The sequence below is a fragment of the Mesoplodon densirostris genome, chromosome 4, assembly GCF_025265405.1.
Source record: "Mesoplodon densirostris isolate mMesDen1 chromosome 4, mMesDen1 primary haplotype, whole genome shotgun sequence".
Classification (NCBI taxonomy): domain Eukaryota; kingdom Metazoa; phylum Chordata; class Mammalia; order Artiodactyla; family Ziphiidae; genus Mesoplodon; species Mesoplodon densirostris.
The window spans coordinates 12,929,998-13,185,000 of NC_082664.1; the positions used below are offsets into that span (position 1 = coordinate 12,929,998).

The window sequence follows — 255,003 nt, forward strand, 5'->3', positions numbered from 1 at the left end:
ATAGGGCAATACTCCAGAGTGCCATTATGAGTCCTTTGCTGTCCCTAAAACAAGGCTGTAGGCTACCCCCAGGGCTCCCTGGGCCCCAGGGACGAGGTCCATCTAACTCTCACACCTAGAGTAGTCTTTCAGGTCCTTCTAGGCTGGTCTGGACTGTGGGCAACCTCACTCTTCCATGGCCCCCACGAATAAAGTTTCCTTCAGCTCCCTGGACCACCCCTGAGAAACTCAGGACAAGCTCCTCAAAGCCTGGGTTCCACGGAACCAGCACCGAGGCTCTCACCACGTCCCCTCAGAGGCCTCCACAAGGCCCACTGCTCACCTGCCCTGTGAAGATAAAGTTCCTCAGGGGGACACCGGATGGGACCCCCACCCTGACCCTGTTGCTGGTAACTGACAGAGGAAGAGGTTGCCAAGACTGAAATCTGAGAAGCCCCTTTCAGTTGTGGCCCCTGCCACCCTTGTCCTTAGATCCCTTCCTGGGTCCCCTTTTCACTCCCAAGTCCTCACCCCCACCACTTCTCTCCCTGGAATGGAGCTCAGGACTCCTACTGGCAAGTGAAAATCTACTGCTGTTTGGGCCTGCAAGCTCCTTCCTTTACCCTCACCTTTTTTGGTTAACAGCACCCCAGTACCTGGTTTCCATTTAAGGAGTCACCCCTCCTCTGTTGGGTTCAGGTGGAGATAACAAGATTCTACCCCCATTTTAGAGGGAACACATGATTCTAATCTGGCCAATCAGAGCCTTGCACTTACCAGGCCCAGTGATTGGCTCATGGATGAGCACATAACCAAAGTTAGGCCAATAAGATCCCTCCCTGGGACTTTTTGTTGGCACTGTCAGGAAATGCCAGCAATCTTCCCCCCACCCCAAGCTGGCCTGATGCTGAGAGAGTGTAACCTTGGGGCAGCCCAACAGCCACCTGGGCCACCATGTGGTAAAATTGTGCTCAAGAAGACAGCCAAGGGCTTCCCTGGTGGCGTAGTGGTTGCGAGTCCGCCTGTCGATGCAGGGGACATGGGTTCGGGCCCCGGTCCAGGAGGATGTGGGATGCCGCGGAGCGGCTAGGCCCGTGGGCCATGGCCGCTGGGCCTGTGCGTCCGGAGCCTGTGCTCCGCAACGGGAGAGGCCACAGCGGTGAGAGGCCCGTGTACCGCAAAAAAAAAAAAAAAAGAAGACAGCCAAGATGGAGGAAAGCAATGCAGAGAGAGACTATGCCCTTTTGACATCCTCTGAGGCCTAGATTCTGAGATGCTTAAAGCCAGCTGCACCATTAGACATCTCAGGTATGAGAACCAATACAGTCCTTTTTATTTTCTTTTCCTTTTTTAAGAGCTCGAATGCAATCTGAGTCAGGTTTCTGCTAGTCATCACGCAAAGACTCCAGGCTGTCCCTGATTGCAGCCCCTCCCTCTGCCTTCCACTCCCTGCTGGGTCTGGAGGATGTCCAGTTGTGGCAGGACTGTAGGAATGCAGAGGTAAACACTTCAACCTATTGCCCCCAAGTCTAAAAGGCTGGCTTGCCTCTCTGGGGTCCTCATGGGGTGTGGCTCTCACCTCCACATGCTCCTCAGGCTTCCCCTCCCTCTGCACAAGTGAGGGCAAATAGACTCATTCTAGAGGAGGAGTGTGGGAATTTGCAGGGGAAGGTCACCTCCAGGAGGTCAACTTCAAGCCTTGCTAGCGTTTCTGGGGACTGTTCGTGAAGAAAAACGTTTCACAGCGCAGTCTTGTTTTTCAAAACCTGCCAAAACCTTGCTCTGGGTTGGGTTACAGACTTTGAGGAAACAGAGCATATTCGTTCAACAGAAATTTTCCTACTATATAGAGTAGCTGTTGAGAGTAGGGGCTTGAGTCAAGCTGCCAGGGTTCAAATCCCAGCTCTATCACTTAGTGGCTGTGTAACCTTAGGCAAACTACTTCACCTCTCTGTGCCTCGTGTTCCTCATCTGTGAGATGGGATAATCATAGGGCCTACCTCGTAGGGATTCTGTGAATGTTGCATGAGCTAACGCGAGGGGCTTAGAACACAGCCTGGCATGTAGTAAGTACTCAATAAGTATTAACTATTATTTGTGCTGTGACTAAGCACAGAAGTATCTGTCAGATCTCACAGGAAACAAATGGCACTTCTGATTAGAATTAATTGAGGAGGATTTAATAAAGGTGCAGTGGGGAAGTACGAGGGACTGTGCTGTAACTCTCAGATCTGTTACCTTTCTCAGCCCAAAGATGAGGAGAGGGAGTGGTTACGAGACCGAGAAACAGAGAGTCCTGTCCTGTAGAAAGACCACCAGGGGAGAGGCTCAAGCACCCTCAGTCCAGGGACGCAAGAAAAGAAATGGTCTGAATCTCCTCCCTCCCAGTAGTCCCCCAGTAGCCAAAGCCAGCTGGAAGCCAGAGGACTTGGGAGGCCATGGGTCAGTCCCTATGGATGTGGAGTCCTTACAGGTCAGCCTCCTGGGGTGTAGAAAAGAACTGGGGTGGGGTGGAGTGGGGCAAGAGGGCAAAGCTGTGGAATAAGACAAACTGAGCTCAAACCCTACTGGGCTTTGGCTGGGAATCTTGGGCAAATCAGCCAAAGCACCAGACATGTGAGTGAAGCCGTCTTGGATCCTCCAGACCAGCCCATCTGCTAACTAAATATCGTGCAGTGAGCTCTGTCAATGTCACATGGAATAGGAGAATCACTGGACAAGCCCTGCCTGAATTCCTGACTGGGAAAATCGTGACATATAATAAAATGGTTGCTGTTTGGGATGTCTTGTTTTGCAAAAATAGGTACAGAGAACAGCTCTCTTTCTGGGGCTTTTTCTACGTTCTTTTGACCCCTCAAAAGCTCCCACCTCTCTATTCCCTGTTACTTTGGGGAAATATTTTAAAAGAGGTGGAGAAAAGCTTTATTATGGCAAAATTAATCAGTATCCTTTGTGTGAGCCAGGAACACAATATCTGCGCCCACTGGGTAGGGGCTGGGGTGACCTGAGAACCAGGCTCTGGAGAAAGTGGCAGCCTCTTCTCAGTTCTCCCCAGCAGACGCCCAGCAGGAACGAGGGCCTGTGCCTATAAGGCCTTACAATAAAAAACGAAAAAAGTGGGAATCTGGAATTATTTTTTTTGGCCGCGCCGGGTCTTTGTTGCTGGGCTTTCTCTAGTTGCGGCGAGCGGGGGCTACTCTTCGTTGCGGTGTGTGGGCTTCTCATTGCGGTGGCTTCTGTTGTTGCAGAGCACAGACTCTAGGCGCACGGGCAGTAGTTGCGACACGCGGGCCCTAGAGTGCGCGGGCTTCAGCAGTTGTGACGCACAGGCTCAGTTGCTCCATGGCATGTGGGATCTTCCTGGACCAGGGATCAAACCCGTGTCCCCTGCATTGGCAGGCGGATTCTTAACCACTGTGCCACCAGGGAAGTCCCTGGGAATCTGGATTTTTCTGTAGGACTGTTTCAGATTTCTGAAACATCACACTGGCTAAAGAAGCATTTCTAAAAGCCCAGTTACCCTATGGATGCTGGCTTGGGATCTGACTGCACTCCGTACCTCCAGCCACTCTGGGACTCCATGTGGCAGGAAGGTGAATCTGACACAGGCATAGGTGTGCCTGGTGGAACCCACAGGTGCACAGGGATTCCCCAGGTTCTGGAAGGGATGGGACCCTGACAGATATGCTCTGGATCTCTCCCCTAAAACCGAGCAGAGTATCTTTAGCCCCAGTCTCTGGGATTCTACCTCATTGTCCTCTCTCTGCAGGTCTCTGTCTTTCTTCCCTCCTCTCTGCAGACAGACCATCCCAATACCCCCAAGTTTCCAAGTCTCAGTCACCCCTTTATAGAGACCTACCAGCATCCTGTGGTCCCAATTCCCAATTCTCTGGAGAGGTAACCTGATTGCCCTATCTTGGCTGTGAGGGGTAGGCAATCTCAGAGAGAAAGGGTGCTCGTGAGCTGAGGACACACCCCAAAAAGCTTTTAAAGCAGCCCCCAACCTGGATTATTGGGACAGCTTCTTGTCTGGTGTCTCACTTCCCCTTGGCCAGCCCCACCCATCGCTACGGCAGAAACTGAAGGTTTCCAGTATCTGTCTCAGGGAACCTCTCTCCTGCCCAGTCACTGCACTGGTTTATCTGACTCCGAGGTTTGTCTCTGAAGCCTGTCTGCTCCCCACTGAAGTGCCCTCTTAACCTGCACTTGTTACATATTTCTAGACACTGTAATGTTCTCATGCCTCTGTTATCCTCAGTGTGAGTGCCGGTTGCCTAGGAGCAAGGAATATACCCTCCTTTTAAATTTTTTCTCTCCCTTCACCAATATCCAGTGGAGGGCTCTGCAAACAGCAGGCACTTAATAATCTCTTCTTGGCTAAATAAAAATGACTTGTAACCAGGGAGAAAGACTTCTCCGTTTCTGAGTCCTATGTCATCGTTTGGATTTTCCCTGCTTTATGCTGTCAGAAGATGAGCTAAAATTAGAGTCAAGTATGTCCTTAATTCACACAAAGTTATGACACTAGTGAGTCTCTGGGAGGACATGGAAGACCTGTCCTTGAGGAGCTTTCAAGCTAGTGGAGGAGACGCACCATAGGAGGATGCTCTTGGGTTTAAATGACAGAAAACCCTGACTCTAAGTGGATTGAGTACAAAGGAAATGGACTGCCTCATGTAACTCAAAGCCTGGAGATAGGGAAGTGCATCAGTTATCTACTGCTGTGTAACAAATTACCCCAAATTTAGCAGCTTCACACAACACATTTATTATCTCACAATCTCTGTGACTCGGGAGTCTTGGCACAATTTGGGTGGTTGCCTCTGCTTCAGGGTCTCTCACAAGGCTGCAGTCAAGTTGTTGGCCAGGGCTGGTGTCTCGTCTGAAGGCTCATCTAGGGAAGGAGCTGCTTCCAAACTCACACGGTTGTTGGTAGGATTCAGTTCCTTGAGGGGCCTCAGTTCCTTGCTGGATGTTGGCTGGAGGCCATCTTCAGTGCCTGGCCATGTGGAAATGGCCAGCACAGCCACTTGTTTTATCAAAGTGTACAAGCCGAGAAGGCAATAGAGAGAGTCTGCCAGCAAGACAGAAGTCACAGCCCATACAACCTAATATAGAAGTGGCATCCCATCATCATTGCTGTATTCTATTAGAAACAAGTCACAGGAACTGCCTACACTCAACAGGAGGGGCTTAAACAAAGGTATGAAGACTATGGGGCAAGGAATATTGGGAGCCATCTTGGATGCTGTCTAGTAAAAGGATTCAACATTGCCATCGACCACTCAGGTTTGGTCCTTCTTTCTGCTCTGGCCTCCTCAGCGTTGACTTCAACCTCAGGCTAGTTCTCCAACAGTTCTAAGACGGCTTCAATCGCAATTGAGATCACACTCTACGGGGCCATCCTGCGAGAGAGGGGAAAAACCTCTCTCCTAAGCATGCAACAGAAGTCCTTGTAGTATGATTGGCCAACTTAGGTCACATGTCTGGCCTAGTCACCAGGAGAACGTCACACACTGATTGGCTTAGGTTAATTAAGATCCATACTTGGTCCTGGGCTTGGAGGTGCCCTTTCCCTGGATCATGTTGGGGAGGGGTTGAAACCTTAGCTTTAAGGAAGGAAGAAGAGAATGGATGTTGGGTAGACAACCAACAGTATCAACTACATCTGTATAGCTATGACCAGAAATCCAGTGCAGGGGGCACGGGTTTGATCCCTGGTCAGGGAACTAAGATCCCATATGCTGCGTGTGCATGGCCTGGAAAAAAAAAAAAAAAAAAAGAAGAAGAAGAAATGACCAGAAAAACAAGGCCATATGTGAGGAAACGTTTGGGGTTGACTGATATATTCATTATCTTGATTGCAGTGATGGCTTCATGGATATTTACATATATCGACATCAAATATACATTTTAAACATGTACAATTCTTGTATGTCAATTATACTTCAAAAAAGCTATTTCTAAAAGTGTGTCATGGGACTTCCCTGGCGGTCTAGTGGTTAAGGCTTCACCTTCCGTTGCAGGGGGTGTGGGTTCAATCCCCAGTCAGGGAGCTAAGATCCCACATGCCTCTTGGCCAAAAAAACAAAAACATAAAACAGAAGCAATATTGTAACAAATTCAATAAAGACTTTTAAAATGGTCCACATCAAAAAAATCTTTAAAAAATTGTCATATCTTTAGTCATTATGTTATGAAAAACACAAAAAATTGGGCAAATATTCTTCCAGTTCTCAAAAACTCTTGTCTGATTCTGCAGAGAAGTCATTCATGTCATCAACGAATGAGTAAAATTCTGACTACATCTTTACTGCTTTGCTTTGGTTGTACCCATTTGTGTAAACAAAATGGTGTGATTTATAACATTCCTGTCATTCATCAGTTGCAACCACAGGTTGGTTAGAGATACAAGAGTTTGGCAAAAAGCTGTGAAAGCATTCTGTGAGAATCAATAGGCTCTGTAGAATTTATAGCAGAGTACTGCCTATTTTATTATTTCAGAAAACAAGGCCATGAGTTACATGTATAATTCAAGCTGCTCCGACCATATGGTTCCTAAAGATGCAGCGTGAGGGAGTAATTTTTCAAGAAGATCATTTTCTTTCTTTGCTCCCTCCCCCACAGTGAAGGGTAACCAGGGAGGCCTAAAGGAGGAGGCCACCCTTGGAGGGCCTTGAAGGATGCACACCAGCTGCAGGCAGGGGGAAGGCGGCTGGCTCAGGAAAGGCTCTCGCTTGCTTGGTTTGCATGTTCTTCCTCTTGGCAGCACGGGGAATGAGGGAATGGAAAAAGGCTTTGAAACTGTCCTCTGAGAAACAAATCCACATTTTTGACAAGAGGCCAGATGATTGAACATTAACAGCTCATCATCTCTAAGTTGGCTCATCTACCAGAAGGCAAGCCAGGAGGTAGAAGCTCTTCTCTGGGAAGCAGAGCTCCTACTGTGTGCCAGGTCCTGCGACCCTACTGTGTACCAAGGTGGGGAAAGCGTTCCAAGGGCAAGGACACAAATGACATGATTTCTGCCCCGCCTCCAGGAAATCCTCGTGTTCTGATAGGTAGTCTTTAACTACGTGTGATTCATCCACGTGTGTCCAGGTTGGGGACTCAGGACAGTTGAATAAACGAACTAAACCTGTTTAGTAAGACGGTGTGTCCGTTATCCATTGATGCTTAACAAACTACCCCCAGCTTTAACAGCTTTGAACAGTAATCTTTTTTTTTTTTTTTTTAATTATACAGTTTCCATGAGTCAGGAATTCCGGAGCAGCTTAAGTGCTTGGATTTGACTCAGGATCTCTCCTCAGGTTGTAGTCCAGATGAAGTTAGGCAGCTACTTGGGGCTACAAGGCAGAGGCTATATGCTGAGGGACGAAGAGCCGCAATGGAGAAAGAGGCTGGCTCACCAGCGCCATGGAGTGTCCCAACAGCCTGGACTGAGCACCCTCGTCTTCTACATGAGAGAAAAATAAAATCCTACCCTGTTTAAGCCACTGGTCTTTGGCGGTTTTCTGGAGTAGGGTTCCAACAGGTAGAAATAAGGGAAGGGCATCCTGGGGGAGGTGACATCATGGGTAGACGTCTGGAGGTAGGACCCTACATAGCTCTCAAGATAGTGATGAGGGAAGAGTGACTTACTGCCTAAGAAAGCTTAAGTGCCCACCACTGAGAGGTGCTGTAATGGCTCAGGGTAGCTAACCTTTGTCTTTGGCCTTGAGGGCAAGGACTGTACCTTACACTTCTCTGTATAGTGTGCTTGGCAAAAAAAGATGTTCTATCACAACGTGGAAGTGAGGCCGTGATTTCTATTTCACTTCTCCCTTTGGGGCTATATGCTTCCTCTGAAAATCAAGTGTGGTGTCTTCAAGGCGTCTTCCTTGTGAGAAAACCCAGGGTGGTTCCTTTAGAATCATGGGGCGGCAACAAGCCAGTCAGGGTGAGAGGAAATCCGACCCAGCACTGGTCTGCTTGGCCACAGTTCCAGGCTGGGCTTCTACTGCCATCCCATGTGAGAGTCCACAGAGGGGTGTGCACCCTGCAGGAGGCTCCTGGGACCTCAGGTTCAGAACATTCCCCACCGTGGACCCCCTGCCTTCAGGAGCTGCTGGGCAGCGGGCTGGGTGCTGCGGGGACACGCACTCTGGCTGCTTTGGAACCACAGAGCACAGTTCCCTTTCAGCTCCACTCTTGCCCTCTGTGTGACCTTGGGGAAGTTTCTTAGCCTCTCTGAGCCCAAGGTTCTTCTTCTGGAATATGGGTGGAGGCATACCTCACAGCTGCTTGTGAAGATTATATGGAAGGTGGCTAGCTGCGTATTGAGTAGCAGGCTTGTGACAAATGTCAGTTTCCCTTTATTGACTTAGTTTTTTATTTTTCCTTTATTGCTTTTCATAAGTGCAGAACAGATGCCTAGCTCCGTGGGCTCTGCAGTGACTTCCACCCTGTGCCAGGGGTGCCAAGAGGTGTGTTTAAGGAAGTTTGGGTTCAATTCAGCTGCTATTAATTAATGCTGTCTCCTCGGACAAGATGATGCTGAGGACTAGAAAGGAAGGTATCATCCACAGAAGCCTCAGGTGCTGGCACCACAGTGTGGGATCCTCACAGGGGTGTTGGCCTAGGGCAGGGCTAGCTACATGACTTGTAGGACTTAGTGCAAAATGAAAATGTGTGACCCCTTTGCTCAGAAAGTGTTACAGGGCTTCCCTGGTGGCGCAGTGGTTGAGAGTCTGCCTGCCGACGCAGGGGACACGGGTTCGTGCCCCGGGAAGATCCCACATGCCGCGGAGCGGCTGGGCCCGTGAGCCATGGCCTCTGAGCCTGCGCGTCCGGAGCCTGTGCTCCGCAACAGGAGAGGCCACAACAGTGAGAGGCCCGCTTACCGCAAAAAAAAAAAAAAAAAAGTGTTACAGATTTCAAGACAGACAGCAGAACATCAAGCCAAGCACAAGAGCCGCCTAAGCGTGGGCTCTGTAAATGCAAAGGTCACATGTCCCTGAATCTGGTCCTGGCCTGGGGTGACCAACCATCTTAGTTTGCCCTGGCCTGAGGGGTTTCCCAGGACATGGGACTTTCAGTGCTGCACCTGGAAGGTTCCAGCTTGGTCACAGCACCTCTATCCTGCTCAGCCTCTCAGTGAGCCTCGCTGGTCCTGCGGGCCCCTCAGCCCCCGCCCCACCCAGCTCTGTGGCCCGGAGGCCCACGTCAGTGGTGGTGTGTGGGTCAGGAGCCCCACAGGAGGTGCTCTGGCTCCCGCACCCGGGAGCACCCTTTCTGCATGCCTGGCTGTGCTGCCCGCCCTGGACTCTGCTGCTCAGCCAGCTGGCTCTAAGCACCACGCACCGTGCCTCCTGCCAGAGGCCACAAGGCAGAATGTGCCAAGTGGTAAAGAAAAAAGATTCGTGACCCTTGTTAAGGGACAGGCAGGCTTTATTCAAGGAGGGCCATCGCTGTGGGTGTAGGGACCACTGCAGTGGGGTCTTGCAGCTGGGGAGAGAGATTGGGCTCCAATCTGAATACGACAAGGAAAAGTGGGCATTTATGCCCAAGGAGCAGGGTGGGGATCAGTGGATGGAAAACTACTAAGGAGACGTCACGGGTGAGAGGGATTCTGACTAAACTGACCTAATGGGATTCCTACTGAAGGCAGGCAGTTTGATCAGATGTCACCTGGCATCAGTGGAGGATGAGAAACCTGATCAGATACCGAGACTGGTCAGTATGGAGGATGGGGGAATAATGCTGTGATGAACACAGGGGTGTATATATCTTTTTGAATTAGTGTTTTTGTATTCTTTGGATAAATACCCAGAAGTAGGATAGTTGGATTATACAGTAGTTCTAGTCTTAATTTTTTGAGGAGCCTCCATAGTGACTGCGCCAACTTATATTCATACCAGTAGTGTATGAGTATTGTTATTTCTTGCCTTTGTGATAATAGCCATTCTAACAGGTGTGAGGTGATATCTCATTGTGGTTTTGATTGCATTTCTCTAATACTGATGTTGAACAATTTTTTTCATGTGCCCATTGGCTACCTGTAGGTCTTGGAAAAATATCTATTCAGGTCCTCTGCCCTTTTAAAATTCGGGTTGCTTTTTGTTGTTGAGTTGCATGAGTTCTTTATATAGTTCGGATTTTAATCCCTTATTGAATACATGATTTGCAAATATCTTCTCCCATTTGGAAGGCTGTCTTTGCATTTTATTGATGGTTTCCTTTGCTGTGCAGAAGCTTTTTAGCTTGGCGTAGTCCTCTTTGCTTATTTTTACTTTTGTTTCTCTTGCCTGAGGAGACATATGTAGAATGATGCTGCTAAGATGGAGGTCAAAGAGCATACTGCCCATCTCCTTCTAGGGGTTTTATGATTTCAGGTCTTACAGTCAAGTCTTTCATTCATTTTGAGTTGATTTTTGTGTATGGTAGAGATAGCGTTGACTGAAAAAAATGCAACACCTAAAAGTTGAGAGTTACATTTTATTCAGGGACCTTACTGAGGACTCTAGCCTGAGAATCAGCCTCTCAGCCAGCTCTGAGGAACTGTTCCAAAGAGGTAAGAAAGGAGTCAGGATGTATAGGAGTTTTTGCTGAAAACAAAAACAAAAACCCATGTAGTTGAACATCAAAAGATTACTGCTAATCACACAAAAAAACCTCAAGTTAATGATTTTAGTGCTTTTCTGCATATGGGAAGATGCAAGAGTCTGGGTTCACTGAAATTATTCCTTTGATATACATCGTAATTATCTAGGGCCAGTATTCCCGTTTTTCTCCATCTTGAATTCCCCTTAGGGTGCACCATCTGGCTGGCTGTATTGATGCGGGCAACATTCGTTGTTTACTGAAATGACAGGCAACATTTTTTGTTTGTCCACAAAGTATTTGAACATCTCTGTCATATTTTCTCCATGTTAATTGCCTCTTTTATTTATTTTTTAAAATTTATTTATTTATTTTTGTCTGAGTTGGGTCTTCGTTGCTGTGCGCGGCCTTTCTCTAGTTGCAGCGAGCGGGGGCTACTCTTCATTGCGGTGTGCGGGCTTCCCATTGTGGTGGCTTCTCTTGTTGCGGAGCACGGGCTCTAGGCGCGCGGGCTTCAGTAGTTGAGGCTCACGGGCTCTAGACACGCAGGCTCAGTAGTTGTGGCGCACGGGCTTCGTTGCTCCGCGGCACGTGGGATTTTCCCAGACCAGGGCTCAAACCCGTGTCCCCTGCACTGGCAGGCGGATTCTTAACCGCTGCGACACCAGGGAAGCCCCGTTGCCTCTTTTTAAATCATGAAATACTTGATGTGATTTGAACGTGTCCCCTTCTGCCTGGCTTACGTGTGGGTATGTTATTCCCCATCCCTACTCCCGACTCTCCTCATCCATTCAGCCTCAGCTTGAGTCAACATCTCCCCTGACTGCCAGGATGGTTGGGTGTCCCTTCTCTGTGCTCTTGCCGCCTGAGCTCATTCCCTCCCAGAACTTGGGGGCTCCTTGAAGTGACTGGCAGTAGGCCTTGCACCTCTGCAACCAGCAGTTGGTGCAGAGTAGGCCTTCAATACATGTTTACTGAATGACAAAATGCTTTGTGCTCTTTTTAGCTGTAAGGGCTGGTCTAAAAGATGTAATCTAGACACCCCCAAATGGGTGCCTTTCAATGGTTGAGGAGGCCATGGGTGAGTATATTTCAAATTGAGACTGTTCTAGAAAATTCCAAATGTATAATTGCCAAATAGTAATAGAAGCAAGCTTACAGACAAAAAAAAAAAGATATTTAAAAACAAAACAGAAGCAGGGGATTCATTCTGGCCTAGAGGCCTAGGAAGGCCTTGAAAGAAGAAGTGTGGGCCCTCCTCTGCAGGATAAAGGGTGGGGAAACCATTTCAAGCGGAGGTAACAGCAAAATCTCTGAGGATAGGCAGAGTCATGCAAAATAAAGAGGAAGATATCGTCATCATGGTTGTCCACAACCATGGAGTCTGAGATGGCCCACTGAGGCAATTGGGAGTCATTAAATGCTTCTGAGCACGAAAGGGACAAATCAGATTTCTGCATTAAAAGATCCCTCTGGCTGCTGAGTGGAGGCTGGACTGGGAAGGGAGGGAGAGTGGAGGCAGGGAGGCTGGCTTGGAGCCTCTGGCCTGGACCAGGCGAACACTGACAGTGGGGCCCTGATGGCTGGAGCAGAAAGGGAGTGAGAGGTTGCAAAAACGACTGCAAGGAAGAAAGCAAGAAGACCGATCCTTGTCTAGCGCTAGGGGTAGGGGTGGTGGGAGGAGCTGACATTTTGCTGCTGACGACTGGTGAGATACTGGTACTGCAGAGCAGGAAGGCGATTGGGGGTGGGAGGAGAGTTTGCTGTTTTTTTCCCCAACATTTTATTATGAAAAATTTCAAACATACAGAAAAAAAAAACCCTGTACAGTGAATATCCATATATCCACCATCTACATTTTAACACTAACACTACCAAACTTGCTTTATCACTCATCTCCCCATTTCCCACCCAGCCATCTTTTGTTTTCAATGCATTTCAAGTTGCGAACATCACCCCTAAGCTCTTGAGCCTGCATATCATTGCCTGGAGTTCAATATTTAAGATCCTCTTCCCCCATATTGATAATCTCAGCATTTTTATAAGTTATTCTCCTTTCCTCCATCTACCTGTTGATGGAGAAAAGGAGAATAACTGCTGTGAACATTTGCCCACTTAAAAAAATTGGAATATAGCTATAGCAAGCGTGGGCGGCAGACGCCCAGGAGAAGGCCTGCTTCTCGTACCACTGTACCATCAGACTGCCTGCACCAGGACCGTGTTGAACTTGGAATTGCCTGGCGCAAGTTTTAGAAAACATCAAAAACAAGCTGATAGAGCCTGAGTTGTGAAATCAACTAGGAGATGAGCTCCCAGGGGAGGACAGATTCAGCCAACCACCCCCTCCCTTGTCTGGTCTGGGCAGCCCCAGGCAGTAGGAGGCATGGCTGTTAAGGCTGGCTCTCAGGGTGAGTGGATGAAAGACCCTGCACACAGCAGGTATGCTTTCTGAACCTCACCTTCGCCATCTGTGAAATGGGGACATTTTCTGTTTCTGTCCTGTGTTCCACTGGTTCATCAAGCCATGCAGCACCACATGGATTGAGGGACAATGAGATAGTGAGAACAAAGAACATGAAGCTGCAGGACCCACAAGGCTAATTGAGCTGGAATTACCAAGTCAAAGTCCTTCATACATCGTGGGTTGACTTTTAAACAGGAAAGAGTTAAAACCATCTAAACTTTCACGTAAAGTACAACTTCTCCTCTAAAGTAGGACCTGTGGGAAAGATTTTTTAAAAAATATTTTCTTTGTGGACAGGTGTTTTTATAAGTACAACAAAAAGTTACTAGAAAAATGCAATGAAAAAAACATGTTCAGACATAAAATCAGTCATCATATTGCCATAAATGTTTCTACTCTCTCTCAGTTTCTATACTTGTCTTGTGGCAGATGGAGAACAGTCTGGGAGGCTGCACAGGTGCCCAGATCACACTCTGAGTGGGACTGATCCATCTTCTCAGTATTCAAAGTGGACCAGCTGCATTGGCAAACCTGGGAACTTGCTAGAAATGTGTAGCATCTTTGGCCCCATCCCATTCTGCTAAACCAAAATCTGCTTTTTAACAAGACGCCCAGGTGATTTACGTGTATGTTAACGTTTATGGTGGCACTGAGGCAGCTGGGATGCAGGAAACGTTTAGAAGGAAGGAATTAACCAGTACCTCTCCCCCTCATCTCAATTTCTCACGACACAAGAGCCGATGGCATAACCTTATTATTTTTTTTTTTTAGCAAGTAAAGCTGTGTGAAGTTATATATTTTATTAATTCCAACTGGAAATAAGAAACATTTCAGTCAACCGCGCTAGGATAAATACTGAATTATATTTCTATCCTCTGCATAGGGAATGGTACACAAAATCACTGTCAAATGAAAGAATGATGAAAAAACATACAGCCGGAAAATGTAGAAAAAATATTATAAAGGAGTGTTACACAGTTAACAAAAATGCTATGGTATTTTTACTGGCTTTAGCGACATTTGTGAGACTTTTCAGCTTTAAAAAATTTGTAGTTTATTGTGGTTCCTTTTCTCATTCTAAAAAACATGCACATTCACACTCAGTTTTGCATTCATAGTTTTGAGGACCCAGCTCCCAAATTCTTTGTTTCAGGCTTTATAAACCTGAATATGCCCCTGCCTATTTTACTGTATTTAATATGTATTCCCTGCTGTGGCCAGTGAGATTGAATTTCCTCTGTTAATTAGCCATTTATACTTCTTCTTTTGGGAATTACCTTTTTTATTCCTTTATAATTTTTCTTTTGAAGGGTTTTTGCCATTTTCTTATTAGTTTGCAAGAATTCTTTGCCTTAGGATACCAACTTCTTGTCTGTTAGGTATAGCATAACCTTATTCTTTTTTTTTTTTTTTTTTTTTGTGGTACGTGGGCCTCTCACTGTTGTGGCCTCTCCCGTTGCGGAGCACAGGTTCCGGACGCGCAGGCTCAGCGGCCATGGCTCACGGGCCCAGCCGCTCCGCGGCATGTGGGATCTTCCCGGACCGGGGCACGAACCCGTGTCCCCTGCATCGGCAGGCAGACTCCCAACCACTGCGCCACCAGGGAAGCCCCCTGATCCTTTTTGAAGTTTATTTTTTTCTCAATATGCAAATAGAAATGGTTTCAATAAATGGCTGTTATTCCAGTGTAAAGAATTCTTTCCAAAACTACAAATATGTATGTGTCTATTAAAACATGAACAGAAGCTCTCTATAGGGAAAGACAACTTGTATTCGTTTATTTTATTGACAGAGTACAGATTTTCATATATTGCATTACAATACTGACTTTTAGGTTTCTTACAAAGATTTAGTTCAATATTTAGTCTAGATTTTTCTTCACAATAAGAATAAACTCATGCCAGTGTTTAGTAACCAATAATATCAATTCATTCAAATTTAATGACAGTTTTATTAAACTAAGGATCTCATATCACAGAGCATTCACAGTGCAGGAGGTCACAGTTATTGAAAAAATAAATAGCAGGATGAATATATTTATTCTGTACAACTTTTCAACTCACTGCTCCTGCTTCACCCGTTAGAGAAGATGAACAAAGATGGCGGCCTTCAGCCTAGCATGCCGGAATTGCCTCTCACGGGGGCTCAAGTGACGTGTTGCAGCCTCAGAAGTTTTTGGTTGTGGTTGTTTCTAAGGGGGTTCTTTCTGGGCACGAAAGCCCTCTGGTTCTATTTACCTGCTATTTGCTGGGTCCCAGGAAGATCCCATGGCCCTGTGGAAAGAGTGCCCAGTCTGCCTCTTGGGCACCTGGGCTGTGCCAGGCCTCCCCTGCCCTTCCCTTGGCAGCTCCTGCATCTGCACGTGGGCCTGGCCCCATCTGGCTGGCAGCGCTCTTCCCTTTGTATTTAGACACCCAGCAACTGGCAGCAGCTGGACAGGAGACATATACCGAGGGCACTCTACCAGGGAGCGTGTGCTCTGAATTCGACACCCAGTCTCCCAGGCCAGCAGACCCCTATGAGGCTCCCCTAGAGCTGGCCACAGAGGCTCAGCCACAGCTCTGGCCACTGGGCCCCCAAATAGCCTAGGTCCAGTCATGTGGAGAAAGTGCCAGAAAGTGTTCTATAGCTCAGAAGGGCACCTCTGGAGGTGAGGCCAGAAAATACCCTCCAGAACATTTGATTTGGAAAAACAGAGCTGCCTGGCTCACATCCCAGCCATTTTCAGTGGGAGGAAAGGCCTCGCTCCTTGGGTTGAATGGGGACTTCGTGTCCATCGGATACTCCCAAGTATCTGGGAAATTCTGGAGGTGGGAGCAGGGACAGTTCCGTTGTCGGGGATCCTCCTTCATGCACAAAGGCCAATCAGAACAAACCATGCGACTAGAAACCAAAAGCTGTACAGACTTTTTCTCCATAGTTAAAAAAACATGTTTTCCAGTGGTGGGGTGGCAAGGGTACATACTTTCTCCAGGATTAAGGGCTTTATTGGCTTCTACTGTGGATAAGTCCCAACCAACGTGTTGCATAAAAAGCAACTGTCTGAATTCTGGCAGCTGAGGGAATAGGTGTGGATATGCCTGTGTGTGTCACAGGGCTTTTAACCAAGAAGCAGCCCATCCCACGCCCATAAATCTAACGATGGAAAAGCCACACAAGCAAGGGCCTGACTTTCACATGGGTACAGTGGGCATTTCTAACTGTCCGAGCCACCTCCCATGGCCCTGGTTCTGTATCAGGGTGTTCAGGAAGCAGAAGTTTTCCCAGACTAGAAGAGGAAAGGTTCTCAACCCCTGCTACAAAGTGTGCGGAGGATACGCCACCTTGATGACCAGACACTGGCACCGTAAGAGGCTATGGAAAGCCTTAGAAGCACGCAGGTAAAAGATGACACCAAGCACGCCCCTGGCCCCCAGCAGTGTGTGAGGATTTAGCAGAGACCAAGGGAACCAGGGAGCCATTTGTCATTGAAAAGTTAGAAGTTTCAAAAATCCCCATAAAATAATCAAAGCTCTAATACAACCCAGCTGGCTTCCCTGTTGTGATGGAAAAAATAGCTCCTCCTGGGTGGCAGGATGGGCGAAAAGCACTTCATCTCCCCAGTTCATGCAGGTACCATTTCCTTGAGATTGGGTAGCATGTGACTTTGGATACTGACCCCATTGGCTAAGAGGTTTGAAGTTAAGCACATACTAAGCTAATTAGTTTTCCCTATTAAGAAGCAAATGCAACAGCCTTTAAAAAATCTGTACCATTGCGGGACTTCCCTGGTGGCGCAGTGGTTAAGAATCCACCTGCCAATGCAGGGGGTATGGGTTCGATCCCTGGTCCAGGAAGGTCCCACATGCCGCGGAGCGACTAAGCCTGCGAGCCACAACTACTGAGCCCATGAGCCATGACTACTGAAGCCCACGCGCCTGAGCCCGTGCTCTGCAACAAGAGAAGCCACCACAATGAGAAGCCTGCACACTGCAACGAAGACCCAATGCAGCCAAAAATACTGCTGTGGACTGTGCCCTTGGGGGAACAGGTCTCTGCAGCAAGGCAAAGGGGCCCTACACGAGCCAGGTAACAAAATCTGTGTCCCACCTGTGTCTTGCCTTGTAGGACGGGCCCGTGCAAAGACCCCCCTGTTCTACCACCCACATGACAGACATAGTGGGAGAGATTGACCCAGTGCTGAAGGGGCCCCTTCTGTATGCTTCCAGAAGGCCCTGCGAGCATCTCTGCCCTTGAAGGGCTCATGTGACCAGCTGCAGAGAGTAAGGGCTCACAGCTGGTGGGGTGCCCGGATGCTCTGGGTGAATCCACATAGAAAGGGCAGGGGCCAGGGGCAGCACATTAGGTCCAGGGATGGATGGGGGATGATGGACTTCCTGCTACCCAAGAGCTGCCCACAGAGCGTTTTCAAAAATTTCTGGAAGTTTCTATGAGCACCACATGGTGACGAAGCTGCTGAGCTGTGGCCCATCTCAGGGGCCCTGGGCGCATCTGCTAACTGCCCCAAGGGGAGGAAGACTCACACAGAAATGATGTTCAGAGGGCATTAGAGGGACCTGGGAACATTTAAATCACAGGACTCGGAAACAATCTCCTGAAGATTTTCACCCTAACAGGCAAGTTCTTTGTTTATTCAAGCAACAAGCATTTGCTGAGAGCCTGTCACATACCTGTACAACCATCTTTTCCCGCCAGGGGAGGAACAGGGCTTAGCAGAGAAGGAAAGGGCGGCACGTGAGAGAGGCCAACCCCAGCCCTAAGGGCGCACTCAGCATCAGGGCAGACGGGAGGGCTCACAGGGCAGCCCAGCCCGAGCTGGAGGCTCTCTGCTTCTCTCCTGCCCTGCTCCAGACCTTGACCCCGCTAGCCCATTTCACACCTGGGGAAGGAGGCAAGGAAGTGACCCTCTGCCAGTCCATCTCGATTCTGTCCACACACGCCTTGAGGAGAGGGAGGGGCCCTAGGGCTCAGGGAGGGGAAATGCCCGGAGGAAAGAGACTGCCCACACCCTTCCTGGATTCCCAGCCTGTTTGTGGAGTCTGGTGTTCCCTGAGGGCTGGCCTCCTGCTGATGCTACGAGGCTTGCAAATCCTCGACCAAAGAGAAGAGGGAGCAGTTTCTTCCCTTGGGACCTAGACCCTGGGCAGCCCAGAAGGGGTCTTTGGTCAGGGTCTGCAGGGCTGCCCTAGAGTGGTGGGCACGCCCATCTGGTTTCAGCTGGCTCCCCGGGGGTTATGCCTTTTCAGCTGCTTGGGTCTGTAAAAGCAGAAGATCGACGGGGAGAAGCAAGAAACAGCCCTAATAGGCGGGCGCGAGGGGTGGGGGAGCAGGTAATGAACAGGTGAAAACTCACAAGATCAGTGCACACGGAAGACAAACACAGAGGCCAGCAGCTGTGGGTTACAGGGAGGATGCGGGTGGGATGCCCCTGACCTGCCCTTAACAGTAGTCTCTCACTGCAGCTGACCCAGAACCTTCCTCCAGGGCTGGGTTCTCAAGACACTGCACCCCCTTACCCCCTGACTATGCTTGGGCTGGCGAAGGTAAATTCCAAACCAGAAATGGACAGGAACCACCTGCTCCTGCTTTTATAGACGTTTTCTATCTGAGTGCGGTGGTTCAATTTCTGCCCCCAATTCGAAGAGCTAAGTTTACTTTTCAAATTGCCTATTTTTGTAGCAGAGTAACTTTACCTTCTGCTAACTAGCTTCGGGAATAAAATAAAGGAAGTAATCCTGTGCAGTGATGAAAGCAGTATTTTAAAATGAAGGCCTAATTAATCAAGCAATTCTTTAAACTTGAGATGGAAAAATATCTAGTTAAAAAAGAGAATTCTGCACCTACAGTGTATATATAGTTTCCTAGATACAATAAATGCATAGATCCTTTAAGGAAGTTACATTGGCACATTAAAGTCATAAGAGAATTAGCCAGGAGGACTGCTCTACATGCTAGAGACATTATTTTTTGTCTCAAACTGCAACTGCAGCATATTTATAATCTCAAATGGGTTCTGCTGAGCAAGAGGTGGGTGATTAGGATGTGTTCTCTGAAAGCTACACAAGGATTCAAAGAATTGAACAACAGCAGGGATGTCATCAGGGACCATGTGGCCTATGCCTTGTTGTGGCTAAAAATATTTTTTGGTCTTTACTGGAAAATAATAGGGACACAGGATGGAGATAAATATTAGGATGTGAGCTGGAGCACTCAGATGTCAATTAGAAACTTGATGAAGTTTTGACTCAAACAATAAGGACCAACCAACCCCAAGGACAAGGACATAGCCACACTCGCCCCACCAAGGATGGCCACACACTGGACTGGCTCAGCCGGGTGGCGATCTGGAGCTTGGTCTCTGTTCTGCTACTTACTAGCCATTGACCTAGAGTCACCTGACCTCTCCAAGACTAAATTTCCTGTTAAATGGGGACGGTAATCCCTACTTACGTCACAGGGCAGTTTTGAGACTCCAAACAGAGACAGACGCAGTTTGAAACCTGGATGAGTCTGTTAGATGGAGAAGACCAGGCTGCTATTTTATGAGGGCCCAGAGTGGTCCTGAGGGCTCTGAAACCCTCTGCATCTAGACATTTATACTGATGAACCAACGGGCTCCCTGGCCTCCCACTTAGCTAATTTCTTAGGGAAATCGCCCTTCTCCTCAACCAGAAGACCACTGAGTATCTAGGTAGAGAAACGAAAAGAGAAGTCTTAACTTCGTATAGCTACTAACACTGATGAGGACCCAGAAGAGAAGCCTGGTGATGGAGTTGTCATGTCTTAGGCCCGCGCTAAGGGAATTTTAGGGACACAAGCTTGAACACGTCCTCGTTCTGAAATTCAGGAGGCCCCAAAGAGTACAGCCACAAATTCCACTGCAGGTCACAACCTTTGTGTCTGAGGAGAGAATAAGCTGTTGGATTTACACTCATCACCCATGACCGATTACTGGTGAATCACTAAAAGCCTCTTTTCCTCACACCATCATGGGGCATTCCCATACAGTCCTCTGTGCAAAATAGCCCCATATTAAAAGTGCATCAAATCTGATAGACTTTTGCAATAGAAACATTAAAAAAATAAAAAAAGAACACCTCTATATAAAATGAATTGTGCTTCCTTTTTAGAAACCAGGAATGGTTTGTGTTCGTCAATCTTTTTTTTTTTTTTTTTTTCTTTTTGCGGTATGCGGGCCTCTCACTGTTGTGGCCTCTCCCGTTGCGGAGCACAGGCTCCGGATGCGCAGGCCCAGCGGCCATGGCTCACGGGCCCAGCCGCTCCGCGGCATGTGGGATCCTCCCAGACCGGGGCACGAACCCGTATCCCCTGCATCGGCAGGCGGACTCTTAACCACTGCGCCACCAGGGAGGCCCGTCAATCTTTTTAATATATATTTGAGAGCTATGAAGCGGGTGAAATTGTTTAATATGTTTATCTATTTTTGAATCAACCACCCATCTTTGGCCTCTCCTGTGGAGCAAACTATAAGGTTCAACAACCTTAGCTCTAAAAAATTCCAAGTTACGGTTTGCATACTCGCCTCCAGCTCAGCAGAGAGCAACTGGTGGATTTGCAGGAAATGTCTCTTCTTGTCAGTAACCATTACTTCTGGCACACGCATTCCAGTTCAGCAGGCTATGAAATGTGTTGGGCATAGAAACAATTGGGCCTTTGAACAGGGTGGTTTTGAGAGCAGACCATTAACAAAGAATGACAAACCCAAACTGACAGCGCGTCCCGTGCCACAGGAGGTCTGGAATGAATGGCTGTAAGCGACCATCTCCACCGTGTCTCTGAGTTAGCACCCGTTGAGATGTTAGTCTTCCGCTCTTTTCTATGTTCCAAATCAAACATCTTAGTGTCCGTGCAACACGATATACATAGGATTTGTTTTCCATAAGCGTTACCTTTTTGGTCCCCATCAAGGTTCTCTGTATGGAATGCTATTTTTCAAGTATGAAGATGTATAGCGAACATTTTATTTTTAACGTTTCACTGCTCATTCTCTGAATGCATCAATGAAAGTGATAAGAATATTCACTCGTTTTCTCTCTTCTGCTGTGAACAACTGTTTCCATTCTTCCAATGTTTTCAGAAAAAGGGTTGGAGCGTTTGCCGTCACAGCCCCAAACTCCCAACAAGTTGAGTCTTGCTCCCTCCAAACCGAAGGGGCCTCCAGCAGGATTCAGAGGCTCTTAGCAGCACACGCTGCCCAAGGAACCCACCCCAGAGGGGACCCTTGAGAACAACACTTCTATTCTGCATTGCCACAGGAGACCCTCTGTTCACCGCCTGACTCATTTCCAAGGCCGCAGTGCGACAGGACAACCAGCACACAGAAGTCCTTGTGATCCAAGCGTCCAAAAGAGGAGACACATGCCATGTCCCCATGGCTGGTGGCTCAGAGGGCTGCGAAGCTGCTCAAACAGCGGCCCCTGAATCTTGCCTTTTGTGGGGCAGAACTCCCAGGAGGGGGGAGGATGCCCAGCAGCCTGGCCCGCGACCATACAAAGGCCACGATGGCTCTTCCTTCCCGTGCACGAAAGAACAGACGGTGGCTGCTGATGCAGGAGAGACTCGTGGTGGGGGAGGGGAGGAGAAGGAGGACGCCAGCGCCGGAGTGTCCAGCAGAGCTCCCGGGCGGGGGCAGTGGCTCCGCTTTAATCGCCTTCTTGGCACATCGGCAAGTTGACAAAGGTAAAGACGTTAAACTCTATCATTATGGAGAAGCACAAGAAGATGGCGTAGAGAACCAGCACGTAGATCCCCAGCTTCCGGTCCAGCCTCCATTTGTTCAGATGGATGCCGAGGACCTGGAAGGAGAGAGTGTGAGTGTTGGGCTTGGGGGCAGAGAAATACTCCAAAAGGTACTTTTATTGGAAAACTACACACGAACGATGAACCCCAGAACTTTCTGCAAAAGGTGGGCAAGAGCGGAGGGGTGCTGCCGGTAGATCCTTGGTTTGATCAGAATGAGCCCTGCAGGCTTTAGGCTTGTCTAATGAAAGGGTGCAGACTCCAGGCACACACAGCAGCTGGCCTCAGGCCACCGGCTCTGCTGGGACACGTACACCACTTCCTGGGGATGCACATGCCCTCCCGGGCCTCCTGTAGTGACAACCAGGGACTTTCACTGGGTCTTCCCTTTGCTTCAGAACTTGGCATCCTCAGCCTTCTTCAGCAAAACTTCCAAGCCTCCCGCTGGCCCACATCTGGCAAACTTCTGCTTGCACCACCTCTTTCTATTTTGTGTGTGTGTGTGTGTATGTGTGTGTGTGTTTGGGAGACGAGGTTGGAGCACATCCTCTTTCCATGTTCTTGCCCACCTGTCCTTTTACAACCTTCTTTCTTATCCCTGAATTGAGGCCTCCTAAGGGTTGGATCAGAGTTACTTCATCAGAGCAATGCCATGGGTCCTTAGAGACAGACCGGTGTGGATTCAAATCCCATCTTTGTCATTTCCTAACCCTGTGACCTTGGGCAAGTTACTTAACCCCCGAGCCTTGATTACTTCTGCAAAGTAGAATATCATCAGGTGCTTGTAAGGATGGAATAAAGTAAGCAGAGGTAGAGTTAGCACAGTGTGGCGCATGTGGAGTGAGGAGACCTCAGTATCACGCTGTGCCAGCCCCGAGACCTGACCATCAGGCACCCATGTCAGCTCACATGGGCTGGGAGAGGACTTGTCTCCTACTGCACTAGTGAGAGGAGACAGACCGGGCAGCAGGAAGAGAGGAAATGTAACTCACTTCCTCTGGGGACTTCTTAGTGGCTCAGGGAAAAGCGCAGTGTTTGGTGCCAACATTCTTGGCAGAAACTGTTTCTGGGGGGTATCTGTGAATTTATATGTTTTTACTGCTTTACCCCTCACTGCCAAGGGGAAGGGGGAGGGGATTCAGAGACTGTGCACAATCAGAGGAAATGATGTATGTGTGAGGCTTCTAGTTTGGAATTGCAAAAACTCACAGTGAGAGCAACGGAGCCCAGCAGCAACACCACGGAGTAGACCAGACCCCGGCTGTTGATCTTCACCTGGAAAAACAAACACACATGCCCTGAACCTCTGGGCTGTTCAGGCCCCATCCGTTCTGGAAGCCCAGTGTGCTCGGGCTTATCCGCTCCCTTATCTGGAAGCCACAGGTGGGTGTTCACGGTGAGCACGTGGCCATGGATTCAGGTCTCTGCTCATCTGAGGAAATGAACTAGGAGGGGAGAGGCGTGCCAGTGGGCAGAGGCACGGGGCCGAAGCACCCGTGAGTGCAGGGCAAACATGGGCTGCCTCCTGCAGGCACTGCCCAGGCTGCCCGGGACGCCTTTGCACAAAGTGGCTGCCAGCGTGCCAAGGAGAAGGGGGCAGTGCATCCCCTGAAGCCCTTGGCTGGCACAGGGCCAACACCACTATCACTCCCTATAAAGCACATGTGCCTGGCGTCATCTCACTAAGGAAGCGAGACGAACTTACCGTGGATCCATAATTAATAACCATGGTCTGCAGTCCCCACGGTATGCCGAGTCCCACGAGGATGTCAAACACGTTGCTTCCTATGGTGTTAGAGACTGCCATGTCACCGAGGCCTGCAGGGGACAATCAACATGTCAGGCATCAAGAGCAGGTCGCTGGAAACCCCTGTTCCTTCCCATTTCCATCAGTGTTATTCCTTAGAAAGGAAGTCCTTCCTCATGGACCCCACATTTCTAAAACCTTTTAATGAGGACTAAGATCTACTCCCTTCATGAAGTCTTACATGTGAGGCCTGTAGTGGGTTGAATTGTGACCCCCCCAAGATTCACATGTTGGGTGGGGTACTAACCCCCAATACCTCAGAATGTGACCTTATCCGGAGACAGGGTCTTTCTGGGGTAATCAAGTTAAAATGAGGTCCTTAGGGTGGATCCTAATCCAGTATGACTGGTGTTTTCATTAAAAGGGGATGTTAGGGCACAGGCATGCACACAGGGAGCACTCCATCTGAACATGAAGACAGCCGTCTGCAAGCCAAGGAGAGAGGCCTGGAACAGACAGAAAGAATCAACTCTTCTGACACCTTGATCTCGGACTTCTAACCTCCAAGACTGGGGGACAGTCAGTTTCTGTTTTCCTGTCTCCCAGTTTGTGGTAGTTACGGCCGACCTAGGAAACTAATCCAGAGCCCTTCATTATTCCTCCTGCCAGGGATGTCAGCCGGTGTTTTGGAAGGACCCACTATGTGCTTCTTATTTGAGCCTCCCAGGTGCTCTGGGAGGGAAGGGGCCTCACCCTCAATGTATACTTGTGACCCAGGTGATGGCACCACGGCCTTGACCTGGATGACAGGGCATCAGGTTTTATGCCCAAGAGTGAACTCTTTCCCCCCAACCAGACTAGAAGCATCTTAGAGGTGAGGGACTGTGTCACCATCTTCCCTCTCCTGCCCCACTGTCCAGTCTCATGAAAGCCACACAGTCTTAGGAACTTAATAATGTGAGAGGTATCAAAAGTTAGTAAACAAACTTTTACAAATAAGACTCATGCGGGCTGAGCCTGTTTTCACCGGGCCCCTTAGCCCTAAATGGACACGACTGTCATAATCTGGCCACAAACAAACATCCGTGGAATGAACAAGCCTGAAACACACATGCCTGTGCCCATAAAACTGCCTTGGTCGCTGAGAAGCTCACAGACTCAGAAGAGCGTCTGGATGACTGCCTCACCTCCACCTGACTTCCTGCCCCCCTAGTATAGCCAGGCCACTTCCTCCTGCCTCCGCTGACCTCCAGGACATAATGCCTCCCTCAAGGGCCTCACAGCTCCCTCCCTCCCTGCCTGGGCACTGATCTGAGTGCCTTCAAAACCTCAGCAGCTGAGTCCTATTGGGGGGCGGTACCTCTGGGAAACCTGCCTTCCAGTCTCCCAGGATTTTGTGAAACAGGAACGAGCAGCAACTGTTTTGGACCAGCTAGTTGCCCCTGGTGAGGAGGCAGGCACTAGCCGGATGGGTCAGGAGGCACAAAGATGTCCAGGTTTGGGAGAAGAGAGAGGAGAGCTTCTCAGGTTTGACTGCCTGCTCTGTGCAGGCACTGCCCTCTGAGGAATCTTACGGCAGCGCTTCTCAAACTTCAAGAGCACACGACTCACTGGCGGTCTTGCTAAAAAGCAGACTCTGGGGGCTTCCCTGGCTGCACAGTGGTTAAGAATCCGCCTGCCAATGCAGGGGACACGGGTTCGAGCCCTGGTCCGGGAAGATCCCACATGCTGCAGAGCAACTAAGCCTGTGCGCCACACTTGTGCGCCACAACTACTGAGCCTGTGCTCTAGAGCCTGCGAGCCACAACTACTGAAGCCCGTGAGCCACAACTACTGAAGTCCGCGAGCCACAACTACTGAAGGCCACGCGCCTACAGCCCGTGCTCTGCAACAAGAGAAGCCATCGCAATGAAAAGCCCGTGCACCGCAACGAAGAGTAGACCCCCCTCGCCGCAACTAAAAGAAAGCCCGTTCGCAGCAACGAGGACCCAACGCAGCCAAAATTAAAATAAATTTAAAAAAATAATAAAGTTATAAAAATTATTTAAAAAAAAAGCAGACTCTGATTCAGTGGGGCTGGGACGGGGCCTGAGAGTCTGCATGTCTCTCAAGCCAATGCTGCCAGCCTGGACCATGCTCTGGGCTGTGAGCCTTCAGGGAGCCCAGGATGCAGAGCCTCTGTGTTGGAGCTCACCGCACGGCTCCTGCCTTCTGTGATGGACTCCGAACAGAGGTTTCTGTATCCTCCATCATAAAGAATCTGTCCAGGCTTTAACCTGGTCTGCTGGACACTCTGCCAATCACGTCAGCATCACCCTCATGACAACCATACACTCCCGCCCCCGCCTCACCCCTCCTGTTTTTGTGTTCTACATCTCACAGGAGCCACTCTGAGATGATGTCCCCACCTGTCCTTGTTCCTACAGAGCCCCTCTGACCTCATTGGGACCCTCCCCTCCAAGCCCTGAATCTTCTAGAATCATGACCCCCACCTCCAACCCACTAGCTTGGACTCCAAGGCCAGCTGTTTAAATGGCACATTCTTTTGCCTCCTTGACCTTCCATTGTGTCCACCCAGCCAACCCCAGCTCTGGATGAACTTGTGATCTCTCATCTGTGCTGCTGGAGCTGGTGTGACTTCAAATTCATGTCGGAATCCCACCCAAATTCATGCCAGCGAACATCGGACAGGCCCTAGGCGCTCATTGGCTTTCCTTTTACTCATTGTACTGGGTTGAAGAGTGCCCCACCCTCATGTCCACCTGAAACCTGTGAATGTGACCTTATTTGCAAATAAAGTCTTTGTAGATGTGATCCAGTTAAAATGAGGTCATAGGGCTTCCCTGGTGGTGCAGTGGTTGAGAGTCTGCCTGCCAGTGCAGGGGACACGGGTTCGTGCCCCGGTCCGGGAAGTTCCCACATGCCACGGAGTGGCTGGGCCCGTGAGCCATGGCCACTGAGCCTGTGCATCCGGAGCCTGTGCTCCGCAACGGGAGAGGCCACAACAGTGAGAGGCCCGTGTACCGCTAGCTAGCTAAACAAACAAACAAACAAACAAATAAATAAAATGAGGTCATAATGAATTAGGGTAGGACCTAATCCAATGACTGGTGTCCTTATAAGGAGGAAGTTTGGACAAACACACACAGAGGGAATTATACCACATGAAGACACAAGCAGAGACTGGACAGATGCAGCCACAAGCCAAGGATTCCTGGCAACCACTGGAAGCTGGGAGAGAACAAGGAAGGATCCTCCCTAGAACCTTCAGAGAGAGTACGGTCCTGCCAACATCTTGATTTTGGACTTCTAGCCTCCAGATCTGTGAGAGAATCCATTTCTGTTGTTTTAAGCCACCCAGTTGGGGTACTTTTGTTATGACAGCCCTGGGAAATGAAGACACTCACCTCAAAGGTCACTCAATTCAATTCCAAACCCTTCAGCTGCTGTTCCCAACTGTCCCCATTCTCCACAAGGCTCCAGCCTACTGCCAAACATACCCCCACCCTTCCCTTCCCCTCAATTCGTGCTTTCTCAGGACTGACTGACCAACTAATCAACCCTTTCTTTTATCTTGAAGAAATAAAACTTCTTCCTTCTTTCCAAACCAAGTTTCTCTCTGGACACTGCTCTCCTCTCCTGTCTCCTCTGAGATTCCACTCCATTATTCGCCCATCCTGCCCCCCATACTTTCCAATTTCCATCTACAGAGGAAGATCTGTAGAGTCCGGGCTTGGATGCTATCTCATGGGTAGAAAGGGAGCGGTAAAGGAAGGCTGGCTCTTTACAGCTCTTTTGTTCTGCCATCAAAGAGCATACTGGTGGGGCTTCCCTGGTGGCGCAGTGGTTGAGAGTCCGCCTGCTGATGCAGGGGACACGGGTTCGTGCCCTGGTCCGGGAAGATCCCACATGCCGCGGAGCGGCTGGGCCCGTGAGCCATGGCCGCTGAGCCTGCGCGTCCGGAGCCTGGGCTCTGCAATGGGAGAGGCCAGGGCGGTGAGGGGTCCACGTACCGCAAAAAGAAAAAAAAAAAAAAAAAAAGAGCATACTGGTGGTATTCCTCACCTTGCTTACCCCATGGCACTTAGCTCCAAAGAAAAATCGCCAAGCAAACCATAACATTACATAAGGTCTAGAATTTTGAAGGAGAATTGGAAAATGGTTGGAGATACAGGATGTCCCCACTTGACTTTCCCGGGATCAGAACATTTCTCATTACTATTGCATTTGCTATAAAAAGTCTGGGCTCCAGCTCCGCTCAATCTCACATTGGTGATGCCGGAACAAGTTCATCCTTTTTTTTTTATTCTTTGGCCACGCGGCGCAGCTTGTGGGATCTCAGTTCCAGCATTGAAAGCCTGGAACCCTAACCACTAGGCCACCAGGGAACTCCCAGAACAAGTCCATTTTTATACAACTCCACACAAATGCTTCTAGAGGTCTGGAGGAGTTGATCTTGGTAGTATTCTCTCCATGGATGGAATCTAATACATGATGCTTTCCAGTTGTCACCATTTCCTTCATAGCAGGATGTAAGGATTGCCAGTCATGACAGCCACGAACTGCAACTCGGGCTGGCGGTAGGGGCCCGCAAGGTGATGCTGACTGCTGTCAGGGCTGAGGCGTGATCCATACCTTGTCTCGTCACAATTAAGCTGGCCATGCAGTCTGGAACGCTTGTGCCTGCTGCAAGGAAAGTAATGCCCATGATGACATCAGGGATTCCAAGGGTGTATCCAATAATAGTCACCTGCAGAAGAGGGGGGGGAAATATCAACTCACAGAGGAGCACCCCTGGAAAGTGTGCTTACATCTGAGTGTTTTTAACTTATACACAGTACTGCTATATCCAACAGAAAAATCTGGAATACGGTTTTATTTTAAAACCATCTTTTGCGTGTTCTTTTTTCCAGATTATGTAATACGTGTTTACTGTTTTTAAAAGTTTAGAAAATAAAGTAAAATGAAAGTAAAAATCACCTACCATTTCTCAAGACCCTCAGACAACCACTATTAACACTTTGCATCAGCCATGATTCTCAAATTTGAACATGTAGGAAATTCTCTGGTGAGCTGGTTAAAATAAGATTTCCAGGTCTCACCCCCAGAGTTTCTGATTCAGGAGGTCTGGGGTGAAGCCCAGGAATCTGCATTCCTAACTAGTTCCCAGGTGGTTGGGACCCTGAGGCTGCTGGTCTGGGAATCACATTTGAAAACCCCTGCTTTAGAATATACCTTGACCTTCTTTTTGGTGTGTGTACTAGACAAAAAATAAAATCAGATTATAGCACCAACCTATATTTTGCAGCTATTTATTACATGTAATAATACATCGTGAATATCTTTCCAACTCAAATACTCATCTATAACATTATTTTAAACTGATGCATGGATTCCATTGCATGGCTTTAAAGTTTTCACCAACCCGTCACTGGTGAATATGGAAGGGGTTTCTGTTTTTACTCTTACAATGTCACTGTATGGTAACAAGTAACATTTAATGAGCACCTACTGTGTACCAGGTCCTCTCCAGGTATTTTACTTTCACAATCTCAGGTGCTCTTTATTATTCACCACCCACTGGTGAGAGAGGCACTGTTATTATGCCCAGGGAAATGAGGATCAGAGAAGTTAAGTTACAATGCTGGTGGGCATGAAGCTGGGGAGCAGTAAAGCAGGGATCCCAGGCCAAGTCTTTCCAACTCTGAAGCCTGTGCTCCAACCTCGCCGTCATGCTGTCTTGTGTGAACTTCTCTGGGATCTCATCTTACTATATCCTTAGGATAAGTTCCAAGAAATAGAACTGTTGGATCAAAGGATTCGCAGGCTTTTAAGGATGTTGAGGCATGGTCACACAGTCCTCTAATAAATGCCTGACACTTGGGAGGTGGTTGGGCCCTGAGCAGCAGCCAGATGGAAAGCCCTAGAAAGTACCTGGACAACCCCATTCAAAACGCCCATTAGTCCTGGCTCACCTCCCCATCTAGAAAACGGGAACAGTGGCATCTCTTAGGGTTGTTCGCATCTTGGCTGATGGCTCCAATCCCAGCAAATGGTTGGGTGACTTAGGATAAGCTGGTTTGCTTCTCTGAGCCTCAGCTCCCTCATCTGTAAAATGGACTTTTAAATGAGGATTAAGTGAGAAAATATGAGGTGACAGTGCCTGGTCTGTGCAAGACGTTCATAGATGTATGTTTCCTTTCTCTTTCTATCACTCGTCTTGCATTCTATGGGGGCAGAGAAAATGAGGGTGATCAGACCCAGATGAAGTGTGCTTTCTAAGGGCAAAGCTCAGCCCTGGAATGTAGTCAGAGCTCATTGACTAAAATGATGCCCCTCCTAGGACAAAGCTTTGCAGATGGGTTTGAAGATGCTCTACCCTCAAAACAGTGCTCAGCTCAGCATCACCAGGTGCGGAGCAGAGAACACACTGGCCTGCCCTGGGCTGTGAAAGAAGAGTGTCACTGAGGACACCAAAACCACACAGCTGATCGATCCATCAATGCTTAACCCATGCTGGCCGTGAAGGAGGTCTCCACAAGACTGGCCGGGCTGTGGTTGACATGTTTTTTAATGGGTGATGCCAGATGTCATAAGTATAGGAGATTGGGTTATCTGGCAATACTGGGGATGCTTCCTTTTTTGTTTTTTCTTAAATTACTGAACTACATGGCTAAGAAGCCGGAGGCTGGAAGGACAGAAGGAAGGTTTTGTGTGTGTGCACACACACTCTCCAAGTGTTCAGGACCAGAGATGCTACGTGAGTGTGGCTTTGCCTTGGACTCCAGCCCTGGGCTCTCTGAGCCCTCCTGATGCTTGGGCTTCAGAAAGGGAAGCAGAGGCGAGTCCAGAGCTGGGCTGACCATCTGCCGGACCTTGTGGAAGTCACGCCTCCTCTTTGGTTTTCACCTCCCCAGTTGGGCAAAGGTGCTGGACAGGATGACCCATTTTGGAGGTCTCCCCCTTTTGACACTGACACTCAAGAATGGTTTTCCGCAAAGTGTTGGGGGTGAGAGATGTGAAGGGTGGCTGGGGAAGGGTGTGGGCGGGTGAGACGTCACTGCTCCCTGGCGCCCCCATCAGGACATGAGGAAAGTAAGAGCATGGCCCCCAGGCAGGCACATCTTTCTTCAGTAGAAATCAGGCTAGTGTGGTACTGTTGTCTTTACCATTTTCTACTGTGGAGGCCATTCAATCACCTCAAACTGAGGCTAGCTGAAGTTCAAAACCGCAGGTAAGAGTGCCCCAGCAAGGTGGTTCCTGTACGTCCCACCAAGCCACTGCCAAGAGTCTGCTTTAAGAAGTGAGAGTGGGGTTTGTAAGTCCAGGTTGGGGGGATGGGAGTGTTATTAAATGTCCCACCTCACTGCTAATGAGTGGAACTGATTTCCTAAGACTGTTGTTTTCATTAATTAGAGAAGAAACAGATTTCAAACATTCATTAATTTGATCTTCCCTAATTCTCACACCCACTCAAATGTCATGAAATACTTTTTTCACTAGCAATGTCGTTTGGGGAATGCACTTTAGTAAGAGAAATCGCTGGACCCTTTTATCAAATGTAAAGAGGGGCTGACCTTTAACCCTATTCAGAAAAATTTAAGTTTGCAAATTCAGTTCATTTTGAGGCCAGTTTTCATTATGTCTGATTGCCATCCTTTTCTGGGGGGTTTGGATAGTAGCTATTTCCAACTCTTCTTCCTAAACACACACACACGCACGAGCACATGCACGCACACACACACGTGCACACACGTGCACACATACACACATGCGCACGCACGCCAGCATCTAAGGGGATTTAAACCTCTATCTGAACAAGCGTGGAAGCAGTGTTGGCTGCATCTCATGGTGAATATGGCTGATATTTACAGTTACGATCAATTTGCTGTGCTGCAAGATCAGACCTGATGCCTGAACAGAGACCTTTCATTCTCCCAATACCAGTCCATTTCGTAGAGGGGGCGACCATGGCTCATGGAAGCTGAGTCACCTACCCAGGTTTCACGGCTCACAGGGGGAGAACCAGGATTCACATCCATTACCATGTGACCCCACGGCTCTTCTTTCCCCACCAAACTGCTTCCCTGGGGTTAAGGGCAAGGGGGCCCCTGTGTCTCTGAAAGCAAGACAACCTTGCCCTGTGTGCTAGGTGTGAGGGGACATCAGGTGTTAGAAGGAGAGTGAAGTGGCTACATGCATATACCACTGAGGCATGAGTGGCTGACAGGTGCGCTTCCCAATAGAAAGGCAGAGGTCCTGTACCTATTTCTCTCCTTGTTCCTGGGCTCCCCTGGTGAGGGGAGGGGAAGAGGAGGGACCCCACAGGGTGATGCAGAGCGAGGCGGAAGGGGTTCCTGCTTGGCCCTGCCCAGCCAGCGAAAGGTTTTTACAGGGAGCGGTCACGTGTGGCCAGACCAGCTACGCCAAAGCCTCTCTCCCTGAAAATCTTTAGTCCAAATGGCACCTGAAGATTCCAGTAACAAACTGAGAGGCCGTTCAGGAGAGTGGTTGAGATCCTGGACTCCGGAGACCAATATCTGGGTTCTAACCCCAACTCTAGAACTTACTAGCTATGTGACTCATTGTGCAATAGTTGCTAATTGTGTAACTAATTGGGCAAATGACTGAGTCTCTAGGCCTGAGTTTGCTCATCTGTAAAACTGGCATAATAAAACGGCTTGCCCCATCGGGTTGCTATAAGGACTAGAAGAGTCTACGTAAAGTTTGTATCTGTGCCTGGAGAGAGAAAGGGGAGAGGAGCATCCCTTGGCAGGGGGCATGGAAAGGGCTGCCTTGTGTTTGTCTCCCATTGACTCCAGTCTCCATCACATTCCCCTTTGGATACTGAAAAGGAAGGGAGCCTAGTGATTAGCCCTCCAGAACTTCTTACAGAGACTCCCCACCACCCCCATATTCCTCTTCCATCACACCAGGGCGGCGTGCCCCAGGCTGTTCGTGTGAAGGTTCGTCTGCCTCCTATGGCCACCACGGACCATGCTGTGTCCATCTGGGTATCTCTGATGCACAGCACAGCACCACGCACTTCTGCTGAAACCCCTTCCTACTGAGAAATAAGCCAAGGTCTGTTAAGGTGGGCGACTTGCCGAAGGTGGCACAGTGGCGTCTGAGCGTGCTCTTGACACCAGCTCTCCCACCGCCGGCAGGTGCCAGGCAGGAGCTGTCCGTACGGTCCACCCCCACTTCTGCCACTCACCAGCCACACCATCAAGTAGGAGAAGACAGCGATCCACAGCGTGGCAAGGATGAAGGTGAGCATGAAGAACTTCTCCCAGCGGGGCTTGCTGCAGTTGGGGATGGTGACGCACAGGAGGAAGATGAGTGGCCAGGTCAACACCCACTTGGCTTTGTCCCCTCTTGCCTCTGCAGAGGGTTGGGGCGGAGCCAGAAGGGAGGAGGAGAGAAACACACACTGGGTTACACACCCGCCAGTCTACCCGTCGGTTTATTTTTTTAAGCCAAACAAGAGAATGCTACGAATGTGACTCCTAGCAACGGGCTTCACAGAACCACACACCTTCATACTGTCAACCTGGAAGCGATCTTAGCAAGACAGTTAAGTGTTTGTTGATAGAATAACCTCTGTCAGTCCAAATCCTTTATTTGACAAGATGAGGAAAGTGAGACCCAGAGCTGAAACAGATTTGCACAGGCCAGCTGGAATGGGGATGCGGAATACACGGCTAGGCTTCGGAGTCAGACCTGGGCTGGAATTCAAATGACCTTGAGCAATCCTCTCAACTCCACTTCCTCCTCTGACAATAACAGCTGTAAGTAACAACAGCACAATAGTTGATGCAGGGAATAGTTGCTTTGTGTTGCAGGCATAGTGCTAAGCATTTTGCATCTTAGTAGTTTCTTCACCTGTTAAATGGGAACATTATCTCTTTCTTGGTTCTTGCAAAAATGACATGATACAATGCACATAAAACAGCCAGCGCAAAGAGCCTGGCACAGCAGGTGCTCTGGAACTCTCAGCTCCTTTGCTCCAAGGTCACATAGCCAGTGGCAGAGGCAAGACTAAAATGTGGTGTCCTGCTGGCAGGCATGACCCTGCTGGCCCCTACCAAGGGAATCCACAAACAATTCAACAGAGGAGAAGTGGCCTCAAAAGCCACTGAGTGCAAGCATAGTGTCCTTAATAAGCCACTGGGTATTTTGAGCACATGCAAGCTCAAAATAGGCTGTGGGTGATGCCAATGAAATGGTGGAGGAAGGACCTCTGAAAATTCTCTCCTCCATAAAAGCAATGAGAACACTAGCAAAAATGGTCAGTCAACTTGCTTTATTTATTTATTTTAAAATTTATTTATTTTATTTATTCTTGGCTGCATTGGGTCTTTGTTGCTGCGCATGGGCTTTCTCTATTTGCAGTGAGCGGGGGCTACTCTTCATTGTGGTGCACGGGCTTCTCATTGCAGTGGCTTCTCTTGTTGCAGAGCATGGGCTCTAGGTGCGTGGGCTTCAGTAGGTGTGGCACGTGGGCTCAGTAGTTGTGGCTCGTGGGCTCTAGAGCGCAAGCTCAGTAGTTGTGGCGCATGGGCTTCAGTAGTTGTGGCATGCGGGCTTCAGGAGTTGTGGCTCACGGGCTCTAGAGCGCAGGCTCAGTAGTTGCGGCACACGGGCTTAGTTGCTCCGCAGCAAGTGGGGTCTTCCTGGACCAGGGCTCGAACCCGTGTCCCCTGCATTGGCAGGCGGATTCTTAACCACTGAGCCACCAGGAAAGTCCCTCAACTTGTTTTAGGACTCTGGAAATTAACCAAAGCCTTGTGGCAATCCAGGGAGTATTTATTTAAGAAAATTGGCTGGGTATTAGTAAGAACAGTGAACTTTATATAGAATTTTAACTTACCCTGTTTTCATTCCCTTTCATCAGCTTTGGAGTAGCTTTGAAAAACCAGTAGCCTGGCATCCACCAGAAAGGGTAGGACAGGATTAGAGCTCCTTCCAAGTCCATTCTCAGAGGACTGGCATTATCTGACCTGTCTGCTGGTTTCCTGGAAGACCCCACTTTCAAGGCTGTCTTTATTTTACCTGAATCAGAGCTCACCCAGTATGAAGAGCCTTTTCCTTGAGGGCATTTGTTGAAAACAGTCAGGGGCACTTGTGGAAAACTGTGCAGCCTGAGGTGGTGGACAACAGATGGACAAACAATAGGTTAATGAAAAAGCTTAAAAGGAAAAGCTGGTAATGAGATATCCATAGAGGGCCTGGAAAAGTTCCCACATAGTTCTGGGAATCTGAAAGTCCATGAGCATGCATAGGGCTGTTCCCAGGGTTATTTTCAGGCTCAGGAAAGACTTGAGAACGTCCTAAGCTTTCACTTCTGCCTACAACTGCGACTCTGAGAAAACAAGAAGTAAAGGCCAAGGTGGAGTTGTAAACTGCCTGCCTGGGTGTTAAAGGCGTGCCCCCAAACACACACAGAGCCCATCAGCAAAGACTGGGAGACTTGTTTCCACCCAGGCATCTAAAGAAATCTCTGTGCAATCATTAGATGACCTTAGGCTAACCTCACAGATATTTCAGTGGTCAGGCAACAAAGAATATAGATTTTACAGAATTAGAAAAGTCACCAAATAAGCAACAACAACAATAAAGCAACAACAAATAGTCCTGGGAAAGGGGAAGGATGTGATTTCTTCTTCTTCTTCTTCCACATTATATTATTTTATTTATTTATTTTTAAGTTTTTCATTGGTATTTTTATTTAACAATTCATAAAGGGAGGAAAAGATTAATAAATATATTATTTTAAATGTCTAGTTTCAACAACAAAAATTAAGAGACATGCACAGAAACAAGAATGTATGGCTTATACATGGAAAACAAGCAGTTACTAGAAACCATGTCTGAGGAATTCCAGATATTGGATTTACTGGACAAAGGCTTTAAATCAGCTATTTTAAAATATGCACAAAGAGGTTTTAAAAATGTCTCAAAAACAAAAGGCAAGTATGAGAATGATTTCTCATCAGAGAATATTAATAAAGAAGTAAAACTTATAAAAAAGAGCTGACAGAAATTCTGGAATTAAGAAGTGAAATAACTAAAATGAATATTTTACTAGAGGGGCTCAATAGCAAATCTGAAAAGGAAGAAGAAAAACATCAGTGACCTTGGAGATAGGTGAACTGAGATTATCTAGTATCAGGAACAGAAAAAGAGTAAATAAAAATGAACTGTGCCTCAAAGACCTGTGGCACACCATCCAACATGCCAACATATGCATAATGGGAGGATCAGAAAGAGAGGAGAGAGAAAACGGGGCAGGAAGAATACTTGAAGAACTCAGGCTCAAAAACTTTCCAAATCTGATGAAAAACATTAATATATACATTCAAGAAGAATACACCTTCTTTTCTTGCTTTATTTATTTATTTATTTATTATTATTATTATTTTTTTTTTTTTGCGGTACGCGGGCCTCTCACTGTTGTGGCCTCTCCCATTGCGGAGCACAGGCTCCGGACGCGCAGGCTCAGTGGCCTCAGGGCCCAGGGCTGGGCTCAGGGCCCAGCCGCTCCGCGGCATGTGGGATCTTCCCAGACTGGGGCATGAACCCATGTCCCCTGCATCAGCAGGCGGATTCTCAACCACTGCGCCACCAGAGAAGCCCTTCTTGCTTTATTTGTTTTCTGCTCTTGCTTTATTTGTTTACGAATATACCTTCTTTTCAAGTTCACATGGAACATTCTACAGGATAGACAATATGTTAGGTCATAAAACGAGAACCAATAAATCTAAAAGGATTTCAATCATGCAAAGTATATTCTACAACCATTCCACGTTGGAAAGAAATTAGAAAGCAGTAACAGAAGGAAAACTGGAAGATTTACAAATATGTAGATATTAAATAACACATTCCTAAACAACCAATGGGTCAAAGAGGAAATCACAAGGGAAATTAGAAAATACTTTGAGATGAATGAAAATGAAAACATAACATACCAAAAACTTATGGAATGCAGTGAAAGCAGTGCTTAGAGAGAAATTTACAGTTGTAAATTCCTATATGAAAAAGGAGGAAAGAACTTAAATCAATGACCTAACTTTCTACCCTAAGAAATAAAAAGAGCCAATTAAGTTCAAAAAAAGTAGAAAGAAAATAATCAAGATTGAAGTAGAAGTGAAATAGAAAAACAAAACAAAACCCAGAATCAAGTAAAATAAAAGTTGGTTCTTAAAAAGATCAACAAAATTGACAAACCTTTAGCTAGACTGACCAAGAAAAAAAGTGAGAAGACTCAGATTACTAACATCAGGAATGAAAGAGGGACTCCACTAAGGACCTTACAGAAATAAAAAGAATTATTAAGGAATACTATGAACAACAGTGTGCCAACAAATTAGATAACCTAGGTGAAACAGAAAAAAACCCCACAAAGACAGAAACTACCAAAAGTGACTCAAAAAGAAATAGAAAATCTGAATAGACATATAACAAGAGACTGAAACAGTAATCAGAAAAGCTTCCTTTAAAGTAAAGCCAGGACCAGATGGTTTCATGGGTATTTCCACCGAATGTTAAAGAATAATTAGCATGAGTCCTTCATAAAACTCTTCCAAAAGATAAAGAAGGAGAGAACATTTCCTGATTTGCTCTATGAAGCCAGTAATACCCTGATACCAAACCCAGACATCAAGAGAAAACAACACTACAGACCAATATTCCTTATGAATACGAATGCAAAAATCCTTAACAAAATTCCTGCAAACTGAATCCAGCAACACATAAAAAGGATTATACACCACGACCAAGGGGGATTTATCCCAGGAATGTAAGGTTGGTTTGACATATGAAATTCAATCAATGCGATACACCACATTAATAGAATAAAGGACAAAATGGCATGATCATCTCAATTGAGGCAAAAAAGTCATTTGACAAAATCCAACACCCTTAACAAACTAGGAATAGAAAATTTCCTTAGCCTGATAAAAGGCATCTATAAAAACCCCACAGCTAACATCATACTTAATGGTGAAAGGCTGAAAGCCTTCAACAAGATGAGGATAACTGCTCTTATCATTTCTATTCAACATTGTTTTGGAGGTTTGAGCCAGGAACAGTAGACAAGGAAAATAAGTAAAAGTCATTCAGATTGTAAAGGAAGACATAAAACTATCCCTATTTGTAGATGGTATGATCTTGTATAGAGAACATTCTAAGGAATACACACACACACACACACACACACACACACACACACAAACTGTTAGAACTAAGAAACAAATTCAGCCAAGCTGCAAGATACAAGATCAATATGCAAAATTCAGTTGTATTTCTATATACTAACAATGAACATCAAAAACATGAAATTAAGAAAACAATTTCCATTTACAATAGCATCAAAAAGAAAAAAAATACATAGGAATAAATACAACAGAAGATTAGTATGCTGAAAACTAACAAACGTTGTTGAAGGAAATTAAAGAAGACATAAATAAATGGAAAGACATCTTGTGCATGGATTAAAAAACTTAATATTGTTAGGATGGAAATACTCCCCAAACTGATCTACAGATTCAATGCAATCCCTACTAAAATCCCAGCTAAAATTTTTGCAGAAACTGATGAGCTAATTCTAATTATTCATATGGTAATGCAAGAGACCCAGAATAGCCAAACCAATCTTGAAAAAATAATGAAGTTGGAAAACCTACATGCTCTGAATTTAAAACTTACTTACAAAGCTACAGTAATCAAGAGCATGTGCTACTGGCCTAAGGATATATAGAACAATGAAACAGAATGTACAGTCCAGAAATAAACCCATACATTTAAGGTGAATTGATATTTAACAACAGTGTCAAAACAAGTCAATAGGGAAATAGTAATTTTTTTAGCAAATTGTGTTGGGACAACTGTATACAGATATGCAAAAGAATGAAATTGGACCCCTACCTCATACCATATACAAAAATTAACTCAAAATATCTAGTGTTCAGAATATATAAAGAGGACTTCCCTGGTGGCGCAGTGGTTAAGAATCCGCCTGCCAATGCAGGGGACATGGGTTCGAGCCCTGGTCCGGGAAGATCCCACATGCCACGGAGCAACTAAGACCGTGTGCCACAGCTACTGAGCCTGCGCTCTAGAACCCACAAGCCACAACTACTGAGCCCACGTGCCACAACTACTGAAGCCCATGCGCCTAGAGCCCGTGCTCTGCAACAAGAGAAGACACTGCAGTGAAAAGCCCGTGCACCACAACGAAGAGTAGCCCCTGCTCGCCGCAACTAGAGAAAGCCCGCACGCAGCAACGAAGACCCAACACAGCCAAAAATAAATAAATAAATAAATTAAATTTAAAAAAAAAGAATATATAAAGAACTAATAACTCAACAAATAAAAAAAAATCCCAATTTTAAAACTGGGCAAAGGGGGAACTCCCTGGTGGTCCAGTGGTCAGGACTCGGTGCTTTCACTGTCAGGGGCCCAGGTTCGATCCCTGGCTGGGGAACTAAGATCCTGCAAGCCTCATGGTGCAGCCAAAAAAAAAAAAAAAAAGTTAAAAATAAAAAATAAAAATAAAAATGGGCAAAGGATTTGAATAGACAGTTCTCCAAAGAAAATATACAAATGGCCAATGAGCATGTGAAAAGTTGCTCATCATCTTTAGTCATTAGGAAAATGCAAGTCAAAACTACTTCAGACCCACAATTATAACGATAATAAAAAAGATAAATAATAACAAGTATTGGTGAAGATGTGGGAGAATAGGCACCCTTATACCCTGCTGGTGGAAATGTAAAATGGTCCAGCCTCTTGGAAAATAGTTTGGCAGTTCCTCAATATGTCCCACAAAAACCTGTACTCAAATGTTCATAGCAGCATTATTCATAATAGCCCCAAAGTGGAAACAACCTAAATACCCATCAACTTATAAATGGATAAACAAAATGTAGTATATAAATACAATGGAATTTTCACTCATAAAAAGGAATGAAGTATTGATACATGCTACATGGATGAACCTAGAAAACACTGTGCAAAATGAAAGAAGCCCGACACAAAAGGTCACATATTATAGGATTCCATTTATATGAAATGTCTAGACTAGGCAAATCCATAGAGACAGAAAGTAGACTGGTGGTTGCCAGGGGATGGGGGAGGTGGAGAGTGGTGGGGAGTGATTGCTCAGGGGTATGAAGTTTCTTTTCGGGGTAATGAAAATTTCCTGAAATTATATGGTGCTGATGTTGCACAACTTTGTGAACATACGGAAAAACACTGAATTGTATACTTTATTAGTATGAATTTTATGGTTTATAAATTATAGCTCAATAAAAATAAAAGAAATTGCAAAGTAGGCTGGCAGTAGTAGTTTTAGCTCTGTAAATCTGTGCTTGAATCTTTCTAAGTCACTAAAAACATATTTGCTAAGAAAAAAAAAAACCCAGCCTGTTTATAATAACGAATCAGGAGAATATGGTTAGCTAGAAATCAGCAAATCCATTCATGTATTCATCCTAGATGCTACCTCTAGAGAAACAGCTGTCTTCCCAGATCTTCCTCTACATATACCTTTCTGCACCTTGTAATCCTTGCACAAACAGCAGAAAGTTTTCCTACCTGATTAGTCTGTCCAAAATTTCAGCCCACATCCCAATTCATCCAGGCCGCCAGGGAAGGCCTAAGGCATCTCCAGAATTGACCTAAAACACTGTATGTAAAGGAAAAATCCACTTTGAAGAACTGTAACCCTGGACACTTACATGCTCAGGAGTGCCTTTGCAGATATATACAAATGCCACAGCAGAAGGGTAATTTATTTTCACAGACACCAAAATGAAGCTAATGTTTGTCTGTTTGTCTAGCATGGGTTTTGAATCTGGTTTGGACATCTGCCCTGAAATGGTCCCACCCAGCTGGCAAGCCTCATGGCCCACCATTGCTTCCTAAGAAACAATGCTCCACCAGACCTGCTCTATGGCTGTGTTTTCCAGCTGTTAGATGAGACCCATTAGCGGACTGTGAAATCAATTAAGTGGGTGGCAACTAGCATTTCCTTGAAAAGGAAAAAAAAAAAGTATTAGAGTTACGGTAAACGAGTTAAATACTATTCTGAAGACTTGTTTCCTTTTTGTAGATACCTGTGTGCGTGTGTAAGATATTTATTACTGTGCGTCATGGTTCAAGTGTGGAAAACTTTCACAGTGATCATGCTGTGCCCCACCCCACCCCACCCACACCTTCCACCTGTCTTCAGCATCTCCATTGTTTAATGAGGCACCGTAAGACACCAGACACCGAAATGATTATTGTGGTTTCCACAAGCAAATGCAAGGCAGGGTGAGCGGGCCTAGGACTGGCTGATTTGAACAGTTTCAGTGGGCTCTGGGGGACAGGGGCTGTCTCCAGTCGTCTGGTACTGACCCTGCAGTGATCAGGGCAAAGGACTAGTACCTCCTGGAGTGCGAGAGCCAGACAGAGGCCAGCGATTCAGAGTACTGAGCTCCAGACGTGGTAGTCTGCATATGAAAAGTGTACTTCTGGATGGGTAGTTTGTTATCTCTAAGAATTGGCTAGCCCGAGCAATGCTGGGTTGTGCAAGGCATTCGTTGTTCTTATCTGCCTAGCATCCATGCCCCGCTCCTGGTAACAGCATGCTAATGTTCCTTTAGGGAACCAACCCTCCATTCCACATCAGCCATGTGGTTTGGAGGGCTGACTCTACTTCCTAGCTCTATGGGTGGGTGTGTTGAGTCCAGCTTGGCTAATCATGCATTCCATAAATACTCAGTGTGTTCATTATCGGCGCTAGGCACTGTTCTAGGTACTGAGAATCCACCAGTGGACAAATCAACAACCCTTGCCATTGAGTGGTTTACATGGGTTTGGGGTTGGATGGACAACCCATTTAGAGACCCATGAGTGGATTCTGCTGGGAATCACTGTCTGTAATATCCATTATCCCTTCCTCCTTACTAACAGAACCCTATTTTGCTTTGGACAGTAGGTTCCTAGCTAAAAACCTTAATTTCCTAGGCTTCCTGGCAGGTAGGAGTGGCCAGGGACAGTTCTGGACAATGAGATGTAAGATGTCTACATGGTAGGGTTTCCAGGAAGGTGACTATCTTCCTGATAAGAAGAGACAGGCTTAGTGACACGTGTCTCCTGCCCTGCGTCCTTCCTCCTTGTTCCTGCCTGGAATGTGAACATACAAGCCACAGGAGCCACTTGGCAACCTTGAAGACAAAAGTCACCTGCTAAGGATGGAAGAACAGAAATGGGACACCAATGGGATGACAGAGCTACAAGACTCCCTCATCTCAGGACTTCTTATGTGATAAAAATAAATCCTTTGAGGTGAAGGCTTTGTCACACGAATTTTCTGTTACACGCAGCCGAATGCGATCCTTAACTCAGCCAGAGGTACCACTTGTGCACTGGTTAATCCGATGGGAGGTAAGCCTAGACGGCTGGTGGTCATCTTGGCAAGCTGCCAGAGGATGAAGCCAATACAGGGAAAACCTTGCTGGGAGACGTCCCAGGGTCCTGTAACCATTTGAGCCCTGTGTTGAGCTTGCCTGAAGGTAGATTCTCTCAGTGAATCTGGCACTACGGGCCCTTTGGCTTAAACCAGACTGAGTTGGATTTCTCTAACATTAAGAGTCTGGACTAATTAATGGGTGAAGTGATAGAGTTCGGGGGGCTACAGGACAATGTCTATCCTGAGGGACACTCCTCTGACACCACCAGGAGCCCCTCCAGCCCCCCTTCCAACTGCCATCCCTTCAAGTGCAATGTCAGGGACATCTGAGAGATGCTCCCGGTGGACGCCAACTGATGTGCAAATGTAAGCATGAAAGAAGGGCTGCTGGTGTTTCTTCCACTCTCAGATTTCTTTCTTGAAGTAGGAAATTACAATTTAATTATGTGAAAAAAATCTTTAAAATGAACTCTAACAAAACAGATGGCTAATCATACTGGAGGGAAAAAAAATAAGAACAGATGAAGTTGCTAATGAAAAACTTCAAACAAAATAATTTGGATAGTTAACTACCTAGAGTGGTTAACCTGCAGTACGTGGGGATGTGTGTGTCACCAGATGATGTAGATATTCATGGACCCTGGAACTAGGAGTGTGTACATGATCTAGACAGCATAGGTCCAAGACTAGTGTTCTCGGGCTTGAGTAAAACTCAGAATCCCCTGGAGTTAATGATTTGGCAGCTCTGGAACTGGGCTGGGGTGGGGGCGGGGGGGGGTGTCAAGAATTTGCATTTGTTAACCAGTTCCCAGATGCTGCTGATGCTGCTTGTCTCGCCCCTTTGAGAACCACCATTCTAGATTAACTCCATTTAAAAACTGAGACAGGGCTTTCCTGGTGGCACAGTGGTTAAGAATCCGTCTGCCAATGCAGGGGACACAGGTTCAAGCCCTGGTCCGGGAAGATCCCACATGCCGTGGAGCAACTAAGCCCGTGTGCCACAACTACTGAAGCCCGTGAGCCACAACTACTGAAGCGCGTGTGCCTAGAGCCTCTGCTCTGCAACAAGAGAAGCCACTGCAGTGAGAAGCCCGCGCACCGCAACGAAGAGTAGCCCCAGCTCGCCGCAACTAGAGAAAGCCCGCGTGCAGCAACGAAGACCCAATGCAGCCAAAAATAAATTAATTTAAAAAAATAAATAAAAACTGAGATAATTAAGATGCTGATGCTGCTTGTCTCGGCCCTTTGAGAACCACCATTCTAGATTAACTCCATTTAAAAACTGAGATAATTAAAATATCATAAAATTCACCCCTTTTAAAGTATACAATTAGGTGGGTTTTGGTATATTAGACAGCTGTGTAACCATCACTACATAATTCCAGATGATTTTCAGGACCCTGAAAAGAAACCCCCTCCCTTTTAGCAGTATTCCCCATTCCCCCTCCCCTCAAGCTCTGGCAATCACTGTAGTTTGCCTATGCTGGACATTCTATATACATGGAATCAACATGCGGCCTTTTGTGTCTGCCTTCTTTCACTTAGCATAATGTTTTCAAAGTTCATTAATGATGTAGCATGAAGAAGTATCTCATTCCCTTTTATGGCCAAATAATATTCCATTATATGAATATACTATATTTTGTTTAATCTGTTCATCACCTGGATATTTGGATTATTTCTACTTTTTAGCTACTATGAATAATGCTATGAACATGCATGTACAAGTTTTTGTGTGGACATATGTTTTCATTTCTCTTGAGTATATAACCAGGAGTAGAATTGATGCACCATATAGTAACTCTATGTTTAACTCTCTGAGGACCTGCTAGCCTGGTTTCCAAGAGGCTTTACCATTTTACATTCCCACCAGCAGTATACGAGGGTTCCAATATATCCACATCCTTGCCAACACTTTAGGGTTGTCTTTTACTATAGCCATTCTAGTGAGTGATTAGTGGTATCTCAGCGTGGTTTTTTTTTTTTTTTTTTTTTTTCGGTATGCGGGCCTCTCACTGTTGTGGCCTCCCCCGTTGCGGAGCACAGGCTCCGGACGCGCAGGCTCAGCGGCCATGGCTCACGGGCCCAGCCGCTCCGCGGCATATGGGATCCTCCCAAACCGGGGCACGAACCCGTATCCCCTGCATCGGCAGGCGGACTCTCAACCACTTGCGCCACCAGGGAGGCCCTCAGCGTGGTTTTGATGTGCATTCCCCTGATGACTTATAACGTTGAGCATCTTTCATGGACTTACTGGCTGCTTGTAAATCTTCTTTGGGGAATTGTCGACTCAAATGCCTTGCCCATTTATATTGTTGAGTTCTAAGAGTTCTGTATATATTCTAGATACTAGATCTTTATCAGAAATATAATTTACAAATGTTTTCTCCCATTCCAGGAGTTGTTTTTTCACTTTCTTCATAGTGTCGTAGAAGTCACAGAAGTTTTTAATTTTGATGAAGTGTTTTTTTTTTAGTTTTATTTTTTGGCTATGTATGCTTTCGATATATTTAAGAAACCATGGTCTAATCCAAGGTCACAAATATGTATTCTTATGTTTTCTTCTAAGAGTTTCATATATTGAGCTACTACATTTAAGTCTGTTTCATATTAACTTTTGTATATGGTGTGAATTAGGTGTCCAACTTCTTTTTTTAAAATGTGGCTATCTAGTTTTCCTAGCACCATTTGTTGAAAAGACTATTTTCCCCCCATTGAATTGTGTTGGCACCCTTATGAAGAATTACTGACCTTAAAAATTACTGACCTTAAATGTATGGGTGTATTTCTGGACTCTCAATTCTATTCCATTGATATATATTTCTATCTTATGCCAGTACCAGGCAGTCTTGATTATTATATCTTCGTAATAAGTTTTGAAATCAGGAAGTCCTTCAACTTTGTTCAAGATTGTTTTGGCTATTCTGGGTCCCCTGCATTTCCATATGAATTTTAGAATCAGCTTGTCAATTTCTGCAAAAAAAAAGCTAGCTTGGATTTTGATAAAGGTTGCATGGAATCTGTAGATCAATTTGAGGACTATTGCCATCTTAAAAATTTTAAGTCTTCCAACCCATGAACTCAGGATGTCTTTCCATTTATTTAATCTTCCTTAATTTCTTTCAATAATATTTTATAGTTTTCAGTGTACAAATCTTGTTCTACCTTTGTTAAATCTATCCCTAAGTGTTTTGTTGTTTCTGATGACATTGTAAATGAAATTTTAATTTCATCTTCAGATTGTTAATGTATAGAAATACAACTGAATTTTGTATACTGACCTTGTATTCTGCAAGTTTATTAACTCTTATAGGGTTGTGGGGTTTCTTGGGTGGATTTCTTAGGATTTTCTATATATAAGATCATGTCATCGGTGAGTACAGCTTTACTTCTTCCTTTCCAAATTGGATGCCTTTTATTTTTCCTTGCCTATTTACCCTGGACAGAACCTCTAGCGCAATGTTTCATAGAAGAGGAAAGAGTGACATCTTTGTCTTGTTCCTGATCTTAGGGGGAAAAGTCTTCGGTCTTTCACCATTAAGTATGACGTTAGCTTTGGGTTTTTTTGGAGATGCCCTTTATCAGATTGAGGAAGCCTGCTTCTATTCCTAGTTTGTTGAGTGTTTTTTTTTTTTAATCAAGAAAGAGTGTTGGATTTTGACAGATGCTTTTTTGTGTCTGTTGAGATGATCATGTGGTTTTCACCCTTTAGTCTAAAAATATAGTGTGTTACATTAATTGTTCTTCATGTGTTGAATCAGCCTTGCATTCCTGAGATAAATCTCACTTGCTTAACTGTTTATAAAGAAGAAAACCAAGACGCATGAAGGTTAATGAACTGCCCAAATCTCACAGTAAATTAGTGGCAGAGCCGCAAATAGACCCCGCTTCCCCAGCCAATGGCCTCCAGTCTGGCCCTTGTGGGGAGGCAGGGGGATGCAGGTGAAGGTGGAGCATTGTCAAGGCTGGATTAATGAACAGACCCCTCATCATTATTCAACATTTGTGTTGTGCCTCACACATCTCAGAGGTGGTTTTCACAAATACTCTATTTTCCATATCAACACTCTATTTTTCATATCTCCCCATTTCACAGGTAAGTAAGCTAAGGTTTGGTGAAATTCAGTGACTTAACACAGTGAGGGGTGGTACCTGGACTTGAATGCAGGTCTTTAAGAGTTTAAATCCTGGGTCCTCTGTACTATACTGCTTGCCTGCCCTCTGAGTCCTGTGATTTCAAAGCCTGTGGAAGTCCTTTTACTACCCACTGGCTGACAGAGGTGTCTACTATCAGCACAGAGCCTTATACTTTTAGCTCATGGCTGTGATCAAACCAGAAAAATCCTCTTAAGAAGGGGAATCATTAAAGTTTTCTTATTCCTTAGGGGTTAATGAACTTAAGAATCAATAATTTTTAGTTACTTTTAATCTACTTCTGTTTTATCCTTAAATTTAGACTTACCACTAAATTGATTGGTCTTTGAGGGGCACAGAAGCTCCAGGGTTAATGGTAGCTAGACTGCCAGCTTCAAATACCAGCTCTGGCATATTCTACCTGGGTGACCTTGGAAAAATATGTAGCCTCTGTGTATCTCAGTTTTCTAACCTGCAAAATGGGGATAACAGTTCCATTGCGCTCACTGTCTCCCTCTCAGTGCTATTGTGAGACTAAAGGGAGCCCACGTGGGAGATACATTTAGCACAACGCCTGGTGCAGAGCAAGCACCAATTTTAGCTTTTGTTGATATTCATGGTTAATTAACTTCCACTTACTGAGTATCTACTACTCAAGCACTGGGTTGGGTGGTTTTATGAAGACTAAAACAGGTTCAGAGAAGTAAGCCATCTAGCCCAAGGTCACACAGCTAGGAAGTGGCAGACCCAGAAGTCCAAAACCAAAGCCTCTTAATTACACTGTCCTGAGTCCTGAAGGATGCCTTTTGACCCTGAGGGCATTAGAGGGGCAAGGAGGGGCCCCATGGGAAGCAGACAAGTCAGGGCTGTAATCAAACCGAGCTGCCAAGCTGAGGCTGGGGAGGAAGGGGAAGACTGAAAGGGAGGATGTGAGAGGAAACCTTAGGCTTCAGCAAGGCAGGCCCTGCTGACGGCTGACACGGAGATGTGGACAGTCAGGGCTGAGCGCACAGGGACCAAAGGCCCGGTGAGAGACGCCTTGGCAGCTCAGGGCAGGGACTTGGAGAGCCTGCGGGGGCTGAGAGAGCCCTTCCCCAGGGAGGCGCCCCTGGCCCGGTCTCCCCCTCACACCGCACACTCAGGTAACACGGTTCAGCCTCCGGAACCCTGTTCGTGCTTCCCCAAGAAGCATCCTCCCACACAGGAGAGGGGGACAGATCAGACAAACAGACCAGGACCTCCAGTCAACAGAGAAGCCGGGCCCAGAGTTCCCTCGGTTGGTGCAGCTTCCAGGGACCCTTACCCTAGCTCCGCGTACGTGTCCACAGCCCCTATCGTGTCCAGCTCTGGGACTGGATGTAAGTGCGTCCCAGAGCTGGGGTCGGTGCGTCGACTCCCTTATTCTAACGAGATCCCAAGCTATGGCCAGCTTTGCACTCCACCTCAGGAATCCCAAGGCTTGGGGCCAAAGAGAGCTGTCCCGTTCTCTGTCACTCAACTGTGTGGCAGCAGGTGGACCCTCAACCTCTCTGAGCTTCCTTGTCCTCGTCTGTGAGGTGATAACTGCCCCGCCTCACCCACTCCAAGGATCTGTGGGGAGACTACAAAAAGGCAAAAAGTACAGAGCTCATTGTCCCGCCTCTGAAGGCCGCACCCTGAATCTGGAGGCCCCGGGGAGGGTGAAATAGAGGCCGCTGGTCCCAGGAACACCAACGACGTCAAGAACGCTTGCTGGTCCCCCTCGCGCTGGCAGGCACGCTCGCTTTAAACATCCGGCAAACATCCAGGGCCAGGCTGTGGGCTGCTGGCGTTTACAAACCACGCAGACGCAGCAGCTGGCCGCCTCCCTCCCCTGTCTTCCTGCCGCCCCCCTGCATTCCAGAGCAGGTGCTCCAGCTTGTGGGCCCTCTTGGCCAAAGTCGACACTGGGACCAGGCCGAGGACGGCACTTAGGGGGTCAGGCAGACCTGCGGTACCAGCCCTGCCCGTGGCCCCCTACTCACCTGTGTGCAGCTTCCTGAGCCCCAGTATCCTACCCCGGGAAACGGGGACCACACGAGCCACCCAGCAGGGCTGTGTGCAGAATCTAAGCGCCAAATATAAGGTGTGAAGCATGGTGCGGGGCTGGGGCTCCATGAAGGATGTGTCTGCCAAGCTACAGGTCAGGGCCCTGTCCCCCCTGCTGTTTCACTAGGAGGTTGGAAGCCACACGAGTCCCTCGCTAGAGCTGCTCTGGCGTAAGTCATCAGCTAGGATTGGCTGTAGTGCTTCTCTCCAGGCTTCGCTGCAGCTCCCACGGGGGTGGACACGCAGAGTGGGTCCTCAGCATTCCCCAGGCCAACCTCCTCCTACTGCGTCTGCAGAGGCGTTTCCCAGACTCCCTTGAAGCTACAGTTCTGGACTCAAATTGGGTCCCTTTGAAAAGCAGAGTTGAGGCGGGGCCGGGCTGCCTTTCTGCTGCTTTAGATGCACTGCTGTTAAGCAGGGCTCTGGGGCTGTTAGTCCTGCTGCAGCAGCACGTCCATGCCCAGGTGCTAGCTGAGTGGGAATCAGAGATGGTCCCTAAGGCTGGACCGGCAGCTCCGTGTCCCCTGCGTGGTGCTGGGGCACTCGAGGTCAGCTGTGGCAGCGGCCTCGTGGTCCCTGGGTCACAGTTCTGAAGGTGAGTTCTTGAACATTTTGGTGCATCCCAGCTCCCCACCTCCCCAATCCTGGCGTGGTGGCAGCAGTTCAGTGGGAGTCACTGCTGGTGCCCAGCCAGGAGTGTCCTTCCCACCACTGCATAAGGGACCTATGTCTATCAATTTCTCCTGCATCTGAGATGGGTTCCATCCATCATGTCCTGACGAAGCTGGAGGCACTTGTCATAGACACTTACAAGGGGTGCAGGCATGTGGGCTCAGCCCTTCTTCCCTCTAACCCACCCTCCCGGGGGCCACCAAAGTCGTGTTGGCGAGCACGGCTTCTGACCAGGGGTGGACCCCTGACCTCTGGGACTATAGCATTTTCTCTCTCTCGGGACTCTGGAATTCAGATGCAACACCAGTGAACCAAGTTAGGGAGGAAGGACCTGTCAGGAGTCAGTCTGGGGCCAGTAGGAGGCCACAATCTGCCATGTGCACTGACAGTGAATTTGAGAAAAGCCGGTCTGCAGCCAAAGAGCAGAACGAGACAGGCAGGTGTGGAGAAATGAAGACAAGAGCCGCAACACTCACGGAGGTCCCGAGTCCGGCCTCTGGGTGAGTCCAGCTGTTTTCCTGCTCATGGGATCCATAACACACCCCTATATCCTTATGGGGAAAAAAAAAAAAAAGGTCTTCTTTTATCTCAAAGGGAGTTTGTGTGACTTCAGGACCCCAGCACATGCCTGGTGCATGGTGGGTCCTGGGCCCCTTCACTTCCCAGCTTGCACTGCACTGGCCTGGCTTACAGGGTCATCACAGAGCACATTCTAGGGCAGGTGGTCCAGATGTCTAGCTCTGTCTGGTCAAGACTGCCCCTTGGGCAAGCCCCTTCCCCTCAGTTTCCTGCTTTGGAATATAAGAAGGTCTAAAATTCCCCAAATCCCTTTAAACTCTAGTATTCAGAGACCATTTGTTGTTAACCACAGAGAATTCAGAGGAAAATCACTTTCATTTAGATTAAAAAATAGAAACAGAACCCCCCCTTTCCCTACTGTGCTTTAGTAGCTGTTTTTATAAACCACTCATTACCAGAAAGTGAAAATAATACAAATGTCCATCCACTGATGAATGGGGAAATGTGGTACATCCATACAATGGAATATTATTCAGCCATTAAAAAGGAATGAAGGACTGACACATGCCACAACGTGGATGAACCTTGAAAACATCACGCTAAGAAGGCAGACACAAAAGGCCACTTATTGGATGATTCCATTTATATAAAATGTCCAGAATAGATGAATACAAAGAGACAAAGTAGAGTAGTAGCATTTGCCAGGAGATGGGGGAAGGATGGAGAATAACTGCTAATAGGTAGGGGGCTCCTTTTGGGTGCTAAAGAAAACTGATTGTGGTGATGATGGTTACACACCTTGGTGAGTAGACTAAAAACCACTCAACTGTATACTTCAAAGGTATGAACATTAGGGTAAGTAAATTACACTTCAATAAAGCTGTTATATAAAAAAATAACAGTGCTCAGCCAGTGTCTGTTCTAATTAGGTGTGAACTGACACCTCAGCGCTCCACAGTGACTGACCAGGGCACTTCTTTGAAATCCTGACCTTGACTTAGGGGACAATCTACCGAATGTGCGATTTCTCTGGTGGCCCCCGCGACCGAGGCAAGAACAGGATCATTTCCACCATAAAGTGCCGTGTGTCTCTGGGGGCCTGGAGCAGACGGGAACCGTGTGTGGAATTTCACATGTACATGAGCCCACGGCACCAGCAGCTTCTCCACTGTGTCCCCAGATGTGCCGAGCGGCATAGAGGAAAGAACAGGGCCCAGGGTTTTCTAGAGCTCCATTTCTGCAGTATCCCTTTCTGGGCTCAGACACACTAAGCAGACCTCTCTCTTCCCCGTCAGCGCGGCTCTGTCAATGCTACGTAGAAGATGGGGCTGCGGTGGGGAGAAGAAGCCCTAGAAGCTTCCCGAAACCTTCAGATGGCTTGCACTGAGTTTTATGCCGCTAAAGGAAGAAAAGGTTTAGCTGTGCCATCTGAGGCCTGAAGAACGCATGCCAGGTCCCAAAGGCCCATAATTCAACTCAGTTCAACACCGTTTGCTCAACACAGACTCAAGTTCTTTGGCCCCTGTGCACCCGCTAGAAGACACCCCAGGCAGAGGCAAGCACTTTCTCACGGGCTCCAAAGGAAGGCGTTGAAAGAATCCCCTGGTTGGGCTATAGTGCCGTCCCTTAAGCACATCTGGGGTCAGAAAGTCAGTGTGCAAGTCCTGGCCCTGCCCCTTCCTCCTGTGTGGTCTTGGGCAACTAAACCTCTCTGAGCCTCAGTTTCTTCACTTGGGAAATGGGGGTAATAACAGTACCCACCTTCCAGTGTTGTCCTGAGGACTTAGTGAGTTCATCTGTGTGAAGCACCCTGCGTGGCTCACTGGAAGTACTCAATAAGCTTTACTTCCTGTTACTGTTCAAGGACCTCCCAGGGCCTGGGCTTCCACTCCCGACTAGACTGGCTCGGATGGCGTCCCTAGCTCAAGGGGCACAGGGTGGAAGGGTGGTTCCCCACATCATGATGGCTGTGTGACTTGGGAAGTCCCACAGCCTCTCCGAGCCTCAGTTTCCCTCTCTGTAAAATGGGGATAATGATAATGCCTCCCTCACAAGGCAGCTGCGAGGACTGAATGAAAGTGCACAGTCTGGGCTGTCCGGTTTGGAAACCTGCTCTCCACTTAGTAGCTGGGTGACTGTGGGGAAGTCACTTAACCTCTCTGTGCTTCCCTTTCCTTCTCCATACAGTGGAGATGATCATCGTCCCCACCTCACGTGTTGTCGTGAGGATTAAATGAGGAAATACGTGTAAAGCTCTAGAGCAGGGCATGGCACACAGAAGCCCCATAAGAGCCCTGTAAGAATTCCCTATTTTTCACTCCATGCCGGACATACAGCAAATCCCCAATTAGATGTGGTCACTATAATAATGGTGGACACAAGCGCCAGCATCCCAGAACACAACATGTGATTTCTTTACCCTTATGGGGGAAGGAGGAGTCCAGCTGGAGGGCAAGGGTGTGGCCCACAGGGCAGGAGGACGTCTCAGACTGTACATCAGCCACAAACAGCCTGTACTAAGGGTTTTCCCCAGCTGGGCTGGGGCTCAGGGTCACCGGCCGGCCACTGCAGGGTAGTGCCTGGGCCGCAGCCCACAGTTTCCACAGGAGGAAGAGCTCCTTCTCCTTTTCCTCTTCCACAACCAACAGCTGGCCCAGGAGGCCTGATTACCAGCCTCTGTGGCTCAGAGTGGGAACAGCATAACTGCACCCGGTGTCGATATAAATCCAGCATCAGACAGGGTGGGCACCAGATCCAGGCTGGGGCTGGGTGCCCCTGGCTCTGATCCACAAGCCCAGTGACGCCTCATGTGGGTGGGCACCAGATCCAGGCTGGGGCTGGGTGCCCCTGGCTCTGATCCACAAGCCCAGTGACGCCTCATGTGGGTGGGCAGAGCCCGGAGGGCACGGCTGGCGTTTCCACCTCACCTACCCTTCAGCTGTGTGGTGAGGGCAGGAGATGCTACATAAAGTGTATCATGCAATTATCTGCTCAGATATACCCTGTAAGCCTGGAAGGTCCCAGAGGGCAGGCTCCATGGTTGTCACTGTCCTGTTCCCACCTGGATCCCCAAGGCCCACAGCAGTCTGGTACCCAAATATTTACTGACTAAAACAATCCTCTTGGGGCTTCCCTGGTGGCACAGTGGTTAAGAATCTGCCTGCCAGTGCAGGGGACACAGGTTTGAGCCCTGGTCCAGGAAGATCCCACATGGCGTGGAGCAACTAAGTCCGTGCGCCACAACTACTGAGGCTGCACTCTAGAGCCCGCAAGCCACAACTACTGAGCCCACGTGCCACAACTACTGGAGTCCACGCGCCTAGAGTCCATGCTCCGCAACAAGAGAAGCCACCGCAATGAGAAGCCTGTGCACCGCGATGAAGAGTAGCTCCTGCTCTCAGCAACTAGAGAAAACCCGCGTGCAGCAGCGAAGACCTAATGCAGCCAAAAATTAAATAAATGAATAAATAAATAAATCTATAAAAAAAAATCCTTCTGTCTGCAAAGTGCCTGAAACCCAGGGCCCAGCACATAGGAGGCACCTAGCAGAGACTAATTCCCTCTCCCTGACCCTGGGGATGAGCACAGCACCAGGTCTCCAGGGATTCTGGCACCCGCGACCTTTCTAGAACATTGCTTATGGTCCAAGCAGGAGAGGGAATGCGAAGCTGGGTATAACAGAAACCATGGGATTAAAAGCACATCGTGATCCGAATGAACATTTACGGAGCACCCATGTGTCACACAGTGCACAGAGGCAGTGTCTAAAGATCTATCTTACTTACTTATCTTATTTACAGAGACCCAAATGCCATCGGCCCATTTTGTGGATGAGGAACCGACGTTTAGGAGGTGAAGCAGCTTGTCCGGGGCCAGAGCGCTGGTGAGTGGTAGAACCGAGATTCGAACCCAGGACTTCTGGACTCCAGAGCCTGCCTCCCAGCCTGTCCCCGACCATGCAGAACAGCTGCACACCAGATGGCCTGGGGTCACTCCTTGACACCTGCAGCCACGCTGGTTCCAAGCTGACCAGAGGGACGGATTCTGCCCTCTTCCCAGTGCCCCACCCCCTTATCCCTTCCCTGGCCCCATGCTTCCTTCCTGGGGTCCAGTTTAGGAGAACATGAGCTCCATCCACCCCGAAAGCCCCTCAGGGCCTCCCTACAGTCCCAGATGATTGTGATGCCACAACCAGAGATGAGCTGAAAAGATGAGGAGAGTGAGTGGGTGGACGGAGGGCCTGCAGCTGGATACTTGGAATTTCTCACAGGTGCTGTGTCCCATCGACTGGCTCTAAGTTCCTGTAAGCCTCTGTCCACACCAGCCGCGATTTCCCTCAGCTGCTGTACACACCTCAACGGGCGGCAACCACGCAACTCTGTTCCCAACCCTGCTCCCACACTGAGGGGGGAGGAGGAGGTGGAGAGGAAGTCACTTGTGGTTTCCCAGGGCAACACCTGGAAACACTTCCGCAGGGACACAAAGGGAGCTTTCCGCAGGGACACAGGAAGCCCCGGCCCGATCCTGAGGGCAAGGAGAGGCAAGCACCGGGCGGAAGCTCACAGTACTTGGCTCTGCTGCGGGCCAGCCCAGGGGAATGTCCTGGAGCCCCTGGCTTGAAGAGGAATGTGGAACCAACTTTAACAGGAAGCCCCTGCCCGCCAGGAAGGGCAGAGCTCCCTGAGGAAGGGCTCATGGGTGCAGGGAACCTGGCCGGGACCTGGTCCTGGCCTTTGCAAGAGAGCAGCATTAGAAGCACCGCCGCCCGCCCCGGGAGGTGACCTGCCCAGAGTCCCTGCAGGAAGCTAGACCCGATTTCCCATAAGCCACTTCTCTAAGGAGCATCAGATCCTGGCACCAGGACAAGGGGAGGAGGTAGTTGGCTCTGGGGCCACCCCACAAAGTCCTGCCAAACTCAAGGTTTCAAGGAAATGGAAAGATGAGTTGCCCTTACAGGCGGCTGCCTCACTTTATAGAGGAGCAGCTACCAAAAAGGGCGCGTCCCTTCCCTGGTTTCCTGCAGAGCCCTGCACGACGAGCGGCATCGGGACCAGGATCCAGATGAACCAGCAGCGCAGGGTGGTGGGGCGGGTGGCCCCGTCAGGCCCCATGTCTGTAAGATGGGGATTGCATCTGCCTCCTGGGGCTGGAGAACAGAACTCTCCGAATAGTAGCTCCTTCTCAGTCCGACTCCCCAGCAAGGTAGGCTGTTTCCTGGACAACAGATACATCTCCCTCTCTGTGGCCACACTCCAGGTCTCCCTGGCATCTGGCGTCCAGGTACTGAGGAACTGAAACCCCACTGGTGATCACAGCCCCTGTTCTCAGCCCCACGTGGATTTGGCTGGGGATGTGACGGCTCGAGGCTGTGCAGTACCCAGGGGACTGTGTCTGGACCTCTCAGGACCACAAAAGTAAGAAACGCTAGGTGGGGCAGGCCCGTCCTGGTCCACCAGCCCGGGAGCAGGCTCTCCTCTGGGTGGACACACCTCCCTCCCAGGATTCCGCCCCACAGAAAGCTTCCTTTTCCTGCATATCTAAACGGATGATCTGATACAGGTTTCCAGGATCTGGCGAAGACCACCCCTCCCTCCCTCAGTGGCCCAGCCCCAGCCCCAGAGGCCAAGCTCCCACCCAAAGACAGTTCGACTTTTAGCCCACCAGACTAGCTGGCTGAGCATGACCTTTGCTCCCACAGAATGTTCCGGAAGGTGGGGTGACGTGCCAGGGATGTCTTAGAGGCAGGCCGAGATACAGATCCCTCAGCCTTCTGGTCAGCAGAGGGGGCCCTGGGGAGGACCCAACCCCTGGGCTGGGCCCCTCTGTGACCTCAGTGGGGGAAATACATTCCACTTTCTGGGTCTTCCCTTAATGTGAAAGAAGGCTGGGAGGTGCTGACCAGGAGCAGCAATTCCTAACCTGGCCTAGGCCCCAGGAATCGGCCTTGAGAAGGTTTGAAAATGCGGATTCCCAGGCCCTGTTCCAGTCCTTGGACTCTCTGGGTTTGGGAACCAGGCCCTGAATTTGGAGAAGAGCCCCCGGGTAGCTGTGCTCAGCAAGCTCTGGAGACTCTAATCCAGAAACTCCGAGGAAGACCTGTGACTGCAAATAGAACCTATATTTTCCAGATAAAGCATGGTGACAGAGTATCCCAGTCCAGGAGGGCCCACACCATCTATCTGGGAAGCAGGAGTGTCCCCATAAAGATGGGGACGAGGGGCCGGGGCAGCCTCTCCCCCCTACCCCCCCCAAGCCATGTCCCAAATCAGGTGCGGTCTGTAAGCCTGGTGTTAAAAACATAGAATTCTTTTCAGAAAAACATCAAGTTCTGGACTTGAAAATTTGGAATTCTCCTGCCTCGCAGAATGGCAGGACACCAAGAAAAAAACCTCCGAGATGAGGCCAAAGAGTTCAGGCTTTCATTTCCCATCATGGACTGCAGAGGAGTTTGGTTAAAGATAAAGACAGACTGTTTGTGTCTGGGGATCCTCTCGCACACGAACTCCTGAATTCATTCATTTGACGGATATCTACTAACACCTACTATGTGTCGGGCTTGGGCACTGGGGATACAGTGAATGAAACAGACAAGATTTCGGCCAGCACGGAGCTGATATTTTAGCCGGGGAGACACAGATAACCAAATATATAAAATATTTAAATTGGGGTGGTCAGGGAAGGCCACGCCGAGAAGGTGACATTTATGCAGAGACCCAAAGGTGAGGAAAGGAGCCATATAGATAACTGGGGAAAGTGCATTCCAGCAAAGGGCAAGTGCAAAGGTCCTGGGGCAGGAGCACACCTGCTACGTTCTGGGAAGGACAGTGAGGAGGCCAGTGTGGATGCAGCAGAGGTGAGGTCAGCACGGAGCTGGCCGTCAGATGACACTGGGACCATCCAATGAGATGGGAGGACACTCAGGGCTGGGGGTAGAGTCACGCCTGTTCTGACTTATTTATAGGTAGGAGATGTCATCAGATAGATAAGGTGTAACTGTCTGAAGGTCATTTATGGCCTTAGAATATCCTGTCCCAGCAAATATACAATGCATGGGCAAAACAGCCTGCCCATGCTGGAAGGGTTGGAGAGTCTGAGCATGTCCATAAGAATAACATACGTGGCTGTTTTTCTAACTGCATGAAAAAGCCTCGATGCCCTGGGCATTTGAGTGCAGTCACTAGGGGTTACTGGCACTTCCCAAGTCTCCATCTGGCCGGCCGTCTGGCACACAGGCTCCCCAACCCTGGGCAGTGCCTGCATCCCAGTGCAGCTCTAACCCACAGTTCAGCACCTAGGAGGTGTTCGCCGAGTGACTTAATGCCCACCCTTCCCACTAGCCTCCCCCGCCCTCATGGGTCCAGCTCTCCATCCTGAAGACCCGGGGGTGGACCCTTGGAGCCCCCAGCAGTGTAGCCCGGGAGCCCCACCCCCCCAGAACTCACCGGGCATGGAGAAGGGGGACAGGAACGCAGCCTCGACCAGCTCTGGCTCCGGGGGTGGCGGCGGCTGTTCCCCATCCCGCTGCAGCTCTGCAGGGTTTTCCACAGGAACATTCCCGTTCTCGATGCTCTCGTGTCTCCCGTTCTGAAGTGGCTTGCTGCTCACACCGTTTGCCGAGTTGATCAGCCTCTGCCTCTGTGTGGACAGGAGGCAAGACAGACACCCAGGTGTGTGACAAAGTGTCGCCCTGTTGTTTTGTTCCTCCCATGTGGCGGCCCTTAAAGGTTTCGAGAACGACGCCCCTGGAGATGGGTTTGCCTGAAAAATGGCCCAAGGACCTTGGACTCCAGCTAAGTTTGCTCATTTCCACTTGGACAAATACCAGCGAGGGTATCAGTCAGAGCCCTGGGCCTCCTCTTCTTAGCGCCAACCTGACAACCCGTCCCATGTCACTGGATGACAGCGATCATTCTGTATCCCCCAGTAGATGGTCATAAACCACCTGAAGACAGTCACACAGGAGAGACTTTGCATAGTTTAAAAATATTTTTTTTCCACACAAAAAGTGCATTTACATTATGTGTCCAACAGCCCAATGATGGTTCACATCAAGATATAGAACATTTCCAGCCCCTCCAAAGACTCCTTTAGGGTCCCCTCTCTCCAGGGGTAACCAAGGTAACTCCATTCTGACTTTTATAAACATCAACTAGTTTTTCCTGAACTTGAGCTTCCTATAAATGGATTCAAAGAGTACATATTATTTTATGTCTGGCTTCTCTCACTCAACTGAATATCTGTGAGGTTCATCCATGTTGCTGCACACATCAGTCATTTGATATTTTCAGGGCTGTATAGTACTCCATCCTGTGAATAACACACAGTGTATCCTTTGCTTGTTGATGGGCCTTTAGGTTATTTCCCCTTTTTGGTTATCATGAAGAATGCCATGAGCATTTGTGTACATGTCTTTTTGTGGACATATGCGTTCATTTCTCCTGGGTATTTATCTAGGAGTGGGATTGCTAGGTCATAAGGTAGGTGCAGGTTGAACCATTTTACACTCACACCAGCAACGTATTACAATTGTAGTTGCTTCCCATCCTGGTCAACGTTTGATACTGTCAATCCTTTTCATTTTAGCCATTCTGGTGGATGGGTGGTGGTATCTAATGGTGGTTTTAATCTGCATTTCCCTAACAACTAATGATGCTGAGCATCCTGATTGGGTTAGTGGCCATTCGGAAGGCCTCTGCTGTCCAAGTCTTTTGCCACGTGAAATGGGTGTGCTCTGAACCAACCCGTCCCCTTCCCTCCCCCATCTCCTCGTAGCTACTGACCAAGTCTGCCTCCTTTCTACCCAAGCAGAAGCTGACTTTGCTCGCCAAGACTGTGGGTTTCTACGAAACCAGGGAAATGTAGAGGCCCCATTTCAAGAAATCAACAGGTTTTCATGCTCCCAAGAATCTGTTTGCCTTTTCACAGCTCATCTTTGTCTGGCTCCCATTAAAAATATTTATGGATCAGCTTTAGGCCTTGTGGGTAACGATCATCACACATGGACACATATATCTTTCCCAGTTACTTCAGCAGGAGACCAAGAGTCAGTAAACATGTCCCCAAGGCAATACTCCACAACTGTGTGCCTAACACTTACCCTTGTGGTTACTGGAAGCAAAAAGAGGGGGGGAAAAGTCATTATTCCTTAAAATGGAGGCATGTTATTTTTTCCAAAAGAAAGAAGAATTGACCATTAACTGCCTTCATGTTGGTTTTAGGCAGGGACTCCTAAATCATGAAGTCTAGGGTTGAGTGGAAATTTAAAACTTTTTTTCCTACACGTGTGTCCACAACATTTAGCCCACCCAAAAGAGCAAAGTGATCTACATCTGAGACTCAGGGCCAGACGTGGAGGCATAATATTTTTCTACGCAAAAAGAGGGAAATGAAAGGTCATCCTTATTAAAAACAAAACAAAAACAAACAAAACCCCCAAATAGCTGTGCAAGGACAGAATTGTAAGGAGGTGGGATGTGACCCAGTAGGAACATGAATGGTAACAATGGGAGGGGGTCATGACTCGAGCTTAATAGGAATCAATAGAGAATTATACTTGAAAAAGAAATCTGCAGCTATGAGGTTGTATTAAAAGAGGCATATTGAGCTTCCCTGGTGGCACCGCGGTTGAGAGTCCGCTTGCTGATGCAGGGGACATGGGTTCGTGCCCCGGTCCGGGAAGATCCCACATGCCACGGAGCGGCTGGGCCCGTGAGCCATGGCCGCTGGGCCTGCGTGTCTGGACCCTGTGCTCCGCAACGGGAGAGGCCACAACAGTGGGAGGCCCGTGTACCGCAAAAAAAAAAAAAAAAAAAAAAAAAAAAAAAGAAAGAAAAGAGGCATAGGTTACAACACGGAGGTGACGGATCCACATGCTGAGAGAGACAAACCAGAAGGTTTCTCCGTTTCCTTCTAGAGTTGCTCTACTCACAGAGAACAGGTGTGTATTCATTCTTTTTTTGCCCTGAGTAACAGTTACAATAAACAATCCATACTTCAGACTAGTCTTTCTCCAATTAGTTTTACTCTAGTACTTGACAAAATACTTAGTGGAACATGCAACTGTGGTATTTGATTGCTACCTGCCTTAAAATCCTTCCCGATAAGACCATTTGCTGCCTGTGGGTGAGGTTTGGGCTTCCTTCCTTCAACAGGTGTGGCGATAAATGCCAGCCTGGCAGAGGACACCCCAGGCCCAACACCAGAAAGTGTGCTGACAAGCCAGGGCCTCCTCACACTGCCAGAACCCATCCAAGGCCACTCGCTCTCACGGTCTCATGGTCCTTGAAGCAAACTCACCTCATTAATTATGATCCTGCTGGCCATCCGCAGACGAGTCCTGGGCGCAAACTTATTGGTGATCATTATGCGTAAACCTGCTTCCGGGAAGGTGAACTTGGGAGGGCTGGAGCTCATGACCTCATCCACCATCACCACTGGGCTTTTGCTGTACTGCAGTTCCTCCTTCACTACATTGAGCACAAAGCCATGATTAGTGCTGAGATCCCCCGGGGCAAAACCCGAGGGCTGGGGCGACTGACTTCCCCTCTCGGGCGCAGACTTCTTGGGCTGTGGTCTCGGCAGCCAGTAGCCGCCTGGAAGCCTGGCTGCGGCTCCTCCCCTTAGTCAAGTGGGCCCCTGGGTCTGAACCGCCTGCAAGCACTGGACAGAGCCCCAAAGTCCCCCTGTTACAGGACCACTCCCCCATCTCCACTGCCAGCCCCTCTGCCAATCGCTGCCCCTCTCTTCTGGGGCCCAGTCCTGGCTAATGGCAAGGGTCTTTCAGTTCCTCATTTAAGCCTCACAGGGCAGCCCACCTACAAAGTGGACAGGATCCCTGCCAGCTCTCACCCCTGACTCTGAGAGGACCTTTCTTTCCCGCTGTTTACAGAGGCTCAGACAAAACTTTACAAATTGACCAGGGCCCCCTGGAATGGAAAATGCTGGGAGGCACCAGAGAGCACCGGCTCTAAACTTCCCAGGAGGCCACCTGCTCTGTCTTAGAGGAACCATCTCCATCTGGCACAAAAGGATGCTTCCAAATTTGTTCCCCATGAGGTAGGCAGTGAGGTCAAAGATCTGGCTCACAGGCCCTGGGCGAGGCAGCTGAGACCCAGGAGAAGCCTGCTTGCAGAGGGTGCACGGAGAGCCGCTGGCCGAGCCCAGTGTCTCCAGTAAAACCAGCACCCTCCAGCAGGGAGGCCACTCTCTCTGACCCTTTGCTTCCACTCATGAGGCTGAGGAACACACCTCCCCAGTGCCCAGACCTGCCCTGCCACCTTCCCAAACATGCTCCAAGCTCGAGTCCTGGGGGGTTTGACATTTAATTCCAGAGCCCCAGAGGGTCCAGAAACAGAAGCACTCCAGAACACAGCACACAGAAGCAGGGGGGCTTTCGCCTCCAAGGGGCTATCAAGGCAGATGTGCCCACCCCTCTCCACTGGTCACCAGCTCCCGGTGGGTGTCCCTCCTGGGTAACAGGGTAACCAGGAGTAGTCCAGCGCAAACCTGAGCAAGAGTTAATGGCACAAACACAAACAAATGCACACCAGCCACACACACACCCTCACCAAAGAGGCAGCAAGGCTCAGCAGACAGGAGGCGTGTGGTTAGAACCAAAGCCAGGAGGACCATGCATTTTTTTCGGAGACAGACACTAACCGCCAACAAGGTGTGTGCGTTGGACTCACGGATTTTGCTTTTTAAATGCATGTGTTATCACTTGGATGAAAGCAGATTACTTACAATTTAGAAGAGGAGAAGAGTTAAGGAGACAAAGGCCAACAGAGATTGCCAGAGATGATTAGCGTGCGGTGGACACCTGGGAGTCTGGGGCAGCATTCTCGAGGGTGGCCCAGATGCCAGGGGGTTATGTGAAGGAGGGTGTTAGTAGAGGGGCTTCGATGCTCGGGGCCTCTGGCCTTCTGGACGGCCCCTCTCCTGGCTCGGTCCCACTCTGAGGATTGGGAGGCCTCCTGCCCGCTGCCCCGCCCTGCTGCAGGAAAGCTGGAATCCTTCCCTCCTCTGGAGCCTCCACCTCAGAGGGAGGGGGAAACCAGCAAAACAGCCGCAGGCTCCGTGGGTAGAACCAGCCCTACCATGGCTACTACCTGGGGGAACAGTTGAGCTCAGGAGGAGGGAAGAGCCATGATACCTGACTTCTCAGGCACCTTGTCCTGGCACCGCCCACCAAGTGGCAGCACAGGGTGGTATGTCCAAGCCAAGGGCGCCTGCCCAGCAGGTAACCCAATCAAGTACAGCATGTTTCTCGGGCAGTTCAGCTTAAGGCCAGGTACCCTTCCTTCTCTCCCAGTTCCAAGCCAAAGTTGTGTCTAGGGCCAGGGCAGCTTGGAAAGGTCCCAGAGTGAGCCCAGCCAGTGGTCAAGATGGCCTTGGTTGTCAGGCCGTGTTCAAGGCCACCTGACAGCCAACAAGGAGAGGCCGGACCCCCAGCTGTGACAGGACACGAAGGCATGCCTTCCTGCCTTTGTCCGCGTCACCTTTTCTTGGTGTATCGTGCCCTGCTTTCTTGAGCTGAACTGAAGTGGGATGTAAAAAATGTGTAAAACTTGTAGGGAAAAAAACCCCCAAACAACTGTACGCAGAACAAAGTTGGAGGAATGCTATTCCCCTCAAGAGAGAAAACTGGCTTGAGCTGACTTGGTGAGCTGAACTGTAGGACCTTTAAGAATATTTAAGTACATAAAGGTATTTAATAGAAGTGGGGGTAAAAAGGCAGTGTGTCCTCTCCTGTCAAGAGGTTGGGTTAAAAATGTTTGATTTTACATATACGGGGAAATACCAAAGCTGATACCAGCAAAGTCAGGGGTGTGCGCGTGTGTGTTTTCCTGAAATAATTTAGTAGCCAGCAATCTTTGACAACCCTGGATGGGGTAGTTTACACGACCTGCCTGAAGGCTGAGGACCAGGGGAGAGAAGCTCCGAGTGGGAAAGATTCTGTGGCAGCACCGTGAGAAAAGGCAAAGTCCCGAAGCCCTGGTCTCCTCAGGCCCCTCCCCACCCCCCAGGGTGGTACAGGCGCTCCTTCTTCCTGCCCCTGTCAGTCTGTCTGCTTCTAGCGGACAGAGCCCTGCACATGCCCTCTGGCAGGGAAGGCGCATCCACCAACTGGGGCTGCATCTCTGGGTTTCCCACCTCTCCAGTTCCAGGCCTGCATCCCCCCAACCCCCCAAATCTTTTCCTCCTTGGCCTTTATCTAAGTGCATTCACCCTGATGAGAGCTGGACGGAGACCTATCTTCGCACCTTTCCCTGTGCCCGGGGGCAATCCTGTGTCTAATCTTCCAATTTTTTAGAAACTGCCCTGGGCTTCGAAATTTGGGGAAAAGTAATAAACTTGTGGGAAATCCTACTGTCATGGGTACAAAAGTGAGGGAGACAGGCCACCAGGGAGCACCTGGAAAGGCCCCGCACGGGCTGTGGCCTTGGGGCAGCCGGGGCAGCCAGGATCTCTGTGGAAGAGGAAGTGGCTCACGTCCCTGCCCCTGGCACTGGGGACGGGCCTCTTCCATCAGCCACAGGGGCGGCAGGTAGCTCCCGGGGCTGGCACCCGAGGATGCGGCTATTTCCCACTGGCCTGAACGACTCCGCGTGTGGAATCTCTCTTCTTGCCACAGAGGTCCAGAGGACCCCAGGAGCCCTGATCTCCCTGGACGAGGGCGGCCAGGAGCAGCCTCTGTCTTAAGAAACTGTGGGTGGGGACACGCCTTGGAGCCGCAGTGTCCGTGGAGCTAAAATCCAGACCAGCAGCCACGCTGTTCCCTTCCCTTCTGAGACTGTCCTGGAAGCGGGCTCTCCCCCGGGGCAGCCTGCTCAAGCTCAAGGAACAGGACACACAGCACAGCCCCACCCTCTGCAGGCCTCCTCTCTCACGGAGGAGGGTGGGCCTCGGCAGCCAGGCTGTGGCCTTGGCCGCACTCACACCCTCTCCCCACCAGCCTCCCTCCTCCCACGTGGAGAAATCCACCCCTCACTCAGCACCCACGACAGGTGCCTTCCTCCTGGGGGTTACCTGGGACGGGACAGAACATGCTTGCCCAGAGCGCACATGGGGGGAGCTCCTACCCTGACCCACCCCACGGTGGAGGCTGGGGAGAGGGCCTGGGAAGATAGATTTCGGCCTCCACATGTCCCAGACACTGGCCAACAGCCCGCTCTGAGACATCAGTGACACCTGAAAGAGGGGGTGACTTGCCCAAGGCCCTGAGGAATAAAGGAGAAATACTCCTCGGGTAGCTGGTCCAAGGGGCTCTCTCCTGGTTAAAGGCCTCTAGCAACACTGTGGGTGGAACTCAACAATGCCAGCTTACGCTGTTTTTTTCCAGATCTTAACTCCAGGGATCTATTCAGGCCTTAACACAGTTCTTGGATGGGAAAGAGTGTGAACTCGCTCGCTGTCCTGGCAGCTGTCCCCACAGCTGGAGTCACCTGGTAACTGGCTGGGTTAAGAGTTGAGGACAAGGTTTCCAAGGCAGGAGCCGGTCGGGCCCAGACATTTGGGGAACCTGACAGATACGGGCGGGCTCCGGAGGCCCAGAACCCCCAGACAAGGGGCCAAAGAGAAGCTGAGGAGACCAGACCACAGTCCCCAGGGGAAGGGGCTCCCACCAGGGCTCTCGGGGGTGGGTCTGGAAGTCCTCGAAGCTCCGTGGCATCCTTCCCAGCCTTGCTGTTCATCTGGGCAAGGAGCCGGTGGTCTCCCTAGAACAGAGCTCTGCAGAACTGGGCCTGGCAATTGAGAAACCACAGGGAGACTGAGCCTGCTCTGCCTTCCCAAGTCCTCAGCTTCCTGTCACTGGCCTTTGACATGGGTCAGAGATGTAATTCACTGCATTTCAGGAAAGCCGAGCAGGGCTTGAGACTTCCTCGGGAGGCTTGGGGCGATCCCCGAGGACGTGACTGTGGACTTTTTTTTTTTTTTTTCTTTTTGCGGTACGCGGGCCCCTCACTGCTGCAGCCCCTCCTGTTGCGAAGCATAGGCTTCGGACGCGCAGGCCCAGCGGCCATGGCTCACGGGCCCAGCCACTCCGCGGCATGTGGGATCCTCCCGGACCGGGGCACGAACCTGTGTCCCCTGCATCGGCAGGCGGACCCCCAACCACTGCGCCACCAGGGAAGCCCTGTGACTGTGGACTCTTGATTCATCCTTCTCCCATCTAAGTAAACGCCCATCTGAGCCACACCTCCTAAATGACGCACCCTCCTTATTTAGGGTCCCGTGGCCAAGGGGAAGAGTGACAATTCAAAGGGAGTGTGTGTGCACACGGAAGAGAAGGGGAGAGTACTTGCAATGACATGGCTTGCCCGCTCCTGTCTGCTCAGCCTTACCTTGCCCCAGCAATGGCATGGAAGGGTCATCAGAGCTACTATCACAGTAATCATTACCATCCTCCAGCTCACTGTTGACCGTGTTGCCATTTGCAATGGTCTTTTGTTTGACTGTGAAAAAGGCCTGCATCTTCACATTGTACCTGCAAGTCAGTTAAGGCGGGAGGTCAGAGCTGCGGGGTGGACTGCGCAGGGCCCTCCCCCACCTCCTTCCCCTGTGCACCTGCAGTGAGCATGGCCCTGGGGGAGCTGGTGGGGGGCTGAGGCTTTTCAACCCAGCTGACAGAGGCTCCTGACAGGAACCTTGGGATAATGTGCAGTCGCAGGGGGCCTGCTCCTCCTGAGCGGGCCTCCTGGGGCCAGAGGAGACCTTCAGCCCAAGAGAATGACTGACGCCTACTTCTGCGTGCTATAAACCTGTCCTGACAAAAGAAGTTCAGCCCAGCCTCGCAACAGGCTCGAAGCAGGTGTTCCCAGGCCTGGCCTTGCTCCCGTGGGCTGCCTGGGGGCCCTTCCCTGTACCATCCCAGCCAGCGCTGCTGCCCATACCAAGAACAGACTCCATCCCAGACCCCAGGCTGGCGGCCCCACTGAAAGGCACTCAGAGAGGAGACGGTTTAAGGACCATTCTCTTGCAGTTTGACAGCGTATCACCCATTTTTATAAAACATTATAAACGTTTTAGGTCAACGGGGGGATTCATAGCGTCGTAAACCTCAGGGGTGTTTTCCTTTTTAATTACCTGCGGAGGTGTGAGGAGAAAGTTACAAACCTGAATGTGGCTTAGCTCATGGGTAGCCTTTTTTTTTTCTTTTAATTGTAGAAAAATACATACCACATAAAATTTGCCATTTTAACTATTTTCCTTTTTTTTTTTTTTTTTTTTTTTTGTGGTACGTGGGCCTCTCACTGTTGTGGCCTCTCCCGTTGCAAAGCACAGGCTCCGGACGCTCAGGCTCAGCGGCCCTGGCTCACGGGCCCAGCCGCTCCGCGGCATGTGGGATCCTCCCCGACCAGGGCACGAACCCATGTCCCCTGCATCGGCAGGCGGACTCTCAACCACTGCACCACCAGGGAAGCCCTACTTTCCATTTTTAAGTGCACAATTCAGTGGTAGTAATTACATCTGTAAGGCTGTGCAACCATCACCACTATCTAGTTCCCAAATTTTTAGCATCCCGAACAGAACTCTGTTCCCGTTCACCATGAGTCATTAATTACTCCCTCCCCTGAGCACCTGGTAATCAATCTCTAATTTGCCGCCTGCCTCTAGGAGTCTGAGTCTCCTCAGCACCTCACATAAGTGGAACCGTACAGTATTTGTCCTTTTGTGACTGGATCCCTTTCACTCAGTATAATATTCTCAAGGTTCATCCACATTTGTGGCATGAGTCAGAATTTCCTTCCCTTTTTATGGGTGAATATTAATTCATCATGGGTAGTTTTGAGATGATTCTGACCTGGGCAGCTTCTGGAGGGCCTCAGGGTACACAACCCTGGCGCCAAGGTCTGCATCTTTAGAACTACAAGTGGTGCCGGGTGCAGTTGTGCAAGGTGGCAGCCCTGAGAGGTGGCATTTTATGAAGTCTGACAAAATGGAGGTGCCCAGCTCTTTCAAAAGAGTGGCATTAAATTATCAGGCGATTTATAGAGACAGAACAGAAGAGCGGTCACCCTGGGGCATGGGCCAGGGGTGTGGACCAGGCTGGGAGAGAGGTCCCCGCTTGCTATTTGTTTTGGGAGTGGCCTCAACCTCCCCCCGACCAGCCAGCCACCTACCCCGGCCCAAGTGCAGACAGCACCCTAACCCAGAGTCTGACTATCTCTCTCCCACTCTGGCTGCCCCAGCAGGGTGTCCCCCAGAGAACTGGGGTGGCCAAAAGTGAACGCAAGGGCTGAAGGAGGTTTTCTTCCTGCTCGGACAAAAGGCTAAAGCAGGATGTGAAACCAGGGGTGAGACAGCCCAGAAGAGGAGAAAGGGCACTTACTTCATGATCAGAATGTAAAACACGTACAAGATGATGAGCACCAGGCCTTCCCACCTCAAAGACAGAAAGGAGACTGGTTAGAGCCAGGAGGCCCGCGACGCTGAAGGCTGGGAGTGACCAGCACGGCGGGCGGAGCAGGATGCGTGGTCCTGTCACCTTCCTTGACCCAGTGCCCGGCCCAGGACCCAGGCATGCTGGTGAGCCACCCAGCCCCCAGCCGTCCTGCAATCTGAAGCTCTCTTGGTAACAGAGAAGGCTGAGGGTGGGGCCTTCTCAACTACAGGGGGTCTCATCTACACGGCTCAGGAGGAGTTCCCCTAGCTACCTAGAAAAAGGAGGGCCCAGGGCCACCTCATCCCAGACTCAGGGAGGGGAGTGGCCTGGAGTCATGACGCTAAGAGGCCCTATGGTCACCTGAGATTCTGGCCGGCAACAGGAGAAGCTGTGGGTGCAGGTGGGAAGGGACCCTAAGAACTGCCTGAAGAGATGGGCCAGTCACAGGAGCCTCTTGGGCCAAACACGGGGGCTGGGCTGGGTGGGGGTCTTTCTGGGGTGCACTCTTATCGCCGTCCTGCAGAACCAGCGTTCAACCCCACACATGGCGGGGATTTTTGCAGCTCAGAACACAAGCCTCTGAGGAGTCACACAGCTTAATTTGTTGGATCATCTGACAAGTGTGTCCTAAAGACCTACTATGTGCCTGACGTGAGCCACAGTCATCTTGGGGAGCTCTTCCTCTGCTAGCCCACAGCCCAGCAGAGCCACAAAGGGGTCTGATGACCGGACCACCCCCTCAAAACTCCATCTGCAGGTGAGGAAAAGGAGACTTCTTGGCTCAAACGGTGGGTTAGGACCCAGACCAAGGATGCTCTGGGCCCATAGCACGCAGCCGCTCGCATCAGTTCTCCTGAATCTATGCCCAACAAATAACCACATACAGGATGCAGATCTGAATCGTGGTCAATGAAGAGAACCGTTTTTATGGCTTATGGATGTAAGATACATTCATGCCCTATAAATTAAAGTGGCAATATCAACCTCTTTAGAAGTTTGTGCTTTATGTATCTTGATTAAGAAATCACTTCCTACCTCCATATCATAAAGATGAGTCCCTATATTCTATCCTAAATTGTTTTAATTTTGCTTTTCACAGCGAGATCTTTAATCCATCTGGGATTTATTCTTGTATAAGGTGTGAGGGAAGGAGCTGATGTTATTTTATTCTATATGAATTCCTCGTTTTTGTAGTATGAGGACCTCTCCCGCCTCCCCCAACTCACTACCTTGTCATGATTCCTGCCGTATCCCCCAGCCCAGAACTGGGCCCATTACTGGGTTCTCAGTTCCATATTGGCCTATGCTTATTCTTGTGCAAAACACCATACTGTTTTCATTATTTTAGCTTTATAATATATCTTGATATCTGGCAGGGTGGGAATACTAAGGGAAACAATCTTTGTCACTTTGAAAGGATAAATAAAGGCATGACTGCTCAGAATGATACTCTTTTTTACTTTCACAAGTTCATAAACTTGTTTGTAAAAATAATTTTAAAAAAGATTCAATGAACCCGACAAACAAGGATACTAACAAAAAAAGGAACGAGAAACAAACTTTAAAAACTTACCACACAATTTCTTCATCATATATGAACTGGAAGGCAAAAGAAATAAAGGGCGGGGCGACAGATTTATTCCAAAAGAAGAACAAACGCAGACCTCTAAGCACCCAGAGCCAACACATAGGCTAGTTCTGTGTTTCACAGAAAGCTGGCTCTTCTCTCCATGTCTGGGTTTCTCAAACATAGAAGGTGACCTTTCCTTAGTGGAAACCTTGGTCAGTAGATGCTGCTGTATGAGGCCTCGGGTGGGTCTCCAGATAGAACTGGCCTGTGCTACCAACAGTCCAAGTAGCCACTGGGGCCAACCTGGCAGGGGTCTGCCCTCATTAATGGAACAGAGTTGCTGAAATCAAGAATCTTAAAAACTGAAATGGCATCTCTGTATGTATGTATGTTTGTGTCTATCTACCTACCTACCTACCTATCATCTATCTATCTATCTATCGATCGATCGATCTGTGGTACCTCTGTGTGTGTGGGTGGGGAGGAAGGGGTGTCATTTTTAAAAAAATAAAGAGTAACCCCTTTGGAAACTCTGAGGGCAAAGGACCATTTGTACCATTTGAAGGGAGGCCAGGGGTGATGGTGGGGATGCCGTGGCTTCCTAAGAGGGCACTGACATTGCCCAACAATTCCACCCAGCATTGCCTATGTGGGACATGGATGAATGATGCTTCCGTGGTCCAGGGGAGGAGTCCTGTGACGGCCCCAGCCAGGCCCAGTGCACACAGGAAGGTGGAGGAGCAGTGCCCACCAATCTGATCTTGGAGACACGGGATGCCAGGAGAGACCAGGGGGATGTTGTCTGGACTTGGGCCCATTGTACCCCTCTCCTGGCTGTCATGGCAGGCAGCACACACAGAATCTGCCTTGGGAAGTCACTTCGGAGAGGGTCCTCCTGGCTGGGCATTGCTGTGAGGCTCCCCAGACTCAAGCCTCTGAGGAAGAGGCACTCAATAGAGGGGAGCCCAGTGCCACCACCTGGGAAACCTGGGGGACATTTATGGGGATAGTTTCAGTTTTTATAACCCAATGGAGGGCTACTGGCATTTACAGGCAGTGAAGAACCGGGGTGCTAGTCAGCCTAGAGCATGTGAAATGGTTCGACCAGAGGAGTTCTTCTGTATTTGGCACACGTCTTAAATGTCCTGCTAGATATTTAGGCAAGCAGAAAAAAAAATGACCTGAGCCTCAACCTTAATTCCATTTTGCAAATCAAAGTATTCTTACATGGTTTTAATAAATATTTAATTTCCTAGTGAGTTAAATGTCATGCAAATGGAGGGATGATTGTACTTGGCTCTGTTTAGGATTTTATCAGGAGTCATTCATAATTTTGGAAAATCACATCATCAAGGTTGGCACTGCTCATGGGGTTGCCAGCCCAGCATACCAGCCTCAGTCTGCACTGGTAGCTGTAGGGCCTGGAGATTTCCCATATGGGGGCAATGAATCACATCATTCAACATTCTAGCACCTTCATGCCCAAACATTTACACATTGAAAGATGTATTCTTTTATTATGAATTACTTTTATTTGTCCTTTATGGTATAGTTTGGGCATTATATTGATTTTGTAAAATTGTGTATAGGTAGATAGTTTTATCTTTAACTTTCATTTTTGGGGAGTGTGGTGGGCAGCCTCTCAGGTGCCTCAATGATCCCACTGCCTGATCTTCATGCTCGCCTGTGTGCGTGGCCTGAACTCAGGGATTTGCTCGTAACAGAATATGGCAACAGCGATGGGCTGTCACTTCCGAGATTCGGTTGCAAGCAGACTGTGGCTTCCAGCTTGGTGCCTCCTCGCCCCTGCTGGGAGGGAAACCAGTCCCCAAGCCGAGAGCTGCACCGTGGAACAGCTTGAGGCCGGCCTGCAGCCTAGCGAGTGATCCTGAAAGCAGGTCGTTGCCCACGGGAGCCTTGACATAACTATACCATGGCCAACGCCTGTGAGCCAGAGGGCTCGGCTAAGCCACTCCCAGATCTGATGCATAGAAAATGGGAGCAAGAAAGGTTTGCTGTTTTAAACTGCTGAGTGTTAAGGGAAATTTGTTACACAGCAACAGATAACTAATACAAGGGTCGTGATTATCAAAGCCAGTTGGCTCTAGATGTTCTTAGGTTGAGAACTGTCACTCTAGGGCATGCTCCATACTCTGAAATCTGGGCATGCCATGTGCATCTGCCCTCTTGAAAATGACCTGCCCTCATGCCACCACTTTAAAGCTCCTTTTGGATGGAAGCTGTTCCCCTGTGGATGACATGGTCCTTCCTTGACAGTAACCTGTGTCATGGGCTGTGTCACTGTCATGTGCCATGATGTACCCGAGCCCTCAGGGATCCCTGTTTCAGTCCCTCTGCCTTTTCTGCCCATATCCTTGCTCCCAGCTGCCAACCCTGATTGCTCCCAGCTGGCCTCTCTTCCCTGCTCCACGGTAAGGCGGGAAACCAGACACTCTGCTCTTTAGTAAATGGGCTCTAAGTGAGGATCTGAAGGCCTCTGATGAGCACGTGCTTGAGCTTAACTGCATCAACCGTATGATGCCTTCTTTAGCTTTTTCAAGGCCTTTGTGCCCTCAAGGTGGTACCTGGATGTGATGGATAAGCAAAGCATCAGGTATGAGATTTTCAGGACACGGAGGTACGGTGGTGGGAGACTGGTCAACATGACTGCAGTGAGTGGCCAGCACACCCCAGGGTAGGGCCGCCGTGGGTTCTCTGTTTCTAGTGCCAGGGACAGAGGTGGGCAGGGCCCTGGTGCCTTTGCAGAGGCGGGGGGCGGAGGGGGTGGGAAGGTAACTCACGGCAATGAGCACAATGACAGAGAGGGTGTAGTACACAGAGTCTCGGCACACGGCCCACCACGTCAGATGGATCACCTGCTGAGCAAAGGGCCATCAGCTGTTACTGGCTGGCGAGATGGGGTACGGGGGCCGGGGGACACTGCTGGGGGGCTCCCACCACCCCCAGACCCCTGCAGGCGCAGACGTATGTCCACGGAGCTCATCTGAACTGTACCACCAGAACCACATCTTGTCTGGCCGTTCAAGGCTACCCTGTGCTCTTTGTCACATCTGGGGACGGAATGATACCACATCATGCTCCTAAGTGATGGCACAGCTGCCCCCTGTTCCTCCAAGGTGACCACATGGCATGTTTCCCAGCAGAAGCCAGGGGGAGAGGCCAGAGGCATTCACTCTTCCCTCCGATGTTCGAACCTTCCGGGGGCGACCGGCTGCCCACCTCTACCTCCCTTGGCCGGGCGGGGCCTACCCTTGAGCCTGACTCTCTGAGACTGAGTCTAATGTCCCCCTGGGGCTCTGAGGGCCAGGAAGATGCGATGGGGTTTCAACAACAAGCCAGCTTCGTGCGTCCTGTGGGGAGGCCGAAGGCAGGCCCCAACTATGTGTAAAGTCTAGCTCAGGGTCAGAGTTACAGGAGACGCCTCTTAAATATTTACTGCTGTTGAATGAACGCTCCCCCCTTGGACCAGCCACGGAGCTGACGCTCTTCCTGCTCTCAGACCCACCGGTGGAAGGAAGGTAGCACGGCCCTGCTACCCATGAGGAAGCAGGCTCGGAGAGGAAACCGTTTCTGACGGCCACAGCACTTACGGGCTCGGCTAGGGCTGGGCCTTGGGCCTCCCCGCGCTGTCCCTATGTCATTTCGTACGGAGAGAGAGACCACTGACCTGCCCTGCGGATAATCCACAAACTCCGATTATACATAGGATGTTGAACACAGCAGAGCCCACAATGGTCCCAACCCCAACATCTCCATGGGTGATGAACACACCTGGAAAGAGAAAGGCACAAAAACTCCTCTGCAAAGCCCAGCCCTTCCCCTTCCTTAGACCCGGGCCGGCTCTGTGTCCCCCACCCCATGAACGGAGGGAAGCTGTTCTTATCAGAGAACACCAGCAACGCGGTTGAGGACAACAAAACCAGAGGTGGAAGTGCCCTCAGGGACCGGCTACTCTAATGCTCCCACTTTCTGAACAGCTTTATTGAGATGTAACTCACATGCCATAAAATTCACCCATTTAAAATGTCAATTCAGTGTTTTCTGGTCCAGTCACAGAATTATACAGTCATTACCACAATCTAATTTTAGAACGTTCACTTCACCCCCAAAAGAAACCCCATACCTGTTAGTACCCCACTCCACCTCATACCCCTGGGAACCACTAATTCACTTTCTATCTCTCTACTTCTCCCATTTTACAGATGAGAAAACTGAGACTCAGGCTGACAAATGCCCACACTAGTCTGGACACCAAACCTGGGCTCTCTCTGCATCCTGCGCCTCAGGGCGACGGGACTTCTTACCAATGACAGAGGCAAACAGCTCTGGCGTCGAGCTTCCTGCAGCCATGAAGGTGGCTCCAGCCACATCTTCGCTCAGATGGAGTTTCTGAAACAGAAGCAACCGCACACCCTCAGGCTGTAAGGTGGGGGCAGTAAACATGCTAACTGGACACTTGGCAGCCAGGGAGAGTGCAGGGGAGCAGCGCCGTAGCCAGAGTCAAGCTCCTGGGCTGGCGGCCTCTCCTCCCTGCACCTCCTCCACACTGCCAGACACTCAACCCAGAATCGCCTGTCCCCTGCCCCCATCTGTCCATTTCTGTTCACTCTCTGAGCCCTTAAATAACGTCTCCTTGATGAAGTCTTTCTAAGTGGCCACCACGAGCCAGCCACTGCCCTGGGACAGAGGGGCTGAAACACGAATCACGCAGTGAGGGTCTGAGGCCCATGCGCTTGCCTCCCCGCTGGATGATGAGGGCAAGGTTGGTCTTTTCCATCTTTGGATGTGCCTGGAACAGGGTCTGGTGCTCAGCGGGGAGTCCCCCAGTTTAGCGCCCATCTCCTCTGGTGCTCACACAGACCTTGGGTACCAAGCGGACCTCCACACGTCAGGTTGTGGGATGTGGAGGCCTCGGACACACAGCCTGGCTCCTGCATCCCAGAAGGCCTTCTCAGTGGCAGGCCCGACACCTGGCTGCTCACTGAAACAGACCCTCACATCCTGTCCCCAGGGCTGAGCCAGCAGGGGACAGGGCTGGAACTGTCAAGGCCCACTCTGCTTGGTGACACTGTGTTCTGGCCACAGAGGCCCATCCTCTGATCTGGAATGTGGGGCTGGAGGCTTCGGGTGCCCGGGAAAACCACGGAGATTCTGGGTCCGCCTGAATGCCAACTTGAAGGTGCCCATCTGTGGTTCTCAGAAGGCCCCCGGGCAGGCTGGCTCAGGGCAGGGTTCGACCTCCTCCTGCCCTCACCTCCCAAAGCACTCCTGGGCAGCCTGGGCTCTGAAGCCACTGTGGAATCCAATCCCTGGGCCAGCACAACCTCCCCACTGAGCTTGCTACAGAAGGGGTCCTCGGAAGGGCTGGAGCTCTGGGCTTGATGGAAAATGGGGTGGGGGCCCATCGCTGACCCCAGGTAGAAGCCCGGCCACCTCAGCCCTACCGCAGAGGAGGTGCCGCAGAGGTTCAGCCACTGAAGCACCTGTGATAGCTTTTAGCAGAATCCAAACCATGCTACACCCTGTCCTGCCCCTCCCTGCCTCTGCCTGGGCCTGCTCCCCGCCCTGGTCCTTCTTGGCCTGGTACCGACATGCCACGTGTCAATCACCCCCAGCCCCACACCCAGGCTTTGCCAAAGGGTCCTAAGTTCTTCCCACGTACCTCGCAGATCTTCTCTAGAGATGGAACGAAGAAGTCATCGCACACTATGGCCAAGGCGTAGAACATGTACAGAGCCTGCGAAGGAAATGGGGAGACAGAGAGTGTCAGCCAGAACTCCTGCCACTGATGGGCACGGCCAGGCGTCCATCACCCGCCAAACCAGCCTGCTCGGGCAGAGGCCAGGTGACCAGAGGGAGGCACAGAGGAAAATTCGAGCACCACAGAGATGTGATTCCTCAATTCCCTCACTGACAGATGGGGAAACTGAAGCCCAGACAGGAGAAATCACTTGCTGAGAAATGGAGGGGACTAGAACTCATGGCACAGGGTCCTGTGCTTCTTCCTCTCTTCTTAAAGAAGCAGCTCTCTCTTCAGCACCACGGTAGGCCCTCAAAAGGTAAGATCCTAATCTTAAGGGCCAAGAGGGAAAGCATTTAAAATTGCCATTTTAAGAGTTTAAAATAATCATCATCCTGATTTCCCCCCGTTAGTTTTAGAGAAGGCATCATTTCCTTGTTACTGACTGCCCACCTCCTGCCAAAACAGACGGCAACGTGAGACCCAGCATTTCCTGGGATGCTGCTTGATGTTGGTCCAGGTTAAAATCCACAAGCCATTTACACTGGGAGGCTCATGGAACAGAGTCCAAATTCCAGTGCTAATCCTGGGAATTTGCCTTGTGATTTTGGATAAGTCACATCTCTAGGTCTCAGTTTCTTCTGTTTGATGACAGAGTAAGAACAGATGGGTAGTTTTTAGAGGTTTTATCTACAGAACTCTTCCCTGACCTGTCCATCCAACACGGCTCTACTGAGCTCATCTTATGTGCCAGGTACTACTCTAGCCATTAGGGATAGGTGGCGAGGATGCCAGGAAAAGCCTCTGCCTCTTTGTGGGGGACGAGCAGATAGGCAAATGAAGTATCTGTAACTGCCAGGAAACAGCAAGTGCAAAGGTCCTGAGGCAGGAGCATGTTTGATGCATTTGAGGAACAGCAAGGTCACTGGTGCAGGTAGAACAGAGTGAGAATAAGGTGGAAAATAAAGAATGTGACGCTGGAAGGAGAGGCAAGGAGCAGGACCTATGGAAAGGAGATGGGATTTTACTCTAGGCTCTGGTGGAAGCCATTTTTTCTTCAAAGAAAAAGTGACATGAATGCCCTATTCTCAAAAGAGAGAAAGGCTGGGCTGCTTCAGCTAAAACGGCGTGATATTATGACAACTTTACAATTAATTAACTGTGATTAAAGTGGAAGATCTATCAACTGTGACCAAAGCATCTGAGGCAGACGTCTACTGGAGTAGACATCTACTCTACTGGAGTCCAGGTGTGGCTTTCACTGAATTTGACACATTATCTTTTGGGGGGGGGAGGAAAAAGGAAATAAATACTGGGGGTGTGGGTAAAGTGGACAGAGAGAGGTGGGAGAGACCCTGCTCCAAAGCTTAGGATACCGACTTGAATTCACACCCTCGGAAGTTCCCTGCAACAGCATCTCCCAGGCAAAGGGTGTCCCGTGAGGCTGAAGGGCCTCCGGCTCCCCTGACGCCTCAGAAACACTGGAGAGAAAAGGGGCCCAAGAGGGCACCACTGTTTCCTTCACTTGGGCCAGAAGTTCTGAGAAGCTTCTTAGTGCTACAGGCAAAAACTGGCTCGAAAGCTCCAGCCTTTTCTTGCTCTAAAGAAGGGCTCAGCAAACTTTTTCTTAAAGGGTCAGATAGTAAATATTTGAGTCCTCGCAGGCCACACAGTCTTTTTTTTTTTTTTTGCATGACTAGTATTCTTTAAATTCCAATGACAGTTACTGTATCATGCCCAAATCACAGGTTAAGAACTGAATTATCATGTCAACATATTTTTAAACATTAAAAAGAGAACCTAGAAAGATCCCAAGTGTACAAATCTTGGGGATTTAAAATTTTCAAAGTGAAATTCAATGGGAAGAGGGACATGATAAAAAAAAGCCACTGGTATTACCTTATCACAAAGGATTCAGATCTTTCCCTGAATTTTCACAAACAGACCATAATCTAGTAATAAAGCACCTCCTCATCCCCAGTTTTGCTTATTTCCCAAACAGATTTTGGCTGATAGTTTCCCCTCTAGTACGGTTATCACTTAAAAAACACAAACATTCAAACTAAAGATACACTGGATTACTAGCTGTAACCTTAGTAAGCCTGCATGGATTGTTTGCTACCAAATATTACAGTAATTTTACAGCGATCACAAAAAGTCATTAGGTTCTCCTTGTTACAATGACGACGAAAAGTAAAAACCTCTTGCTGTTTCTAATACTCATCACAAAGAAGAGATGTGCTTATAAGGCAGGAAGTAACACAAAATTCCTTTAGAAATCATTGCATTTTCACTTTGCTGAAGTTTTCAACTGCAAAACCTCAGTGAAAAAAAATGTTGCAAACCCAGAAGAGTACATCTCACCATCTTAAGTGCACTCCAAAATCTCAAGCTTACTTTAAAAGCCCACAGTATGGGTATTTAAAGTCTTTTCGAAGACCTCTCCCAAATACCACACATCTCCAGATAAACCACATAAGAAGCTTGAAAGCAGTGAAGGATGTTAACCTGCTGGTGCAAGTTTCTGACACCAATCTTTCAAGCCACCGAAAACCATGTCTTCAGGTACCTTTTTCAGTCTTCCCCAACTTGCAGCAAAGCAAAACAATTTTGCTTTTCCCCCTGCACTTAGCAGAGTTCTAAGCATGTTAGAAAGTTTCCAAGCAACTTTTTTTTTGTGCTTCCATGCGATAATTTAACTAGCATTAACAATTTACTATTAACTAGTATTTTCTTCGCCCATGAGCTCTATATAATTCCCCAGAGCTCTGCCTACTGATCTTTTCTCCAGAGAATTCCCTTCAACCCACATTCCCTACCACTCCCACCCTCTACAACCCACACCTAACCACAACCCTCCTCCCTTCTCCCTTTCTTCACGCCCGCCCCTCCCAGCACCTGCAGCAGGCTTTTCCCTTCCCACCACCCCTCACTTCAGGGTCCTCCCATTTGAACACTAAGATTACTCTGAAATCTGATCAAGTAAAATTGAAGTTAAAAAACACATAGAGCAAGATGAATCAAAGATCACTATCGGTACCCTGACCACTCCCTTCTTAGTAGGAATGCCCAAACTAGACCTGCCATTTCTATCACAATTTGGGCAGGAACAACTTGTACCTCCAGCACAGTACAATGACCCCCCTCAATTTGCCAGTTGGCTCATTTAAGTGTTTACCTAAGGCATTTCAATCTTGAACACTTTCCCAACACACAGATTATATCATCACACTAAGAATTCCTCCGACCAATACACAGGAAGGCAGGCGGGTAGATGAGAGGGTCACTGGGATCCATCTGCAAGCTCCATCTACAAGGCAGCACTGTGTTGTGGCATCGGGTTAACATGTTCTACAGCTTAAGAGCCCTCTGGGGCTTCACTGGTGGCGCAGTGGTTGAGAGTCCGCCTGCCGATGCACGGGACACGGGTTCGTGCCCCGGTCCGGGAGGATCCCACATGCCGCGGAACGGCTGGGCCCGTGAGCCATGGCCGCTGAGCCTGCGCGTCCGGAGCCTGTGCTCCGCAACGGGAGAGGCCACAACAGTGAGAGGCCCGCATACCGCAAAAAAAAAAAAAAGAGTCCTCTGGAAGCAAGGTTCGTAGCACAGAACTAGTACAACAGGAGGCTGAATTTAGAAGATGCAGCATCTGAAAACCTCCACCCCAGAAGAGAGGTGCCTGCTGGCATTCACGTGCCCAGAGATCGCTGCTTCTGGATTACATACTCAAAGCAACACATCTGCTGAAGGCCCCGGATGCATCTGCTTTGGACTTTTAAAGACTGCCCCCTCATAAGCTCATCTGAAAACCTTAAAGGATGGTCTCCTGAATGAATACAGGGCTTCCTGAGCAAGGCCTTGGAAACAGGACATTGGAGAACTTCTCCTCCTCCTAAGCCTCTGGAAATTCAATCTGTAGACATCAATTTCGGCGGGCTCTCTCCTCCTCCAGGGTCTCCCCTCCTGCACTGCTATGACTCACACTGGCCAGGGGCTCCATTTCGCCTGGTGCCATCAGCTTGCCATGATGAACACTATAGTAACAAACCACGGTCTTTGAAGCATTTGTGTAGCTTTCAGCTGGTACCAGCGCTGTGGGCCCATCCAAGGGTGCACCTTCAATCCCCACCCTCTCCACTGGCAGGCAAGACCAACCCGCCCACCCAGAGTCTCCGCTGGGGATGCCTCTCCTCCTTCGGGATTACCAACAATACCGACTCCGGCAGGGACGCCAGCAACTTTGCCGGCTTACCAGGTTACCAGAAGCAACGTCTTAAGTGAGGGGGTAACCTCGAGAGAGTTAGAGGGAGGAGGAGGAGCAGAGTGAGGTCACGAAGAGGTAAGCATGGAACCTAGAGGAAAAGTCCAAAGGGGTGGGGCTTCCTTGGTGGCGCAGTGGTTGAGAGTCCGCCTGCCGATGCAGGGGACACGGGTTCGTGCCCCGGTCCGGGAGGATCCCACGTGCCGCGGAGCGGCTGGGCCCGTGAGCCATGGCCGCTGAGCCTGCGCGTCCGGAGCCTGTGCTCCGCAACGGGAGAGGCCACCACAGTGAGAGGCCCACGTACCGCAAAAAAAAAAAAAAAAAAAAAAAAGTCCAAAGGGGTGCACTGCCACCACCCTGGGCCTTGCGAAGCTAAGTTCAGGTTCCACAACACCAGGCCTCATCCCCAGGCAAGTTCACAACCCTCTGTACAGGAGCAGCGCCCTCCTAGAGGTCAGGGTCCCCTTCTCCAGCAGGCAGCTGCGACAGCCAGGCCTGGGGTGTTGGCCTCCCCCCGGGTTACTGTGGGCACTTCCGACGCAGCTTTTCCCAGCACAGTTCCCCCAACATCTAGTCCCCCCCTTCAACCTTCCTTCTCCTGGCACCCCCCACCCCCCAGTCCCATCTAACTCTGCCATCTCCCCCACCTGTCCCCTGAGACCCTAAACTGGCCACCTCCTCCCCCAAAACTAAGCCTAGGCGCCCTGCCCACCCTGTCGCTAACTCCTCCACACAGTCTGTCTTGACTCTGGTGCTGTAGAAGAGTAGCCATGGAATGGGTGTGGTTGCATTCCAATAAAACTTTATTTATAAAAACAGGAGGTAGGCTAGATTTGGTTCTCCAGACATAGTTGGGTAATGCCTGGCCTAAAAGTTTCCTGCCTGGTGGAGCAGTGGTTAAGAATCCACCTGCCAATGTGGGGGACACGGGTTCGAGCCCTGGTCCGGGAAGATCCCACATGCCATGGAGCAACTAAACCCGTGCACCACAACTACTGAGCCTGTGCTCTAGAGCCCGCAAGCCACAACTACTGAGCCCGCGTGCCATAACTACTGAAGCCCACGGGCCTAGAGTCCGTGCTCTGTGACAAAAGAAGCCACCGCTGGGCTTCCCTGGTGGCACAGTGGTTGAGAATCCTCCTGCCAATGCAAGGGACAGGGGTTCAAGCCCCGGTCCAGAAAGATCCCACATGCCGCAGAGCAACGAAGCCCGTGCGCCACAACTACTGAGCCTGCGCTCTAGAGCCCACAAGCCACAACTACTGAGCCCGCGTGCCACAACTACTGAAGCCCACGGACCTAGAGCCTGTGCTCCACAACAAAGAGAAGCCACCACAATGAGAAGCCCGCACACCGCAACGCAGAGTAGCCCCCGCTCACCGCAACTAGACAAAGCCTGCGCGCAGCAACAAAGACCCAATGCAGACATAAATAAATAAATATTTATTTATTTATTAAAGAAAAAAAAGAGAGAGAAGCCACTGCAATGAGAAGACTGCACACAGCAAGGAAGAGTAGCCCCTGTTCGCCTCAACTAGAGAAAGCCCGTGCACAGCAACGAAGACCCAGCACAGCCAAGTAAATAAATAAAAATAAAATTTTTAAAAAATTAAAAAAAAAAAAACGTTCCTGCAAAATGCCTGAGGTCCTCTCAGGTTCAGGAAAAAAAACTTTGTCAAGACTTTGATGAGGCAGAGGAACAGACCTATGGGACTAATTCGCCAAACCCACACCCCCTCAGTGAAAGGAGAGGGCATGGGAAAGCCAGAGACACTAGGAAGATAATAACTCTATTAGAGAAATAACACACAGGTCTGTCACTCAAAATTTGCCCACAACCTTCATTTTCACTAGTGGTTTATCCTGTTAATTAAAACTTCACTCATACAGTATTCTCAGGTGGCAACTCTCTATGTGAGAATCCCAGCTTTCACTTGCTTAATTATCTCTTGCAAAGACGAATACTGTGTTGGGTTTAAATATGTAAGCAGATGGTGCTGGGTGGTCAGGGAACCACATCAGGAGGAACATTTGCTGTGATTGATGCAAAGCAGAAAATTAAACCCTGAGCACTTTCATTTCCCTGAACTAAACAATGGGGCTGGCAAACTTTTCCTACAAAGGGACAGATAGTAAAGTTTTTTGGCTTTGTGGATCACGGAGTCTCCGACACAGCGACTCAGCTCTGCTAGTGAAGCACAAAAGCAGCCACAGATGATACAGAAAAGCGTGAGAATGGCTGTGTTCCAATAAAACTTTATTTACAGACATGGGAAGTGGCTGCGGGCTGTAGTTTGCCTGCAGAGAAGAGCGACTTTTACCTATAATTTAGTTTTGAGCTCACTGTGCCTGTTTGAACTGCTACTTGAACTCCACCACTGATCATCAGGCTCATCTAACACTGAGGGAAGTTTGAGAAGAAGGGCACCAAAGTCTGAAACTAGTTATGTCAAGGCAGTAAAATGTGGGGGGATCCCGGGGATCATGATAGCAAGTGGGGACAGAGCCCTTATCACGTGTCCTGCGACGTCTGATGGACTTGACCCATGTTCACTTGTATTTATACATCTGGGAAAGAGGCTGTCACTCCCATTTTATAAAAGCAGAAAATGAGGCACAAGAAGACATGAATCCTTGTCTCGGCTCTGGGGCCACTCGCTGTGTGACACTGAACAAATCATTTCATATCCTTAAGATTTCATTTCTTTGTGGTTAAAACACATCCAGCATCTGTTCTCACAGGGCTCTCCAAAGACTGGATGAGATCTTTGACACGCTGTGCTCTGAAGACAGGTTTCACATGCCTGAAGTTTAGGGACATCCCACCCCGAGAGGGCCACTTACACCAAGGATATGCAGCAGGACGGCTCCGTGCTGTCGCTCATTATTGGAGAACAGGTCTGCGGGGAACTCATGAATCGCTGCAAGACAAGAGGACATGGTAAGGTATTCAATATTAGTTACCAAGGGGTGTCATTCGAGTCTGGGGGGTTGGCCATGGAACTGAAGAGCCTCCCTGGTGTTAGACTGCCAGGGGAGAGACCAGCTACTTCTCTGTCCAGGGCAGACCTGCGTTCTTAGGAAAACTTTGCTGGATATGGAATTATCCAGATATTCTAGTACCTTAAAGTTGATCATGTTTTGCATATCCGTTGCAATTAGAAAAAAAGAATGAAGCATTTCATACCCACTAGGATGGTTATAAACAAAAAGACAGATAGTAACAGGGGTTGGCAAGGATGTGGAGATACTGGAACCCTCATACATTACTAGTGGGAATGCAAAATGGTGCAGTCCCTTTGGAAAACAGTCTGGCAGTTCCTCAAAAGGTTAAACAGAGTTACCATATGACCCAGCAATTCCACTCCCAAGTATCTTCCCAGGAGAAATGAAAACATATGTCCACACAAAACACACACACGAAATGTTCATAGCAGTATTATTCATAATAACCAAAAGGCAGAAACAACCCAAACACCTACCAACTGATGAGTGGATAAATAAAGCATGATATATACATACAAATGGAATATTATTTGACAGTAAGAAGAAATGAAGTACTGATACAGGTTACAACACGGAGGAAGCTTGAGGACATTTTGCTAAGTAAAAGAAGCCACTCACAAAAGACTACCTATTGTATGATCTCATTAATATAAAATGTGCAGAACAGGCAAATCCACAGAGATAGAGGTAGATTAATGGTTGCCTAAGGCTGGAGGGTATGGGGTTTGGGGGATGACAGCTAAAAGGTACAGGGTTTCTTTTTGGGGTAATGAAAATGTTCTAAAATTGTTTGTGGTGATGCTTGCACAATTCTGAATACTAAGAGCCACTAAATCGTACACTTTAACCAGATGAATTGTATGGTATCTGAATTACATCTCAATAAAGTTACCAAAAAAAAGTATAAAGAAGTCAAAAGTCACCAAAGAAGAAAATCGGGATGGTTCCTTGTTTTGTCAATGGATTCCAATCACATTCCTAGCAGACAGCTTTCCAAGTGGCTTCAACGCACACTCGGATCTGTTACAAACGCAATCCCTGCCAATGGTCAGGCTGAGGCCAGGGATGGCTGTCCTGCTTGGGAGGGCAGGCTCCAAGGTCACATGGCCAAGTTCAGTTCTCTGCTCTAATACTTACAGGCTGGGTCGACAGGGACACGTTCCTTAACCTCTTCGTGCCTCAGTTTCCTCATCGGTACAACGGTGAGACTAATTTTAATAACATGCCTCACTGTTACAGCGTGTCAAGCTTGTGGTGGGCTTCAAACCTGCATCCCCCCACCCCCCGGCCCAGGATTGTGGAATACTCTTCCCTCACCACTGTCAAGTCAGAACTGAGAAGCAGCTCCACGAAGAGGAGAGGAGAGGCCCATCCCTTTCCGCTAGAGTCGTTTCAGAGCTCAGGGACAGGCGGCCTCTTGCAAAGCCCTTCCAGCCTGTCCCAGACCCATCAGCCCCTCTTCCTAATCTCTCCTCCTGCCCACAACGGACCTGTCACTCCAGAGGGGGAAGCCAAGATCCTGGAGAGGTCAAGTGACGTTGGCAGGAAAATCTCCTGTCCCCAGGGAGAGCACGCTTTTAGCAGTGCCACACAGAGCAGGGGAAATGATCCATGGGAGGTGAGGCTCTAGGTGAGCCTTGGAGGGGGACCTGATGCCGAGCTGGAACAAGGGAGGAGGTGAGGACTGAGAGCATCCTTGTCCCCTAACCTCTCAGGCCCACTCAGGTGCCAGGTGTGCTTCCACTGGCATAGGTGGCATCTCAGGTCACTGAGTACCATGTCATAGGCCCTTCTTTGGCCCAAGGATGCTCCTGTGGCATGGATACTTGGACCTCAATGTCACCTATAATGGTGGAATAATTCCTTCTCACCGCCCCGCTCCCCATTGGAGATGACCAACAGGTAAGTATTTTATTTTGTGAATGTCATTTTTGCAGGTTCCCCATCAGACACCAAAACACCCCCACGTCCTCGGCACTTCAGCTAGACCGGAAGCTTCTGGAAGGCAGGGATCCACATTGCCCTGCATTGCATTCACAGTGCCTCGGCCAGGCCTGGCACACAGTAGGTTCCCAACAGACCTTAACATTCAGTTGAATAAACAATGCTAAAATATTAACAAAGATGACAATCGACAATCTACATCATCTCATCCTGTTAGAATGCTTTCGTTACTCTTGCAAACCTCTTAACTGCCTAGAATGATATCTGGTTCAGAGTGGGCACTTGATAAACGCTTAGAAACTTCCAGGACAAAAATCCCTTCTCTGTAAATATAATTTGGCTCTAAGCTCTGAGAGGATGGTTTCTCCCTTAAAACAGACAACTCTTCTGTTTAAGATGAGATTCTCCCAACAAGACCTAGAAAACATTAGCTCCCCAGACTCCCAGAACATGTTCCCACTTTAAAACAAGCAGCATTTAATGAAACATAGATTCTTTCACTTTTTTTCCCCCTGTAATCAAACTTCTTTAATAGAATTGCTGCTGTCAGTTCAAGGGCATGGGTCTACTTCAAGGCTTGTTGGCTCAGAGATGGAGAATTATAAAGGCAGTAACTCTACATGCCTGCGTCCAGGATCTTGTTTCCAGGAGAAATGTAACTATCTGGGATATTTCAGGGCAGATCAAGCAGACATTTCTGCCATGAAAATTCGAGACAGTTTTTGATTCTCCAAAGCAGTGATTTATCCAATACTGGGCACTCTTGGAAAATTAGAATCAAGTAATGCTGCCTTTCTGCCATAAGGACTTTATCGTCTGGGCTCCAGCAGAGAGGGGATGCGGGTTGTAAATGGCTTTTGTCCTTGGTAGGAACAGGCTTCTGATGGTTCAGCCACAGCGCCTTGCTCCGTGACCCCATGCGTACACTGGAGGGCTGTGGAGGGGAGTGAATGCCATCGTGGTCTGAATTTTGCCAGCAGAGACAGAGTGACCGGCAGAGCTAATCACCCTCTGTACCCACCCAAGTCTTCTGGACACACCCTGAGCCCACGAGGCAGGCACCGCAGCCACAAATATCCCTGTTTTCCAGATGAGACTCAGCGGGGGAGTGACTAGTTCAGGGACCATAGAGGCCAGGACTCAGCAGGGGGATCCCAAGTTCCTCGTCCAGGGTTAAGGGCTGCCTCTAACATGCATAGAAATCATGCTGCACTGACTTGAAATGGAAGATTGAATTGGGTCCTGATTCAACTACCCATCAGCTTGTGGGACCCTGGCCGAGTCGTTTAACCTCTCTGTCCTTCCATTTCTTCAGGGGCAATCTGCTGCCATGCAAGGTGGTAAAATAGTCATCGTTACTGTGTGTGCATGTCCTGGCGTGGATAGCAAAGGCTGCAAGCAGGTAAATGGCCACCCTGCCCTCCCTAGTTGGCAGCTGGTAGCTGGGACCAGTCCACTCCCCAGTTTAAGAGTCAAATCCTCTAGAAATTGGCATACAGGGGGTGGGGTGTAGAGACCATGGAGCACATGAAGCAGGAACTCCACCCCTCCCACCTTGGTCATCAACAGCAACAATTTTATTTTTAATTTTTATTATTTTTAATTAATTTTTATTGGGGTATAGTTGCTTTACAACGTTGTTAGTTCCTGCTGTACAGCAAAGTGAATCAGCTACTCATATACATATATCCCCTCTTTTTTGGGTTTCCTTCCCATTTAGGTCACCACAGAGCATTGAGTAGAGTTCCCTGTGCTCTACAGTGATTCTCATTAGTTATCTAGTAGTGTGTATATGTCAATTCCAATCTCCCAATTCGTCCCTTCCCCCTTTCCCCCCATCCTGGTATCCACATGTCCATTCTTTACGTCTGTGTCTCTATTTCAACAGCAGCAATTTTAAACCGCAGGCAGCCTATACGGCTGCTTAAGGCTTTGTTTTTAGAAGCAGGTAACTTAGGTTTCAGGAAGTGCCTCTGTCCTTTACTTGTTACCTGCATGACCTTGGCGAGTTGTTTAACACCTCAGGACTGTGACCTCACCTATAAATGGGGATGCTACAGAACCTGCCCGCCAGGCTGCTGTGAGGATTAAGTGATACAGATGGTGTACGCACAGCACTCGTCCCAGCTAGGGTGCCATCACTCTGAGAATTGTTGACTTACAGACTCCTCCCTCCACACCAGGTCTGTGCCCGCTGTTCCAGAGGATGAGCCTTGGTTTGTGAAAGCAAAAGAGAAGATGAGATCAGCTTAGTGGGGAAAAGAGCAAGCGTGATTATACCGGCCATGTTAGGACCTGAATGCTGGTGCAGTTTAATCCCAGCTTCCTGAGAAAACCTTCTTCTCCTCTCTCGGGCTTGCTGGGATTGGGGCCCCCGGCCACGTTCAACGATGGGATGCTTGCGTGTCTGAGAGGGGCCGAGTCTGCCCTATCCGCTCAAATCCCCACCAGGGAGACGAGAGGAATCAACAGGGCGCACACAAGCGGCTTTTGAGGTCACGCGTAAGCCTTTAAGCCGCAGAAATCTGGTGGGTGTAGGGAAGAGATGTGTCTGCAGGTGGAGCTGAGCTCAGGAAACCAGAGATGATTCCAGCAACATCCACACCCGGGGGGCAGGCAGGGGAGGAGGAGGAGGGGAGATAAAGCTGCCAGCGACCCAGCAGCCACTCCCACCCCTCCTTTAGCATTCTTTCCTGTGGATCTCGGAGCCCAGAGTCGGTTTCTCTGTCACTCTCGGTTCTGGAACATCCCCCCAGCACTGTGTGCAGGGCAGGGGGTAACTGGGGTGGGAGGTCTTTCCTGCCAGTTGCCTTCCTGAACATTGAGGGGGGGAAATGTAAGGTCCCAGGGGACATCTGCCATCCCTTCCCCACCACTAGCTACTAAGTTCTCTAACACCTTATAAGCCAGACCCCTAGAGCACACTTGACCTTTCCTGTTGACATACACAGTTACATGGGTGACGCCATTATATTTCAGAAACCCTGAATTTATGTTGCCCTTTCAAGGCTCTATACTTTGGCCAACATTGCTGCTAGTTCCAAAATGCATGAATTTCTTCAACAAGTATTTACTAAGCCCCCACACAGCAGGTGATGAACTCTCTGGGAGCAGGTGGATGAGGCCCTGATGCATCTGTGAGCGTCCTTAGGTCTGGCAGCTCTTCACCTTGGAGGGTGATGGGACGTTCTGGAGAAAGCCAAAGTTATTCAGAAAGCAGGAGGTTATCAGGATGGCAAACACCCTGATCCTGAACAAGTTCAAGTCAATACATGCTTCTTGAGCATTTACTATGTGCCAGGTGCTAGGCTAGGGGCTTAGCCTTGAGGATGTGCCCTTAACGGGCTGGTGAGGGTCCAATAAGGCAACAAATGACTGAGAGACAGGAAGACGCCTGCTGTGATGGTGAGGCATGAAGGAAGCCAGGGGTTACTGACCTGGGGGAGGTGGGACGGGCAGCAAGCCCATGGAGAGAGTGGCACCCTCGTCAAGTTTTGGAGGCTGCGTTACTGACTTTTCAAAGTCCTTCAATCTGCCATGTCAGTCCTGAGAAGATCATTACTCCCATTTTGTTGATGAGGAAATGGAGGCTCTGCGAGGCTTAAGGATTCACCTGCAGTCATACAACCACTGTTTGGCACAGGTGAGAGAAGAACCCAGGCTGGGAGCCCAACTAACACCAGGCTCTCTCCATCCAAGCATTTTACCCACAAGAGGGGCACATCTCGGGACTACGGTCTCCTTTATCCAAGGAGCAGGTTCTGTATTCCTGGAAGCTCCAAGGGCCATGTCAAGAAGTCATGCTCTCAAAAGGAGGAATACACATTGCATGTCTTAGGTCAATTCGACTTATAGCCCAGGCCCCACACAGACAGAGGTCTAGCCCACTATTCTGTGGATCCTGGGGAAACCTGTCACTCATTTTCCTTGACCTCCTTGAAACATTTAATAAAACTGACCACTTCTTTTATGTATGAATGAACATATGTATGAATGTATGAATGAATGTATGTGTTATCTATCTACCCATCCATCCATCCAATCATCCACCCATCCATCTTACCTACAGTAAGATTTGTTCGTTGTGATGTGCATTTCTATGGGTTCTCAAGCCTCTGAGACAGAAGAGTTCCCCCACCCCCGAATTCCCTTCTGCAGCCTTTTTGTAGTTAAACTCTCCCCCGAATCCCAACCCCTGATGTGTTGCCTTTTTCAGAATGTCATATCAATGGAATCATGGAATATATAGCCTTTTTGGTCTGGCTCCTTTCATTTAGCAAAATGCATTCAGGTTCACCCACATTGTTGGGTGACTCCACCTTCTTGAAATGTTCTCTTAGTTTCTTTGACCCCACGCTGTCCTCACTTGCCCAGTCTCCTTTAGAGGGCCCCCTCCTCTGTGGGACCCCAAACCTTGGGGTTCCAGGGGATTTGCCCTGAGCCCCCTTCTCTCCAGGTGACCTGGCTTTGACTTTCTAATCTCTGCAGACTTCTCCCAGATCTCAATCTTTCCTGAGCTCAAGACCTAACATACCCAGCTGGCAATGGTACATCACTCTCTGGCTATCTTATAAATACCTTAAACCTGTCCCCAGTGAATGGCCCACCCTCCATGTTGGTCTGGTGCCATCCTTGATGACCACCTCCTCCCTCCTACCCTGTGATAAGTGGACAGGCCAGTTGGCACTCAGCATCCATTTCGATGAGGCTTCCTTCCTTCCTTCCATGAGCCTTCCTGTCGAGAACACTAGGTACGGGTGTGCAGGCTGTGCACTGCATGTTCACATATACTAGCCCTGCTTCCTATTCTGTGGAACCTGACCTACCATGCAGCTAGGGTTCTGAATTAGAAGCAAGTTCAGCCAATCTAGCAGATTCAGAGGACAGAAAAGAGGGAGAGGTGTTATTCCTCTGGCAACCGAGGCTTTGGAGATCTAAGTGTGGACAGGCTCTCCTGACGATAGCATCTACTTCCTTATTTGTACATAAGATGTTTTTGAATTTGAATATTTGAATATTTCCAATTCCTGCTCCTTTGGCCCTTCCTGCAAATTTGTAAGGACCTAATTCCCTGAATTCAATTCCTTTCTGTTGAAAATATTGAGAATGGTTTCTATTTCCTGCACTGAAAGCTAACTGGTACACTCTGCCCTCTTTTAGCCAATCCTCCACAATCTTACTTCCAAAACAGCTCTCGAGTCCATCAGCTTCCTCATCTCCACCACCTGCATCCACTCTGGCTGGACCACTGCACCCGCCTTCTGCCTGACCTCCCCACGACCATTCTCAATCTGCTCCTTTCTGTTTTCCACATGCATTTATGGCTTAGGACTCCTCAATGGCTTTCAACTACTCTTCGGAGAAATGCCCAGAACCCTATCAAGGTCTTCAAGACCCTGCGTGGTCCAGCCCTGGTAATTTCTCCAGTCTGCTCTGCTCTGGCTGCACTGGTCACGTCTGAGAGCTGCCAGGTCCTGGCACAAGATAGGTGTTCAGGAAATGCCTGTTGAGTGATGAGTATCTGGCCTTCCACCTCCCTCTGACACAAACCCAGGAGCTGCTAGGATGAGCTCTGCCCGGAAGGATGCCCAGGAGATGGTGTGGCTAGCCCACCTTTCTCAGCTCCCGGCTCTTCAAACTTCTGCTTGGATGCTGAACCGTGACCCTTCCCAAATGGAGAGTGTTTGACAGAGATCTCCTTCCATTAGATGCTGATCTTTCTTAAACCTTTTAATTAGTTGATTCTCTTTAGGGAGTAGAAACTGTGAATTGCATTTTTCAAAAAGGAAAAAAAAAATTGCCTCAAAACATGCCATTCTCCCTTTGCTTTCTACCCTGGTTAAAAATAACCCCATATTCTAAGCCCTGACGTTTATTCCGAAACTATGAAAGCTAGATGGGAAGGCTGGGGAGTAATTTAAATAGCTTCAAATTTCTATCATTTTGACTTCTGTGTTTCAGAAACCACCCAGTGCCAGAAATCAAAGCAAAAAAATAAAAGATAAAAAAATCGTGATTTCCCCCCAATTCTATGGTTTAAAATAAAGTTGCTAAGAACTGTGTACCTTTCATGGACAACAGCTGAAATGTCTAGGTTTTATAGCATCACTCTCATGCCCCAAACAGGAGTAAAAATAATTAGATTAAATCATGGGCTTAACCAGCATGAAAATACGTTTAAAATCTTCTCTCTCGTTTCAGTACATTCCAAAAGAGATTAAACACCACGAAAAATAAAAATATGACTGGAAGGTCCAGCAGGAGGATTGCTTTCTCCAAGAGAAACCACTGTGGAATTTTATGGCTGGAAGAGGCTCCAGATGCCAAGTGGCCCAGCTGTTCTCCACCCAGGAGGGGCCTTGGGCTTATCAAAATCACCAGGGAAATATTTTCTAAGCCATCCTCGCCATCTCCACCTCTCTCCCTGCCCTGATGCTGAGCATCTTTCTCCCGCTCACGGAGAACTGCTTAATGTCCCATTTTCAAGGGGAGAGAGAACACTGGAGTCCAGACAGGTCAAGTGCTTTCCTCAGCATCACACCTGGTTAGCAGCAGCAGGACAAGAGCCTGAACATGAAAAAGGACACTGGCCAAGCCATACAGGACAACTCTGACCCATGTCCTCTGCAGTAGCTGGTCCAGGAAGCCCAACCACAATTGGCCCACAGCCGTAGTAATGGTCCAGATGGTCAGGACGTGGTCAGTGAGGGTCAGCCTCCCTACTGTTTCGTCCCAATTTCCAACTCAAGACCAGCCGGAGAAAGCTAAATATGACCCCTAAAATGGGGTGAATGGTGTCCCCTGCCAAAATTCATGTCCACCAGGAACCTTGAACTCGACCTTATTTGGAAAGAAGGTACATCAGACTGCTAGGGCTGCCATAACAGAATTGCACAGACTGGAGGACTTAAACAAGAGAAATTAATTTTCTCACAGTTCTGGAGGCTGGAAGTTCAAGATCAAGGTGTTGGCATGGCTGATTTCTGGTGAGAGCCCTCTTCCTGGCTTGTGGATGGCTGCCTTGTCACCGTGTCCTCACATGGCCTTTTCTTTGTGTGCGTGCACTTCCAGTGTCTCTTTCACTTCTTTTTTTTTTTTTTTTTGCTGTCTATGGGAAACTCACTTTAAAAAAAATTTTATTGGAGTACAGTTGATTTAAAATGTTGTGTTAGTTTCTGCTATACAGCAAAATGAATCGGTTATACATATACATGTGTACACTCTTTTAGATTCTTTTCCCATGTAGATCCTTATACAGTACTGAGAAGAGTTTCCTGTTCTATACAGTAGGTCCTTTTTAGTTATCGATTTTATATATAGTAGTGTGTATATGTCAGTCCCAATCTCCCAATTTATCCCTCCCCACTACTTTTCCCCCCGGTAACCATAAGTTTGTTTTCTACATCTGTGACTCTTTCTGTTTTGTAAATAAGTTCATTTGTACCATTTTTTTAGATTCCACATATAAGTGATATCTTTCACTTCTTATGAGGACACAAGTTCTATCACATTAGGGCCCTACCCTTACGACCTCATTTAACCTGAATTATCTCCCTAAGGGTGCCATTTCCAAATACCATCATTTTGGGGGTTAAGCTTCAACATATGGATTTTGAGGGAATGCAGTTCCCTTGTTCATAACATAAGGTCTTTGCAGAGGTAGCTGAGTTAAAATGAGGTCATACTGGATTAGGGTGGGCCATAAATCCAATGACTGGTATCCTTCTAAGAAGAGGAAAGGACACACAGAAACAGAGAAGGTGGCCATGCGACCACAAACACAAAGATAGGAGTGATGTGTCCATAAGCCAAGGGATGCCACGGATCGCCAGCAGCTACCAGCAGCAAGGACAGAGACAAGGAAAAGATTCTCCTCGGAATTTCCAGGAGAAACCAACCCTGCTGATACTCTGATCTCTGACTTCTGGCCTCCAGAACTGAGAGAATACATTTCTACTGTTTAAGTCACCCAGTTTGTGGTAATTTGTAACAGCAGGCCTAGGAAATGAATACACTCCCCAAACCAATGGCATAAAATACCCTGCCTCTACTTAGCCACCTCCAGCTTCCCCAGGCCGGCAACCTCCTTCAGGGCAAAATGGAAGTCTTTTCTTTTTTTCTGCTATAAAGCTGCCCCACTCCCCTACCTGCCTTTGAGTATCTGGCAAACACAAGGGATGGTGGCCGACCCCCTTGTAGTAAACTCTCAATAAGTATCGGGGACTTGTTCTCATTCAGGGGGGCCTTTGTTCACTGCCACGACAGGAAGAGCCTTTAGTTGTGTCTGTATGTCTCTCTCCAGCACTAGGCTGAGCACTCTGAGGGCTGTGAGGACAAACTGTTCACCCCAGTCGTGTCCCTGCCTCTATTGGATGGAATCCAGCAAGAGCGTTTTACAGGCAGGCAGACGAAACATCTGACGCGAACCAGTCACCAAGATTCCTGTCCATTACACAGCAACCCAACTCTGAGCCACTCGCCAGTGGGCACCACACAGTGCTATTAAGTTATCAAAAGGACAGTGGTTATTAAGATATAAACCATTTCTATTTGGAAAGATAGGCAAAACTTTTCTTAGCATAACCTCTTTTATGTATAAAACATAAACAGCAAATATATATACAGGGCTTACTATGCACCAAGCCTTCTAGGTACTTTACACATAGTAGTTCATTTAATCCTCACAACAAGCCTGGGAAATATTATCATTAGTCCCATTTTACAGATGGTCAAACTAGGACACAGAAAGGTGATGTAATTTGTTCAAGGTCACACAGCAAGTAAGTGGCAAAGCCAAGACTGATACCTGAGTAATTCAGCTCTACAAGGCACTTGACTGGCTAACAAGAACCATAAAATGTTTCTTCTCTGGCACAATATTTGGCATTTGTTCTAAGAACGTCACTCAAAATGGGGGGGGACCCTTTGTGTGAAGATGTTTCTAATGGTACAACACTGAAGCCACTAATTGGCCAGTAATAGGGAAATGGTTAAGTAGCTGTGATACATTCATCTAGTCCTTCCACAAACATTTACTGGCACCTACCAACGTCCTGACACTGTTCTACATACTGGGAATACATCAGTGAACATGACAGTGAAAGCCCCTGCCCTCATGGCACAATTTAGATAGAGTATTATCAAAAATGGTAAAGACATGGGATGTGGAAAAAATGTTTATCATAAATTTTAAAAAGAAACACGAAAAAATCACCTATGGCTTGTTTGCAGCTATGAACAAATAAGCAAATGAAAAGAACTAGAAAGAAATACACTAAAACCATTACAATGGCTGTGGCACACAGAAGAATCCTAAATCACTTTCCCTCCCATCGCCCCCTTGCCAAACGCTTTATAACATGATTATGTTGTTTTTTATAGTAAAATGTTTAAGTCCATTTATTATGACTTATCAGTAAAGAATGAAGCTTAAAAATATGGTGCCTGAAAGAATCCAGCACAAATAGCATGATGTCACAGATATGATGCCGAAGTACAGTCAACACTACCCTCGGGGATAGAAATCAGAACCTCTGGGGCTGGGGGAGGGGCTGATTAGAAAAGGGCACAGGAAACTTTCTAGGGTGACAGAAATGTTCCAGATCTTGACTGGGGTGGTAGTTACATGGTTACATACATTTGTCAAACTCAAGCTGTGCACTTAAAAATCTGTATTTTTTTTTATATTTGTTATATGTCAGTAAAGAGAGATCCATAGAACTTCCCACAATATAGGAAAAGGGGAGCATATTTATTACCACTGATAAACCTTAGCACTCCCCACTGTTTTCCCTCATTGTCATAGTTTTCGCAACATGGACGGACAAGTAACAAGCACCTGGATTCACGTGAAAATCGCACATGTCAGCCACCACCATGTTTCCTATGGAGGAGACTTTGGGATGGGGCTGGATATGGTCCTTGCTGCTATTGCTAGAAAGGTGAGCTCATCTCCCGAGCTCAGAAGCTCAGGAAGCAGCGTGGGCCCTGCCTGTTGTGACCCATTTTCAGGTGGGTTCATCACAACAGGCACTCTGCACCCCTGGAACAAGACCTTGACGTCACCTGAGCCATGTCACCATTGTCAAAGTCAGAAACAGAACCCACTTGACTTGTCCTGTTGTTCTCAGCCGGCAAAGGTGGGTGTGAGAATCAATTTGGGCCAGGTGTTAATTTCAGTTGCCTGATCAACCTGCAGAAACAATTATTGTCTGGCTAGACCATATAGCCAGCAATCTGTGCAAAGTCCCAGGGACAAAGTTCTACATTGTGAGCCCTCATAAGATTGGGCTGTATCTGCTGTGGGTTGCTGATGTACCCCTGGCACTTCCACCAGAACCTACCATGTAGGAGGCACCCATATTAGTTTCTTTTCTTTTACTGGCTGCGTCTTTGTTTCTGCGTGAGGGCTTTCTCTAGTTGCGGCGAGTGGGGGCCACTCTTCGTTGCAGTGCTCAGGCTTCTCATTGTGGTAGCTTCCCTTGGTGTGGAGCACAGGCTCTAGGCGCGCAGGCTTCAGTAGCTGCAGCACGGGGGCTCAGTAGTTGCAGCGCAGGAGCTCTGGGGTACGTGGGCTCAGTAGTTTTGGCACATGGGCTTAGTTGCTCCGTGGCACGTGGGATTTTCCCGGACCAGGGATCGAACCCATGTCCCCTGCATTGGCAGGTGGATTCTTAACCAGTGTGCCACCAGAGAAGTCCCATATTAGTTTCTTAGGGCTGTTGCAACAAAGTACCACATGCAAGGTGGCCTAAAACAACAGAAATTTATTCTCTTGTGGTTCTGAAGGCTGGAAGTCCAAAATCAAGGTGTGGCAGGGTTGGTTCCTTTCAGAGACTAAGGGAGAATCTGTTCCAGGCCTCTCCCCTGGCTTCTGGTGACAGCTGGCAATCCTTGGAGTTCCTTGACTTACAGACACATCACTCCAATCTCTGCTTCATCACCATACAGCCTTCTCCTCTGGGCATCTGTGTCTTCACATGGCTTTCTTGTAAGGAACCAGTCATTGGATTTAGCAACCTCGCCCCGCTTCTCCAGTGTGACCTCATCTTGACTAATCACAGCTGCGAAGGCCCTATTTCCAAAAAAGGTCAAAGTCACAGATGCCAAGGGCTAGGACCTCAACATATCTTTGGGGGGACACACTCAGCCCACAACTGCACTCACATTTGTTGACTCGATTAACCCTTCATCTACGGAACACAGGCACAGAAAACTATTCTGGGTTAATGAACTCTTAAGAACATAGTGATGGCTGTTATTAAGTCTTTTATATGCTCTGATTTGCCCCAGAACCATCTTGATTCACATCTGCTGTCCAGCATGATTAATAATGTCCCCTCTACTCTCCAAAGTGTCCCGGTTTGGATTATAAATTTCATGGCCACTCTATTCGTTAGGACTTCAGTGCCCCGTAGTAAAAATTCATACCAATCAGTCGAGAGAGTTCAAGGTAATCCATGCCTACATGCCAGGAAAGACCTCCATCCTTTCCAACATAGATACGTGGTATGTCGCCTTCCTAGACAGCCTCAAGCAAATGCCTGGGGAAAGACAGATGCTGGAGCAGGTGGATGGGCTCAGGAATGCCTCCCACCCAAGGACAAAGCTAAGGGAGGGTGGATGATTGCCAAGAGCGAGCAGTCTAACCAGCAAGGCTGGTCAGGGCTCCCCAGTAACCAGCGAGGGGCCTTGAGGAGGCTGGAACAGCCCCTCCCTTTACCTCTGACCTGCTCTGGTCCTGAAATCATGACCAGGCTGTCTAGTAGAGGTGACGGTTAATTTTATGTGGCAACCTGGCTAGGCGACAGTACCCAGTCATTTAATCAAACACACATGTAGGGGTTGCCATGGAGGTATTTTGCAGATGTGCCTTAACATCTACCGTTGGTTGACTTTAGGGAGATCACCCTTGATAATGTGGGTGGGCCTCGTGCAATCAGTTGAAGGCCGTAAGAGCAAAAATGAGGTTTCCTGGAAGAGAAGAAGGAGAAATTCTGTCTCAAGACTGCAGCATCAGCTCCTGAGTGGTTTTTTTTTTCAGCCTGACAGCCTGCCCTTCAGACTTCGGACTTGCCAGGCCCTATAATCACATGAACTGATTCCTTGAAATCAATCTCTTTATGGATACATACATACATACACACACACACACACACACACACACACACACACACACACACACACAGAGTGCGTGTACCTCCTGTTGGTTCTGCTTCTCTGGAGAACCCTGACTGACACACTGGATCTTGGCAAACTGGGGTTGGGGGTAGGATATGAAGAACAAGGGGCCATTCCTGTCCCGATGGGGCCAAACCAGGAGACCAAGGGGCCAGGCCGGTGGAGGGACCTGAAGGGCTGCTATCACCACTTACTTGATAACCCATAGCCGTGGGTCGGGGTCATCCCACCCCAGCACTCCTAGGTCCTGCGCTGTCCCCCTACCCCCAGCCCGAGAGGTTCCCCGTTTGGCCACCCTTCTCCTTGGCATATAATCCTGCCTCTCTTCCCAGACTCAACCCCTGCTGGTGCCCTGAGCAGCCTCAAGGCAGGAAGCCTCAGGTCAGGACTGAGTAAAAACAGGGGCCAAGGTCACCAGTCATATTTGGGAAGGCCCTCCGAGACCTTCCTGGAAAGGACACGACAGCTTCTCCTTGTGTACAGATCCCAGGCAGTCCCTCGGTGGGCCTTGTCCACGTTCACAGTTCTAATGAGACACCGAGCCACTGGAGCTCAACTAATAGGGTGAAGACAGGTGACAGGCAGGAACAGGACACCGGCAGGCTTGATGGATTTCCAGGGTGTTTCACATCACAGGTGCTTAACTAAACAGTTGTTGTATGACAGATGGTTGTAATTCAGACACGTAACCCCCTTTTCCTAGGATCTCACAAGAACAAAACTGTGTGCCTAATTCTAAGTTCTAGGCTTGCTCTCATCCTTAGCTTCTGTCCAAAACGTTTCTGGTGAAGAGGCACTAGGGTCTGGATTTTCTTCTTGGCTTTCCTTTGTGAGCTTGTGGAAAATTACTTCACTCCTTAGTTTCCATGAAGCACTGTGAAGTTTGAGAAGGTTATTAGCTTGTTATAAACAGGAGATTCATTGAACCATAGAACAGACTATAAAATGAACCACGTGAGGTCACCGAACCTTCACTTCTAGTCTTCTCCCCTTAGATGCCTTCTCAGGCCCATGCCCCCTCTTCAAAAGCATCAACAGAATTAAGATTCATGAGGCAGTCAAGCATCGGACAATGGGCACTGGATTGAGAGTCCAGGATGTTCAGATCTGGCCTCAGGTCTGCCACTAAATGACTTTTTTTTTTTTTTTGTGCGGTACGCGGGCCTCTCACTGTTGTGGCCTCTCCCGTCGCGGAGCACAGGCTCCCGACACGCAGGCTCAGTGGCCATGGCTCACGGGCCCAGCCGCTCCGCAGCATGTGGGATCTTCTCGGCCCGGGGCACGAACCCGTGTTCCCTGCATCGTCAGGCGGACTCTCAACCACTGCGCCACCAGGGAAGCCCTAAATGTCCTTTTGACAGAGCGGTCTTCAGTTTCCACCTCAGTAAGAGGAGAGTAAGAGGTCCCCAATGAGGTGCCTGACCCCAGGGGTTCCTCAGCTCAATTCACTCATGTCCTGTCCCCTCGATGCAGGGCGCACGGCACATGGCAGGAGAGAAGCTGATCACTAAGGCAGGGAAATGAGTCTCTGCTTTCCCGCCAGCCTCTGTCTCCCTCTTTATCCGCCCAGTACTGCAAACTCTTCCTGAAGTGCACTACACAGACGATCCCTGACTTATGATGATTCGACTTATGATTTTTCGACTTTATGAAAGCGATACCCATTCAGTGGGAATGATACCTCCCTTCTATTCAAGCCGAGAATAAAGGCTCTCGAATATTTTCCTGGGTCTAGTGCTGTGCTAAAGCGTGGTCTGTGAACTCTTCGTTACCTGTCCGTGACAGGAGGAAAACAGAGCGAGAAGAATAAGCATTTAAACACTTTTAAGCAATTTGACGTTGTGACAACCAAGTATGTGATCATTTATTGAGTGATTCATTTTTCTAGTATTTTACAAACATGCTTTTCTAGTATTTCACAAGAGTGTTGGTGAAATAAAGAAACAAGCCTTTCACCACAGAACGTGGAGGAGCAGTCACCTGGGAAAGTGTTTCTCAACCAGGACTGATTATGTCTCCCCTGCCTGGGTGAGCTCTGGAGACACTTTTTGTTGCCACACTGGGGGCAGGGGTGCTACTGGCGTCTAGTGTGCAGAGGCCAGGGATGCTGCTAAATACCCTACAATGCACAGAACAGCCCCCATAACCAAGACTTACACAGCCCCAAATGCCAATAGTGTCTGGGTTGAAAAATGCTGATCTAGGGAATAAAACACATTAAAATGGTGGCTGCTGTCTTTGTCCACTGAACACTGATGCCTGCCTCACTCTGCCTCCTTGTTACTAAGACCTGCCTACTCTCTGCCTCTCACGGTCTACCAGTCCACATGCTGCTAAGCACAGGTCTTCCTCCCTCACAAGACCCTCTCTACCCAAACTGGGTGGCTAGGAACATGCCAGAGAACTCTGATCCTCCCCCCTCCCCCCTTAAAGTCTCATTAAGGCAACTCGAATCCTTGTTCCTTCTGTCTTAGTTTCATATTTTTCTTCTACCAGCTGCAGTTCTCCAACGCGTGTGTTCCTATACAACCATCAGGTCTGTCCCTGGAACAGAAGCTGCTTCCAGACCAGACCCTGACTTTCATTCCTTCTGACAAGCACCGAGTGTGTACCATCTACCAGGAGGATTTGTGCCGGGGGCTGGGAGGGAGGAAGGATAAGCCTGGCAGTGTCTGCAATCTAGCGGGGAGGGGGAAACAGATGTGTAGTGGATGGCGACTGTAACACGACAAATGCCACAGGGAGAAGCTTACACAGAATTTTAGTGGAATACAGAAAAGGGAACAATTAACTCCAACTCAGAAAAGATGACTCAGGGAAAAGCAGCAGAGGAGAGAGCTGGGCTCCAAAGATTTCCTGGATTCTCCCAGGAAGGAGAGAGAGGCTCTCTGGGCAAAGGAATGAACTGGATGCTGAGGCAGGAAGGAGGGAGCCCTGGAGACCGGGAATCCTGTGCAGTCAGGACCCAGGAAGTAGGGGAGGCGACAATAAGAAGAGGACCTGAGTGCCAGGGTGGGAATCTAGCTGTGTGCCCATGACACCAGGGAGCACCAGACCTCTGAGCACAGGAATGACAGGATCAGAGTATTTTAACCCCACTTGGAAACTTAATTCTGTAGAGGGCCAGGGAGTGAGTATTTCAGGCTTTCGGGGCCATATGGTCTCTGTCGCGACTACTCATCTCTGCCTTAGTAGCATGAAAGCAGCCATATACATCAACAAATAGGCATGGCTGCGTGCCAATAAAATTTTATCTATGTTCACAGCAATTTGAATCTCACATAATTTTCGAGCATCACAAACGATCACCCTTTAACACGTTATTCTGGCCCTTTCAAAATGTGGAAACCACTTTTAGCTTGTGGGCCATCTACAAACAGGTGGGGAGCTGATCTGGCTCCTGGGCTGTCGTTTGCTGATGCCTGTTTTGGAAAGGTGTTGCGGAGGTGGGGGTCGGGGACAGGGACCTTAGGCAGAAGCTGCCGGAGTAACTCAAGGATGCTGAGGAAGGGACAGGTGCGCAAATGCTGTGGCCACCTGAGCAGCAGGATGGGGACCAAAGGACGGGAGGAAGGTTTCTGGCTAGAGTGACGAGAGGGCACTATGATGCCACGAGTACAGGTGGGTGATGATACGGAGATGGCACAGGCCAGGAAGGCTTGTGGGCTGTTGCCACACACCCTGCCCCAGAGGACAGACGTGCCTGGCCCAAATGCAGATCAGCCTGTCTCAGAGAGAGACGGATTATACCAGCGCTGGGTACTCAGAGGGCTGGGGTGGTTGACAGAGCTGACATCTGTTGTTTCTGCTTGCCCAGCATCCTGCAACCCTGGTTCTCCTTGGGGGACACCCTTTCCCTGTTCTTGTCCACATGATGTGAGTGGGGCCAGTCCCTCCCTAGGGCTGGCTACAAGGTTGCTTCAGAGACAGGTAAATGATCCAATGAGCGTCAATCCTAGGAATTTGGGGCAAGCTTTCTTTCTGCTGAACCCAGAAGTGGTAACAATGCAGGCCATGACTTTCCAGGGTCCCTGTGTAGAGCAAGACTGGCTGGGAAGAAAGCCAGTATGGAAGAGAGCTGAGCCCATCCTGTTGCCACCCACTGACCCCTGGATCCAGCTATGCCTAAAGCTGGACCCAGACCTCCCAGATCAGAAGCCAATCATTTCCCATCACTTGCGCATGCCTGTCGAGGCTGGGTCTTTGTCACTTCCAACCAAAGTCCTAACTCATCCAGCTGCTATTAGATGGAAACCCAGGAAGGCAGAGGCCTTTATCTTGGAATTGTGTGTCGTAAAGTGCCCATCCGAGAGGATTCCTTGATAAATGGCCTAATCCAAAGCATTTGCATCTGTCTTATTTATCTCTGGACAGTGCCCCTTATACACAGTAAGTACTCAATAATGCTGGTGTAAGAGTGAAGGCACGTAATCCCAGGGCACCAACGCACTGAGCTAGAGGAAACACTCTGGAGAGAAGCATCAGCAGGCTGTATGGATTTCTCGTCGTCCTCACTGACTAAGAGTTCAGAGAACCCATGAGCTTCAGGGACCTGGTTCTGCTTTATACAAATAACCGAGACAGGCTCTGGCTGGGAGAGAGCAGGCTGGCGGGGCACCGGTTCTCACTGCACGCTGGGTAAGAGCCGAAATGAAAGAAAGGAATTAGCTGATCTCAGAGATGGTTCAGAAAGGGGCAGGCGTCCTGCTGGGCATGGAAGGTGCTGGCTATTAGCAGCAGCTCACTGGGTAGGGTAAGTGAGTAGTGGAGCTCTGCTAAGTGCTCAACCTTGATTCCAAGGCTGGAGGTAGGGATGTGCGTGGGCAGCTTGAGACCCTGGGCCTGTGACCCAACAGAGGCTCTGGAATATTCAACTCAACAGTGAGTGTCTATGAAATGTGTTCACGGAGAAGCTGATGAATGGGGGTGTTGCAAGGCAGAAAGGAAGGAGCACTGTACAGGGAGTCTATGCACTGGGGTCTGAGTCCCAGTCCTGATCCTCACTGGACGTATGACCTTCAGCGAGTCACTTCTCCTCTCTGGGACCCGCCTTCCTCCTCTGTCAAAAGCACCAGAGAAGTGCTTCTCCATCTGAGGGGAGAGCTCAGAGTTTGTCTAAGAGATGCTCAAACCCACGTGCATTGAGTGAACATGGAATGAACACCCCACCCCCATGTGCCAGCGTCAGGAAGGTCTAGACCTCTGTGTCTGGATGCGTTTATATTTTATTAATCAAATTACTAAATTCTCCATCACTTTTGGTCATTCTGTTTTCTCTGCATATAGTACATGGGACCTCTAGGTGACAAGCGTCCTCCATCTCCTCCCAGAAGCCGCATGGGCAAGGTGGACCTCTCACTGCCTTTAAATTCTTGTCCACCACTTGCTAGTGGTGTGGCCTTGGGCAAGGTTCTTAACTTGCCATGTCTCCGTTTCCTACCTGTGATACAGGCACAATATTAGTGCCTACCGCTTAGGCTCATTCAGAAAATGGAGCGAGAAGGTCTATGTAAACGTGTGGAATAGGGCCCAGCATACAGCAAGGGCTCAGTACAGCCAGGAGGATGGGTAACCAGAAGGGGATGCAGGGGGCCTTCTGGAACTGGTAATATTTTGTTGCGTGATATGGTGATGGTGAAATGGGTACTCACAGTTGGGAAAATGTATTAAGCCCACTTCCCTGTATGTTATCCTTCAAAAAAAAGTACTAAAACCCAAGATACTCTTAAACAAAAAAGACAGAAGGTCAGTGGCAGCTGCAAAGCTCCCAATAATGAAAACATTTAATGCATTTGCATTTCCTATCCCTCCCTCCTGAGCAACTCCTCCACCTCTGTGCCTTACAGCCTCAAATGGCTTCCAGCTTCATTCAGCCCTGAAGAAAACTGGCTCCCTGGGAAACAGCGCTGGCCATCCCCCACCCCCAGGGCCATTCCTCCATCCAGCTGTTCAACATCGCCTCCTCTTAGGACTTGGAGTTGCTGACGTCAGCTTGCTGGACCCCTTCGCATCTCAGTGACCCTGACTGACATGGGAAAAGCCTGAGGAGACTGAACTTTACTCAGAATTGGCTGGGGAGCCGTTTTTCATAGGCTGTCCTGACCCAGTTCCACCTCTGTCTGAAGAAAGTCCCACCAAAGCCCCACTCACACCTGGTTCACCCCAAAGACTCGACCAGATGGTCCTCAGGCCAGATTTCCTTTCCTGCAGCTTCTCTTCTCTCTCAGAAAACTCTAGCCCCTAGGATGCTCTGTTTAGTCCCGATGATAATGCCTTGTAATCCACACATACTGGCATCAAAGTTCCCCACGTTCTCACATGAGAAAGAGGCTTACATAAATACATCCACCCTAAGTTTTCCCACAGGGCAACTCCCTGTTGGGAGAACAGGTATAGATTAACCTGCTCCAGGACAAGGGAAAAGGTAAAACAAACAGTGGTCCACTCCCTCTAGAGAAATAAAGAAACCAACATTTGTAAGTTATTATTCTACTTAATCCTAATTACCACTTGAAGGGTAGGTCTTATTATCCCCATTTGGCAGATGAGAAAACTGAGGCTCAGAAAGCCTAAATGACTTGCCTGAGCCCATCCAGCCCATAAGCAGGAAAGCCACAACTCATCCCAAGCAAACTGGCCTGGCTCCAATGCCTGGAGTTTTTCCACCTTGGCTCACATCTCACAGCCATCATTTTAAAACAATTAGCCCACCTAGAAGGCTTCCAAGGTAACATAAACTCACACGCTTGCAGAGATAGGAAAACTCTAGCTGCACTTTCCAACAGGCAGGTACTTATTGCTTGCTATTCTGGAATAATCAAGAAAATAATGAAGTAAGCCACTTCCTAGAACAAATAAACCCAGAAGACTCAATTTAACCACAACAAATACAATAACAAACTTTAATCCCAGGTCAATTTAGTTACCCCCCTTTTTTTTTCTTCCATCCTGACTCATCCCCCCCTTGTGGATGCAAAACAAAACACACACACACACGCATACTCTTTGCAGCAACAAGCATACAAATACCACATGAGCATCCCATGACAATTCAAGACTTTGGTTCTTTGGAAATCATTTCTGTCTGAATCCACATGAGGAATAAGCCTAGCCCCCCTCTCCCAAAATACATGCACATACACACACACACGTGTGTGTGTGTGTGTGTGTGTATCCATACCCCTCTACCTTCACTGTATGTGATCACCCTGCAAAGTGGTTCTAGTGTTGTAATCAACCCTTAATGCTGGAAACCACTGAAGTGAGGCCTGCACTAAATAATTCCTGGCACCATCTTGACCACTAAGGGGCTGGAAAAGCTCCCAACTTGAATGTTCATATTTACCTCTTTGTTACACACACAAACAGCAACTAGTCCTGTTCTTAAATCCTGTCATTTCTCGGGAGGGAATATGACTCGCAGCTGAAGGGTTAACTGATGTATCTGGGAACACACCATCCCTGGGGTATTGCAGAAATTTCTTCAATAGCTGAGTATAGGGCACAGAGAGGCTAGGTAACCTGCCCAGAGTCACACAGCAAGTGGTAAAGTAGGGGTTTGTACCCAGGCAGTCAGCACTTCATCACTACACTGTATTCCTCTCTACTCAGGGAGATGGACATGCATAGTACCCACAGCACCAAGGGCAGTATAGGTTTTTTTCCATTTCTTTTAAATTTATGTTTAAATTTACACAACTCCTTTCTAACACAGTCACTGAACTGAGGTTCTGACAAGACCAGAGCAAAGCTTTTTCAAACATGCTCTTTTTTTTTTTTTTTTTTTTTTTTTGCGGCCATGGCTCACAGGCCCAGCCGCTCCGCGGCATATGGGATCCTCTCAGACCGGGGCACGAACCCGTATCCCCTGCATCGGCAGGCGGACTCTCAACCACTTGCGCCACCAGGGAGGCCCCTCAAACATGCTCTTTTAAAAATGCAATTATTGGGCTTCCCTGGTGGCGCAGTGGTTAAGAATCCGCCTGCCAATGCAGGGGACATGGGTTCGAGCCCTGGTCCAGGAAGATCCCACATGCCACAGAGCAACTGAGCCCGTGCACCACAACTACTGAGCCTGCGCTCTAGAGCCCATGAGTCACAACTACTGAAGCCCATGCGCCTAGAGCCCATGCTCTGCAACAAGAGAAGCCACCACAATGAGAAGCCCGCGCACCGCAACGAAGAGCAGCCCCCGGTCGCCGCAACTAGAGAAAGTCCGCGCGCAGCAATGAAGACCCAGCACAGCCAAAAATAAATAAATTAAAAAAAATTTTTTAAATAAAAATGCAATTATTTCCAAGGGAAAAAGAGCTGTCAGTCAACTACATATTAGTATAAATGAGCCCTATCAGCTTCACCTCTTAATACTGGGCATCAGCAGCACTGAAAGAATGAGTGGTTTGGCTGAAGGGAGGTGTGTAATACGGGAACAGAGCAGGTGTGGACGGGGTGCGGGTGCAGTGCCCAAATGGAGATGTTTAGCAGAGTCTGCAGAGGAGACCATTAGAAGCATGTAAAAGAAAGAAGAGGAATTCCCGGCCGGTCCAGTGGTTAGGACTCCAGGCTTTCACTGCTGAGAGCCCAGGTTCAATCCCTGGTCGGGGAACTAAAATCCCGCAAGCCATAAAAAGAAAAAAAAATCGATGAGAGAAGGTGCCTACTTTAAATTCTGACTAAGGACTAGCCCTAATTGTATCTAGAAGAGGTGAGGGTAATTCTCCCGGACTTTTTTTTTTTCTTTTTGCGGCATGGGGGCCTCTCACTGTCGTGGCCTCTCCCACTGCGGAGCACAGGCTCCGGACGCGCAGGCTCAGCGGCCATGGCTCATGGACCCAGCCGCTCCGCGGCATGTGGGATCTTCCCAGACCGGGGCACGAACCCGTGTCCCCTGCATCGGCAGGCGGACTCTCAACCACTGCACCACCAGGGAAGCCCTCTCCCGGATTTTTGACGTCCTGTTTCCAGTCAGTACTCTTTGAGCTTTAGACAGTCTGCTCTGAACTAACTGTGGGGGGAGGGGGTGTTTGGGGGAGGGTACTGTTACTCATGACTACACGGTGGCAGAGATGCAAGGTGGGGACGCTTCCCAAAGATTCGTGCTCACTTCCACAGGATAGGGTTGCTGCTGGTAAAAACAGTTGCCCACCCAGAGGACTTCATCAGCCAGATCACCAGTGTGTCATGTGTCGCTACTGTTCCAAGGTGCCTCAGATGCTGGCGCGTCTTCTCAGCCCTCTCTCACCTTCCACGGGGGCCCTGGAGGCCATCTGAAGATGGCAGAGTCGAGGCAGGAGGAGCCTGGATCCCTGTGTCACCACCTGGAAGGCTCCCTGCCAAATGCTCACACTGGATTGCCAAGCAAGTGAAAAATAAACTACTACTGGGTGAAGTTACTGAGATATGGAGATTTCTCAGTTACTGCTGTGATCGTTATCTTAACCTCCAAAGGAATAACATTTTCTGATTTTCCAAACATATGCTCTCAAACAGTCTCGAAGCATCCACCTGTATGATCTAGTTAGGGGTTTTGTTCTTGGTCTGTGGACCACGGTAGGTGATGTGAAGGATCTGGGATGCTCTTCATGGCTGTCCCCAAGGATATACACTGAGGAAAGGGAAAAAGTTTCAACTACTGATATGTGACTCAATATATTTCAGGACCATCACAATTTAGTGGGTGACCATACTAAATTAAGTTGTGAGCACACTTAGCACTCAATAATCTTGCCTGCCTCACAGAGGTATTTTTAGAAGCCAGGGTAACCAATTTTATGCCTTGCTTTTGACATATGGTTTACTTATTCCAGCGAACATTAATCTTGTTCAGCTTTGCCCTTGTACCTTGAAACAAGAGTGTAAGTTGATAAACGTTATCTGAGGACCACAATCAGCAAACTATCAAGTGTTTAAATGTTATGAAACCAATATATCCCATCATCAAGAAACTTGGGCAATGGACCTAGATGATTTGAATATATTTATTCCATACTTCTCTTACTTTTGTGAGCATTGGTGTTTAAAGGGAAAAAGAATGAGTTTTGTTATTAGTGGGTGAATTTGACCTTTGTCGGGTCTGCGCCCAGGAAAAGCCTGGTGCATTTTGTGTGTAGGGCTCTGAGTGTATTGTCTATTGGGGAAGGACTGAGATGCTTCCCTGCCCCCACCCCCCCTTAGCCCCATGCTTCATTCGTAAGGAGCCATCTGCCTGGCTGGAGAGACACAAGCCCTGGGGGTATTACAGAATTAGTAGCAACTCAGGAAGGGCACAGAGAGGTTAGGTGACTTGTCCAAGGTCACACAGTAAGGGGGCACATTTGAGATTTGAACCCAGGAAGTCTGGGTATTGAATATAATCTCTTTCCCACTACATAACACTGCCTCTCTGCTTAGGGGGATGGTCTTCCAGAGAACCACCTTTGCAAAGCCTTCCATGATTCTCTCAGGCACATGGCGGGCTCCTCCTACTAAGTCTGCTGTTTGCACACATATCCACTCTGGCCATTGTCACACTGTACTGCCATTGTTTTTCTGTCTGACTCCACATTCAGGCTCTACTATCCCATAGTGTGCCTAGAATTAGAAAAAAGTGCCCCTTCCTGAAGACATTTTGCTTCCAGTTACTGGAATATGCTCATAATAAAGAGACAAATCAACAATATCTCTGATTTGAATGGCACCCTCTGGAGTTGTGCAGTGCACAACCTACACAGCTGTACACAGTGATCTACTACCAGACCGGGAGCACAAGTTCCTTGAGGACAGTCTCTGTTTTTCCATTTGGTGCTGCCAGTTCCTAACACAGCACCAGGCACACAACAGATTTTTGTTGACTTGATTTGCAAGCGTTGCTGGCTAACTCAACCCCGAGAGGCAGGAGATTTCTGACTCTTCATTATGAGACTGAGGGATGAAACTTGAGTCTTTTCATTGTTTCCCCTGCTCTACTGGGGGAAATCAAGGACTGCATTACAGGAAGGACGCCTGTGTGAGTGGAGGCCCTTTCTAAACAGTCGTTTCCACCTAGGCTTTCACTCCCATTTCCCAATTTCTCCCCTCAAGTGGCAGAAGGACCAGTGAGATTTGAGATTTCTTTCTTTCCTTTAGCCAACAGCTCCTCAAACACACTTGTGTACACCAGGCATCAAGAATATGGATAAAAACACTTTCTAACATGCATTTGCAAAGTATGCATCTCCCACTAAGCACCAAAGCCCACAGAAATAAACGAGAAAAGGCAAAGATAACAGGAGACCTAGGTTCTCAGGTTGTTTTTAGGGCTGTCAGAGGAAAGGAATTAACCGCATCACTGCAGCTAATTATGAGGTGGTCTCTCATCTTAGACGATCCTGTGCTCAGTTATATACTGTCCAACATCTCCCCAGGGAGGGAGGGGCACTCCTAATGACCTGGGGTTCAAAGCTGTGGGTAAAAGGAGTTGCAGTTCCCCAGGGTCTAAAGGGTCCACTGTGGCTGGAGCTTCCTAGTCAAGCCCCGTGGTCTTCTCTCCCCTGGTTCACCCGCCCTCTGGGTGGCTGGGTGTGCGTTTCCCCCAATTCTGAGCCAACATCCTCTGATCTCTTCCAGTTTATCAAGGTACAGATCACTAACAGAACACCACCAGTTCCAACATACAGGCATTTGATTGAAAACTGTTGCTCACCCCCACCTCTCCTCCTCCCCGACTCCCACATTCAAGGCTCAAGGCAAGTTCTCCTTCTCTGCAGTTTCTTTAGGCCACGTTCAACTCTCTTCTCTAACTACCTTTGCAACTAATAAATTTCTCTGCAGTTGTCTTAATTAACCAGGGTAATGGAAACTCTCATTGGAAGAATGTGCTGGGGGTACCAGAGGGCCAGGGATTAGTTCAGCTCCATCGTATAGCAAAGCCCTGGCAGCCAGCTGAGCCCCGGCACCAATACCTCACCAATGTAGAGGCAGATATAAGTAACTGAAGATGCTTCAAGATTTCACAACCACTCCCAGAAGGCAATAAAATGGCTTTCAATCCAAACATGGGGCAACATTTAAAAGTCCACACCATGAAATACTGATTTCTTCCTTAGGTAACACCTTCATATGAAAAGTAACCGTAATATCAAGTTGTTTTCTATCCACATTTTGTAAAAATCCAACTGTCTTTTTCTAATTTCTTTTAGATATATTTGTTCTATCCCTTCTGGGAGAAAAGAAACATCAGATCCAGTTGACGCTGATCTGAACTGTTTGGATTCATCAGGCCAAATGGGAAATATCATCCCTATCTAGTAGGTTTCAAAATCAAGGTGAGGTTTTGCTGTGTAAGCATGTTTATGGCAATTTAGACCCCATGGAGTGACATTTTTAACTCGGTGTGCATGAAATTAACAATATGTTATCTTCTGAGAACCCGGGTCTATGTAATTCTGTATCCTACTGAAAACACATTTTATGATCAACTGAGGCCTGAACAAATTAGCACGGCTCTTGGCAGGTAGTTCATGAGAGTGCTGGCATTTAAATATCATCTAACCAGGCTGAACAATAGGTTGTTAGGGCTGTTAATTAAGATCCTAAATCTTGCTGGAATCCCCCTCCAGGAGGCTAAGTGATCATCCTCAAACACCCGACAGTTACCCAGCCTGTCACCAGGGTTACTTGGCCTAACCCTGGCCTGGGAGGATCTCAGGACGGGAAAGCAGCAGCCGTTGAGCCGGGAACGGCCACCCCGCAGGGGGACAACTCTGCCCAACGTAGCCCACTCTCTCGGTGGTGATTTGTGCCCAAACAGCTGTAGAAATTCCCCTTCCAGCTTGGCGGGGGTCAGAATGAAACCGTGCAACTCAGATTGGGACTTTCACACACTTGGTCTCAGGACTTAATGAAGTTCAGGTTCTTGATGTCTCGTCACAGAAAGAATTCAGTGAGAAACAAAGTGATAGGTAAGAAGTGGATTTATTTAGAGAGAAACACAGTCCACAGACAGAGTGTGGGCCACCTCAGAAGGTGAGAGTAGCCCCAGGGTATGGGGTTATCCATTTTTATAGGGGCGGGTAATTTCATAGGCTAATGAGTGGGAGGAGTATTCCAGCTACTTCGTGGGGGGGGGAAGGGGCGGGGATTTCCAGGAATTGGGCCACCGCCCACTTTTTGACCCTTACAGTCCGCCTTGGAACCGTCATGGCGCCTGTGGCTGTGTCATTTAGCTTGCTGATGTGTTACAATCAGAGTACAGTGAGGTTCAAGGTCTACTGAAAGTTGACTCGTCTGCCGTCTTGGACCTACTTGGTTCTAATCAGTTTATGTCGTGTCCCTGGGCAATGTCATTCTTCGAAAGGCTGTGCCCTGCCCCTTTCCCTCCTGTTTCAAGAAGGGACCTGTTTGGGCCCATCAGGTGGGGCAGGTGTGAGGGAACCTATCAGAGCAGCCCCCAGCTGGTCAGGGGTCCTGGGAAGCAAGGCGCTGAGGCGAACAGGCTTTTTCTTAGGACACAGAAAGCTTCAGGGAGGAGGAGGAGGAGATGTCAGTAAAACTGGGCCTTGGGGACTCCACCCATTTAGTGTCCTTTCCCGTCTCTCCCCTCCCGTCTCTGACAAGCCCACCAGTTCTTCCTCCAAAACGGTTCCCACATGTCCACCTCTCTGACACTCGGTGTAGACGCCTGCTGCCAGCCTTGCCTCTTCTTAGCCCCGCCGTGGTTGTGCTTGGCTGTTCCTCAGAGGCCCTCGGTGGCCCCTGCTGCCCTGGGGACAAGGCCATCCTCAGTGTGGCACTGAGCCGCCTTTCTGTTACTCAGTGGTTTCGGACTACAGTTTACCAACCACAGCAGCTCACCTGCCTGTTTCCACCAACTTAAACAGGCAAATAACCAGGACGTTTAGAAAACAGAAATAAGGCCTATATCGGGGGGGTTCAGCAGGGGCCCATCCTTCTCATGGCTCAGCCCCAAGCCAGGGCCCAGGTGTAAGTGCTGTGACAGAGGTGTGTTTGCAGCCCCTAGCTCAGGGTTTGGTCCTCTTGGCCCTTATTTCAGGTGCATGGCTTGTTCTCAAAGAGGAGAGGTCAGGCTGGGTTCCCTGTGACACCTGTGTCAAGTTTTCTGACCTGGACCACTTTGGAGCCAAATCCTACATATGCTACTGGAACCAAGCAGAACACTGCAGTGGCCCCCGCAAGTACAATAGCCCCTCTCTGTTCCCTGCCTCTTGTTTGTAGAAAAGCTGAAGTCTCCCAGGCCTCCATGAGTCACAAAAAAGCAGGCTCGAGCAGCTGATGATTAGGACGAGTCACAGAATCTTTCAGCGCCTGATGCACATTCTTAAGTTGTTTTTATAGAATAACTTAGAGGCAAAAAACTAACTGCATGAAGACCAGAGTGCAGCCATGACATAAGGTGCTCCATCTTGAGCAATTCCAAGAACTAGCCTCAAAAGAATGGGATTAACATTATTGCTCAAAATAATCTATACCTTGGTGGGCATCAAAATAATTGTAGCTTGCCCTGCCCAAATATGTAAGTAGCCAACTAAAATTGTTAGCAAAGAGATGGTACAGACCCATGTCAACATCGTCCACTCTGAGAATATGGTACCCTGTGTCAGCGTGAAGAAGTTACAAAAGATGGACCTTTGCCCCTAATCCCATAGAAATGGAATGATGTCTGACAGTGGGGAACTAAAAGCAGTTCTTCTGCCCCTTTCCCATTTACCCATTTCTGTCCCCCTGTAACCTTAAAAACCTAATTATAGGAATGCGATCACTAAGCAATTGAAATTAATTCCTGACTTATGCTCCCCTGAATGCACACCATGCCTTGCGTAACCTGTTGATTTTCTTCCTAGATCAAAAGAAGAATGAAGAATTAAGCAGTTAAACAATGATTAGCGACAATCCTCTTAGATAGCCTCATCCACCAGAGGGCAGACAGCAGAAGCAAGAAGAATTACAATTCTGCAGCCTGTGGAATGAAAAGGCAGAGTGCTATGTACCAGATGAAGGAACAAGATAAAATCACAGAAAAACAACTAAATGAAATGGAGATAGGCAATCTTCTAGAAAGAGAATTCAGAATACTGATAGTGAACATGATCCAAGACCTCGCAAAAAGAATGGAGGCAAAGATCGAGAAGATGCAAGAAATGTTTAACAAAGACCTAGAAGAATTAAAGAACAAACAGAGATGAACAATACAATAACTGAAATGAAAAATACATTAGAAGGAATCAATAGCAGAATAACTGAGGCAGAAGAAAGGATAAGTGACCTGGAAGACAGAATGGTGGAATTCACTGCTGCAGAACAGAATAAAGAAAAAAGAATGAAAAGAAATGAAGACAGCCTAAGAGACCTCTGGGACAACATTAAACACAGCAACATTCGCATTATAGGGGTCCCAGAAGGAGAAGAGACAGAGAAAGGGCCCAAGAAAATATTTGAAGAGATTATAGTCGAAAAATTCCCTAACATGGGAAAGGAAATAGCCACCCAAGTCCAGGAAGTGCAGAGAGTCCCATACAGGATAAACCCAAGGAGAAACATGCTGAGACACATAGTAATCAAACTGGCAAAAATTAAAGACAAAGAAAAATTACTGAAAGCAGCAAGGGAAAAATGACCAATAACATACAAGGGAACTTCCATAAGGTTAACAGCTGATTTCTCAGCAGAAACTCTACAAGCCAGAAGGGAGTGGCATGATACACTTAAAGTGATGAAAGGGAAGAACCTACAACCAAGAGTACTCTACACAGCAAGGATCTCATTCAGATTAGATGGAGAAATCAAAAGCTTTACAGACAAGCAAAAGCTAAGAGAATTCAGCACCACCAAACCAGCTCCACAACAAATGCTAAAGGAAATTCTCTAACTGGGAAACACAAAAGAAGAAAAGGACCTACAAAAACAAACCCAAAACAATTAAGAAAATGGCAATAGGGACATACATATCAATAATCACCTTAAACATGAATGGATTAAATGCTCCAACCAAAAGACACAGGCTCGCTGAGTGTATACAAAAACAAGACCCATATATAAGCTGTCTACATAAGACCCACTTCAGACCTAGGGACACATAAGACTGAAAGTGGGGGGATGGAAAAAGATATTCCATGCAAATGGAAATCAAAAGAAAGCTGGAGGGCCTCCCTGGTGGCGCAGTGGTTGAGAGTCCGCCTGCCGATGCAGGGGATACGGGTTCGTGCCCCGGTCCGGGAGGATCCCATATGCTGCGGAGCGGCTGGGCCCGTGAGCCATGGCCGCTGAGCCTGCGCATCCGGAGCCTGTGCTCCGCAACGGGAGAGGCCACAGCGGTGAGAGGCCCGCGTACCACAAAAAAAAAAAAAAAGAAAGCTGGAGTAGCAATACTCATATCAGATAAAATAGACTTTAAAATAAAGAATGTTACAAGAGACAAGGAAGGACACTACATAATGATCAAGGGATCAATCCAAGAAAAAGATATAACAATTATAAATATATATGCACCCAACATAGGCACACCTCAATACATAAGGCAACTGCTAACAGCTATAAAAGAGGAAATCGATAGTAACACAATAATAGTGGGGGACTTTAACATCTCACTTACACCAACGGACAGATCATCCAGACAGAAAATTAATATGGAAACACAAGCTTTAAATGACACAACAGACCAGATAGATTTAACTGATATTTATTTATAGGACATTCCATCCAAAAATAGCAGATTACACTTTCTTCTCAAGTGCGCACGGAACATTCTCCAGGATAGATCACATCTTGGGTCACAAATAAAGCCTCCATAAATTTAAGAAAACTGAAATCATATCAAGCATCTTTTCTGACCACAACGCTATGAGATTAGATATCAGTTACAGGGGAAAAAAACGTAAAATACACAAACACATGGAGGCTAAACAATACGTTACTAAATAACCAAGAGATCACTGAAGAAATCAAAGAGGAAATCAAAAAATACCTGGAGACACATGAAAATGAAAACACGACGATCCAAAACCTATGGGATGCAGCAAAAGCAGTTCTAAGAGGGAAGTTTATAGCTCTACAAGCCTACCTCAAGAAACAAGAAAAATCTCAAATAAACGCTCTAACCTTACACCTAAAGGAACTAGAGAAAGAAGAACAAACAAAGCCCAAAGTTAGCAGAAGGAAAGAAATCATAAAGATCAGAGCAGAAATAAATGAAATAGAAACAAAGAAAATAGCAAAGATCAATAAAACTAAAGGCTGGTTCTTTGAGAAGATAAACAAAATGGATAAACCATTAGCCAGACTCATCAAGAAAAAGAGGGAGAGGACTCAAATCAATAAAATTAGAAATGAAAAAGGAGAAGTTACAACAGACACCACAGAAATACAAAGCATCCTAAGAGACTACTACAAGCAACTCCATGCCAATAAAATGGACAACCTGGAAGAAATGGACAAATTCTTTGAAAGGTATAACCTTCCAAGACTGAACCAGAAAGAAACAGAAAATATGAACAGAGCAATCACAAGTAATAAAATTGAAACTGTGATTAAAAATCTTCCAAAAAACAAAAGTCCAGGACAAGATGGCTTCACAGGTGAACTATATCAAACATTTAGAAAAGAGCTAACACCCATCCTTCTCAAACTCTTTGAAAAAATTGCAGAGGAACACTCCCAAACTCATTCTATGAGGCCACCATCACTCTGATACCAAAACCAGACAAAGATACTACAAAAAAAGAAAATTACAGACCAATATCACTGATCAATATAGATGCAAAAATCCTCAACAAAATACTAGCAAACAGAATCCAACAACACATTAAAAGGATCATACACCATGATCAAGTGGGATTTATCCCAGGGATGCAAGGATTCTTCAATATACGCAAATCAATCAATGTGATACACCATATTAACAAATTGAAGAATTAAAACCATATGATCATCTCAATAGATGCAGAAAAAGCTTTTGACAAAATTCAACACCGATTTATGATAAAAACTCTCCAGAAAGTGGGCATAGAGGGAACCTACTTCAACATAATCGAGGCTATATATGACAAACCCACAGCAAACATCATTCTCAATGGTGAAAAACTGAAAGCATTTCCTCTAAGATCAGGAACAAGACAAGGATGTCCACTCTCACCACTATTATTCAACATAGTTTTGGAAGTCCTAGCCACGGCAATCAGAGAAGAAAAAGAAATAAAAGGAATACAAGTTGGAAAAGAAGTAAAACTGTCACTGTGTGCAGATGACATGATACTATACACAGAGAATCCTACAGATGCCACCAAAAAACTACTAGAGCTAATCAATGAATTTGGTAAAGTAGCAGGATACAAAATTAATGCACAGAAATCTCTTGCATTCCTATACACTAACGATGAAAAATCTGAAAGAGAAATTAAGGAATCACTCCCATTTACCATTGCAACAAAGGAATAAAATACCTAGGAATAAACCTACCTAGGGAGACAAAAGACCTGTATGCAGAAAACTATAAGACACTGATGAAAGAAATTAAAGATAATACCAACAGATGGAGAGATATACCACGTTCTCGGATTGGAAGAATCAATACTGGGAAAATGACTATACTACCCAAAGCAATCTACAGATTCAATGCAATCCCTATCAAATTACCAATGCCTTTTTTTTTTTTTTTTTTTTGCAGTACGCAGGCCTCTCACTGTTGTGTCCTCTCCCGTTGCAGAGCACAGGCTCCGGATGCACAGGTTCAGTGGCCATGGCTCACGGGCCTAGCCGCTCCACGGCATGTGGGATCTTCCCGGACCGGGGCACGAACCCGTGTCCCCTGTGTCCACAGGCGGACTCTCAACCACTGTGCCACAAGGGAAGCCCACCAATGGCATTTTTTTTACAGAACTAAAACAAAAAGTCTTAAAATTTGTATGGAGATACAAAAGACCCCGAATAGCCAAAGCAGTCTTGAATGGAAAAAATGGAGCTGGAGGGATCAGACTCCCTGACTTCAGACTATACTATAAAACTACAGTAATCAAGACAATATGGTACTGGCACAAAAACAGAAATACAGATCAATGGAACAGGATAGAAAGCCCAGAGATAAACCCACACTCTTATGGTCAACTCATCTACGACAAAGGAGCCAAGGATATACAATGGAGAAAAGACAGCCTCTTCAATAAGTGGTGCTGGGAAAACTGGACAGCTACATGTAAAAGAATGAAATTAGAACACTCCCTAACACCATACACAAAAATAAACTCAAAATGGATTAGAGACCTAAATGTAAGACCGGGCACTATAAAACTCTTAGAGCAAAACATAGGAAGAACACTCTTTGACAAAAATCACAGCAAAATCTTTTTTGACCCACCTCCTAGAGTAATGGAAAAACACCCAAAAATAAACAAATGGGACCTAATGAAGCTTAAAAGCTTTTGAAACAGCTAAGGAAACCATAAACAAGACGAAACGACAATCCTCAGAATGGGAGAAAATATTTGCAAATGAATCATTGGACAAAGGATTAATCTCCAAAATATATAAACAGCTCATGCAGCTCAATATTAAAAAAACAAACAACCCAATCCAAAACTGGGCAGAAGACCTAAATAGACATTTCTCCAAAGAAGACATACAGATGGGCAAGAGGCACATGAAAAGCTGCTCAACATCACTAATTATTAGAGAAATGCAAATCAAAACTACAGTGAGGTATCACCTCACACCACAGTGAGGTATCACCTCACACCAGTTAGAATGGGCATCATCAGAAAATCTACAAACAACAAATGCTGGAGAGGGTGTGGAGAAAAGGGAGCCCTTTTGCACTGTTGGTGGGAATGTAAATTGATACAGCCACTATGGAGAACAGTATGGAGGTTCCTTAAAGAACTAAAAATAGAATTACCATACGACCCAGCCATCCCACTGCTGGGCATATACCCTGAGAAAACCATAATTCAAAAAGACCCATGCACCCCAATGTTCACTGCAGCACTATTTACAATAACCAGGCCATGGAAGCAACCTAAACGCCCATCGACTGACGAATGGATAAAGATTATGTGGTACATATATACAATGGAATATTACTCAGCCATAATAAGGAACGAAATTGGGTCGTTTGTAGAGATGTGGATGGATCTAGAGACTGTCATACAGAGTGAAGTCAGTCAGAAAGAGAAAAACAAATATCGTATATTAACACATATATGTGGAACCTAGAAAATGGTACAGATGAACTGGTTTGCCGAGCAGAAACTGAGACACAGAAGTAGAGAAAAAACATATGGACACCAAGGGGGGAAAGTGGCTGGGGTTGGGGGTGGTGGTGTGATGAATTGGGAGATTGGGATTGACATGTATACACTGATGTGTATAGAATGAGTAACTAATAAGAAAAAAATAAAAATAAACATTAAAAAAAAAAGAATGATTAGCTCTCTACCCTAACAGCTCCATAAGCAACCCTACAGGCAGATCATGCGGGCAAGTTAACATCTGAAGAGAGAGTCAGCCAGTCTGCACGCAATGGAGAATGATGCAGAACCCAACCTCCTGCCTCGATGATTCACTGAGATTCCTCCCACCCCCATTTTTCCCTTGAAAAACTGTCACAGCTGAGCAGAATATTAGGACTTGGTCTCAGGACACGAGTCCACCTTCTCCCCAGATTGCCGGCTTTTCTGATTAAAGCTACTTTTCTTTCTACTGACACTTGCCTCTCGAATTATTGGCTTTTGAGTGGCAAGTGGCCAAACTTGAGCTCGGTAACACTGTGAATCCTAAACAGCAGTATGTCACTTGCTTCTATTTTTAGGGTGAGAAAAATAACATAGGTAGGAAAAGCTTCTCTACCAGGTGGTCTTGCTCTTTCCTTTTATCAAATCCCAACTTGCAACATTAATCACAAACAGAACTTTCAGAAACATCTTTTATTCCTTTCAAAACTGTTGCCCTGGATAACAATTCCAACCTTGCCAGCCATTCTCGTGGGGGTCCCTGCCCTCTAGCCTGATCACTGACCTGCACACAATCTCGGGCCAAGCCGACCCCTACATCTTTGCTCATGCACACCTCCTCCCACCTTTGCCAGTTTAAATCCCCCCAGAGCACAGATACCCACCCTGCCCCTCCAGGACAATTAGGCAACTATTCTCATGCAAAAGGTCTTTCTTCCTTCAAGAACATGGGAAAGAGCCCTGGACTGAGAGTGAAGGAAACAGTATTAGCTCACATCACGGACAGACACCCAAATAGCTCCAGGCCGTGATCCTTCTGTCAGTGACAGATGGTCGCTCCACATGGTGACTCAGGGACTCCTTCCAATGCTGCAGCCAGGAGAACCAGGCAGAAGGAGCTGGGCACAGGGGAGGCTTACTTTCCGTGGGATTCTGAGAACAGACACCTCTGCATTTCAAAAGCAAATCTCTGATTATCCTCTGTGATATATTTCACACCATCCTCCAACCTCAGAGCTACTGGGAACCTCTGGTGTGAATTACCACAGCAAAAGGGGAGGAGAAGTTCCCCTTTTCTGTGATGCTTCTCTATGTAAGACTTCATAAGCAGTCAAAACTCAGAGATCAATAAGAAGAAAATGTATACTTTCCACCTACCAGACTAAGAGGAAATGCTATTAGCACCTTGAAGGCAGGAGCCAGAGGCTTGTCCACGTTAGAATCCCTGGGGCAGCACAGGGTCCAGCATGGAGATGGTGCCCTATAACCCTATTATGTTGTATTAAGTCTCCAACTCTAATCTATGCACTGGTAAAAAGTGGGTGTATGGGTGGCGGGGAGGTGGGGGGAGCACCATGAGCAGAGGCAGTGACAGAGATTCAGGAAGCCATTCAAATGCCCCCATTAGATCTGTCACCATCACAACTCAGCAGACTGCTGCACATACAGGAAAAAGAATTCTGACCCCCAAAGAGAGACACAGTCAAGAACGAGAAGACAGATGAAGAAGCAGAATTCTAAATCGTACACACTGTGTATAAAACTTATCCCATCGCAGAGAAAGAGCTACAGATGTGCTAGATGTAAACTGACTCTCAAGACAAAGAATCTGTGGGTGTATTTTTAAACATGCCATTAAGTCGTAGGGTGATGCAGGAAGTCACATTCCTAGGGTGGGTCTCCATTCCTTTCTGTGGGATTCCTGTACCCTAAGTCTGTCTTTGAGCAGGAGCATGAGTTCCCACATCTTTCTTTTTTTCTTTAAACTGAAGTATAGTTAATTTACAATGTTGTGCTAGTTTCAAGCGTACAGCAAAGTGATTCAGTTATACATATATATTCTTTTTCAGATTCTTTTCCACTATAGGTTATTACAAGATATTGAGTAGAGCTCCCTGTGCTATACAGTAGGACCTTGTTGTTTACCTGTTTTATATGTGTACATAGTAGTGTATGTATGTTAATCCCAAACTCCTAATTTATCTCTCCCCCACCCCACCCCCGCTATTCCCTTTGGTTACTGTAAGTCTGTTTTCTATGTCTGTGAGTCTATTTCTGTTTTGTAAATACAGTAAGTCCCCTCCATACAAATGAGTTCTGTTCTGAGAGTGCATTCCTAAGTCCAATTTGTTTGTAACTCTGACAAAGTTAGCCTAGGCACCCAACTAACACAATCGGCTATACAGTACTGTACTGTAATAGGTTTATAATACTTTTCACACAAATAATACATAAAAAATAAACACAAAAAAATAAAGAACACATTTTTAATCTTACAGTACAGCACCTTAAAAAGCACAGTAGTACAGCACAACAGCTGGCACACAGGGGCTGGCATCGAGTGAACAGGCAAGAAGAGTTACTGACTGGAGGAGGGAGAGGAGGTGGGAGACGGTAGAGCTGAAGGATTGTCAGCAACAGGAGATGGAGGGCAAGCTGCAATTTCACTCACACCCGACGGTGATGGAATACACGTTCGCATCTTTGAAAGTTTGCAACTTGAAGGTTCGTATGTAGGGGACTTACTGTAAGTTCATTTGTATAATTTTTTAAGATTCTGCATATAAGTGATATGATATTGGTCCTTCTCTGACTTATTTCACTTAATATGATAATCTCTAGGTCCATCCATGTTGCTGCAAATGGCATTATTTCATTCATTTTTATGGCTGAGTAATATTCCATTGTGTGTGTGTGTGTGTGTATATATATATATACACACACCACATCTTCTTTATCCATTCATCTGTCAGTGGACACTTAGGTTGCTTCCATGTCCTGGCTATTGTAAATAGTGCTGCAATGAACATTGGGGTGCATGTGTCTTTTTGAATTATGGTTTTCTCAGGGTATATTCCCAGAAGTGGGATTGCTGGGTCATATGGTAGTTCTATTTTTAGTTTTTTAAGGAACCTCCACACTGTTCTCCATAGTGGCTGCATTCCCACCAACAGTGTAGGAGGGCTCTTTTTTCTCTACACCCTCTCATCTTTCACTTTTTAATTTATCTTTTTACACTATGGCCCACAAAGGAGGAATAAGAGCATGTGGGGTTCACCCAACCTCACCTGTCCCCACATCCCAGGGGACAAAAAGGATTTCATGATGAAAACAAAGCATCACTCCCCAGCCAACTTGGGGGGATGGTGGGAGAAGCAGGAGTGTGATTTAGTCAAATTAAAATCAGTCTCGGGCTTCCCTGGGGGTGCAGTGGTTGACAGTCCACCCGCCGATGCAGGGGACATGGGTTCGTGCCCCAGTCCGGGAAGATTCCCACATGCCGTGGAGCGGCTGGGCCTGTGAGCCATGGCCGCTGAGCCTGTGCGTCCGGAGCCTGTGCTCCGCAACGGGAGAGGCCATAACAGTGAGAGGCCCACGTACCACACACACACAAAAAAAATCAGTCTCACTACTGGCAAATGACAAGCCAAAATATGCAGGTGTGGCAAACCTTGCCTTGTGATGCAAAAAACCCACACGAAACTAAACTGGCAATGAAGCCAAACTAATAGTGATTTGCTTATAAATGAAAAGCAAAAATGGCAATTAAAAACTATGAACATCTCAAAACAATAAACAGAAGGGGCACTCATAAAGCAAGCTTCCTCCAAGTCAAGGAGATTCCAACTCTATCTGGATACGTGTAGTCGGAACTGGGCAGTAACGCCAACTGCTGGTTGGAATCCAGGCTTCTTACAGAATCCTGAATTAGGTCCCTCAAACTCTAGCAACTCGCTAATTTTAGTTTACAAATAAAAAGTTTTAGCAAAGCAACCCTTAATAGCTAGCTCAGGTAATAGTTACCCTTCACAATTTCTGCAAATGAAGTTTTGGGAGCTAGTCCTAGGTACGTTATTTGCTCACAAGAACCAGAGAGGATTTTTTAAAAATCAGCCCTGGCCTGTCAGGAGGCCCCCGAAGTCTTCCAGTTAAGCCGAAGACCCTGCTCTGAGAATTGCTGGTCTAGAGAGCCCTTTTGCATCACTGCATTGTTTCAGGCAGCAAGGTTGGGAAGCGTGGCTTCCACTCATGGCAACTCGGCAAGTTAAAAGTAGTGCAGCCAAGATTAACTCTTAACCCAAGACACCTGAGTCCCCTGGTCAGGCAGAAAGAGCTCGCTGTAAAAGTCAGGCAAATATGATCCTGCAATCCTACCCCTGGGCATGTAACTGGATGAAACTATAATTTAAAAAAATACATGTACCCCTATGTTCACTGCAGCACTATTCACAATAGCTAAGACATGGAAACAACCTAAAAGTCCATTGACAGATGAATGGATAAAGAAGATGTGGTGTGTACACACACACACACACACACACACACACACACACACACACAAACAGGAATAGTACTTGACCATAAAGAAGAATGAAATAATGTCATCTGCAGCAACATGGATGGACCTAGACATTATCATACGAAGTGAAGTAAGTCAGACAGAGAAAGAAAAATACCATATGATATCACTTCTATGTGGAATCTAAAATATGATACAAATGAACTTATCTACGAAACAGAAACAGGCTCACAGATATAGAGAACAGACTTGTGGTTGCCAAGGGGGAGAGGGGGTGGGGGGAGGGATGGAGTGGGAGTTTGGGGTGAGCAGATGCAAACTAGTATATACAGAATGGATAAACAACAAGGTACTACTGTCTAGCACAGGGAACTATATTCAATATCTTGTAATAACCTATAATGGAAAAGAATCTGAAAAAGAATCTATGTATAACTCAATCACTTTGCTGCACACCTGAAATTAACACAACTTTTTTTTTTTTCTTTTTGCGGTACACAGGCCTCTCACTGTTGTGGCTCTCCCGTTATGGAGCACAGGCTCCGGACGCACAGGCTCAGCGGCCATGGCTCACGGGCCCAGCCGCTCCGCGGCATGTGGGATCCTCCCGGACCGGGGCATGAACCCGTGTCCCCTGCATCGGCAGGCGGACTCTCAACCACTGTGCCACCAGGGAAGCCCAACACAACATTTTAAATCAACTATACTTCAATTAAAAAAAAAAAAGTCAGGTCAAAAGATGGGCCCATCACTTCTAAAGAAAATAGGAGGACAGTTTATAAATCTATCTGGGGTCAAGTTCAGAACCGTTGGGCTGCGTTACCCATCCTAGAAGTCACTCAGACCCTCCCCACCCCGTACTGCGTCCCTGTGTTTTTTCTGCCCTCCCCCTACCATCACTCTTGCTGTCTGGCTTTTGAGTGGGGAGGTTACCCCACAGCTCTAGTCGCAAAGCATCTCTCAATTGGCACCTTGCTTTCTTTGGGTGGAGGGAGCCAGGAAATTTGCCCTGAAGCAGAAGAGTCTAGAATGCTGGTGTTCACTTCAGTACCTTCTTTCCCACTCTACCCATCATTTAAAATGTAACAGCATTCACAGGGGATGTGTAAATGGTATTGCCGATACCCTACACGACTGTATATTAAGTAGCTATTTATGGTTCCGAATAGTGTTAAAAGTTATAGGAAGAATAATCTGAATTTCTATGGAAATAACATCAACTGATCCTAGTCTCCTTTAAGACCGTTTTGAACAAAATTTTATGTAGGACTATGTATTATGATAAAAACTATTGTACGTGCAGTAATTTCCCATCTGGATGACCATTTTCAACGGCTTGCACAAGTCGGTATTTCTTCTGCATTTTAACAACATTGCAAATGGATGTGACTTGCCCAAATCAAGGAAAACATTCTAATTTATAAAGATAAGAGAGAGCAAAGGACAAACTCCAAACTGTGAGAATTAAAATAAGGGAAAATTAGGAATCATGGCTTTGTTCCTATTAAAAGCTTGTCTTGGATGGAACTAGATAGAAACCATGACCATTTCCTGTGGCACCCGACTGGCCCCTATCTTGGACGGCAAGCATCCATGTGGGGCAAGTCCCCTGCACTCTCTGTGCTGCAGGAGATACTTGGTCATCACATGATGGACAACGGTAGAAACTCCTGGAACCTTCAAGCAGAAACCATTCCTTAGAAACCTCCACAGGGCTGATGCTCACCAACAGTCTGGACTCCTTGAATGATGGAAAAGGAACGTCAATCCTAACTGATCGTTTCTCCCTCTTCTCTTTGCCACCAACTCAGAGGGCTTTGCAGTTTCACTGCTGAGGCATCTGAGTGCCCACCTCCCATTCCAAGGCCTCCTTCAGGGAGTGGTCCTAAAAGTGAACACTGGTTACCCAGTAGGGCATGAAGAGCAACCAGTAACCCCTGAATATCCCATTACTGGAGAGGTCACTCACTGGAAACAAGGCTGCTTCCAGCCACAGCCCAGAGATCAGAAGCTGTTGCCCCAATATATGAATCAAAGTGTTGTTTGTGAGGGATGGGAAACTGGCCCAGGATTGAAATGGAGCAATCAGGGTCCAGACGTCCAGAAGGCAAGTGACAGGCGGATGAGATGTCGGGGTGAAATCAAGCAAGGCTGACACAATCTAGGGACAATCCTTGGGAGAAAAGAAAAAAAAAATCTGCGACTGTCTCTTCTTTCAGTGATCCTAAAATTATAAGTGAGAAGATAACTACCCAATGTACTTTTCAGATCAAGACATCAGTTTTCTACACACTAATCTCTAAATCCAGCAATCCTGCCTTATCTCTAGAAAATTATACAACAGAGTGTTTCTGTTACTGCTGAAAAAGAAGAATGAATAAAATCGGTAGGGCACTGGGGAGCAGGGAAGGGCAGGTTGAGAAAGGTGGTCTCCAGGAGTGTGGTACACGCAGCCAGAGCGGGTGGTGATCGCTTTGCCTGGGCTGGGGCTTCCTGGGAAGAGTGGGCGGGAGAGAGAACGTGGAACTGGGGTTAGAAGAGTTGTTCTCACTTAGGGTCTCTCAGGCAATTGCAGCCAGATGTTGCCTGAAGTTGCTGTCATCCAAAGACTCGACTGGGCTTCACATCCTCAATGTTGCATGTACCTGGCTGGCAGGTGATGCTGGCAGTCAGCTAGGAACCCAGCCAACCGGAACACCTCCAATGTCACTTGCACTTAGGTGGGACATGCAACCAGCTCCCACTGGCGGAAGCGATGCACCCCTCCGGACCAAGGTCATCAAGCAGCAGGTGTGTTTATTCCACTGTTTTCTTTCCCCAGAGCCCTAGAGAGAGAGAGCCAAAGATGGAAGGAGCCTGGGTCCCTGAGTGACCATGTGGAAGATGTTCCACCAGCCAGGAACACACCCTGGAGTGTTACATAGTGAGAAGTAAACCTTTATTGTGCTCAGACGCTGAAATATGAGTGTTTGCTACACTAGCTGGCATCCTACCTAATACCACACCACCTCCTGGTCACAGTCAACTCAAGGTTCCTAAAATAGGAATTGCAGTTTTCCCTGGTAAACCTGGTGCCTTTTGCCAAAAAAAAAAAAAAAAAAAAAAAAAAAAAAAGGTGCTGGCAGCCCTGTCTAGTAACAAGTAAGTGTGATGATACAGGTGGGTCCAGGAAGGCTTATGGGGCTCACAGAGAAGCCCCCCACCTAGTCTGGTGCAGGATACAGAGTACAGCCAAAGAGGATGCTTTATCATTTTTGTGATGGTTCTCATTTCATTTATGGTGGTGAACAGATAAAGTTTTAGAAGCCATTTTAAGAAAATACATTGTTGGATCTTAGGGAGAAAATCCACTGGAAGGAGAGCCACATTTTAACTGGGGGAAGAGTTAAAACTAAGGCAAAAGTGTTGAGTGTTTAAAAATATCTTAAATGGAATAAAGGCTGACAGGCTGACGAAACCGAGTAGGAGTCCGGGAATTCAGGTCCTGCTTGGCAGTTGCTGTGCCCTCTGCTCAGGGGAAGGTGAGATGGCGTGGGCACGCCTTGGCGTAAGTGGAGAGAAACGCACTCCCTCCATGAGGGTGGGAGAAAGCTGTCAACCTGGGCCGTGGGAGCAGTGGGAGAGCAGTGGCACGACCTGGGCTGAGCTGGAAGACACAGGCCAGAGGGAAGCGGGAACGACCCAGGATGAGGGAGGAGAGAAGGGGCAGGGAGAGACGCCATGCATAGATTCTGCAAAGGATGGGAGAAGCCACCTCTGCAGAGGGACCAGCTGGCAACAGACCAACTGAGCAGAAGAGACAAGTTAAAAAACCAAGCAAGACTGGGAGGAAAACAAGTGCAAGAGGATGCCTGGGACCAAGGCTCGACAGGGAACCCAGGAGCCCAAGGGTGAGGGGAGATTTGAGCAGCAAAGTTCAGGAGCCCACGGAAGACACAGGAAATGAGAGCCAGCTAAATGAGGCGTACAGCCCCCTGGGGGCTGGGGCCCAGGAGCACCGGCCTGGCGCAGGGGAGTGGCTCTGCCGCTTAGGAGCTGAGTGACCTGGGCCAAGTCATTACCCCATCTCCTCTTCCCTATATCGATCTCTAGGTCCTGCTTGCTGGGGACAGGAGAGGGGAAGGCAAAGCCACACAGACAGGGTCAGGAGTCGCCCAGGGCACTGGTTTCCAGCAGCTGGTCCAGGCTGCACAGACCCAGGGCTAACGAGGTGGGGCTGGGACTCTCCATCCAGGGGCAGCAAGTCTAGGGGGCAGAGCAGCAGTGTGGGAACCAGACCTGGTTCAGATCGCAGCTAAGCCACTCAACTGCTGAAATGTCAAGGCGCCTCCATTTACCCACCTGTAAAATGGGGATAATAGCACCCACTGCACGTGTGTTGTGAGCATTTAATAAGAGAATAGGGAAGTGTCCAAACATAAGAAGTGCTCGGGGCAGGTTAGTTTCTTTCCAAGAGAGAGGTGGACGGAAAGGCTATATTTTTTTAATTTTCAATATGGAAAATGTCAAACAGACAGGAACAGAGAGAATAGTGTAATGAGCGCTCATGTGTCCACTGCCCAGCTTCAACTATCAACTCAGGGCCGATCTGGTTTCATCTCAGATCCCCACCAGCTGTGCTGGCTCCCTCTGTCTCCCCACTCTGTTTATTCTAGTTTTTTTTTTCTTTTTTTTTTTGGCCACACCACACAGCTTGCAGGATCTCAGTTCCCCAACCAGGGATTGAACCCGGGCTGCAGCTGTGAAAGCCCAGAATCTTAACCACTAGGCCTCCAGGGAACTCCCATACCCCATTTATTTTAAAGAAAATCTCAGTTGTCACAGTATTTCTACCATAAATGTTCTAGTGCACATATCTTAAAGGAGGTGGGGTTTGTTTGTTTTAAAAAGAAACTCAACACAAAGTCTGGACAAGAGTTTCCAAGAGCCCAGAGGTGTTCTCTGCTCCCCACGCAGGCTGACCAGAGGTGGGCGTGAGATGTCTCCTGGGCCCCAGTCTTGGTCTTGGGGGACTGCCCTGGAGCCCTTGCCCTAGATACCTAAACACCAGTAGCCTTGACATCCCTCAGGATCGACACCATGAGCTCCAGAACCATCATCTGGAACTGGTACCGACCAGTACCCAGAGGGGAAGGGGAGTTGTGGCCTCCCCACTGTGCAAATGCATAAGTGTCAACATTAAGTGTCTTGTGAGCCACAAGGGAGGGGGCAACCCAGGCCATTGGCTAAAGTCCAGCCCAGAGGACAGGCGTCCCCAGTCAGTGCCTGTGGGCCTTCTTCAACCAACAAGGTTGGAAGTCAGCCGTCGGAAGCTTCCAAGAACCGAGGAGCATGTGGCTGGGAAGCCAGGCTAGGCGTCGGCAGCCACAGACCTCACTACCAAGCCCAGGGGGAGCCCATTTCTCATGACAGGGACACAGCCTCAGACTCCGATACGCTCCAGACCCAACTCGCAGCCACACAGGTCCTGAGGTCTCTCTCAAGGCTTTATTAGGTAACAACAGAGGAAAACAGTACAGGAATGGGGCACCCAAGGCGGGCTGGCTGGGTCGACCCCAGATGCAGGCAATAAAGGGGTGCACTGTGCATAAAGAGTTTATAAAGTGTGGTGGTTCCTCAAAAAACCAAACGTAAAATTACCAGATGATCTAGAAATTTCTCTTCTGGGTAGGTACCCAAAAGAATTGAAAGCAGGGACTCAAACAGATACTGTACAGCCATGTTCAGAGCAGCATTATCTGCAATAGCCAAGAGGTGGAAGCAACCCGCGTTCCATCTATGACTGAACGGAGAAGCACCACGTGGTAAATGCATACCACGTGGAGTGCTACTCAGCCTTATGAAGGACTGATACCCCTACGACACAGATGAACTCTGAACACATGACACCAAGTGAAATAAGCCAGTCAGAAACAGCTAAATACTCCATGGTCTCACTTATACGTGACACCGAGAGTCGTCAAGTGCATACAGATAGGAGGTGGGCTGGTGGTTGCCAAGGGCTGTGAGTGGAGAATGAAGAGTCAGTGTTTAATGCATGTGGAGTTTTAGTCTGGAAAGTTCTGGAGGTGGATGGTGGTGATGGCTGCACAACAAAGTGAATGCACTTAATGCCACTGAGCTGTACACTTAAACATGGTTAACATGGCAAAGTTTATGTTATGTATATTTCCCACTGTAAAAAGACAAAAAAATAATAAAGTTATGGTCATCCCTGGCACAGTTTTAAACATTAGTGATAGAAACACTCCTCCCCAGAGGCAGACCACTGCCACCGCACCCCTGCCCTCCGCCCCTGGTCCCCACAGCTCCTGCTGTCCTCCCTTTGACCCGGTCAGGACAGGGGGAGGCTGGCGGGGGTGGGGTCACAGGACTGAAGATAGACTCACACAGGGGTGGGGGGAGAGAAGGAACCTCTCAGAGGTCAAGGGCGGGGGGAGAGAAGGAACCTCCCAAAGGTCAAGGGTCGGGGGAGAGAAGGAACCTCTCAAAGGTCAAGGGTGGGGGGAGAGAAGGAACCTCTCAAAAGGTCAAGGGTGCAGTGCATCTGCGTTCACAGATGGCGTCCCGAACACATTTTTACAGCTATAGAAGCCCCCTCCTCCTGCCCAAATCTCTCCACTGAGGACCACCTGGAATTTCCACAGAAAAAGAGAACCCAGCCTCAGTGGTGGTGTCACAGGCCAGCTGCCCAGGCCAGCTGCTCAGGCCAGAGACGGGCAAAGCATCCCACACAGAAGTCCTAGTTCTGCTCAGATAATCTGCTTACACATTAAACACAGATTAAAGGAAACGTCAAACAAACCCGATTCAGTAGCTTGGGCTCCTGCCGTGGACTACCTTCTTCTCTGACTTTTGCTGATTTAACTGCCTTTGGCGGGGCGAGAGGAGGGGAGAAGAGGTTGGCTTTAAATAACACTAATTCTGGTTAACAGCAGGTACCATGCATCATTTAGAGGGTTTATCATGTGTCAGGCACTGTGCTAAAGGTTTCCTCATCCCCCCAGAAAGCAGACTGCCTGGGGGCAGGGTCTTGCTCACAGCTGGATCCCAGGGGCCCTGCTGGTTTTAGGCACTCATGAGGAACTGGAGAAGGACGGACTAGTAAGTGCTTTACGTGCATTTGGTTAATCTACACCGTGACTTCGGGAGGTTCGTCTGATCCCATTTTACAGCTGAGAAGACTGGAGCATAGGGAGCATCGGTGACCTCCCCAAGGTCACAGGAGTGAAGCCCAGGCCCCTCTCTGCCCAGCACCACTTCAGGGCCTTCAAGCCACTGGGGACATAGGCTCTGAGTATCCAGAGCCCGGCCAAATGGAAGCTCTTCCTCTTCTATAGCTGCTCACCTCTGCTGTCCTGTCGCAGCAGCGGACACCATCCCTCCCTCTCACCTCTCCCCACGAATCCTGGGAGGTGAGGCATCAAGTTCAGGAAGCACATAGGGGGCTGGGGGGAAGGGACATGGGATGGGCAGACTCCGTCCTTGAGACATCCCAGTTCAGCCGAACCCGGAGACAGATCTGCACCCAGACCACGCAGGTGCCAGCTTGCCTAGAACCTGTGACAAAGGCCCATCCCTGTTCCTGAGCAGCCGTGGGAGCCGAGTCACTATTTGGAAGCCCTGGGTGTGCATCTAAATGGGACTGTGCAACCTTGACCTCCAGCTGAGCTGGTTTCTGCTCCTTGCAGATGGGACCTAACTGGCAGACCCTTCCCAGTATAATATAAGACACAGCACCTGGGAGCTGGGAGGTTCTGTGTCTTATCAGAGATGCTAAGAGTTGGGGCACGACCCAAACCAGGCAGGATCAGTAAGACAGCAACTCCAGCAAAGCCACAGCCCACACTTATTAACCACTCGCTGTTTGTCAGGCATGGTTTCTAAGTCTCACAAGTGGCTTCCTTTATTGCTCAGAACCACTTTACCTCTCAGGTGCTACCCTAATTACTTTGTCCCCTTTGATTACAGATGGGGAAATGAAGGTTCAGAGAAGTTAAATCCCTTGCCTCAAATAACACAGCTAGCACAAGCAAGAGCCAGGATTCAAGCCCTGGCAGTGGGTGCTCCCCAACCCCAGCTCAGTCTCTTAAATATTACTCTCTTCTTAGCATTGGTCAGTCTGAGTCAGACTTCAAAGAACAGATGGGAGTTGGGGTGGAGGTAGAGAGAAGCCAGATCCTTCCTTTCTTTGCTTCGTGCCAATGGGTCACTTAGTAACCAACCCCCTACAAACTGCCCTCTGAGCTCAGGAAGTGGGAACATTCACCCACCACTTCCCAGCTGACAAGTTCGTGTCTATTACTGTCCCTATAGCCCCAACGATAGAAAATGCTCCCAGTGACAACAGCTCTTCCATGCCAAGGGCAGCCATTGCCATAGTGACTCTCAAACACCCCCTACACCACTTTACCCCAACCTTCCTTCTCAGGTTTGTCCCCTCCCCCTTCTGGGTCCCACTCTGGCCTAGTGGGGTACCAGGCTAAAACCCCTGCCCTGTTCTAGGCTCGGTGGCCTAGAACAGACCATCTGACAGCGTCTCATTTCTGAGGCAGCTGCTTTCCTGGGCCTTTGTTTATCCTGTTCCCTCCACCTGGGCTGCCCTTCCCTAGCCTCAGTTAACACGTATTTAAAGCCTCAGTGTCTTCCAAGGCCTATCTAGATGGCCACCTCCTCCATGAAGCCCTCCAGCGTTTTGACCTGCTAGGGCTCTGAATTTGCTGTCTTTTCCTAGCACACCGAGACCTTTCTACTTGTCCTAATTTACAGCTGTCTGCTTGAGGAGAGGCTCCCTATCCAGTTCACCTTTCTATCAGCCCTCCAGCCCAGCACAAGCACAGAGCAGGCTCTCGATGCACACGCAGATAATGTTTTTAGACATCAGAATGGACCTAAAAACCTCCATTAAACTTCCCTGAAGAAACATCAGGTCTAAAATGTGACCACGCTACACCGTACACCCTGCCCTTCAGTCTTGATAAATGCAGCCCTGAGATTTAAAGCAAATTTAAATTACAGCAGAGAGGCTAAAACCTCTGCCCGAAGAGGCCTGTCATTTTCCTTTCTCATGCTACTTCCAACGTTACTTTACCCCAAAGGCCCTGCCTGCCAGGCTGTCCCCTGAGGAACTGCAGAGTGTACATTCAGGCTTGAGCTGGGGGAGAGAAACACGGGGCGAGGCAGACACACAGATGCACAATGCCCAAGTGGTCATCAAAAATTCATTTCACTCGGTGTTTACCCCATTCCTATCTCATGTGAGTCAAGCTGGAGTCATGAAATGGTTTGGTCTAGACTCATTCTGGCTTATATTTCAGAGTCACTGGACTCTCGGCCGAAAGCACGCTCTCCAGCGGCGGTGACTGGGGTCCGGCCAGGCATGGCTCTGGGCCACACTGAAGATCTTCGCAAGGAAGTGGGTAAAGAAGGTGCACCTGCAGGAGGAGGCCCCCAGGGCAAGGGACTGGGTGTCTGGGAAGCGGCCTTCATCTTCATTCCCCTTCATTCATTTATAAACACTGGAGCCCACTCCATGAGGGGCACCTTGCTGGGTAGGGGAAGCGACTCTGATGGCCGATTCAGCCTCTGCCCCGGGGAAGCTCCTAGACTCACAGGGCAGGCCAAGTGGGAAACACGGTGTCACAGGCATGACCTGGGCGGCGAGGGCGGGGTGGGGTCAGGGGGAGTACAGTGGTAACAGGAGAGAGCAGAAAGCAATCCTTGCTGCCTGGACTGCCAACGGGCAACATTCTAGAAACGGGGAGATCAAGCTATGCCTTAAGGCCAGGGGGGTGTGGGTCTGGAGACAGAGGAGGAACGGCATCCAGGAGGGGACCGGGCACGTGCCAAGTCCCCAGCACTCAGGGCATTCTGTCTCATACCCTGGCACCTGTGTGGCTGCCTGCTCCAGCTCGTCAATTCCACAGCCGAGTGTCATTTCTCCCGGTGCCCTCTGGGGTCTACGCAAGCAGTGTGCAAGACAGGGGGACACAAAATGAGGCTAGCGAACAGGGTGGGGGGCCAGACAGAGGGCCTGACATGGCAAGCTTCCAGCTCGGGCCAGGCCTTCAGTAAACACCGGGTTTGTCCTCCTGCCATGAGGGCCCCTGGGGTCTTTACATATGAAAGTGACCAGAACATATCTGCTGGTTGTCGAGACAAATGGGAGGTGATATGATATGATGGCTCGGAAGCCAGGCAGGGAGAGCACTGAAGTTGTCCAGACAAGGCTGGGGGGTGCAGGGGGAGGCAGGTCTAAGGTGGGGTGGGAGCAGAAACCGTGCCTGAGAGAGATTGGCCAGTGACCTCACTGCTAGTGAGTGAAGAGACACAGCCCGTGTTACAGATTTTCTGACTGAATCCAGTGCTCTTCATAACAGGCCAAGAGGCTCGGTGGCCTAGAACAGACGCACATCCTCTATCTGCCACTAGAGGGCAGAATGCCCAAGGCAGGACCCTCTGAGTCACAGCTTAAAGAAACAATCCCAGGGCCAATTCTGGGGCACAAGATTTTCTAAGAACTGCTCCAGGACGGATTTACAGGACTGACCAATTCCTCTGTGTCCAGGTAGGGTCAGGTGGTCAACTCATGGCCTCCTGAGAAGGTAGCTGGAAACTGTTTCCCCATCCCTGCTCTGACAACAACCAAAGGCAAGTTATGCTTCACTTCCCTCAGTTTCTGCTTCCTACCTCATAGGTTTGTTTGGGGGATTAAATGATTAAGCGAGATGGTATACCTAAAATATATTGGTACCCCACTAGTAGTAAAAATATGGGCTAACACATACTGAGCACTCCTTATGTGCCAGGCAAAGTTTGCATAGATTAACATATTTAATCCTCACCATAACTCTGAGGCAGACTGTAATTATCCCCATTGAACAGCTGGGAATACTGAGGCTCAGAGAGGTTAATTTGCCTAAGGTAGAGCTAGCAGGATGTAGAGCTGGCTTCGGAGCCAGAGGTCTTACTTTTATTTATATATAAATATATATATATAATGTATATACTATATATATAATTTTTTTGCAAGCCAGAGTGTTTAAACCACTCTGCCAGAAGCATCAAAAAATATAAATCTCCCCCTTTAAAATTTAGTATTTCTAGTTACAGGAAATGTGTTCACTATAGGAAAATTTCAAAATATAAAATAATCATAAAGAAGAAAATGAAATTCCTGGCTATCCTTCAACCCAGAGATTACCACTCGACTTTTGGCCTCTATCTTCACTGTTACAGCAGTTTTGGCCTCTATCATTATAGTATATCCATACGACCTCAAAGCAGAATTGTGCATTGCAATTTTGTATCTACTTCATTCCACCGCCCCCCCACCCCGTAATAGCCTAGAGCAAATCCTCAGACTGGTCTTTCTAGTTCAGACGCTTATTCTAATGACAAGTTGATGAATATATATATATATATATATTTTGGGGGTGGGGTGGGGTACGCGGGCCTCTCACTGCTGTGGCCTCTCCCGTTGCGGAGCATAGGCTCCGGACGCACAGGCTCAGCGGCCGTGGCTCACAGGCCTAGCCACTCTGCGGCATGTGGGATCTTCCCAGACCGGGGCACGAACCCGTGTCCCCTGAATCAGCAGGCGGACTCTCAACCACTGCGCCACCAGGGAAGCCCTGATGAATATATTTTTATGTAACAGCACCACTTGTGCCTCTACTCCTGTGCACTGCAAGAGGCCTTAAAGGACACAATCCGTGGGCCTGTTCCCAAGAGGCTCACAAAGCCAAAGAGGCACATTCAACCTAATTTACATTCAAGTAGTCCTCATTGGGTGCTTCTCAGGTGCCAGGCCCGGAGATCCAGCAGTGAACAGACAGCGAGGCTCTCAAGGGCTCATGTTTAAGAACAGAGCAGCCAGCAATACGTAAGAAAATAAACAGGGTTAATTATAGCAGTTCTGGCTGTGAAGGGTGACGTGATAGGGTATGAGTGGGGAGAGAGCGACTTGAGACTGGGAAGTCTGAGAAGGCTTCTCTCGAGGAGGTGACATTTAAGCTAGCCCTGAATAGATTTCAAGGACCCTGCCTTATCAAGATCTGGGAAGAGTGTTCAGCAAGAGGGAACAGCAAGTGCAAAGGCCCTGAGGCAGGAAGGGGTTTAGAGGACTCAAAAGAAAATCAGTGGAGATTTTCAGCTAGGGAGCTGACCCACACACTTCAAATAACAGACAAGATGATAGATACAAATTGACACAATAAGGCAAAGTTTCTTTTAAGAACTTACATGAATTTTTAAATTACCTATCTTGGGCTTCCTACAGATTTCTGAAAGGTGGTGAATTACAGAATACACGTGACCTCCTAAAACAGGGGCTTCTCAGCCTTAGAAATCACTTGGGGAGCTTTAAAAAATCTTGGGGCCCAGGCCACACCCCTGTGATGACATCATAATGCTAGGAGAGGAGAGGAAACCTAAAATTTTAACTTAAAAAATTAAATTAGGGCTTCCCTGGTGGCGCAGTGGTTGAGAGTCCGCCTGCCGATGCAGGGGACACGGGTTCGTGCCCCGGTCTGGGAAGATCCCACATGCCGCGGAACGGCTAGGCCCGTGAGCCATGGCTGCTGAGCCTGCGCGTCCAGAGCCTGTGCTCCGCAACGGGAGAGCCCACAACAGTGAGAGGCCCGCGTACCGCAAACAAACAAACAAAAAAATTTAAATTAAAAAGAAATTTTAAAGCCCTTCAGGCAATTCCAATGTGCAGGCACGGTTGAGAATCCCAAGCCTAAAAGAATAAAAGACAAAGCAAAACAATATCACATAATTGAAGAACTTCAAAGTACTGTGCAAATGCAATTCAAGTTTTTGGCCATGCCATGCAGCATGTGGGATTTTAGTTCCCCGACCAGGGATGGAACCCGTGGCCCCTGCAATTGAAGCACAGAGTCTTAACCACTGGACCACCAGAAAAGTCCACAATTCAAGTTCTTAAAGTGACCATCGGGCTGCATTTTGCGGCTCAGTGGGCATTTTGCGGCTCAGTGGGCACCTCTGCCATCCACCCCTTACTTCAGGCACATCCTCCCAGGACTGTTCTTTCAATTAAACCCTTAAAACAGGCCCCAGGGCCTCCCTGGTGGCGCAGTGGTTGAGAGTCCGCCTGCCGATGCAGGGGATACGGGTTCGTGCCCCGGTCTGGGAGGATCCCATATGCCGCGGAGCGGCTGAGCCCGTGAGCCATGGCCGCTGGGCCTGCGCGTCCGGAGCCTGTGCTCCGCAACAGGAGAGGCCACAACAGTGAGAGGCCCGCATACCGCAAAAAAAAAAAAAAAAACAGGCCCCAGAGGGCTTCCCTGGTGGCGCAGTAGTTGAGCGTCCGCCTGCCGATGCAGGGGACACGGGTTCGTGCCCCAGTCCGGGAAGATCCCACATGCCGCGGAGCGGCTGGGCCCAGTGAGTCATGGCCGCTGAGCCTGAGCATCCGGAGCCTGTGCTCCACAGCGGGAGAGGCCACAGCAGTGAGAGGCCCGCGTACCACAAAGAAAAAAAAAAAAAAAACAGGCCGCAGAGGAAGGAGCAATGTCCCCTTCTACACAAGACACAACCAGGGCTTGGAGGCGTCACCTCCCTTGCCCACAGTCACTGGCTCACAAGCAGCAGCATCTGGCATCCAGCTCAGGCCCCTTGTGCCTCCAAAGCCTCCGTCTGGCCCACCAGGCACCCAGCCTGGCACCTGTGCTGGGGGTTGGGGGAAGAGCCTCGTCCACAGGCTGAGAGTTCTGGGTGCTGACCGAGCCCGGGCAGGACACATAAGCTCCTTCTGGAGCTGATAAACAGCACCTGCCTCTGAAATGGAATCCCACAAAGGCAGAGATCCCACAGCTGGTACTGTGAAAGCCCAGATTTTTAGAAAAGCAGCCCCTCTTCCTCTGACGGTCAGAGAAGCTCCATGGGAGCGGGGTGGGGTGCTGAAAACAAAATCCCAGAATAACAGGATCTCAGCACTGACAGCAGCTGCCCAGACACCCAAAAGCCACTTTCCCACCAACACCTGTCCTGCCCCAGCAAAGGGCCACCTTGCACTGCTCTGAGCCCGGCATGGGGCTGCAGCCATCACGGCAACATGTGGCCCCGAGGGGCAGGAAGCAGGTTTGTCAGGGCAGAGCCCTCCCTGAGGCCGGGAAACGTGGCCACGTGCTGATGCCCCACCTTCACGACTGACGGGGCCAAGGATCATGAGGGATACCTAAGCACCTTAGGAAACTCAACCTGGCCCTTAGAGCTTCAAACTCCCCTCCGAGTCCTCTTTAAATGAGCACAGAGGGCACTGATGGAAGGTGGGGTCCTCCCACCTCTGGCCGTGGAATTTGCTCTCTGGTCCCTGTTGCTGCCACCCTGTTCCACCTTCAGTGGCAGAGGACCACTCCTTATCCTCTGGGTCTGTGTCCCTCTGCCTTCAGGGTCTGTGAGCTCCTACTACATGCCAGGCACAAGTACAGGCCACAGGGCTGCAGCAAACGGCGTGAAGTCCGTGCCTCGGGCATCTGCTGTACTGGAGGGAGAGGGGACCCCCACCCCAGTCGTGCCGTGTGGCCCAGCTTCAGGGCGAGGCGAGCTCCAGAAGAGACCACAGCAGGGAGAGGGTGGCGGGAGAAGGGCCACCAAAGAGAGGAACAGTGAGCAGAGGCCTGGACGACGTGAAAGCGGGCGGGTGTTGGGGGAGGGAGAATCTTCAGCTTCAGGTCAGGGCACGGCTTCAGCGAAGGCAGGAAGTGGTGATGTGATCACAGAACAGAAAGGTCATGTGGTTGGAGAATGATGAGCGATGGGGAGGCTGTGCTGAGCGACAGGAAGCTGGGTTTCCAGCACGACCGCTGGCCCTTGTGGGAACGAGCCCCATCAAAGTGGGCACCTACCAGGTGGCACAAACGGAATCCAGGCCAGCCGGCCTCCTGAAGCCACCTTTCTCCGGGGCCCCTCGGCCCCCAGGCAAGAGCTCCCAGGCCTTGGATGGAAAGAGGGAGACCCCAGGGAGACAGAGGGGGTGGCGTGCCCAGCTTCCCCCCATCCACCTCAGACCAGAGCCCGATACCCTCCCTCCTAGGTTATTCCAGCAGCCCCTGCTGTGTCCCGACCCCGACACCTGCCGCTGCAGCCAGTGAGGAGGTGGGTTTGGGGCCACGCCTCTGCCTTTGGGTTCAGAGAGGAACCTCTGAGAATATCCTTCTTCAGAGTCCTCTCAGCCATGTGGATTCCCTGGATCCTGTGGAGCCCCCAGGAAGCCAGGCAGATAGCATCCCCTTTACAGACAGAGACCTAGGGACCTGCCCAATAATAAAGATCCAAGACTCAAGATCCACTGCCAGGCCATCTCCTTCCTTTCAAGAAACCAGAGATCTTAATTCCCTTAAAAATCACACTAGGGACTTCCCTGGTGGCACAGTGGTGAAGAATCTGCCTGCCCATGCAGGGGACACGGGTTCAAGCCCTTGTCCAGGAAGATCCCACATGCCACGGAACAACTAAGTCCGTGCGCCACAACTACTGAGCCCACGTGCCTAGAGCCTGTGCTCTGCAACAAGAGAAGCCACCACGATGAGAAATCCGCGCACCTCAACGAAGAGTAGTCCCCACTCGCCGCAACTAGAGAAAGCCTGTGCGCAGCAACGAAGACCCAACGCAGCCAAAAATAACTAACTAACTAAAAAAAAAAAAAAAAAAAACACACTAGCCAGAGCACTAGGCTTCCTCTGCCGTCTAAGCTACCACTTTGCTCCATTTCTAATGACGATGTTTACTTCACTGTCATCATTGTTAACTTCAATTTATTAAAATTTAAAACTTCCATTCAAAAAACACCAGTAAGAGAGTGAAAATGAAACGCACGGGGCGTAAGAAGATACTCACAGTGCACGTATCTGACAAGGGACTTGGATACAAATCAACCAGAAAAAGACAATCTAGAAAACTGGACAAAGACTCAGACACATCACAGGGGGAAAAAAGATAACTGAAGAGCCAATAAACATAGGGCAAGGTGCCCAGAACCATTCATCTGCAGAGAAAAGCATGTTAAAATCACAACAAGACCCCAGAGGAACGTTGGTCAGGATATAAAGGGACCAGAACCCCCATATATTCTGGCGGGAGCGTAAACAGGTACACTTTGGAAAACCGTCCGGCCATGTCTATGGAAGATGTCCAAGCACCTTCCTGTGACCCAGCAGTTCTACTCCTACACACCCAACAAAAATGAGAGCCCATGTCCCACAAAAGGCACATATAAGTGAGATAGGCTGGGACCTGGGACCTTTACTAGGGCTTGCACTTGCACCTGAACAAACATCTGGAGCAACAGAACCCAAAGAAACTGGACTGAAAATAACTGCACACATGCGTGGTTGGGGCAATTATAAACAACACGATACAAAAAGGCCACAAACCAACTGCCATTTCCGAGGTGCCGGGAGCGAAGCAGGGAACCGCGCGTGACCCCCGCATGCAGCACCGCCACAGCAGGTCACCTGCGCCACCCCTCCTGCCCCGTTCACTGATACGCCCCTGCCCTCGGCCCATTTGAGGAACCAGCGCCCGGCCCCGTAGGGAACAAGCAAGGGCACCTGTTACCTGTTTTCACTCCCTTGTGCTGCAGCACGGAGTCCCAATAAAGCCTTGCCTGAATTCCTCATCTGGCCTCTTACCCACTTCTGTTGATTAAGGAGTCCAAGGACCCAAGTTGGTAACATAAGGATGTCCACCGCAGCTATATTCCTAATACCTCCAAACAACCTAAATGCTCATCGACAGCTGAATGGGCCCACCAATCCCGTATGTATTCACACCATGCAATTATACAGAGAAACGAAAACCAGTGACTGCTGTCCCGCAGCTTGGAGGCATCTCACCGGTAATGTGAGTGAAAGCACGCCGACTGCACGCACATCCACGACCCCGAGGTCAGACTCAACCGCTCAGCCTTTGGGTGTTGGACAAACCCCCTACTCGTCCCACGGCGACTCAAACTCAGACCTTCTGCCCCAAATCTCCTGCATCCTCCTTTTTAGGTAGGATACCAACACTCCCCTTCACCAAGCTAGAAACCCAGGATAAGCCTAGGCCCCTCTCCCTCTCTTCCAAGGGCAAACCAGTCACCGAGTTCTGCCTGGTTCACCTCCTGCCTCTCATCCGTCTCCCCCCACCGCGCCTCCATCCCCACCGATTCAGCCCAACTTCACTGCCTCGAGCAACCTGACAACCTGGCCCATCACCCTTCCAGGTCCGTCTCCCACACAACAGCCAGGATGCCTAGTCTAGAACGCACCAGACCTGTTGCTCCCCAGCTCACTCTGGGGATGAGGTCCGAGCCCTTCTGCATGGCATCCTGGTGCCCTTCCTCCTGTCGCCTGGGCCTCCGGAGCCTGTTCAGTGTCCAGCTCCTGCCACAGATCCATGCCGGCTCATAACCCCATCCCTTTGTTCATGCTGCTGTTCCACCTACTTGGAACACCCTTCCCTGCTTTTCTTCTACAGGCTGACTGCCTCTTTTTTTTTTTTTTTTTTTTTCGGTACGCGGGCCTCTCACTGTTGTGGCCTCTCCCGCTGCGGAGCACAGGCTCCAGACGCGCAGGCTCAGCAGCCATGGCTCACGGGCCCAGCCGCTCCACAGCATGTGGGATCTTCCCGGACCGGGGCACAAACCCGTGTCCCCTGCATCGGCAGGCGGACTTTCAACCACTGTGCCACCAGGGAAGCCCTGCCTCTCTCTTATCTTCATACTCAGCTCAGGCAGCTCCTCCTCAGTGTGGGCACACCCTTCTCCCTGAAGCTCTTAGTCCTTAGCATAGCAGATTGAATTTATCCATTTTAAGGTCTACCCCCGACCCACCACAATTCTAGGTGCCTTGTGAACAAGGACCATGCCACACAGCTCCCAGGCAAGAAGCACTGAATAATGCTGGTTTATCTAAATAAAACATACCTGACCCATGTGGTCTCCATAAGCTAGGCTAGACATGTGCCACTCTCCCTGTTTTACTGATGGGCAGTTGAAGAAACAGGCTCTGGAGTGACAGAGACCTCAGTTCAAATTCCAGCCTGGCCACTTGGCAGTGGTGGCCCCTGAACAAAGTCACTCATCCCTCCTGGGTCTCCCTTTTTCCCTCCATGAAGTGGGGAGGTGCCTATGTGGCTGTTGAGGTAACGAATGGGATGCACGTGGCAGGCAGGAACGGTCCCCTCTGAGACGTTTCCCTGGCATTATAAACCAGTCTTCCTGACAGATGCATTTAGCAAAGGGATCTCAGCCCCAGCACTACTGACATTCTGTGCCAGCAAGTCCTCTGTCTAAGGGGCTGTCCCGAGCATTGCAAGGTGTTTAGCAGCATCCCTGGCCTCTGCTCACTGGATGCCAATAAAAACCCCTCCCCTGGGGTTGTGACAACCAAAAATGTCCCCAGACCTTGCCCTACATCCCCTGGGAGGCAGTGGAGAACCACTGACTTAGATTTTGGTCCCAGGACCTCCCAAACTCTCCTGGCACCTGAGCTAAAGCTGGTTTAAGCAGCTGATCCTTGTGCTGGGCTAATCCATTCCTGGAAAAACCTGCATGCCCCAGCTGGAGACAGGGAACACTTGTCACTCTCAGCAGGAGCTGGACAGGTACAGGCTTGCCCGTCACCTGGCAAAGGGCTTCCGGTGCCTTTCAGCTCTAGCCCAGCCTCCTGCATGGAATGCACAGCAGATGGATCACAGCGGGGAAAAAGACACCTTCTAAGTACCCCCAACAGTCTCTGTGGCCAGAGAACAGGCACAGAGGCTTGGAGTTGCCCGAGCATATTCCTGCCCATGGTCTTTGTCACTCACGTGACAGGGTGTGCCAGGCAGGATTCTCACGCTTAGTTTAGCAGAAGCAGCAGCTACAGTATGGAGATGAGTTTTACAGGAGAGGGAACTAGAGTTTGGAGAAGGAGCGTGCCCCCGGCTGCCAGCTTGAACCCATCCATTCATGGCTGACCTTAAGAGTTTGGTCTTCTCAGCAACCTCGTGAGATAGGCATTACTGCAGCTCCGTATTACAGCTGACGGAATTGAGGCTCAGAGAGGTTAATCAACCTACCCAACATCACACAGCTTGGCAAAGTCAGGATTTGAACCCACGACTGCCTGCCTCCAGAGCCCATTCTCTTATCCACTGCACCACACGGCCCCGGCGGACCACCTCGCTCGCACACCCTCCCCAACACACTTATTTGGCTTCTTGGCAAGCAAACAGTGACTGTGTTACACGAAGCCAAACTGTCATTTCTTTTTTCCAACTGAGTGAAATACATGTAACATAAAATTAACCATTTTAAAGTGCACAATTCAGTGGCATTTAGTACTTTCACCATGTGCATCCCCATCTAATTGTAAAACACTTTCTTCACCCCAAAATAAGACTCCTTACCCACTGACCAGTTATACCTTATGATCTCCCCTCTCCCTACAGTCCTCGACAATCACCAATCTGCTTTCTGTCTCTATGGATTTACCTGTTCTGGACATTTCCTATAAATGGAATCATACAATATGTGGCCTTTGGTGTCTGGCTTCTTTCACTTAGCATGGTGTCTTCTAGGCTCTTCCAAGCCGTAGCTTGTGTTAGTCCTTCATTCCTTTTAACGGCTGAGTAATATTCCATTGGATGGCTCAACCACAATGTGTTTACCCATTCATCAGTTCATGGGCATCTGAGTTGTTTCCACCTTTCGGCCATTATGAATAACGCTACTAGGAATATTGGCATACAAGTTTTTGTCTGAGCACCTGTTTTCAATTCTGTTGGGTACATACCTAGGAGAAGAACTGCTGGGCCATATGGGAATTCTATGTTTAACTTATTTAGGAACCTTCCAAAGTGTTTTTCGCCACAGCTGCACCATTTTACGTCCCCACCAGCAGTACATGAGAGTTCCAATTTCTCCCCATTCTTCTCAACCTTTGTTACCCTTTAAAAAAAAAAAATCACAGCCATCCCCAGTGGGTGTCAAGCGGCATCTTCCAAACTCCATGAACCTTATTCTAGAGGTGCTCAGGTCACTAGTAGGCATCAGCAGTTGAATTACAGTTCATCCTACCAAGCCCAATCCCCAGAAAGGAATTTGGTAAAGAAGTTATAACTGTTTGAAGGGAACCTAATCATTGGTTTAATTTCACACATTTCCCTGGTCTTATTATCAGAGGATCTGGGGAGAGTGCGTGTGTGGGGGGGTCATGGCCTCATTTCTAATCAGATTTAGATTACTGTTGTAACTCTGCTGGCCAGCAGGCATGGAAAAAAATGTACTCTATAATCTGTTGACATTTTGTTACCCAGAGGACTCAAAAACACATGTGCATTTCAAAATTTAATAAAAACAAAAGATAGAAGCAAATGTTTAAAGAGAATTAAAGATCTATTAACAAAAGTAGGGTAAGCAAGCAAATTGCAAAACACTGGACCCAAGGCATAAAGGTCCCCTAACTTTGTGTAATGGGAAGGCTCAGTATATAGAGAGCATGAATTTAAAATTCAGGCTCAGCTCTCAAAACACTGAGCACAGTGAGAAAATGTGGCAAGAGCCAGTGATGCTGAGAGTTAAGGAAGGGAGGATAGAGCTAGGGGACTGTTGCAAGGGACACTTCTTCTGGAATGCCAAGCCTTCTGCAAACTGGGTACAACGTGCTCGGTGCCCACCTGCCTATGGGAGTAGCCTTGGGTGTGGGAGAACACCTATCCTCTGTTTATGGAGTTCAGCTTTATGACTTGATGCCACCTTCTGAGGGACTGATGACTTGTAGACCCATGACCAGAGGCTTGGGTCCTTCAAGATGATCCAATTCAATCTCACAAGAGGGGCCCAATCCACCCGACTGCTCCTGCCTCCCCTCCTGGGCATAAGCACTGTGTTGACCATGGCACAGCAGCCCTGCCTGGCTCAGGAGAGGCGGGGTAAAAATCACCAAAAGCAATCCTGACAGTTTTTTTTTTTTGGCTGTGTTGGGTCTTTGTTGCTGCGTGCGGGCTTTCTCTAGTTGTGGTGCGCGGGCTTCTCATTGCAGTGGCTTCTCGTTGCAGAGCACGGGCTCTAGGCGCGCAGGCTTCAGTAGTTGTGGCTCGCGGGCTCTAGAGCATAGGCTCAGTAGTTGTGCACGGGCTCAGTTGCTCCGTGGCATGTGGGATCTTCCCGGACCAGGGATCAAACCTGTGTCCCCTGCATTGGCAGGTGGATTCTTATCCACTGTGCCACCAGGGAAGTCCCCTGACAGTTCTTGAAATCACTCTTCCGTCTCCAGGAGCCACGCCCGGGGAAGAATAAAAGCAAAGAACGTGGTGGGGTTCTCTCTGTATTTTGGCTAGGGCCTTCTTTTCCCAAGTAGGCAGCGGAGAGCCAGGTCTAGTTTGAATAAAGAATAAAAATAGTTCATTTCTCAGATGCAGTCATGGCATGCAATAGTGGTGGTTATGTCATAAAAAAGCCTTTTAGAGATATATGCTGAATTATTGATGAATGATATCCTGTATGATATGTGGAATTTGCCTCAAAGTAACATGGGAAGGGGTAAGTGGGGGGATATTGATAAAATGGGGATGGCCATGAATCTGGGTGATGGCTATGTGTGTGGGAGTCATTATACTATTATCTCTAATTTTACATGTTTGAAATTTTTCACATATTTTTAAATAAGGCTAACCATGTTTACACACACACACACACACACACACGCACACAGACCTAGGTGAAGGATGTTCTTCCTCATTAGAAGAGTCTGATATATGGCTGTCCAAACCCATGGAGTTCACTATCCCCATCTTAAAAGTCCATGGGGGGGCTTCCCTGGTGGCGCAGTGGTTGAGAGTCCGCCTACCGATGCAGGGGACATGGGTTCGTGCCCCGGTCCAGGAGGATCCCACATGCCGCGGAGCGGCTGGGCCCGTGAGCCATGGCTGCTGAGCCTGCACATCCGGAGCCTGCGCTCTGCAACAGGAGAGGCCACAACAGTGAGAGGCCCTTGTACCGCAAAAAAAAAAAAAAAAAAAAAAGTCCATGGGGGTGGAGACAGATCTCTTCCCCAGCCTTATTCTCAGCGGTGTGTTTTTCTGATGTCTAAAAGACCTAGAAAGAGAAGAATTATTGCAAAGCTTAACAACAATCTCACACAGGATGCTTGGTAAGTGACTGCAGAACAGAGGGTCAACGAGGCAGAGGGGGGCTGTAGCCCCCCACGTGGGGGACACGTACTGCTGGATGGTGGCTGAGCACCCTGGGCACCCATCTCAGTTCCTTCTGGATCCCTCTGGACCCCAGGCAAGGCACTTCTCCTCCTGGGGCTCCTCTTCCCAAGTATCCATTTTTCTTAAGAACTACAATAATGCCCCGTTCTCTTGGGCTGAAGAGGTACAAATGTAATGCGATGGGCAGTGTTCCACCCACATCTTTGAAACCCAGAGGTTGACATCATCCCCACGCTGTGGACAAGAGGAGCGAGTTCAGAAAGGCTAAGAGCCTGCTGAAGGTCCAAGGAAGTAAACCTCATTCCAGATTCTGGAAGCCTGGGCACACTTTGCTGCAAAACGCTGCCTCCAAAGTCCCCGAGGATACAATATTGTGACATCTTGCCTGGCGAGCCATGCTCTCCAATAGAGCCTGGTGTACGTGTGTGTGGCCGTGACATGCAGCACATGCGGCAGAACTTTTGAGAGGAACCCCCACCCAGTCCCTGCCTACCTCTTGGACACCCCAGGGGCTGAGCCCAGCGGGCCCCCTACATTCCTGTCTCCTCTGTAAGCCTCAGGCCACCAGGGGCAAATACCTGTGGGCAGTGGCTATTCAAGGTCAGAGCCAGCCAGGTCATGATTCCCCACACACCTTTCTGCTCTCACTCAGCTGGGGGAAGGTGGGTCCATCCACTGAGACTCACATGCTCTGACCGGTTCCCGAGGGCTGCGAGGAAACCCAAACTCACTGGAGACCCCTCCACCTGTGAGCCCCCTACCTCCAATACCGATTCATGTCTGCACACCTTCACATAGGCTCCTCCTCTGCTGGCCTAATTCCTGGCCCCCAACTTCAAAATGCAGCCCAGAACCCCAAGAGCCCTTCCTGGTGGCCACAGGCTGGAGCCTTTCTTTTATGATGTGTTTTATTTGTATAAACACATCATTGCCTGTTTCCCTCCCAGTCATTCTTACATCCCAGATCCTCGGATTCTGGAACAGATCTTTCTGTTCTTTTTTCTCTCTCTCTCTCTTTTTTTTTTTTTTTTTTTTTCTTTTTTGCGGTACGCAGGCCTCTCACTGTTGTGGCCTCACCCGTTATGGAGCACAGGCTCCGGACGCGCAGGCTCAGCGGCCATGGCTCACGGGCCCAGCCGCTCCACAGCATGTGGGATCCTCCCAGACCGGGGCGCGAACCCGTGTCCCCTGCATTGGCTGGCGGACTCTCAACCACTGCGCCACCAGGGAAGCCCGATCTTTCTCTTCTTGATTCACACACCCACTAACCGTGACCGTCTGTGGGTGGATCAGGGCCATGACCCGTTAAGTGTACACTTCCTGAGACACAGCCCAAGTTCAGAGCAGGTGTCTGACTTGAGGAAATAGTGAACACCATGAGGCGTCTTCTCCCCGCTGGACCAGGAGCCCAGCCCAGCCCAGCGCAGTGGTCAGTGTCTGGCCAATGGCATGGACGAGAGAGCCCATGGGAGAGAAGATGGGAGTCCCCTACCTTGGTGACTGAGAAAGGGCCAGCGCCAGTCAGGGACACTGAGCCAGGCACCAAAGACCAGCCGAGGAGCAGACCCAGGAGTGTGACATGAGTGTGTGTCTGCAAAGCCACTGAGACCGAGATACATTTGAGACCTTGTATGTCTGAAATGTCTTTATTCTGCCCTCAACCTCTATGAGAGGCTCAGCAGGTGGGAGAATCTAGGCTGGAGCAGTTTTCTTCCAGGATTTCCAGGGTGTTACTCCATGACCTTCTGGCATCCAGCGCTGCTGCCGAGACATCTGATGCGACCTCTTTCTCCTTGTTTTGGAAACTTTTAGACACTTTACTAAACACTGGGGACAATTTCACAATGAGAAGCCTTAGTAAGGCTCATGTTCATCCATATTGCCGAGGATTTAATGGGCTTTTCATTGGGAAATTTGGTTCCAAGCAGTGTTCTTGAATTATTTCTAATAACATCCCCCCACTCCATTTTCCCTATCCCCTCTTTCTAGAATATTATCGATATTACTCTAATGTTGGACCTTCTGATCTCCTCTAATTTTCTTTTTCCCTCCTGTTGGTTTTAAGAAAAGCATCTTTATTTATAGAAGAATTTATAGAAGAATTTTTGAATAATGTTTCTCAGATGAATGGGTGAATGAACACAAACCAGAGCAGTAAGTACATGAACCCCATTCACGGAGAGTGTCTCTAAGGGTCAGAGACAGTCATTCCATAATAAGGACAGCAATGGCCTTTTACATTTGTATGGGAGACAGGACAGAAATTATGAGCTCCATCCTCCCAACAAAGAAACTGAAATCCACAGAGGTCACACAGTTGCCCAAAGTCACATGGTGAATATGTGGCAGGTTCAGGCAGCTCCTGCTTTTAATTTTTGTTCTATAGGCAGGAGACTCTCAATTTTATCTTTTAGCCATTTTTTGAGCTCCTCACTTCAATTGTACTAAAATTCTCTGAGTTCCCTTTTGCTAATTTTTTATATGAACTCACTCTGAGACTTTTTGAACCTAAAGAAAGGTTTAAAGGATAATGCCACGAACGCCCATGTACCCTTTACCTAGATTGACCAGTTAATATCTGTCACATTCACTTTTTCTGTATCATACATTTGGTTTGCTAAACCATTCGAAAGTAAATTGCTGACGCGAAATTCAGCCCTAGATACTTCAACATCTTTCTCCTTAGAACAAGAAGAGTCTCCCCTCCATACCAAGGGGTCTCAACCAAGGGCGATTTCAGTTTCTCCTCTCCTCCATTCCCAGGAGACATTTTACGATGTTTGGAGGTATTTTCTATAGTCAAGACTTGAAAGGGTGCTACTTGAATCTGCTGGGTAGAGACCAGGGATGTTACTAAACATGCTACAATGCACAGGGCGGCCCCTACCACAAAGAATGATCTGACCTAAAATGCCAACAGTACTGAAGTTTAGAGACCCTGTTCCTACCCACATCACTATGGTGAGTGTCAAGCAATTTAATCTTGATACATTTCTCACGTACAGCTCACATTCAGATTTCTGCAACTGTCCCCAAAATGTGTTTTGCGAATATATACTTTTTCCAGTTCTGGATCCAACCATGGCATTTGGTGGACATGCCATCTTCACCTCCTCTGTTCTAGAGTTGAGCCAGCTTTTTTCTTCTGCTTGTCATCTTTGAGGTCTCCACATCAGTTTCTTGTAGACTAATCCACACGTGGATTTGTCTGTGTCCCCAGGATTAGATCCACACTAAAGATTTTGGCGACAATACTACAGAGTAATGCAAAGTCTACTCACAGCCTAGGAATATATCCCTGGCCCCAACTTACATCTCCCTCCCTGCATAGTTAGTTGCCTCCAAATTGCTTTTCTTCTGCTTGTCCTACAAAGTCAAGGCTCTCCTTGGATGCCAGATGACTGTTGGCCCTCTGGGCTCACGCAAGAGGCATGAAGAGCTGTCTGGATGCGCAGGGCACACGGGTGAGGCTGGAGGGCCAACGTCTCATCGTAGGGCAATCAGGCTGCTTCAGTGGGGACCTCTGGAGGTCAGGCCTTTAGATCCATTCTCTCAGGCTGACCAGTCCCCCAGAGAACTTTCTAGTCTCCTCCGAGTGGGTACAGAATTGGCTGCCAGCTTGTTGGAAGTTGAATGGGGAAGACAGCTACAGGTCCCCATCCAGCTTGTAAACCTCCTAATCCCTTTTCTCCGGGGACCCTCGCTTCCACTCTCTCCAAAAAGTAAACCCTCATTTTTTTTTGCCACAGTAGGAAGGGAGAGGGTAGTCTGGTTGTGCAAAATGGGGGAGAGGTGGGTAGAGGGCACCAAACTGCTTCCCCGACCTCCCACCAACCCTCCTGTCTTCAGCCCCCCCAACTTACACTGTCCCCTCCACTTGCAGGATGACTTGCTACTCACACTTCTGCTCCCCAGCTTCCAAAATGCTTGCTATTTTCTTATCTTTCTGGATTCTAGTTTTTCAAAAAACCCTTTTACTTGTCTTCTGATGGGATTTTGGGAAGGAGTGAAGGTGATGCGCATGTTCAATCTACCACCTTTAACAATGAGCCTGTGTCCTTTAATATTTAGATAGCGGCAAGAGTCCCAAACCCATCGACTATAGGAAATTCGGAGGAACTTCTCCCAGATGTCTCTAAAGACTTAGGGAAAAATTATCCAACTCTGAAATAAGGCAGATGGACATCTGCTGTTCCTTCAATGCCGCACTGGAGCATCATCTAACCTGTCCAGCAAAAGATCATCTGGTCTTCCTGGGAATGTCACTTGGATAATTTCTTCCTCATTGTGGCTCAGACTTTGTAAAGTTAGAGGATAACTTGCTGAGAATTGGTAAACTGCCACTCGTTTCTGTCTGGAGGGATAAAAGACAATCCCAAAGGTGGTGGTTTTGTTGCCCTGAAGGAGGTCCATCGGTTTGGTATCTCACTTTGGAATCGGATTCAAGCATCCTTTCACTAACGAGGTATGTCTGTCTCCTGTATCTTTCCTGGAACCTGATTCTTTCCTTTCCATCCGCTGCTTCTGTCATTAATGAGTTAAACAGGTCTTTGACACATGTTCGCTCTCCATTTGTATGAGAAGTATGTTTAACTTTTTCAAAAATATACGCTAACAACTCTCCAAGTACTTCTGTTTCTGAGTTTCTGCTTCTTTCAAATGCTCATTCTCCACCCGGAGACTCACAGGCAGCAAATGCTGGCCCTTCCCCACTTTGCCCCAAGCTATGATGTCACCTCTTGTTTTTTCATCCCCAAAGCACCCTGACCCGCAAAGCCCCTCGTGGCTGGCGACTGAAGGTTTGGTGTAACACAGTACAAACACCACCTGAAACGGAGCCTTATGCAGCTGCCTAAATCACCGTGACCACTCCCCTCGGAATGGGCAATCTCTCCCCTTGAGCAGCTTGCAACCCTTTTTTCCTGCTGTTTCTCCTGTGAGGAGCTACCTTCTACCTGCTGATAACCCTTCATTCTTGTTCATTTCTCAGGCAGAGCATTTCAGCTCACTACCTCAAATCTCATCATCTTCCAAACCAGGCCGGGGCCAACCTTGGGAAAAACAAAATTCCATTCCATTGCTCCACAAACGGTGTGGGATTAAGAGCACGCCTGGAGGTCAGGGTTGGAATCCCAGCTCTGCTGCTTAGTAACTGGGCAACCTCGACCTCCTTCTGCCTCGCTGTGAGGGTTCAGCGACTTAATACAACGCTGTAAGAACAGCAGCGCCCACCCTACAGAGCAAGCACTCAGTAGCTCCCGGAAGCTTGGGCAGAAGCAGTGGTTACACCCTGCTTTCGTGTGATCAGAGTCAAAGGACAGACCTCCCAACCGCCGACTGAGCAAGGCCTGGGGTTCGCCTTTTCCTTCCTTCCTGCTGCATCAGAAGGCATTAAAGTGACAATGAGGACTCCAATGATTCCTGGATGGTAGCTGGAGCAGCCGCCAGCTCCCTCACTCCAACTGCTGTGTCTATATCACCTCCAAGCCGGATGGAAAGCTTGAGTTCCTCAACCAAAGCCAAGAAGGGGGCTTTGCAGAGTGGCCAAGAAGACAGTGAACTCAGAACAAGAGGCCCGGGTCCAGTCCCAGCATGCTGCTTAGTGCTGTGTGACCCTGAGCAAGTTACTCAGGCCGAGCCTCAGGTTGAAAAAGAAATGGAAGTAACAGTGCCTTCCCTGCCTACTCCAGGGTTGTTTTAAAAATCTAAAAAGACGCTGATAAAAACCCACAGAAAAATATAAAGTGAGAATTACTATCACCATAATCCTCATCATCCAGCTGACAGAGGGGTTATACTGGTTACGTTTAATTTTTTTGAAAAGTTTTCAATATAAAAAACAATGAAATTCTCCCACCTGCAGCAACATGGATGGACCTAGAGAATATTCTGCTTAGTAAAATAAGTCAGAGAAAGACAAATACTGTATAATACCACTTATATGTAGAATCTAAAAAATAATAAAAATGAATGTATACACAAAACAGAAACAGACTGACAGATTATAGAAAAACTCATGGTTACCAAAGAAGAATGGGAAGTGGGGAGGGGCAAATTAGGGGTAAGGGATTAACGGAAACAAACTACCATGTATAAAATAGATAAGCAACAAGGATACAGTGTACAGCACAGGGGATTATAGCCATTATCTTAGAACAACTTTTAATGGAGTATAATCTATAAAAATACTGAATCACTATGCTGTATGCCTGAAACGAACATAAGTCAACCATACTTCAATTAAAAAAATACATGTAAAAAAATAAAAATAAAAAATAAAGAGTTTCCACTACTTGGACAGATACTAAAAAAAGAGATAAATTAGGAACATAAACAGCAACACTGGCTTCGGTAACCTTCACCTTGGACCAACCCATAAAAATCAACATTGTCACCCAAGGGCAAGTCTTAAGGCAGAGGGCAAGTTTAAAGGAAAACAGCGCCTATGGCCACCTTCCAGTTCTGGTTTCCTTTGTTTTCCACAGGCGTGGCAATGAGGTGTGCAGGAGAAGGCACACACACGTGTATCTGCATTTTAACCTAGGTTGTAGAGGTGGGGACTAGGGTGGGTGAGGGATGTATCAACAGAAAGAGGCTCATACAAAATGCCCACGAGCATGGGTTTTGTGCATCCAATCAAGTTCTGAAGATGTCCTGGTTGTTTCCTTTCTAACCTCCAAAGCCCAGCCAAGGGCAAAGGAGAAGGTATCAGTTCAGGGCAAGGAGATTCCACCCTGAGGGCTGAAGTCACAGGGCAGCCCTGAGCGTAACACCCCAGTAAAACCTGACACCCATTGATATATTCTTTCTGCCGCAGGGCACAAGGTCATCCCCCTTTCTACCACCAGCACATGCTCCTGGCTCAACAAGGCTGCCGTGATCTCATCCCTCCAGCCAGGGGCCAGGACTGTGTTTATCCCAAGCATCTGCTGGCAAACCCCCATCATCCCAGGATCGCCTGCCCACCAGAGAGGTCTGCGGGCAGGGGCAGGACTGTGCCCCTTTCCCTTTACACTCTGCTTCCTCCCTTCCCAGAGGCCTGGCCCTGGGATCAGGTGCTCCCAGGAGAAGGCAAGGATGGTCAGCATCTGGACAGCGCATCCAGCAGGAAAAGCAGGCCTCCTTCTCATTTCATTCAGCCTTTGCTACAACTACGGAACTTCTCAGTGCCTCAACTTCCTCATCTGCAAAACAGGATACAACCATGCCTATCCCACAAAAGGTTCTGCAGATTAAACCAGTTTATAAGGGTGAAGGATTTATAATGCTGCCTGGCACACACCAAGCTTTCAAGCGCAAGTTATTACTAATAGTGCTTGGAATATCATAGACACTTGGTAAAGAGCAGAATGGTGGGGTGATTTGAACACGGGCTCTGACACCAGACTGCCTGGTTCCAATCTCACCTCTGCCACTCATACTGTGTGACCTTGGGCAAGTTTACTATTCCCGCTGCCTCAGTTTCCTCATAGTCTTGTGGCAAGAATTAATAGTTAGTATTGGAAACAACCCAAATATCCCTCAACTGGTGAAGAGATAAACTGTGGTATATCCACACTGTAGAATACTACTCAGCTATAAAAAGTATTTAGACATGCATCGCCATGGGTGGATCTTAAGATCTTTATGCTAAATGAAAGAAGCCAAAGAGGAAGGCTACATACTGTATGATTTCATATATATGAAACTATAGAAAAGGCAAAATTTTAGTGACAAAAAGCAGATCAATAATTGCCTGGGACGAGGGGTCAAGGAGGGATACAATGCAAGTGGGCAAGAAGAAATTTTGGGGGTGAAGGAAATTTCTACATCTTGACTGTAGTGTGGTTACACAGCCGCACAAAATGAACAAAATTCTTAAACTGTACAATTAAAAATGGGTGAATTTTAGTATTCTATGTCAATTATATTGTACTAAAATAAAGCATAAAAATTAAAAAAAACAATAAAAAGAATAGTTAATATGCATAAAATTCCAAGAACAGTGGCAGACACATAGTAAATAATCAAAAATGAATATGCACTGCTGTTATAATCATCTTCCACCTGCTCGGGGACCTCTGGGTCACAGCACACACTACCCCAGGGATATTAAGACCCGAGGCTGGCTCATTCCCTTATTGTGCTCACTCTCTGAGCTTCAGGCCCTGGGGACAGAGGGGTGAGTAGCTACAGTCCTGCCTTCACAGTGGGAAGAAGGAAGCCACCAACATGTCACAGCTAAGATGTGCTACATGGGGGAACATGAGGGGAGGGCCTTGGAGGGAGGGAGAAGCACAAACCAGCACCCAGAGGCTCCAGTTCATTCCCCATCAAGAATGCTCAGGCTCTAATGAAACTTAAAAGCTTTTGCACAGCAAAGGAAACCATAAACAAGACCAAAAGACAACCCTCAGGAGGGAGAAAATATTTGCAAATGAAGCAGCTGACAACGGATTAATCTCCAAAATTTATAAGCAGCTCAATAACAAAAAAACAAACAACCCAATCCAAAAATGGGCAGAAGACCTAAATAGACATTTCTCCAAAGAAGATATACAGACTGCCAACAAACACATGAAAGAATGCTCAACATCATTAATCATTAGAGAAATGAAAATCAAAACTACAATGAGATATCATCTCACACCAGTCAGAATGGCCATCATCAAAAAATCTAGAAATAATAAATGCTGGTGAGAGTGTGGAGAAAAGGGAACACTCTTGCACTGCTGGTGGGAATGTGAATTGGTACAGCCACTATGGAGAGCAGTATGGAGGTTCCTTAAAAAACTACAAATAGAACTACCATATGGCCCAGCAATCCCACTACTGGGCATATACCCTGAGAAAACAATAACTCAAAAAGAGTCATGTACCAAAATGTTCACTGCAGCTCTATTTACAATAGCCAGGAGATGGAAACAACCTAAGTGTCCATTGACAGATAAATGGATAAAGAAGATGTGGCACATATATACAATGGAATATTACTCAGCCATAAAAAGAAACAAAATTGAGTTATGTGTAGTGAGATGGATGGACCTAGAGTCTGTCATACAGAGTGAAGTAAGTCAGAAAGAGGAAGACAAATACCATACGCTAACACATACATATGGAATATAAGAAAAAAATGTCATGAAGAACCTAGGGCTAAGACAGGAATAGAGACAGAGACCTACTAGAGAATGGACTTGAAGATATGGGGAGGGGGAAGGGTAAGCTGTGACAAAGTGAGAGAGAGGCATGGACATATATACACTACCAAATGTAAAACAGATAGCTAGTGGGAAGTAGTCGCATAGCACAGGGAGATCAGCTCAGTGTTTTGTGACCAGCTAGAAGGGTGGGATAGGGAGGGTGGGAGGGAGGGAGATGCAAGAGGGAAGAGATATGGGGACATATGTATATGTATAACTGATTCACTTTGTTATAAAGCAGAAACTAACACACCATTGTAAAGCAATTATACTCCAATAAAGATGTAAAAAAAAAAAAAGAATGCTCAGGCTCAGGGAGTTGGGGGTGTCAACCTGAGCCCTCCTGGGCCAGCCTATCCAGACGTGAAGGCCTTGTGCATGAGCTATAAGCCCATACAGAAGCTTGCTCCAAAACAAGGATCGTTAAGACAATAGCAAGTTTGATGATTTTAATACAAGACTGTTGTCTATATTCACTATACTGTGCATTGGATCTCTAGTGCTCATTCACTGTGTTGTAAGTTTGTAAATGCCCATCGACAGATGAATGGATAAAGAAGATGTGGCACGTATAACAATGGAAGATTACTCAGCCATAAAAAGAAACGAAATTGAGTTATTTGTAGTGAGGTGGATGGACCTAGAGTCTGTCATACAGAGTGAAGTCAATCAGAAAGAGAAAAACAAATACCGCTAAAAAAAAAATGGTACTGATGAACCTAGTTGCAGGGCAGGAATAAAGAGGTAGCCATAGAGAACGGACTTGAGGACATGGGGTGGGAGGGCGAAGTGAGAGTAGCACCGACATATACACACGACCGAATGTAAACTAGATAGCTGGTGGGAAGCAGCAGCATAGCCCAGGGAGATCGGCTCGGTGCCTTACGATGACCTAGAGACATGGGATAGGGAGGGTGGGAGGGAGGCTCAAGAGGGAGGGGAGATGCGGACATGTGTATTCATATGGCTGATGCGCTTTGTTGTGCAACAGAAACTAACACAGTATTGTGAAGCAACTGTACTCCAATAAAGATCTATTAAAAATATATATATACAATTTTTACTAAAAATAAAGACTGGCAGACAATGGCAAGCCTTGGAATCACTGCAGGAATCTGGCTGATCTGCAGACCCAACCTCATCAAGTCTCCAACAGCCGAGGGAGGTGAAATAAGATTAACTCAGACTTTTCCCAGTTGGCACAGGTGTGCCAGACGACGTGCCATGTACTGGCAGCCAAAGGATGAGCAAGTGGTTCTTGTCCTCAGGGAGCCCCCAGGACGGGGCAGGGACAGACAGGGGGTGGTCACACTGTAAGCGGCCCAGATGTACAGAGGGAGGAGAGCCCAGCTGACACTGCGGTGTATCCAGGGGGGCATCATGAGGGAGGCGCTGCGCAAGCGAAGCTGGAAGGACTGAGAGGAAGGAGGGTCAGGCAGAGAGGGCAGGGCAGGGGCAAGGCAGGGAGAAGGGGTTCACGGGGTGGGCTGGGGAAGTCAGCAGGCTGCTGGGCCCCAGTGGAGGGAGGAGGGCAGGAGCTTCATTCAGGAAACGTTTATTAAGCCCCAGAGTGGGCTGGATGCCCGCCGAGATTCCGTTGGACACACTCAAGCAGAAGCCACGGCTGTTCTGGTCACTCGTGCAGTTTGTCATCTGGAGGGGGCAGGGGGAGAGGCTCCGAGTTCCCTCGGGCCATCAGGGAACACCTGAGGGCGGGGGAGGAGACACCTGAAGGAGGGGGGAGCCCCCTCTGTGCAAAGACCAGGGGACAGCGAGTGTGCACTTAGGCCTTCCTTCCCCCTCTGCCGGCCTCTGATGGGGACGGGGCCTCTGGAATTGAGCGGAAGGCTGTGCCCGATGGGCCCTGTGCTGCAAGGTCACCGCCTCGTGCCGACAGCCACCGTCACCCTGCCTCCCCGCTATGCCCCACACAGGTGTTGCTGTGTACACACTTGTTTCATCCTGTGTTTGTGGATAAACATTTGTGCGTCCCCTGCCTCTGCCTTTTATCCTCAAGGGCAGCGATCCCACGCACTTCACTTTGGGGCTCTCGCCTTCCACTTCCTCTCGTCCTTCCCACCCTCTCCACCCCTCAAGAGTCTAGCAGACGGGCTGCCCAGAGAGGATGGGGGCCACCAAGGAGGGAACCACAGCCATCACGGATTCGGGCCATTCTGTGAAGGTTTGGGACCATTAAGTGCCAACCACCGGCTGGGTGCTGGGTGGTGACTAGAGTTGCTCACAGCACATCTGGGCAGACAATTATGCGACACACTAAGTATTATAATCTAATTATGTTACAAAAGCAGTCATGGAGAAATAAAAACAACAACGAACCCTGTCTGAGGGAGTCGTCTGTTCACTTGGGTGTTGAAGAAAGAAGCTGAAATCGCCAGATAGAGGACGCGGGGAAAGACGGCGCAGGGGGCGGGGCCGTGAGTACAGAGGAAGCATCCGAGGGTGAGTGACGCGGCGCGGAACCGCGCAGGCGCAGCGATGGAGTCCGGGCAGCAGGGCCCAGAGAGCCAGGGGTTCCAGGTACAGGACTGAGAAGTTTCGTCTTCATCGCCAGGGCAGCGATGCATTCTGGAGACTTTAACCAAAGGAAGGATGTGGACGGTGACAGCCTTCCGAAGAGCCGTCTCATGGCCACGTGGACGACAGAGTGGAAGGCAGACCCTCAGGCACTATTCATCTGTACCCTTAACACAGTGTAAAGTCCTCAAGGGCCTTATGTCCTAATGGGTGCTGGCCGAGCAGCAGCCACTGGCCACGAGTTGGTGGCCAGCTGACCACGGGACACAGAGCGGCCTTTGAAGAGTGCACGGGAACAGATTCACTCCCAGACTGTAGACGTCCGGCAACCCGCCCCGCACCCCGACTCTGTGCTCAGCCCCAAGATGGTCTGCTCCGACTTCATGTCCTGTAGCTGTTACCTCTGAGACCCGGGTGGGGACAGGCTTGTCCTCCAGGCACCGGCTGAACCGTCTGTCCCACTTATGCTCCTCCCGTGCAGGTGCAGCGCCCGCCCCCCAAGAGGAAGACAAAGGACTGAGAAATGCGAAGAATCTTCCCCTCCTCAGTTGTCCTTCTCTCTTCCCCTTTGTTATTTTCTTAAAACCACCAACACACTCCAAGTTTCATTAACTAAGCAGAGCAACCCAGGGAGAAAGTGCCTCATCTTGTGTGTTCCTTGCCAGCTGCCACTTTCTGGTATACAGTAGGTACTCAGTGTTTGCTGACCGAATACCAACAGCATTATAGCTTCTGCCCCAAGCTGCCTTCTCTCTTTGCACCTTCATTCTGCAAAATTTGTTGAGCAAAACGTGACTCCAGTACAGACGTCAGTGCTGCATGAGGCCGGGGGCGGGTGGGGGGGAGGGTATCACTGTTACGGGGGTAAAGGGAACTGTTTTCTAAAGTCCTCATTTTTAAGCCCAAATTTCCATTTACCTGGAAGCTCTTAAGCCAGAAGCCATCTCTACCATAGCCCTCAAAATCCCCTTCAGGGATGCCCATTTGCGTCAGTGGCCATGTGAATATATTGGCTTAATGACTTGATAGTAAATTTCAGCGGGGTCAGTCCAACCTACAGCTGCCTGCCTAGTTCCTGTACCCAACCCCCAGGCCCTTCTGAGCAACGAGAGGTAAACGGGAGAGCAGAGGAGGGGAAGGACTGCAGTACCAGAAGGAGAAGCACAGGGACCGAGAGCCTGGGAAGGGGCCAGAACACAGGCAGTGCCCCAGCCTGGCCCCAGATGGGGTGCCAAGGCGCCACCATCCAGGCCTCTTGGAAAGGGAACTCGGAAGCTCTCTCCAGAGACCTGGAGAAGCAAAACAAACAAGGTTGGGCCTGAGGTGCCAAGAGTGTCGTGACCTGAGAGGCCCCTGAGTTCAGATCCCAGCGCCGCCTGCATCAGGCTGGGGTTAGAGAGGGAAGCGAGGCCTGGGGTTTCTATTTCAGTCTGGCCAAGCAAAGACAGGACAGTCCCGGGCCTCTACCCAGGTTACCTGGTCAGGGGACCACGCCTGCTGGAACTTCCCCACGTTCCAAGCCATTATTGGGGTTTGTTACTTCAACGAATCCTTCCTGAGCACCTGTGAGCCAGGCAATGCACGGTTCTCCCCCTGGCCCCAGCATGCCGTGCTTCCCAAGACTGTTGTTGCCCCCCCCCCAACCCTCTAAGATCCCATACCAGCCCCCATCTCTCCAGGCTCCACCTCCAGCCACCAGCTGGGCACTGGCTCCTACATGGAGGACCCACGGAGACCTCAAATTCAACACCACTAAAGCTAAGCTCATCATCTTTCCCCACCCCCATCCCACATACCCCAACTCAAGTGGAGTCATTTCAACTCCCTCTCTCTGTAATTGTCACCTGGCTTTGTTTTTCCACCAAACACAGTATTTGTTTACTATTTCTTTTCCCCCACATGCTAGACTGTAGCATCATGAGGGCAAGGACTTTTAATTGCTGTCCCAGCACTTAGCAAACATCAAATTTATTGAATTTGTTCCCTAAAGGACACCAGTCCTGCTGCCCTTGCCTTTGAAAGATCCCTCCCTTCATTCATTTCCTTTCCATTTCAACCTTCACTTGCTTTATTTTTATTAAGGGACCTAGCAACCAGAAATTCATGCAGCTGAGAGCTTCGTTGTTTTAAGGAAATCAGCTGTGCCCCCCTTGTACCTTCACAAGGACCCGCTCCCTCCCTAACCACTCTGCCTCTCCACCCCTGCAGCATTTTCCAAGGAGAGAGTCTGAAGCCTAAGACTTTTTTCAAAAACATTTTTTAGCTAGCGCAGGGAACATTTTTGCAGTTTCAAATTCTATCTTCAGCAAAAAAATGTTCTATTACATAATCCGTCAATATCCTCAAGATGAGAAACGTGTGGGGAGCGATGCCAACTGTGGGCCCACCTGAAACACTCACCAGCCACGGGCATATTTTGGCCATGAACACTTGTGGCTTTTTTCATCCTGACGCCTCCTACCTGGAAGCTTGCTGGGAGCATGGCAACGCCATGTCTTTTTATAAGATTAAAACCTTCCCTTTCATTTCAATTGTGTGTTAAAAGGCTGGACGGCTTTATTCTAATTACTTTCACACACAAGAATGGCCCGTCCTTTGAAATAACAAGGATGAGACTGTGCAGCTGAGTTGGGCGTTGGGGATCTTTGTGCTGTAGAAACTCAGACGCCGTGGGAACCTAGAAGCCTGGTGGGTGCAAAGGGGAAGACAGCGGAGTGGGTCCTAGAGCCGAGTTTACCCGATCACCCTGGTAAATGGCTCGCACCAGATGGAGGACAGGCAGTGTGCAGGCACCACCAACACGGATAAAAGGACAGTCATCCTCAAAATGCTTACAGATCTCATGGTGGTGACGGACGGTCCAATAAGTGAGCAATAAACTCCTTTACCTGTCCAATGGGGCATCACTTCACCTGTAAACAGACAGTGAGCGTTTTGTCTCCCTCACAGCGCTTCCGAGAGGATCAAATGAGAGGGGTAAATGTGCAGGGGTGTTGGAAATTAAACAGGAAGATAAAGCATTATTATTATAAACACTGGGTAGGCATCTCTGTCCAAAATATCTTCTTCACTAAGCAGTTAAAACACCCGAAACCCCTTCACTTTTGGACTTTGGAGGTTTGGGGGGAAGGGTGTCTTCAAGATGCTGTTAAAATGTAGATGACTTGGAAGAAGTAAATTCGTATTCCCTATCAGCTCCACTGTGAGCAAGAGAAGGAACTGCATACAGATCCTTTGGGGGTCTCAAATGCTAGACTGGGCTTGGCCACGCCAAGGGCCCAGGTCCTGTGTATCCCCAAGCCCTGAGCAGCCATGCTGAATCTTAGTATCTGATCAGGCCTTTCCCTGGTCTGTTTAAATAACATGACACACACCTGTTGTATAACCACAAAATCCCCAGACAGATAAGGAACAGACACATCAGCTATTTACAGAAAAAAGAAGTTACAAACCTTGAAATGTGGGAGAATGACACTTGAACAATAATAATCTTACCTCGACATATGGGAAACAAGTTTAATTGTAAGAATACAAAAATTCATGGCACCAATTATCCACCTTGTAGTAGAATTTCCTAATTAAAAATTGGTCACCGGTGTCCATTTAAAAACAAAGAATTTTATATTCTGCAGATAGCAAACTGGCATGATTCTCTTAGAGAGCAGTTAGAAATCAAAGCCTTAAAAATGTGTATACTCTGCCCAAGTATTATAATTCCACTTTCAGGAAAGCATCTTAAGGTAACAATTGTAAATGTTTTTTAAAAAGCTCTTTCACAGAAGACATTTATCCCAAGACTATTTACTTATGATAGCAGAAGTTAGAAACCACCTAGAACTCTAACAACTAAAAGTAAACAGTTTGTTTCACTTAATGGTGTAGTCACTTTGCAGGATACAATTACAGTAAATAATCTTTGGCATAAAAACAAACGCATAGATAAATGGAACAGATTAGACAGCCCAGAAATTGGCCTACACATATATGGTTAATTAATTTATAGCACAGGAGCCAAGAATACCAAATGTGAAAAGGACAGTCTCTTCAATAAAAGGTGTTGGGGAAAATGGACAGCCATATGCAAAAAATAAAAAACAAAATGGAATTAGAGTACTGTCTTACACCTTATACAAAAATTAACTCAAAATGGATTCAGGACTTGAAAGTTAAGACCTGAAATCACAAAACTCCTAGAAGAAGACACAAAAGCTCCTTGTAGTAAAGGCAACAAAAGCAACAATAAACAAGTGGAACTATATCAAAATAAAAATATTCTGCACAGCAAAGGAAACCATCAACAAAATGAAAAGGCAACCTACTGAGTGGGAGAAAATACTTGCAAATCATATATCTCATAAGGGATTAATATCCAAAAGATATAAAGAACTCATACAACTCAATAGCAAAACACCCCAAACAACCTGATTTAAAAAATGAGTATAGGATCTGAATAGACATTGTTTCCGAAGAAGACATACAGATGGCCAATAGGCACATGAAAAGATGCTCAACATCACTAATCATCAGGGAAATGCTAATCGAAATTACGAGATATTACCTCACACCTGTCAGAATGGCTATTGTCAAAGACCACAGAATCGCAAGTGTCAGCAAGGATGTGGAGAAAAAGGAACCCTGGTTTACTGTGGGTGGGAGTGTAAATAGGTGCAACGACTATGGAAAACAGTATGGAGGTTCCTTTAAAAAGTAAAAAAGAATGACCATATGATCCAGCAATTCCACTTTTGGGTATTTATCTGAAGAAAAGGAAAACACTAATTCAAAAAGATATATTCACCCCTGTGTTCACTGCAGCATTATTCACAATAGCCAAACTGTGAATACAACCTAAATGTCCATCAACAGATAAATGGATAAAGAAGACGTGGTATGTATACAATGGAATATTATTCAGCCCTAAAAAAGAATGAAATCTCACCATTTGCCACAATATGGATAGACCTTGAGTACATTATGCTAACTGAAATAAATCAGAGAAAGACAAATACCATATGATCTCACTTATATGTAGAATTTTAAAAATCAAAAGAAAAATAAGCTCATAGATACAGAGAACAGATTGGTGGTTGTTAGAGGTGAGGGGGGGCATGAAACATGTAAAGGGAGTCAAATTTTTTAAAAATTTTAAGTTATCTTTTTTAAAATGATAAAATAATATTTATTAATCAAATGTTAAGTGGAAGAAAAATTGAATAGAAAACTATTCAATATAATCAGCTATGTCTAAAGCTCATGTTATAACAAAATTACAAGAAGGAAACATACAGAAATTTTAATAAGAGTTGTGCTTACATGTCTTTCCCCCTTACTTTTAAGCTATACATAGAGAAGTATGGCCAAGATGGCAGAGTAGGAAGACCCTGAGCTCTTCTCTTCCATGCGCACACCGAAATCACAGCTACTTACAGAGCAACTATCTATGAGAACAACCTACAGACTAGCAGAAAAGATTTTCCATAGCTAAAGATATAAAGAAGGAACCATAACAAAACAGGAGGGGTGGAGAGGAGGTATAGTCAAGACCAACATCACCAGGTAGGCAGCTCACAAATGAGAGGATAATTACAGTCCAAGCCCCACACTGGCTTCCCAGCCTAGGAGTCCTGCACCAGGAAGATGAGCCCCCAAAACATCTGGCTTCAAACATGAGTGGGGCTTATGTATGGAGAGCTGGAGGGCTGGAGAAAACAGATTCCACTCTTAAAAAGTACACACAAAATAACATGGACTCTGAGTCCCAGCACAGAGGCAGTAATTTGGAAGTAGCCTGGGTGGGGAAGACCTATTTGCTGTCTTGGAGAGCCTCACTGAGAAGCAGGAGCAACTGGGACTCCCCCTGGGGACACAGATGCTGCCAGCAGCCATTTTGGGGAGTTCAACCTACCATGAGGACCCTGGTGCCGGCAAGTGTCATTTTGGAGTCCCTTCTCTAGCGTAGTAGCACCAGGGGCTTACCCACCCAACAGTGGGCCAGTTCCCGTCCTGAGACCCCTGCTCCCCACCCTGAGATCCAGCCCTGTCCACCACTGGGCCAGAGCCACCACACAAAGATGCACATTTCCCAACGTCCTTTATCAAGGGGTCATCTTCAGGGTTTTGAATTCTATGGAACACCATGGGAGATGCTGCAGTAAACTCTGCTACTCCCCAGGGACACCTGCAACTCTCCAGAGGGATAGTGACACTCCCTCACACTCTTTCCCTTTCCCATTTTCATTGTATTTCACAGCTCACACAAATCCTGTCTGGGTTTGAATCCCAGCTCCTCAACGTCCCAGTCTGGTGAACTTGGGTATTTATTATGTCTCTTCCTCATTTTCCTCATCTGCAAAATGGGGACAATAATAATACCTACTCTGAAGGGTTTTTATAAAAATTAAATGAGCTCATCTTTTGTAAGCAATTTAAAACAGTGCTTAGTACATGTAAGCACTACATAAGTGTTTGTTAGATAAGGAAAATCCTCACAACACCCATCAGCAACCTTTTAAATTTTTGCAAAAGTCCTTTAGGGCACCAGGTGGCCGTTTTCACAGAATTTCTTATTTCACAAAACTATGGTTGATTTATTCAATCACTCAACAATGAATGAGCTTCCACTGTTAGCTAGGATAGGTTTTGGGACCAGAAACAAAACAGCAGACGAGCCGATCTCTGCTTTCAAAGAAGTGATATTCTACTGAGGAGAGATAAATTAAAGAAAACAAGTTTAAGACAATGACCAATGCTTTTAATACAGGAGAAAGAGTAATGAGGGGAAAGATCTATTGTGTAAACAGAGAAGGTCCTCTGAAAGAGTGATATTGATATTAAAGATACAAAGGAGACATTCAGGTAAAACACTGAGAGCAGAATATTCCAGGGAGAGACCAGCAAATGCAAAGGCCCTGAGGCAGAAATGGACTTGGCCTATTTGAGAAACAGAACTAAAGCCAAAATGATTAAACAGGAAGGTAAGCAAAAGGTAAGGGGTTTGGAAGCTATCCGAGGTTACTTACAGCTGATTCAAGGGAGGAGGTGACAATCCATGATGTACATTTTTAAAAGATCACCCTCCATTAATAGGACAATGGGTTTATCTACCAGAAAAAGTGATATTGGACTCCTCTCTTACAACATTCTCAAGCAAATTACAGAAATGAAGGTGAAATAAACCACAGAGTTTTCAGAAGACAAAGCAGGAGAATGTCTTTGTGACCCTGAGGTAGGGAAATCAACCTTTAACAAAACACAGGGCATACTAACTAGGGAAGGGCAGAGCAGCCAAAGAAACTCAGGAGGGTCTGGGAGCTCAAGGGTCAGTGTAACAAATTTTCATTTTTTCCTCCCTTTTCTTTAAGAAGAAACTCTGTTTAGACTATGGGCCCTCCTTCACCAAACAGGAATTTCTATTAGCAATGTGTTAGCAAGAGAGGGCCCTCCCAACCCCCGGCCCCACACCCCAAACCCTCCCTAGGCGATGGACAATTATGTTATGATAGCTTATGTAACCGAATGTGATATATGCCGAATGCCACATGTAAACACTTGACTATAAACACTGCCCCCTGTGCTTTGGAGCATTTGACTATATTCAAATTAGACCTCTCTTTATCCAATGACACCCTTAAGAGAAAAAAGGCAAGCCACAGACTGGGAGCTAATTGTAGCCAAAACCAAAGAACCCATATCTAAAACGGAAACAACTTTTACAAGTCAGTAAGAGAGCTTACAGAAAATGAGTAAAAGATGAAACAGGCACTGTACACAGAGGATGTCAAGGGTCATCAGACGGATGAATAGATGCTCCATCTCTTAAGAAACTGTGGAAGTGCCATTCCAATGAGATACCACTTACACAGCCCCCCAAAAGGTGACAGTTAAAAAGGCCACCAATAATAAGTATTGATGAGGATATGGCACAACTAGAAGCCACACACGTGACCAGAGGGCACGTAAATAGATACAGAAACCTTGCAAAACTGCTTGGTGGTATGATCCAGCAATTCTGTTTCTGGGTATTGCCCTAGAAGTAGGGTCAGCCCGTGGACCAGGTGACATGGACAAGGACGTATACGGGAGCATGACTGGTATTAGCGCCATACAGGAAACAACCCAAATATCTAACAACTGCAAATGGATAAATTGTAGAGTATTCAATGAAATGCATAGTATTGTATGAAATAATGTATAGTATTGTATGAAATAATCACAATGGCAATGAACTACAGCTGCAAGGAACGCATGGACAAAATAATGCTGAGTAAAAGAAAATAGTCAAAAATGTGTGTGTGTGTTTGTATAACTCCATTAATATAAAGGGGTTTTTTTAATGGCAAAATTAAACTAGTTTTACCTAGTTTAGGAAACGTAAGGCAGTGACTACATCTAAGGTCAGAACAGTGGTTACTAGAGAAAAAGGGGTGTGGTTGGTAGGGGACATGCTGACGAGCTCCTGGGGGTCCTGGCAATGGTCCATTTCTTGACCTGAGTGACCTTTCTATGACTGTTCACTTTATAATGATGTGTTATAATTACATTTGTGTTTTATGCACATTTTTTTTTTTTTTTTTTGTGGTACGCGGGCCTCTCACTGTTGTGGCCCCTCTCCCGTTGCGGAGCACAGGCTCCAGACGCGCAGTCTCAGCGGCCATGGCTCACGGGCCCAGCTGCTCCGCGGCATGTGGGATCTTCCCGGACCGGGGCACGAAGCCGTGTCCCCTGCATCGGCAGGCGGACTCTCAACCACTGCGCCACCAGGGAAGCCCCTTGTGCACTTTTGCACGTGTGATAGTGTTTGATAATTTTAGAAAGGATTCAACAATCATCGTGTCTGTTTGGAGAGCGGATGGTTGGGGAGGGGGACAGCAGGGGGCCCAGTTAAGATGTTCTCCCGCTCATCTCGAGGAGCCTAACAGGCTCGGTGAGATAAGGGCACAGAGCTCCCTAGGCTATGCTAGACTAGACGGGACAAGCCCCGTAAGTTAGATGATCATCCCAGACTACACTGGAGAGGATGGGAACCAGGACAGGAGAGGTGATAACAGAGATGGAAGAAAACTGGAGAGACTCGGGGTGTGCTTTGGAGCTAGACGGCGCAGACTGGCGGGGTGTGGGAAGGAAGGACATCTGATAGGTTCTGGCTTGTGCACCTGGACAGCTGGTGATGTTGCTGAGATGGGGAAGAGGTGGGGCAGGCATCGGGATGGGTGCGGGAGGACATCAAGGATCTGCATCGATCGTGTGAACTTGGAGGTGCCCGGTGGACCTCCCAGAGGAGGTGTCCGGGAGGCCACGAGATATGTGAGCCTGGAGCTCAACACACTAGGAGCAGTGATCACCGGGCAGCCCAGCCAAAACACTCAGCCCTCCTGCACACCAGCCTCCCGGCACTTACCAAACACAGGTGGATCAGCAAATAATATCTTCTTCTATGTCATGGGATTTTGGCATATGCTCCCCAACAGCAGAACCCACAAGCATTATTATCCTTGCTAAGGGTCAACTTAATTAAAAATAAACATGTTTCAAAATGGGTCACCACTGTTTGCTCTTTAGATGGAAAAAAAAAAAAAAAAAAAGACCTATCCCAGTTGAATGCATTTAAATGGCTCTCTGGACATACTCTCTTTTTCTTTTCCAGTTCCCTACCCAATATTTCCACCTTATGTCCCCTCTAGGCAGAACTGAAACAAGCAATTTTTGGAACAGGAAAATGCAGTAGAAAAGAACCAACTTTAATTTCTCTCTCTCCACACCCCACTCTTTGCTGAAGCAGCCTCTAATAGCAGGCCTTCCAGGAGCATCCTCATAAGGTAACTTAACCAAAAACAAACATTTGTTCATATTTAATTTTGTGTTTTAGGGAGATCTGAGAGACTTCCACTGATTTCATCATTCCACTAAAAACAGCCTATGACAGGTTGAAACGGTCTTCCTTGTCACATTTTTGAAATGCAACATATATTTTAAAATTTTTTTACATTGTGGTAAAATATACATAAACTCCACCATCTTAACCATTTTAAAGTACACACTTCAGTGGCATTAAGTACATTCACACTGTTATGCAACCATCACCACCATCCATCTCCAGAATTCCCTTCATGTTGTAAAAATCTACCTCTGTACCCATTAAACGATAACTTTCCATTCCCTCCTCCCATCAGCCCCTGGTAGCCACCATTTTACTTTCTGTCTTTATCATTTGACTGCTCTAGGCACCTGATATAAGGAATCAAACAGGAATTCTATCTTTGTGACTGGCTTATTTCATTTAACATAAGGTCCTCAAGGTTCATCCATGTTGTAGCATGTGTCAGAATCTCCTTCCTTTTTAAGGCTGGGTAATATTCTACTGTATGTTTACACCACATTTTATCTATTCATCCATTGGTGGACACTTGGGTTGCTTCCACCTTTTGGCTATTATGAAGAACGCTGCTACGAATGTGCACATGCAGGTGTCTCTTCGAGTCCAGAAATGCAACATGTATTCTTCAGAGTTGAGCTTCCCAAATGAAATTGAATCAAGCTGACCAATTTCACCAGGTTTTACACCAGGATGTCCAATTCCTTTCTGCAACCACGCTTTCTGTCTGGATCTTTATTGACTTTAGAAGAACTTCTCCCTAGGTCTTAACGTGTCAAGTCCTTCCGGCAGAGATGATCCTGATCTTACCCTTCCAAGGAAGGCTGTAACACTGACTTGACCTTCGTGATGAAATAGCCCAAGTAAGTCTCAAGAAACTGAGAAACGTGGTTCTAATACTGAAAGGAGATGTAATTATCCAACGACTACTCATCAGAGCTAGAAAAACAATTGAGTAAAATACAAAGGGAGCAATTCCACTCGGGCCCAACAGAAGCACATGTCCCACGTCTGGTTACCTGGGAAACCTGAAATATCAGCATCTGACATCTCTGTAAGATTCCATTGGCACTTAAAGTGTTTTCTCTGTACTGTGAGAGTTGAGAAGGGTTTCAGCTTAGCATTAGATCCTCGGGGACATGCAGTTGTAATGTATGTGCAGCAGTGGGTTATCAGCATGCCTGGGTTATCAGGTAGGCGAGGGGCATGTGGGGAGAGGAGACAGAGAGGGGAACAGGGGCCAGATCCCAGAGAGAACTGAACAGCATCCCACTGCAGAGACTGGACTTCATCCTGCATCCATGGGACCCACTGAAGCTTCATCAAGACACAGGACACGGTGCAGTTCACTAAGCTTGTCCTATGTACCAGGCACCGTGCTGTGCAACGTAACCCATTAATTCCTCTAATCCTCACGACAACCCAGGCACTGTCATCACTGTCCCCACTTTACAGTCGGAGAAACTAAGGCACAGAAAGGTCAAATGGCACACCCAAGGTGACACAGCTAGTGAGCGATGGATCTGGGGTTCAAATTCAGGAGTTCTGGCTTCAGACACTAACCTTTACTATTTTGCAACAGTCCACAGAGTGGCGTGCTCATTCTGGTTTGCAAGAGAGAAAAACATGGAAAATGTCACATTAAATTCATCAGAGCTCCGTGTTTCCTGTTTAGACTGGGTATGTGCAAGGCAAGTATACAGTGGGGTTCAGCCCTCACACCTTCTGTGGCACGCACACACCCACGGGGAAATAAACATGATGCCAGCCAGTCAGGCTGTAGGCAAGATAAGGTTGGGGTCTCCGGGGAAGAGAACGAGGCATGGCTTTCTTGACACAAGAGCAGCCATTTGAGGCCTAGGCCATTTTGTGATCTAAGCCTGGCTGCAGTGCTTGCCCGTGCAGAAGAATAGGTCTCACTAGTTAATGATTTTAAGGGAACAAAAGAATGTGGGAACAAGCAGCTATTGCCAGGCCAGGGAAATAACCATATTGGAGACAATAAATCAGTCACTGAGACTCCCACTTCTGTTTCAAAGGTAAAGAATAGCCTGACGCACATTCCTGAGCTGTTTTACAGGGTCCTCAACCCCCCTGAACAATTGGCCACCAGACTAAATGGAGCCAGAGAATTGATGATGCTGACCTTTGCTGGCTCTCGTGACTTCAAGCCACTAAGATCTGGACTCCTTCAACCTAGCATGACTCTTGCTCCAATTCTACGCTAAATTCCTCTCTGTACAAGTCCCCCCATGAATATGCTTGCTCCCTTAGCTTAAAATGTGCCCAATTTTGCTGTTCAGGGAGATACTGCTTTGGGAAAGATCCCCAGTGTTCTCCTTACTTGTTGCAAGTATAAATCCTTTCTTCTCTGACTCTCTGGCTTGACACCTATCAAAAGGCGAACCCAGTTTTTTTGTTTGTTTGTTTTTTGTTTTTTTTTTGCGGTACGCAGGCCTCTCACTGTTGTGGCCTCCCCCGTTGCGGAGCACAGGCTCCGGACGCGCAGGCTCAGCGGCCATGGCTCACGGGCCCAGCCGCTCCGCGGCATGTGGGATCTTCCCGGACTGGGGCACGAACCCGTGTCCCCTGCATCGGCAGGCGGACTCTCAACCACTGCGCCACCAGGGAAGCCCCGAACCCAGTTTTTGGGGAACGAGGGGACCGTGAAGGAGGGCGAGCGCCAAGAGGAACCCACAAAAGGAAAGACTGCCTGCGGAGACCACACTCAGGACCCCTCACTTGTCGGCTTGCGGGGCCAGCATCACTCAGGGCCGCCGTGTGTGACCTCGGGCTGGAAAGTAGAGGCGGATCCTCCAAAGTCTGGGAGCCCTGCCCCAGCCTGATGCCCCAAACCTGGGGGCAGGCAGCACTCCCCGGCCCAGCAGCCCTGAGCTTCCCCTCTGTCCTCTGGCCCTCCCCAGTCCAGTCCTGCTTCTACTATTTGGACAAAGAGGCATTGAAACACCAGACCAATTTCTGCATGAACTGACAAAGTTCCCACACCCTGCAGGTTAGCATCGCCAAGTACAAAATCTGAAGTCTGAGGACCTGGGCTCAGGGCTAGCTTTTGACAAACCATCAAATCTCTCTGGCCTCGGCTTCTACCTGAGCCTGAGACCCCACTGGGCCGTTGTCAGTATCCAAATGAAGAGAACATTCGTGTTTCCACGGCCTATGAGACCCTCTGCCCCACGTCTACAACCCACTCTTCTGATGACGCCCACCGGACTCTAGCCACCGCGCCTCCCTGCTGTCCCCCAGAGCGATCCGGCCCTCTCCTGCTGCTGTGAGGCCTGTGTGCTGGCTGTCCCCTCAGTGTCCCCACCTCCCTCCTACTGCTGCTGAAACATCACTTTCTCAATGCGGCCTGGGCTGGGGAGCCTCTGGGATATTCCCAATGCCCCACCCCCAATAGCACCTAGGGCCCCTTTACCCTGCTCTGTGTTCTCCCACATTGCTTTTTTATTTTTAACATCTTTATTGGAGTATAATTGCTTTACAATGTTGTGTTAATTTCTGCTGTGTAACAAATTGACTCAGCTATATGCATATGTATATCCCCATATCCCCTGCCTCTTGTGTCTCCCTCCCACCCTCCTTATCTCACCCCTTAAAATGGTTCTGATGAACCTAGGGGCAGGACAGGAATAAAGACACAGACGTAGAGAATGGACTTGAGGACACGGGGAGGGGGAAGGGTAAGCTGGGACGAAGTGAGAGAGTAACATTGACATATATATACTACCAAATGTAAAATAGACAGCTAGTGGGAAGCATCTCCCCCATTGCTTTTAACACCTTCTAGGGCCTTGTTTCTGAGAGTGTGGTCTGGGGACCAATACCAGCAGCATCTCCTGGGAGCTTGTTAGAAATGTAAAATCTCAGGCTTTGCTGAATCAAAATCTACATTTTCACAAGGTTCCCCTGGGGATTTGGGTGCACAAGAGAGAGATACCATTCTATCAGATTATAGACTTTGCTTGTTCATTGTGTCTGTTTCCTCCCCAACCCGGGCTATAAGCTCCCGGCATTTGTCCATTCTCATCTCTACTGTAGTCCCCAAGCTACAAAGGTCCTGGTCACATTGTAGGCAGGCCAACAGATAACGGACAATTGAATGAACTGAAAGCAGTCAAGATGGGGACAGTGAGGCGGGGCTTGAAAGGGGCTAAGCACACCCAACCAGGGGGCAGGGGAGCTCACCAGGGTCTAAGACCTGGCCTTGGGTTTCCGACAGGCAGAGCCCTACGGCCAAGCTCACTGGGAGGGCAAGGAAAACCGGAAGGGGATTCAGTTCAATTTCTCATAGTATGTATGCAACTATGCGTGACACAGCAGTGATGTCCCTCTCTCCGGGCCAGCTGTGCGGGAAGCTCGAGTGAGGACCACGGCAGATGCAGGCAGAGCAAGTGGGGCGGAAGCTTCGACCCCTACAGGGTTACAGCTGCCTCGGGGAACTGGGCACTCCAGGCCCCTCCCGCAGCCTGCTGGGCCAGGCCCTGCCACCTTGAGGTTCTCTAAGCAATCGAGAACCTTCAGGACACGTGAAGGTGGCAATTCCCTTTCTGACAAGACAGCCCAAGTAGTATGCAACAGATTAAGTGTCTGCACAGAAAGGGATGTAAATGACAGTAAGCAGACAGGGGACACAAATAAATGGCTCAAACAGGAAAAGATGTTCAGATGTTTGTTTGTGAGAAACAAAACCTCCACTCCCCACACCCCCGATTAGCAATCTCGACAAATCTGCTAACACCACGGGGTGCTTCATCCCTGGCTCCTGGGACACAGGCTGTTCATTGGTCCAAACTTGATAGAGGGCCATTGGGCACCATCTGTCAAAATTCCCAATTCACATATTCTCTGGCCAGCAATCCCCCTCCTAAATTACTCATCATGACCCTGTTCCTTGCCCTCTTTTGCTTCACCAATCTGCACGTGTGTCAGGAGGGAGCCAGTTCAACAGGTCATAGTCCTATCCTACAACAGGACGCTCTACAGACTAAAGGGGAAAAAACCCCCACATTTATTTACTAATGATCTGGGTCAGCCTTCAATAGCAAGGAAAGGTACAGAACAATGTGTGTGCTATGCTAACTACGTGTGTGAAATACATAAACCATCACACAGCCCCAAGCTCTATGTACATACATGTGCCAAAACTGGGAAAAGGCTGCCTTGCGGAAGGGATCTGGAGAACTGCTGGACAGAGGCAGGAGGGAGAGTTTTTATGGTATCACCTTTTTTTTTTTTTTTTTTTGCAGTACGCGGGCCTCTCACTGTTGTGGCCTCTCCCGTTGCGGAGCACAGGCTCCAGACACGCAGGCTCAGCGGCCATGGCTCACGGGCCCAGCCGCTCCGCGGCATGAGGGATCTTCCCAGACCGGGGCACGAACCCATGTCCCCTGCATCAGCAGGCGGACTCTCAACCACTGCGCCACAAGGGAAGCCCTTATGGTATCATCTTTTACATATTCCCTATACTGAACTACAGTTACTCTCAAGGGTCATTTTCAAAGCACAGCCAGGAAATCCTCATCAGAATTTTGAGGGTTCCCAACCTCTGCAGAATCACATTCTTGGACAATGGGACTGTTACAGACTGGATGTTTGTGTCTCACCCAGAGTCATATGTTGAAATCCTAACCCCCAGTGTGATGGTATTTAGAGGTGGGGTCTTTGGGAGGTGATTAGGTCATAAGGGTGGAACCTTCATAAGTATGGTAGTTGTCCTTATAAAAGGGAACCCAGGGCTTCCCGGGTGGCGCAGTGGTTGAGAGTCCGCCTGCCGATGCAGGGGACACAGGTTCGTGCCCCGGTCCGGGAAGATCCCACATGCCGCAGAGCGGCTAGGCCCGTGACCCATGGCCGCTGAGCCTGCGCGTCTGGAGCCTGTGCTCTGCAACGGGAGAGGCCACAGCAGTGAGAGGCCCGCGTACCGCAAAAAAAAAAAAAAAAGGGACCCCAGAGAGCTCTCTTGCCCTGTTTCCACCACGTGAGGGCACAATGAGAAGTCGGCAATCTACAACCCAGAAGAGGATCCTCACCAGAACCTGACCATGCTGGCGCCTGATCTTGGACTTTCAGCCTCCAGAAATTAGAAATTTCTCGTGTTTATAGCCTCCCAGTTTATGGTATTGTTATAGCAGCCCAAATGGACTAAGACAGGGGCTGACTTCCACAGATGGAATTTCCTGAGTGTAGTTTTCATTTTTAACTTATCGGGCCACCATTCTATAACCCTCATAAGGAGGTGCCATGTTCCCGCTCCCATGTAAGTCCCTCTGCAAGTCTAACTCATCCCAATTTAGCTGGAATGGACCTCAGACTTCAGCTACAACCTCCCCTTCTGGCAGATGGTGACACAAGGCCCAGGGAGTGAATCCTGGGCCCGCTTTCCACCTTCCAATCTGCTTAACTTCCTCGTGCCTCAATTCTTCATCAGCAAAATGAGGCTGCCACACACCTGAGAATCATCTTCTGAAAACAGAATCTACACTAATGGCAATGCAAAGCCCTAGGGGAGAGCTCGCCCAAGTCCAAATTCCATCCCCTGGCCTATAAGGTCCTGCTCAATGGAGAGCCTACACCCTTACAGCCTCACCTCATGCCTCCTTCCCCCGTCACTCTACTCCAAACACTACAAACTTGGCTGTATTGCTGTGATATACCACCTTCTGCCTTGCCCCAGTGCCTCTGCATCTGCCATTCACATCTTCCACCTTTCTCTACTGAGGTAGCTCCTACCTTGTCTACTGTGGTGTCTCAAGTCAAACAACCCTGCTTCAGGGGAGCTTTCTCTTACGAGATCAACCCCCTTGTACGCCCTGACTGCCTCTGGCACTTGTTCCTAGTTCATCTCACTCTTGAATCCTTGTTCAAGGCCTCGCCTCTCCCTGGGGGTCAGGACTCTTGTTCACTGTCACCCACAACAGTGCTGATCAAAGAGCAGGGGCTCAAGTGCCAGTCCCCTTCCTCCTATTTCCCCCCCAACCCCTGCCATTCTTATTCCCATCTCTCCAACTAAAATAAAGCCTATAACTTTTTGCTTAGAGAAGGAGCACTTAAGAATGATTCTAAAGGGCACATGTCTTGTTCATACCAGTGGAGGCAGAAGCAAGCTGAGAAGCATCGTTTTTTCACTTAACAATAGCAGCTAACATTTCTTAAACTCCACAAGCAACCCTCTGAGGTAGGTCTTCTCCCCACTTCATGGATGGGGAAACAGAGCCTCTGAGTTAAAAATCTCAGAGTCCCACAATCTATAAGTGTTAAAGGTCCTGCAACCGCGTTTTAAAGATATCTCTAACTTACTGTGAGCTTTCGGCATAGACTGTGTGTGTGTGTGTGTGTGTGTGTGTGACAGTGAATTTCAGCTAAGCTCTAGGGGATGTCAGTGCCCTAATCTGGAATTCCCACCCCAGGGGTGGTGAGTTAGCATGATGAATGGCCAAACACCAAGTCCTTCAGTTGTCTCTATTTCCCATAAACATCAGGGACTCTGCTAATCTGCATAATGAGTTGGGAATACTGGTAACTAGAATCCTAATTGGATGATCAGCATACTGGCTGTTAGAAATGGACTCTCGTTGATGAAATCAGCGGCCTTCAAGACATGTGGGTAGGCTGAGATGTTGTGGAGGTCATCCCCACCCACGGTGACTAAGAAGAGAAGCCTACAACCTGCATCCTTAGGGACGGTGCCTGATCCCCAAATGGTCTGAGTCTGGCTGTTGGCTTGGGTGGGTTCTGGTTGTCTGATCCTGACTGTAGGTTCACTGAATCCTGACACTTGAATATCATCGATTCTACCTTGAACTTCCCTTCAAGGTGTGCTCAGAATACCTTAAAGGATAGTGTGTTAGAACTTCATTTATCTTACTGATGGTTGTACATCCGCATGTGGCAGAATTTGATTGGCAACTTCCTCTCTTTATAACCTGGCAGCAAGGGTGCCGAAGAGCAGTCGGCTCTCACCCACCACTGTTACCGATTCCCCACAAAGAATCGAGCCTCACATGATCAAATGATGGAGGTCAGTTCACCAGGTACTACTCTCCACCGTCTTTCTAGATGCAGAGACTTTAACAGGGTCCAATACATTCGTAAGCCTGCAGCTATTGTTTATAAGTGTGTTATTCTGAGCTTCGGCAAGTTTCCCCTCTACAACCATCCCTAAAATGATCCCTTATGACCAAATGTCCACCAGGTTGAGTGGCAAGTGTCTGCCCTGTGGGACCAGTGCCATGGCACATCCTCAAACCCACAAGAACTGCCTCTTAGGAAGACAATCAGTTACAAAGCTCCTTTATCCATAATTCAGAAAGGAGACATTCTGCTATGGGAAACAAGACTCAGCCACAGATGGTATTTGAACCATTCTGCTGGCATGCTACCCTATTTGAATGCCCCCAAATTCAATAAAAGCTTGTATTTTAAAATGCCCTACAGAAACAGAAGGGATCCTTGGGGCGATGGAAACATTCTGTATCTTGACTGCATCCGTGTCAGTATCCTGTGATATTGTTTCTCAAAAAATCTCCATTAGGGAAAACAAGGTAAAGAATACATGGAATCTCCCTGCACCGTTTCTTGCAACTGTGTGAATCTACAGTTCTCCAAATTAAAAGTTTAATAAAAAAAAAAAAAACTAAAAAAGAACTTGTCCTGTACACTCAAGAAACATCATCCAGTCACTTATTATTTAGGACACTGAAAATCGGGAGATGGCGGGGGCAGGGGAGGAGTCACAGTAATTCTTACACCAGCCTTCCTACCTGGAATGCGGGGTCCCCATTCTTTGCCTCTTGTTTTGCAATGGTTCATTGTATGAGCCTTCCCAAGGCTGCAGCATGATTTGCCACCTCCCTGAGGGCTGGTAACTCCAGATCGTAAGCCACGGTCAGGGGCTGACACAGCGCCTGCTTTCCTTCCGGAGTTTAGACTGTCACTCCTGTGCAGCATTCTCAGTAATGAATCTCCCACATTCACAAGAGCTTGCCTCCATCCCTTGTTGGCTCTGGGCCCCAACTAGCCTTCACCAAAAGGAGCCCTTAGAACCATGTACTTCAAAAGGATTTTCCCAAGCACATCAGAAGATGAAACCCTGAGGAAATACAGGGGCGTGCTGATCCTGTCTCAGATTTCTCAAGATGAAACTCTGCCTTAGTATGAATCTTAGGGAAAAGAAATTAACCCAAAAAACCAATAGTTTCGACAACACCAAACTAATTACTGTGCAGTCTCCATTTCCGATGGTGTGCAGTGTGGCTCCAGAGGAAGGGGCCCCAGAGACTGGGAATCAGGAAACTGCCAACTGGCTGTGTGACCTACAGCAGGTCACAAACTACAGCCCAGGGTTAATAAAGTTTTATTGCAACACATCCATACACACTTACGGATTCATCGTACAATGGCGGAGTTGAGTGATTGCCATAGACACCATACAGTCTGAAAAACCTAAAATATTTACTATCTGGCCCTTTCCGGAAAGAGTTTGCTGACCCTGGACTTAGCAATAATCGTGATAAAAATGCTACTGTGTCTGTTTCTAAGTGCTGGGCACCCTGCCAAGTGCTTTATACACCTTAACTCATCCAATCCTCACAACAAACCTGAAAAGCTAGGATGGTCTCCATCTCATAAATAAGGAATTTGAGAGCTCAAAGAGGTTAAAACCTGCCTGAGTTCACATATCTAGTAAATGGAGAAACCAGGGCCCAGACTCCTGTGCCGCGTGCCCGGCTCTTCCCCTCACATCGTGTCTTACCTCCTGAGCAAGTCTTTCCTCTCCCTGGGCCTGGGTCCTCATCTGTGAAGATGTCAGGGTTGCGAAAGAAGCTCTAACATCCCAACAACTCCTTTGAACATGATAAGAACAACTCTTTTCCAATCAGATATTGAGGCACAGGGTGATGTCCAAAATGTCTAGCACTGAAATGATTTTCTTTAGAAGTATTTTTATAACCCAAATACTTCAAAAAAGGACCCAGATCAGAGTAAAAAGCTGAAAGTCGAGTAGCAGTGTGGAGAAATAATGGTAAAGAGGGACTAGAGAATTACAATTTTTAAATAAAGTCTAAGGGAATCTAAGGCAAATGAGCATAAAACAACTTTCAGCTCCCTGGCAGCCAAAAAGGGAAACAACATAAACAATGAGAATTTCCCTATCTAATGAGAAGCCTCATCTTTCCCTGGCTGCTACTTTACCTTGAAGCTTCAGTTTTCCTGACTCTGCCTTTTGCCACTCATGTTGTCTTATCCCACAAAGAGACATACCAGGCTGCTGGTGCCTTTGGCTCCTTGAAAGATTTGGTGCATCCCAACACAAACCAGGTGGAATGAGCCCATTGTGGGACACTGAATGGAACCAAGGATGTATCACATTAATTCCCATCACCACACTGGCTAAGGGGGATCACTAACTCCCCAGGAGGAGGAAATAGGAGATTGATATCAGAACCTACTGAAGAGCCTGCACTCTTTTTAGTAAGCACAGAGTCCATTGCAAAGCACTCATTTTAATGACACTTTTCTTCGAAGTTTAAAACTAAAGCTATGTCCAGCTGCGTAATGAACCATTCTGGCAATGGAAGTAGCTTACACTACAGACGAAGTAGCTTAGTGGAACCCTGACTCTTGAGGTCATTCTTAACCTCAGCACCACCCCCTGCCCCAGTCGCATATCACAGTGGCAATGATCATGGATCTGCCACACACGCCCCCAAATCTCCCTGCAGAATCTTCCAGAACAAGAGGCCACCCCCACCCAACCCAGCTCAGTGGTTTTTAACCATGGTTGCACATTTGCATCACCAGGAGAACTTTAAAAGCTACTGCAGACTGGTCCACACCTAGAGATTCTGACTTAATTTGTCTGAGATGTGGCCTCAGCATCAGGATTTTTTAAATCTCCCCAGGTGAGTCTAATGAGCAACCAAAGTTAAGAAGCACAGCCCTAGTTCAATGCCATTTCACAGATGTCATGGCCATTTTCCCCTCCAGCAAGTAAAATTACCACTGCAAGTAGCTATTACTGCAATATAAATAACAGCTTGGATATAAGGCCCTTTAAATTAGTTGGTTATAATAATGATCCATCACTGCCTTATGACCTCAGATTCGAACCCAACATGCCATCCTTGCCCTCAGATCACTGTCTTCCAAGGCTTCTAATAATTAATGTTTACCGAATGCCTTGTGGGTGCAGAGGTTAAGGACACATGGCCTCATGTATTCCCCACACCCATCCCGAGGGGTAAGGAAGACCACCCCTATTTTACAAATGGAAAAACTGAGGCTCCAAAAGACAATTTAAAGCTTGAGACAACCTAAATGCCCATCGACAGACAAATGGATAAAGAAGATGTGGTACATAATACAATGGAATATTACTCAGCCATAAAAAGGAATGAAATTGGGTCATTTGTAGAGACGTGGATGGATCTAGAGACTGACATACAGAGTGAAGTCAGAAAGAGAAAAACAAATATCGTATATTAACGCATATATGTGGAACCTAGAAAAATGGTACAGATGAACCGGTTTGCAAGGCAGAAATAGAGACACAGATATAGAGAACAAACGTATGGACACCAAGGGGGGAAAGTGGCGGGGGGGTGGTAGGATGAATTGGGAGATTGGGGTTGACATATATACACTAATATGTATAAAATGGATAACTAATAAGAACCTGCTATATAAAAAAATAAATTAAATTTAAAAAATTTTTAAAAGGCTTGAGAGCAACAGGGTTCCATATTCCTGCACTACTCTCTATCCCATTTGCTATAAAATCTGAACTTGTAATAGAAGCAGAAAGCTTCAATTTCCTTAAGAAGGAGATGGAAGTATTTCAATGAGCAAACTACATTCTGGCCACATAGCCCCCTTGCTGTTCTGGAAACAGCCTCCTCAGGGCCTTTGCACTTCCTGTTCTCTTGACACACAACTCCCCTTTCCCCTAGCAGATAGCTAGACACCCTCCCTCGCCACATTCAGGTCCCGTCCACTAAGAGGCCTTCCTGAAAACCCTATTTTAGATCCCCGAACCCATCCTGGTCACTATCTCTTTATCCCAATTAATTTTTCCTCGCGCTATTTATCACCTGACCTTATACATCTACTTATTTGCAAATTTATGTGCTGCCTTCTCCACTAAAATAAACTCCACGAGGGCAGGGGCTCTGTTTACTGCTGTATCCCCAGTGCCTAGAACAGTACCTGGCACCTAGTAGGTGCTCAATAAATACTGCCCCCGCCAACTGCAACAACCCTTACTGTGTATCATCAAATCCTACTCTAAGTGCTATACTTATGGTAATGTATTGAACGCTCACTAAGACAACTCACCTCAGGGGTGTCATCACCATTCAGCGGATGGGGAAACTGAGGCACAGAAGGGTTAATAAGTAACCTGCTCAACATCACTGCTAGTAAATGGCAGAGCCAGGACTCAAATCTACACAGTCCAGCTTCAGAGTTGGTACTTCAACCACTTTGCTGAATGAGTGATTAATGAAGGAGTGATGCTACTACAGTCGGCACACCACGTCTGTGGGCTCCAAATCCGCAGATTCAACCAACCACCAATCAAGATTCGAACCACAGTTGGCTGAGTCCACAGTTGCAGAGCCTGTGGAGAAGGAGGGCTGACTACTGCTCCATTTTACCTAAGGGAGTTGAGCATCCTGGGATTTGGGTGTCCCTGCAGGTCCTGGAACCCATCCCCTGTGGATGCAGGGGGACAACTACACACTGATCAGTGAGTGGGGCAGGCCAAATCCCTGAGTCCCTCATGGGGTCACCCTGCATTCTGCTCTGGGATACAGTGCACCCCGACTGGACCCCATCCCCCCAGGCATTCCATCTGTCTCCTTAGTCAGGCCCCATCACACCTCTACCCTGTTTGCACAATGGCTTGTGCAGCATTAGACTTTTAGGAAGTTCTAAAGCCAGGAGTGAACTTGAAGTCCACCCAATGCCTGGCATGTCTCCCCAGACCTCTCGTCTTGACACGGCAAAATGCAGCATCTTGGAAACAGGCAGTGTTCAGACACTTGGTGAGCTGGCCAGATGGCGCACATGAGGTCAGCTCTTCCCCCAGCTTGTGGAGGGTCCACCAAGACAAAGCCCCCCCCACCAGCAAGAACCTGGCCCCTGCGCCTCTCTGCCTCGCTCACCTTCAGGCGGCTGCCAGGTCTATGTTAATCTGACAATGACCTAGTCTCTGAAATTGGATCCTGTCTCTACTGCACTGTCCCTGCCCTCTTTTCCTTCTGCCTGGACCACAAACAACCTCAAACATCTCCCCAGAACCAGTTCCATCCTCTGTCCTGAGATTGGAGTCATCTTCCCAAAGCACATTCCTCATCACATCAATCCTTGGCTCAGAAGCCTTTCCCAACTCCCACTGCCTCTGTAAGAAATCCAAACTCCTTAGCTGGACAACAGAAACCTGCTGTCATCTGATTCTAGGACAATCTCTCTTCCCCAAATCTCCCCCTCGCTTTATACTACATGTGAGCAAACCACACCATTCTACGACTGAGACTGTATCAGTCAACTTTCATTAGATGACTGTTATGATGCGGTAACAAACAACCCCCAAATACCAGTGGCATACAAACACACTTATTTCTTATTTGCATCATATACTGGCAATCATGGGTTGGCTTCTCCTGTCTTGCCATTCTAGAATCCAGGCAGAAGGATAAGCCCCATCCAGGACATGCCATCTTCATGGGAACGGGAAAAGAGCAAGAGCTGGCAGAAACATACCACGGCTTTTAATGCTTCTGTTCAGACAGTGTAAGTCATATCTGCTCACGTGCCACTGGCCAAAGCAAGCTTCATGTCCATGTCCAATGTCAATGGATTGAACACCCTATAACACAAGTCACATCCCCCACCCCCCATACGGGAAGGTCTGGAAGTAAGTAAATGCAGACAATAACACAAATCATCACAGAAAGTCCTACCTCAGGGCCCGGGTCCATGTAGTTCCCTCCATCTGCGGGGTCAAAAGTTGTCCACGCCACCTTTAAGGGCAGCTCCTCCATGAAGGCCCACAAGGAAAAATCTCTTGCTTCTCTGGGCCTTCACGTGGCTTCGTCTGCCTCTGAAGGTATGTAGATCTGAATGTCCCTCTATCCCCAGAGAGTATCTTAGTTATCGGTATTGGTATTTAGTTATCTGCCTATGCTATTCTACACCATAGGGTGGGCATTTAAGCAATGCTTATTTCATGTGAGAATGAGTTTTTGGAATAAAAAGCTAAATTTCCATTTGACTTTTGGGTTTTTTTTTTTTTTTTTGCAGAAGCAGTTCCTTTCCTCATCATGACATTATAATATTTGGATTCATGATTCCTCTTCCCTCCCGCACTGTATGTTAGGGTGAGCCCTGTTCGATTCATCTACACGTGGCAAAGTGATTCCCACATCAGCGGCTCTTGAATTTCTTGGGTAAATGAGTAAATAAATGAGTGAGCACATCGCCTGAGCACACTTCAAGCCCAGAGGCGGCAGGAGAGGTGTGAGTGGGGAACCCAGTCGGTCTGAGAAGCTAGCGGGAAAAATCTGGCCTCAGGGACTAGCTAAACTCAAAATAAAGATTATTCAATCAAATGGAGAGTGATGGTGAATTTCTGGTAAGTCTGCAAACTTACTTCTTTCTAGGAGTCAACTACTCCTGGAAAGAGATGACAGGGTACTACAACTTAAGACACAGATTGCATCCAAAAGACAACTCCCAAGATGCAGTTAAGGGAGAGAAAAGAGGCGAACGAACAGATGGGCCGTAACAAACCATACCAAGCAAACCATGAGGGGTCGGGTCTACTAAGTAGTTTCAGGGTTGCCCTTGCCACTTGTTGCTATATTGACACTGGGTTATATGAAAAGGGAAGCAGCAGAAAGGGAAATCGCGGACTTCTAAGACAGATGAACCAGACAGGCAGCTGCACCGTGAATGGGGTGAGCTGACGTGCGTTCAACAGCCAGCAAAGCCAGTTGCTAGATGATCAATCTCTAATGCCTGCAGCTCACAGAAGTCCCAGACCAACTCACCCTCACAGAATCCTAGGCTGCCTCTCAAACCCAGAATGGCAAATACCCCTGCTTTGTGGTCTAGTCTTCGTGATGGATTTTCACAGCCAATTCAAAGGAACGCCTGCACGAAGATGGGCATGGAGGAGCCTGATACACAGAAAGGGAGAAACAGCCTTTATCCTCCGCCTGCATAGTGGATGGAGACCCGGGTCATTAAAAAGCCATAAAGACTCCCTGAAAGGAGGATAGGGTCAAGAATCAAAATCACTCCTTACTGTTGTGAGGGTTTTTTTTTTAATCGTTTCTTTCATATCATATATCTCTATGGAGTAGAACAGCTTGAGGATATTTCTGCCAGTTTGTTCAAACCAAGTATGCCACTCTCCCCAGCTGGAAAGGGTGAGGGGGACGATCCACTGCCCCATGACACCATGGTCAGCTGTGCCGAATCAGAAGGGGATTTTCTTGTCCCCAGGCTCTGTGGCTTAGCTGGGGACCGGTTATTAGGCTTGAAGTGAATGTGTGGGCTTGGTTACCATGGGTTCATCAGTTCTGCTCCTGCAAACTGCTCCCAGGCCCAGGAAAGGAGCGGATTCCCTGGAGCTCATCTCGCCCCAGCCTCCCAAGTGTACTGCCCGGCAGGACCTGGCAAAACTCTGCTGTGATCTCTTTGGGGTTGAGGATCTCCTTACAAAAGACCCCAGGATCGGGCTTCCCTGTTGGCGCAGTGGTTGAGAGTTCACCTGCCGATGCAGGGGACATGGGCTTGTGCCCCGGTCTGGGAAGATCCCAAATACCGCGGAGCGGCTGGGCCCGTGCACCATGGCTGCTGAGCCTGCGCGTCCGGAGCCTGTGCTCCGCAACGGGAGAGGCCACAACAGTGAGAGGCCCGCGTACCGCAAAAAAAAAAAAAAAAAAAGACCCCAGAATCATACACTCCCAGAAAGAGAGGACCGAGCCGGAAGGCTTAACTTGGAGTAAAAACAGGCTTTTGGCTTGTTCTCCTGGGCCCATGGTATGCTATAAAAAAATAATGTAAATGCCTTTAAGTCTTTCCTCCACACTATGACACATCAGACCAAAGTGAGATTGGGCAGTCAAGGTTGCCAGTTCCTGGAAATTAAACAGGGACGGCAGACCACTACACCGTGGCTCCCAAGGTCAAGTCCTGCTGAGGCAAATCCGTGTCTCAGGGAGGGGTGGTGTGTACCAGCCCAGGCCATCTGGCTGACAGCATGAAGGCCAGAAACTCAATCTCTCAATCTCAAAGTGACAAGAAGGATCAACAGTGATCTTCCCAGTTGAGAAATATTTGAACGGTGATGCTCCTACTGCCCTCTGTAAACAAAGTGTCCTCAAAATCAGAAATGCTTCGCCTCATCTGCATTCAGCTCTGCACACCACGCTGAGATAGGTCCACACTGCGGCACTAAACAGCAGCCTCGGTGATGTCATGCAGGCATGGGCCTGCCTCTATCCGGGTTCTCCCACTGAGGATAGGGCGTCCCTAGTGGAGATGGACAACAGACGTTTTTCAATATGGTCTGGACTTATGGGAGCCCAAGGGGCTGGCAAACACAAGGGCTGCCCTTGCTCTCAGGCACCCATGGCAGGAGCTCCAGGGCAGGAGCTCGATCTGGGTGATGGAGACTCGTGGAGTGGCTACAGCCCGTGACATCCTGGGACTCCATGCGCCTCAGTTCTCACCCCCGCCCTGCTCCACCACTGGGTGTCAACCTCTGCAAGTCCCCCCACCCCCGGCTACTCATTAATGTCCCCTGGGAGCTTTGAGAATACCTCTGGCCAGATCCCAACCTTAAAGATCCTCATTTAATTAGTCCAGGGTGGAGCCCAGGCATGGGTTTTTTTTTTTTTTTTTTAAAGCTCCCTGGGTGAGTCTAAAACACAGTCAGGGTTGAGGATCTCAGGGACAGACCTGGGAGTCCCACCAGGGCTGTACTATACAGGGTTGGGGAGAGTTGGTTGGACTGCTCAGCATTTTCCCACCCACACGCCTCCCCACCAATACTGGGGAAATACTAAGTTGAAAAAAGTGTAAAACTCAGATACTTGTATATCCGTGTTCACAGCAACATTATTCACCATAGTCTAAGGTGGAAACCACCAAGTGTCCAATGGTGGATGAATAGATAAACAAAATGTGGTTTATACACACGATGGAATATTACTCAGTCTTGAAAAGGAAGGAAATTCTGACACACACTACAATATGGATGAACCTTGAGGACATTATGCTAAGTGAAATAAGCCAGACACAAAAGGAAAATACTGTGTGATTCCACTTATATGAGGTATCTACAGTAGTCAAGCTCAGAAAGTAGAATGGAGGTCGCCAGGGGCTGGGGGAGGGGAACGAGTCATCACTGGTTAGTGGGTGTGGAGTTTCAGTTGGGGATGATCAGAAAGCTCTGGAGGGGGATGGCCGTGACAGTTGCACGAGAATGTGGATTGCACCTAATGCCACTAAACCTTGCACTTTAAAATGGTTAAAATGGTAACTTTTACGTTATGTCTTTTTCCATGATACAAATTTTTAAGTTTAAATACTTCTTTACTGCAGAATATCTCAGAACCTTGAATATGCTGTTGTGACCAAATCGGTCTCCACTAGAGGCAGACGTTACAAGTCTTCCCCAAAGTTATCCAATCACGAACGCTTTTTTGAGCAAGAGATGGGGAGAGGGGCAGACCACCTTGAGGGACCGGGGCTCCTCGAAGCAGTTTGGAGAATGTCAGACCAAGCTCTAAGCACAAGCTTTCCATATCCAAACTCTGGCTATGTAGTGGTCACAGCGCTAAGCAAAGCAGCAGACAGCCATGATCTCGTTGAATTCTACTAAGACCCCTGCTGGGTAAGCAATATAGCCCCCATTTCACTGATGGGGAAACTGAGGCTCAGAGAGACCAAGTAACTTGCCCAAGGCTGCTCAGCTCGCTGGCAGAGCTGGGACCCAAACGTAGAACAGGCAGACTCTACTCTCACTACTCCAAAGAAGCAGCGCTGGGCTTCCCTGGTGGCGCAGTGGTTGAGAGTCCGCCTGCCGATGCAGGGGACACGGGTTCGTGCCCTGGTCCGGGAAGATCCCACATGCCGTGGAGCAGCTGGGCCCGTGAGCCATGGCCGCTGAGCCTGCGCGTCCGGAGCCTGTGCTCCGCAGCGGGAGAGGCCACAACAGTGAGAGGCCCAAGTACCACACAAAAAAAAAAAAGGCAGCAGTGCTGATATCAACACAGAGCCTCAGGCCTCCCCCAGACCTCCTGCGTCTGCATTTTAACCAAGGCCCCAGGTGACCATGGGCACATTAAAGATGGAGAGGCACACGCGCCTCCACCCCCCCCCCACCCCGTGATCTCTTGGGGGCCCTCTGACTTCATTGTGCAATTCTAAGTTTTCATTGTGAGCTTGGGGGCCGTGGAAGCAGCAGCAACGCCTGCCCAGTGCCTGTGGTCTGCAAATTAGATACCAAACCCCCTCTTCTTTCTTTCTTCCTCTGAATGCATATGGGTCACCCAAAGCCTGCAAGTCGTTTAGATACTTGTCACACCATGCTTCATTGGAATTTTCGCCAGCTAAGGGAAAACAAGCAAGGTTTAAATGATCAAAGAGATTTCAAAGCAATTCTTCAAGGGCTCCCCCTCCAAGGCCCACAGAAGAATTACCCAGAAATTAGAGAAAAGATGCCATAGCACGGCCAGTCCATTCCGCAGCCAGTTCTCTTATAAACCCGCCAGCGCACTGCCCCATCTAATTTAAATAGCCCAGGTGATGGGGCTTCCCTCCACCTTCCTGGGGAGGCTGTTTGAGAAGCCAAGGTTTCCTTTAAGAGGCATTTAGAGGAGGGGAGCTGCCCCTGGCTCTTCCCCTCCTGGTCTGAGGATTCCCCGGGTGCGGCCTCCTGCAGACAGGTGAATCAATGCAAAACAATGTCAAGTGCCCCTTCCCCACACAGCCTGCTTTGACAGAGGCTTAATAAGCCAGCGCTACTTAGCTGCTCTAATCTCTGCTTCTAAGTCATTCTATCTACTCCATTAATCACCTTTATCGACACTCCTGCGGGTCTCCAACGAGGCTCCACTTCTTTCGGGTAACGGGTTTCCTCCAGACTGCAGGCCAGCCTTTCGACAGTGGGACTCCCGTCTCTGGCTCCGATCCACGTCCTGCAAGTTCGGTCCTGCATCCCGGGCCCCCACCCAGTGTGCTGTCCTCACCGTGCGGGTCAGGCAAGGTCATCAGCCACCCTGAGGCAGCTCATTCAGCACAGAGGGCATTTCACATGGCACGTTAATGGTCCCTGTCCTGGATGTTCATCTCCAAATAAGGTAAGACACAAAGGCCACCAAGCGACAAAGGGAGGCTGGGCGGCTGCCACGCTGCCAAGCGCCCACGTGATGACGCGAATACTTTCAGGAGGAGCACTCAGCTGCCCCCCCCCTTTTTTTTTTTTTTGCGGTACGCGGGCCTCTCACTGTTGCGGCCTCTCCCGTTGCGGAGCACAGGCTCTGGACGCGCAGGCTCAGCGGCCATGGCTCACGGGCCCCGCCGCTCCGTAGCATGTGGTATCTTCCCGGACCGGGGCATGAACCTGCGTCCCCTGCATCGGCAGGTGGACTCCCAACCACTGCGCCACCAGGGAAGCCCCAGCTGCCCCTTTGTATACTCAGAGTGGGCGAAGAGAAGCAGAAGAGGGACAGGTGAGGCTCTGAGTATTGGCTGTCCCCCAGAAAAAGGGCCACAGTCTTCCCTTTGCTAAGTCTGTACAATGTTCTACGTTTTAAAAACTCTTCCCTATGGGTTTTGTTTAAATGCCTATGTGTCACTTACAGCAAAAGCCTCTGCAAAATCCCGTGGGGCTTAAGCTCTGCTGATAGAAAACGTGTCATACGCAAGAGGGAAGGGATATGGGAACAGATGTATATGTATAACTGATTCACTTTGTTATAAAGCAGAAACTAATACACCATTGTGAAGCACTTATACTCCAATAAAGGTGTAAAAAAAAAAAAAAAAAGAAAGAAAATGTGTCATAAACTGGGAGTCCCGACACAGAGGCAACGTGGAGATGGAGCACGAGGATTGCGGTGATCTGTGCTCCCTCGTCTCTCGGCTGTGCTCCCTGAGGCCAGAAACTGCATCTGCCACCCTACACGAGCCAGATGAAGAAGCTGTGCCCCTCGGGCTTGGTGCAATGCAGCCACAGGGCCCACCACGCCCACCTGAGGACTTGAACCCAAAGCCAGCTGAACACCACTCTCGTCCCTGATCCGGCCGGGTCCTCTCTTACCACCCTATCTCTGCAATCACCATGCCCAGCACGAGGAATGTCGCACACTCCCATCTGTCCAGCAAATACCCACTTGCGTCAAAGCACATCTCCAACGCTGCACTGTGTGTGATGTCTTCCAGCCACGCTGGGCATTAGAGTGTCATTCCAGGTCACAAGAGGCGATTACACCTGTGGGCTCACTGAGAACAGGGACTTCTCTCTGTATCCCAGCACCGACCAGGGCCCCACCCACAGAAGGCCAATGAGTGTCTGTCAGATGCATACTTCAGAGTATGAAGGAGAGGACAGCAACCAGCTACTGTGCTCGGTACAGGGTTCTGGGCAAGGGTCCCTGCAGAGGGGTCCAAGTCTAAAGAAGGAAGGAGTGCTTCCCACACGCCCCTCTTGGAAAATGGTGGTGTTGGGAGCGTTTATCTGCATCTGTGATCAGAAATGACAACTCCTACCTCCGACATCTGCCAAGACCTGCAGAAGCTGCCTCTCTCCATTTATTCCCCCACAACCTGCACAAGACGATCACTTTTGCCTAAATCTCTTTGCACTAGTTCCTAACTGTTCTCCGTCTTCACTTTTTTTTCTCCCTAAAAACCTCCTTAGGCTTGATGCTAAGAACGTTCACATGTTACCTTAATTGAAGTTATCCCCCATGGTGCCAGCAGACTCATCTTCCTAAAACACAGAGCTGCTCAGAAACCGTCAGTGGCCCCCACTGCTTACAGCGTAGGGTACAAAGGGCCTTCGGGTGTCTAAGGCTCTTAGTCCAACATGCTTGTTACAGGGTGACTAGTCTCCCACACTCGCCCAGACACCTTATGCCCTAAGCTTATCCAGGACCTAACTGTCCCTTAGCCAGGGGACCCTTCATCATCTTCCCCAAAGAACACAGGCTATGGGGACAGGTGGCCTGAGTTCCAATCCCCACTCTGCCAATTCCAAGCTGGGAGAACTTAGGCAAACTCTTTAAGCTCTCTGTGCCTTCCTTGTATCTTTTGTAAACTGGATATAATAACAATAATACCTACCACCCACCCTCACAGGATTGCTGCAAGGCTCAGCAAGGGAAGGTGTGTAAGGCCCATCCCCCGGGCTCCCTTTGATGTGATGCTCTTGATCCTGACATTTAGGACTGAGCTGTCCCTTCCTCTGTCCTTGCCCCCAGGGTTGGAACACTTCATATTCCCCCTCGTATTACAGGCCAGTTTTGTATTTTGTTCCCCTCAACTGGAATGGAAGCTCCCTGGAGGCAGCGTCCACATCTAGGTCAGTTTTCATTTCCCCACGGGCTCAGCAGACAGTGTTGCTCCATGGATGCTTGTCTAGCCAAATATCAGACCCAAGACTGGTTTCCTACCTGAGCTCCGAGAAAGTGCCCACAGAAGGCCTCCTAAGTAATTTTTTTCATCCATGTGACTGTTTTAATAAACACAAATCTTACGCACAGAGCTGAACCAGCTGGTGTGGGATGAGCCCAGCTAAAAGGCTGGTCCCTGAACTTGGCATGTAAAATGGAAGCAAATGTCAGACATTTATAGTGTGAAATGAGATCAACTGATGAGGGGGTCATAAAAGCTGGTATCTGAGAGGATGTTCTAAAAGACCTCCTGTGTCTTTCTTTTCTAGCCAGACACTCCACCGATGGGGGTTTTGCTGCACGCAGGCCGTGCACAATGCTTGCACCAAATCCTATTTGTGGTTTTATGAGTCAATTCTGAAAAGTCCCAAATAATTGATTTTCTCTATTTCACAAGGAAGGAATGTTCTTCAAAGGGTTAAGCATCTACTCTAGTTATGCAAACAACAGTAATAATATTTGCACAGCACTTGATCCTAAAACGCCTTAGGATAAACAGCATCATCATTATGCCCATTTCACAGGCAGGAAACTAAGGCTGTAATAGTCAAAGTGACTCATGCACAGGTTGTGTCAGGGCCAGAACGCAAACTCTGGTCTCCAAATTCCAGATCTCATTCATCAGGTCCCCCTTCACCAACAGAAAGGACCAGGTGTGGGACACACACAGAGGTCCACCGCAGCCTGCATGGTCTGCACCGTCTCAGCATCAGCCCTTCAAAAAATCAACAGCTTCTTGTCCTCAAAGAGTAACAAGCAAACATAAGTCCAGATGTCAATTTAACTTTTTTGCTTGAAATAAAGCAAATGCTGCCTTTACAAAATTCACCCTCAATCTTTCAGTTCTAAAAATTTATCCTATAAAATTATGTTCAATTTGAGTTATCTTTTGGAAGTAATTTCAGCAGCAAAATATTTGTATAGCGCTTGCTCTGTGCCAGGCCCACTTGTAAGCCCATTATATAGTTTAACACACTTAGCACATACAACCCCATGAGGAAGGTGCTGTATGGGCTTCTATACACCTACACAAATACAGACACAGACACAGACAGAGACACACACACACACACACACACACACACACGCATGCACGCACGCACGCACGCACGCACGCACACAGCATGCATAGCACGGTGCCAGTTCCAGAGTTTGGGAACTCTGTATCAGTGAACAAAACAAACCCTGCCCTTTCCCTGAGGTTAGAAGATAAAGTAACTAGTTCAAGGTCACGTAACTACTAAGGACAGAGGCAGGATCCGAAACCAGGCAGTTTGACTCCAGAGTCCATGTTCTTAACCCTTGAGCTCTTAACTCTTAATTCCTCCTGGCTGGGTGTCTGGGTCTGTCCCCAAGCATCAACAGGCTACTGGGGACAGCCAGGGAGACAGTAGCTGCTTTCGGGGGCCGCAGCTCCCTGACGCGTGGAACGAGGGCCTCTGTCCATCCAGTCACTATTTGCTGCAAGCTGAGTTTATGCCTGACTCCGGCCTCTGTCCTAGAGCCAAAGATGCAGGGGACACAGCTGTGTTCTCAAGGCTCACAGCCTAGTGCAGAAAGACTAGCAAATATTTCTATTAGCTTAACTACAACCTGCTCTGGGCCCAGCACAACCTGTGAATTGGGGTGACTGCCTTAATTGTGACTTGGGGCAGGGGCAATGTGAGCCCGTTTACCAACTTCATCCTGGACAGCCCCAGCATACTGCCCAGCCCTACCTCCGTCTGCTTAAAAAAAAAAAAAAAAAGAAAAAGTAATCTGATTCAACCTAGCCCTGGTTGAGCACTGACTCCATGCTAAATCCCCAAAGCCTAATTACTTAACTATTGTGCATGGTAATCTTAGGAAGTGTTTGGTTTCTCTCTCCCCTCGGACAGCCAATGAGCACGATGCGTGGTTGCTAGTAAGCACTGCTCAGGTAGGAGATGCTGCTGCGATTTCTCAGGCAGCACTTTCCTATGCACTGAGCCCTGTGCTTTAGAATGTCCTTCCACTGCCACCTCCTACCCTTGCAGGGTGGGCTCAGATGTCACCTCCTCCTGGGAGGGCACCCTGGCCCTGAACCACCGTGCTCTTTCCTCTGGAGGTATCTGCCATAGGTGACTCTGTCTGTTATTTAAGTCTCCGTCTCCCCTGCACAGTGCACATTCCCTGACAGCAGAGACTGGGCCCCTTCCAGCTTCAGAGCCTAGCACAGTACAGGCTGTGTAGACAGTCGAGAAATGCACATTGCAATTAATTTCTCACGCAATTACATGAGACCCAGAGCTGAAGCCCCGTCCTGTGCTGACTTAGCAAAGGGAGCTGTGGACCCAGAAACTGGTGGCACTTTCCCATGTGCAAAAGGACAATCCACTGGGCAGAGAGCTCCTTTGCTTCTTGGCCACACAGTGACCTTCTGTTCCTTTCCCAAGGGGGACATCCACTGTCCTTGCAGGAGAAACTGTAAATTATTCCAGCACACTTATTTTTCTTCTTTTTTAGTAAAATGCAATGCTCCAATGGCCTCTTCATAATGGACAATATTTAATAATTTAAAAAAAAACCTTTTTAAGCATTTGACTTTGCTTTTGAGTTGAACGGCTGGATCTCTTCCACCCAAGGCAACACGTGGCAATGCTTAATGATTTCCATTTTTAACTCAGGAGGAACGATCCTCAGAGTTCAAGAGGAAGCCGAGTGGGTGCTCTCTAGATTGCGGGAGGTCCGCATGGCGTCAAGAGCAGAGAATCTGGAAGTCAGATGGCCCGGCAAGGAGGCGAGGTTGCTAGCAGACGGCCCTGATAGTTTGGATAAGGCAAAAAAGGCAAAATAACAACAACAACAAACTTTTGATTACAAACAAATCGGTATTAGAAACCTACCAAGAAGTGGAGCCCACACAGCCCACATTGTTTGCTGTTACAATGGATAGGCATTCCTTGTTCCTCGGGGGCACCCAGACAGTGATGGAGTCTGGAATTGCAACGGAAGTCCTCATCTCTAAATTGTCTTTTTCCACCCTGTTTACTCGTAATTATGGATAAGGATATAGGCGCACAATTCACACCATCCAAATTAAAAACCTTGGTTCCACAGGAGATGTTTAGGGCAGTGAAACTGTTCTGTATGATGTTACGGTGGATACGTGTCATGATACATCTATCAAAACTCAGAACGTACAACACAAAGGGTGAATCCTGACGTAAACTATGGACTCTGGTTAATAATAATGTGTCAGTATTGGCTCGTCAACTGCAACAAATGTACCACAGGAAGGCAAGGTATTAACAGGGGAAGCTGGGAAGAGGGGAAGTAATATAGGAAATCTATTTTCCCCTCAATTTTTCTGTAAACCTAAAACTACTCTAAAAATAAAGTCTGGTAATTCTCTCTCTCCCTGCCCCCACCATACACCTGTCTCTCCTTGCTGGCTGGGTGACCTCGGACTGGTTACTTAACCTCTCTGAGTCTCCTTTTCCTTATCTGCAAAATGAGGACATTAATAGCACCTACCCAAAGGGCTGTTATGAGGAGCAAGTAAGTTAATACACAGAAAGCACCTAGAACAGCACCTGCCTATAGTACGCTGGTGTTAGCCATGATTACAGTGATGTGCCAGGTACCCTTAAATACTTCAATTCATCATGGGATTTAAGGCTTGCAGCAGCCCTATGAGACAGGTAGGAAATGCTGCTATCCTCATTTTACAAAAGAGAAAACCTGAGGCTTAGAGAGATTATATAACTCCCTATAGGTCACATGGCTGGCCAGTAATGGTGAGCTGGGACACAATTCCACACATCTGCCTTCCCCATGACAAGCCACCATCGCCAAGAAGGAAAGGGCTGGTACACGCTGAGACAAGGTATTGCCTGGCTGCCAAAGTCTTGGTACTTATCCTATGTAATCTCGTTTGGGGAGTTTTTGTGTGAGAGGGAGAGTGGGGAGGGAGAGGGGGGTGCAGGGAAGGGAGTGGGGGGAGAAAGATCCACCCCAAATGCCAAGCAGGATCTTGGCAGAGCCAATACTAGAACCCAGACCTTTGGCCCCCAAGCCACCTGACCCACTGTATTAACATGCCCACTCCCACCACCCCAAAAAAGCCAAGAGTGATCACACTGATGCCAGGGTACTGTCTTCCTCGGCCTGTACTTGTGATCAGGTTTGTGGCTCTGCCAGCCTATCGCTGTTCCAAGGTGGATGGTGACGCTTGCCCCAAGGAGCCACCCGGCTGCTCTGGAGGTTGCCCTGCGCAGGAAAGTCCCTCCCCGCTGGAACTCCAGCTCTGTCATCTGGGACAGTAACTCATCTGTGATCTCCCTACCCACAGGGATAAGTTCAATTCTTGCTTTTCCAACGCAGGGCTTGCTTTCACTTAACAACTTTCAAACTTGGGACGTGTGCCTTGAAGCAGCCTCTGAACAGACGTGCGTTCAGAATGCAGACACTTCGCGTCATCACCGGTACCAGCTCACCTCCACACCCACCCGGCCTGATGTACTTTCTGCACCTCTGGGTCCCCACACAGGGGCGCCTACAGAGACCCAGTGCAGCGGGCACCCGCTCAGGGGTCTCATGTCTTCCCGGCCCAGCCTCAACGCTGGCTCCTGTGTGCAGGCTCCCACACCCGCACTAGCCTCCACCACCCCGTCCCCTCTCCCTGTGGTCTGTACCTCAGCCTTGGCATGGAACAAAAAGGAAGAGTAGATCAGAGCCAGGCTGACCACAAAAGCTCCTCCACCTAGCACGTGATCCCACACCTCTGCTCTGCTGAAAATCTAGAAACCACCTTCAACTTCAGATGCCTCTCAAGCACCTCTCTGTCAGCTCTCCTTGCCCCCAGCCTTCCCTCTGTGGACACTATTATGGTCTGAATGCATCCCCACAAAATTCCTCTGTGGAAGCACTAACCCCCCAAAGTAATGCTGTTGGAGATGGGGCCTCCGGGAAGTCACTCGGGTTAGACGGGGTCATGAAGGTGAGCTTTGGGCCGGATGGAGTTAGCGGCCTTATAAGAAGGGCCAGCAGAGGCTTGTTCTCACTCACTCTCTCCTGCCACGTAACGACACACACAAGACAGTAAGAGAGTCCTCACCAGAGCCTGATCCTACTGGCACCCTGATCTCAGACTTCCAGCCTCCAGAACTGTGAGAAAATACATTTCTGTTTTATGCCACCCAGTCTATGGTATTTTGTTATGGCAGCTCAAGCGAAGATACGTAGCCACCAGGCCTTTCAAAAGACATATTTGAAAAGCAGCGAAACCAAACATGACAAAGCAAATTCCTCCAGTATCAATGGAGGGAACCAAGCTCCTCTCTCCCTTTTCAAACAGGAGGCACAGGATGCTGGGCACCTAAATGAATGGGGTGACATGGTAGAGGCAGGACCACTGACTCAATCTCAAACGTGTAGGAAAAGACAGTGTAAGAATGGGGGAAGGGGCCTCCCTGGTGGCGCAGTGGTTGAGAGTCCGCCTGCGGATGCAGGGGATGCGGGTTCGTGCCCCGGTCTGGGAGGATCCCATATGCCGCGGAGCGGCTGGGCCCATGAGCCATGGCCGCTGGGCCTGCGCGTCCGGAGCCTGTGCTCCGCAGCGGGAGAGGCCACAACAGTGAGAGGCCCGCATACCGCAAAAAGAAAAAAAAAAAAAAAAAAAAAAGAATGGGGGAAGGGGGCTTCCCTGGTGGCGCAGGGGTTGAGAGTCCGCCTGCCGATGCAGGGGACACGGGTTCATGCCCCGGTCTGGGAAGATCCCACATGCCGCAGAGTGGCTGGGCCCGTGAGCCATGGCCGCTGAGCCTGCACATCCGGAGCCTGTGCTCCGCAACAGGAGAGGCCACAACAGTGAGAGGCCCGCGTACCGCAAAAAAAAAAAGAAAAAAAAGGGAAAAAAAAAGAATGGGGGAAGGCATTCCTAGCCCAGCTAGGAAGCCAAAAGGTAAACCACCACCTAACTGTCAAGAGACAAGAACCAGTTTCTCTATTCAGAGGCAAGTTCTGCAAGGTATGCCATCCTCCAGCATCCCAAATCTCCAAAAAGGTTAAAAAAAAAAAAAAGTATTCATAGAAAACAAACAATGTGTGTCAAGATGTTTACTTGTCCTCATATAATTCAATTGACAAATAGTTTTCTAGTACCTACAATACATGGGCACTGTGTCATCTCTGGGCTAAGCAGATAAAAAAATAATAATGAAAATGGGAGCGAATGTGTGAACATGTATGCGTGTAAGTGCTTGATGGGTATCAACTCATTTAATTCTAACAACCCTATGAAATAAATGCAATTATCACCCGCCTTGCCACCCTCATTTTACAAAAGGAAACACTGAAGCACTGTTATGGGTTTAAAAAGCAAACGGGGCTCGCCTTTTATATCCTAGTTGAGGGAGGCAAACAAACAATATAACAATGGATAGGTTTAGCGCCTGTTAAAACCTAAACCAAGAGAACCAGTGACATAGAAGGCCACTTTGGGTGGGGTGATCAGGAAAGGCCAGTGGGAGGTGACAGTCACAAGAAGGGGCCCATCTTAGAAGACTGGGGGCAGAGGCAGGGGGAGAGCATGGTTCCCAGAAGCTCCAAAAGTCAGCCACAGAATGTGTCCATCACTGGTTCGGACCTCACAGGTCAGAGCCAGGCTCAGGCATCTGTATCTTTCAGGGCCTCCCAGGTGCTTCTCACCTGCGGGCTAGGGGGGAGAATCACCGGTTCCACCCTCAACTGTCTTCAAACACTCCAAGTGTCACCACCGAGAAACGTGTGGAAACCCTTTGGGTCCTGATATGGACTGAAGGTTTGTGTCTCTCTGAAATTCCTATGTTGAAGCCCTAACCCCCTACTGTGATGGTGTTTGGAGGAGGGGTCTTTAGGTTTATTTGAGGTTATGAGGGTGGAGTCCCTAAGACAGGATTAGCACCCTTATAAGAAGAGGGAGAGAAACCAGAGCTCCAGTTCTCTCTCCACCACGTGGGCACACAGCAAGAAGGCAGCCGTCTGCAAGCCAGGAATGGAACTAGCCAACACCTTGATCTTGGGTTTCCCAGCCTCCAGAACTGTGAGAAATAAATGTCTGCTGTTTAGGCCACCCGGTCTGTAATTTTTTGTTCTGACAGCCTGAACTAAGACAGTTCCCACAGGGTTCAAAGTCACGGCCCCTCATTCTTATTTCATGCATTTTGTAGGGAGGGACCCACTGCCTCTGGAGGAAGATAAAAATAGAAAAATAAAACAAAAACCAAACTCCAATCTTGACCACTGAAGGGTATGGAAAAGTCTTTTTTTTTTTTTTTTTTAGCTTCCCTACATTTAAAAAAAGAGACCAAACTGGTTTTCAGGAAAATCACTATGTTAAACCAAGTGTTAGCCTGTATTCAACATTCAAATACTTACTGAAAGCCTACAAAGTGTCAGGCAGTGTTCTAGCCCAGTGCTTCCCAGCCTTTGGTGGGCATAGAAACCATCCCGGGGATCTCATTAGGATGCAGATTCTGATTCTGCAGTAGGTCTGGGGCCTGAGACTCTGCATTCCTAACAAGCTCCCAGGTGAGGCCAACCACGCTGAGCAGCAGGGCTCCAGCCCAGCAAGCATCAACCCTGGCTTCAACTTGGAAGCAGCTGGGCAGCTCTGAACAAGTACTGATTTCCAGGCCCCAGCCCCAGACGAAGTCAATCAGACACTCCAGGGTTGGGTCCTGGGCATTTCAAAAGTGCTTCAGTGATTTGAACGTGTGGTCAGAATTAAGAATCACTCTTCTGGGCATAGAGCAGTGAGCAAGGTAGCCCTCAAGGGGAGACAGATGATGAATAAGTAAATTATTTTAGATGGAGATACATGTCATAAAAATAACATAGGATAATGCGATGCGGTCAGGGGGGCCCTTACACTGAAGCACAAATAATGAGATGGAAACACCACCAAGATCTGAAGAAATGACCCCAGGCCGAGCAAAGAGCCCACTTTCCACCTCAAGTCTTAAGGGATGACTAGAGCAGGGTCCCATTCGTGTTTTTAGGAAACGAAGCTAAATACTTCTCTGACAGGCGAATAGGCGCACTCAGAGGGGACAGAAAATAAGACATGGTGCCTCCCTGGAGGTTCTTATGGAAACGTGAACTAACGTTTGTTGAACACCTACTGTGGGTGATGCTTCAGCTCTGGGAGCTGAGAGTGCAGGAAATTCTTCAAGCCCCATCTTCCCACATCCCTGAAAGACCTCATCTGGTAGATCAGGATGGGGGCCCTCTAGCTGGTGGGGAGGGATGCAGAGCAGAAGCTTCAGGGGATGTAAGAACCTTGGGGTTCTTTATGGGTGACTCCTGTAACTGTAGAAAAGACGGCAGCCATTGGCTGCCACCCTGTCACCCCCCTGACACTCTAATGGGAAGGGAGCTCTGGTCCACCTTGGTCACAGCAGCAGCCCCAGAACAGGATGGTTATAAAGCATTGAGGGCCACCTCCTGAGACTGCCCATCCCCAGCTGACTCCCAGGCAGGGTTCGGGGCTGGAAGAGGATGCTTCAGTCCCCTCCCTCCAGAGGCAGAGCCTGTGACTCACGTCTAAGCCAGTCCAGACCCAACAACACTTCCCTGGCCAAGCAATTGGCTTAGGGAAGTCATGTGACCCAAGCCACGCCACCAGAACCTCGGGGCTTCTGCAGAACTGCCTCGGCCACCAGCACTCTCCCCCAGCATTTTTGGGTCTGAGGGGACATAAAGCCAGAGCTGTGGTCACCACGTCCCCACACTGGCTGACATCTGAGCCCAGAGACAAAAACTGAGTCTCAATACTTCACCTTTGACCTCATGCTTTCAGTGACTAAGCCAATAAATTCCCTTTTTCACTAAACCCAATTTGGGGAGGTTTTCTGTCACTGCAGCAGAGGCCTGCCTCATCTAGACGCTAAGACTCCAAAGAACTGCATCGGAGTCACTCACTGTCCTCCGAGCCCCGTGGGGCTGCTGCCTGGGGACCTCTGCAGTCCTCCTGTGTCAGGACTCTGTCCTCTCTACTCGATTGTGAGCTGCTTGATGACAAGGGCGACCTCTTATGCTTGCTCCTACTCCCCACCGAGTGCCCACGGCAGGGCTGGACACACAACAGCAAGTGTGCGCTACACACTTGTGAAACGGAAAGGAGACTGGATAGTCTCGTGGTCCAGGGACAAGGAGGCTGGAAGGGGAGTCAGGCTTCAGTCTCGCCTGGGCTGGGAGGACAGCGGGGGCAGGTGCACTGGAGCAGGGAGGTCATGAGATCCAGAGTCAGATGACCAAGGGATGCTCCCGCCAGCCCAGAGATCTTGGGAAGTCACTAAACTTCGGAGCCTCGTGTTCCTCATCTTTGCATAAACACTAAGAATTAAAGTGTTTAATATTCGAAAATGCCCTTTCATTCCATCACTTGACCACTATTTACTGAGTCCCTTCTATGTGCAGGACCCTATCCCAGAAACCGTTAAACATTTTGCAGTTTCCCTGCTTCCCTCTCCACAAGGGGGACAAGCCCAGTCCTTCCTGCCAAATAGGACTGGCTGCTCCGTAGTTAGTGGAATGATTTCTGATCAGACAGTATCCTGAAGAGACAAGGGCAACAATGGGGCATAGGAGACTCTATCCTAAGAATGGGGCCCCATCTAAGCCAATGTGCCCAGACTAGATGGGACAGGAGCAACAGGAGGAGGACACGGCCAGCCCACGATGAGGCCATCAATGAGCTAGAAACCAGTCAAAAATGCACTCACCCTGATTCTTTACCCAGAGTAGCTAAGTCTTCCTTTCATGGATGGTGCTCATTTTAGCCTCTCAAGTGCCTAGAGAGGATGGACCCATAGTTCCTGGCCTGACACATGTTCATGGCTTAGTCCTGAACATGCGCCGGCCACTTCTGGAAAAATATGCTGGAGGAGGTGAAAAGACAGGACGGGCACCACTGTCCACTGGGTCACCAGGATAGATGGGAGTTTAATGGGAATCCCAGCTGCTTCTCTGCAAGTTCACCCAGTACCATCCCCATCAAGCAGAGGATGAACCGTTTAGAGGTTTACCGAGACCTCCGTGTCCCAAATGGACTTCTCAGACGGCACCCTGAGGGAAGGGAAGTTGATGGTGTAGAAAACAGGCTCTGAGGGAAGGCCCTGGCCTTCTTCAGTGCATGGAACTAACCAAGCATTTCACACCCACAGGCCTAGGTTCCAGTGCCAGCTTCCCTGCTTGTAAGGTTCATGACTTTGAGTGACTTGTGTCTCCTCCCTAGATGTTTTCTGACCTGTAAAATGCAGATAAGACCTGCCTATGAAAATAAGACACGGGAAGACTGCCATCCTAACCTGGTCCTTTGGCCTGGGTTTCTAGTTCCTTTTGCACACAGCCCCATACAGAGCCTTACCAGATTCTTCCAACAGCCCTGGAGTAGGAGGCCAAGTACTATTCTGCCCATATTACAGGTGAGAGAAGAGACACCTAAAAAGATGGACTTGCCCGGCAACTTGGTGGAAAAGCCAAGTAGTACCCATCTACAGTAAAACCTCATAGGGTCTGGAGAAAAAGGAATTTTTAGGAGAGAATTTACATTCCCACCTCCTACACTGTTGGTGGGAATGTAAATTGGTGCAGCCACTATGGAGAACAATATGGAGGTTCCTTAAAAAACTAAAAATAGAACTGCCATATGATCCTGTAATCCCACTCCTGGGCATTTATCTGGAGAAAATCATAAATCGAAATGATACATGCACCCCAATGTTCATAGCTGCACTATTTACAATAGCCAAGACATGGAAGCAGCCTAAAGGTCTACCAACAGGTAAATGGATAAAGAAGATGTGGTATATATACACAATGGAGTATTACTCAGCCATAAAAAAGAATCAAATAATGCCATTTGCAGCAACATGGATGGACCTAGAGATTGTCATATTAACGGAAGTAGGTCAAAGACAAATATCATGTGGTATCACTTACATGTGGAATCTTAAAAAAGGATACAAATGAACTTATTTACAAAACAGAAATAGACTCACAGACACAGAAAACAAACTTACGGTTACCAAAGGGGATAGCGGGGTGGGGGTAAATTAGGAATCTGGGATTAACAGATATACACATTACTGTACATAAAATAGGTAAACAACAAGGACGTACTGTATAGCACAGGGAACTATACTCAATGTCTTGTAATAACCTATAATGGAAAAGAATCTGAAAAAGAATAGATATATATGTATAACTGAATCACTCTGCTATACACTTGAAACACAACACTGTAAATTAACTATACTTAAATTTTAAAAAATAAGAAAATAAAACCTCATAGCTCCCAAAGAGCTTCTGAATGCATCATCCCACTGAGTCCTTCTCACTAAGACCCCCAAGTTAGGGAGCCAGAGCTAAAACCTAGGACTGGCCTGTCTGAGGCCCGGGCAGCTTCCATTCGCTGGCCCATACAGGTTCTGAGAAGAAATCTCCACCCATTTAAGCAAAGCCTGCCTCTGGCAGGAGAACAGACGAGATATCATCACTGGGTCCCTATAGCCTCTGACCGCCTGGAGAAGTCTGAAGAGGCCCATCGAACCACCTCCCAGGGCGAGCAGAACCCATCTACCAGGCTGCAATGCTAGCTGGAACTCCTCTTCCAGAGAAGGGGCCACAGCAACCCAGCGTGTCCCACCCCCGCAGCGACCCTGGGTGGTATGACCCTGGTGAGTCATTCCAAAGTGCCCTCTGCCAGAGCAGCAGGGTTTGTGTCCCTGAAGCTCCATCAGATGGACACAGAGAGCAAAAGGGAAAGAAAACGAAGACACCCAGGCAAACAAAATTGCGGGAGCTGGGGCGGAACACTGAGCCTTTAGGAGCATTGTGAGAACAAAAAATGAGAATTTAAAACTCTCAAATGTGATCTTTCCAGTTGTTGGATAAAGAAAGTACTGGAGTTGCTTAGCAGCACGACTGATTAACGTCTGTACGTTACCTTTCAACAACTTATAGCTACCCTTTCCTACTCAGGGTCACAAAACCACCTTTTCTCAGCTCTGGCTATAATTGTCCACATACACACCATCTGCAGACCCTGCCAAATGCCTTAGGGGAAGAATCTATCTCTTACCTGGATCTGTGCAGTTCTTAGCTGTCTGAGTCCCATTCACTGGTGCCATCAGCCTTCTACTTCTCCATGTGTCTCGTAAAACATGTTTGCTAGCAGAAGCTGTTTTGTGCCCTGGATTGGAAAATAAGTCACAAACACCATTAGATCAACATGGCGCCTGCATTCTCACAATGGCCTTACATGCCTGTATCTAGCTATATCAGCAACAGCCCCATTTGATTATTTAGAGCCATCTGCAAGGAGTGATACAATGACTGGAAGCACAGTATCACCTGCTCACCTACAGTAATCTGCTTCCTAGATCTAGTTCATTGTTTCTAGTCCCAGATTGGTCAGCATGTGATCTGACCTTGGCCAAGACTGCTCCAGTCTCAGCCCTTCACAGGTGCAACAAAGGGTTTAGATAGGTGACCATGAAGTTCTTAGCCAGTAAACATGCTCAGGCATTCCCGCCCTGAAGGATAAAGTCAGCAAACAGGTGGAGAAAGTTGATGGGGTCTGGCCCGCGGCTTCTCACCCTTGAATGTGCACACAAATCACCTGGGAACCTTGTTAAAATGCAGATTCTGATTCAGTAGGTCTGGCCCACAACCCAAGATTCTACGCTAACAAGCTCCCAGGTGACACTGATTCTGTTGGTCCAAGGGCCATACTGAGTAACAAGGGAGATCACTGGTATGGATGCTGATGACCAAGTGCAGCTAAACTCCTAAAGGCCTTCCTGATCCAGCAAATAAAAATGATTCTCACTTTAAGATCTTCAAAGTATTCATTTACCTCTCCTGATGTGCATACTGCTTCAGCTGGATAATAATACCTCTTCTATAATGCTGACATCTAGGAGCCTCTAGGTATTTTGTTATTTCTTGTGTGTGACTGAGGAAGAACACACACCAACTTGCCCAACTGCAAAGCACCAGGTACTAAGGTGTTCAAATAACCTTTCTGGATTTCTGTTGGGAAGGGCCAGTTTTTGACCTTTTACCCTCAAATCACAAAGTTTGGGTTTTGAAAGGCAGTATTAAAGAGTTAAGTCAAGTTCCACCTGATTTTTATCAATATGAACCTCTCTAAATTGTCCCTAACTGCTCAAGAAGGTACCATCTGCTTTATTCCCCATGTCCAGGTTGCTAAATCATGCCATTTCTTTCATTTTTTAAAATGTTAGACAGTAATCGGGGAAAAAAGCATATATACATATGTATATACACACACACATATGTATAACCGAATCACTTTGCTGTGCAGCTGAAACTCACATTATAAATCAACTATACTTCAATTAAAAATGTTTTAAATAAAGTTTCTAGAGGACATTAAAAATTAAAATAGAATACTAAAAAAACAATACTAGGAGGTCCACACCATCCAACTGAACATGGGAATGTTAGCCACCTGAATGTCTTCTGAAGCTTCCGCCTAGCCGCACATCCGCCACTCCCTTCCCTAAACATATTTTTTGTAAGTTTCTTTTTCTCTCCACCTTAAATTTGTATATCCTAAGTAACTCCCAAATCCCTCAGTCTCTCCTTGGATGAAGGACCGTGGCTAGTGGTTCCAGGCACAAGCCGGTCCCGTGGGGATTAAGAGGAGTTGAGAAACGATGCTGAAACATAGCAGCAACTTCCCGAGGGGACAGACTGCCCACAACATTTTTAGGGTTTGGAGAAGACGCGTCAGGACACCCAGGGCGCCCCTTTGGCAGGGGCGAGGGGAGAGCTGAGGCTCAGTTCCCAGCCTCAGAATCTGGGTTTTCGAGGGACGCGGAGAACAACCTTCTCCGCTCCGCAAAATGGAAATTGGTCCACTTAGTCTCGTCCGCCCCAGTCCAAGAGAATCCACACCTGGACCCCGCCGCTGCGCTGTCCACACTCCCTGGGCACCCCAGGGACAGAACTCTGGCGCCGAGGGGGCCAGTGGTTCAGGCTTTCGCCTTAGTAACACAGACCTGCAGCCGCGTTCTGAGGCCCCAGGGACCGCGCGCAGCTCAGGGGAACAGGCACCACAGCTCAGAGAGTCGATATCAGCCCTCCTGGGTGCGCTCTACCTGCCTGGTGTGGAAGGGACTGGATGAACCCTTGAGGCCAACCTGACTGGGAAGGAAAGGAAGACCTCTCGTAGCTGCCCCGCGGCTTTCCGGCCCAAGCCCCCCAACTCCCGGGGCAGGCCCGCACCAGTACCTACCCCAGCTGCCAAAGAGGCCAGACGCACAGCACACCAGGGCCAAAATCGCGCACACGAAGGCAACTTGCTGCCTCAGCATCTCTCGTCTCCTGCGAACTTTGCGCGGCCGCGGGGGGCCGCGGAGCGCCATCCCGGAGCGCCTGGATGCCGTCTCTGGCAGAGGATGGGGAGCCCCACTGGCCGGAGTGCTATCTGTGGCGGAGCGGCGTAGACTGGAGCGGGCGACGCGAGGCTCAGAGGCGAGGGGCTAGGCTACGGGCCAAAAAGCTTCACGGCCCGCGGGCGAGCTTGGCGGGGAAGCCCAGAGTGGGGAGAGGAGGTGCAGGCGCGCGACGCGGCCGGAGCTCAGAGTCCCGCGCGCGGCGTGCGCGCTCCGCTCACCGTGGCTCCGTGGCGAGGAGGCGACGCCGGCACGGTGGCGCTGGCGGCCCTGGCTCGCAGGGCTGGCGCAGCCCTGGCGCTGGTGCCCCTTACCTGCCCGCTCAGCCTCGGCGCCCTCGCCCGGCCGCAGCCCCGATAGCACTCAGTGTGCACCCGTGCCCCGCGCCGCCGCTCGCACTCGCAGCATCCTCCCTCTCCAAGTTTGGCGGCAGCCGCCGGCCAGCGATGTTTCCCTGCTTCCCGGCGAGCCAAGCCCCAGCGGCCCAGTGCGCTCAGACGGGGAGGCAGGCGGGACGCGCGGGACCTGCAACCCTCGCCGCGAGCAGCCTCGACGACGGCCCTCCGGGGGCGAGCTCTCCCCGGGAACTTTCTCTCCGGCTGCTGGCGCCTGCGTCTGCGAGGCCGTGGAGCCTCCCGCCCGCAGCTCTCGCCTCCCTTCTCCTCCCCTCCTGCCCGCCTCTCACCCCCCCCCCACCCCCCCCCCCGCCTCCCCAGCACGTGTACTCCTCCCCTAGGGCGCACTCGCCCGGGCTCTCCTCCCTTCCCCCGTGAGGCTCAACCACTGACCCACACAATCACCCTCCTTCTCCCTTTTTCTCTCCCCCCCCCCCGCCCCTATGGAGCCGAAACAAGCCCTTCTCTAACCCTCCGAGGCTTCTGCAGAGAGGAACGGGTTATGGCACCGCAGGGACTCTGGGAACAAGGGTTTCAGTAGAGCGATCGCTCTAGTCCGGGCTCTGCACGACCCCCGAGGCGACCCGAGACCGCCACGACCCCCGCCCCCGGGGCGGGAGATGCAAGAGAAGATTAATTGCTCGAGCAGAGCTAACAAACAGGCTTGCACCAAGCCGACGAGCGCCCGCGCCCCCAGGGCCGGTTCCTCCAGGGCTCTCGAGGCGGGCTGGGGAGCCGGCGGCGGGCGCTACGCCGACCTGCACAAAGCTGGAGACCCGGCAGAGAGAAACCCGAGAGTTCTGCGCCCCACGGGGTTTCTGGGTTTTGTTTTGTTTTGTTTTTCCTCCTTTTCTCTGATCGGCTCTCTAGTGTAAACCACTTTAAAAAATGGGGCAGGAGGGAGAATTTCAGAAGCGCAGCAGCTGAGTTGAAATCCAGGTGCAAGCGGGTGGTGGGGACCTTTAGCGGAAGGGCCTCAGCCCAGAGGGTTTGTGGCTACCCTGGGAATGATTTCCTTCCCTGGCCAACTCATCAAGCCCCTAGTTAGGGCCTGCCAGGGGTTAAGTCCACTTAAAATCCTTTTTGGAACAAGGCCAGCTCTGTTTAATTAAATAAATACCCACTGAGTGCGGGATTAATACCAAGTGCCAGCCAGAGAACAAAACAAAACAAAACAAAACAACCAAAAAATGTGTAAGATCCAGTTCCTGCTTTCAAGGAACCCCAAAGCAAAGGGGAGCCAGACCCTTAGATAAATGCCTGTTTAATAGCGTCAGTTCTAAAAGTCACTGTTTTTGCGGAATGTGTGTTATTCCATCGCTACTCAAAATGTGGTCCACAGCAGCATAAACATTGCCTGGGAGCTTGCAAGAAATTCAGGCTCTAAGTTTCCAGCCCAGACCTACTGAGTCAGAATGTGCATTTTTAACAAGACCCCCTGGAGATGTGTGTGCACATTCAAGTGTCAGAAGCATGGCCCTTTCAAATCTGTCCCAATGCTTCTAGTGAGGCACCATCTTCACAGTTCCTCTTGGACTGACCAAGCAAGGAGAATTTTGCTTGTGCTAGCCTGGCATAGTGACACAGGTGAGAGGTACCTGGAGGGCCAGGGGAAGGAGAAGATTCACTAATTATTTTCAGTAGTCCCACGGATACTGAAGGCATGAGCACAAGACTAATTGCAGTAGAAACCCCTAGAGGAAATGAAATGGAAAAGACCGGGGTTGCCCTTGTGTAGAACAGCTCAGGATTCTGTTTTGTCTCTAGAGCAGCCTTACCATCGAGGATCTCCCTGTATATGGGTGACCTCTACCAAGCATACCTGCCGGTGACAAAAAGAACACTTTTCATATGTTTGAAGAATTTTCTTCTTATTGACCAGACTGTACAAGGATTGCTATTTATCAATAACAAATAAAAGACCACAGAACAGTGTTAAAATGGGCATTTGGAAAGCTAGCCAAGAGCCCTTGGCATTGTATTTTCACCAAAGGAAAAAGTTAAAGCGATAATATACTATTGTCCCGCCGTAAGACAGCATTTGGGTCACATTGGTTAAAGCATCTCTAATGAACAAAATGGCATCTTATTATACATGCACCCCAATGTTCATTGCAGCACATTTACAATAGCCAAGACATAGAAGCAACCTAAATGCCCATTGATAAATGAATGTATAAAAAAGATGTGGTATATTTATACAATGGAATATTACTCAGCCATAAAAAATGAAATGATGCCATTTGCAGCAATACAGATGGACCTGGAGATTATCATACTAAGTGAAGAAAGCCAGGCAGAGAAAGACAAATATTTTATGATATCACTTATCTGTGGAATCTAAAAAAAAATACAAATGAACTTATCTACAAGACAGAATTAGACCCAGAGACATAGAAAACAAAATTATGGTTACTAAAGGGAAAAGTGGGGTGGGGGGAGGATAAATTAGGAGTTTGGGATAAACATATGTATACCACTATATATCAAATAGATAACCAACAAGGATCTACTGTATAGCACAGGGAACTATATTCAATATATTGTAATAACCTGTAAGGGAAAAGAATCTGAAAAAGAATATATATCTATATATATATAGATAGATATGTGTGTATATATCTATATATATGCATATATGTATAACTGAATCACTGCTGTACACCTGAAACTAATACAACATTATTTTTTTTACATCTTTATTGGAGTATAATTGCTTTACAATGGTGTGTTAGTTTCTGCTTTATAACAAAGCGAATCAGTTATACATATACATATGTTCCCATATCTCTTCCCTCTTGCATCTCCCTCCCTCCCACCCTCCCTATCCCACCCCTCCAGGCGGTCACAAAGCACCAACCTGATCTCCCTGTGCTATGTGGCTACTTCCCACTAGCTATCTATTTTACGTTTGGTAGTGTATATATGTCCATGCCTCTCTCTCGCTTTGTCACACCTTACCCTTCCCCCTCCCCATATCCTCAAGTCCATTCTCTAGTAGGTCTGTGTCTTTATTCCTGTCTTACCCCTAGGTTCTTCATGACATTTTTTTAATTCTTAAATTCCATATATATGTGTTAGCATATGGTATTTGTCTTTCTCTTTCTGACTTACTTCACTCTGTATGACAGACTCTAGGTCTATTCACCTCACTACAAAAATACAACGTTATAAATCAACTATACTTCCATTAAAAAAACTTATTGAAGCTTAAAAAATGGCATCTTATTACTAGGATTTAGTATTTTCCTAAAACTTGTGTCCATGGAGCTCATGTAGGGCTGGCAAAAACAGACATTTCCGAATCCAAAACAGGCCAGAGGACTCCTCAGGTGTCTGTCCTTAAGCATTTAGTCAGCTCTTTAATAGAACGTTTCTTTGACATCTTTCACCTGCTCTCCGTTAATAGAACCTTGGAATAATTTCATATGCACAAATGGATTCCTTTTATCTGACAGTTTAAAAAGCAATTCATTTGAAATTGTACTTTTTGCTTCATTTAAATACTGCCCATTACCAAATAGCCTTTGCTGCAGCTCTAATGACTCACCCTGCAGAAGAGAGAATTGGATTTTATGTACCTTTCAGATTCAAAGCATCCTGGAGCATTTTCTAAGCAAGGCCATGGAGACAAATGGAAAGTGCATTTCTGGGTTTATCTTAGTTAGCCTAGTTGTGGCTTCAATGACATTGGATTCTGAGTATCCCCTCTGCAACAGTATTTTCTGTGATGTGACATAGTAGGAGACTGTCCACATGACCCGTTTTCAGCATTTTGATAGGAAGGCTCAGTCTGTGCAGATAGGTACACTATATTTTTTCTTAAATATTCATTCCTATGACATGAAGAGCCTCACCATTTAATTCATCTTCTTACTCGTTTTTTTTCCGAGTTTACTTAAACAACCTTCTCCATGAATTGTAATTCCTCCTGCTGTGTCTTCCAGATAGCTGTATCAGTTGGCACCGCCTAGGGCAGCAGTTCTCAAACTTGACTGTGCTTTAGAATCCCCTGGAGGGCTTGTTAAAACTCAGATTGCTAAGCCCCACCCCAGGGTTTCAGCTTCAGTAAGTCCGGGGTGGGGCCTCAGAATTTGTATTTCTAACAAGTTCCCAGGTGAAGCTGATACTACTGGTCCAGGAACCACATTTTGAGAACCACTGGGCTAGGTTATGCTGTGGTAACCACAAAAAAACGGTAAAACAACAAAAGTTTGCTTCAGGGTAGCAGAATATTCGACTCCAAAACATGCTACTTTGGCATAAGGATTATTTTGAGCTGAAGGCAAATAAGAAGAAGCAAATACAAGAAAAACGTCCCCTATTTGCCTAAATGTAGGAAATAAATCTGTAGAGATTATTTCCCTCTGCTCTGTGCCAGGAAGGACAGAAGTTAATCACTGGCAACAACTCTAGATCCTTATCAGCCCAGGGACAGCACCAGAGGAATCTATCTACAAACTTTGCTAAAACTCACCCAGGGCTTCCCTGGTGGCGCGGTGGTTGAGAGTCCATCTGCCGATGCAGGGGACACGGGTTCGTGCCCCGGTCTGGAAAGATCCCACATGCCGCGGAGCGGCTGGGCCCGTGAGCCATGGCCGCTGAGCCTGCGCGTCCGGAGCCTGTGCTCCGCAACGGGAGAGGCCACAGCAGGGAGAGGCCCGCGTACCACAAAAAAAAAAAAAAAAATTGCCCTTATCCGCCATTGATCTCCCCTTATATTTGCCTTCTCACAATTTGCCACCCATGGAAGCACGAAATGTTTTTCCTTTGTCTTCTCACGTCTCTAAAGATGTACTTTTACTTTGTTAAAATGCTATATAAGCCCAAGTTCTTACCACCCCTTTGAATTACTAATTACTGGGTAATCCCATGTGTACGCACAATGCACAGGTGAATAAACTTCTGTTTGGTTTTCTCTTGTTAATCTGTCCTTTGTTGGTCTAATTTACAAGGCCCCAGCCAATGAACCTAAGATAGGTGGAGGGAAATTAGTTTTTCCTCCTCTACATTTCTTGTCTATCAAGAGGTGTGTGTCTTGAGGGCAGTTACTCATGTTCTTAGGAACAGCCACAGTCTCAAATATTGCTGCTCGCCATGTCAGAGGGAGGAGAGCCCACTGGAGGGGCTTGAGCTGGCAGCTGAGGACTCTGGACTCTGCACACCGCTGCTCACCACTCAGTGGCCAAAGCCAGGCACGTGGCCCCAGCAACATGGGCAGGTCTGGAAGTGCGCTTCTTCCACTACAGGCTGAACTCTGCAATCTGCAGTGGACAGCCCCCATGACAACCACACCAGGGCAAACCTCATCCCACTTCCTTGCTTTCTGGGACCTTTCTTGGCCACCCCTTCCCCCTCCCTGGTAGAGTTGGTCCAGCTTGTTGCAAAGCCCCTGACGTACATCTCCATTATAGTCGTTACATCACATGGTCTTGTGAAATGGGAGAGAGTATCTGTCTCCTCCTGGCCAGTGAGGACCTCAAGGACCTGCTGTCTTGTCTGCAGCTCTGAACACAGTATCCAGCACATTAGGTACTTAATAAATGATGTATTTATAGAATGAATGAATATACACATTTTGGTTACAATGTGAAGAAGGTAAAAAATACTTGTCCTGTTAGGAGGTGCCCCCTCTCACCAGCACTTCAGCACCACCCCAAGGTCCCATTCATCTTCACTGTCAAGGTTACCAGTGATCTGTGGAGACATCTCAGCAGAACTGGACACTCTTGAACACACCCTTCTTTTTTTTTTTTAATATTAAGAAAGAAAAACTTTTTAATGGTTAATAGATCCATTTAAACAACAGTACATATAGTCATCATTGCCAGACTTAATATGAGATGTTAAATGTTTGATCCAATTTTCCTTCCCGGATAAGTTTTTCTTTCCTATCTCTGTCCATTTTGAAAACACAATACCAGAAGAGGAGGGGCCCAATTCCTAACAGAGCTCCTAAAAGTGAGGTCTTGGGAGTGGGTCTGAAATTGGGATAGATATTTGCTAATCTTGCATAGGTCCAACGAATCAAGGCAGCATCTTCGATGACCCCATGACGGCTGGGGTCGATGTACTGAAGCAGGTGCTCCCGTTTAAGCCGGGATCTTATGGCCAAACGCTCGGCTTGTGCCTTCTGAGTTTCCGGAGATATGTCGTATTCAGCTGGGTCAAGGGTAGTGGGCAGGGTCGCCAGGTGCGACGGCTTGTACCTGGGGAACGACATCTTGACGACCCGGCGCGCAACTGCGCCTAAACACACCCTTCTTAAAACTGTCACGGGCCTCCCTGGTGGCGCAGTGGTTGAGAGTCCGCCTGCCGATGCAGGGGACACGGGTTTGTGCCCCGGTCCGGGAGGATCCCACATGCCGCGGAGCGGCTGGGCCCGTGAGCCATGGCCGCTGAGCCTGCGCGTCCGGAGCCTGTGCTCCGCAGTGGGAGAGGCCACAACAGTGAGAGGCCCGCGTACCGCAGAAAAAAAAAAAAAAAAAAACTGTCACATCCTTAACTTTTTTAACAGTGTGTGCTTATGGTTTTTCTCTTCCTTCTCCACCCGGCTCTTCCCTCGGCCCTCTATGCCTCTGTTCTAGGCCCTCTTTTTTTCTCTCGTTACACCCCTCTTCCCAGGAGAGCTCATCAATTCTCTGGCTGGAGTTATTTGCTCTCCGCTGCTGACTCGTAAGTCTGTATCTGGAGCTGGAGTCTTTACAGGAATTCTGACCCGCGCGTCAGGAATCTGAGGCTCATCCTTGTCTTCCTGCCTCTCCCGCACTTCCTTCCAGTCCATCGTCACTCAGGCCTCAGGTTTGTCCCCTTATTGCCATCCCCATTATCACCTCTGGCTCCATGCCTCACCTGCGCCCCGCGGCAGCCTTCTTAACCAGTGTCTCTAACCCCAGTCTTTCCATCACATTCCTTCCTCCAACCAGCAGCTAGGGTAAAAGGGAAAACCCGGTCATGTCCCTTCCTCCCATAAAAGCTTCAGAGACTCCCTGCTGCTCTCAAGCTAGACTTCCAGCTCCCGAGCTTGACATACAAGATCCTGCATGATCTAATCAGTACTTTCAACATTGGCTGCACATTCAAATCGCCTGGGGGGCTTTTAAACCACCTGGGGGCAGGAAGTGGGCATTGGTATTTTATCCAAGTGTGTTCTCTCTACCCTGCTCCCAACCCTCCCAGCTCCTCCAGCCCAATCTCTCATTATTCCCTTCCTTTCACTCCAGGCTCCAGCCACTCAGAATCTCTTTCAGGTTCTTTCTTGCTCTTCAGAGGTGACCCTTGTTTCATTTTCCTTGAACAGTCTTCCCACCTCCAAAGCCCCCTTTGCCTGATGGTATGGACTGAATGTTTGTGTCCCTACAGAATTCACATGTTGAAACCTACTGTCAAATGTGATGGTGTTAGGAGGTGGGGCCTTTGGGAGGTGACTAGGTCATGAGGGTGGGGCCCTCATGGATGGGATCAGTGCCCTTATAAAAGGGACCCCCCAGAGAGCTCCACCTCCCCTTGTGAGGACACAGCAAGAAGACAGCCATCTATGAACCAGGAAGTGGATCTCATCAGACGCTGAATCTGCTGGCACCATGATCTTGGACTTTCCAGCCTTCAGAACTCTGAGAAAAAAATTTCTGTGTTTATAAGCCACACAGTCTGGGTATTTGTGTTATGGCGGCCTGAGCTAAGACACCTGGCTAACTCTTTCTGTTGCTTCCAACCTTAAAGGAGATATCATTTCCTCTGGGAAGCCTTCCAGGACCACAGAAGTCTGAGTTAAGAGCCCCCTCTTCTATATTTTTATGGTGGCTTGTACTTCTATCAAATAATTCATCATGCTGCATTGTAATTGCCTATTTCCTTGTGTATGGTTTCCAGCAGACTCTAAGCTCTGTGGGGACAGGAACCATGTCTCCCCTGCACACATCTCCCCTCACTGGACTTAGTAGGCCCTCAGCAAATACTCATGGAAGGAAGGGACAAGCGTACCTGTTCCACATTCAGCAAATAGGACTTGATCTGTTATGTTCCTCCCACTGGCATCTGCCATATGCAGTGTTTTCACCATCTCCTGTCTTTTGATCCCCATAGTAGCCCTGGGGAATAGGCAGCGGCAGAATTAGCATCCACATTTTATGGATGCTTCAGGAAGCTGAGGCTCCTGACAGTTAAGTGGCCCACTTAAGTTTGCAAAAGGAGTTAGAGGTACAGCTAGGATGTGAACCTGGTCTTCTGCCCATTAGCCATACCCTTCACCAATGACACCATGCTACAGCTACTCGTTCTGATAGGTGTGCCAACTAGCTCTTTGGGTAGAGATAGAAGGCTATATATGATATCCCTGTTTCCTTCCTGGTCATCTCCTGGTTACTGACTGATGGTGGGAACTCTCAGCCAAGGCCAACTAGCAGAGGAAAGATGCTCAAACAGGCTGAGCCTGGGGGTTCCCTGAAATCAAGTTATGCAGCTGCTCTATGTTTTGTAAATCTGATTCTCAGATTTCTTGGATTTAAACAAGGGAATGACCAATCCCTTTGCTCACATGTATTGAACCCCTAACTGTACAGCACTTACCACACCATAAGCCTATGAACAATGTTGTCAGTTAAAGACCAACCTACTGTGGAAAAGAAATCCAGCACTAGAGAGTCATAGAGAACAAGCAGTTTTTTTTATGCAAGAGTCCCCATAGAGCCATCCCAGGTTTGTAAGGTAGCTCTACTACTCCTCATCACTCAGGGGCCCAGGCTCCTGCAACGTGGTGGCTCTGCCATCCTCTAGGGCACTCTCATCATCTTCACAGTCAAAGCTGATTCACCAGCACACCTGGGTTTCAGTCCACAGGACGGAGGAGGAGAGCACAATGCAGGAACACCCAATGTCAGAAGTCCCAGCCCCAGCCTGTGTCAGTTCTCACAGTCCACTGGTGGAAACTTAGTCCCATGACCACGCCTACCCAAGAAGGGTTGAAAATGCCTACCTGAGCATCCTGTGCCCTGGAGAATCCTGTTACTGTGGAAGCAGAGGAGGAGGGATTTGGATGGGCAACTATCAGCCTCCACCACAGATGTGAAATTGTGACTTAAGGAGACTAAGTGGCTTGGCCGAGATCCCCAGGGTAATAAGTCACAGTCCAAGCCTCCACTCCAAGGTGCAGACCCCCGAGTGCACCCACTGCCCCTCTGATCGCTTGGAGCTTGTCAGTCTGAGAGTAGAAATAAGGCAGGTAGAGCTTACCACAAGGGACCGTAGGAAGGGCTCTTTGGCAAGGGACATGGCTCATAGATGTCTCCACTTTAGACCCTTGCTAATGTTCTGCTGTTGGATTGGCCTCTCCACGCTCACTATGAAACATGACATTGCACAAAAGCCGGATTTTCCTTTATAATTGGTGTACTGAGCAGCCAAAGGCTATAGCAGCTTGGGTTTTTGTTTTTCTGTGAAAGTGCTCTATTTTGTTTTCACATTTCTTTATTTCTTTCTAATGGCTCAGGTAGTGAGGTGGATGGACCTGGAGTCTGTCATACAGAGTGAAGTAAGTCAGAAAGAGAAAAACAAATACCGTATGCTAACACATATATACGGAATCTAAGAAAAAAAATGTCATGAAGAACCTAGGGGTAAGACAGGAATAAAGACACAGACCTACTAGAGAATGGACTTGAGGATATGGGGACGGGGAAGGGTAAGGTGTGACAAAGCGAGAGAGAGGCATGGACATATATACACTACCAAATGTAAAATAGATAGCTAGTGGGAAGCAGCCGCATAGCACAGGGAGATCAGGTTGGTGCTTTGTGACCACCTAGAGGGGTGGGATAGGGAGAGTGGGAGGGAGGGAGATGCAAGAGGGAAGAGATATGGGAACATATGTATACGTATAGCTGATTCACTTTGTTATAAAGCAGAAACTAACACACCGTTGTAAAGCAATTATACTCCAATAAAGATGTTTAAAAAAAAGAAAAAGAAAAAGAAAAAAGCCCTGGCCTCTCTGCATCTCTGGAGGGGCCTGAATACGTGGGTAGAAATGACAGTCGTGCCAGGAGAAAAATGACAAGGGCGGGGAGAGAGAGACGGAGAAAGCATTGGAGGAGATTTTCATCAAAGGGAGAGGGATTCCGCCACAAGGGGAATTACTAAATGCCCCTGGGACTGTTGGGACACATGTGTCTCCAGCTCAGGGGCACCGTCAGCAAGTAGACAATTTAGCACAGTGAGCATCCTTCTAGCACTGGCTTTGTTGGGGAGGGTGTTACATTTTGAGTTTTAATGAGGAAGTTTCACTTTGCCCACTTCGGAGGCTTCTGTACAAATGCTTCTGCCAATTCCCACTCAAGGGAAAGCCATAGGGAAGACCGGGGAGGACCAAGATCTGAGAACTGAAATGGAATACTTTGAACATGGGCTACTGCCTGGGGAACTTGAGTAGCTCCCCATGGCATCTGGGCAGAAATTCGGCCCCATTGTCCAGAAAGTGTGGGCAGCCAGCTCAGGCAGCTGTCTGTGGGGAGCTTGCCAGAGCCCAGGCCAGTGCTTGCTGGACATACAAGCTCTTGTCCCCAGCCAGAGAACTGGGCGTCCTTTGGTTCAGTTACCCAGATAACATCAGAAACTTGGAGACAGGAAATTGAACAACCACAAGCAGGTTCAACCCCTCGGGAAGGATGTCTGAGTCTCCATAAATGTCCACACTAGCCCAGCGCCTGGCTACGGTAACTCTAGCTGCCCCCAGACCTCACTGGCTTGGCACCGCTGAAGTTTATTCTTCACCCAAAGTCCGAACTGGGCGTAGAGGCAGGCAGCTCTTCTCCAAGCGGTTAGTCAGAGTTCCTGGTCCCTTCCCTCTCGTGGCCACACCATCTTCAGCACTGGGCCTCCAGGGGTACCAAACTCATCTGCGCTGAAATGGCAGAGCATCAGAGACATGGAAAATCCATCCCCCAGGGAAGGTTTGTATGAGTCAGACCTGGATGTGGCGATTTCACTTCCACCCACATTCTGGGGTTAGAACTCTGCCAAGTGGCCAGGGCCGCAAGGGAGGCGGGAAATCCAGTCCAGCAGTGTGCCCAGGGAGCTGAGGAAATGGTGAGTGGTGGGTGATGAGTGCCAGGCACAAAGCGTCATCTCCCCAGGGCCCCAACGAGAACAATCATAGCAGTAAATCACATGTACCTATCCTTGCTCGGGGCCAAGCAGTGCTCAAAGTACTTTATATCTAGCAATGCTTTTAATCCTCCCAACAATTCTGTAACCATCAGTTTACAGATGAAGGAGCCCAAGGCTCTGAGTGGTTAAGTAACTTGCCCAAAGTTACACAGCTGCTAAGTGACAAAGCGGGGATTCAAAGCCAGGCCTTCTGGGTCCAGGATCTCTGCTCTTCATCATCCTGCCTCAAGAATGCACCTTCCTGTCCAAGCTCTCCTTTGACAGAGGGGGAAACTGAGACCCAGAAAAGACACAGAGAGACGGAAGCTCAGAGCTCACCCGCCTGCACGTGTAAGTCATCCTTTAACGCCTGCTAAGTGATGGGTTGGTGGTTCTGCCTTTGTAGATCATTCAAAGCGTTTTTAAAATATCAAGCACGGCTTTCAGGCTGGACACCAACTTTCACATAGTCCACCATCCTTACGCTGAGGCAAAAAGCTGAATAGGAGGCTGGGATCAACCCAGACTCAGCCCATTTGAAAATAAATTAGCAAACTGCGACTCTTTGGGGGAATAAAAAAAAGGGGGGGGGGGAGGGCCCAGAGGAGATTTACCACTGGGTGGCATAATAAAGTAGCCCCCAAAGTAACACTAATACTTTAATGGCTGTTACACAATGTGGGTAAATGGCTGTTATACAATGGGTGGGTGTGACTCAGCATTTTCAATTAATTTAAAGGATTTCGGATGAACATTGTCAGTTAGCTTTGAGGCCTGTCCTTTCTCTCTTCCCCCTTTTTAACCAGGTTCTGAAAGCAAATTCTTACCTGCGGTGTGGAGATATTTCAGAAGATATCCAAGGAGAGAAAGAAAGAGCTTTTGTGAGAACACAAAGGTTACACAAGTAACCTTCTCCCCTTCGACTGCTAACCCTGTGCTCCGTGGGGTCATGTGTGTGAACAGTCATGAGGCCTTTCGAGCCAAGAATTCTAATCCCTCAGGCTGCTGGTAAATAATAATGTGTAAACTCATGCTTAGTATTCTGTTGCGAAGGCCGGCGATCCAAGGACGGCTGGTAGTCCATCAGAATGGTGAACTTGAGAACTCAGCTTTTGAATTAACACTTCAGAGTCTCCCTCTGTGGATCTGCTCTTTTGGTTTTGGTTCCAACAGAACCTTCTCTCGGCCACCCCACGGATGCCCCACCGCCTTCGGACACATTGGTGGGCAGGCTTTTCTCTGTAAAGAGGGAAGTTTCCTGTCACCACTTCTCACCTTTTCAGCAACCTCTCCGGTTTGCATGGAGGGAGTCCGAGGTAGAGGCCCCCGTGTCTTTGAGGAAGAGAAAGTATCTGACCTTGAGGAGACACATACTTGCAGGACATTTATGCCCTTGAGCAACAATTTAATAAATGGAGCCCCGGTGACCTGTAAGAGAGGGAGCCTTTCCGAGACAGCGGTACTTTTCTCCCTGCCACAGAGAATTAATATTCAGTAGCTGAGTTCCATAGCCAAGAACCACGTGATGCTTTTTAGAGGCACTCGTAGTGGGACCAGGGAAGGAACCGGGGAGGCCATACCCTGCCCGGGATGGAGCCACTGCTGGTCCCTCTCGTTTTCCCCATCTTCTGTCCACTTTCCTGTCACTTCTGTTCCCTGTTCCCAATCAAGATATCAAAGTCTTGTCCAAATTCCTACAAAATCAAATGATTTCTACCAAGAATTAAAACACAATGCATCACCACCTTTGGGGTACAGATGCCTTAGAAAATGTCATGAATGCTATAGACCCTGAGCCCCCCACCCCCAGGAAAGTGTACAAACTAGACACATCAGCTTTTGCATACAGTTTCTGCAAGAGTGGAACCCTTCCCCCAAAGCCATCTTCTAAAGACTTTCAAGAACCTCTGGTTTAAGGTGGATCCTCACCCACCCCCAAGACCTCACCAAGGACTATTTATATTTTAGAAACAAACTGAAAAACCAAACAGCCTTAGACGCTCAAAGAAGTGAAGATCAGTGACTTTGCTGGCTCTCCAAGGAGAGAAAGAGAATTCTAACACTGACACTGGAAGAGTTTAGAGGGTCTGTGTTTAAATAAATTTTGGAAATACCTTATGCTATAATCCCTTTTGGAAATCCACAAAGTGTATTAAAGGCTCTGAGGAGATCCGCAGCAATGGAGCATTTTTATTTTGCTAAATTCAACGTTTCCCAAACGGATTTGGCCCCGCTTTCCTTTCTGCTCCTATCACCAGTTAATAACCCCATAGAACTGGCACTTCGAGGAATCCTGCCATAGCCTAATCCCTGTACTTTACAGACGGGGAAACTGAGGCCCAGAAAAGGAGCATGCCTTTCCCAGGGTGACAATGAGTCAGTGGTGAAGCCAGGCCTTGGTTCCCTGGCTCGTAGCTCTTCCCATGTGGCAAACTGCCCCAGCACAGAGGTCTTCTCTGAGGAGAGGAAGGGCAGCATTGTCCTCAACCTTGTCTTTCCTCTAAAAGGAAGCAGGAGAACAGAAAGCAGAAACAACATCCGAGCTCCTGAGGACACAGGGCATTGTCAGTGCCCCAGGTTTAATGCTCAGACGCACTCACCGGGTCATCACAGCCCAGAGCCCCAACGAGCGTGTGGATTTCCTTCCAGGGTGATACCCTGAGGGCGAGGCGTGCTCATTTCGAGGGCCCCAGGTAAGACCAGCCCAGCACAGGTTATGGAATGGGGACCTGAAGCCTAGGCCTGGCTCTCAGGGACATTTACAGCACCACTGGGGAAACCCAAGGTGCCATCCCTGGGGGTACAAACAACTGGCAGAACCCCATCCCCAGTGCACACGTTTGTAATCAGCAAAACCAAATCCACTCTGATGGTAGAAAGGAGCAGGCTCAGGGCCCCTGGGAAACTGCGCACCAACTATATTAGGGCTGAACCTCCCCTTCCATCATTTGCAGGTTTGCTTGTTTAAAACCTGCAAATGATGGACTCCATCCTCCCACTGCTCCAAAGCCTGGTTTGTGACTAAATGGGGGAAACACCCCTCCCTGCCCACTTCCCAAAAACTTGACTCTTAGGAACGGCAACCTACTCCCATAGGACACTGCTGATGGCATTTTCCTGGCCCGGCTATCTGAGCCTCTCCTCAGCTTCCTAAGGCCAGGAGTGCCCTTTGGTTCTTTGCTAAAGACACAGCAATCATGTGATCATTTGCTCAGAAATCGAAGGATGCTAAGGGTTGCTAAGACGTTGAATGGAAAAGGTCTGAGGTTTTTCTATTTAAAAAAAAACAACAATTCTCCTTATCATGCTTATAACTATGCAGAAAATGTGTGCATTACTACGTGTGGGTAGAAACTGGAAAGAAAAATATCTCCTTTGATGAAAGGGAAAAAGCAATGCCTTTAGTGGGGTCCTGAGCCATTCCCCGGATAGCGGGCACTGGGAAAAAGGACACGTGGCTTTCCTCCGGACACCCCTGTCTGGATGGATCAGTGCCTTTCCCTCAGGAAGAGGTGGGGTGCCGGTTTGGGCTGCCTCGGGGAACATTCCTGCAGCCAGCAAGCCCAGAGGAGGCAATTCTCAAGACAAGAGGCACAGACAATGTCACCGCCATCCGCCGAGGAAGCCCCATGTCAGGCAGCTCTGGACAGCCAGCAGTACCCCTGTACCAGATCCCTGGAAAAAGGGAGCACCCTCACCAGACAACTGCCTCTCTAAGGTCCCTCCACTCCGCCCCACCCCTCCCCACTTCTGCCCGTCGGCTGTGCTGCCCCCCAGACTCCACACCCACCAGCACTGGGCTTCGTCTCCCATTTTTGGCCCCCCTGTTGCCCGTTGGGTTTGTCCTTTGATCTTGGTTTCCCCCATCCAGTCCTTGGAGCCCATCATGGACTTGCTTTGTCTTATGTTTCTGGCTAGGTCCACAATTCGTTTCTCTCTGCCCCCCTTGTTGATTGTTGTCTGGACTGACCAACCCTTGACTCCCCTTGAATGGGGATCTGGTGAGTTTCAGAGGTGAGACAAGAACGTGCATACGGAAGCACCAACCTCCATCAGCATCTGGCTCACAGAAGATGCTCAACTGAGTTACTTCCTTCCTGCTTTATCTTCCTATTTCTTGGATCTCCAGGCTTCTGAAACCTGTGAGTGACCTACACTAATGCCATCCTCTTTGCAGTACTGGATCTAGTACTGGTCATGCTGGAATGGCAACTGAACATCATCTCACGTGCCATTTCCAGTCAACTGGCAATGACTTCCCAGAGCACTGTGCTAAAATCAAGAAGTATGAGTCTAGGCTCAATGGGAAAGAATTCCAGGATGGACCAACAATGTCTGCCATGAGCACAAGGGTGCTGGGGAACCGAATGCTGGGTGAACATGTGCAGTTCCTGGACACACCCTACTTCTGGCCTCATCTCCATCACAAAGTGTGTGACAATAAGAAAATCACTTCCCTTCTCCAAGCCTCAGTTTCCTCATCTCTAAGTGACAGAGGAGTCCCTGCCAGTTCAGTAAGTCACCCTGAGCCCCTCATATACTAAGAAAGAACAGCGTATTAGTGAGTGGCCTTTGGGCCCCTTGTCCATCAAAGACCTGGCTCAGGAGTCCTTTGCTGCATGTCCCCCCAGCACCCCCCAGCACGCCACTTCTGAGCAGCTTCCCAGGACTGGGGTCTCAGCTTTATTCCTAATGGCAGGCCTGCTGGCTGTGACTCCAAACCCCTAAATTGGGAAATGTTCAGCTGAAGGTTGTTTACATTGTGTATTCAGAGTGCAAGTGGTGTTTGAGAAGCGTTGCCATGGAAACCGGGAAGTGAGGAGGCAGCTAACTATGAAGAGAAATAATCTAATATTAACACACACAAGCTACGCTCTTGGGCTGCTGTACATGAAGTAGCATGTTATTGGGCAGGCAGCCACTGTACATGTGCCTGGTCTTAGTCTTAGAAGAGAAACTACCTCTTGGGTCTACTTTGTTAAAGAAACCATAGTGGATTCTGAGGTTCCCCAACTTTGGGGCCGAGGTCCCTCCCAGCTCTAAGAGTTGACGCCTCTAGGCCGATGGCTCTCAAACTTTGTCGACTGGTGACCTGCTTGGATAAAAGATGCCCCATGGACCACTTGCCCCCACCCATCCCTAGTTTTAATGGAAAAGGAACTGCGTGGTAACATGCGATGCTACCATCCAAGCAAATTCAAGGGAGCCAAGGTGCATGTTCACAGCTGCCTTTGCAACAGGGGTGTGGATAGTTTGCATGTGAATATAGCATTAGCATGGAGTTATTGGAAAATTATAAACTCCTCAAGCAGCTGATGCAAATAGGCAGCACTGCACACCACAGTGTTAACCAGACAGCTTGCCACCAACACCACGGACGCTGGTGAAGCTGAAAAGCACAAGGCGGCACCAATGGGACTCTGGCAGCGTGTATTCTTCCCCAGGGCTGCAGGATTCCTAGCCATCTCTGATGCCAAGAGCTGGGTGACAGCCAGGCTTCTTAGTAGAATGCTGAATTAAGAGTCCTCAGTCAGCTCTAGCAATAGGCTCATTTTACCTTACCTTATGAACAACAAATATTAGAAACGCTCACTACTCATTCCTTAACTTTGGCCTTAGGTGGCAATGACAGCCTTTGGGGTGGAGTGCCCTTTGCGTGGGAAAGGGTTTACAGGTTTGTATCAGGAGGGCCCCATATCCCACCCGGAAGCCCTCCCATGGCCGCAAGTCACTGAGAATCGTGAGGCAGCAAAGTCAAGTAGGTCGGTTTGCCTGCAGTTCTGAGGCTCCATCTCCAGCTCTCCCATCACTCGGTGTAGCCTGGGCTGGAGAACTTAGTCCCCCATCCCAGTGTGTGGGCCAGCTGCACCAGAGTTTTGAAAAAAATACCTTCCTGGGCCACAGCTCTGGAGATTCTGATCTACAAGGTCAGCGTTGGAGATCTACATGTTCCAAAATAGGCCCAGAGGGTGTGACAAGCAGCCAGATGAGGAAGCCCTGGGCTCTGTGAACCTCAGATCACCTTGGGACCCCACCTGGGACCTTGGCCTGGTTGGGAGAGCCCCAGCACCTTGGTTTCTCCATCTGCATTCTGAGCATGGCATGCCTGCCTCCCAGGGGAGGTGAGAGTTACAGGACAAGAAACGACAACGCCCTCAGCTCACCTTGGTTCCTGGAGGGTCCCTGGCAATGTTCGTTTGGAAGCAGCATGGCCCATGGAGAACCCAAGGGGCTGATTCACAGGGGGCATTGTTTTGTTATGGGTTATAACCTACATATACTTGACATATGTTCTTTTATATGTATCAATTTTTCATAGCTTTTAAAAAAGGCCTATTGGGGGGAAAAAAGAGAATACAATTTGGAGTCAAAAAGACCAATGTTCCATCCCACTTCTGCCATTAGCTGTGCTCACTAGCTGTGTTATATCCCCTCTCTAAGCAGCAGCTCATGGACTTTAAAATGGAAATAATAATCCTTACTTCACAGGCTTTTGTGAGGGTTGGAAAACAAATTTACCTTAAAATCCTTTTGAGACGATTCCAGATATAAGTATATGAATAAAACAAATGACTAGATCAAAATGGGAGAAAGCGCAGAGAACAGTTGGCACACTGCCTGGGGGCAGAGGGGGCATTCAATGGGCTGCTCCTGGCTGCTCCTGACAGGACCCCCACAGTGAGCCAGCCTGGGGGACTTGCCGCCAGACGAGCAGCAGACACCCCAGGAGGGCAGAATCAGAGCTGACATCTGGGGTTCTGCTGGGTGGACAGAGGAAATGCAGCTGCCCCTCCCAGGTCAGGGGTGGCCAGCACCCCAAGTCCAAGGTGACACTCCCCAAGATCCCATCAGATGAGCAGAGCACAGCCTCAAAAAATTGAAAGGAGCGACATCTTGAGTCATTGGTACATCCTGTTTCACGCACTCAGAGATGCAAACTGTATAACCGGCCAGCAGGGGCCAAAACACAGCTCATCCTTCTCCACGCCAGCTTGACCAAATGCCCAGGCTTTTCTCCTGGGTCCTCTGCCCTGTGTGGTTCAGGAATCCTTCAGAGGTGCCTCTTTGTACCCAGGTCTGAGGTCCAGTCCTGGATGTCTTCACTGTATCTATAAACTCAGGCAATCCCTCGAGGCAGAAGTTAAGGTGTCATTTGCAGACCCCCCCATGGGCAGCAGCAGTATCTCCTGTTAGAAATCACTTGTTAGAAATGCAATTATTAACCCCCCCCCAGAAACCCTGGGGGTGGGCCCAGCAACCTGTGTTTTAACAAGCCCACCTGGTGATTCCAATGAGATCAAGTTTGAGAACCACTGCCGCAGGTTTTATCCTCTTGGGGACGGTTGAAGTCGGGTCCCTGCCACATCCTGTATTCCAGCTGGTGGGGTTGGAGGGAGGGAGAGAAGGTCATGGAGGAGCCCCAGTTTTCTAAGGCTCAGACCAGCAAGTGGCTCACAATCCACTGGTGAGAAGGTCACATGGCCACACCTACCTACAAGGAGGGCTGGGAAATGTCATCTCTAGTTATGTGGCCACGTGCTCACCTATAACTCTATTAATTTCTAACTAATGGCAGGAGAGGACAGACTTTGTGGACCACTAGCCATTTCTGCTGTATGTGTCCTCGGTCACCCTGGCAATCACAAGATGGGGGATTGAAGCAGCTTAGTCAGCAATTGCAGTTCTTGAATTTGGGGCCTTGCAGGGGAGGGCAGAGAAGGTAGGTGTATGGCTGACCACAGGGCCTCTTTTCTTAGACTCTCTGACTGCCCTTTCTAGCAGCTCCAGCACCCATAAGGTCCCCACCATCCTGTCCCCAAGTGTAACCTCTCCACTGCAGCATTCCATGCTTTCCTGATTTCCTCCTGTCAAATCTCACCTTTCCCATGTCTCACTGTTCCAGGATCTTCTCGGCAAATTTTACCCTTCCTGTGTCCCATTGTTCTATGATTCTTTTATCAAATCTTACCTTCCCTACATCTCACTCTTCTAGGTGAAGGGCAGATTTTATGCAGGCTCTGGTAGCATTAAAACAAGCACAGGGTCCTAATCTGAGGAGGCGATAGTAACAGTTCTACTCTGTTTCTCAGGCCACAGGTAGACTATCATGTCAAGTTCTGATGGGTCCCTTTTTAAAGGAATATTAACAATTTAAAACAATCAAAGGAGGGCTTCCCTGGTGGCGCAGTGGTTAAGAGTCCGCCTGCTGATGCAGGGGACACGGGTTCGTGCCCCGGTCCGGGAAGATCCCACATGCCGTGGAGTGGCTGGGCCCGTGAGCCATGGCCGCTGAGCCTGCGTGTCCGGAGCCCGTGCTCCGCAACGGGAGAGGCCACAGCAGTGACAGGCCCGCGTACCGCAAAACAAACAAACAAACAAACAAAAATAATCAAAGGAGGGTGACAATGATAGTGAGGGTATCTCAAAACTCTGGGGAATTTTTTTGGCTTAAAGAAGACCTGGGAGTGGAAGACATAGGAATGATCCTCAAACAGAAAAGATTGTCAGGGAGAAGGACTCAACCTATTCCATGTGGCCAAAGAGGGTTGTAAGATAAAGGCAGACAGATGTGGGCTCCATAATATAAAGGAGAACAGAATGACAATAAGGCTTAACCAACAGCGGAACGGAGCACTTGTCTTGTGAGGAAGTAAACTCAATCCTTGAAGCATCCACGCAGAAATGAGGTGACTGCCTGTCTAGGATATTAAGAGGCATCTGAGAAGAGATACCGGGACTAGATGAGCTTTGAGTCAATCCCAACCATGAGAGTTCTTGGTTCTAATGTGTATTTGCTGGTGACCCTGAGCAAGTCATTGAACCCGTATGAGTCTCACTTCCTTATCTATAAATGTGGGAGTCTCTGCCTCACAGACCTCAATCGGGATATTGCAAGGGTTAAATGACAAACTCGCTAAGGCCCCTGGTAACTGTGAATACGTATCAGAGCACAGCTGCTGCTGCCGATGATGACAATAAGCACATCCCTCCTTCCATTATTTAGAGAGAAGCTTTAGGGACCCAGTGCCTCTAATAATCTAAAAGACTGGCCTGAAATTGGACTCTTCAGGCATGAAAGGCAATTGTCAGGGAGGAGGATATGACATTTTCATCTAAACGGGACATCGTGAAACATCTCAGGTCTCACACGCCCTCCGCCTACGTTTGTGACCAAGTCTGGGCAAAACCCTATCAGCTGGCACTCTGCAAGCCAGGCAGGACCAGGCATCCACGCTCTGACCCTGCATCTCAAACTCACCTGGCATTTCAGTTTATTGATTAAGTATCTGCCGGCTTCTACCTCGTGTTCAGGAGCGGTCCCTTCTCATTACAGCCCAGCTTGGTTTCGCTGAGGTGTCTTTTAAAGTTTCCAGCAGAGGCGGGGGCACGGGGACACATTTGTGTGTGTTTCAAGGCGTGTTTGTTTCAAAGTGGGCTTGCAATAATGCTGCAGTGCAGAACTGAGCCATTGTGAGCGGATAAATGCAGGGCTGACGTCTGTGGGCCTATTATCTGAACTGGTACAACTGCCCAGGAAGGGCAGGCTTGCTGACTACCACGACTCACTTGACCAAAAAGCAAAGGGGAGCGGGGGTGGCGTGCCCAGCTCTCTGCTGATCAGGTCTCTTTGCTGACTGTGTAATGAGGGGGCTGGACAAAATTCCATCAACTGGACCCGCACAGCTGTGGCAGAGCAGGAATTGGTCGGACTTCTGTCCTTCCTCTGGCTCTGGAACAGCACGCCAACAAAGAAGAAAAGCAGTTGCCCATTCTCTGTTCTGTTGGAGTCTCAATTTTCCCTGTTCTTAGTATCAGTTGGTATTATCTGGGACCTGGAGAGTAGTAGATGATGACATTTCAGAAACCATGACGTGTATGGTATTTTGTTAGATTGGTTTCTCCCATTCAGGAAGATAAAGATATATGGGGACATGATATGGAACTATGGGTATTCAATATTATTAGGATCAAAGCTTCAACTTTTAATTGGTGAAGGAGGTCTTTTTTTTTTTTTTGCGGTACGCGGGCCTCTCACTGCTGTGGCCTCTCCCGTTGCGGAGCACGGGCTCCGGACGTGCAGGCTCAGCGGCCATGGCTCACGGGCCCAGCCGCTCCGCGGCATGTGGGATCTTCCCGGACCGGGGCACGAACCCGTGTCCCCTGCATCGGCAGGTGGACTCTCAACCACTACACCACCAGGGAAGCCCTAGATGATATTATTACTGTTGTTGTTAAAACAACAGGCCGGAAGGCCGGAAGTCATTTTTATAGATAAAAATATGTACAAGTATGGCTTGCTCATGCACAGATTCTAGGATTCAAACCCAGGTTTCCAGTATTCTTTCCATTACAATATAAATGCTTTCATTCCTTTATTCATTCATTTGGTAAATACTGACTGACACCCCCTACTATGTGCTGGGTACCATTATAGGGACTGGCAATAAAGCAGTGAATCAGACAAGCCAAGACCCTGCTCCACGGACCTTATCTTCTAGTGGGGGAAGACTTGTGCTTTTCAATTCATGTGTGTGTACCTCCTAGTACAATCTGCCTGGTGCTGGGCACCTAAGCAGTTGTTAATAAATATTTGATAAGTGAACGAATGAATGCCTGGCAGTGACCTTGATCCATGACTCTTCATTTGCTTCCCCAAGACCACACCAAGGGGGTGTTGCAGCTAATAACACACCTAGACATGAGCGAGGTCGCCTGTGGACGTGTACATTAGCTCCATGTCAGGGAACAATTTGTAACTTTTCTCACGAAGCGTGAACTTGGAATAATTTCTAAATGGCAGGTGCGCAGATGATTTCTCCAAGGAGAAGACAATTTCATCTTCCCACTTTTCATCATGCAAATCTTCCAACCGCTGTTGGTAATAAGTGGAAATAGATCAATGAGATCCCAAATTCACATTTAACTGTTTGGAAGAGGCGTTTTCATTGCAAAGAGCGGTTGAACAGAACAGGGGGTTGGTGGTGGTGTGGGTGTTTCTGAGACGCGGCTGGAGCTGCGCTGAAGTAGATGTCAGAGCAGAGAAGGCAAGAGAACCGAGTTTTAGAGATAATTTTTTTTTTTAAATTTCAATGTGAAAGTTTAGTATTCAAGGTTTGGGGAGCAATCGTTATTTGTCTCTGTTCAGCCTGCTGTGCCTTTCAGGATCAGACTCCATAGCTTTTGCAGGGTGTGCAAAGCCCTTCATGGTCTAGCCCCCCACCTGCCTTTCTATAATCTCTCCTCCAGGCTCTGCACTCACTCATTCGGCCCCAGCTCTCTCCCCCCAGCCCCCTTGCTGTTCCAGAACACACCACTTTCACCTTTGTGTCTCTGCTCAAACTGTCTCCTCTTCCTGGACAAACCTTACTCCATCTTTCAAGGACCAATTCCAATGTTATCCCTTGGCAAAACCTTCCCTTGGACCAGAAAGAACGAAGCCCCCTCCTTCCTCTGTATTCTCTTGGCCCTTGGTTCATACCTCTTGTACAGCGTGTTTGAATCTCTCTTCTGGTTGTTTAGCATGTCTCTCTCTTCTACTAGATTTCGAGTTCCTGGAGTCTTAATTACTTTTGGATTATCTACGGTACTTAAAGCTGTGCCTGGCATCCATGAATGTTAGAGCAAAGAGGATACAAATACCAATTAAACATGAGATTCAAGTTAAGGGAGATGCCTGCTGGCTAGAAAGGACTGGGCAACGCACTCGATTACTAAAGCAGGATTATGGAACAGGCTTTCCGGAATATCTTAAAGACTCTCATTAGTTTGAGATACCAACTGGTCCTTTGCAGAAAAAGTTTGCCCACACTTGATCTGCACTAACTGTACATTCATGGGCCATACTTTAAGGTCTATCTGCAAAGTGTCCTCTAGACATTTCTGCTTCTAAGGTCTGGTTCTCTCTCCCATCCCCCTTCCATTGTCATCTTTTTCCAATCCATTTTCACAGGACTTCCAGACAGATCTTGCCAGAACACCGGTTTGACCCTTCCCATCCCCTTTCAGGCGGCTGCACCAGACGAAGTCCAGAGTACAACATCTCTCTCCTTTTTCTGCCTCACTTGCCGAACTGATTGTTACTTCTGCCACTTGTCATGCTGGCTCCTCTGATCCAAAACGCTAGTGATTATATGATGCACCACTGATCTATTAACAGTTTCTCGGGGCGGGGGTGAGGGTGGGGGATTGAAGTGTGTATGTCAATTTCAGACCCGTCTGAATTTCAGAAATGTAACACATAGGAAAAATCAGGTGCACCCCTGAGTCGAGGAACGACAGTAACAGGGAGAAAGAGAATGTGCCGGGCAATGGCTGAAGTGCTCCCGGGGAAGCCAGCCACGTCCTCAAGGACCTTGGATGTCAGGCGCTGGGGTTCGGCTATTGTCCTGGAGACAATAACGGACTCCTCAGGGATTCTGCTCGAGTGAGTGAGTGACATGGTCAGATTCGGCTTTCAAAGAGACCACTGTGCAGCCTGCGTAAAAATATGGGTGGAAGCGGGGCAGATTACAGAAAGAAAATCCAATGGAGGAAGCCAGGTGTGGACTAAACTTGACAGGGGGACCAGACTCCAGGGCATGGACCTGGAAGAAAGTTAGGAGATAAATGGACTGCAGTTACTGGCTGACTGAAGAGGCCTAGGACAGTGGGGGTGGGGTTGGGGGGCAGGGAGGCGGGCAGAGGAGTCGGGATGACTCCCAGGCTTCTGTCCTGGGAATCTGGAAGAACCAGATATATGCTTGGACTGCGGAGCTCACAGGAAACGTTATATTTCCTGGATCTTTAAGCACAGGTTCAATGCTTGTCACCTTGAACAGGTTCCAATGTGACCGCTAAGTCTTGTCTTGATTTTAGGAATTTAGTAATGGAATCCACAGTCTAGAACTGCGGGGAAGAAGGGGGTGGCCAGGGATGGCCCCAGATGACCTTCATGTGCCCTTGGAGGCAGGGCCAGAGCTGCCCACGGAGGGGAAGCTGGTTCTCCTTTTTGCCGGAAGATTGCACTGAGGTGTACAGGTGAGGCAGGCGCTGGCAGGAGAGAAGATGCCTCATTCTCCTTCTCAAGGCAGAATGGTCACCCCCAATCTTCCTAGGGCCGCTGTGTCCCTGCTGCTTCTCCCCCACCCACTCCAGGGATCAGGGTTCCAGCCTGTGGTCCAGCACCTTTGAGGAATGGCCTCGCCATCCCCCTCCCCGGCAGGGAAGTTTGCATCAAAGCCCCAGAGCAGAGACCTCACTGTTGCTGGGGACAAATGCTCTGAGACCTCTCAGAGCCTCCTTCCTCCAAGAGATAGGCACAGCCCCCCTTGTTCCCTGGGCCCTTTAGAAAAGAGGGGCTATTTGACAGGAATAAGGTGTGTGTCTTGGGGCTGGGCTTTGTTTTGTTCTGAGCTTTCTGATCAAAGGTGGAAATGGAGGCGTGGTGTCCACAGTCCCTGAAAAATCAAAGTGGCAGGCGGCAGTGTCTGGGCTGCAAGCACACCACCGCTCATGGCTGGAGTGGCAATAGGGTGCCTGAGGTGCCAAGGTGAGGGCAGTCTTCCCCTCACTGGTGCTCTAAGGCTTCACCTTCATCGAGCAAGACCAGCCACAGAAGCAGCAGGACCACGGGAGCTTGAAGGACTAGGTTTGCTGAGGGAGACTGCTGGCTACAGCACTTTCCTTGCGGGTGGTGCAAAGTCAATTGGGAAGGGCATGTCAGGAGGACTGAAGGGTCCCCTTTGAACTGGAATGTCAAGGCCAGCTCCCAAGAAGAGACTGAGCTGGAAGCTCATTTGAAGTTTAAATCAAAGAAAGTAATAGTTCAGGGGATGTCCTCCAACCCCATTCAGGTCTCCCTATGAGCATTCAGGTCATTTACTGCACGGAGAATAGCACTTCCCACTTGTATAGTTTTGCAATTTGATTTCAGGGCTGTTGACATTCATTCTCTCCTGTGGATGAGGCAGGTAAGGGCTGGACTCATTAAGCTCCTTTCCTCTGCTGAGGACCCCATGACCCCTACACTTTTCTGAAGTCCCACAGTTAGTAAGCGATGGAGGGGTTTCCAGCCTGGGAGGGTGGTTATTATCTCCCGGGTGAGATGACACAACATCATATAATCCAATTGTCTCTCCCCCATACCTGTAATGAGGTCTTAAGTCAGGTCTCCCTGAAACAATCAAGCTTTTCATTGAGCCACAAGAGACCTCACATGAAAGAGAGGCTCTCCCGGGTTGGGGTCACCTGCTGTGACCACATCTACCATGAAAGGCTATTGGCTCAGGTGTATGTTGGTTCCAGCCGCACTGAGACATACGTTACACAGAAAAAAGTTTTAACTCAGCCAAGATGTATTCTTTAAATCCCAGCAATGTTAGAGATGATTATTGCCGCCCCCCTTGGCACCCCCCCTCCCCCCGCCTCAAAAGTTAAGACAGTTATTCTGGAGTATTTGATTGGTCCTAATAACCACATGCTATTAAAAAATCATTGAAACTCATCCAATCAATTGAGCCTCCAATTACAAGAAAGGTAAGAAGAGGAAGTGGCAATATTTTCTGAATGCTAATTAATAAGGCTTTTAGTGTGAAGAGAATCGTGTCATTTTGTTCTAACACCACAAAGGGCTGCCTTGGGGGAGATTAAAGTAGGGATTCTTCAGAGGAGATAATTTCTGTTAAAGTACATAGTGAGCTCTTTATACAGAGACTTGGCTGAGAACACTGAATTCATTCTACTTGAAACTTTTCCAAAGAAAAATGGGGTTGGAGAAGGAGAGAAAGAGGATGAGGAATACAGAAGGACAGAGAGAGGGTAGGAATTGAGACGGGGAGAAGCAGAGGCAGAAATTTCCTAAATTATAAAAAATAATGTAAAGAAGAAAATGTGTAACGAACTAATAGTAATGATCCCTGAAAGTATAGTCTTTATCATACTAAGTGAAGTGAGTCAGACAGAGAAAGACAAATATCATAGGATATCACTTATATGTGGAATCTAAAATGATGATACAAATAAACTTATTTACAAAACGGAAACAGACTCACAGACTTTGAAAATAAATTTATGGTTACCAAAGGGGAAAGGTGAGTAGAAGGGATAAATTAGGAGTTTGGGATTAACATATACATACTACTATATATGAAATAGATAAACAACAAGGACCTACTGTAGAGCACAGGGAACTCTACTCAGTATTCTGTAATAACCTAAATGGGAAAAGAATCTGAAAAAGAATGGATATATGTACATGTATAACTGAACCACTTGGCTGAAAGTAACCACACCTGAAAGTAACACAACACTGTATATCAACTATACCCCAAAATAAAATAAAAATTAAATTATAAATAAATTTAAAAAATAAAACAAAACCAAAACCCAAACCAAAACCCAAACCAAAACCAAATATGTAGAGTCTGTTGGAGAGAGAGACAGGAATGGGGCAGAGGGTGAATTTTAGAGAGCCAAGTTCTAGTTGTAGATCTCTGGTCCTGTTGGTTGACCTTGGGCAGATCTCTTCATTCTGAGCTCTGCTTTAGAAACACCATGGTATTGCTACAGTCTCCTACTCTCACAATTTCTCCCTCCCTCCCTTAGAAACTGGGTTTTGTGGCCACCCTGATAAAATCGATGGCTTAGATTTGTATGCAATTTCCATTTCAAACTGGTTCACTCATATTCGCTCTCATCTGATCCCCAAACAACCCTGAGAAATTGGCAGGGCAGGAATTATAGACCCATTTTACATATGAGGAGCCTGAGGTTCACAGAGCTTAAGTGTCTTATCCAAGGCTCTAGTCATTATATTTCAGAAGTAGATCTTGTAATCAATGCCCTTCTACCAGAACATGCAAAATTTTCTTGGGCTCAGAGTCAATTCATACCCAGGAAACCAGATCCTGTATTGTTGCTCTCTCCAGATCTCCCCTATTCTAACTAAATTGTGTTGTCTGGTTGTTGACACTTAACTCAGAAGGTTGGGGGGGGGGCGTTCTTCAATATTGGGAAGTGACACAGAGACTGGTAGGTGGCCGTAGCAGCAGAGTGGGATATTTGCAAAGTCACTTTGAGCCAATCTGACAATTTAGTACCTGTGTTTCTCTGAAGAGCCAAGGATAGAAGAGAGTGAATCTTGTTCTATCTGGGAGAAGACCTTGGAGCCCACAGTGGCTGTATGAGTTTGCTCAGGCTGCCTCAATGGCATACCACACACTGGGGAACTTAAAACAACAGAAATTTCTTCTCTCTGCTTTTGGAAGCCAGAAGTCCAAGATCAATGCGCTGGCAGGGCCATGTGTCATCTGAAGGGTCTAGGGAAGACATCTACGTTGCCTCTTCCTAGCTTCTAGGTGACTGCAAACAAGCCTTGGTGTTCTTGGCTGGCAACTGTACCAATCCTATCTCTGCCTTTGTCCTCAAGTGTAGTTCTTCTCTCTGCTTCTGTTTCTGTGTCCAAATGACACCAGTCTTTGGATTGAGACCCACCCCAATTTGGTATAACCTCATCTTAACTTGCTTACATCTGCAAAGACCTTATTTGCAAATAAAATCTCATTTACGAGTACTAGAGGTTTGGACTTCAACGTATATTTCGGGGGAATACAATGTAACCCAGAACACTGGCTGCCTTCTATTCCACCACTTCTCAGCTCTTCATAAATAATTGTCAGGGGGCCTCTGCCACAGCGGACACATTTCAAACGCTTTGGCTTTTTGAAAAAGATCATCTTAAGCAACTTCAGAGAAAAATATTTTTCTGCAGTTGTGCAAGAAGAGAATTTCAACATGCTCTAGCCAATTTCCCCCAGCACCGTATAACTTAAAGAAAATTGAAGCCTCTCCCTTGGAGACCCTCTAGATGTGACAAATACTTAAAGTTAAATGGGGTTTATAAGGCTCTCTGAATAAAGTAACTATTTGTTAATGGCGTTTGTGAGGCTGCTCTCACTCCTCCCTTAAGATGCTCATTATACATAGAAAGAAAGCAGTTTTGGTCTGATCCATTTGAATACTTGTCCTAATTCATACTTCCTAAAAAGACGTGGCTTTACTAACTTCTATCCCATGAAATGAAGTGAATTTTTGCTAGAGCTTTTAAGAAGATGGTGCTTTTCTTACAGATGATATGGATTACTGGCAAACAAATAAAATAAAGTAGCATAAAAATTATAGAAAAGCTTTCTATTCTAGTTTTGGCATCTATCACAATTTCCTGTGCCATCATAGAAGCAGTTTTACTTTTTGCCAGTCTGAACCAGGAAATATGGTACTGTATTCATTTACATTATTTCTTTCTGCTTTCTTCCTCTCCCCTGATTCTTTGCTTTTCTTGTCCCAATTTGAGAAAGAATATATCACAGTAAATGGACAATGCACATTTTCCCCACTCTACTTTGGGCTTTAAAAAGATAACCCCATTTTCTGGGCTTCCCTGGTGGCGCAGTGGTTGAGAGTCCACCTGCCGATGCAGGGGACATGGGTTCATGCCCCGGTCCGGGAAGATCCCGCGTGCCGTGGAGCGGCTGGGCCCGTGAGCCATGACCGCTGAGCCTGCGCGTCCGGAGCCTGTGCTCCACAACGGGAGAGGCCACAGTAGTGAGAAGCCCGCGTACTGCACAAAAAAAAAAAAAAAAAAGATAACCCCATTTTCTGGTCCTCTGGACCCCCTGGAAAACTCCATCATTTCTGGGACTGAGAAGCAAAAGCTTTCCTTAGGAAACACATGGGATGGAAGGAGCCCTGTCCTGCTCAGAGTTGATAGTGGGTTACACGAAAGAAGCATGGTCCTGCTGCAGCTGCTGCTTGGCTTTCCTCAAGTCCAACCCAAAGTACCCAGGTTCTGATTCTAAAACTTGAAAATAAAGGAAATTGAATGTAAACTCCACTTATCAATCTTATTGTAAAATCATGCCATACCCTCCTATCAGACATCCGTGGGTACCACCTCCGCACCCATGTTTCCCTTCTGTCTCCCCTGCAGCTCCCAATTTCTGTCTGAGAACACTTGTGCATCAGGAAAAGCTTATTCCAAGTGATTCTGTAACCAGAGATGCACCATGGGACTAAGCCGGCCAATCCTTACCATGTCCCTGGCCACAGTGAATGGTTCAGGCACAGGCAGGCAGCCTGGACTGGTCCAACCAAAGTGGATCTCAAGGCTTTGATTGAAAATGCTAAGAGAAAAGCACTATTTACAGTAGCTAAGACATGGCAGCAACCCAAGCGCCCGTCAACAGATGCCTGGCTTAAGAAGATGTGGTACATACATACAATGGAATATTACTCAGCCATAAAAAAGAATGAAATACTGCCATTTGTGGCAACCTGGATGGATCTAGAGACTATTATTCTTAGTGAAATAAGTCAGACAGAGAAAGACAAATATTGGGTGGACCAAAAGTTTTGTTTGTTTTTTTCCATAAGATGGTTCTAGCAGCATTTACTTGTCTTTAACTTCATTCAAAACAATTTTGTTAGGTTATATGTGACAGCTGTCAAATCAGCGTGCATTTAAAAAAAAAGAGTTATCGGGGCTTCCTTGGTGGCGCAGTGGTTGAGAGTCTGCCTGCTGATGCAGGGTACACGGGTTCGTGCCCCGGTCTGGGAAGATCCCACATGCCGTGGAGCGGCTGGGTCTGTGAGCCATGACCGCTGAGCCTGTGTGTCAGGAGCCTGTGCTCCGCAATGGGAGAGGGCACAGCGGCGAGAGGCCCGTGTACAGCAAAAAAAAAAAAAAAAAAAAAAAAAAAAAAAAAAAACCCACACTTATCAAAATTGGTGAATTTTTTGGATTAAAGACTTAAATGTAAGGCCAGACACTATAAAACTCTTAGGGGAAAACTCTTCGAGGCAGAACACTCTATGACACAAATCACAGCAAGGTCCTTTTTGACCCACCTCCTAGAGAACTGGAACTAAAAACAAAGATAAACAAATGGGACCTAATGAAACTTAAAAGCTTTTGCACAGCAAAGGAAACCATAAACAAGATGAAAAGACAACCCTCAGAATGTGAGAAAATATTTGCAAATGAAGCAACTGACAAAGGATTAATCTCCAAAATATACAAGCAGCTCATGCAGCTCAATATCAAAAAAACAAACAACTAAATCCAAAAATGGGCAGAAGACCTAAATCGACATTTCCCCAAAGAAGATATACAGATTGCCAACAAACACATGAAGGGATACTCAACATCACTAATCATTACAGAAATGCAAATCAAAACTACAATGAGGTATCACCTCACACCTCATCGTTAAAAACATCTACAAACAATAAATGCTGGAGAGGGTGTGGAGAGAAGAGAACATTTTTGCACTGCTGGTGGGAATGTGAATTGGTGCAGCCACTATGGAGAACAGTATGGAGGTTCCTTAAAAACTAAAAGTAGAACTACCATATGACCCAGCAATCCCACTACTGGGCATATACCCTGAGAAAATCATAGTTCAAAACGAGTCACATACCACAATGTTCACTGCAGCACTATTTACAATAGCCAGGACATGGAAGCAACCTAAGTGTCCATCGACAGATGAATAGATAAAGATGTGGCATATATATACAATGGAATATTACTCAGCCATAAAAAGAAATGAAATTGAGTTATTTGTGGTGAGATGGATGGACCTAGAATCTATCATACAGAGTGAAGTAAATCAGAAAGAGAAAAGCAAATACCATATGCTAACACATATATATGGAATGTAAAAAAAAAAAGAGGTTCTGAAGAAGCTAGGGGCAGGACAGGAATAAAGACGCAGACGTAGCGAATGGACTTGAGGACACGGGGAGGGGGAAGGGTAAGCTGGGACGAAGTGAGAGAGTGGCATTGACATATATACACTACCAAATGTAAAATGGATGGCTAGCGGGAAGCAGCTGCATAGCACAGGGAGATCAGCTCGGTGCTTTGTGACCACCTAGAGAGGTGGGATGGGGAGGGTGGGAGGGAGATGCAAGAGGGAGGGGATATGGGGATATATGTATACGTATAGCTGATTCACTTTGTTATACAACAGAAACTAGCACAACATTGCAAAGCAATTATACTCCAATAAAGGTGTTAAAAAATTTTGGTGAATTTTTGTGTAGCCATTTTAATATTGAAAAGGGAAGAAAAAAGCAACATTTTTGGCATATTATGCTTTATTATTTCAAGAAAGGTAAAAACACAACTGAGATGCACAAAAAAGATTTGTGGCGTATATGGAGAAGGTGCTGTGACTGATTGGACATGTCAAAAGTGGTTTGCGAAGTTTCATGCTGGAGATTTCTCACTGGACAATGCTCCACTGTCGGGTAGACCAGTTAAAGTTGATAGCAATCAAATCAAAACAATAATTGAAAACAATCAACGTTATACTATGCAGGAGATAGCTGACATACTCAAAATATCCAAATCAAGCGATGAAAATCATTTGCACCAGCTTGGTTATGTGAATCGCTTTGATGTTTGGGTTCCATGTAAGTTAATCGCAAAAAACCTTCTTGACCATATTTCCGCATGTGATTCTCTACTGAAATGTAATGAAAACTTTCAGTTTTTTTGTTTGTTTGTTTTTTGCGGTACGCGGGCTTCTCACTGTTGTGGCCTCTTCCGTTGCGGAGCACAGGCTCCGGACGCGCAGGCTCAGCGGCCATGGCTCACGGGTCCAGCTGCTCCAAGGCATGTGGGATCCTCCCAGACCGGGGCACGAACCTGTGTCCCCTGCATCGGCAGGTGGACTCTCAACCTCTGAGCCACCAGGGAAGCCCAAAACCTTCAGTTTTTAAAACCAGTTGTGATGGGTGGTGAAAAGTGGATACTGTACAACAATTTAGAATGGAAGAGATCATGGAGCAAGTGAAGTGAACCATCCACACCAAAGGCCGGTCTTCATCCAAAGAAGGTGATGTTGTGTATATGGTGGGATTGGAAGGGAGTCCTCTATTATGAGCTCCTTCCGGAAAACCAAATGATTAATTCCAACAAGTACTGCTCCCAATTAGACCAACTGAAAGCAGCACTCGATGAAAAGCATACAGAATCAGTCAACAGAAAACACATAATCTTCCATCAGGATAACACAAGGCAGCATGTTTCTTTGATGACCAGGCAAAAACTGTTACAGCTTAGCTGGGAAGTTCTGATCCATCTGCCGTATTCACCAGACATTGTACCTTCAGATTTCCCTTTATTTCAGTCTTTACAAAATTCTCTTAATGGAAAAAATTTCAATTCCCTGGAAGACTGTAGAAGGCACTTGGAACAGTTCTTTGCTCAAAAAGATAAAAAGTTTTGGGAAGATGGAATTATGAAGTTGCCTGAAAAATGGCAGAAGGTAGTGGAACAAAAGGGTGAATACTTTGTTCAATAAAGTTCTTGGTGAAAATGAAAAATGTGTCTTTTACTTAAAAAACTGAAGGCACTTTTTGGCCCACCCAATACTATAGGATATCACTTATATGTGGAATCTAACAAATAATACAAACGAATCTATATACAAAACAGAACCAGACTCACAGACATATGAAACAAACTTACAGTTACCAAAGGAAAAGGGAAGGGGGAAGGGTCAAATTAGGAGTATGGGGTTAATAGATATAAACTACTATACATAAAATAGATACGCAACAAAGATCTATTGTATAGCACAGGGGATTATTCCCAATATCTTGTAATAACGTATAATAGAATATAATCTGCAAAAAAAAAAAATCGCTATGCTCTGCACCTGAAACTGCCCCTATCTTCCTTGGACAACAGTGAGAAAGATTGTTGCTTTGGGTGCTTCTGGCAGCCACCTTGTGTCCATAAGTGGTGCTAGCCTTTGGATGGTGTCAACACTATGGATGTAGTAGAGAGATGGTCCTTGATGACGTTGCTGAGTTGCTAGGTCAAGCCTCATGTGAAACTCACCCTTCTTTTGGACCATTTAGTATTGTGCATCAAAAAATTCCCTTTATTATTTAAGCCTGTTGAGATGGGTTTTATATTACTTACAACTGAAAGTTTCTTTTTTTCCCCTCCCTTACTTCTTTTTGCCACCTTTTTCCACATACACCAAAGTTAGTCTGATAATATATTTGAGGCATGATGAGTTTGAGGTGCTTGTGGGATATTCAGGTGGCAATAGCTAGAACAGCACTGTGCAGTAGAACCTTTGGCAAAGATGGTAGTGTTCTGTAGCTGCACTGTCCAACATGAGAGCCACAAACAGCTATAAAGCCCTTAAAATGCAGCTTGTGTGACTATTTACAATAGCCAAGACATGGGGGCAACCTAAATGTCCATCTACAGATGAATGGATAAAGAAAATGTGGTACATGTATATACAATGGAATATTAGCCATAAAAAGAATGAAATAGTGCCATTTGCAGCAACATGGATGGACCTAAAGATTATCATATTAAGTGAAGTAAGCCAAACAAAGAAAGACAAAGAGATGATATTATTTATATGTGGAATCTAAAAAAAAGGATACAAATGAACTTGTTTACAAAGCAGAAATAGACTCACAGGGACTTCCCTGATGGTGCAGCGGTTAAGAATCCACCTGCCAATGCAGGAGACATGGGTTCGAGCCCTGGTCCGGGAAGATCCCACGTGCCGCGGAGCAAGTAAGCCCGTGCGCCGCAACTACTGAACCTGCACTCTAGAGCCTGCGAACCACAACTACTGAAGCCCTCATGCCTAGAGCCCATGCACCACAACAAGAGAAGCCACCGCAATGAGAGGCCCGAGCACCACAACAAAGAGTAGCCCCCGCTCGCCACAACTAGAGAAAGCCCGCATGCAACAAAGAAGACCCAAAGCAGCCAAAAAGAAAGAAAGAAAGAAAGAAAGAAAGAACGAAACAGACTCACAAGACATAGAAAACAAACTTATGGTTACCAAAGGGGAAAAGGGGGCGGGGAGGGATAAATTATGAGTTTGGGATTAACAGATATATAATACTATATATAAAATAGGTAAGCAACAACGACCTGCTGTATATCACAAGGAACTATATTCAGTATCTTGTAATAACCTATAATGGAAAAGAATCTGGAAAAAGAATAGATATATATGTATAACTGAATCTCTTTGCTGTACACTTGAAACTAACACAACATTATAAGTCAACTATACTTCGATTTTTTAAAATGTGGCTTATGTGAATGAAAAACCAAATGTTAAATTTTATTTTAATTTGAGATTTTGAATTTAAAAGGCCACATGCAGCTAGCGGCAACTATATTAAGCAGCACAGATCTAGAAAAAATTTGAAAACATGGAGCTAAGACATACAATGGGCGAAGACAGAAAGCTGAGAGTCTCAAAGTTGCTCAGAATGTGTGGAGTAAAAAGAGAGGGAAGGACAGGCCTTGGGGGACATCAACATTCAAATACAAGTGGTGAAAAGGAGCCAGCAAAGGATACTGAGAACATGGGGATGAGAAAGAGGAAGAAAAGCAGGGAAAGGAAAAGGAAGCAGGGGTCAATATCAGCGCCACATGAAACAAGGGATAGAACAAGTGTCCATTGGCCTCAGTGACAAGGAGGTCATTGGTGGTCATCAGAAGAGTAGTTGCATGATGGGAGGAGAAGCCAGAAGGTTTGAGACATCGGAGCTGAAACACTTTCAGTCATGGCCATTAATGACCATAAAGAAGTCAGACCATGGAATGTCCAGGAGACATCAGCCAGGTAAGGACTAAAGTCATACTTCCCTGGGTCTTCACCTTGTTCACCTTGATCTGTTTTTATGGGACTTGGCAACATTTCCCCCCCACCTAGCCCTTTGACGTTTTGCCAAATCAAATACGGCTCCCTAGAAAACATGGCGGTATCATACCCTGCGCTTATAATCTCTGATTCCAATTTCTATATTGTCAGCTTAGACCATCAAGCAATTCATTCCAAATCACCATTTTCTCTTTTCTACCTCTGATATATATTTATTTGAGACTTCTATTTTTAGCCTGTCTGAAGGGGAAAAAAAGAGTAATGGAAATACACAGGATTTACTGTACAAATTACTTCTCTGGCTCCCTCCGACCTCCATCGAGGCTTCTGACTGTGGCAATGTATTTCTTATTTATTAGATTTTTAAGTGCTCTGTTAGGTAGTTTACAAGCCTTCCTTAATGTCTCTGCAACCCAAATGCACAACAGCCACTGAAAATTGATCACAGGTCATATCTGGCCCATCTTTAAATTTAAATCACACACAGCCTTCTTCAACTCCATACTGGCTTCCAAGGGAGATTGCTGTGAACCTTACGTAAAAACCAAGGAGACTATTTTCAAAGTTATTTTTAATAAATACACGGAGCATTGTTTATCCTAAATACTAATGGTCAATGTGAAATAATAAATATTCCCCCAAGTGTGGCTGGATAGAGAATGAGTGAATGAATGAATGAATGAATGATATCTATGGAATTCAAAGCCAGCCAGGTCTGCAAAGTCAATGCAAAGCAGACATTTTGGAGCAAGTACACAATGAATGTGGATTAAGGCAAATAATCTCTGAGCAAAGAAAGCATACTGGAAAAGAGGTGCTAGACTGGGAGTTGAGAGACAGGGATTCCAGAATTGGCTCTGGCACTAATTCCCTGTGTGGCTTTGGGTAAGTTACTTGCGTCTCCAGGTCCTCACTGTAAAAGAGAGGGTTTGACCAATTAATCACTAATAGCCCTTCCAGCTCTAACTTCTTTCAATCCCAAATCACAGGAAGGAATTCCAAAGAGCCAAATTCATGTTGCGGGTAACTTGCTATAGACAGATATCAATAAGCATCAGATCTAGAGAGGGAGGAGTCTGTTTTCACAGGTCTGCATCCAGCTGTCTCTATCATTAGGATATAAATCATTATATCTACACTTTTTGTAAAAGGCTCATTTTCTCCCCAGCATTCCTTCCCTCTACCCAGCACAATACTGGTATAGAAGAGGTTCCATAGATATTGATTGATTGATCCAAACATTTCCAGTTGGCCTCCTTCACTTACTGAGTCATAATTTCATTTATTCATCCATTTATCTATTTATTTATTCAACCACCCACCCATTCATCCACCCATTCATCCATCTACCCTTGTATTTATCCAGTAAATATTCATTGAGCACCCCTATGTGCCCAGCATTAAGCTACTAAGTACTGAGGTAGTGACAGCCACCACTTTGATGTGAATGGCTGTGGATGGAATTCACATGCCCATCCTGGGGAGAAGTAAGTGAACCATGCCACTGGGGAGCTCTCCCTAGAGGGCTCATGTCGCAGTACCTCCATTATGTGAAAAAAAGTGTAAAAACAATGTAGGTTCTCATCACCCACAGAAGTAGTGTACAAAACCAGGGATGATTAACCTGAACAAGAGAAAACCTCCAATCCTTAAGCCTCTCTTCTACATGACACAAGCAGGCACAAGCAAGGCCATTCCCTAGAAGTTACAGAGACACGATGTCAGCTTACCCTCTGAGAAAGCTGGCGAGCAGAGCGATCAGAAAATGGAATGGGCTGCCTGAGAGGGTAACGAGCTCTCTGGCACAGGAAGGGACTGTACAAGGGTTAGATAATCAACTTTTGCTGGGAAAGTCACAGAGGCAGTTCAAGCATGGAAAGGAGGGGTTAGACAAGGTGAACTTCAAAGTTCCTTCTCACGCTGAACTTTCAGAATTCTAGGAGCAAGACCATATTGTTTGTGTCCAACTCAGCACTCAGCCAGTCCATTTAGTGCTTGCCATCCTCTCCTTCCCCAAACCCCTTAATTCTCCTGGAGATAAGTTGGCAGGGAATATAATAGCCTCACCACCAGAACAGTTGGTTTGCATCTATGAAAACAGTTTAGCAGCAGGAATCCTTAAAGATATGAAGTCCTCAACCAAGAAAAACAGAAAGGAAGAGATCCACACAGAAGAAATCGGATGGGTGTTAACCCCAACTGTTAAGGCCGAATATGTACCTGAATTCACATCAGGCAAAAATTCTCCAGCAGTCTTGGGTCACCAGGAAGTAGGAAATATCCCCAGCCTGCATTTCTGTTGCTTGGAGCTTGGAGTCCGTTGGGTTTGCTAACAATACACCTGTCAGCTCTACATTCCCTGATCGGTTAGCCACCCGCTTAGAACATGAACCTGAGATTCTCTTTTTTTCATATTAAAAATTAGAGCAGGACTTCCCTGGTGGCACAGTGGTTAAGAATCCGCCTGCCAATGCAGGGGACACGGGTTTGAGCCCTGGTCCGGGAAGATCCCACATGCCGCGGAGCAACTAAGCCCGCGAGCCATAACTACTAAGCCTGCTCTCTAAGGCCCGTGAGCCACAACTACCGAGCTCGCGCTGCGTCTGCTGAAGCCCACGTGCCTAGAGCCCATGCTCCACAACAAGAGAAGCCACCGCAATGAGAAGCCCATGCACGCCAACGAACAGTGGCCCCCACTCGCCACAACTAGAGAAAACCCGCGCGCAGAAATGAAGGCCCAACACAGCCTAAATAAATAAATAAATAAATAAATAAATAAAACCTTAAAAAAAAATTAGAGGAGTCAGTAGAACAAAGAAAAGAGTTCTGAGTTTTTTCCCCCCTAAAGAACCTCATTTAACCCTGCAAACACAGGAGGCAAATGCCAGGGAAGCAGCCTTGATCAACTGCTGGCTGGCGGTGAGACTGAACCGAGTTTCCCTGGTCTCCTTCTTTTTTTTTTTTTTTTTTGTGGTACGCGGGCCTCTCACTGTTGTGGCCTCTCCCGTTGCGGAGCACAGGCTCCAGATGCGCAGGCTCAGCGGCCATGGCTCACGGGCCCAGCTGCTCCGCGGCATGTGGGATCCTCCCGGACCGGGGCACGAACCCATGTCCCCTGCATTGGCAGGCGGACTCTCAACCACTGCGCCACCAGGGAAGCCCCCTGGTCCCCTTCTTCTGCATTCACTAGCACAGGAGTTCTTGGTGCATACTGTCCCTGCATTTCTCAGTAGGAGGAGCAGATGAATGTGGCTGTCTGGAGAGCAGGGTTTATTGGAGAAATAAATCTCTTTGGCTAAATATGAACCACGCAGAAGAAACAAAGAACTGCTTTTTAATGACCAAGGTTTAAATGAAGCCCAGCAACCTAAGGCAGAACCTCAGTTAAGAAGAGATGGGAAATTAGTGTCCAAGAGACCACTTAAAGTTACATAAATATTTACCGAGCACCCAGGATGTACCAGGAAGGGTGTTAGTTGCTGGGGTTTCAAAGATAAATAAGACAGTCCTCCTGTCACCAGGGTCTGACAATGAGGAGGGCGTTGCCAGGTGGGGTTAAAGGGAGGAGGACAGGACAGGATGGGAAGTGCTGTAATCACGGTATGACCTTGCGCTGCAGCAACAACTGCTTACCTGGAGGGAGTCATGGAGGGCTTCCAGAGGAGGTGCTGTTTGATCTTGTCTTCAAAGGTGTGTAGGAGTTTTCAAGGGGGAAAGGAGGGACTGTGCTTCCAGACAGAAGGAAGAGTATGTGTAGAGGAATGTGGAAACGGTAGGGCGCACGATGCTGGGGAACAATGACAAGTTCACTGTGAACCCAGTTGTGACAAACGAGCCTGGGTAGGTAGACCCGAGCCTAGCTGTGAAAGATGCCGGTGCCATAAAGACAACTGGACTTTTTTCTGTAGGTCAGGATACCCCAAATTAGAGAAAACAGAATCACCCAGGGCGCTCATATTCAAAGATGGATTCCAGAGTCCCATCCCTAGAAACTGTGATTCTGTGGGTCCAGGATGCAACCTGGAAACCTGCATTCTGACAAGCAGTTATGCAGGTGGTCCACACGTTGGGGAGTCTCTTTATAGGAGCTGAGGAACTGCTGGGGGGTTTCAAGGAAGGAGCAAGGCATTGAGTTTGGGAATTCTCAGCTGGAGGCTCAGAGAAAACGACCTGGAGGGACAGGAAGCACAGAGCAGGCGCACTAAGGGAAACTGCAGGACCACTTCTGGCTTGCTGCCGAGGAGGCTTCTCTTGGTGGGCTTTCCACGTCACCTGCAGGAGTAAGGCCAATGCACACCAGGGAGAGAGGTTGGGGTAGGGTCTGCAGCTCCCTGGGGAGGGGGAGGGTGGCCATCCCAGGGGAGCCATGCCTCATTTATATGCTGTGCCACTAATGAAGCCGGAGGCCCCAAGGCTGGGAAGGGGCTGGCACCCAGGCTGGGAGTGAAGCTGGAGCACAGACAAGTGGCAGGGTGGCAGAGTGGGCTGCCCCAAGGTACAGGTTGTGCCCACGCACAGGTCGTTTTCTCTGAGCCTCCAGCTGAGAATTCCCAAACTCAAACTGCCCCGCCCAGTGACGTCACCGGTGACAAGCTGGTCCCCACAGTTCCGCCCCAGCCGGGCCTCCAAGTGACCCGGCTTCTCGGGGTGTTGCCAGCTGCTTGGCACAGGTAGCCGGGCTTGGGCTTTCTGCTGTGCCCTCTCACTCACAGAAGTCCAGAGGCCTCAGCAGTGACCAACTCTATTGTCTAAAGTAATGAGTAGTTGGGGGCTTCCCTGGTGGTGCAGTGGTTGAGAGTCCGCCTGCCGATGCAGGGGACACGGGTTCGTGTCCCAGTCCGGGAAGATCCCACATGCCGTGGAGCGGCTGGGCCCGTGAGCCATGGCTGCTGAGCCTGCGCGTCCGGAGCCTGTGCTCCGCAACGGGAGAGGCCACAACAGTGAGAGGCCCGCGTACCGCAAAAAAAAAAAATTAAATAAAAAATAAAGTAATGAGTAGTGGACAATGCAGATGCCAGCGCCTTGCTGAGTGAGAGTTAAGAGAAATGACAAAAGCAAAAATGTTCCCTTCCTTCTGAGGGTGCTCCACTGTAACCAGATCACCTGGGGGGGGGTCAGGTGCACCTGTGCCCGGGGGCTGAAGAAATGCAAAATCCCCAGATGGTGACGTTGACCAGCCCGGTACAAATTTGTACCTGCATGTTGTCTTAGAGCAGAATTTCTCAACTCCTATGTTTTAGCCACCATTTACAAATATTTAGCATTCCCTTTACACTCTTTAAGGGAAATTCATTGATAATATAACTACCTATCTCATAATTTCAGGAAAATATATGATGCCCTGGCTGCGATAAAAAGGAATGGAAAGAAAGTAAATTAGGACAATATATTTCACAGCTATGCTAGGGAACAGCCTGAGGAGACGTCTGCATCTCTAGTTGGAAGGGACAAGGCAGCTACACATGCAAAGTGGTACAGGTATGTCTTACCGGTGACTCAAGTGCTATGAGTGGCATGGCCTTAGAAGCCCATCTTCTGAACGTGTGTTGTAGAAAATGTGTTTTCTAAAGTGGTGAATAAGTTTTTACCCAGTTCCAAGCAAAACAAGGTACAATCTTCTCTCAATTTGCCTGACAGTGCCTTCCTGTAAAAAGTATACATTTAAGCTTTGCAAAAAGAAATGCTTTGTGTTTGTATGTAAAATAGAATTAGGTGCTAAGTTCAGATGATTATGGGTTGTTTTTCACCTACATGAATGCACAGAGGATATTAGAAAGTCACGAGTGGCAGAGGACAGTTCGTGGTGTGGGAACGTCCCCCAGGAAGCAGGACTTCTCCCTGGCTCCTGCCCGCTAGATGCCCTGAGGTCTCCCAACTATGGTGACAACCCAAAGCCTGCACCCAGAGATTTCCCAAATGCCCCCGAGGGGTGGTGCTGTCCATCCAAGGACCACCACTTTGGGGGTGACAAAGCACTTCCTTGTACATTAACTGGTTTGTGCCTCCCATTTGAGGGGGGCAGAGGAGATGGGAAAACAGAGGTCCAGAGGGAGAATGTCACGCCTAGTTCATGGAGAGTTAGCAACAGAGAGGGGACTCTGAATCCCTGAACCTTGGGGTTGGATGGAGTTGGGGGCTGAATTGAGTCCCCATAAATCTGTATGTTGAAGTCTTAACTCCTAATAGCTCAGAATGTGGCTGTATTTGGAGATAGGGTCGTTACAGAGGTAATTAAGTTAAAATGAGGTCATTAGGGGGCTTCCCTGGTGGTGCAGTGGTTGAGAGTCCGCCTGCCGATGCAGGGGACACGGGCTCGTGCCCCGGTCCAGGAAGATCCCACATGCCGCGGAGCGGCTGGGCCCGTGAACCATGGCCGTTGAGCCTGCGCATCCGGAGCCTGTGCTCCGCAACGGGAGAGGCCACAACAGTGAGAGGCCTGCGTACCGCAAAAAAAAAAAAAAAAAAAAAAAAAGGTCATTAGCATGGGCCCATGATGGGCCCATAATCCAATATGACTGGTGTTTTTACAAGAGGAGATTAGGACAAAGGCCCAGAGGGAAGACCAAGTGAGGACACAGGGAGAAGGTGGCCGTCTGTAAGCCAAGAGGAGAGGCCTCAGAAGCAACAAATCCTGCCAATAACTTGATCTTGGACTTCTAGCCTCCAGAACTGTGAGACAACACATTTCTGCTGTTTGAGCCACCCAGTCTGTGGTTGTTTGTTACGGTGGCCCTACCTGACTAATACAGGTAGGATTTTGAAGATCATCTAGCCTGACTGCCTGCCCTCTGTATAAGTGGCCTGGGGATTATCAGAAGCCAGTCTCGTGGCTTCCCACCTACTGTTCTCTACATACCACAGGTCTGAAAGTATAGACACTGTATTTTACTCTATAAGCCAGATGAAGTCATTTACATCCCGCCAGGTAAACTCAGAAAGAGTCTCCCACAAGTGGGTCAACAGGGAAACACAAAACAACCTCTAATTGTATCTCAAATGTTGGCGAGAACTGTATAGTCCAGATGAGACCAAATCAGGTCAATTAATGACTCAAATTACATTAATTACCCAAATCCCTGTGTTGAGGCTCTGTCTGCTTGGCTGAAGGGAAACAGTCATTGCCTGGGGTTCTTAGAATCACCAGGTATGCTGACTCGTGTCTGGAAACCAGAATTTTTGTCCTCGCATCTTGCTTGTCCTGAGGGTGGGGCAGAAAACCAGTTGCCCCGTGATGGCCAGACTTGCCATATGCAATCCACTACCATCTCTGACATCCCATTCCCAGCTGCATAGGGCTCTGGCCCACCCCCCATCTCAATCCCATTGTGCTGGGACAGCTCCGAGGTGCCTTTCCTAATAAAAACACCTTCAGTTTAAGCTTGGGCAAGAGGGTCCCAGAGCAAAGCGACTTCCTTTAAACCACTGACTTGACTGATTATCCTGTGGCTCACTCAGTGTGTCCAGGGGGCCTCTCAGACGTGACGTGTCCACACGGCACTTCTGACCCTCTGTCCCTACAAACCAGATCCTGTCACAGGCGTGCCTCATCTTTCCTTTTTTATTAATAAATTTATTTATTTATTTATTTATTTTTGGCTGCCTTGGGTCTCTGTTGCTGCACTCGGACTTCCTCTAGTTGCGGCGAGCGGGGGCTACTCTTCATTGCGGTGCGCGGGCTTCTCATTGTGGTGGCTTCTCTTGTTGGGTAGCACAGGCTCTAGGCACGTGGGCTTCAGTAGCTGTGACACACGGGCTTCAGTAGTTGTGTCTTGCGGGCTCTAGAGCGCAGGCTCAGTAGTTGTGGTGCACGGGCTCAGTTGCTCCGCGGCATGTGGGATCTTCCCGGACCAGGGCTCGAACCCGTGTCCCCTGCATTGGCAGGCGAATTCTTAACCACTGCGCCACCAGGGAAGTCCCATGGCATGCCTCATCTTAATACATGTCAATTCCACTAATCTAGTTCTTCAGCCTCATCCTAAATATGTGACCATGGGCAAGCTGCTTCACCTTGTGGTGCCTCAGTGTTCTCATTTGTAAAATGGGGTTCATAGTCTTTATCTCATAGAATTTGCATAAGGATTAAATGGGTTAATATTTGCAATGGGCTGAGACCAGGGTCTGCAGCATAGTAAGTGCTGTAAGTGTTAGCACGTAGATCCATCCTTGCCTTTTCTTTCTCTCACATCTCAGGTCTAATCCCTCAGCAAATCCTACTTGCTGACCCCACAAAATAGCATCTGACTCTTTCTCACCACTTCCACTCTCATCACCCTGGTTCAAACCAATGATTTGGAGTAAATTTATAGTTACGCAGCCATCACCACAGTCTCATTTTAGAACGTTCCATCATGTCTTTTCTGGACATTTCACATAAGTGGAATCATACAGTCTGTGGTCTTTGCATCTGGCTTCTTTCACGTAGCAGGATGTTTTTGAGGTTCTACCACATTGTAGCAGGCATCACTTTGTTCCTTTTTATTGCTGAGAAGTATTCCATTGTGTGGACTTTGCCTGATGTTTTCAATAGACTTCTCTTGGGTCTCCCTGTCCCCTTGTCCCCTCTGTTCTGAGCACAGAAGCCAGATAAATTCTTTTAACCATAGGTCAGTACATGCCACTCCTCATTCAAACCCTCCCAGGGCTCCCAACTCCGAGTAAAAGCCAAAGTCCCTACAGAAGTGGCTTAGTCTGCTCCGGTAGCCATAACAGATTCCACAGACTTGGGGCTTAAACAACAGACACTTATTTCTCATAGTTCTGGAGCCAGAAGTCCAAGATCAGGAGGCCAGTGTGGTTGGGTTCAGGTGAGACCCCTCTGCTTGGCTTCACTGTGCGCTCACTGGTGTGATATCTCTCTCTCTCTTCTGTAAGGCCACCAATCCTTTCAGATGAGGACCCCACCCTCATTTCACCATAATTACCTCCTAAAAACCCTACTTCCAAATACAGTCGCCTTGAGAGTTAAGGCTTCAACATAGGAATTTGGAGGGGACACAGTTCAGTCCACAGCAAGACACCTACAAGGCTTTGCCCAATCAGGCCTCAAACACCCCCAGCACCCTTCCACCACAGGGTCTTTGTCCTTGCAGTCTCCTCTGTGCAAATCACCCTTCACCCAGACATCCACATGGTTCCCTCCTCAGGGCCTTTATGTCTCTCACCTCCCCTGAGACCCACCTGCTAACCCTCCTTCACCCTGTGACCCCCTCAGCACTGCTCTCCTGCCCCAGCCCCACCCTCCCTTTCCCCCTTCCAGGCTTAATTTTCTCCATCATACCATCTGACAAAATATGTTTTACTTATTTATTGTTTATTTTACTTAGAATGTGAACTTCATGAGAGTGAGGGGTAGTGTTGCTTTGCCAGGGCTCCATCCCCCTGCCCCCCAGCTACTGCTGCGTATGCAGTAGGTGCCTAAAAATATTTGTGGGAGTGAAGAATGAGGAGCTGTGAGCTCCAGGCCTGGCCCAGCCACAGTGTCCTTTCCCACCAGCACTGGGGACAGAACTGAGGATTGAAGGCAGCTGTGTAGTCCAAAACCAGAGCTGGATTGTGAGTATGCAGTGGGTCAGTGTGAGTTTGCTGTCATGAGAAAACAAGACAGTGTCCTGGCCCACAGTGTAGCTGGGGAGACAGGCCCATTGCAAGGCCTCATCCAACTTCTGCCCATCCACCCCACTAACGTTTCCTAAGTGCTGCCCGTGTACCAAGCATACAGAGATACAGGGCGTGGCCCCGGCCCTCCAGGAGCTCACAGGCTGGCTGCGGAGACAGGCCCAGTCCAAGGCAGTTAAAGCATCAGTAATGGATACAGGGAGTGACTAACCCCACTTGTTGAGTGGGATCTACTTCAAACTGGGTCCTGGAAGGTGATTAACATGATCAGCAAGCAGGGGAGGGGGAAGGGCATATTAGGGAGAGGAAACTCATTGTCCTGGGGAGAGGATGGTGACGTGGAGGTGGGAGAGGAGAACACGATAGTTTGAGGCCGGGTCATAATGGGCCACCTACAAAGCAGTCTGAGCTTTAGCCTATGAACCAGTGGTTTTCAGACTCTGCTCCGAGGGCCTCTGTGGGGTTCCTTACCACGTCCCGAGAGGCGAGAGGCAGCCAGGAGAGGTGGAGGACGGGAGGGACCCTGATCTCCCCACCTGTCTTCAATCAGAATATCTCTTTTAAACTGTTTTACGTAGGGGAACTTCTCACAAGATTTCGTGTTAACAAGGAATTTGGTAGTGCTATCCAGTGCCATCGGATAGAACTTTCTGCAATTAGGGAAATGTTCTGTATCTTCACTGTTCAATACAGTAGCCACTAGACTCAGTGTCTGTTGAACATGTGAAATCTGGTGTGCGCCACTGAGGAACCAGATGTCTACTTATATTTCATCTTTTTTTAAAAAAAATGTATTTATTTTATTTTTGGCTGCGTGGTTCTTCATTACTGTGCACAGGCTTTCTCTAGTTGCAGCGAGCGGGGGCTACTCTTCGTTGCGGTGTGCGGGCTTCTCATCACGGTGACTTCGCTTGCTGCGGAGCACGGGCTCTAGGCACACAGGCTTCAGTAGTTGTGGTGTGCGGGCTCAGTAGTTGTGGCTTGTGGGCTCTAGAGCACAGGCTCAGTAGTTGTGGCACACGGGCTTAGTTGCTCCTCGGCATGTGGGATCTTCCCGGACCAGGGCTCAAACCCGTGTCCCCTGCATTGGCAGGTGGATTCTTAACCACTGCACCACCAGGGAAGTCCCAATTTCATTTCTACTTAATTAATATAAATTGAAACTGAAATAGCCCCACGTGGCTAGTGGCTACCATACTGGACAATGCAGCAAGGTGATGGGAATGGAAACTTTCCAGTGGGAGAACATGACCAGAACTGAGCCGTAGAAGCAGTGGAGCCTCATAACTACCTTAGGAGTTGGCAGTTGACTCCCTTTTGCTGGTGAGGAAATCAAGTCTCGGAGAAATAAACTGATTTGTTTAACGTTTCTGAGCTAGTCAGTAGCTGAGGTGGGTCCTGAATCTAAGCTTTTTAACACCAAACCTGGGAACCAGCCAGGGTCACGGGTACCAATGGGGACTGTCTAGGAGGTTTATATAAATTCTATCATAGATAACTATGATGGCACAGACATCTTTTGCCAAGTAAAGTATTAGTTGGTCCCATACTAGACACACCCCAAATTCTACTTTAGGGATGATGAGCCAATATGATGAGACTTGAAAATTTTATATTTGAAGAGTTTTCTTAACGGGAAATTTTCTGATAAAATTTCTTTCTAAGTCCATACATTTGCTTTACTGAAATCATCTACAATGGGGTCTTGGCTAGACATGAGGCCTCTTTATCCTTGAGCATTGCACACCATAAGATGGGAAGGAAAGACCCAGTTAAGCTTCCACATGGGCATCTTGTGGGTTTTTTTTTTTTTTTGGGGGGGGCTCTTACCAATGAAGGATTAATGAAAGTTGCTCAGAGGAAATGAACCATGTTCTCCAAAGCTCTTGACAGAATCTAGGTTTGTGTAATAGTCAGGACATACTGAATTATGCTGCAGTAACAAACAACCCCCAAGTCTCAGGGACCTAAGATAACAAAGGGTATTTCTCTCCTTTGTTACACGTCTATCTAGGGTCAGCTGGACACTGTTTAATGTGGCCATTCAGAGACCCAGACTGACTGAGCAGACTCCTTCTCAAACATTGTCAAGAGTGCTGAAAAGTTTCCCCTGTCACCTCCATGCTCTGGCCTGGAAGTGATACGCAAACTTCCCCTCACAACTTATTGGCCAGAATTAATCACATGGCCCCATCCAAACATACAGGGTCAGGAAGCACAACACTACCGCTTACCCAGACAGAGCGTGGGCAATACCTGGCATTAGCCCTTGACCACCTCAGCAGAGACCCGTCCCTTTGTTCTGCCTGTGCTTTTCTTATTTTGGAATTCCGCTTTCCTCTTGATTTCCAGTAGTGCAAAGTGGATGAAGCGGGCAGGTGCTGCAAGATGTGACAGATCACCAGAAAGTCTTCACCGAATCAATGCCCCCCTCCCTGCCATGTTTTTCACATCACAAAACTAACATTCAGAGCAGAGCTGCCCCCGAGGGAGCTGCTGAAGCACAATGACTTGCCAAGCTTCAAGGAAAGCAAGATGCTAGTTGAACCCAGAGCTGGAAGAGGCCACAGATGTCATCTAACACAATCTTGTCACCTCAGGGATGAAAACTAGGGGCCACAGGAGGTTTTCCTGAGGTCACCTGGGCAGGGGCAGGACCGGAACCCAGCTCTCCTAGGGCCAAAAAAGAATTTTCGCCATGGCTCACCCACTGCCATCCTTGCACAGATCCTGGTCTGAAAGGAATGGAAAGGAAGACAGAGGCTGGAGGGCACAGGAGGTGGCTCTGGAGACAAATAGTCCCTTCCTGAGGTCACTTGATCAAGGCCTTTTCTCACCCTTAAACCGGTATCTCCTGCAGGCCCCTTGGGAGTTCCATTTCATGTTGGCGGAAGCTGCCAACAGAGATGCTTCTTCTGGCTTCTTGTGACCTTCGAGAAAACTGGAGCTGTGTATGTCAAAGAGAAGGGAAGAGATTCAGAGGAAGAAACAGAGGCAGCAGAGGTGAACGGGATGAGAGCATGGTTTACAAAGAAGCACTAAATGTGGGCCTTCCATCTGCCAGTCCAAGACTATATGCTCCAAAGGGCTATAATCTGGAACATTCTGGTTTATTTTCACTTGGTCAGCGGCTCTCTCCTCTGCTAGAATGTAAGTCCCACAAGGAGACAGACTTTCTCTGCAGTCTTGCCCGTAACCACGATCAGTCCCAGGCACTGGGAGACACGACGCAACCTTTGTACGAGGAGCTCAGTGTGTATTTGTTGGATAAAGTCATAACAATGGGAAGGCATTTAAAGGATCTCAACACAGAGGTGACAAGATCATGTTTGCCTTTCAGAAAGATCGAGTGACATGTACAAGCGATATTTGAGCTGAGTCAAAGATGGTAAGGGAGGGGCTGGAAATTGGAGCATGGGAAGAACATTCCAAGCCGGGGAGGATAATGAGGGTCCGATGGGGAGAATGAGCAAGGTGCAGGTCAACTACATTCATTCATTCATTCATTCACCCACTCACTCAACCCACATTCTCTTCCCATGGAAATGGCAGTGGGCCGGGGAAGATGGCGCAAATGAGGAAAACTCAACAGATACTGTCATGGCAAACCCTGTTGTCCTCGTCATAGCTTCTGCCTTCTCCTGATCTTGTAGCCAAGACAGCACGAGGGGTCAGTGTGAGCCCTGGACTGCCTTCTTCCTGTGCCTGGCACAGTTGTGCTTCACCGACCATTCCTGGATGGAATGCACCAAAAGTGGAAACCTAATAGGGATCCAGTAACCCCTGAACTGGACAGACAGACAGCAACCACAGAGGGCTGACAGGGACGGTTGTCGAGGAGGAGTTTTGGGACCCAAGGTCAGAGTCAAGGCTGACTAGACAAAACTATGGCACTGGAGACAGAAACCAGACTCCGCTCTGCACTGCTCTGCGGGTCTCTGCTCTGTACCCCAACCCTTGGCCTCACAAGCTTCCCTGCTCTCCCCTGCCCCAGCCCAGCTCATCCCTAACCTCCCTCCACTCACTCACTCATTCCTCACTTGGCTGTTGAGTCCTTTATCTCACGAGTCCCCAGGAAATGCTCATTTTAGGGGACTGGCCTGGGGACACATGCATTTGTTCTTTTGATTCACAGATTTTCTCGGTCAAAGAGAATAATCACAAGGAGGTAATAGCTGGGCACTATTTTTCTATCCTCTTTGTGATTTAAGAAAGCCCACTTCTGGGCTTCCCTGGTGGCGCAGTGGTTGAGAGTCCGGCTGCCGATGCAGGGGACACGGGTTCGTGCCCCGGTCCGGGAAGATCCCACATGCCGTGGAGCGGCTGGGCCCGTGAGCCATGGCTGCTGAGCCTGCGAGTCTGGAGCCTGTGCTCCACAACGGGAGAGGCCACGGCAGTGAGAGGCCCGCGTACCGCAAAAAAAAAAAGAAAGCCCACTTCACAGATCACACAGATTACCTGCACCACTGTTACCGACCTGAGTTCCTGGACTCTTTAATCAGCAGACATTGAAGGGAGGCCAGACAAGAAGTTCAGGCAAGGCTTTATGGGGACTCGTGCGTGAAAACAGGTAACAGGTGCCCTTGCTTGTTCCCTGAGGGGTGAGGGGCAAGCTGGCCCCTCACCTAGGGTGAGGGTAGGGGCGGATCGGTGGGTACGGTGGCCTGCCCACCCGCCTGGCGGTGCTGTGTGCAGGGATCACGCACAGCTCCCTGCTTTTGCTCCCGGCCCCTCAGAAGTGGCAGTTGGGTTTTGGCCTTTTTGTACCGTGTTGTGCATAATTGCCCCAATCACGCATGCGTGCAGTTATGTTCGGTCCCTTAGAGCTCCTTTGTATTCTGTTGCTGGAGGAGTCGTTTGTCCAAGTGCAAGCACTGCAGTAAAGGGTCCCAGGTCCCCGCCTGTGTCACTATAACCACATAAAGTTCATTGGGAGCCCCAGCAACTTGTCAGGCCCCTGGGGAAGCTGGAGAACGCGGCCTCTCCTAGCTTCGAGAAGATAAATATCCAACATCAGGAGAGACACGTGGCAGCCTTTGCAAAAATGTCAGAACACCTGTAATTAAGCGCAACCCCTAATTAGTCTGTGTGAAGGCATCTTGGCTTAGTTCCTTCCCCAAATCTGAGGCAAATTGACTTTCCTCCGGTGGGCCAGAAGGAGAAGCACTTTCAGGGTGAGGGTCTCCCGGACTCAAACCAATGGTGGGGGAGGTCCCAGAATGAATAACGTGAAAAATAATAATCTTGTTATTTACAGCTGAGGTGCAGGGAGAAGCCTGTAGAAGCACTGATGACATTCCCATTAACGCCAAGAGCGTTCAGCATGATAGATAGCTCCAATAAACAGCCAGAATCAGAAGTGATTGATTAGTCCATCTCTTGAAAGCATTGCCAAAAACTGCCTTGGAGAGCACGCTTGCATCTCCACCGATGAAAAATGCACGTTCGAGTAACGTCAGCTGTAGTAAATGATCACCCTTCTGTCCGGGTACGTACAAATCCATCTGCTGATACCTGGCCAAAGTGTGAAGCTGAGATTTTGAAATGTGTTACATATGTGTATCCGTGTACAAGCTTCCCTATGTTGTTACCCTCTTCGCTGACAGGTAGCTCAGGAGGTTAAAGCTGGGGTGCGTGAGGTTGATTTACGGGGGCTGGTCTTGGGAGAAGGGTATGAGGGGAGCAGGGTGAGGGCGGGGATCAAACCGAGTAGGAATGTGCACTCAGCTGGGGACGAGCTTCAGTTGGAGCGTTCGAGAACTCTGCATCATACCTGCACCCCAGAGTTACCCCACACACAGAGCTGTGGCCAAGAGAGCAGCTCAGTGTAGCCCATGTCCGTCACTGGCTGTGCTCTGCCGGGGTGGGGATGGAGGTAACCTCCCAGGTGAGGCAGCTACCTGGAAGAGGGCAATGCTGCAGGGAAGTGGACAGCTGTTAGGGGTTAGCAGCCAACACTTGAAGCAGCTGGGGGGATGCTTGATCTAACGTGCAGTGGGCACTGGGGGAGGGGCACCAACAACATCCACTGTGCCCATGGGTCTCAGACTTGACTGGCTCTAGAATTCTCCACAGGGCTTCTTAGCACACAGACTGCTGGGCCCCAGCCCCAGAGATTCTGATTCAGGAGGTCTGGGTTGGCATGACATTTTGCATTTCCAACAAGTTCCCAGGTGATGCTGATGGTGCTGGTCTGGACATCATTCTTTGAGAATCACGGCACTACACCTTCCCTTCCCTTCTCCACCCTCCACCCTGTCACCAGGGGGGAAACGACCACATCGTCACTTGGTTCACCCAGCACCTGGTAGATTGCACCATACAACCCTGGCTGCATCCTATGATGGTCTATCTCCCTTACTAGCAGGGAATTACTGGAGAGCAAGGGGTTGATCTTGTTCATCTTTGCATCTACACATCCCAGCTCAGTGCCCGGTGCATGGTAGGTCTCAGTAAATGTGTCTTGAATGAATACATGAATGCCTGCAACAATGATGCAAATGTAATTTTTACTGCCCTAGGGGTCAGGGGCGGACTGCTATTTTAATGCTGCCTTGCTCCAGAAATGACTGCAGCAAGTCGTGTTGGAGGGAAGGAAACTCTGAGTGTTTTTATTTTTTTTTCTTTTTTTTTTTAGTTGGAGTATAATTGCTTCACAATGTTGTGTTTGTTTCTGCTGCGTAATGAAGTGAATCAGCTATATGTATACCTACATCCCCTCCCTCTTGGACCTCCCTCCCACCACCCCCTTCTCACCCCTCTAGGTCATCACAAAGCACCGAGCTGAGCTCCCTGTGCTATACAGCAGGCTCCCACTAGTTATCTATTTCACACATGGTAGTTTATTTATGTCAAACCTAATTTCCCAATTTGTCCCACCTTCCACTTCCCCCACTGTGTCCCCATGTCCATTCCTTAAAAAAACTAAAAATAGAACTACCATATGACCCAGCAATCCCACTACTGGGCATATACCCTGAGAAAACCATAATTCAAAAAGAGTCATGTACCACAGTGTTCATTGCAGCACTATTTACAATAGCCAGGACATGGAAACCACTTAAATGTCCAACAATAGATAAATGGATAAAGAACATGTGGTACATATATACAATGGAATATTACTCAGCCATAAAAAGGAATGAAATTGGGTCATTTGTAGAGATGTGGATGGACCTAGAGACTGTCATACGAGTGAAGTAAGCCAGAAAGAAAAAAACAAATACCGTATATTAACGCATGTAGGTGGAATCTAGAAAAATGGTACAGATGAACCTATTTGTAGGGCAGGAATAGAGACATAGACATGGAGAATGGACATCTGATTGTTTTTAGAAAACCATATCTATGAACCTTCTCACTGGCAGAGGTGAAGCCAAGCTGGGGCGTGTGAGAATCAGAGGCTGAGCTGTGCTGCGGTGATGATGTCAGAGCCGGTCTTCATTGTAGAGAAGCACCTTTGAGAAAGACCAGGATTTTTTAAAATTTATTTTATCGAAATATAGTTGATTTATAATGTTGCATTAATTTCTGCTGTACAGCAAAGTGATTAAGTTATACATATATATATACATTATTTTTCATGTTCTTTTCCATTATGGTTTATCACAGGATATTGAATATAGTTTCCTGTGCTATACAGTATGAGCTTCTTGTTTATCCATTCTATATATAATAGTTTGCATCTGCTAATCCCAAACTCCCAATCCATCCCTCCCCCACCCCCCTCTCCCTTGGCAACCACAAGTCTGTTCTCTATGTCTGTGAGTCCATTTCTGCTTTGTAGATAGATCCATTTGTGTTATATTTTAGATTCCACATATAAGTGATATCATATGGTATTTGTGAGAAAGATCAGGATATTGATTGGGAATTGGGGGGATGTTAGTGATCTGAGCCCCAAGAGGGAAGAGGGCTGAGGGCCGAGGTCAGTGTCCTCTGGTGGGGAAAGAGGGAGCTGAGCACGCTTGGAAGAGGCCACACTGACCCACACCAAGTAGCAGCAGGCTGGGGGCCAAGGAGAGAGAACCAGCCCATGGGCAAGGGTCCCAGGCAGCCAGGAGCCTTGAGATCCACAATAAGATATTAGGTTGTTCTCTTACCCACAATATAATTCCCAAGTCTTCAGAGAAATTGCAGAGCAAGAGACAGCCTGGTTTTAGCTGGGCTTTGGAGAGCCACGTAGAGTAGGCAAAGAGGGAACAGCTTGGGCAGGCCAATGATGAGTGGGTAAGGGATGACCCAAGGGGCTGGAGCAGCTGTCCAGGCAAGAGGCTGACTGGGAGGGTGGCCAACCACCCCTACTTGCCCAGGAAGGAGGGGCTTCCTAGGTCATGGGACTTTCAATGCAAACACTGGGAAAGTTCCAGACAAACCAGGATGAGTTGGTTGCCCTACTAGATGGGGTCATCAGAGAAAACCAGTGCCTATGAAACCTGTAAACATTCCTCCAAGATCTCCCTAACATGTCAGGAGGGGAGGCAGTTAAAAGCTGGCTTACTTTCTATCTCTCAGAAAGGGGTCTAGGCTAGTTGGCTATTAAAGGGAAGGGTGGCCCTGAAGGCTGTACATCTGAAGGACATGTAGAATATACTACTAACCTGAAGGTATTTTGAAAATTCATATCAAAGCTAATGATTTTATACCAGTCCTCACCAGGGGAAAAACAGCTAGCAAACATGATGGAGTGGACCAAGCAGTGGACTAGGAATCGTAAGACCTCAGCTCTAGCCCAGCCCTTCCACTAACCAGCTGTGTGACCGCAGACAAGTGAATTTCCCTCTCTGGGTGCCCTTTTTCTCCCTTGTAAAACTGAAGTTTTCAACTAGGTCCAGGGTTCTTTTATGTACTATGAATCCCTTTGGCAGTTTGGTGAGGCTTCTGGACCCCTTCTCAGTATAATGTTTTAAAGTGCATAAAATAAAATTGAATTTGCAAGGGAAACCAATTATCATAAAATTATCAACACACTGAAAAAACTGGTATATAGTAACATATATGCTTCTTAATAAATGCAATAAGGAAAACCCAGCAGTGGGTATAACAACTGTAATTTCAAAGTAGTTATGAGTATAAACAATATTTTAGGATGTTTGTGACAACTATAATTTCATGTGAAAATATCTGTGACTTTTATTGGTAACAATGTCACAGGGGCTGCTAATGTAACTATGGTTTATTGCCCACATTTGTAATGCAGGAAGGAAATGTTACATTTCAGTTAGAGGTTTGTGAAAATAAAAATGTCATTTTTTCCCTATTTTCCCCCAGTTTTATCCACAAACCCTATTACAGGCTGAATGGTCCCCCACCCTTAAATTTGTATGTTCAAGTCTTAACTCCCAGGACCTCAGAATGTGGCTATATTTGGAAATAGGGTCTTTAAAGAGGTAGTTAAGTTAATATGAGGTCACTAGGGTGGGCCCTAATCCAATAGAACTGGTGTCCTTATGAAAAGAGGAGGTTAGGACACAGGCACACACAGAGGGAAGAACGTGTGAAGACACAGGAGGAGGCGGTCGTCTGCAAGCCAAGGAGAGAGGCCTCAGAAGAAATCAACCCTGCTGACACCTTGATCTTGGACTTCCAGCCTCTAGAACTGTGAGAAAATAAACGTCTACTGTTTAAGCTGCCTGGTCTGCAGTGCTTTGTTATGGCAGCAGAAGCAGACTAATATAAACCTCCAGGCTATAGACCCAGGTTAAGAATTCCAGATCAGGAAAACCACTAGGGTTCCTTTGACTCCACCCATGCTGACGAAGCCCTCTGTGCTGGAAAAGAAGGGCTCTGAGAATGAAAACAAAAGGGCATGTCCTTTGGGCCATAAGCCAGGATGAGAAGGAGACCCACGTATTCCATGCCCCCTTCACTGACTCTGATGGCTGGTGGTCCCCACGCGCTGAGAATCTCACCACCCTCCATCTCTGAGTGTATGTACAATCTGCAAGCTCTCGAGGACAGCCCCTGTGCACCTCACAGTGTATCCGTAGAAACCTTCCACTCGGACAGCTTTATGAC

The 255,003-nt window shown here is 48.1% G+C and overlaps 2 protein-coding genes across 3 annotated transcripts; both read right to left on the reverse strand.

Annotated features, from left to right (window-relative positions):
* Positions 1-21,687: 21,687 nt before the first annotated feature.
* On the reverse strand, positions 21,688-200,105 carry SLC24A4 (solute carrier family 24 member 4). 2 transcript variants are annotated; one of them, XM_060097934.1, is made up of 17 exons: positions 199,976-200,105; positions 197,792-197,902; positions 81,206-81,282; positions 74,023-74,097; positions 72,665-72,749; positions 72,028-72,131; positions 71,141-71,215; positions 68,343-68,368; positions 66,716-66,769; positions 64,785-64,870; positions 59,680-59,849; positions 56,826-57,018; positions 32,749-32,915; positions 28,167-28,281; positions 23,490-23,602; positions 22,994-23,059; positions 21,688-21,840 (listed from the first exon to the last, which is right to left on the reverse strand). In XM_060097934.1, the coding sequence occupies exons 1-17, from the start codon at positions 200,103-200,105 to the stop codon at positions 21,688-21,690; spliced, it is 1,800 nt and encodes a 599-aa protein (XP_059953917.1). The 2 variants fall into 2 exon arrangements, with proteins under 2 accessions (XP_059953917.1, XP_059953916.1); XM_060097933.1 differs by having other exon boundaries at positions 64,728-64,870.
* A 6,238-nt stretch (positions 200,106-206,343) lies between these two features.
* Positions 206,344-206,753, reverse strand: LOC132489017 (NADH dehydrogenase [ubiquinone] 1 beta subcomplex subunit 4-like). Its single transcript, XM_060097935.1, has one exon. It carries the CDS (start codon positions 206,751-206,753, stop codon positions 206,364-206,366), a length of 390 nt encoding a protein of 129 aa, XP_059953918.1. The 3' UTR covers positions 206,344-206,363.
* Positions 206,754-255,003: the final 48,250 nt, after the last annotated feature.

Excerpts from the sequence above, each read along its gene's own strand:
- SLC24A4 (XM_060097933.1), bottom strand. The coding sequence starts at position 200,105 with ATGGCGCTCCGCGGCCCCCCGCGGCCGCGCAAAGTTCGCAGGAGACGA. Across the intron at positions 72,750-74,022 it reads CTCTAGAGAAGATCTGCGAG|AAACTCCATCTGAGCGAAGA; the intron begins GTACGTGGGAAG and ends CTTCTGTTTCAG. Across the intron at positions 23,603-28,166 it reads CTTAATTGTGACGAGACAAG|GCCTCGGTGACATGGCAGTC; the intron begins GTATGGATCACG and ends TGTCCCCTGCAG.
- LOC132489017 (XM_060097935.1), bottom strand. The coding sequence starts at position 206,753 with ATGTCGTTCCCCAGGTACAAGCCGTCGCACCTGGCGACCCTGCCCACT.